Here is a 236,616-nt window from a genome sequence, read left to right as displayed (position 1 = left end):
CATTCGCATGCTATTTTAAACTAAACTAATCAGATGGCGCTCTGTGGTGTGGCAGAAAAATGAACAGTGTCCTGAGTCGTGGCTGAGTGCCGCCGACAGCCGCGACTTGCAGCGTCGGTGTGTGTACCCTGATAGAAACCTATGTTTAGATTTCTGAAATGTTTGGCGCTGTGTGGCGGTACACGCCGCGGCGCTTCTGGTGTGCAACCTGCTTTAATCAGGGAGGTGATCAATAACCCGATGGTCACTCTGTCTGAGCGTTCTGTGGAAAGAGGAGAACCTTACAGAAGAACAACCATCTGTGCAGCAATCCACCAATCAGGCCTGTATGGTAGAGTGGCCAGACGGAAGCCACTCCCTGCCTGGAATTTGCCAAAAGGCATCTGAAGGACTCTCGGACCATAAGAAACTAAATTCTCTGGTCTGATGAGATTCAAATTGAGACTCAAAACTCTTTGGAGTGAATGCCAGGCGTTACGTTTGGAGAAAACCAGGCAGCGCTCATCACCAGGCTAATACCATCCCTACAGTGAAGCATAGTGGTGGCAGCATCATGCTGTGGGGATGTTTTTCAGAAGCAGGATCTGGAAGACTAGTCAGGATAAAGGGAAAGATGAATGCAGCAATGTACAGAGACATCCTGAATGAAAACCTGCTTCAGAGTGCTCTTGACCTCAGACTGGGGCGACGGTTCATCTTCCAGCAGGACAATGACCCAAAGCACACTGCCAAAATGTTAAGGAGTGGCTTCACAACAACTTGGTGAATGTCTTTGAGTGGCCCAGCCAGAGCCCAGATCTAAACCCTGTTGAACATCTCTGGAAAGATCTGAAAATGGCTGTACACTGTTGCTTCCCATCCAACCTGATAGAGCTTTAGAGGCACTGCAAAGAGGAATGGCCAAAGATTGTCCCAGAGACAGGTCTGCCAAGCTTGTGGCATCATATTCAAAAAGACTTGAGGCTGTAATTGCTGCCAAAGGTGCATCAACAAGGTATTGAGCAAAAGTTGTGAATACTTATGCACATGTGATTTTTCAGGTTTTTTGTTTTTAATAAATTTTCAACAATTTCAAAAATTTACATTTTCAATTTCTTTTTTCACATTCTCATTATGGGGGTATTTTGAGGAAATAAATGAATTTAATCCCTTTTGGAATAAGGCGGTAACATTAAAAATGTGGAAAAAGTGAAGCGTTATGAATACTTTACGGATGCACTGTAGTTTACACGTTTTTATTTCAGTTTTAATTCTTTTAGTACATTTAAAGTTGATCAAAATTATTGTATGTTAAATGTCATGGAATGTTATATTTGTGCAGCTCAGTACCAAAGTCTGAATTTGGAACTAATCTTACATAATTTAGGGATAGTTCACCCCAAAATGAAAATTCTCTCATCCACTAGTTGTTCCAAACTGTCTGGGTTTCTCTCATGTTAACATCTGTAGCACTTGTTTTTTCTACTGTGGATGTTGATGGCTAATTGTGTACGTCATTCTTCAAAAATATCTTCTTTTGTGTTCAACTGAAAGGTCTGAAACCACTTAAGGATTAATAAATGTAGAGTAAATTTATATTACACAAAAAATAGTCACAAAACTGTTAATTACAATATTGTTTTAGTATTTTTCACTTAATTTTGTTTACGGAATTAAAAATGTGTTATATATTGGCTTGGGTTTTATATACAAAGTGTATATATACTATACAAAAAAAAAAAGGGAACAATTGCAGTTACATTGCGCTTTAGGGTCCATTCACACCGAACGCGCTTTTCCGTTATAAAAACGTGAGCCGCACAGCCCTTTTTTGTTGACAAAAAAAAGAAGCGCAATGCTCTTTTATGTTGCTAGGCATCGACTGAATCAGCTGGATATTGTGTGAGAGTGTTGCTGCCAATATTGGTATATAATTTTGTTATTTAATATTATTGTGATATTCAAGATTTGCGAGTCATACAGTAGCGTACTGTATAACACAAACAGCAACCACAAGTCCATCCCCAAACGTTGGTAAAGTCTAGGTTGAATACGGGACTGGCCGAAAGTGTGATTTGCACATCAATATTGCAGCATTTTTTTGACACTGTATAACAATTATTAATATTTTTACAGTACTGTGACTGTTGGGGTGGGGGTAGGCGTTAATAAAATAAAATTTATTGGGTAATTTAATAGCATAAATAATACTCTGTACAACTACTGTTTTTACATTACTGTGACGGTTGGGTTTAGGGTTGAGGTGGGGGTAGATGTTAATAAAATACAATAAATGGGAAATTTTATAAATAATATAAATCTCGTTAACTTCCGACCGCAACCATATCTGATCTAGCAACAACCTCAAAAGTCTCCATAGATTGGAGAATGAAACACGCGAGTGACGTAATGAGCTTTTTCTGCTCAGAGTTGACTTTTTTTCAACTGCGAATGCACAGCACGCAAAACGCTCGCGGCCGTTAGTAAACCATTTAAAAGATGCACTTCTCAGTGCAAAAAAAATGTGTTCAATGTGATCGGCCCCTATGTGTTCCCTTTATTTATTTTTTGCAGTATATATACACAGTGGTGTGAAAATGTTTTTGCCTCCTTACTGAATTTTGGATTTTTAATTATTTTACAAGTTTGTCGAAGTTTGCATAAACACGTTTTTTTTTTACTTCAAGCTCATTGGATATCATAGAGTAGGCATTTCATTCAGAAAGATTGAGAAAAGGGTTTTGGGAGTGTTATTACAACCTAACAGACTCTTCCTCCTCACCATTTCTTGGCAGTTGGAGGGGCGTGGCTAAGTGTTAGCCACGCCCAATACCTCAGACAGACCAAGGCTGCATCCGAAATCGCATACTTCCATATAGTACGATAAATTCGGTATCCAAGCCGAGTAGTATGTCCGAATTCAAAAATCAGTATGCGAGAAGTACCCGGATGACCTACTACTTTCCGCGAGATTCTGAAGTGCGCATAGCATGCTCCGTGAGAGAATTCACGAATGGGAGTGAAGCGATGCAACTCAAGCGGGTCGGTCACATGATCATGACAAAATGGCGGATATAGTATGTCCGAGTTCCATTCATATGCTCACATACCAAAGAGCATAGAATCACCAAGAGGCGACACTCTAATGCAATTTGTGTAACAGCTACTAGATGGCGCGGCGGCCATTTTGGAATGAAAACTCCAATAGAAAAACAGCATATTATAAGTCTGTAAAACAAACTATTAAATGTGCCGATGATTGTGGTGGTAAGTGTTGTATTGTCGTCTTTCAGGTTGTATTAGCTTTAATGCGATTTTTAAATAAATAATTATAAAACAAAGCAGCTGCTTGCCATCCCAACAGCAATAAGATCCAATGGACAGCCGATCGCTTTCACTCCAAAATGGCGGAATCCGAGGCTGTTGCTGGGCGCTGCTGTTGCAATGGAACGTTCTATTGAGTGTCGCCTCTTGGTCACTCTAAGCTCTTTGTTCATAGTGAATAGAACGTACCTTTTTAACGGTTGTATGTTTAAATTAAAATGCAGTAGTAGGCGGTTTCTAATCTGTAATTAACTGAAAACAAACAGGAAGAGCGTTTTCAGATTTTAATCTTACATTACAAGGGCAAACAAACATTTTTTTTCTTAATGACATGCACAGATTAATCTTTTACCACAAAACTAACAATGTGTGCCAGCAAAATCAATACAACTTGATTTTATGTGTGCTTTAATGTTGCAGATTATCAAACCAATTTAAATATTAGTCAAGCATAACACAAGTAAACACATCATGCAGTTTTGAAATGAAGCTTTTTACTATTAAGGGAACAGACAAAATCAAAACTACATATAGCCCTGTGTGAAAAAAAAGTCTGCGTGTCTGTGACGTCAGCGGCGGGTTGCTGTTCAGTGCTGATTGTAGGACTGCGGCGCGCGCTGGCAGGTTTTGCGTACGCTTGACGTCTCCTCCTCCTCTCTCTCTCTTTCTCTCTCATTTCTCTCCGTACCGTCTCCATCCATCCGTCCATCCCCCATCTCCTCTCCTCAGACCTCGCAGAAAGAAGGAAGCCCTCCTCTGGGATGGATTAGTAAACTCGCGGCTGAGATGGACGCCTGATCTGAGGGATGGAGTCGCTTCACCTGTTTCTCACCATCCTCGCGCTTCGGGCCAGTCTCGCCCCCGCGGCAGACCACAAATTCGGTAAGTGTTTCATAGTGTGTGTGTGTGTGTGTGTGTGTGTGTGTGTGTGCGTGTGTGTGCGCGTGTGTCCGTAAGGAATGGGCGAGATGAAGCGAGCGCCATGTCAATATTGCTCAAATATAATGCTAAAGAGCGCTGACAAAACACAAAAACTCTCCAAACGGCGTCGTTTACTATGATTTATACATTTATGCGAAGGCTGAATGACGCGTGGATGCTTAAATCTTCCTTATTGAGCCAATAAATAGAGCAAAAATGGAGAGAGTAACATTAAAAATACACAAAACGTAATATATAACAGCTTTAGCATCTAAACAAGCGCAATACTCTGCAAAAATTATCATTTTTAGGTTGAGTTACGTTAGGACGGAGCTGTAGGACTGGATCCATACACTGGTATTACATAACTGGGTCTGGAGACGCACGGCCTGTCTTTCGGTTATCTTGATGAATGCATATTATTACTATTTATATTATTGAATGATGTGAATGTGATAATGGTTTGTGTATGTAGTTTGCCAGCACCAGCACAGGAAATGAAGCAGCACAGATTACAGCTTGCCCCTGCTCGCAGCATGAGCCACAATAATAGAGTTTATATGTGGTCTGCGTGTGATTCATAAAGCCAGCCCCTGAAAAAAAGGTCATCCTGTCAGTCATTAGCAACTGTAACCATGGCAACAGGTTGCAGCATGGTAATTTCATATCGACTTGATAGCTCCAGAGCGCATGAATGAAACACAAACACACACCGCCCTCTTTTATATTCATGTTGCGTTGCGTTATAAGCTGGCACAATAGTTTGACATAGGTATGGCCAGGCATAATTTTTATTGTTAATATTATTATTATTATTATTATTTTTTACTATTTTCACACAGAATTTTGTTTAAATGAAATAAAATCGGCATATTTATGTGGAAGGAAAACTTAAATAAAGCAAAGATACAGTAGATCTCATATATATATATTACATCTACTAACGGACTTAAAGATATTACTTTACAAAATATATTATACACAAATCATCTGTCTATTTTTGTCCATCCATCCATCTATCCCACAGTTTAGCCATCAGTCCACCCACCCATCCATCCATTCATCCACCCATCCATCTATCTATCCCACAATTCATCTACCCCAAATCTACCCCAGCCATCAGTCCACCCGCCCACCCATCAGTACAGCCATCCATCCATCCATCCATCCATCCTTCCATCCATCTATCTATCTATCCAACAATTTAGCTTTCAGTCCACCCATCCATCCATTAGTCAATACATCCATCCATCCATCTATCCAACAATTTAGCCATCAGTCCATCCATCCATCCATCCATCCATCCATCCATCCAACAGTTTAGCCATCAGTCCACCCGTCCATCCATCCAACAATTTAGCCGTCCATCCCACAATTTAGCCATCAGTCCATCCATTCATCCATCCATCCATACCACCATTTAGCCATCAGTCCATCCATCCATTATCCATCCATCCAATTTGCTTGTTTATTCCAGATATTTTCATTGCATATTAATTTCATCTTCAGCATTTTATGTAGCATAAATAATACTTTATATGTATTTCAGTTTTTTAAATTGTGTCTACATTATTTTTCAATTTTAGTTATAGTTGATCTGCTTTTTTCCATCATAAAATACATATATGTTCATTTTTTTACAACTAAGATTTGTTTTATTTACAAAATGATTTATTTGACTATAATAGCCATTATACAAACACTTTGAAGTTACCGTTTATAAACAATTCCCAATAAGAAGCGAAAGATGATGAATAATACACAATTTCTGGAAAATCTATGAATTTTTAAAGGTCTATCCCAGACATTGTAAGTCAGTGAATAATATATATGAAATTTAAGAATTTAACTTTGTTTTTTACATTTTACATTGAAATCAAAATTTGTTTTAAATTTTCCTTTGCATTTTTTCATGTCTTTTGTTTGTTAAGGTTATAAGCTATTTTTCAATGCTTTTTTTATTCCTTTCCTGTCTGTCATCAGCCAATGCAGTCATCAGGCTGTATCTTAGTTGAAATCTTGTGGTGCCTGATGATTACTGTGTCCTAAACAGTGTGACAGCATGCAATTAAAAGAGACGGTTACCTTTTTGTCTGCTCAGTGCTGATTATAGGTCATGGAAATTCAGCTTTTTAATCAGTGAAAGTCAGGGAATTTGACATTTGGCTTAGCGTGGGAACACTGAGTACAGGAAGTTATACACACTCATAAAGAATACAGTTTCAGTGTTAACATATTTTATGGTCATCCATTCATCTTTTACATGAACTCCTAGAAATAGATCATAAAGCTACACTGACGCTATACTAAACTCCGTCATCTGCACTCAGACACAGATATAGCTGGCATCACGGTCCCGCAGGAAGCTCATGGTTTGTGTTGATGTGGATGTCAGTGAGGGCACAGTCTTTCCGCCATCATTCTGATGATCTGTGACCGCAGCTTCACGCCACCCGCCTCCCCCAAAACCACTCACCATAGTAACAGAGAGGCTTTCACAGAAGTATAAAAAGACAAGCATGCCTTATGACGTTATTTATCTGCATCTGTGGATGATGAGTGTTGAGTGGGTGCTGATTTACGAATCATGCTGGACTGAGAGCAGACAAAGTTTTAATGTTATATATTTGTATTTATGGAATGTTAAGCTACATGTTTGTATGGCTAGATTTATTGGCATCAATGATTCCATGAACAACCTTAACTTAGAATATTTTATTTAATTCTACTTTTTTATAGTGAAAATAGGGTCTTTAGATGTTGAAAATGTCCTTTACATTAAGACAAAATGGTTCTTTTAAGAACCAAAAAATGGTTGTTCTATTGCATCACTGCAAAAACAACCTTAAAACGTAATTTTTCAGCAGCGAGCAAGAGGTGGGGCGGTAGCAGTGTTGCCAGATGTACCATAATTATCGTATTTGTACGATAATTTCGACCTCTGTACGATGTACGATCAATAATGAGGAAAAACCCTATAATGTACGATAATTTCATGTCATTCATGTCAAATTTTATGTAATTTAAAAGTAATTTCATTGTAATCTTCAGGCTTCTTTACTTATTGATCTAGCAGCATCTTTTCTGTACTGTCTGTGAGGAGAAGGTGGAGTTAGGCACGTTTTCTATCCCATCTTATGTTATCTCTTCTTAGCCTATCAACGTGGAGAATGGTTCTCTCTCACGAGTTAACGCTCCTGCTGCGCGTGCCCGTGGTTAGGCCAGTAGTTTTCAGTTTGAGGTCGATCTTTTAAGCAATAATGACAAGTGTTGAGGTCGATCTTTTAAGCAATAATGTTAAAACAAGTGCTGTAAAGGAAAGTGAAAAGGACAGGGGAGTTTTCCCTTGATGTTTTTCCACATTCAAATGCGTCATGTGAATTTTTTTTTTTTCAAAGTTAATCTCATCAAAACAAAGCATGCACACCTCAGAGTGTGTTAAAAGTTCGGAAGGGTGCACTGCTTTCAAGCCAACCGGCACTATTTTGCAGTCCAGGCATCCAATTTGTACAGCAAAATAAATCCCTTAACATCTGGCAACATGCAACATTCGATGACAGCAACTCAGAGGAGGAGTTTGAACCTTCCCACTAAGGTATGCCTAGTTTTTTTAACGTATTGTGGTAATTTGCAAGTTGTGTCAAAAAGCTATGTGTCTAGATAATAGCTGTATACTCTCCGTTTGATTCTTGTACGATAATTTTCCTCCAAATACGATAATTTTAAGGTTCTGGTACGATATTTTGACATTTCCAATCTGGCAACACTGGGCAGCAGAGTAAAATGACAGCGGTGAAGTGCGCCAGACAAAACAAAAACTGTGTGCAAATACTGCAAAAAAGAAGTTTACTTCCACTAATAGAACGACGAATATGATGCATATAAACCATCAGCACAGTGAAAAACTACCGTCACAGATGTCTATAGGCAAAAATGGATGATTTGCAGCTCCGCTTGCTCCGACAAGTGCTAGGGAGATCACACAGTGCATCAGTGTTTTCATAACAAAAGTGTGAAGATGTTTTTCAGACTGAAAGAGAAAGTTGTTCTGTTACAGGAGCAGGTATTAGATTATTATTACCCTCTCCTATTTCAAATTAGTTTATGCATATTTTAATAATTTGCTTATTATTTAATATTTAAAACTGTTCAAGATTATCTTTTCATAAGCGTATCACACTGATGCTTATACTAATTAATTATACAAGTAATATTCATGTTCAACTCCTGTCTCTATCCTATGATATACAGTAATTAGTCATTTTATAATCAGTTTTTTATATGCCAGTGGTCAGTCCCCTGGAGAGCTTAATGACCACCTCTGTACACACTGTTCTCTGGTTTAGGAAAGGCTTTCCTCTCCACACCAGCCATCTCAGTCCCCAGTGAAAGTTTTTTTTTTCATCACCAGGGGACCTTGTAAATGTGCGAATACCTCAGCTTATGCCAGGAAACATAGACATGCTGATATTTCTGTTTAAAACTGTAGAATCCCAGCATAGTCACAGTTTTAGTTTAGTTTATATTAATGAGTCTTTTTTGGTTTGTATTATACTTTTTTGTTCTTAAAATAACAATTTATGACAGAAAATATATTATTTAGCAAAAATTTGCAGCATTTTTAAAATAATAAAGGGCTCTTCACCTTAAATTTGTTTCTAATAAATTTGTTTAAAAATCGTGAGGTTAGTATCGTGAATCGTATCGAATCGTGAATCAGGTGAATCGATACATCCCTAATGAAAATTGGTCTTGATAACAAATGTTTTTACTTATTGTGACAAAAAAAAATCTGGGTTAGTATTGATTATTGATTTCTAATTTCTGATTATTTTTTTAAATCATCGCAGTTGTGTTGTTTAAAAGTAAATGTAAGCATCTGAAAACATGGCAGATTTTTTGCTTGTGCTTGTGTTTTAATTGAAGTAAAAAAAAAACATTGTTCATATGTTGTAAAATACCATCAAATCTGAACCTGATTTTAGTAACATTTAGTTTGACATTGTTAATGACAAACAGAAATGTAAAACCTGTCCAAAATGGGATTCATTCACAATTTTACATCAACGAATCTTGATCAATATCTACTTTAGTAGTGCATGTGTGTGTGATATTAATGTTTGTACATATTAAGGCCAAATAGTATATTCATTCATTTTCTTTTTGGCTTAGTCCCTTTATCGCCACAGCGGAATGAACCGCCAACTTATCCAGCTGAGGTTTGAACCAGTGACCTTCTTGCTGTGAGGCGACAGCGCTACCCACTGCACCACTGTGCCACCCCTCAATTAATATATATTAAAACAAATTAATTGAAAGAAAAACTATCCACACACTCTCATTTTTCATTTTGTTACTTGTTGATTATTTGAAGCTGCTAAATTGTAATGAATTAAAGGAGAATTTGCATTTTACAGTGTAATTCTGACAGTCCTACACAGAGATCAGAATAGATGGAGTGCAGAATAAGGCTAAAATAAGACCCGAAGAGGCGATTCACAGCTTGTTTAATCACACTTGAGTAAATGAGTACAGATACTGACACTCAGAGCTATTTTCTGCTGAGACACTCAGTGTGTGGAGGTTTGTGTGAGCACAGTTTACTATGAATGATGGATTTGTGAATGTCAAACACACTGCAGTAAGTACATCCTGACCTCACAGACTTAACAAGCAGCAGCACAATTTTGGGATGTTTTTTTTTTTTTTTTGGTATTTCACTTTATGCAAGTGAAATGAGAACAGGTACACCATCTGTCTCAGCTGGATTGATTAAGAAATGGCCCAGCTGGTTGTGAAAGTGAATATTGAAGCACTGGAGCAGTTTAAAATGCTGTAAAAAGATGTTAGTTATTTGTCTGTTGTGTATTGATGCCATGCTTCAATTAAAGTAAATAAAAAATGACAAAACGTGATGTTCTGTTCAGAGCTGTTCACATCCCTGGACTAATAATTGTGCGGTTACAGTGTTTCCTCTAGGATTTTTTCCAGCTGTGGCGGCAGGTTTTTACACAGTATTACAAGTCGGATCGCATATATGTAACGTTAATACGACAACAATCTCCTTGCTTGCGCGCCGATTTCCTCTGCACGTGCACAAAACCTCTTGCACGCCCTCAAATACGCTGCCCAAGCGCAGATTTTCTTGTGCGCTCTCAAATTTAGTGCGTTTATGTAGTGAGTATGTCTCCAACATTTATTAGATTTGCTAGGAATATTTCTGAATGTCTCCAGTAGACCTACAGAGTGACATTAATGTGTCCTGAAGTAAAGTGAAATGGCAATAAACTCCAGCAAGATAACATTAAAGTCTTTGTATGCAGAATCACAGACCTTTATCTATAAATAAAGTATAATTACGGAAACTGTGTTCATCTTAACTGAAAGTTACGTCCTGTTTGCTGGCCTCATGCATCGCGCACCTGTCAGTAAATCAGTCAGTCTGTCACCTTAAAGTGTTAAACAAATAGCGCACAGCCCTACTACGGGAACAGAAAAGTGCGCTGTTATAATTCACTTACCTTTTAATGTGTTTTGGTGCGATTATAACCTACTATTAAAAACAACAAAAACAATGACTGAATGTTTTAAATTAATAAGAAGCTGTAATGTAGTCGTGGTGGGATGAATCTTGGTGTGGTGCCCCGCCATGGAAGAATGAATGTAGCGGAAACCTTGAGTTATAGTGTATGGCAATATTATCAACGGCAAAATTAATTTAGAACAGGGGTGCCCAAACCTTTTCTTATGAAGGGCCAAAATCTAAACTTGATTGAGGATGGTGGGCCGAAGCTAAATATACCAAACTGTGTTACAGTAAAGTTGCCATGGTAACTTTCTAATTTCATAATATTACAAAATATATAGAAAAAATAATCATATCAATAATTATATATATATATTACATTTGGCAATTCTTACAATAAAACTATAAACGATCTCATTTATAACTCAATTGAGTTCGATGTTTTTTATTTACAAAAACAAAACTTTTTATTTTTTTTACTTAAAAGTGAAATACATGTGTACTAATAGGGTTTTATCAACGAGCCACATACATCAACATAAAATGACCCATTTAATTAAAACATTTAATTTCAGTTTTACTTTTTTTTGTAGCTCAGCAATTAAACAAACAAAATAAGAAATTATCTCTGTTAGAGGGATTTACCCCAACCTTCCCCATCATTTGTCCTTCTCTTCTCTGTTTGGTTGGTGGGCCAAATCAAAGGTTACCGTTGACCAACTTTGGCCCGTGGGCCCTAGTTTGGGCATCTCTGATCTAGAACATTCTGAAAATTTGCACTTTGTAAAATAAAGATGGGTTCCACTTAACTTATTAGTTTGGTAACACTTTATAATAACTACACACTATAAACCAATTATTAAGCATTAGCATATAGTGAATTCATTATCTGTTAAGCATTACCTCTACATTAATAGACGTGAGTAGCAGTTTATAACTACAGCTGCAAATGCTGTATTCTTGACTTATAAGCACATTTATAATGTGCTTAGTAATTGTATTTCATACTTTGTAAATTATTTATTTTCATTGCTAAATAAATTATTTCTTTATTTACAAACCATTTTTTTAAGCATAGTTGGTTGTTTTATAGGATCATTTAGACTGAGTTAGTAAATGATTAATAACCTATTCAAATTAACCTTTAGAATTCTTATTATTTATTCGTATACTAATAGTTAATTTGTATGTTAATAAATGCTTTATTAACTCATCTTCATCTTTTCTGACCTAATCTAAAGTGAAGACTATGCTTTATAAATCTCTTATGAATGACAATTAAAGGCTCAATTAAATTCTAAACAGGAAAAAAGAACACAAATGACTTTATTAATTTTTATTTGTTTGAAGATACACAAATGAAACTGTATTAAATGAAAATAAATCTTTGGAACCTTATCTAAAATACAATTACTGTGCGGTTTAAACATTGCATCTTATTATATTGGTAAATTATTATATAGTTGTTGTTTTATACAATTTTATGTCATATTTTGACACTCACACAATGTTTAAACTTTACAGTAATTAAACTTTTTAGATAAGATTGTAAAGATTATTGTTTATTTGATACTGAGCCATTAATTGTCATTTTTAAGAATTTTTCAAAGCATAAATAGACCTTACTTTAGATTAGGTCACAAAACTGCATAAAGTTCAGTTAATAAAGCATTTATTAACATACATAGCACCCATTACTATATACCTGAATAATAAGACATATAAACGTGGATTTCAATAGTTTGTTAATCATTTACTAACTCATTCTGAATGATCTCAAAAACCACTGACTACTCTTAAATACAAATGGTTTGTAAATAATGTGATTCTTAATTTAGTAATGAAAAATCAACCAGTCACAAATTATGAAAGTACAATTATTAAGCACATAATAAATGTGGTTATAGGTCAAGAATACAGCATTTGTAGCTGCAGTTATAAACTGCTTACTAACGTCTATTAATGTAGAGGTAATGCTTAACAGATAATGAATTCTCTAGATGCTAATGCTTAATAAATGATTCTTAATGTGTAGTTATTATAAAGTGTTACCAGTAGTTTGAATAAACATTAAACACCATTTTTTGAATCTCATGATTATTGACTTTCTTGATTTTGTACAGCGCAGGACGTTTAGGTGAGTTTTGAAGTGCAGTGCCATCTTTGTCTTAGATGTTTCTACTGAAATTGTTAAGACTATGCTAAAGATTTATATGTACTTTTACATTTAATTATCTGTCGGATACATTTATCCAAAGAACCCAATGGTATCTAAGCATTCAAAATATATATTAATAATATGACAACTTCTAACAAAACTAATACATTTTATGCATTTCACATAAAAAAAGAAACTGAAGAGACATTAAAACCAAGTTCAATCATTACAAAAGTAGTGAAAAATAGACCTAAAGATTTATCATCTTTTATTAAGTTGCATGGATTCTCATTGCCTTAGTGTTTTTATATAATTTATCTGCAGAAAAAAAAACTAAAAGTTATGTAAGATATGTCATTTCGTTTTTAATTCCTCATTATTTTTACAGAATCAGAACAATTATTGTCAACGGTTTAATTTAGTTCACAATTCACAGTATCAACAAATCATTAACTAACACCACGAGCTTCATAAACTATACCAATTACTGTTTATTAATATTTACTTAGTAGTTGGATTTAGATTTTGTGTAGGAACCAGAATAAGATCATACTTTATAACTACTAATGAACAGTTAATTTCTTAATAATAGGCAGATAATAAACCAGTAGTTAATAGCATGAATTGTGACCTAAGTGTTACCCAATTATTAAAACTAGAGATGCTCTGATCAGTATTTTTGCAGCCGATACCGAGTATTGATTCGTTGTCATGGTGATTGGCCGATACAGAGTACCAATTCTGATGCTTCAAGCTTTATAATGCATATAGCACTTTTCCCTTTAAGTATACTTAAGTGAAGCTTTCTCCCTTCCTAAGAGAATAAATGAAGGATGTTGCATATAATACCTTAAACACGTCTCTTATAACCATTTAGTGTGGACATGTCATGGACAGCAGCTTTACAGAAAATAATAGATAAAACAGATGAAAAAAATTTTGGTAAGAAAAACAACTAACAAAGCAATTTAGAAACATTACAAATGATGGAAGATTTCAACATGTCTCAATGAAGAAAAAGTTTAGAGCGTCTATTTGATGCATAAGAAGTTAAAATGCACACCTATGAATACACATTTGTTTATTGCGATAAGTATATTACAAAAAGGCATATTATTAAATATTCAAGTTTTTTTTTTCAGCCAGGTTTAAGTGAACTTGCTATAATGTCAAAAACACATACATCATTGAGCCTAATTCACTCTCCATGCGATCTGTTCATAAGATAAGCCAGATCAGAGAGTACCAATTGAGTCATAAAATGTGATTATTGGCCGATACGATCACTGGCTGATCGATCGGAGCATCCCTAATTAAAACATAAGAGCTGCTGTTGGTGTGAACAAACCTTTTCATTGAATTCTCAAAAGTTTCTCTATCTCTCTCTCTATTTCTTTCTTTCAGGTTGCCTGTTTGAGGATGGTCTGTGTCTGAAATATGAAGTCTGTCTAAATGGTGAGTCACACAGACACACACACTTGGGGAACTGCAGTCTGTAAATCTCATGCATCATGCTGTTTGATCAAGCGCTCATATTTGCCATCTGCGTTATGAGTACAATACATTTTAACATTTTGAATGTGTCACAACAAATACTGACTCTATCCCTAACAAACACACATGCACCCACACGCATGCTGTGTTTGATATCATCTTTTGTGTTGCTTAGCAACTGTTCCTCTTCTCCACATAGGTTGAAGATGAATCGTTTTTTTGTTTGTTTTTTGCTGGCACGGTGTGTTCCCACACTCAGCTGCCATCAATGAGAACATAATATGAATGAAGTCATCATTCCCATGTAGGTCAGGTGATATCAGCCAATCAGATTTAATCAATTTTTTTACTCATATCTGGTGTGAGGATGTGTGTGTGTGTGTGTTTTATAATTTCATTCAGCTCAGCTCAGTAACTTTGTGCGAAAGGAACAGCGCTGAATATGTGGCCTAACAGAATATATTCACATTGTTCAATTAAATATGGGTCATAGTCAGATGAGCTGTAAGATGGCCTATTTTGGTGTCCAGATCACAATAAATGTACAAAAGGGATTTTTAAATATAATCCCTTTAAATCAGAGTTTGGAAATGAGCTGTTTCAGATTTCCCCCCACTGTGACATCACAAGTCCTGGCCATGACTGGCATGACTTCTGTATTTAAATTCATGTTTCTAGAATTTTATCCGGCATATTCATAAGGCAGCCCTAAACTGTGATTATAGTGACTATAATCAATCAAAGTGACTCTTTACCGGCCTTCCCAGAAAGACAGTCAGACAGTTGCAGCTCATCCAGAATGCTGCTGGCAGGATTTTGACCAGAACCAGAAAGTCAGAGCACATAACACACTGTCCTCAGGTCTTTGCACTGGCTCCTTACATTCAGAATAGATTTTAATTCAATTCAATTCAATTCACCTTTATTTGTATAGCGCTTATACAATTTTAATGTATTATTACTTGTCTATAAATCACTAAATGGCCTATAGGACCTCAATACATTACAGATATGCTCACAGACTACAAAGCTAACAGATCCCTCAGATCATTAGGATCAAGTAAATTAGAAAAAAAAGGTGAGTCTTAAGCAGTTTCACAAAGCAGTCCAGCGAACTGGCATTCCTGATGGTTGTAGGTAAAGCAGTGCATAATTTAAGCGCGCGGTGGGAGAATGCCCTACCTCCCATAGAGTTGAGTCTGCAATGAGGCTGAAACAGAGTGAGATCCGATACAGAATGTAAACAGCGAGAAGGTGATGATACAGTCATCAAATCACAAATATAACCAGGAGCAAATCCATGTACCACTTTGTATGTTAAAATCAATATGTGACTTGACCGGTAGCCAGTGTAGTTGCTGAAGTACTGTGGTAATGTGATAGTATGACGTTGTGTGTGTCAACACACGTGCAGCTGAGCTTTAAATGTACTGTAGATGTCCTGAGAGAACTAGCTGGAAGACCCCCAAAAAGTGAATTGCAAAAATCCAGGCCAGACGTGATGAAGGCATGAACAAGCCTCTTAGCATCGGCGGTCGAAAAAAAAGGGTCTAATGCATGTAATGTTGTGTATATTGGAAAAAGCTATTTTTGTTAAATGTTTAAAATGGGATTTTAAGCTAAACTGAGCGTCAAAGAGTACGCCAAGACTGCGCACCTGCAGAGAAGGTGATAATTCAATTCAATTCATGTATATTTCTATAGCGCTTTTACAATGTAGATTGTGTTGAAACAGCTTAACACAGAGGGCTCTATTTTAACAATCTAGGCACAAAGTCTGGTGATCTGGTGCAAAAGAATTAAGGGCATGTCTGAATCCACTTTTGCTATTTTAAGGACGGAAAAATATACTCTGCACCGCGGTGCATGGTCTAACGGAGTTGTGCTTATTCTCTTAATGAGTTATGGGTGTGTTTTGAGAATAAACCAATCAGAGTCTCATCTCCCATTTCCTTTAAGAGTCAGTTGTGACACATTTGCTATTTACATGGCGACTTTGTAAGTGGAAAAACTGAACGCTTCACTACCAAGAAAACAGTTAAACAGACCATTTGCAGCCTGAGGATAAAGAATGAGCCTCCTCCAATCTGCCTTTACTTTCACTTTCTATTTCCCTCTTTCATAGATAAGGAAACGGTGTTGTACGCACTCCGCTGAAGACATCCATTAGTCTACATAATTATTTTCATTTGTTAAGAGCAAAGATTTGTTTCAAAACTATTTCTAAATTCAGTTTTAATTTCCAGCAAACGAATAAATGAACAATAATAACGATGTGTGTTCAAAAAACTGAGTTATATCCAAACACAAGTCCTATGCCCCATATGGTCCAAAACCTGACAGGTGGACAAATCTAAGCTTGTTTTTAATAAAACAAATATAAATATGCATATAATAAATAATACTACTAATAACAATAACATTATACAAAAGCAAATTATCATGAATAAACTAAAAACAGCCCCCCGAGATGAAGGCATGGAAGCAGTGTTTTTATATTTATTGTAGAAAGTACAAATTTTTGTAATATTTTAAGCCTTTAATTCTTTTTCATTTGTAAAGATATTTGCGTATTGTACATCCTGCATGTTTTAAGCAATGTGTAAGCAAGGCACACAACAAACGTGCTCTGCGCTGGACTTTAGACCTGCTCTCAGCTGATCTATTGCACATTGCGTCTATTTTAGTTCCTCAAAATAGCAACGCACCAACACTGCACCTTACCACCCCTCTTTTCTAGACCAGAACACACATGAGTCCACAAAGTGGCGTAAATGGATTTGCTATTTAAACAAGTGGTGGAAATTGGCAAGATGAAGGTTGCGTTGGTCTGAAAACAGCACGTCAGGGCAAACACATCTTGCGCCTTATTGCGCCTGGTTTATGATAGCGCCCAAAATTTCTAGTAAATCGAAACTGTGTCAACCCAGTTTTCAGAGTTGAAGTTCAGTTTAGTTTAGTTCAGTGTGATTAAATTTTCACTGCTGAAAGTCCAAACACTGAAAGCCATAATTTGAAAGCCATCGACTGACAGCATAAAATTTCTACACTTAATTACATTAGATAGGGTGTCAATCAGTAGAATCACAGTTTTGGTTTAATTTTGTTGCATCCAGGCTTTAATTTCCACTAAACAGGCATTAAGTGTTGACGTAACAGCAGATAAATTAGGAATGGTGCTAATATAAATCTGTGTCATCAGCAGAGCAGTGATAACATAGACCAAATTATTGTCCAAGAGGCAGCATATAAATACTAAATAAGATAGTGATTATAATGACTATAATGTGACTTTATGAATTCATAAACATTCATTTTAAATCTTTATTCTTTGCTACCATCCTTCAAACCATTTGGTTTACCTGCTTGTCAGAATTTTAGCATTTAATATGTAATACAATTAATATCATGCACAAGAACAGGCCAGGATAAGCATGATATTTTATTTTTATTTTTACAAAAGTATATCTGTTATACTGAAAGACATTATTGCACCCATAACTTATTAAATGTATTAAATATGATATCACTTTTATACATTTCATTGGGACATTAAAATCGGACGTCTCATCTTTGACCCATGCAGGTAAACTCTTTAATGATTGGCTAACATCTGTGCAAGCATATGAGATATTAAACCATGCTTTAATCAAATACAGTCATATTACAGAACACATCACAGATCAGCTTTTTTGTTTCCCTTTTGGATATAAAATATAGATGTGAATGTAATTTACCATGCATACACACAAACAGTGTGACCTTACAATCAGGCAGGTGTCGGGACTCCAGCTGCTCCTGTCTCAGTTCCCCTCAGCTACTCCTTAATAAGCAGAGACTCAAAAAGGATCTAAAAATACACACACACACACACACACAACATGAAGTGTATAGTTCCCTGAAGTGGTTGTTGATTTTCTCTGTAGATGGCATGTTGGGTCGCTGCGAGGCTGCACCTCTAACAAATGTCTACACGTATGACGTCACTCCGGCAACAGTGCAGAGATTGCGAAACCTGCTCCAGAGACTAGCACACAGAGGTGGGTGCATTAGTGCCTCCACAGCAACGGCACACATCATTGTCACCATGGTTATAAAGGCTGCTCTGGGATCAAATCTGAGGCTCTGGGTGTGAGTGTGTGTGACAATTAATGTGTGATGAGTCACTTTCACATATTTCACGGGCCTTGATTCTGTTCCTGCAGGCTTGTCTTGGGAGGATGATGTCACACAGCAGATTTTATCAAATGAGTTCTCCAAACTACGCAGAGTTTCCCTTCCATTACCGGAGCCAAGGTAAACAATATCAAAATAATAATAGTTTGTCAGTTAATTAACATATACAGTTGAAGTCATGAATTATTAGCCCTCCTGTGAATGTTGTTTCTTTTTCAAATATTTCCTGATTGATGTTTAACAGAGCAAGGATTTTTTTTCATAGTATGTCTGATAATATTTTTTCATCTGGAAAAAGTCTTATTTGTTTGATTTCGGCTGGAATAAAAGCAGTTTTTAATAAAAAGATAAATTTTTAAGGTCAATATTATTAGCCCCCTTAGGCAATTTTTTTTCGATTGTCTACAGAACAAACCATCATTATACAATAACCCTAACTTGCCTAATTAACCTAGTTAAGCCTTTAAATTGCAGTTTAAGCTAAATACTAGGACGAAAACGGCAAAAACAATAAATAAATAAATATAAAAATAAATTAATTAATTAATAAATCCACAAATTTCTGCATAAATAAAACAATAAATAAATAAATATGCAAATAAATATATAAATATGCAAATAAATCCATAAACTCCTGCATAAATAAAACAATAAATAAATAAATACGGAAATTAATTAATTAATTAATTAATTAATTATTAGTTAATTAATTAATTAATAACTCCACAAATTCCTGATTAAATAAAACAATAAATAAATAAATATGCTAATAAATAAATAAGTAAATAAATCTATAAACTCCTGCATAAATAAAACAGTAAGTAAATAAATATGCCAATAAATAAATTAATTTCCAAATAAATTCATAAACTCCTGCATAAATAAAACAATAAATAAATAAATAAATATGCAAATAAATAAATAAATTAATTAATTAATCCACGAATTTCTGCATAAATAAAACAATAAATAAATAAATAAATATGCAAATAAAAAAATAAATAAATCCATAAACTCCTGCATAAATAAAACAATAAATCAATAAATATGCAAATAAATAAATAAATATGCAAATAAATCCATAAACTCCTGCATAAATAAAACAATAAATAAATAAATATGCAAATAAATAAATTAATTATTTAATAAATCCACAAATTCCTGCATAAATAAAACAATAAAAAAATAAATATGCAAATAAATAAATAAATCCATAAACTCCTGCATAAATAAAACCAAAAAGAAATAAATACGCTACTAAATAAATTAATTGGTTAATAAATAAACTTATGTAATGTAATATATGTCATTTGCATATATTTGCACATATCAGATTTCTAAATGTCTTTGCTTTTTACAATACGTAATGCCAGAATGCAAAACACACTTACTCATAATGAAGATCACCATTGTGTTGTCAATGCATATATCTTGTTATTCTGACAGGCCGAAGGGTTATGGGATTGCTTTTGGAGACAGACGAATGAAGTCATCATCAGATGCTGATGTTAAAAACACACTGAAATACCTGCAGCACCTGTTACTGTTACCAAAAACAGCACACAAGGTGAGTAAGGTGTGTTTTGGGGTTCACACACACCTTGTTTGTAGTCTGATAACATCTCAATGCTGATCCTGTGCAGGGGGCGGAGCTTCAGTACTATCGCTCTGGAAAGCCACGCCCTGAAAGTGACTCCTCCCCTCCTGAGTTCATTCCAGAAGTGCCGTATCAGTCAAAGGCTTACCCAGACCTCAGCCGATACCAGGGTGATGCCACACAAGCTCCCCTGCAGGAGGGCAAATCTGACCTGCTCAAAGCCGCTCTACAGAAATATCTGTCCAAGAGCAAACAACCTCAGCCTGATGTGGGAGAAACATCCAGAGTGGACCGGATCTTCCTAAAAGACGAACCAGCAAAGCCTTCTGCCGGTGACCCTCTTACTCCTGTTGATGGTATATTCTCTTCATTTATTCATGGCACGTGAAATCTGCAGGACTTTTTTTCATGTGTGCAAAGCAAAAGAAGATCAGAATATCAGAATAGCAAAGCTACTTTACCCATAAGTAGGGCCAGACAGAATCTGTGAACATTTTTTACTATTTTTGTGGAGAATTTGGTAACACTTAGTTTTGATGGTCTATTTGAGTATTAGTAGACTGTCTGCTTAATATCTGTTGATACTGCGGCTAAACAGACATTTAACTGACTATAAGAAACTTTTCAAGTACATGTCTACTTACACTAACCCCAACCATAACCCTAACCCCAACCTAACAGTCTACTTACAATCTAATGAGAATTAGTTGGCATGTAGATGCAGTGTAACTTAAATTCAACAAACGGACCATCAAAATAAAGTGACACCCAGCATTTTGTAATGCAGAATGATTTTGAGAGTATCATAACTAAAAACTTAATATATGAAATAAAAAAGAATCCCTTTGTATCTTTTATTAAACGTTTACAGTGCAAATCCAATTAGATCTCCTTAATTGGTAAACAAAGCAAGCAACTTGTATAATCAATCTACTAAAAGACAGAAAATATTACTTTACACACTGTACAGTAAATAAATCAACTGAACATTTTCATATATTAGCCAAAAATGTTACTGAAATTAATTTAAAAACTGAATAAATATAAATTTACACAAGTGAATAAATAGACTCACTGATAGGCTAACAATCTGTGAATTTCGTTCTGAATTTCTAGAATATCTGAATTTCTTTGTGCGCAGATTCTGTGTGGGCCTACCCATAAGTCATCTCTATATTGGACAAAAAAGAAGCAAAAAGTAGCATAAAGAAGTCAAGACTAGTCCTTTGAAGCTATACAATAGCTGAGAGAGTACCACGTCACACTTTAAAATCTGGCAAGTGGAGGAATAAAATGTAAAATTTCAATTTTAGGGGCGAGGTGGTGGCGCAGTAGGTAGCGTTGTTGCCTTACAGCAAGAAGGTCTCGGGTGGGTCAGTTGGCATTTCTGTGTGGTGTTTTCATGTTCTCCTTGTGTTCGTGTGGGATTCCTCTGGATGCTCCGGTTTCCCCCATAGTCCAAAGAAATGTGGTATAGGTGAATTGGGTAAGCTAAATTTTCTGTAATGTATGTGTGTGAATGAGTGTGTATGGATGTTTTCCGGTAACGGGGTGCAGCTGGAATGGCATCCGCTGTGTAAAAACATGTGCTGGATAAGTTGGCGGTTCATTCCACTGTGGCGACCACAGATTAATAAAAGGACTAAGCTAAAAAAAAAATGAATGAATGAATTAAAATTGTATTAAAATGTTCTATAGTGCTTTTGTCAAAGCAGTTTTATATAGATAAAGAAAAGAGAGTAAATGCTGTAATAATTCAAATTGTGGAACATTCCAGCAGTTCAGGCAGGCAGGAGAGTGGTGTAAAGTAGTGTAGTTCTAGTAAACCGAAACCGCTTCAAATCATTTAAATATAAATGTCACTGTGTAAATATAAAATCTAAAAAAGCTCAAAAAAGTATTTTAAATAAATATTTTATTTAACTACACACAGGTTCAAACCCAATTTTGAATGTGAAAAAACCCTGTTGAAAAATGAAGTGTGATTTCAAACGGTTTTAATTTACACAACGCATGTCTTTATAAGCCACCTCAACATTGGAACCTAGAACATACCCATGTCATTATACAAATGTATAATGTGTCCTCATAAACCACAACAACAAGTACACACAGACACATGGATAGATAGATATAGATAGATAGATAGATAGATAGATAGATAGATAGATAGATAGATAGATAGATAGATAGATAGATAGATAGATAGATAGATAGATAGATAGATAGATAGATAGATAGATAGATAGATAGATAGACAGATAGATAGATAGATAGATAGACAGATAGACAGACAGAGGAGAAATACAATTAAAAACCTTCAATGTAATTATGAAATAAATAAAATGCCAAATTTAAATATAGATTTAATTTAGCTGTACTTTGAATACTTTTAGTATTTAACATTTATTTTATATTCCTATGCAAAACAGGGCTTAGTTGTTATACATTGCAGGGTTTTCCATTTTCCATAACTATTTTTTTATTTATGCTTGCACTTTTTACAAATGTTGATAGCCAGGTTGGGTGACGCGGTGGTGCAGTGGGTAGCACATTTGCCTCACAGCAAGAGGGTCGCTGGTTAGAGCCTCAGCTGGGTCAGTTGGCATTTCTGTGTGGAGTATGCATGTTGTCCATGTGTTCGCGTGGGATGCCCTTGGGTGCTCCGGTTTCCTCCACAAGTCCAAAGACATGCGGTACAGGTGAATTGGGTATGCTAAAATTGACTAGTGTATGTGTGTGAATGAGTGTATGTGTTTCCCAGTGAGGGGTTGCAGCTGGAAGGGCATCCGCTGCATAAAACTTATGCTGGATAAGTTGGCGGTTCATTCCGCTGTGGGGACCCCAGATTAATAAAAGGACTAAGCCGAAAAGAAAATGAATTATAGCCAGGTTAGATTTAAATTAATTGACTCTTATTTTGATACCACATCTGCTGAGTTGAAGTGCTTCTTTTGTCCTCATTTGTAAGTTACTTTGCATAAAAGCGTTACCTAAATGAATAAATGTACTGCAATTTAAATAATCCAGCTTTTGCTTTGTGGAAAAAGAAACTGATATCACTCTTCATTTTTTCACAGAATCTTTTATCTGGAAAGTTCTGCGAAACGTAGGCCGGCACAGTGTGGATGTAAAGAGTTTAAAGTCCGGAGATCTGGATAAGCTTGCTGTCCTCATCGCAGACGCTCTGCAGGTGGTGGATCAACAGGCTGGTCAGACAGAGACGCCCAGAGACCTGGACACACAGCAGGACCCGGAGGACGAGACAGAAGATGTGCAGTATCAAGACCAGCAGCCTGAGAGCTACTCAGAGGAGCAGACCCCTGAAGACAGTGCTCAGAAACAGAAAGATGGGGAGAGTCCATCAGTCACTCAAAGGACTGTTCAAACCATCCCAACTGTGACAGGTAAAGCTGTACAAAGCAGCCATGATGACTCAAACATACAGAACAGAACATTTACAGCAATAATCCTGCTTCTGTTTCAGAGAGACAGACATTAAAGGAGGAGAAGAGAACTATGGACAACAAGGTAATAACAGTGTTGCTTTTATTAAGCTGCAAACACAGAATCATACATCATAATCATTGTATGCCTCTATTAAATGTAGATTTACATACAACAGCAGGAGTATTTATTCAGCTATTTATTTATTCAGCTATAGAATTTGGCTTGAGAATATATATATATATATATATATATATATATATATATATATATATATATATATATATATATATATATATATATATATATATATATATATATAGCCAAATTCTACTATGTTAGCCTCCCATATCAATATAATTTATGCATCTTATACAGTTGAAGTCAGAATTATTAGCCCCCATTTGATTTTTTTTTTCTTTTTTGAATATTTCACAAATAATTTTTAACAGAGCAAAGAAATTTTCACAGTATGTCTGATAATATTTTTTCTTATAAAGAAAGTCTTATTTGTTTTATTTCAGCAAGAACAAAAGCAGTTTAAAATTTTTTAAACGCTATTTTAAGGACACTATTATTAGCCCTTTTAATCAAATTTTTTCTCCATAGTCTACAGAACAAACCATCATTATACAATAACTTGCCTGATTACCCTAACCTGCCTAGTTAACCTAATAAACCTAGTTAAGCCTTTAAATGTCACTTTAAGCTGTATAAAAGTGTCTTGAATAATATCTAGTCAAGTATTATTTACTGTCATATAAATAAATAAATCAGTTATTAGAAATAAGTTAATAAAACTATTATGATTAGAAATGTGTTAAAAAATCTCTCCATTTTCTCATGTATATATATGTATATGTATATGTGTATATATATATATATATATATATATATATATATATATATATATATATATATATATATATATATATATATATATATATATATATATATATATATATATATATATATATATAATATATACACACATATACATATGTGTGTATATATGTGTGCATATGTGTGTATATGTGTGTGTGTATATATGTGTATATATATATATATATATATATATATATATATATATATATATATATATATATATATGTATATATATATATATATATATATATATATATATATATATATATATATATATATATATATATATATATATATGTATATATATATATATATATATATATATATATATATATATATATATATATATATATATATATATATATATATATATATATATATATATATATGTATGTATGTATATGTAATATTTTTTTAAAAGTTTATGTGTGTGTACCTTGTATTACTTATGTGTGGGAACTAAATTTATAAGACTAAAATAACAATACCAGGAAATATTGACAAAAAGGAGACCTTTTTTGCTGTACATGAAGAAAATTTGGATTATGGGGATTTAATTTACAGATCAGCTTCAAAAACTCTTCACAAACTGGATGTTATTTACCATGCAGCAATTAGTTTTGTTACTGGTGTGCCATTTAATCACTGTCAACTGTATTCTTTATTGAATTGGCCTTCTCTACAATCACGTCAACAAATTGATTGGTTTCTGTTCATTTACAAAACTCTTATTTGGAAAACTCCACTATATTTACAGTCTCTTCTTAACATTCAGAAAACAAGTCGAAATCTGCACTCTATAGTTTTGTTAACCTTTGTATAGCCAAAGTTCGCACTTCATTTGGTGGCTATTCTTTTCAGACCTTAAAGCTCAACACTTTTATTCCATTATCAGGCTTTAAAAGTTCAATCCAGTTAATAGTACGAGCTCACTGTGCTTGTTTTTAGTTTTTCCTTGGTTTTATATGTTATTATCTGCATCTGTGAAATTGTTATTGTATTGTGTCCCTGCTGCTTTTTATCTGCTTTTTATGTTGCCTCTTGAGAACTGGTTCTCAATTGACTTACCTGGTTAAATAAAGGTTATTAAATGTCTCATAAATCACACAGATTAAAAAAATAAGTATTTTGAAAGTGTAAAAATGCAGATGGTTTGCAGTGAGGGCTGGTTTAGGGTGGATAGAATATACAGTCTGTACAGTATGAATAAATCATTACGTCTATGGGAAGTCCCAATAAAGTCTGTGTGTGCATGTGTTTGTGCACATGTGTGTAAACTGTGTGATATTTATAGGAACCCTTTTGGGAACATTTTACTCAAAAAGCACCAGATAATAATGGCAAATCCAGATAACTGATAATACATTTGATCTGGTCTGTTAATTTGTGCCAAATCTTTTATTTTATGTTTTTTTTTTTTGCTTACTTTTTACTTATTTATTTTTTATTTATTTTAAAAATCAGAATACTATCAAATAATATCAGCCAGGAATTGTAATATACAACTGTGAGTCATTTAAATCTGTATCATATTATTGTATTGAACATTTTTATCATTATGTTAGATAAACATTTGAAATTTGTCACAAAATTTTTCCTGGGACTTCCTCACACTCACATGTGACCCCCTGAGTTTTTAAAATTATTGATTTTAAAATAAATAAATATAAAACAATTAATATAATAACATACAGTTGAAGTAAGAATTATTCGCCCCCTTGTTTATTTTTTTCCCCCAATTTCTGTTTAATGGAGAGAAGTTTTTTCAACATATTTCTAAACATAATAGTTTTAATAACTCATTTCTATTTACTGATTTGTTTTATCTTCGCCATGATGACAGTAAATAATATTTGACTAGATATTTATCAAGACACTTCTATACAGCTTAAAGTGACATTTAAAGGCTTAACTAGGTTAATTAGGTTAACTAGGCAGGTTAGGATAATTAGGCAAGCTATTGTATAATGATGGTTTGTTCTGTAGACTTTTGAAAACAAAATAAGCTTAAAGGGGCTAATAATTATTACCTAAAAATGTGTTTTAAAAAATTGAAAAAATTGCTTTTATTCTAGCCGAAATTAAACAAATAAGACTTTTTTCAAACAAAAAATATCAGACATACTGTGAAAATTCCTTGCTCTGTTAAACGTCATTTGGGAAATATTTAAAAAAGAAAAAACATTATACACTGTATATTTACATTCCAACAATTCTTTCCCTATTTCAGCAGGACGTGGGCTTTTTAGGGAAGCTGCTGGAGTACCTGGATAAGACATCCGGTTCAGAAGGAGAGCCTGTTGATAAGGGACAAGGAGTGTCTGTGGAGACAGTTCGCAGCCGAACTACACACCGTGAGGTGGGGATGCAGAAGAAGGCCATAGAGAGAGTGGAGGAGGTGGAGGGCTGGGTGCAGGCAGCAGCTATAGCGCCCTCTGCAGAGCTGGAGAAAAACCCTGCACCACACCGCAAGACCATGAAAGTAGACGATCTTCAGCTTGACGTCCAGAGCAACGTCAAAAATGACATCTATGGATACATTATTACTGACACAGAGTGAGATATTTACATCTGATTTCATTTTCATTCTTTCTGAATTTGTCAACAAAGCATTGAATTAGTTTCAGAGTAATACACAGGACCGTAGCCAGGGGGATTTGGGTGGTTCGGAAGACCCACTCTTCACTGACAAAGGTCCAGAATTTATTCCATACATGTGCTCATTTGTCCTATTTTGACTGCTATGCCATCATGGTGAAAATAACCCATTGAAAAAGGCTTTAAGACCAAGCAGAATCCTCTGTTGGCTGTCGCTTCGGTGTGACTTCAGCTGATCAGTTTTGGCCAATGCTAACAAATATTTTTCATGAGGTCCAACATCCAGCTGTGCAAGTTAACATACAATCTGATGTTGGAAAAGTCATCTTTCGCTACTGTATTGTTGATAAAATGTTTTACAAGTAACTTTAATTCTAAATCTTGGACCTTATTTTTGAAACAAATGAGCAATGAAAAGGTGTGAAGTACCTAAAGCGGCCCATATTAAAATTGATTTGAATACTTTTGGCTAAAATAGTCAAAAAGTGAGGTTATGATGACCATGTGACAAGCTAATTCAGAATAGTGCTTGAAATGTCACTAAAATGCAGTATTTAAATTTTATAATTCAATAGAAAATGAGGCGCATAATTGTAAAACGGTCCACTTTTGCGAAAAAAACACCCCTTTGGCCAGGCTGGCTATAGGTCTGATACAAATAAAATGTAATATATAAACATTTATGTTTACACCAAGGCTGCATTTATTTAAAGGGCACACAGTTGACCTCTTTTTTATGATTTAATATTAATATTATGGTTCTTCTGAGTGTGCCAGTTTAGGTTCAGTTTAAAACACAATTCAGATTTTTTTATTATAATGTGTTAAAAAGTGTCATGTTGGGGGCGTGTCCACAGTTCGCTGATTTATGGGTGTGTTGCTTCACATGTAGACTAGTTTCGGCTTCCTGCCAACGTAACAAGGGGGCGGGGCCATGAGCTGACCCGCTCTTCGTTTGCAACAGAGTCTGACAGGCAGACTCAGAGAAGAAGGAGAGAGAGGATCACCATGCAGTCGTACATGTACGACTCTGACACAGACCAAGCAGAGAGTACAAAATCATTTGTGTCTTTGTACAGTTTTACAGCCAACTGTGTGCTAGTTTCAAGTGCCAAGCTTGTACACAGAAACTAATAACCACACACACTGAATTAACTTTGACTGAGGCACCGGATGAGCCGATCGAAGCCACGACACGGCACACCAGACACTCTCTGTGGCGCACCAGAAGCATGAAGTGTCCCGAATCGTCGCGCCACGCATTTTTGAATTATAAACATAGGTTTCTGCAGCGGTCCGCAGCACCCAGCCGTCGACTTGAGTGTACCCTGATAGAAACCTATGTTTATAATTCTAAAACGCATGCTAGTTAAGATCACAGGGAGCTTCTGGGATCGCGAGAAATCCAAACGACTGAAGTATGAGGTAGACTCAATGAGAAGTACACATGTTTGCAAACCTACCTAAAGATACAACCAATAATTCCGATTAGAGCGATAATGTGGAGAATAGTGCTCTTGTGTTGAGCCCAATGAGCCTTGCATCTAAAAACAGAGCTAGGGTGTTCCTTTAGTGATTTTGCTTCGACTCATGCTGAAAATGGCGGACGTGAATCAACAAACTGAGGATATGATGACGCGCCTGTCAATCAATATTGGTGGGCGGGGGGACCGCTCTCCTACTTACAGTTGCGGTCGGTTTGAAAACCGCTCCAATTGGTCCACTGTTTTTTAGGTTGTTAAATTGAAATAAAAGCACTGGGTGTGTTTATATCACCCCAATATGACAGTCTATACACCATACATGCACATATGGCTGTCCAAACAGCTTGAAAAGTTGATTTTTTACCATAGGTGCCCTTTAAATAGTATTACACTAAAAAGGTATTATTTTTAACAAATATTATTACAATTTAAACAGCTAATTTTTAATAGTTTTCTATTTAAAAATATTTTTCAAAAATATTTTCAGCCTCAATGTTTCAGTCTTTACTGTCACATGATCCTTCAAAATTCATTATAATATGCGGGTTTGGCTATTACGAAACAATTATTATCGTTTATTTTGAAAACTGTGGGGATTGGAGCCCTGCATTTGAGGCTGAGCCTATTGGGGCCCAACTTTTTTATGCCACTAGAGCCGGACTTCGGGCCAATTTTCACGTCATAGCTAGCTTGTATATCAGGCTTCGGGCCTGCTTTAGAAAAAACTTAATAATTCCTGAAGTGGTGCTTCCAAAATTTGCGGTCTGGAAGCACCCAGTGATGCCTTGCACACAGAGATTTCCAGCCACACGCAATGGAGAACATAAAGAAATTGCAAATGGCGAACTTAAAACTGTGAAAAACGCTATAGGAACAACAAACTTCTGGGAAACTTATCAGATAGTGACAACTTTAAATGATGAGCCAATTGGTTATGCACAATGCACAACTTGCGATAGACCACACATCGCTTGGATAGATTTAAAAACTAAAACTTACATTTAAAAAAACTAACAAAAACTCCAAACATTTCTGTAAATTATTCTGATTAAAAAAATGAAACAAAAAAATACAAATCTGGTCTATTTGAATGGCTGTAACAGTATAAGCTGTTTGGAGGAAAAAAGACGAGATTCAGGACAAACTCGGGCCAAAAGTTTTGATAAGCTGTTGGACAAGGGTAGGGCTAACGCCTGTGCGTCTCGGGCCAGGGCTGGGCTAGAGCTTAGATTTAAGACCTGTGCAGGGCTCTAGTGGGGATGCTTACTATTTCAGAGAATTTAGTTTCAGCATTCATTAAAAAATATACAAAGAGTACAGCATTTTTAAAAAAAAGTGTAAATCTTTTGTAGTATAAAAAACATTTTCTTTCATTTTTGATCAAACTAATGCATCCTTGCTGAATAAATGTTTTTATTTCTTTAAAAAAAACTTGCCGAATTCAAACATTTGAATTGTAGTGTATTCATTTGATTGATAATTTTATATCATGGCCATTTTAATCTGATTGTATTAAAATAAACTTAATTAAAAACTTTCTTTCTTTGCTTCAGGAATCTTCCTACAGATAAGGGCTTGTATCTTATGGAATTGGTGGCTCGTAAAGCAAAAATTCAGATGACAGACTTCTCAGAGCTCTCGTGAGTCAAGATTGTAGATATTTGTGTAGCTTTCTGTGTGTCTTTTTGTCTTGTTTTAGCCTGTGTATTAATAGTTTCATTAAAAAACTGTTTTATGGGTAACTGCACGTTAATTAAATTTATTTTATATTTTTTGAAAATATATTTAATAAGATTTTCATTCATTCATTTATTTTCCCTTCGGCTTAGTCCTTTATTTATCAGGAGTCGCCACTGCGGAATGAACCACCGTTAATAAAAATTTTAGTTTGTTTATTTTTTGAACACTAAAATGATTAACTTTGCTCTGTTTTTGTGTGTTTTTATAGTGTTGTTAGTCCAGCTGTGACGTTTCAGGTCCGTCCAAACGCTCAGAACGTCAGTACAGCAGATGTGGCAAATGTAGCAGGTTAGTTTAATCTAACAACTTGATGTAAAAGATGAGCTCTTTTCATAAATGTCTCTGTTCAGATTGCTGAGTTCTCAGATCTCCTCTGTTTTTGATTGTTCTCATGCAACAGTCCGTCAGAAGGATGAACTAGAGAAAGAAGCAAAAGTGAAGATTGTGGAGGCTGGAGTCACCGATGTAAGATCTTTCAACTTTTTTGTTTATTGTCTAATTAGTTTATTGTCTTCTCTTAATGACAATATTCATAAACAAAAATGATCATTTATGAATGAAAACTAATGTACCAAATTTGGGGGAGATTTATTAGATTTATTATCACTTGACAAGGAGAACATGTCTAATTTTACTTTTAATGCTAAAAACAATTTAGAAGCTCCTATTTTATTATCTGTGCTTGATTATGGTGATATACATCCATGTGGCATCTTCTCTTCTAACAAGACTTGATTCTGTATATCATGCTTCATTTTATTACAAATACAAAATCCTGTACTCATTATTGCATTTTATATGAGATGGTGGGCTGGACATCACTAGCTGCTATGCAGAAAACAGCACTGGAACATTTTTATCTATAAAGCTATATAAGGTAAACTTCCAGCTTATCTTTGTACTCTTCTTTTTCTTAGCTCTGGGAATTACCAGCTACGCTTTTCTAAATGTTTGCTTATTAATATACCTTGAGTTTGTACAGAGCTGGGAAGAACTGCATGTTCTTATTGTAGCATTTTGGGCATGGAATAATTTGCAAAAAAAAATCCTTAAAACTAAATAAAATTGTGTTAATTTTTTTGTGAATTGGGCATTATAAAGAGAGTGGTATTGGAAGCATGTGATTGTTTTTGTTGAAAGGACTGATGAAATGTTGTTATGAGGTGTTTATGTATTTTAAAAGGGTTTTACTGTATGGCTGTTACCTTGGCTAGGTCTCTTTTGTAAAAGAGATTTTAAATCTCAATGCAACTTCCTGGTTAAATAATGGTAAAATAATAGTGTCTACAATATAAAATGTTTTGAGCTTGTCCATTTTTGATCACCTCCAGTAAAACTTCAGAAGTAACTTCCAGAAGTAACTTAACACAGTCCAGATGCAAATGTGGCCCTGGATCAGAAATATCAGTCTTTTGTTGCACCAGAAATTATTTACTATAGCCAAAAATAGGTTGTATGAGTAAAAATATTAGTATGTATCCAAAAATAAATATTTTACTATTGATTAAAAATCATTACAATATCAAGTAAAGACCATGTTCCATGAAGCTATTATTTTGTACATTTCTAATTGTAAATATATCAAAACAATTTCGAAGTTATGTTAGGTCATTTTTACATTATTTAGATTTTTTTTAATCCCTAAGATTCCAGATTTTCAAAACTAATTATCTCGACCAAATTTTGTCCTATCTCACACTTAGTCATGGAGGAGTGGAGAGCATGAGACTGTGACTGGAGACTGTGACTGGTGACTGTGACTGTTTTTGTGCTTCAGTGTCACAGTCAACAAATATCCATATCAATGCAAGGTGGAAATGGTCATGCAAAATCTTGTCTGTTGGTTCTTCTAGTATTTGTGGGGACTCTCAATGCTTTATATAATAACAGTTAAAACATAAGTGCCCACACAGAAAGAACCTATATAAACATTGATGTTTTAATATAGATTTTGATATAAGTTTTTAATGTATGTGACATATTTAAAATTGTCCGTTTTCCTATTATATGTACATATATGTATACACATGTACATATATGAAAAACGGCCAATTTTACATATAATAACAGCCAATAATGGCCAATTGTACATATAATATTGGAAAACGGACAATTATATTTGTCACATATATTAAAAACCTATCAAAACCTATATTAAAACATAAATGTTTATATAGGTTCTTTCTGTGTGGGCTCTCACTTATTTACCATAGTTAAATTCCATAACATGCCAATTACATGTGATACCAATTTCAAGTGTTTGCACAAACAAGTTTTTTGCATTTTTTTCTCTTTAGTTCTTAGTTGTTGCCTTGATAATAGAAAATATGATCTATGACAGTTGCCAAAGTAAGATATGAGCTATATAGGAGACATATCTTGTATATAGGGCTTAATGTGGATATAAAGAAGCAATACAGGAGACCTATACCGCCTGAATATGCACATATATGCTCCTCAATTTTGCCTATATATGCATATATGCAGCGTATATATTATCATATATGTGCATGTATACTGCATATAGGTTTCATATATGCGCATTTATCCTCTTATAGGTTCCTTCTATGTGGGTGCAGCAGCTTAAGTTCACAATTAAATATGAAGCATCAACTTCTTTGTATTTATCACAGACAGTAAATAAATGTGCTTTGGAATTTCACTCAAATTAATGAAAAGCTTTTCATCTTGTCTTTCTCTGTCTCTCTAGAGGAGTAAACTGAATCAGATCCCCACCAAGTACAGTCGCTCCGAGTCTCTGAAGTTTCTTATTCTGACAGTGATCTCCATTATCTGCATTACTGGAGTGTTGCTGGCGTCCAGTGTGGTTTACTGCCTGCGCCATCGCTCTCATCACAAAATCAAGGAGAAGCTCACTAACCTTGGCTCAGACCCCACGCCTGATGCCACTGCTACCTACCAGGTACCAAAGAGACACTGATAAATGTGGTTGGCCTGAGATATGTCTTATACTGACACATGAAATGTCAATCTATGTCTTTCTCTAGGAACTGTGTAGGCAGAGAATGGCAGTGAAGCCTCCTGTAGAAAAGTCGGATCCCATTCACTCTTCTCGGATAAACAGCGTATCGTCTCAGTTGAGTGATGGACCAATGCCGAGCCCGTCTGCACGCACAAGCACCTCCTCCTGGAGCGAAGAGCCCGCTCACTCCAACATGGACATCTCTACTGGGCACATGATTCTGGTACACACATGAACAAACAGAGGATTGTTATGTTTAACAGTGCAATAAAGATTCATTTAAAGCTGATCCTCTATAAATGCAGAATATGCATGATCCATAGGGCCCCAGAACCACCAGGGGGCACCTTGGTGTTACGTATTACGTGTTGTTGTTATATTGGATGAGATTGGATGAGATATATATATATATTTGCAGAAAAATGCAGAAACAAAAGCATAATCTTCAGCGTATGCGATGCTTAACTAAATTAACTATTCTAAACAATTACAAATGTGGCAACTCCTCCATAAACTTACTAACACAAAAAAACTATTTTGCTCAGAATTACTAGAGTTCTCGTAAAGTAAACACTGTTAGCAATTAGCAAAACACGAGCTAATCTGATAATCCAGTTCTCATAAAGATCATCGACTTCCTGAAAATCGGGTAAATTGAGCTGCACAAACTTATCTAAACAAAAAAGCACTTAAACGAGAATCAAACTAAACAACAAAATAATACAAACACAAATGAATAGGCTGGTCAACACAAGTGAGGAGTTTTGTGTAGAATCATGTGCTCCTCCAGAACAGCGCAAGCGAACACCTTTTAAACGTGGTGGACCAGCTACTGATTGATGCGCCGAGTGACATCATAATGATGATTGACAGCCTTCTTGACCAATGCTCGCACACAGAGGACAGGGCAGAGTACACAACGGGAAACAGAAGAGAAAGCGAAACAGAAAACAAACACAAAATTCAATTCAATTCATCTTTGTTTGTATAGCGCTTTCACAATGTAGATTGTGTCAAAGCAGCTTCACATAGAAGATTATAGTGACTTGAAACAGTGTAGTTCAGTTTTCAAAGTTCAAGTTCAGTTCAGTTTAGATCAGTTCAGTTCAATGTGTTTTAATATTCACTGCTGAGACTCCAAACGCTAAAGAGTAATTCATCGATGCGCAGCTCTACAAGTCCCGAACTATGCAAGCCAGTGGCGACAGCGGCGAGGAAAAAAAACTTCACCTATGGGCACAAAACATACATGGAACGTAACACTTGGTAGCAAAAAAAGCAAGAGAGTTAGTAATTATTATAATGGCTTCTAGTAATTATGAAAGTGCTATGAAATGATTATGAAAACATAATGATAAGAAGACGCTCTTGCCCAAATGACTTCTGTACATCTGATAGCAGCAAGAATGGACAGTTCGGGATTTGAGTGCATGCTTAAACAGACATAAATATACAAAAATACACATAAATATGTGCAAAAAATATCAGTCTTATTTTTAAAAATGATTAATTTAGCCTTAAATGAGCATGAACAGTACAGGAAATTAATCGAATGGTTGTCTTTATATAGATCTGTGCATTCGATCTTAAAGTGACACCTCTGTTATTTAATGTTAATCAAACTACAAATAAAAGACTAACAAGGAAATAAAATATTCCTTCACTGCTTCACTATAGTAACTTTAATGATAGAATGTATAATTTATACAGTGAAGAAATTGTGTAATCATTACTTAATCATTCATTACTTAAACCTATATTTGCTTAGTATTATTAATAGGCTAAATTGTTAAATTAATTTGCGCCTGTTTCTATTTTATTTATTGTTTTCATTTTTTTATTGAATTACTCTTTCACCTCACTGGTGTTTATTGACAGTGAAACTGATCTGAATGTACAGTAATTTGGGGATTGTTTTATTAACACTGACTAGGGCCCCCTCTCAAACGTGTTTGGGGTCCTTAGAAATCTACAGCTCTGGGTGCAGTTATTCAGTGCCAAATGAGCTAATATTTTTACTGAATATTTCTAAAACATTTTTATTAAACTAGCATTTTATCTGTGCATGTTGAATCAGATTTAGCATCAGACATTTTATTTTTGGTGATGCAAGTTTCCGTTCATTATAGACACTTTTGATGATCTTTAACCACAGAGGAATGGTAAAAAACACAGTAAAACATAATGAATGTTTCTCTGTGAACACATGCAGGCATATATGGAAGACCATCTGAAAAACAAGAACCGTTTGGAGTCGGAGTGGGAAGCTCTCTGTGCATACCAGGCTGAACCCAATGCCAGCACCATCGGCCAGAGAGACGGCAACATCAAGAAGAACCGCACAAGTACCGTCATAGCCTGTGAGTCACGCACAAACACATTCACATGTCTTATAACCTTCGGTGTATTTATGAATATCTGAGGTGATACTGACAGCAAAATGTTTGTTTTTGTTTAGATGATCATTGCAGAATAACTCTGAAGGCGGAGAACAATCAAGGGAACTCCGACTACATCAACGCCAGCCCAATTGTGAGCCCAAACGACATACTTAAAGCAGCAAACTATACTAAAGCACAATCCATTTTCTATACCACAAACTGGATCAGTAGGTGTAGGAAACGGCTTCAGGGTGTCTGGACCTGTAGATAATACTTAGCGTAAATTAGTTTGGATAGAAGGCATTGATTAACTGTCTGTGGACCAATTAACACGGACAACTGAAACCTGCTGTATTTCCACCGTGCCCTTGAGGAAGACACTTAAATGCAAGTTACTGAGTGCAGTACTTTGTGGACACAGTTAACGCCATTCGCCATGTAGAAAAGAGGACACGACAACTGCATTTAAGTATGCCAGTTCATCCCCAAAATTAATGTTTCTTTGTTTATGAAACAAGAGGTAAACATAACAACATTCAAGCTTCTAAGATGTTTTATTCTCATTATTTTGTTTAAATCATTAATTTTCCTTAGGCTTAGTCCCTTATTTAGCAGGGGTGGCCAGGAGTTAGCATATGTTTTACGCAGCGGATGCACTTCCAGCCGCAACACAGTGCTGGGAAACAGCCATACACACTTATTCACACACACACTCATACACTACGGCCAACTTAGTTATTCAATTCACTTATAGTGCATGCTTTGGACTGTGGGGGAATCCGGAGCACCTGGACGAAAACCCACGCCAACATGGGAAGAACATGCAAACTCCACACAGAAATGCCAACTGGCCCAGCCAGGACTCGAACCAGCGACCTTTAGCTGTAAGGCAACAGTGCTAACGACTGAGCCGCCTTGTTTAAATCAATGCAGCCAAATTAGGTTATGAGTTTACCTTTCAGTGCTTACTCCTGTTCCAGATATGCACAGTTCATGAGTTATTCACGATTTCTCTCTCTTTTCCATATACAAAGAGCAAGAGATCACAGGGAAAGATCTTTCAAAAACGTATGCTGACTGATTAGTGTTGCTAGATCTTGTTATACAGCATACAAGAACAAATCCATAATCAAATTATCCTATATTTATTGAATTTATTTCTGACTTATTAATTTATTATTTTCATACACTCAATCGCTTAAGCCCAAAGACACTTTGTATATATGTTTTTTATACTTTGCGTCGCTTATAAAAAGTGGACATGGCAACACTGCAAAAGTGTGCTCTGCAAAGTGCTGAAATCGTTAATCACGAACCTACTTCTTTTGCTGCTCTCAATTCTCATACTTGTACTACGCCGTAAAAATATGTACTTTTTTGTGAAGGGAAAAATATATACTTTTGAGTGTGTACCAGGAGAGTATGCAAGCTTTGGGTTATATAACTTCCTCGTTAACAGATCATTATGTTGCTTAGTTACGTCCCCAGTCAATCATCTCGACACATCATCCACATTTCTTTCTTATTTATTTACCTTCCTTATTGGAGAAGCAGCAGCAGGTTATTCTCTCAATTACGAGTCTTTCATGCAAAGAAATCTCCTCAGCTCTTTGGGTAATTGCATTCAGAAGTTATTGTCCAGCCATATCTTGATATAAGTTCACATTGTTGTTGCAGATGAAATATAACACGGAAATGTGATTGAAATATTTTCCAGTTGGCTAGATATTAATTAATAGCCATTAAAACACCTTTACCGAAACTTTACTCTCTACTTGACAGTCGGTCTCGCGAATCCATCATGTTTATAGTTTATTTACACTTTTTACCCAAGTTTGTAGTTCTAATCTAATTCATCATGGGTAATATCAGCGGTTAGAGTATGGACGCTTCTACACTTAAAACTTTGACCGGAAATTGTAAACCATCTGGGAAGTTCTGGGATACTCTTTTCAACATACTATGGTTTGGGACATACTAATTCTATTTTCGAATACTATTTAGGACAGATAGTATGCGAATTGGGATGCAGCATTTGGCTGCTGCTTTTTTACTTTGGTGAATAATAATGGATTTCAAATGTGCTCTTTGCCAGGTTGTCACAATGTCAGTCATCACAATTTTTGGAGTAAGTCATGTACCGTACACACTCAAAACAGTTATTTAGTGGATTCAGCCTTGTATTTAAATGCAGTTGTCACTCTTAAAACAGCGTGATGTGTTTTGTTCATGCTTGAAGTGTAGCCAGTGTCTTTGGGTTTGTAACAATATTCAGTGTATGGAGGTGCCATTACCGTAATTACTGAACTGTGTGTGTACAGAATGGGATTAAGTGCTAAAAGACGAAATGAAGATCAAATTACACTGCAGTGTGTAGACCGCATCTCTCTCTCTCTCTCTCTCTCTCTCTCTCTCTCTCTCTCTCTCTCTCTCTCTCTCTCTCTCTCTCTCTCTCTCTCTCTCTCTCTCTCTCTCTCTCTCTCTCTCTCTCTCTCTCTCTCTCTCTCTCTCTCTCTCTCTGATCCTGAAAACCAGCCTGCAGTATGTACATTTGCAGGAGGTTTTGTAGGTACAGTTGAAGTCAAAATTATTTAACCTCTTGTGAATTTTCTTTACTTTTTCAAATATTTCCCAAATGATGTTTAACAGAGCGAGGATTTTTTTACAGTATTTCTTATAATATTTTTTCTTCTGGAGAAAGTCGTATGAAGAATGAGTTGTTTTATTTAGGCTGGAATAAAAGCAGTTGTTAATTTTTTAAAAAATCATTTTAAGGTCAAAATTATTTGCCCCCTTAATGTTTGTTTTCAATTGTCCACAGAACAAACCATCATCATACAATAACTTGCCTAATTACAATAACCTGTCTAATTAACCTAGTTAAGCTTTTAAATGTCACTTTAAGCTGTATAGAAGTGTCTTGAAAAATATCTAGTAAAATATTATTTACCGTCATCATGGCAAAGATAAAATAAAACAGTTATCTAAAAAAATTTGTTGTTAAACCTATTATGTTTGGAAATGTGTTGAAAAAAATCTTGAAATTGGGGAAAAAGTACACAGGGGGGCTAATAATTCAGGAGGGATAATAATTCTGACTTCAACTATATGTTTGCAACATCTGCTGATTTCCATGAGTGTATTGATTCAATAAAACACAGACAGTGCATGGACATAAACAACTTTATCAGGTGGTGCACTGTTCGATCACTGTTCAATCTTTTCATTTATTCATTTTCATTCATCGTTTCAGTCACATTAATTAAACAGCCTGTCTAAATGTTGGTAATGAAGTTGTTTTCGCTCTTTCAGATGGATCATGACCCTCGTAACCCTGCATATATCGCCACTCAGGGGCCACTGCCATCCTCTGTGGCTGACTTTTGGCAGGTAAATGGTTTGTTTGTAGTCTTAAGCTAGTCGGTGCATGTTGTGTTGTTAATTTTGTTGGTGAGTGTGTTTGTAAACAATCACTAACACAGAGTCTGGGAGTCTGTGTGTGTGTATGTGCGTGTGCTTTCTCACAGATGGTCAGGAAGAGTGAGCATAGTTTATGTCTGTGTGGCGTGTGTGTCCTCTTACAGATGGTCATGCAGTGTGTGTGTAACGATGTGGGTGTCCTCTTGCAGGTGATCATGCAGTGTGTGTAACGCTGTGTGTGTGTCCTCTTGCAGATGGTCTGGGAAAGCGGGTGTGTGGTCATTGTCATGCTGACTCCTCTCACTGAGAACGGTGTGAAGCAGTGTTATCACTACTGGCCTGATGAAGGCTCCAACCTCTACCACATTTATGAGGTACAGTACATGCCAAAATCATTCTGTTTTGAGCTGTTTTGGTAGCAAGAAGCTAATACCTGACATCATAATCAGCTTAATGGAAGAGTCTTCAGCCATATTTGAACACGTGTGCTCACCTCTGCTGACTCTATAACAAGTTTGTCAAACTTATTTTAGCTCAGGGACAACATTGAGTAAAATCTATTCCCAAGTGGGCCGGACTGGTCAAAATTATGGTATATAAAACTTAAAAACAACAACTTCAGGTAGTTTTCTTTGTTTTAATACGATCAACATAAAACATAAAGCTGGAGCCTGAGGACAACACAATCTCACGGCAATTTGTAACTTTTTGATTTAGTGGCTAATTCATATGAATTTGTACGATCTCATTTGTACAATTTAGTATGATTTGCTTATCCACCAATGATGGTTGGGTTTAGGGGTGAGGTTAGGTGCCACGCCTCCTTTTTTATATCGTACCTTTTCGTACAACTGAACTAAACTGACAAAACGTGAAATAGTGACGTTTCCTTGTGAGAACACCTCAGTGTGGTATGGCAGGGCATAGATGTGGTCTCTCTCTCTGAGAAGGCTGTCAAACTGACACTGATTCAGGCTTCTGGATCAGATGAAATTAACAGATCGCAATTGCCATCCAGTGGACACAATTGGAACAGCAGTTTCTTTTACTGAAAAATTGCAGCTCATTTTTATACTTTGCGGAATCATCTCGCGGGCCGGATTAAACCCGTTTGCGGGCCTTATCAAGCCCATGGGCCATTTGTTTGACACCCCTGCTTTGTAACATAAGTGTGCGTTGATAAAGTGCAAAAGTATCCAAACCTTTGAGTTAGTTTTCTATTTAGTGTGGTATATTTATAAACTAATTTTGAGAGGATCATGTGCTTATGATTACTTGCAGTCGGTCCCGCATTATTCAGTTTATGATTCACCAATCAGACAATTCCTAAGTCATTATAAATACCCTAAGTTCCATATAACAGCCATCTTTGTTTTGAAGAATCCCCCCTTCCACCCCTACTCCTCCTCCTTTCCTAGATGGGTGGCACGGTGGCCCAGTGGTTAGCACTGTTGCCTCACAGCAAGAACGTCTCTGGTTCTAGTTCTTACCAAGCCAGCCGACGTTTCTGTGTGGAGTTTACATGTTCTCCCCATGCTCATGTGCGGTTTCCCCCAGGTTCCCTGGTTTCCTCCAGGGAAAAACATGCAACTTAATTTAATTGACTAACACAAATCAGCACCATAGACATGCTCCTAGTAAGTAATCTCTTAAGAGCAATCACTATCTGTTCATTAGCTGCTACAGCTGGGGAGCTCTGGAGATCTACCTGAGCTCAAACTCCCCTCTCGCCTTGCAAATGGGAGGGAGCCCCGGGCTCGAGGATCTTATGAGCTCAGGGCTCTCTCCCGGGACAGCATGCCAAACAAGCTTTATAACAATCATCAGCTAAGTGTGAACTCTTGAAACATAAATGAAGAATATTTGAGGAATTTTAAAAGCTTTTTTGAAAAATATATTTTTAACAATTCATTATACAAAAATAAATACCATGGAATTCAAAGGAAACCAGTTTTAAATAATAACTTTTATAGTAGAAAACTCAAACAGGTTTGAAGCAAATGTACATCGAGTTCTTCCTTAAATAATCTGCTTATGGGGCAAGCAAAATAATTTTGTTTTCGCTTTGAAACAAGATTATTTTGCTTACCCCATTGGTCAGATTATTTAGCATTTTGCATAATTTTGCTTAGTTACAATGAAAGGGTCATACCTTTAAACTGTTATCCTTAACATTTGACAGATAATTAAAAAAAGGGTTTTCAGGTGGCTTCGAAGCCATGTTGTCCGAAAGGTTGTGTCTGGGTCTCTCTAAATGCAAAGTGCTAGAGAGTTCAGAAAGAGAGAATTTAAAAAGTGGTTTTGATGCTTTTTCCATAGACATAGAATATTTTTTTTGTAGCTACCATCATTCCATATTGGACAGCTTTTTTAATTTGATGGCTGAACCCATGAATTGAGTCACACCAACCAAAAATACAAGAATAAGAAGAGTAGAATCTGAAAACTTCGGTCCAACACTCATAAAGTTTTGGGCATGACCAAAATAGATGTCCCAAGGAGCCCTTTGCAGATTCACATTTGTTACAGTTAGAGGAGATGGAGGGGTAGAATTTGTTAAGCTTAACCCAAGAATAATGAAGCCGATGTACTACTTTATGTTGGATTAATTGATGTCTTGAGGTGACAAAAAAAGCCCCATTCACAGACTATCAGTCACTTTGTAACTGCCCTAGCAGACATTGAAAAAGTGTTCCCACTTTTAGGTCACTTATATAAATGATTATAATAGATAAAAGATTATATAAAATATTTTTTGCTACTGAAAATAAAAATTGTGAAGAAAAAAAACATTAAATATAAATGAAATGTTTAATTACGAAGATGAACAAGAAATAAATAGTGTGCTCTGTCATTGCGGCTATTTATCTGCAGAAAACTCTGAGGTGTACAGTATACACTGAAAAAAATGATTGATTGGATTTATGGATTTTTTTAGGTAAGTGGTTTCAAACAATTTATATGGGCTGAATTTAAACAAAGAAATTAAATTGAGTAATGTTCTACTTAATTTGTTTGTTTAAATTCAGCCCATATAAACAGTTTGCAACCACTTACCTTAAAAAAAATCAGTAAATCCAATCAATCCTTTTTTTTCAGAGTAGGTCACAACTCTACAGCTGCTCGTTTTGGCTGTTGCTCTCGAAAGTTGCTCTTCGTTTGCATAAAGTTGGAGAATTCTCAACATTGTCACATCACTGGACACTCTCATCCTGTCGCCAACAGTCACTATTGCTCTTGTAGATGGAGATCAACGAAGATAGAAATAGAATAGTCGCTTGTTGTTTGGTAGCTGCGTGTCGCTGTTAGTATGAATGAGGCATAATTTTGCTTTGGTTTTTTATGTTTTTTATATTTTATGGTGTCAACTGTACTGTGTATGTAGCGCTGTGTGGTCTATTAACACTTTTGTTCTTCATATGTGTGTTTGTGTAGGTTAATCTGGTTTCCGAGCACGTCTGGTGTGAGGACTTCCTGGTTCGGAGCTTTTACCTGAAGAACATGCAGACGAACGAAACCCGTACGGTCACACAGTTCCACTATCACACCTGGCTGAACGACCCAACGCCCGAAACCAGCCAAACCCTGCTGGACTTCCGCAGGTACGTCTTTGAGAGTCTGCACACGTGTTGTCTGTGTGTTTTTAGAATGTGTGTGTGTGTGTGTGTGTCAGCTCCTGAGCGGTTGCCAGTGTCATTTTTGTGGTCGTGCAGCTAGTTCACTGGCTCCAGTTGCATAGTCACAAAAGTGATCATTGACAACTGCGACTCTGCATCCAAGTGCACCCTGGGATACCAGACCCCCCTCCCCCTTCTCACTTTACCTCTCTTTACCCTAAATCTTTATTCAGCCTTTCTGTCTGCTAACCTCTTACTTATGATTTCCTTCCTTTCTTTCCCTCTTACAAACAATTATGTGCGTACCTCTACTCTTTATTACATATTCCGTTTTACTCCTATCAGAATTGATGTTTTGTTGTTTTTTTCTTTTTTTTTTTGCTTAAAATCAAGATCAGGATTTTTTCAGGATTATGTAGATGTAAAATAAAGGTTGATAGAAGTAGGCTATTATTATTATTCTCAAACATTTGATAAAGCAACAATAATAATATTAGGCCCATGTGTAGGTCTACTGTTGGTTAAAATGCTAATTTATTATAGACTTGGAATGGTGGACTTGAACAGACTTTAAATTTGTCCTGGTTGTTAATGCACAGTAAAAGGGATCAAAATACAACTATTAATAATTCTAAAGTTTAATTATTATGTTTGACACATATGCTTGTCATTTGTCATTGACAACATTATTAGACCATTTTATTACACTGGTAAAATGAGACATTTGTCATTATCAGATTTCCTTTTGCATTATATTCAACGATATATAGGCTAAAGTAGCTATACTGACACTGCTACACATTTTTTCTCATGTACAACTCTCTGTGTTCGCTATGAAAGAAAAAAACAAACCAAATGCTTGTCATAATCATAACTTTACAATGGGATACGAACATTTAAATGATGCGCACGGGTTTGGTTTTTACTTTCACTGTCGAGTGCACTCATGTCACGGCTGCCGTCACTTTGAGAATAAAAACATACATGCAAATCATATTTCCAGCACGGCTCCTGAGAAATGATGGCTCTGTGCAACAAAATGAGCATTATTTATAACGTTATTTTTTGTTTTTCACAGCCTATGCAGGTTCTGTTTACTAAAGTAAATGTGTGCGTGTCCTCTCAGTAGTAAACAAACAGTGTGTCAGCTCATGTGTGATTTCGCGGCTGCGAATACGTCATTACATTAAGACAGAAATGACACTTTTTGGTTAATTATACCTTATAAAAACAGTTTGTGACACTTTTTACACCATTTGCAGGTGTTCATGTTGCTGAGCAATGTATACAGTTGAAGTCAGAATTATTCGCCCCTCTGTTTGTTTTTTTCCCCAAATTCTGTTTTACGTAGAGAAGATTTTTTTCAACACATTTCTAAACATAATATTTTTAATAACTCATTTCTAATCACTGATTTATTTTATCTTTGCCATGTATAATTATATTTAGATATTTTTCAAGACACTTCTGTACAGCTTAAAGTAACATTTAAAGGTTTAACTAGGTTAATAAGTTTAACTAGGCAGGTTAGGATAATTAGGCAAGTTATTGTATAACGATAGTTTGTTCTGTAGACTCTGAAAAATATATAGCTTAAATGAGCTAATAATTTTGACCTTAAAATGGATTTTAAAAAATCTGAAGCTGAAATAAAACAAATAAGTTTAACTAAGAATAACTTTCTCCAGAAGAAAAAATATTATCAGATATACTGTAAAAATTTCCATGCTCTGTTAAACATCACTTGGGAAATATTTTAAAAAGACAAAAAAAATTCAAAGGGGGGTAATAATTCTGACTCCAACTGTGTAAAACAATGTTATGACTTGTACGACTCCCTTTATGCTTCTCCTTAACATGAAAATATAATTGGCTGAATGGTAAAGATGTTGGATTAAAATCGTGTGGGGGGTCGAATCGATATCGCAATCTTTTTTTCTATTGATCGTGCAGCCCTAGCATACAACCAGCAGCCGTAAACATGAGTGTAAACCAGTAACATGGCTGAAGTTAATGTGACTGTGTGTGTGTTTGTGTGGGTCAGGGTTTGAAAATATTGTAAATGAAAATCATTTGGGCAAGGTTTAGGGCAGGGATGGGCAAACTCGATCCTGGAGGGCCGGTGTCCCTGCATAGTTTTGCACCAACCCTAATCAAACACACCTGCTTGTAGCTTTCTAGTGATCTTAAAGACACTAATTTGGGTGTTCAGGTGTGTTTGATTAGTGTTGGAGCAAAACTCTGCAGGGACACCGGCCCTCCAGGATCGAGTTTGCCCATGCCTGGTTTAGGGGGTTAGAAAATATTTTTAGTTTAGTATAAACATAATTGGAGATGGTGGAAAGTGCTCAAAATGATGTGTGTTAGTGAAGTTTGTCTGTAATTAGACATCTAGAAATCTATCATTTCTTATTTAATTCTTTCACTTCAAAAAGTATGCATTAAATTAACAGTCAGATTATTAATAGTGTTAATAATTTTTCTGTTTCAAATAAATGCAGCTTTTTTACTCTGTATTCATCCGAGTATTGGAATAATTCTAACATGGTTTCCACAATAATATTAAAAGTACAGTTCATATTAAATTTTAATTTACTCACTATTTACTCTCCCTCAAATGATTTCTAAGCTATTGTGGGTTTCTTGCTGCTGTTGAACACAAAAGAAGTTGTTTTGAAGAAACCTGAAAACCTGTACCCATTGACTTCCATAGAAGGAAAAACAAATAATATGAAAGTCAGTGATTACAGTTTTCCAACAATTTAAAAAATAAATATTTTCTTTTGTGCGAAGCTCTTTAAGGTTTGAAACAAGTAAAGGGTGAGCAAATGAGGCAATTTAAGGTGAACTATCCCTTTAATTAGCACAAAATAATTATAAATATTGTTAATTAGAGGTTCAGAACTCTGTCCTTTTTCTGAGTTTAGCTGCATCTGAAGGCTAATTACAAGTTTCATATGTCTGTCTGTCTGTTTGTCTAAGTTTTTATGATTGTATACATGTCTTCTTTCCAATAGGAAAGTAAACAAATGCTACCGTGGGAGATCCTGTCCTATTATTGTTCACTGCAGGTAAGTAAACACTCTCACACTCAATGAAATATATTTATACTTACCATAAAATTGTAATAATAATAATAATAATAATAATAATAATAATAATAATAATAATAATAATAATAATAATATAGTGCAGCAAATCCCAGTTATTATTGACTAAATTTCAGCAATTGAATTGAAAAATTTTTTTTTTTTACCCTCTTATGTTCTTCCTGTAAAATTTAAACCAGCAGGTCTGAAATCAGGGCAATTCTGAGAAGGAAAAAGTGTTTGCTGTTTTATGTTTAACATGGTGGCTGAAAATAGCAAAAGGACAGATGGTAGTAAGAAAATTAGTTTGGCAGTTTTCCATCATCATGCTGTCATTTTGACATCAGCGGGAAAGCAAAGTCACATAAGGCTAAAGTTGTTGTTGTTACATCGTGACCAGTAATTAGTTACGTTATGTGTCCAGTTACTGTAATTAGATTACTCTTCTGCAGAAAAAGTAAAGTAAGGAATTACTTTTAATTTTTGGTCATTTAATTACTGTTATTTATAATGTACTTGAATACTGTAAATAATTCAACAGTTCTTTATAAATCATTTCAGAGAAACAGAGTAATTGTGTTCAATTGTTAGTTATCAGCTAAAAAACGGTTTCATTTATCAAGATGATTAAACATGCTTAAGAAACAATTAATTGAGTAATATAATAAATGGGATGTTTGAAAGGTTTTGTGTTTTGATACATATATTTTTTATTATTCTTTTAAGTGTTACACTTTTAATAAAGCTAAAAATAATCCTGTTTGGCTCACATTTAAAGAATTTAAAGATTTTTTAAGTAGTGTTAAGTCATCAATTTATTTATTGAGTATTTAAGTTCAGTCATTGAAAACTTAATTAAAATACAGTTTTAATGATGTAATTGGTTAGTTTTTGAATTGAGTTACCCAACACTGATTGTGACTAATGTGAAAAAAGACCATTTGGAATAAAGCAATAGTTGACCCAAAAATGAAACCTATTGACCCTCAGGCCATCCAAGCTGTAGATGACTTAAAACAACAATAAAAACGAACACATCTACACCTTTTCATCTGATGGATGAAAAAATGCTTCAACATGCATGAATTCTCTTGCTTTTTTCCATCAGTGATGGAGCTGGGCGCACTGGAACATACATATTGATCGACATGGTGTTGAATAAAATGGCCAAAGGTAAAGTCAAAGAAAGCAGAGGATCAGTTCAGTAATAATGCAGACTCAATATAAATACTAAGCAGTGCAATTTCTTTTTTTTTTCAGGTGCAAAAGAGATTGATATTGCTGCTACCCTGGAGCACCTGAGAGACCAGAGACCCAACATGGTTCAGACCAAGGTAAGTAGGGCTTTCACATCTGAACTAGTTTACCCTTGGTCAGTCTTAACCTTAAGGTAACAGAATCCTTGATTTATTTTGTTTCATGGTGGTTTGGATGGACTATTGCGAACTGAAAAGCGGGTGGGTTAGGACAATCGCATACTGAAGAGCGGGAGGCACACATTCATTTTTAAGGGCCATTTTTTATTCAAGACAAAAAAAGAACATGTGCTCTGCACAGGTTGAGCCCTACCTGTGCACGTGCCAGGGTATGGTTAAGAATATTGTGACTAAAACCGTCAAACTGATGTCAACAGAATAGGACTGCCTCTCTTTTGATTTGAAGATTACCAAAGCAAACTTTTATTTTATTTAACTTGGACAGATTAAGTGTTCACCTAAAAAAAATAGCGATGGGCACTAGCAAAATAAACCATTGTAAATTTAGTTTTCACACGGATTTAATGTGAATAAATGGTATGTATAAAATATGGTATGTTATTAGTTTGAAAGGTTTTGTGTTTTGATACTTATAGTGTTAAAACTTTCTTAAGTACTACATTTTTAAGTAAAGATAAAATATCCTTTTTGACCTAAATTTAAAAAATGAAATGAGTAAAAAATGTTTTGTTTGTATGAATTTAGATTTCTAGGGATTTTGTGCAGTTTTGAGTCAAGTAATTAAAGGGATATTTCACCCAAAACTGAAAACTCTGTAATCATTTACTCATCGTTCACTTGTCACAAACCCATATGAGTTTCTTTTTTTTCTTCTGTTGAACACAGAAGAAGATATTTTGAAAAATGCTGAAAACCTGTAACCATTGATCTCCATAGTATGTGTTTTCCCTACTATGAAAGACAGTGGTTACAGGCCTCTAACATTTTTTAAAATAACTTATTATATGGGTAGCACAGTGACTGAGTTAGCACTGTCATCTCACAGCAAGAAGGTCACTGGTTTGAGTCCCGGCTAGGCCAGTTGGCATTTCTGTGTGGAGTTTGCATGTTCTTCCTGTGTTGGTGTGGGTTTCCTCCGGGTGCTCCGGTTTCCCCCACAGTCCAAAAACATGCGGCATACTGTAGGTGAATTGAATGAACTAAATTGGGCATAGTGCATGTGTGTGATTGAGTGTTTCCCAGTACTGAGTTGCAGCTGGAAGGGCATCCGCTGTGTAAAACATATGCCGGAATAGTTGGCGGTTCATTCCACTGTGGCGACCTCTGAAATAGAGACTAAGCTGAAGGAAAATGAATGAATGAACTTATATTTTGTTTAACAGAATAAAGAAACTCATAAAAGTGTGAAAGTAATATTGAGTAAATTTTTGGGGGTGAACTATGCCTTTAAATGACCTAAAATAAACAATTTTCAGTTATTTAAATACAATTTTAATGATGTAATAAGTAATTATTTCCTTTTTTTTAAGTAACACTGTCAGTCAGGTATATAATCATCTGTCAAATATACAAACACAAATGTGAAAAGCCCCGTCAGACTCATATCCACTGCAGTATGCTTTAACACTGACCAATGCTGTCTGTGTGTTTCTCAGGATCAGTTTGAGTTTGCGCTGACGACTGTAGCCGAAGAAGTGAACGCTATTCTCAAAGTCCTGCCACAGTGATACTTCCATCCCCGTTTCTCTCTCTCAGCTGTAAATAAACCCTGATCTCCGATCTGAGAAGATATATAGAAACTATTTTGTCTGTAAAACAATTGGACGATACTCATTAGCAATTAGAAACTGTGCAACGTTTTACTTCTGTGTGAATATGGAAGCACATTCGTTTCAATCTCCTCCATCTCATTGTTCTCAAATTCTCTCCTCAATGCTGTTTCTATTTGCACAGAAAACTACCACCAGATTTGTTCTGAATATATACTTGATCAGACCTGAATTAATTGAATTGATCCGTCTGTGATTTGTTATTTAAGATTTAGAGCTGTGTTCTGCTGGTTAAATGTGACAACTACAGTTTATCATTACAGACTCACAGCATAAACATTGTGCAAGCCAAGGAAACATTTATTATTATTAAATATGACTGTACTACAAGATCTTAAGAATTACTACCACTTTCGTTTAGTACTCAAATTTGATCTGTGCACACAAATAGTGTGGATAGCAAGTAGAAATGCATGCAAGACTTCAGCGGTTGTGCTTTATGAACTTACAGCAAACTTGTGCATAGAAAAATGTAAACATAAAGACGTAATTATCTAATTCGGGCATATTACAGACACAGTGTATGATCTCCGTCCTCATATAAAGACTTTTTATTAACATATAGAGAAGATTAATTCAGTACACATCCACAGAAAACCTTATTTTCATAAAAAGCTTATATAAGATTCTACAGTACATATCCTGATGCTCTGTGGATGAACAGTTCAGTTATTAATGCAGATGTTGACGTGGTGTGATTCAAATAACATGAGTCTGCATTTAAATTGGGATGTTAAATGTAAAAGAAACCATGATGGGACGGTTTCTCGCTCTGTTTTGAGTTTGCATACTGTACAATCGTTGTTAAAAACCCAGTGATAAGATTGATATTGTTACTAACGATCTCATCTGTATGAACAAGTTTAGTCTGTGCATATTTAAATTCGGCATTTACAGGCTATCGGTGTGTGTTGCATTTGAGTGACCAAAGCTGTTTTGATCCTGTGCAGCTCCATAATAAAGTTTCATGTGTCTGTGAAGTAAAGCACACAGCCCTGAGTGTCCTGAGTGTGTACATTTGTTCTTAACTGTACCATAACCATACTCTGATAACCATAAACTGATCTTTAGGGCGAGTGTAAGATGTCTTTGGAAACATCAGTTAGAGCAGACGTTATTTCTCATTTTAGCTGATGCTATTTTTATTTTATTTTTACAAGATTAAGAACTTGAGATTACAAATTAACCACAAATACTGCCTTTTACTAGAAACACAAACTGTTTTGTCAGGAATACTGCATGATGATACCATGTATTGAACACATGCATATTTTTCCACAAAGATATGAAGCAGATGATTTCTATGCAAGTCAATTTCTTTCATGTGATAAAAAATTCGTTATTCTTTTCAAAATTGCAAAACATAAAAGCTTAATTTTATTCAAAATGTTATTTTATTACAACAAACTAAATGTAAATAATAAATATAAGAGAAAAGAAATCTATATATAACAAGCAAAAAAAACTTCTGATATACACTCACCGGCTACTTTATTAGGTACACGAGTCCAACTGCTCGTTACCACAAATTTCTAATCTGCCAATCACATCACAGCAACTCAATGTATTTAGGCATATAGACATGGTTAAGGCGATCTGCTGCAGTTCAAACTGGGCATCAGAATGGGGAAGAAAGTTGATTTAAATGACTTTGAACGTGGCATGGTTGTTGGTGCCAGAAGGCCTGGTCTGAGTGTTTGAGAAACTGCTGATCTACTGGGATTTTCACGCACAACCATCTTTAGGGTTTACAGAGAATGGTCCAATAAGAGAAAATATCCAGTGAGCGGCAGTTCTGTGGGCGCAAATGCCTTGTTGATGCCAGAGGTCAGAGGAGAATGGCCAGACTGGTTCCAGCTGACAGAAAGGCAACAGTAACTCACATAACCACTCGTTATAACCGAAGTCAGCAGAAGAGCATCTCTGAATGCACAACACGTCTAACCTTGAGGCGGATGAGCTACAGCAGCAGAAGACCACACCAGGTGTCACTCCTGTCAGTTAAGAACAGGAAACTGAAGCTACAATTCACACAGGCTCACCAAAACTGGACAATAGAAGATGGGAAAAATTTTGCCTGGTCTGATGAGTCTCGATTACTGCTGCAACTTTCGGATGGTAGGGTCAGAATTTGGCATCAACAACATGAAAGCATGGATCCATCCTGCCTTGTATCAACAGTTCAGGCTGGTGGTGCTGGTGTAAAGTGTGGGGGATATTTTCTTGGCACACTTTGGGCCTATTAGTACCTATTGAGCATTGTGTCAACGCCACAGCCTACCTGAGTATTGTTGCTGACTATGTCCATCCCTTTAGACAACAGTGTACTCATCTTCTGATGGCTACTTCCAGCAGGATAACGTGCCATGTCGTGAATCGTCTCAGACTGGTTTCTTTAACATGACAATGAGGTCACTGTACTCAAATGGCCTCCACAGTCACCAGAACTCAATCCAATAGAGCATCTTTGGGATGCGGTGGAACGGGAGATTCGCATCATGGACATGCAGCCGACAAATCTGCATATCAACAACTGCGTGATGCTATCATGTCAATATGGACAAAAATCTCTGAGGAATATTTCCAGTACCTTGTTGAATCTGTGCCACAAAGAATTAAGGCAATTCTGAAGGCAAAAGGGGGTTCAACCTGGTACTAGAACATGTACCTAATAAATTAGTGTATATTATTCTGGTTTTAATATATTTATCAGGTATGGGTTTGAGTAAAATATTTTATTCTGCAAATCAGGTATGATAAAATTGTTCCAAATTATAAATAATAATATAACATATTGCCATTTAAATCATTTTAGAAAAAGATAGTTGGTCAGAATAAACTATTTTTTTAACATTTTTTTATGTTAAAAATCAGGGGTATCAAAATATTTGTTTCTCAAAATATTATTTTTTGACTCTTGAGATCAATAATTGTATTGTGAAGTTTAAAAAAAACACGAGAAAACATGACACCATTTTGTTAAATGAATATTGTGCAAAAACAAAAGTTCTAAATGACTACATACTCATTTTAAATTTAGAAGAAATGTAATGAGTAGTTTGTAGATCAACAAACAAAAATACACGTCTACTGAAATAAACACTACAGGTACTGTCATACTGTCCTTACAAAAAACATAAACATTGGGGACTTTTATTTTGTGAAGTGTGACTTTTGAACAGGAAGTTTCTGTCCAAACACTGTGCTGTCAGTTTGAAGTCTGACCTGTCCTGCTGTTTCTGGGGGATTTCGGCGGTCATTTAAAGCCCGTCCTCCGTCTGTCTGCACCCGGAGTGAAATGTCCGCGGTGATTCCTCGTATTGAGCAGCTGTCGGCGCGAGTGGTCCGGGTTTTGGGATGTAACCCGGGGCCAATGACACTGCAGGGCACCAACACATACCTGGTGGGCACGGGCAGAAGGTAACGTTACAACACTCTCTGACAAGTAGAAACCATTTGCCATGTACACCTTATTTTAATAACAGGTATGTGACTGTTTATTATGTGTGTGTCGAGGTAAAGTTGATGTTATATTCGCACATTTTTGAACAGTGGCAACTGGTGACACGCTCTCTATATTGTTTATCACGTTACTTTGAATATTCTGAATATATAATAATAATAATATAATATTCAGATAATATCTGAAATAGCAAGTAAATATGATTCCATAACATCAGCTCAATTTAATTCCGTATGAACAGTGTTGCACTTTGATAGTGAGTAGCTGCTAATGAGATTTCCCGGTTTAGAATTGGAGAAAGTCCAAATGTGTGAATATAAACCAACCTGTCTGTGTTTGTGTGCGTGCGTGCGTGCGTGTGTGTGTGTGTGTGTCAGACGAGTGTTAATTGACGCAGGTGAGCGCGCGGTACCGGAGTATATCGTCAGTCTGCGCGAGGCTCTGAAACAGCACGATACTTCAATACAACACATTGTAGTCACACACTGGCATCACGACCACACTGGAGGAGTGCAGGACATACTCACACACTTCAACACAGGTGATGTTTGTGTGTGTGCTGGTTTATGAGGACACACATTTGTATAATGACATGGGTATGACCTAGGTATTACAATGTTGAGGTGGTTTACGAGGACATGCTTTTCTTTGTAAACTTACTCTTTTTTTACATTCGCTAATTGCCACAAGTTTCCTGTGAGTGTTGGGTTTAATTGAGGTAAAGTTGGTTTTATATTCCACACATACGTTCATTTTTGAAGAGTGACAGCTTGTGACACGCTCCCTTATTGTTACTTTGAATATTCGGTCTGAAATCACATTTAAGTATAACTTCAAAACAGCATTAGCACTATTTAATAAACTGTGAACAATGTTGTACTTTGATAGTCATTGGCTGCTAATTTGATTTCCCTATTTATTATTTGCAAATAATACTTTTCTGATATTAAATGTGTGAAAATAATACCAACTTTGCCCCAATTTGGGTTTAGGGGTGGGGTAGGGCCAAATAAGGCCATATATAATAGAGATTTTACAGAATAAATATATTATTCGCCCATGGAGAGTCCTCATAAATAGGGCTGGCCGATTAATTCGAAAAGTAATCGAAATCGACATGCACAACCTATAATCGAGATAATTTTTCCAGAACGATTTTTTCAATTTTCAATTTGTTAAAGGCTGATTTCTACTTCTGTGGCCACTTTGCAGCCACATCTGATCTCTGGTCAAGTAGGACGATGATTGAACGCTGCGCCTGAGATGCCTTTAGATGGCATATAAAACTTGTCAGTGAACTATGAGGGCAAAACAATTAAATAAATAAATAAAATAATCGCACATTAATCGTAATCGAGATAAAATGTTCAATTAATCGAGATTTTGAATTTAGGCCAAATCGGCCAGCTGTACTTATAAACCACCAAAATCTGACGATGTCTAATATTGTTGTTTCTGTAATGGTTTTTATTAACGATATTGACATGAGATAAAAAAAGTGTTATTTTAACTGTTGTAATAAAAGGGACTCTACTAGAGCTGCACAATATATCACTTTAGCATCGATATCGCAATGTGTGAATATCTGCAATAGTTGCATCGCATGATCTGCAATGTTGAGCTGGGATTATAATGACCAGGAACCACATTTCAGAACAAGATTTGTGGAGTCATCGCAAATTTGAACCCTAATAGAGAGAAAGATTTTGATTTAGATGTGTTTAAGGAACTGTGACTAAGATATCAAGCGACTATAAATCAAGAAATGTTAGTTTTAAAGTTTAGAGATTTAACAAAGATTAAATTGTATTTAATTATTACAATAAAGACAAAATAATGTTATTTGATTAATATTGAATTGATTTGCTTAGACTCCACAGAAAACCATAAAACACAAAACAATAAAAAAAATACATTTACTTTATTCTATTACATAGGTCTCAATCTCAATTCCTGGAGGGCCGCAGCTCTGCACAGTTTTGCTCCAACCCTATAAAGCACAGCTGATCCAAATAATCAAGGTGTTCAAAAGAGTTATGAACACCTTGATTGGTTGGATCAGCTGTGCTTTATAGGATTGGAGCAAAACTGTGCAGAGCTGCGGCCCTCCAGCAATTGAGTTTGAGATCTATGTTCTACTGTATTCATCTATGCTTGCAAATTGTTTATTATGTTTTATGCAGATGTTTGAAGAGTTATTTAAAGTCATCTTTTGTGAAATTATATTCAGATCGCAATGTATACTGCAGAATACCAAAATATCCCAATGTCCATTTTTATCGTGCAGCCTCTCCTTTTTTTTTGGGCCTCTACATTTTATTGCTTTTTTATACAGAAATGTTTAGAGTGAACAATTAAAAAAAAAAACATTGTCAGGGCATTATAAAGTGCAATAGGTAACACTTTGCAACCAGGTTTTATTAGCAGGGATTTTGAAAAAAAAAAAATGCAGATTAATATGGAATGGGTTTGAGACTGTATGAGCTAAAAGCATATCAAATAATATATATATATATTTTAAATTGCTTATTATTATCAAAATTATTCACTTTTTATTTTAAGGTTACAATGCAAATCTAATTAGAACCACTTGTTTGGTGAAGCTACAGTAGGTCTTATATAATGCATCTAATAAAAGACAAAACATTTTACTTTGCAAATTGTATTGTACAAAAATTTTCTAAATATTGAAATTTCAAATTAATTTATTTAACAGAGACAATGCTCATTAATCAACAGTAAAACTATAAATAAGCCACAGTTAGCCACAATTTTCATCTGTTGCCCCACTGCCAGGCAACCTAAAAATAAAAAAACACATTATAACACATACAATAACAGTAAAGTTACATACAACGAAAGGATAAAACATATAATAAGTATTTCATTAAAAAGTTAGAGAAAAGAATTACAAACTTGATTTGCTTTTAGCCATTTCTTTAACTTGTATTTAAATGTTAAATAATTTGTAACACCCCTTAAATCAAAAGGAAGTGTGTTCCAGAAATGATTGGCTCTGAGAAGACTGATGGTGTGAAAGTTGCACATTTAAACTGCACAGCACAGTCTCCTCTAGTAATAAATCGTGTTGCTCAACCATTATTATTCTTGTGTGTCACAAACTTGCATAATGGAGGTGGAGCCGTTTCATATTATCAAAGCTCAATAAATAGTGTTTCTGTATTATATTACAATTACCTAATAGACTTCTGATCAAATACGTTAAGAGCCTGTTTGTAAAGTGATTCATTTCATTTTAAAACGGTTTTACTGGTGTGTTACCAACTAGTAAGACAATATGTAATGTGAGAAAATCATGGAGTGCATAAAAAGTTTTGCTGCTTCATTAGTCAAGTAAGGTCGTATATGTCTAGAGTTGACCAGATCAAATTGAACAATTATAATGACCTTCTTGGCATGTTTTTGGAATGTCAATTGTGAATCTAAAATTAGACCTAAATATTTAAAATCAGAGACAACGCTGAGCTTTTCTCCTATTGCATATTATGTAATAATATCCCTGAAAAAAATGCAAAAAAACATACAATTACAAACATCTAGTAAATAAAATATAACTTATAATGCATAATTACTATAAGTATCTTATTATGTATAAACTCTTTTCTTTTCATCTCCTGCATGTCTTGTGCAGATGCAGAGCTGAGGGTCAGTAAACTGCCCCGCTGTCCTCCACAGGAAGAGATCATTGGAGACGATAAGAAGAAATATTCATATCTAAATGACGGAGATGTAATACAGACGGAAGGGGCCACGTTACGGTAAACACAGCAAACATCCTATACATAATCGTCCTCTGTTATGTTTACATGTTTGTACAGTATTATTTACACAATGGCGCTGAAAAGTATGATGTGGGGAAGATTTTGTTTATGTTCAGCAATTTTATTTATTTGATCACGAATACAGTAAAAACAGGGTTTGTTTTTATTTTTAAATGTAATTTACTATAGTAGTATGTAATTTACTATAGTAGTAGTCGATCTAAATTCTTGTCAGGCATATTCAGAACAAGATGCATTTGACATTTAGGGACAACAAGATACTAAATAATTGTAATTTTAAATATTTTTATTTAATCACTGTACTTTTAAAAGCTTATGTTTTACCCATTTATCAAAAATAATAAACTGTATGAAATACAACCTGAAATCTTTAACTAAATTTTAAGACATTTTAAGACTAGATTTGATCAAGCGATTTTTACCAGATGTCGCATTGGACATACAAGAAACATTCATGGTTTTTTGCTTAAAGGTGAAGACCCCACTCAGTGCTTGTACTGCACCATTCCTCTTTCAATAAAACACATTCTACTGGACTGTCCTGCTTTTAATCACCGCAGAAGACTATTTTATGAAATGAGCTCTCATTCATTCCTTTTCCTTCAGCTTAGTCTCTATGTCAGGGGTTGCCACAGCAGAATGAACCACCAACTATTCGAGCATATGTTTTATGCAGCGGATGCCCTTCCAGCTTCAACCCAGTACTGGGAAACGGCCATACACTGTCACACACACTCATACACTATGGCCAATTTTAGATTATTTAATTCACCATAGTGCATGTCTTTGGCCTGTGTGGGAAAACCGGAGCACCCGGAGGGGAGAACAATCAAACTCCACACAGAAACGCCAACTGGCCCTTCAGGGACTTGACCCAGCAACCCTTTTGCTGTGAGGCGACATTGCTAAGCAATTTTTATCATGTGTTAATGCTAAAAATCTTATTTAATTTATGTGTTCATTTGCTCGTTGTTTTTAATTGTACATTTATTACTGAAATGTTCTGGCCGGGCGATGCAGTGGCGCAGTAGGTAATGCTGTCGTCTCACAGCAAGAAGGTTGCTGGTTCGAGCCTCGGCTGGGTCAGTTGGCGTTTCTGTGTGGAGTTTGCATGTTTTCCCTGCGTTCGCGTGGGTTTCCTCCAGGTGCTCCGGTTTCCCCCACAGCCAGAAGACATGTGGTAGTGAATGAATGAATGATGTTTTTAATAAAAATCATCATTTTTTATTTACCCATTTATTAACAAAAAAGGTTTTTAAATATTTAAAGGAACATAATATATATAAAAGTTAAAATTTATATGCAATTAAATTTAGTGTAGTATTACATACAATGTAATAAGTAGAGGTCAGAATAAGTATTTTGTTTCATTTGACATTAAATATATCTGTTATGACAATAAAAAACACATGCTATACATATACATATTTAAATGTATATAGATTTTCAATAAACTTTGAAACTTTTCATAAAAGGGATATTTTCCCCAATTTCTGTTTAACAGAAAGGAGATTTTTTTTAAACACATTTCTACGCATTAAAGTTTTAATAACTAATTTCTAATAACAGATTTCTTTCATCTTTGCCACAATGGCAGCACATGATAATTTACTAGAATTTTTTTAAGATACTAGTATTCAGCTTAAAGTGACATTTAAAGGCTTAACTAGGTTAATTAGGCAAGTTAGGGTAATTAGGCATGTCTGTATAATGATGGTTTGTTCTGTAGACTATCAAAAATGTATTGCTTAAGGGGGCTAATAATATTGACCTTAAATGCTTAAAAAAATAAAACGGCTTTAATTCTAGCCTAAATTTTCTAAAATTTATTATAGAAAGTACTGTGAAAAATTCCTTGCTCTGTTAAACAAAATTTGGCAAATATTGATTGAAAAAGAAAAAAAAAGTCGCTGAGTGTTTACATTTATATATTTATTACCTAATCTTTTTTTTTCCAATATTGTGTACATGTAGTGTGCTGTTTACGCCGGGACACACAGATGATCACATGGCATTGCTCCTGGAGGAGGAACAGGCGGTGTTTTCAGGTGACTGCATTCTGGGTGAGGGCACGGCTGTGTTCGAGGACCTCCATGATTATATGAAGTCATTGCAGAAGCTCCTCAGCATAAAGGCAGACCTCATATATCCAGGTATGTTTATCACTTTTTTTCTAGTGTGCTTTGTGCGTCATATTTGTGGTGACACTAAGGCCCAATCCCAATTCTATTCTTCCCCTTGGCCCGTGAAACAGAGTGTGAAGGGGAAGGGCTTTAAATTTACGCCTAATGTGTTTTTTGTGTATATTTGTGTGTGTTGTTTGTGTCAGGTCATGGACCGGTGGTCCACGATGCAGGTTCTAAGATCCATGAGTATATAATCCACCGAAATGCAAGAGAACAGCAGATCCTGAACGTTCTGCTGGAGAACAGCGGCACCGCATTCACCTCCAGTGAACTGGTCAAAGTGGTGTACAAGGTTCAAGTCTTTCAAGCACAGTTATAGCATAATTTAATCACGCTTTTTCTTTAGACTTTATTATTCAATTCCATGTTTGTGACTGTTATACATACCTCTAGAACAGGGGTGTCTAAATTCGGTTCTGGAGAGTTTAGCTCCAGCTCCACTTAAAAACACCTGAACCAGCTAAGCAAGCTCTTTTGATGTGTTTACACAAGACATGAAGCAACAAGGCCGAGTGATTTACACGCAAAGACGCAAATAGACATACTGTGGCCCGATTTGTGCAAATCAGGCAGTGCGAATGACTTGATTCATTGAGCGTTTTTGCACGTTTGACGTTTGAGTTGGAAAATCTGAACTTTATTGGACATTCGCGCCGCGTTAACCAATCAGGAGTTTGCTCTAGTAGGGGCATGATTATGACGTAGTGCCTGAAGTTGGTGTCCCGAGGGGAAATCCTCCTGCCGACACTGGACACCAATCATCAAACTGGGCTCTGCTCAGTCAGAAGCACCGCTGAAAGCTTCCATCACCCAGTTATAGTTTCTGGAGGAGTTTATAAACTCACAGAGCTGGGTGCACCTCTGAAAAGATCTAGTGGACTCAGACACAGCGCCGAACGAATCTACGCTGTTTATCAGCCATCCTAAAGCACATAAAGCACAGCTACTTTCTCAGTAAAATCCATGTTAACCATTTAGCAACAAAACTAGAGTCACCAGACAGACAGAAGAATCCACGTTTACCATGAAGTGAATTTGATGCGCGAATAAAGCAAGTAAACTCAAAATGTTCACACGTCTATTTACGTGTAAATAGCGCGATTTTATTTGCACACGCCACATCTGGGGTGAACACAGCATTATAGTGTGTTCACACCAGACATAGATGAAGCATCAAGCGCAAGTGATTTTCAAGTCAATGCAAAGACGTGAATAGACATCGTGCGGCGCTATTCGCGTGAGTTATGCGATTCGCTGGAATTTTACATACCAAACACACAAATCGCGTGATTCGCTCAGTTGAAGTGAGTTACAATTTAGTTTATTGAGTGAGTGATTCAATATTTGATTCATAAAGAGTCACCTGATTCATTTCTAAGTGATTCAGCTTTATTGAACAAAATATCTGAATTAAAGACACAGTGAATGTCACATTAAGACTTCCTACCACATTTTAGTGTCATTATTCATTTATCCATGGTAAACAATCTACCAGCACAATTTACCAGCACAAAATTCAGCATTCAGCGAAATATATTTTAACAAAAAAACAACAATTAGTGACTTTATAGGAAATTGTAGAACGCACAGCAAGATTAGATCTTCTTATTTTAATCATCTCATTATTTACTCATAGAAAACTCAAAGGTTATTAGAATAAACTTTCAAGGTTATTATCTCTGCTGAATTATCTTCGATTTGTTTTTAACTGTGTTTTTTCATGTTGCTTTCATTCTAGGAGACCCCTGAACACCTGCACAGAGCAGCAGAGTTTAACTTGTTGCACCATTTAAGGAAACTGCTGAAGGATGGAAAAATATGCCTGGGTATGTGTGTCAGTGTGTCTCTATAAGCATCTGTACACAGCGAAGACAGCACAGAAACCACAACTGAAGCTGCATTACATTTTCAAAACTGTGTATTTAGACAAAACCGTTTAATGCGGCATTTCATCTTTACACTGAATTCTGAGAGGACACAGACCCGCTTAAATTGGCTGTGTAAAGATGACTGTATGTGTGTGTGCCCACATGTACAGGTGTTTATTTGTGAAAGCTTTGTGTGCAATGTTACATCAATGCTCTTTTTCACACAGACATTTTAGAGATGTTGTCTTTATTAACATTATTTTTTGTTTTCCTTTAGCTGAAGGCTCAGATGACAAGAAGTGGAAGAGCAATTTGTGATTTGTCTTTGGCTCTGCACACTAATCACAGTGCCACAGTGCCTAATAACGTTTTTACAGTGGACTGAGAGGAATTTATTTGATCAATATTAAACACTTCTGAGGAGACTGGGACTAGATGTCAATATTTCATGTAATGTAAACAAAAATAAAGATTAAATTGTTTTGGTATTTTTCATTCATTCATTTTCTTTTTGATTTAATCCCTTTATTAATCTGGGGTTGACACAGCAGAATGAACCGCCAACTTATCCAGCATGTGTTTTATACAGAGGATGCCATTCCAGCTGCAACCCATCACTGGGAAACACCCATACACTCTCATTCACACACATACACTACGAACAATCTAGCTTACCCCATTCATCTATACCACATGTCTTTGAGCTTGTGGGGGAAACCAGAGCACCCAGAGGAAACCCACGCCAACACGGGGAGAACATGCAAACTCCACACAGAAATACCAACTGACCCAGCTGAGGCTCGAACCAGCAGCTTTTTCCTGTGAGGCGACATCGTGCAGCCTTCAAGGTATTTTTATTCATTACAGTTTTTAGAGACATGCCATTTAAGATTGAGGTAAGTTATCTTTATATTCCCACACTCATTCATTTGTGAACATTGACAACTAGTGACACGGTCCCTATATTGTCCCTTTATCAAAAATTCAGTGTGAAATTGCATGTAAAAGTGACTTCAAAACAACTTTAGCTCTATTTAATTGACCATAAACAATGTTGTACATTGATAGTCGTTGGCTGCTAACATGATTTCACTATTTAGAATTTTCAAAGAATACTTTAATGAAAATATATTATTAAGGAGAATGTGCGAATATTAAACCAACTGTACCCCAATACCAAAAGTGGTATTTGTAATTACTACCTTTCTGTGGAAAGCAAGCACAAATGATTGCCCCATTACAGGTTATTTATAAGCTACCTGACAAAAGTCAGTGATCCCAGTTTCAAGAGCAATAAATAAACTTGACTTCTAGTTGATAATTTGGAAAAGTGGCAGAAGGTAGAATTTTCAGATGAATCATCTGCTGAACTGCATCCCAACATCACTAATACTGCAGAAGACCTACTGGAGCCCTCATGGACCCAAGATTCTGACAGATATCAGTCAAGTTCGGGGAAGGAAAAATCATGGTTTGGGGTTATATACAGTATGGGGGCGTGCAAGAGATCTGCAGAGTGGAAGGCAACATCAACAGCCTGAGGTATCAAGACATTTGTGCTGCCCATTACATTATAAACCACGGGAGAGGGCAAATTCTTCAACAGGATAGCGCTCCTCCTCATACTTCAGCCTCCACATGAGAGTTCCTGAAGCAAAGAAGGTCAAGGTGCTCCAGGAATGGCCAGCCCAGTCACCAGAGATGAACATTATTGTGCATGTGTATTTAGATATATACTGATGCAATATTAAAATGTTTATGCCATCAATGTCTGTCATCAATGATCAAGACATTTCATGAATTAATTTGTCTAATAACATGTAAATAAATGTAATATAAAGGTTAATCATTTATTAACCTAGTAGAATCGTTCATTAGTGTCCATGATTATTATAAACCTGTTCTTCCAATACCAGTTGTTTGCTATAAAATATGTTTTATGTCTAAAGCATTTCATGTATGAGTTCTAAAAATGTGAGCATATAACATTCAAAGTTATTAAAATACATATTATTTTCACTGAAGCCTTGTTTTCTAAAATGTTCTTGTTTTTTGACAGTAGGGGGCATTGTTATAGTCATCAAGAAAGATGTTTTTGACACTTGTTTCAATGTGATTTTGCATTATAAGATGGTGATTTAAATGCATTTTAACTATTTGTTAAGAATACGTTTGGTTTTTGAGCAAAACTGTTTGCAATCGATCGAGTTAAATACATAGTGGGGTCGTGCAGCCCCAGATTGTGAACCGGAAGTAGAGGTTTATTTACTTGCTCCGCTGCGGTACAGACCGAGTGCGCTTGGAGGCGATGCTGCTTACAGCGATACCGTGAATAACGGACAGTCCGTTCTACCCTTTCCGTCCAAGGACAGCGGTATTATTTAGATCACACGGCGAGGATCTGATGCTGTGTCGGTGGCGCACACAGAGGGAGGCGTCGATTACCGTTTAACGGCGCTGATGGAATTAATCGGGTTTGTTATTAATCTGGCACCGATAACGGGACAGAATGCGCGTGTGTAAAGCGGCCGAGCGCTGCGGTATCGGCGCAGAGACCCCGGCGGCAGGTCGACCGTCGATTCGGTGTGTTGTTTTGGTGAATATGTGTCGAATTAAAACGAAAATGGTGCTGTGAACAAACAAAGAGCCTGCTGATATTTAGTCATATCTGTTCATGGGTATCTGATGGGGTGTTGTTGTTTTGATTAAATGCTTGTGTCTCTGTCACGCTTATAAACGGGTCGCGGAGCCGGTGCGGACCCTTATCAGAGGGCGTTAGTGTGTTACAGGCCCGTGTTTTCCTCAGAAGGGAAGCTGACTGTCAGATAAGCTGCGGCTGGTTTATCTTGTAGTCTGTTATGTTGGTGTGCCCGTGCGCGTCTGTGTTTTAGCTCTCGCTGCCCGTCAGGATGGCATCCGGTGCCGGTGTGGACGAGGGGGGAGGGGGACTGGCGCCTGTTAAACCGTTCCCGTATTTGTGTGAAGAATCAACTCAGGGTTTGAAGTCTAAAAGCCTCCCGGTGCTCAGCGAGAGCCAGACTCCAGAGCGAGACGCGGATCAGACTCTGCTGCCTGCCCCGCACAGCTCGGCCCGGTGCGGCTCCCCTGTCAGGACCGAGTGTCGTGAGCCGGAGGGGGTCTTGAGGTTCCGGCTGCCGCGGGTGCCAGTGAGGCGCTATGTGGACAGGATCCTGGCGGACTCGCGCTGCTTCTTATTCTGCATGTGTTACCTCACCTTCATCCAGTCTCTGATGGTGTCCGGGTATCTCAGCAGTGTCATCACCACCATAGGTAAACAAACACACCTGACAACTGTCAGAATTCTCGTCAAGATGTCTGTGTCTGTCATCTTTCTCAGCATCATCTCATAATGCTCTCCTCTCAAAACACTTTAAACGCCTTAATCTGCATGTCGTTTACATTTTATTCTCAGTAACATTTAAGTGCTCAGTAACACTCATGTTGTCTTTTCTCATCCCTCTGTTTTCTCTCTCGTCTCTTTTTCACCTCAATCCAGCCTTTGTTTTATCTCAATCGTCTTTCTGTTTTTTCTCATCACAATTCTCATTGCTTTCCATATATTTGTCTCTCTGTAGACTGCAAAAAATAAGACAAAAATTCATGACAACAAATGTTTTTATGTTACTTTAACTTATTTTCATTAGTTATCATAATTTCATGATTGTCAGGTTTCAGCTATTTTTTAAGTTAGACAAGGTTTTTTTTCCAAATCCTTTTTATTATATTTTAACATGTTCATACACATTTCCATGTGTCTGATATAACATAAACCAACAAGCAAACAAATGAACAAACAAACAAAACAAAAGGCTTCTCAGTATTTTACACCAGAATACAGTATCACCTCTGTAACTAATCTTCTAGTAAAACATTTCCAAATCCACCACATTTTAAAAACAACATAAAAGGTCCCCAAACTATTAACAATTGTATATTTAGTCAGAATTATTAGCCCCCCTTTTAATTTTTTTTTCTTTTTTTAAATATTTCCCAAATGATGTTTAACAAAGCAAAGAACTTTTCACAGTATATCTAATACTTTTTCTTCTGGAGAAAGTTTTGTTTGTTTTATTTCGGCTATAATAAAAGCAGTTTTGAATTTTTTAAAAGCCATTTTAAGGTCAAAATGATTAGCCCGTTAAAGATATAGTTTTATTCAATAATCTACAGAACAAACCATCCTTATACAATAATGATGACTGTTCTACAGCCTACAGCTAATCAATCTTAAATAAAACAAATACATTCATAAAGATGGTATATAAGTATTTAATTTCAATCACCTGGGAAATGGAGGCTCAGCTGGAATCAGCTGAGGTGAAGTGATGGCATCCAGCAAGACCTAGCTGTCACTCAAGTGGCCACGCTTATGGCCACTTAATATAACCTAATGAGTTATAAAAAAATTCAAGGGTATTCAACTTTCTGAAATGTGCTCTGCTTTAGAAACAAGCCGGCCACAAGTCAGAGCTTCAGGATTTTCTCTTCATCAGAGCGTGCTCCGGCACCGCTCATAAGCACAACCAATAGGCTATAGCTGTGATTATTTAGCGTACAGCCAACAGACCAAATTACAGTTATTAATAGTTCTTATAAAATATCCATGTTTAAAATAGTCTACATAATCTACGGCTCAAACAAATCCAAAGATTTTCTTCATGTATGCATAATGATAACTCGGCACCAAACTGAGGCTTTCATTTTATAGCTTATAAAATATGTATATAAATTAATGCAATATCATATGTAAACAACAAAATTGTTGCAGACTATACTTTGCCATTGTCTTTCATCACACATGAACCATGAGTGAGAGAGGAGAGGAAATGAAAGCACACAAGCTCTGAGGTAAAACCAGACACCCAAGACATAATCTTTAAAATGATGACTTTTATTAAAAATGTTGACAGAGGTTTATGATATAAGATTTACAGCGGAGCATTAATTAAATGCATATTTTTCGTGGAGCGATCGATTTGAGGTAGCTTGATATTTTTATTTGACAGAAGAAAAAAACATATGATGTGGAAAAACACAGCCTATGCCAGTTCTTAAAAAGGATTCAATCAGTGGTTTCGTTTTGTAATCTAGATTTGTCATTTAAGTAAAAAATGACTAGGGCAGCTCTATTTATTTTATTGTTTTTGTTTAGTTCATTCTTTTTTTCAATGCTGTTGGAAACACTGCAGGTGCGTGAAGATGCTCTGTTGTTAATATGTCCTCATATTTAAATAAATCAGTATTTTAAATTGCAATATTTAATGTGTCAGACACAAAATATTTAAATAATAATTATTAATTTAATTATTTATTATTATTTATTATTTAATTAATTATTAATTTAATTCAATTAATATTTTTACTTAAATTATAATTTAATATTAATCTGGCCAGATAACGGTTAATATTCGTTTAACGAACGGCAGTTGTCGGTTGGCAAAATTAACCGAAATGAGCATCCCTATGACAAACCAACAACACCAGTCACTCAGTACTAAATTAATAATGTTGAAGAGGTTTAATGGTAATAAGTAGATGAAAAGCTTTTACCATTTCATTGGGAGTGCAGTGGATGCTATTTACATGTTTCTGTCATAGTGCATCGGTGTTGATGCTGACAACCAAATTGCTTGTCGCTGGAAATCATGTGTCAAACATAAAAATCTTCCCCTGATCATCACTGTCTCATCTTAATCTCTTCTCAGTCTCATCACTTTTTTAACTCCAGTATCTAATCTTTCCATATTTCTTGTGTTTTCCAGAGAAGCGCTACAGCCTGCGGAGCTCAGAGTCGGGTCTACTGGTCAGCTGTTTTGACATCGGCAGCCTCCTCGTCGTGGTCTTCATCAGCTATTTCGGTGGGCGGGGTCAGAGGCCTCGCTGGCTGGCTGTAGGGGGTGTGTTCATAGCAGTGGGCGCCGCCCTCTTCTCCCTACCTCACTTCATCTCCCCGCCATATCAGCTGGAGGAGCTCAACAGCACAGTAGGAGGAGAAGGGCTCTGTGCCGGTGCCAGTGCCAACGCCAGCGGGCAGGACAAGCCAACACTGTCCAGATGCCAGCGGGAGCAGGAGGAGAGCGAGCACGCCCTGTATGTGGCGCTGTTCATCTGCGCTCAGATCCTCGTGGGAATGGGATCCACTCCTATTTACACGCTTGGACCAACTTACCTGGACGACAACGTGAAGAAGGAGAACGCTTCCCTGTATCTGGGTGAGTCACACTGGTTTCCACACAATTCATTCATGTTGTCCCAACACAAATTAAGTTAGCTAAACAAATTTAAGTGGATTGAGCATAAAACAATTAAAAAACCCTCAAGAATTGTGTTGTTTCAGCTCATTTTAAATAAGTGCTGTGCTGGACCAGGGTATCCGCGAGGTCCTAAAATGTCTTAAATCTCAAAAACTGAATTTTTAGGCCTTAAAAATTCTTAAATTTACTGAAATATTGTTTTGTAGGTCTTAAAGGTTTTTTAAATCAGGTCTTAATTTTTCTTTTTCTATCTATAGCTACCCAATGTGGCCAACACCCATACAATCACCAACAATTCATCTCAATAAAACTTTTTATTTAAAAATGTATTTTTTAACTGTATTTACCATAATGGTTTAATTATTTTCCTTATTATAATATTTGTTTAAAGGTTCCCCATGTATTTACTGTTGAGGACACTGACCTGGACAGACTGTTGTGCATACATTTAGTTTATTATAATATATATAATATAATTATATATTTTTAAAATATTTGTCTTTTTTTATTATTTTGAAGAAAGTTTGTTGAAAAAAAAGTGCATGTTTACTAGAGCTTGCTTGTTTTGACACAATATTTAAAATATTTTGCTAAGAAATGTCTTAAATATTACATTTTTATCATTAAAATATTATTGTATTATTAAATGTAAATTATTCTTGTAATATTAAATGTATTAAATTATAATTCATTTTTGATAGGACAAATACAAATATTTTTGATCTGGGCCATTCGAAAAACTCATTAGTGTTTAGCCCTGTATGAGTTTAAAATGTTATTCATAGTGGTCTTAAAAACTCTTAAATTTAACCTGCAGAAACCCTGTGGTCTGATGTGGTTGGATTGTCAGATGGAACAGGTGTTATTTGGGTTGATGACTTTCTTTTGAACAGGCCACATATAGACTATACTGATCTCCATAACACTTTTCAGGATTCTACTAGATAGACAACTCATGAATTCAGTCTCCTAATATAAGGAAATGTCTACACTCACTTTTTGATCATGATGAGAACTTAAAGGTCCCGTGAAACTGAAAGAAAGTTTGTTTGTTTTTTTTAGGGGTTTTTCACCTTTAATTTGGATAGGATAGTGGAGGTTACAGAGAGGAAAGTATTAGGAGCAGAGAGAGGGGAAGGGTCGGCAAAGGACCTCTTGCCGGGAATCGAACTCGGGTCACCGCGAGCACTATGGTGCTATATGTCGGCGCACTTAACCACTAGGCTACTGGCGCCGACGAAAGAGTTTTTTAGATGTTAGTTTTGAGGATGTCTATAATATTGTGTGTTACCAAACAGTGACGTAATTCGCATTTAGAAGAAATAAACTAGATATAACCATCTAGAGCTTGCAGTTTGTCACTTCCACCTTAATGGAGCAAGGATTTTTTTTTTGTCACATTATCTCATACTTCAGTTTCTCATCAAATACTCTAGTATCTGACATGCCCCACCTCCTTCAAGATCCTTCTCATTTGCTATGCATTTGATGTACTTATGCTCAACCACTCTCACTGGAAGAGCTGGGGTAGATACAATACCGAAAATTGGCTTTTAAGATGTCTAATCTGTATTTTATTGCATGTACGTACATGTTGTGTTATTTTTATGAATTGAGGACTCGTGAAGAGAGCCTGTCACAATAAAAGTTTATTGTGTGATATATTCACAAAAATTGTTGCGATAAGCAGCAGTATTGTCATTTCTAAATCATTTTAAGCCACTAATTATAGAATGATTATAAAACACCATAATTATGCAAATGGGCATAAACACTTTCAAGAGACTAATGCTTTTCATTCTTAATGTTATTTAGATTCTGTAATTGATGTTAAAAATGATGTAAATGTCCTATTAATTGAATGGCCGATTATTAACTTTGACATCGGTTAGGTAAAATGTAAATGTCCTAAAACGGCTTTAAAGTTATTTGTGAATTTGTAAATATATATTGCAACATCAAAAATTATTCAGGTCTTGTACAAATATTGCACGATAAGTCGCTATATTGATTATTGTGACAAGCCTCAGTGAAGAGCTTAAAAAATGTGTCACGGATTCACAACAGTGGCTATGAATTTCTCCATCACACACACAAATGGAGATTTACTGTAAGGAGATGCCTGTATTGAGCTCTAAAATGCACCATATTGAGTTTTTTATGTGAAAAATCAGGTATGCTTGAGCATTCATTTTTTTAATGGTCACATCATGTGACATCAATCACAGAGTGTTTTTGAAATGGTTTGATGCTTTTATTGTGTGTGTTGAATTCATTATAATCAAACCAAACCTGCAAATTGTAAACAAATCTTTAGTTTAAAGCAACACCAGTGAAACCGAAGTGCAACAGGAAGCTTATCTGACCTGATCTGATGTGAACTGATCCGGATGTTGAGTCAAAGACTTTAAAAGTTTAGCAGTGACTTCTTTATTTTCTAGTTCCAGTGAAAAGTGCTTTTGGAGATTTACATTCTTTGTACCCAAAATGTATAATATGTGGCGGACCCTGTGGCGGATTTAGACATGAACAATATGGAACAATACGGTGACAGGGAGAAATAAAAAAACAAGCCAGAGGAAAGGTTCGAGATGCCATTTACTTTATGCAAGTCTATTGATTCAGAGTGTTAATCCCAGAATAAAGACGTTAGGGGCCATTTACATTTATCGTATTTTTCATGCGCAAGCTTGCTACTCTCTATGTGCATCCGGAACAACGCTGGTGAAATCAAACTGATGCATGCGCGCAGAAAACCATTCCCGCGCGCCTCATGCGCTGCTCTGCTCCTGGTGTGAATCCCGGTTGTATAAATGCAGGCCGATAAAATACACACGTCTATGTGCTGTGAAACCAGAATAACTCATTTCGGCACGCAGCGAGTTTTGCAAGTCGACAAAACTAAGGTTTACATGATGATGATCTTATTTTGAATAAGCATGACTATGAAGCAGAAAGGAGGGATATTGAGTCTGGGAGGTAAGACTTCCTTGGCCATGAGTCGGGTCAAAGACAACAGATAATTCCATCAAACATTGTATTTTTTGTATTCTATAGAATTGTCATTAATATTCATGCAAAAGAGTTCCTAAGGGATCTTTGCATATCACTCTGTGTCTTTCTTTACATTGTTTTCCAGTTACATTTAGGATTGATTTCTGTTATTTATTTATTTAGAATAATAATTGTATATTAATAATAATATCGGGCGGTAGGTTGCAGCTGGAAGGGCATCCATATGGGGTGGTTCGCCCAGGGTGCCATTTAAACTAGAACCGCCACTGTGTGTGGCCAATATTAATCTGAAAACTTCATATTATTTTAATTAGCCATATGGGCATGGCAATAATCTCAACAATCACATATCATTTTCTTTTCGGCTCAGTCCCATTTTTAATTTGTGGTTGCCACAGTGGTATGAACCGCCAACATATCCAGCATATGTTTTACGGATGCCCTTCCAGCTGCAACCCATAACTGGGAAAAATCCATACACTCATTTACACACATACACCACAGACAATGCATGTCTTTGGACTGCGGGGGAAACCGGAGCACCCGAAGGAAATCCACGCCAAGACGGGGAGAACTTGCAAACTCCACACAGAAACGCCAACTGACCCAGTCAAGGCTCGAACCAGTGACCTTCTTGCTGTGAGGCGATCATGCTACCCACTGAGCCACCGTGCAGCCCTGACATTACTCAATAGAACCTTACTTTAAAGTGTGACCAAAGTCTGTAATGGCTTTCCACTGATTGATATATCAAGCAAAGTAGCTTGTTCAGCTTAAGGAAGTTAATGATTGTCTTTTTGTGTGTGTGTTTAGCCATTATGTATGTAATGGGGGCTCTCGGACCTGCCGCTGGGTATCTTCTGGGTGGCATTCTGATCGGATTCTACGTCGATCCCGGTACTGTTGTCAATATTGACCAGGGTGACCCGCGCTTCGTAGGAAACTGGTGAGGAAACTCATTTCTCGTTTGCTCTTTATCAGTACCCTACAGCCATGTTTGAAGATGTTTGTCTTTCTCAGGTGGAGCGGCTTTCTGCTGTGTGCCGTGGCAATGCTGCTGGTCATCTTTCCCATGTTCTCCTTCCCTAAAAAACTGCCGCCGCGCCAAAAGAAAAGTAAGAGAGGTGTAAAGAAGGGTGCAGGCGATGTCTCCAGCGACGATGAGATGATGAAGGAGAAGAGCCAAGCGGTCTCGTCCTCTATGGGTTTCGGCAAAAATATCAAAGGTAAAAACCTTATGTATAAAGCTTTTTAGATGTTAGTATCAGTATTGTTAGTTTTTAAGAGATCTATAAGCTAGCGTGCTCCAAAACAGTGACAAAATTTGGGATTAAGAGATATAAATCTGATATAAACATGTAAAGCTTGTAGTTTGTCCGCCTAAATGGATCAGTGGTTTTATTCACGTCACCTCATACTTCAGTTTCTTATCAAATCTTCTGACCAATCAAATGCTCTCTAGTATCTGCCATGCCCCGCCCCCTTTAAGACGCTTCTCGTTTGCTTTTCAATTGATGTGTTTAAGCTCAACCACTCTCACTGGCAGACAGAGGCGCAACTACTCATTTACTGAGGGGTATGTGGGTTCAAGTTTTGCGCTCACAAAGTAAAAGTATTACACTAAGCATGTTAAGTCACAAAAAATGACATCTCATCCCACCCCAAATTTCTTCTAAATTTCATTTTCCTCACTAAATGATTAAAGCACCTTGACATGCCTTGCTTCTGTACTTTTTGTACATTTGTGAAAACAAAATGATAGATATGAGAGTCCTAAAGAGCAAAAGAATATATAATCACCTCTCATATGCGAGGTGTAAGGTCTGTTTATGCTTGAACAATTGACTGAAACTGCTATTATACCTCTCACAAAGTGAAATAAGAAAAAAGACTGTAAAATGTTTAGTGTAAAAAATAAACCGGGATAACCCACCTGAAATGTTCTATTTTATCAAAATGTTATGGGCAAACTTTTTTTGTAAATAAATTAAAATAGTTTTGAGCAAAAAAGTTACCAAAAGGCCTGATAAATCAATATGATGCATAATAAATGTATTTATAAATGAGCACATTTTTGAATGATACATTCAGATCAAAATAATTCTGAATCTGTCTGTTTTTCTGCAGATTTGCCAAAAGCAGCCGTGCGCATATTGAGCAACGTGACGTTTCTGTTCGTCAGTTTGTCGTATACAGCAGAATGTGCCATCGTCACAGCCTTCATCACTTTCATTCCCAAATTTATTGAATCTCAGTTTGGTGTTCCAGCATCCAGTGCCAGCATTTACACAGGTACAACAGACACACACAGAGTCATAAACGTGCACTGACCCGATCATAATATTCACCTAATTGTGTGTTTGCATGTGCAGGTCTGATCATCGTACCCAGTGCAGGTGTTGGCATATTTTTAGGTGGTTACATTATTAAAAAACTCAAACTGGGCGCAAGAGAAGCTGCGAAGTTGGCCATGATCTGCAGCGGCGTGTCTTTGCTCTGCTTTTCCACTCTTTTTATCGTCGGCTGCGAAAGCATCAACCTCGGTGGAATCAACATCCCTTACACCACTGGGTATTGGAGAAAATATGTTTATGTGTGGACAGTGCTCAGCATAATTGAGTACACCCCATTTTGAAAATTAATATTTGTATGCATTTCTCAGTGAATATAGGCAATGAATTTTGGTGCATTTGAACAAAACAGATTTATTAAACAGATATATTTATTAAAATAATATTTTAGTCAACAAACATATTTAGAAAATGAAGCATAATACAATTAAATTCAAGCAAAATATTGCAAAAATAAATGACAACCTACAAAATTTCAACTAAATTTTTCACATTTTTTTGCTTCTCTTGGTTTTTCCTCTTTAAAATTCGTATTTAATATTTTTCTATAACATATACATTTGGGTGTACTAGTTTTTGGACCCTTATCGTAAGTTATTTTGTTAGATAACTCCAGATTTGGCTTCAGTACTGACTAAACTATTGTATATGCACAAATATAATTTATAGCTTCCTATTAAAAATATGAAGTTAAAAGAGAGATTTGTGAGGGGTGTGCTCATATATGCTGAGCACTGTATGTTATGTGTGTATAATTACATTCCCAAGTAAATTAGTTATTTAATGCGGTTTAATTTACACCAAATTAAATTTAAAAATTGTATGTTGTTAAATCCATGTGTTAATATGGGCTAAATATGGTGTTAATATGGCCTAAATCAGAGATGCCCAAAGTAGGGTCCGTGGCCCAAGTTGGCCCATGATAACCTTTGATTTTGCCCACCGTCCCATCTGAAAAGAGAGGGAGAAGGGATGGGAAGATGGTTTGAGCGAATACCTTTGACAGAGATTGTGATTTCGAATTTAACGTAACCTTTTGTTTGTTTGTTTTATTGCTGAGCAACAAAAACGCCAACTGAAATCAAATGTTTCAATTATTCATTCATTCATTTTCTTTTCGGCTTGGTTCCTTTATTAATCCACAGCAGAATGAACCGCCAATTTATACAGCACATGTTTTACACAGTGGATGCCCTTCCAGCCGCAACCCATCTCTGGGAAACATCCGTACACACTCACTCACACTCATACACTACGGACAATTTAGCTTTCCCAATTCACCTGTACTGCATGTCTTTGGACTGTGGGGGAAACCAGAGCACCCGGAGGAAACCCACGCGACTGCAGGGAGAACATGCAAACTCCACACAGAAACGCCAACTGACCCAGCCGAGGCTTGATCCAGCGACCTTCTTGCTGTGAGGCAACAGCACTACCTACTGCGCCACTGTGTTGCCATGTTTTAATTAAGTATTGTAAATAAATCAGACTTTTAGAATGTAAATACTGTCCCTTGACCATAGAGGACAATGCACGAGACATCAGCGATCAAATCAAAGCAAATGCAGGAGCAGCTCGACTGTATTCAATATTGACCTCCATTGTGTTATAAATGGGATTGTTTTTAAATGGGACTGGTTTTCTACATTTTCTAGTTGTTTTTAAATATTAGCAAATAAATTAGGAAATTACGCATGGCAAATTTAATATAATACGATTTGGTGTATATATGTTGGGCCCACAGCCCGCAATCAAGGTTTGTTTTTGGCACGTTATAAGAAAAACTTTGGGCACCGCTGGTCTTAATGTTTCGCATTAAATACAATTGTTTAGGTTAAACATTTATAATAGTTGTTGCTTATAGAAAATGACATTTATGGTTCATTTTTCTTTATACTTATTTTTTAATTCAGAAATTTTTTATATTTGTCTGTTCCATATCCTGATAAATTGAAAGTATTTGTTATGCCATTATAGTTTCTGTTTGCTTTAAAACTTATTTTTAAAATGTCTTTTTCTGTTTTCTTACCTGTCAAATTGGAAGTTTTTTTATATATTATTTTGTGAGATCAAATAAATGCATTTTTATAAAGCTTGTAAACTTTCATTTTAGGGATGAAAACATTCATAATCTTTGGTGTGTGTATTGCAGGCCCACCCTGACTCTGTCTCACCGGAACCTGACTGGAAGCTGTAATGTGAACTGTGGCTGTAAGATTCATGAATACGCACCCGTCTGCGGCTCTGACGGCATCACGTACTTCAACCCCTGTCTGGCTGGATGCAGCAACATCGCCAACCACACCTCAGGAGTGAGTCCTTTCACATCTGTCAAAAAATTAGAGTATTTGTACAGCACATTTCACACACTTTAAATACAATTGTTTAGGTTCAACATTTATATTCAATATTATTTATAGTGAATCACTAAAACTTCAGTTTGTTTTATACTTGAATTTTTTTTTAATGTATAGTACATTGTGAGTTTTAAATAATTTGTTAAATAAAGAAATAAAATTCTTGTTTCTGTCGGCGCAATAGCCTAGTGGTTAGCGCGTCGACATATGGTGCAGTAGCACGTCAGGGCGTCGCGAGTTCGAATCCCGGCTCAAGGACATTTCCCTACCCTACCCCCCTCTCTCTCTCCAACTTCGCTTCCTGTCCTAAAAAATGCTATCCTATCTAATAAAGGCAAAATGGCCAAAAAATAAATCTTTAAAATTCTTGTTTCTAATGCTTTTAAACTTTGACATTTTAAATTGGGTCTCCCAATAGCTTTTTTTCTTGCTTAAATGATAAAATCTGTAAAACATCTCATCAGAAATGCAATATGGACTTATTTTCTGGACAAAAATATAGTAAAAAATAACAAATCCAAGGTATAATTAAAAAGTCTTAACATTTGATGTTGCCTGTTTACCATTTGATGAGTAAAGTTGTTGTTTTGCTCATGTATGTGTGCATGTTGGGAAGTTACTTGGGAAAAAAAAGTAATTAATTACTAATGAAATAGTTAAAATTATGTTTAGATTACTTTTCTAGTTGCTATGCCTGAAAATTAATTTGAAACTTAAGGAATTTAGTCACTTGACCCAATACTATTTCAAATAAATCTCCACAGATAGACGATAGACATTAAACTTTTTAAATTCTTTTAATTTCCAGAGTCAAAGAGTCAAACAAGTCCTTTTACCTCTATTTAACAAATAACAAGTATAACATTCTTTAGTAAACAAACCAAATTACTCTGCAAAAAAAGAGAAATGTTAAACATTACATTCTTCAAAACATTCATTCGTTCATTTTCTTTTCGGCTCTTTATTATTCTGTGGTCGCCATAGCTGAATGAACCGCCAACTTATCCAGCACATTATCAAAGCATGAAACATTAATCAACTTTATATTTCGTACATCATTTCTAACTCAACTGACTGTTTTGGAAGCATGTGCTGTTGTATTGATAAATGTAGCCACTAAGGCTGCAACTAACGATTATTTTAATAATCGATTAATCTGTCGATTTTTTTTTTTTTTTTTTGATGAATCGGGTACAAAAAAGAAAAGCATTCATTTCCAACCGTTTATTCAAAAAAGAGCTGTTATACTACTACTAATAATAATTATAATAAAATAAAAAACTAAGTGGTTTTGTTCGGTTTTCAATCTAAATACCTAAATATTTTTAAATCAAGGTTCATACTAGACACATGAAATAGCATAAATTATGTCTTGTTTTCTGAATAAAACCACCTAAAAATTAAGTGATTGTTTGCTTAAAACAAGTTAAATTATTTGCGAATTGGGTAAGAAAAATACTCTTAATGAGATATAATCTCAAACAGAAGTTTTACCAGTTCACAAAAGTGTGTAAGTGATCATGATCTATACGTGAGATGGTCGTCGCCATGTTTACTTGCGGCCGTGCGCATGCCTCATTCATAAAAAGTAGAACACGCAGGATTCAGCACGTAAATTCACCAGTTACTCCCCAAATACATGCAAGTAAGTGGCTGGTGAACTTAGAGAAGAGTAAATTCAACTTTATAGTTACTTTAACTATGTGTAATGTGTATCTGATATGAATAAAACACATCAGCAAATGATATTTGAATGGATTGTTAGACTCTTGTGTGTTTTACAAACTCTTCAAAATGTTTTGATTTACTAGTCCTTGTGTGTATTTACATGTCTAAAACATAAATTAAGCATTAGGCGGTTAAAACGCTGCATAATTGTGATAAAATGACACGTCTTACGGGTTAAGTTGGGTTTGTTATAGAAAAAAATAAAATAAAAAAGCACTTTTCTGACGGTCTCTTACTGAGAGCTCTGCGCAAGCTCTCTCTGCCTCAGCGCCAGACACAGCACCAAAGCTCAATATGATTTTTGCAGTTGCCGCTCTAAAAGTAAATGAGCCAACGCTAACTTTTTATGCTTGTCAAGCTGGATAATGAGAAAAACATCAGCACCAGGGACTTTACGTCCTCACTTCAAAACGGAACAAAAGTATGATTCTAAAGATTTACCCAGCTGTTGCTCCCTTCCTTCTCATCCCTGTCTATAAGAGAGAGAGACCGTGTTCACTCTGCGCTCAACTGAAGTGTTTTTTTTTTGTTTTGTTTTTTTAATCAAACGTCTCCGTCTCGCGCGACACAACGAATCGATTACGAAATTCGTTGCCAATACTTTTAGTAATCGATTTTTATCAATTTAAACGATTCGTTGCAGCCCTAGTCCACCTTTAGTTGAAAATTAGAACTATCCAGTAAAACATATATTTGAATAGCAAAAACAATACAATTACTCTGTTTCTCTGAATTGATTTATACAGAACTACAGAATTGATTTACAGTATTAAAGGCAAGTACATTACAAGTAACTGTATTTTACCTAAAAATGAAAGGTAATCTTTTACTTTACTTTTTCAGTGGACAAGTAATGACAGCACAGGAGTGTGTATATACAGTCAAGCCTGATAATATTCACACCCCTGGCAAATTCTGACTTAAAGTTTTGTTGAAATGCAAATGAAAGCTGCGAAATATTTCTTCCACAATGTTCACAAAATTCCACATCATCTTATTATCTTTTGGAGAAGCCGGTGTCATTTCCGGCCAACAAAAAAAACCTGCTGGTTGAATAAAAGTAACTTTAAGTCAGAATTTGCCAGGGGGTTGAATAATTTCTGGCTTGACTCTGTGTATAAAGGGATCCAATTGTTTCCTAAACTGACAGTTTTCATGGTTGCCTTATAATTAAAGTGATATTGCACACAATTATTTCAGCTAAAGATCTATTATTATTATTATTATTATTATTATTTCTTTTACAATGTATTATACAACATTATTGATGTTTTCTCCTGTGTTTTCTCCCTGTCAGATCAGAAACTATTCGGACTGCGCATGCGTTCAGAGTCGTCAGGTGATCACACCGTCAGGAGGAAACCACGAGCTGCAGCTGGTGATCGTCAAGACGTACCTGAACGAGAACGGCTTCGCTCTGGCGGGAAAGTGTGAGCGCACCTGCGGGACCCTCATTACCTTCCTCATCTTTCTCTTTATTGTCACGCTCATCACAGCTTGTGCGCAGCCCTCCGTCATCATCGTTACGCTCAGGTCTGCTCTCTGCGCCTCCTCCTTATTAAATACACATTATTATCATCATTGTGACTTTATTTTCACTCAGCTGTCTCTTTTATTTCCGGCTCAGGTCAGTGGATGAAGAGGACAGGCCATTTGCTTTGGGAATGCAGTTCGTTCTTCTCAGGACTCTTGGTAGGATTGGGTAGATTTTATTTAATTCTTCTTGGTCTGTCCACTAAGGTTGTGCAATATATGAAATATGCAGACTGAGCTTTATGTCAAAGAGATTTTTGTTTGCGCATAACTTTTCCTGAATGCCATTGGCCAGATTTACTAAAAAAAAACTCCCTTTTTATAATGAAACGTCATTTGTTTTTGCAGCTGTACTTAACTCGTATGCATTAGTAGGAGATTCGCTTTCAGAAATTACAGTTATGGGAGGAGAGTGTTTAGATGAATCAGGCAAATTAATGTTTGCTGTAGTCAGTTTACTGGTTCTGGTGCCCCATTACTTCTATTTTTTGATCATGGACAGTGCTTGTTTGCAATGTGATTTTGGTAAAATCTCCTTAGGTAAAATGATTTTTGATGAAAATTAAGTTTATTTCTGTAAATTAATATATAAATTAATAAATTACCTGTAAATGTTTGTTTTGTTTTATTTAGTTATTTTTTTTATTTACTTTTTAGTTTTTTTATATTATTTAACTGTGTTTTTTATTTAAAAAAAAAAAATTATTTCCACGAAGAAAGGTATAAATACAAATGTTTTATTTTTTAGTTTTCTGGTTTTATTTAATTCTTTTGTTTTATTTTGCATTTAATATTTTTATATTAAATCCAAAATAAAAAGAATATCTCAATGGCGAACGTGTCAAATATAATTGCCTCGTCTGTTTCATGAGGTGCACGATGTGGAGCACCTCAGATGTGTGTTTGTTTTTTCTGTAGTTCAATGGTGCATCTAACCTGTCTTTAGTACTGTTCAATTTGAATACATTTATTTTAACACTAATTTTTGTGATTTTGCATTTTCTCTTTATGTGTATGCGTGTTTTTGATATTGTGATATAGGTCTTAAATTTAATACTTAATAGTCTTAAAAAGCTCTTAAAATGTCTTAAATTTGACATTATGATATCTGCAGAAACCTTGAATTAGTTTAGTTTTTTTGTTATTTTTTTTGTTTTTTATTATAATTTTTGTTTTTAATGTATTTTTATTTTATTTGTTTCCGTGAATAAATGTATAATTAATAAAAATAAATGTTTTGTTTTATTTTATTTTTTTATTTGTATTTATTTTTGTTTGTTTTATTTTGTTTTCTTGTTTTATTTAATTCTTTTGTTTTTTGAATTTAATTTTTATTTTATTTTTTGGTTGTGGTATTTTATTTTATTTTTTCTATAAATTAATGTAAATTAATAAATAGCCTGTAAATGTTTTTTTTATTTAAGTTTAGTTTACTCCAGTGGCAAACAGTGACTACTTTAACTGGATAGATAGACAAATAAGAGCATTCAATTACCATTAAGAGTTATGCTTTGGGCTGCCCAGTATTCTTGCACAAATTTACAGAACACTGGCAAATATATTGTTTACTGATCACATTCACATTTCCAAATTTTATTACTTAGTACCTTTATAATGTACCTCAAATGAAAAGGAAATGCATAATAATTTAAGCATTACTTAGTCAGCCTGTGAACTTGCACTCTCAAATGCTTGAATAGGCAGACTGTTTGCAGCTTATATGGACTGATAAATTCCCTCTTCTTTGTCTCTGCAGCCTACATCCCCACTCCTATCTATTTTGGAGCTGTGATTGACACCACCTGTATGCTGTGGCAGCAGGACTGTGGTTTCCATGGGTCCTGCTGGGAGTATGATGTCACTTCCCTCCGCTTCGTCTACTTCGGACTAGCGGCGAGCTTGAAGTTCCTGGGCTTCCTGTTCATCTTCCTCACCTGGTATTCGCTGAAGCGTCGCGAAGAGCAGACGCACACACACACTCACCAGCACACGCTTTCCCCGCTGGACACAGTGAGCCACCTCATCTGCCACGCGGGAGGCCACAAAGGTCACGCTCGCACCCGCTCCTGTCCCGTCTTCCTGCCACGGCCGCTCGAACACTCCCACACTGCCGGGCCCACAGGACACGCTCTGAGCCGTGGCAACAGCTGCCCTGGCAATGGCCTGAAAGCAATAACTCCGCCCATACGCTCTCTGGAGAAAGTGGCCGTGTGATGGTTTGGAGCCACACACACTCTCATACGCTCATACACATGCATGCCAACGTTGTACAATTATGAGGGACGATTATTATGTAAACAGACCACACCGCTTAAAGCCAATGCCGGTGCCTTTTTTTAAAACACACACGATTCAGACACATTATCGCAGGATGTTTGCGAAGCACTGATTAGTAATAAAACTTCTCTCTTTTTTTTTTACACAATACCTCAGCAGGACGAATACCTCTGATTATCCTCACACAAATAAACACACACACACACACACACACTAGAATATATTTACCATAGCCACTACATATAGTTACCTATAGTGTTATTGTTCATATACTTTTCTGCTTCTCCTGTACAGCAGATTCATGTACATTTACCTCATCCATTCAACCATTCAACATGTCAACAGTGAAGGGAAAGAGACTGCAAATGTTACTATGCAAACTCCTCCCACAGCACTGACCCCTTGTGAATTATATTAGCTCCTCCTACACTAAGCCCCTCCCCTAAATTACATTTATTCACCACACCCTGTCTGCAAGCTCCTCCCACAGCACTTACTCCTTCTGAATTACTTTAGCTCCTCCCAAGCTTTAAGCCCTTCCCCTTTATTACATAGAGTGGCCAAAACCATCCTGCAAGCTCCTCCCACAGCACTGATCCCCTCTAAATTATTTTAGCCCCTCCCAAAACTTAAGCACTTTCCCTAAATTACATATACTGGCCACAACCAGTCTGCAGGCTCCTCTCACAGCACTGACTCCTCCTGAACCATATTAGCCCCTCCTACACATCAAGCCCCTCCCCTAAATCACAGAACTTACTTCTTCTGAATTGCTTTAGCCCCTCCCAAACTTTAAGCCCTTGCCCTAAATTACATATACTGGCCACAACCAGTCTGCAAACTCCTCCCACAGCACTGACTTCTTCTGAATTATTTTAGCCCCTTCTACACGTCAAGCCCCTCCCCTAAATCATATTTATTCACCACACCCAGTCTGGAAACAACTCCCACAGCACTGATTCCTTCTGAATTACTTTAGCCCCTCCCAAACTTTAAGCCCTGCCCCTAAATAACATATACTGGCCTGTTGAACTCCTCTTGAACCATATTAGCCCCTCCTACACATCAAGTCCCTACCCTAAATCATATTTATTCACCACACCCAGTCTGCAAACTTCTCCCACACCACTGATTCCTTCTAAATTATATCAGCCCCTTCTACACCTTAAGCCCCTCCCCTAAATTGCATTTATTTACCACACCCAATCTGCAAACTCCTCCCACAGCACTGACTTCTTCTGAATTATATTAGCCCCTCCTATATCTTAAGCCCCTCCCCTTGATCATATTTATTGACCAACCCCAGTATGTGAACTCCTCTTGAATTGCATTAGCCCCTCCCAAAACTTTCAGCCCCTCCTATAAATGACCTATATTTTCCACACCCAGGCTTTAAACTTCATACAAGAGTGACTCCTCCTGAATTGCATAAGCCTCACACACACTTTAAGCTACTCCCCTAAATAATATATTTACATCACCCAGGCTCCACCCCCACAACAATGTCTCCTCCTGAATTGCATTAGCCCCACACACACTTCAAGCCCCTCCCCAAATGACATTTATTGACCAACCCCATTATGTCAACCCCTCGCACAACAGACTCTTACTGAATTCTGTTAGCCCTTCTCAAATGTCAAGCCACTCCTTTACATGACAAATACTGGCCACACCCAGGCTGTAAACTCCTCCCACAGCACTTTCTTTACCTGAATTGCATTAGCCCCTCCCCTAAATGGCATATATTTACCACACCCAGGCTTTAAACTCCTCCCACAACAATGACTCCTGCTGAATTGCATTAGCCACACACACACACACTTAAAGCTATTCGCCTAAATAATATATGCACATCTCCCAAGCTCCACCCACAACGATGGTTCCTCCTGAATTGCATTAGCCCCTCCTAAACTTTAGGCCACTCCCATAAATGACATTGGACACACCCAGACTGTGTACAATTCATCTCAAGCAGTGTGGATTGATTCCTTCCTAACTTTAAACGTCACCATTTAGGCTCCGCCTTGTTTCATTTCTTTTCTCTCGTGTGGTGTGTTAAATGTTTAGACTTCTAGTCTTAAGATGACGGTGTGTTTTTGCGACAGTTGGCTGTTCAGCTTTCTGCGTCTCTTCATAACTTTTGTGGATCATATCAGTATTCAGAAGAGTTTCCTCTGTCGGTGTCGACTGTATTTTGGTGGTCATCTCAATAAATGACACGCACACACACAAAACGTATATAGGAGACACGTCATCTCATGTTCACCCACATCATGTACTCTTGAAAACATCCTCTCACACCCCTGTGGAGGGTGTTGTGTTTGCTCTGAAGTTGAGCCAGTGTTAGTGGTGTTGATGGACACATGAAGACTGCAGGATTTCCACACACCAGTGCTGAACTACTGCTGAGGAAACAGTGTTTCATATTCCTCTCCTCTCTTTTTCCCCCTCCCTATGTTACCGTGCTCTGTTAGCGAACAGAAGGCACGTCAGTATGATTATTTATTTGAAGTTACTTGAAGGTTTAGTCTAATCAGGGCAAACCTGGAGAAATTCTTTATTAACTGTTTTGTTTAACTTGTACAAAGGATTTGTGTCAATAAAATAAAAGGATTTTGATTGTGTACTGTGATTGTGGGTGCTTCCGAATGTTATTTTTGTAGGATTTTGATTGAATACAACTGAAGTGCAGTGATTTTGTGTTCGTTTAGCTGAATAAAAAAATGCTTTACACGATTTCATGCATGTGGCACGGTGGCTCAGTGGTTAGCACTGTCACCTCACAGCAAGACGGTCGCTGGTTCGAGTCTTGGCAGGGCCATTTGGCATTTCTGTTGGCATTTCTCCCCGTGTTGGTGTGGGTTTCTTCCGGGTGCTCCAGTTTCCCCCACAGTCGAAAGATGTGAATTGGATGAACTTAATTGGCCGTAGTGTATGTGTGTGGGGCAGCGCAGTGGGTAGCACTGTCGCCTTACAGCAAGAAGGTCACTGGTTTGAGCCCCGGCTGGGTCAGTTGGTGTTTTTGTGTGGAGATTGCATGTATGTCCCAGTGTTCGCGTGGGTTTCCTCTGGGTGCTCCGTTTTCCCCCACAGTCCAAAAGACATGTGCTATTCACCTTATACTTCACGCACAAGTAGGCGCAGCCGTTTGAATCTTTTTGGCTGAAGACTTCCGGTCTCATTCACTTTCATTCGTTTTTTGATATTAAAAACAGTAACGAGCTGCTTGATGTTGCTTGATGTTGCAAACTATTTTCTTATTATATCATTCTACTTGGTCTGTATAGTCATGCAAACACTTGTTTGTAGAGCAAGTAGTTTGACTGTTTTCTGCTGTTTATTTTTCCTAGTCATTTCTCCAGTAGGCGACTGAATCTGAAGTTCTAAAACAATCGTAAAAACGAGCGCACTTCCGCATTTAAGAATAAGGTCATTAGGTGAATTGAACAAGCTAAATTGTCCATAGTGTATAATGTGTGTAAATGTAAAAGTGTATGGGTGTTTCCCGGTGTTTGGTTGCGGCTGGAAGGGCATCCACTGTGTAAAACATATGCTGGATAAGTTGGCGGTTCATTCCGCTGTGGCAACCCCAGATTAATAAAGGGACTAAGCCGAAAAGAAAATGAATGAATGTATGTGTGGGTGTATGTCAGAGTGTATGGGTATTTCCCAGTGCTGGGTTGCGGCTGGAAGGGCATCTGCTGTGTAAAACATGCTGTAATAGTTGGCGGTTCATTTTACTGTGGACACTCTCACATTCACACTCGTACACTACTGGCAATTTAGTTCATCCAATTCACCTATACCGCATGTCTTTGGACTGTGGAGGAAACCGAAGAACCCGGAGAAAACCCACGCGAGCACGGGGAGAACATGCAAACTCCACACAGAAATGCCAAATGTCCCAGCCCGGGCTCGAACCAGCGACCTTCTTGCTGTGAGGTGACCGTTTAAACCACTGAGCCACCGTACCGCCCCTTTCGCAAAACATTTTGACATTTATTTTATTGTGATTAGAAACATTAAAGGTAAAAGTGAAGGTAAAAATTCTCAGTTTCTATTCAATTCAATTCATGTTTATTTGTATAGCGCTTTTACAATGTAGATTATGTCAAAACAAAGATTTCAGAGTTCCGTTCAGTGTGGTTCACATTTCACTGCTGAAAGTTTCTCGGCATTATTAGGTATGGGTTTGACTTATGTGTGGATATTGGTTTTATTCTATAAATGTGATAATTCTTCCAGTTTTCAAATAAAAACGCTCAAATACACCATTTTGCTCCCAGAAAGTTATAGTTGGTCAAAATAACAAATGTTTTCATGATTGAAAATCAGGATTATTCCTCCAAATATTCATTTTTTTACTTTTCACTCTTCTCAAATTAAAGCATTGATATTGTGTTGTCTAAAGACGAGTATAAACATTACTTAAATCATGCCATGCATTTTATTTATGCCAAAACAAATTACAGTATTACTTTGATTAAAAATATTCTGTAAACTAAAGATGACCTTTCCTCCCAATTTAAAATCAGTTTTGTAATTTAGGCCATTTTTGCATGAGACAGCAAAAAAAGACCTGCTTATATATTAATTAAAGGTATAGTTCAACCAAATAATTAAAATTTACTCACCCTCAAGTGGTTTCTAACCCATAATAAGTGGATTTTTTTCTGTTAAACGCTAAAGAAGGTCTTTTGAAGAAAGCTGAAAACCTGCAACCATTCACATACACAGTAGGAAAACAAATACTATGGAGTCAGTGGTTAGAGGTCTTCAGCTTTCGTCAAAATATCTTCTCCTGTGTTCAAACTCAAACAGGTTTGTGACAAGCGAACAGTGGGTAAATGATGATTAAAATGTTATTTTTTGGGGGGGAACTATCCTAATTTAAACCATGTAATTTCTGGCTCCTCCATCCGGTAGATGTCGCTGTGAGCGCGTCATCGGTCTTTCACGTGTTTTGCTCTTGGTGACACGCGTCCGCTGCGTGTTTCGGCCCTTCCGCGTGCTCTGTCGAGGCGACGCGTGTGCCGCTATCATGGCGCTCTACAACTTTAAAAAGATTATGGTGGTTCCCACCGCAAAGGTAGGAAACTAACGCCGTTATTTCACTATCTTTTGTGAATGTAAATTATATACAAAGTTAACGGAGTTGCCGTTAAACGCAGACACTGACAGCATTGTTTATTCTTCTGTACACACGTGCGCGCCGCGAGCCATTTAACTAGTCATCTGTTGTATTTTATTTACTCCGTTACAGTCAGCAACATTATCATATTGACGACATGTGTGAAACTGGTTTGTGGGGTTAATTTATTTGGAGTGTTAACAAGATGAGAGGTTCAATTAGTCTTAGGTTGAAGTAACTCTGATCTCCTGATTTGTGTTGTCAGATGTTGTACTGCTAAAGTCTTCAGATGCAAATGTGTGCCAAGTTTATTATGATAATGCAGAGCCTGGACATTTCAGAGAATAATTAAGCTTCTGTTTATGGACCATAATCGATGTTATTTAATTTATTGGCTTGAAGCTTAATCACTAGCAGTGTAACCTTTTAAATAATAATCAATAGCATTAATCAAACTATTTCTTTGCTTGTTTTTCTTTATTCAGGACTTCATAGATGTGACTCTATCGAAAACCCAGCGGAAAACCCCCACTGTAATACACAAACATTACCAGATCCACAGAATAAGACATTTCTATATGCGCAAAGTCAAATTCACCCAGCAGAATTACCACGATCGACTTACACAGATCCTCACCGACTTCCCCAAACTAGATGTAAGTGTTGCACACATTTCACAACAACAACACCTGGGACAAAGGTTACACACGCTGGTCCTTTAACTCATTTAATGCATAAAAGACTTCCTATGTGTCTCTCTCAGGACATTCACCCATTCTACGCTGATCTGATGAACGTGCTGTACGATAAAGATCATTATAAACTGGCCCTGGGTCAGATCAACATTGCTAAGAACCTCATTGATAAGTGAGTCTCGTTTATTGTCACGTATATGCATACCTTTAGCAATTTATTTATTGCTCAAACAGAGTCAAGCCTGAAATTATTCATACCACTGGCAAATTCAGACTACCACTTTTTGTTCAAATGTCTTAGAAATATGTTTTTTCCACAATGACGCTTCTTGTGCATCATCTTGATTTCTTTTGTGTGAATCTGGTGTCATTTCTGATAAAAAAATAACTTGTTGGTTGAATAAATTTAACTTTAAAACAGAATTTGCCAGATATATGAATAATTTCGTGCTTGTCTGTATCTGAATTCAATATGATAACTGCTAATTTCAGTGACTATGAATTTCTTGTAATCGAACAAACTGTTTCTGATTTTGTAGTGTTGCTAAAGATTATGTTCGTCTGATGAAGTATGGAGACTCGCTGTACCGCTGTAAACAGCTGAAACGGGCTGCGCTGGGTCGCATGTGCACCATCTTAAAGCGACAGAAACAGAGCCTGGAGTATTTAGAGCAAGGTATGAACAGTTAAATGATCACATGCATTTTCCAGCATATGCATTTTATGCATTTTAAAAAGCGTTTTTCTCCGCAAGCCTGTGTTCTTTTTGGCTTAAAAATGCAGCAAAAAACTGTTATATTGTAAAATTGTGTTATGTTTAGGCCTGTCATGCTGCTTCTATTTTTGTTGTTGTACGATATATTACACCAAAATATATTGCGATGATTTTAAGACCATTTTATGCCACTGATTATATAATGTCAGAATGACAATATAATATCATCACTATACATCTACAGTCTTCCAAACAACACACAATATTTATTCTTAAGATTATTTCATTTAATTAGTCATTTAACAATTTAATAATTGGGCATTTGAATCAATGTGAAAACGCATATCCTAAACAAGCAAATAATTAATAATAAACATGAACATATACTATAGTAATTTATATTAAATACTATAGTGTTTTTTTTTTTACAATGACGCCTCCAAAAGAGATAGAGATGGGAAACTGAAATGGGTAACACTTTATTTTGATGGTCCATTTACGTATTAGTAGACTGTCTGCTTATCTGTTGATAATGCGGCTAAACAGACATTGAACTGACTATAAGAAACTTTGCAAGTACATGTCAACTTGCACTAACCCTCACCTTAACCTAACAGTCTACTTATAATCTAAAGAGAATTAATTGGCATGAAGATGCAGTGTAACTTAAATTCAGCAAACGGACCATCAAAATATGCGATAAGTCGATGAATTGCTTATTGTGACAGGCCTAATTGTGTTTAATGTATTTCTCTCATGGCTACATTTCCAGCATTCATTACTCTGGTCTTCAGTGTCACATGATCCTTTAGAAATCATTTTAATAAGCTAATTTGCTGATTGATAAACTTTTTTATTGTCATTATTAAAATCAGTTGGGTTGCTGAATATTTGTATTTAATTTGAAGCCAAAAATCTTTAAACAGGAACATAAGCATTTATTTATAATCCTTAGTCTTTTTTAGTCTAGACTTTCACATCTGATGCACATTTCCGCATAGTAACTGCATGTATATTTCATCTCAGTTCGTCAGCATCTGTCCCGTTTGCCCACTATTGACCCAAACACCAGAACTCTCCTGCTTTGTGGTTACCCAAACGTCGGCAAGTCCAGCTTTATCAACAAGGTTTGTGTGTGGATGTGTACGGTGGTGAAATGCTAAATGCATTTATTTATTTATTTATATATAAACAATGTTTTATTTGTATACAGGTGACCCGTGCTGATGTTGAGGTCCAGCCGTACGCCTTCACCACCAAATCTTTGTTTGTGGGTCACATGGATTATAAATACTTGCGCTGGCAGGTGAGTGACAGGAAAACACATCTATGTTCACAGAAAACCTATAGCTGTATTGTGTTAATGAACTCACCAATCACTTTATTATTTTCACCTGTTCAGCTTCCTATTAATGCTAATATTTAATCAGCCCATCACATGGTAGCAAATATGTGCAATTTGATGTGGTAAGGATGACCTTCTGAAGTTGAAACTAAGCTTCAGAATGAGGAGGAAAAGGGATTTAAGTGACTTTGAGCATGGCATGGTTGCTGGTGGGCCACATGTTTATCTGAGTGTTTCAGAAACTGCTGATCCACTGACATTTTTACACACAACCATCTCTGGAGTTTGCAGACAATCATTAAAAATGTTGAAATGTTTAGTTGGTGGCAGTTCTGTGAATAAAAAATATTTTGTTTATGTCAGATGAGAAATGGACCATTTTGAGCTGGTAGTAGGGCTGGGCGATATGACAAAATGCTCATATCACAATATAAGTTATTTCAAATCTTGGTAGTGTTATGTTTATCACAATATAGAATCTTTTCTGAATCAGAATCAGAAAGAGCTTTATTGCCAGGTATGTTCACACATACGTGGAATTTGTTTTCGTGACAGTGCAAATTGGTATGTAAAGTGTGTTGTTAAAAGTGTATATGTGTATAAAAGTGTATAGCAACTAGTGATGTTGGTTCCACAATAATTATCATCAAGAAAATAATTATTTCTGTAAATATAATCAATTTATAATTTATATGTATTGTCTTCATGGGAAAAAAACTAATTATTTTTTGTGCATTTTAAAGTATATACTTTAATCTACTCATTCATATTTGATCATTTTTCTCACTTTATTTACCGCTTAAGGACAATGTTGATTAAGAATGAAGAACTCTAAAATAAATATTTGTAAAATATAAAACCCAGCATAAATATTGCTAAATAAAATCCATATTATGCACTCATCAATTCTTTAACAGTATTACCGTAAACAACACATTGCGACAGCACAATATTAATAAAAGCGTAATATGAAACTGTTTTGTCCATTCGATATACAGTATATCGTCATATTGCACAGCCCTAGCTGATAGAAAGGCAAGAGTAGCTCAAATAAACAGTCATCACAACCGTGGTCTGCTGAAGAGCTTTTCTAAACAACCCGACCCCAACAGGTGCTAGCAAGATGTAAATAATAAAGTGACCAGTGAGTGTTTTTCTGCTTTAAAATAAAAAAAAATATATATATATATATATAAATATATAAACTAGTATATGAATTTGTGTTTGTAGGTGGTTGACACCCCTGGTATTCTGGATCATCCTCTTGAGGAAAGAACACCATAGAAATGCAGGCCATCACGGCTCTGGCTCATCTGCGCGCGGCTGTCCTCTACGTCATGGATGTTTCAGAGCAGTGCGGACACACACTCTCACAACAGCTAGAGCTGTTCAACAACATACGGCCACTGTTTGCCAACAAGGTATGCACACATACAGAATAACTGCAGTAAAACAGCAAATAGTTTTGTTTGGTTTTGTTCATTGCTGATGATTTGTTTGTTGCAGCCTCTGATCGTGATGGCCAATAAGTGTGATGTGAGGAAGATCAGTGAACTCTCTGAGGAGAATCAGGTATCTGAGATTATTCACAGTTTCTTGAGGTGAAATATAAAGTTCAAGTAGTTTATTTTTAGATAATATAGCTCTGGCTTTGTGAGACTTTTAAATGGTTTAAATTGATTTCTTTCTTTTGCATGAAACCTTTCATGAAACTTTTTTGACATTGAAGGTCAGAATGGCACTTTGGTGTTTTTTTTTGTTTTGTTTTTCTCTCTTTATTAAATGATTAATGCATACATTCTTACATGTGGTATTTGCTTTATCCTCATAGCAAATATCTGTTTGTTGTTATTTATTCTTTATGAAATATTACTTTTGTGATGAATCGTTACGCTTGTCTCTTTCATGCAATGAAAACCGTATGCTTTAAACTGAACATGTGCGAATGATTTTTGATTATTTGTTTTAATATGTTCAACATTTGTGTTCAAAAGAGGAAAATTGAGTTTTTCAGAAGTTTTATATTTAATTTTTTTGTTGCAAATTTCTCTCTAGCCCTTATAATATAGCTATTTCAGTATCTATCAATATTTTTGTGTTTTTGTTATGTCATTAAAAATATTTAGCCGAGTGTGACTTTACATACATCCACTAAGATGAATGCCAGATTTAATCTCAGACTGTTTACAGCTTGTTGATTAAAATCATGAGTAGCATTTGCTTGACACTAAACTGAACTTGTTGTATATGTAGAAAATCTTTGCCGATCTCACCGCTGAGGGGGTCGACGTGATTGAGACCAGCTCTCTGACAGAAGAGGGAGTGATGGCAGGTGAAGACTGAGGTAAGAACCAACCAATCAGCCAACCAATTCTCTATCTCTCACACACACTCAGTGAAATCAGCCAATCAGATTTTCTCTATTAAGGCTGAATTTCGGCTATAATAAAAGCAGTTTTGAATTTTTTAAAAGCCATTTTAAGGTCAAAATGATTAGCCCGTTAAAGATATAGTTTTATTCAATAATCTACAGAACAAACCATCCTTATACAATAATGATGACTGTTCTACAGCCTACAGCTAATCAATCTTAAATAAAACAAATACATTCATAAAGATGGTATATAAGTATTTAATTTCAATCACCTGGGAAATGGAGGCTCAGCTGGAATCAGCTGAGGTGAAGTGATGGCATCCAGCAAGACCTAGCTGTCACTCAAGTGGCCACGCTTATGGCCACTTAATATAACCTAATGAGTTATAAAAAAATTCAAGGGTATTCAACTTTCTGAAATGTGCTCTGCTTTAGAAACAAGCCGGCCACAAGTCAGAGCTTCAGGATTTTCTCTTCATCAGAGCGTGCTCCGGCACCGCTCATAAGCACAACCAATAGGCTATAGCTGTGATTATTTAGCGTACAGCCAACAGACCAAATTACAGTTATTAATAGTTCTTATAAAATATCCATGTTTAAAATAGTCTACATAATCTACGGCTCAAACAAATCCAAAGATTTTCTTCATGTATGCATAATGATAACTCGGCACCAAACTGAGGCTTTCATTTATAGCTTATAAAATATGTATATAAATTAATGCAATATCATATGTAAACAACAAAATTGTTGCAGACTATACTTTGCCATTGTTTCATCACACATGAACCATGAGTGAGAGAGGAGAGGAAATGAAAGCACACAAGCTCTGAGGTAAAACCAGACACCCAAGACATAATCTTTAAAATGATGACTTTTATTAAAAATGTTGACAGAGGTTTATGATATAAGATTTACAGCGGAGCATTAATTAAATGCATATTTTTCGTGGAGCGATCGATTTGAGGTAGCTTGATATTTTTATTTGACAGAAGAAAACATATGATGTGGAAAAACACAGCCTATGCCAGTTCTTAAAAAGGATTCAATCAGTGGTTTCGTTTTGTAATCTAGATTGTCATTTAAGTAAAAAATGACTAGGGCAGCTCTATTTTTTATTGTTTTTGTTTAGTTCATTCTTTTTTTCAATGCTGTTGGAAACACTGCAGGTGCGTGAAGATGCTCTGTTGTTAATATGTCCTCATATTTAAAAATCAGTATTTTAAATTGCAATATTTAATGTGTCAGACACAAAATATTTAAATAATAATTATTAATTTAATTATTTATTATTATTTATTATTTAATTAATTATTAATTTAATTCAATTAATATTTTTACTTAAATTATAATTTAATATTAATCTGGCCAGATAACGGTTAATATTCGTTTAACGAACGGCAGTTGTCGGTTGGCAAAATTAACCGAAATGAGCATCCCTATGACAAACCAACAACACCAGTCACTCAGTACTAAATTAATAATGTTGAAGAGGTTTAATGGTAATAAGTAGATGAAAAGCTTTTACCATTTCATTGGGAGTGCAGTGGATGCTATTTACATGTTTCTGTCATAGTGCATCGGTGTTGATGCTGACAACCAAATTGCTTGTCGCTGGAAATCATGTGTCAAACATAAAAATCTTCCCTGATCATCACTGTCTCATCTTAATCTCTTCTCAGTCTCATCACTTTTTTAACTCCAGTATCTAATCTTTCCATATTTCTTGTGTTTTCCAGAGAAGCGCTACAGCCTGCGGAGCTCAGAGTCGGGTCTACTGGTCAGCTGTTTTGACATCGGCAGCCTCCTCGTCGTGGTCTTCATCAGCTTTCGGTGGGCGGGGTCAGAGGCCTCGCTGGCTGGCTGTAGGGGGGTGTTCATAGCAGTGGGCGCCGCCCTCTTCTCCCTACCTCACTTCATCTCCCGCCATATCAGCTGGAGGAGCTCAACAGCACAGTAGGAGGAGAAGGGCTCTGTGCCGGTGCCAGTGCCAACGCCAGCGGGCAGGACAAGCCAACACTGTCCAGATGCCAGCGGGAGCAGGAGGAGAGCGAGCACGCCCTGTTGTGGCGCTGTTCATCTGCGCTCAGATCCTCGTGGGAATGGGATCCACTCCTATTTACACGCTTGGACCAACTTACCTGGACGACAACGTGAAGAAGGAGAACGCTTCCCTGTATCTGGGTGAGTCACACTGGTTTCCACACAATTCATCATGTTGTCCCAACACAAATTAAGTTAGCTAAACAAATTTAAGTGGATTGAGCATAAAACAATTAAAAAACCCTCAAGAATTGTGTTGTTTCAGCTCATTTTAAATAAGTGCTGTGCTGGACCAGGTATCCGCGAGGTCCTAAAATGTCTTAAATCTCAAAAACTGAATTTTTAGGCCTTAAAAATTCTTAAATTTACTGAAATATTGTTTTGTAGGTCTTAAAGGTTTTTTAAATCAGGTCTTAATTTTTCTTTTCTATCTATAGCTACCCAATGTGGCCAACACCCATACAATCACCAACAATTCATCTCAAAAAACTTTTTATTTAAAAATGTATTTTTAACTGTATTTACCATAATGGTTTAATTATTTTCCTTATTATAATATTTGTTTAAAGGTTCCCCATGTTTACTGTTGAGGACACTGACCTGGACAGACTGTTGTGCATACATTTAGTTTATTATAATATATTAATATAATTTATATTTTAAAATATTTGTCTTTTTTATTATTTTGAAGAAAGTTTGTTGAAAAAAAAGTGCATGTTTACTAGAGCTTGCTTGTTTTGACACAATATTTAAAATATTTTGCTAAGAAATGTCTTAAATATTACATTTTTATCATTAAAATATTATTGTATTATTAAATGTAAATTATTCTTGTAATATTAAATGTATTAAATTATAATTCATTTTGATAGGACAAATACAAATATTTTTGATCTGGGCCATTCGAAAAACTCATTAGTGTTTAGCCCTGTATGAGTTTAAAATGTTATTCATAGTGGTCTTAAAAACTCTTAAATTTAACCTGCAGAAACCCTGTGGTCTGATGTGGTTGGATTGTCAGATGGAACAGGTGTTATTTGGGTTGATGACTTTCTTTTGAACAGGCCACATATAGACTATACTGATCTCCAAACACTTTTCAGGATTCTACTAGATAGACAACTCATGAATTCAGTCTCCTAAATAAGGAAATGTCTACACTCACTTTTTGATCATGATGAGAACTTAAAGGTCCCGTGAAACTGAAAGAAAGTTTGTTTGTTTTTTTAGGGGTTTTTCACCTTTAATTTGGATAGGATAGTGGAGGTTACAGAGAGGAAAGTATTAGGAGCAGAGAGAGGGGAAGGGTCGGCAAAGGACCTCTTGCCGGGAATCGAACTCGGGTCACCGCGAGCACTATGGTGCTATATGTCGGCGCACTTAACCACTAGGCTACTGGCGCCGACGAAAGAGTTTTTTAGATGTTAGTTTTGAGGATGTCTATAATATTGTGTGTTACCAAACAGTGACGTAATTCGCATTTAGAAGAATAAACTAGATATAACCATCTAGAGCTTGCAGTTTGTCACTTCCACCTTAATGGAGCAAGGATTTTTTTTTTGTCACATTATCTCATACTTCAGTTTCTCATCAAATACTCTAGTATCTGACATGCCCCACCTCCTTCAAGATCCTTCTCATTTGCTATGCATTTGATGTACTTATGCTCAACCACTCTCACTGGAAGAGCTGGGGTAGATACAATACCGAAAATTGGCTTTTAAGATGTCTAATCTGTATTTTATTGCATGTACGTACATGTTGTGTTATTTTTATGAATTGAGGACTCGTGAAGAGAGCCTGTCACAATAAAAGTTTATTGTGTGATATATTCACAAAAATTGTTGCGATAAGCAGCAGTATTGTCATTTCTAAATCATTTTAAGCCACTAATTATAGAATGATTATAAAACACCATAATTATGCAAATGGGCATAAACACTTTCAAGAGACTAATGCTTTTCATTCTTAATGTTATTTAGATTCTGTAATTGATGTTAAAAATGATGTAAATGTCCTATTAATTGAATGGCCGATTATACTTTGACATCGGTTAGGTAAAATGTAAATGTCCTAAAACGGCTTTAAAGTTATTTGTGAATTTGTAAATATATATTGCAACATCAAAAATTATTCAGGTCTTGTACAAATATTGCACGATAAGTCGCTATATTGATTATTGTGACAAGCCTCAGTGAAGAGCTTAAAAAATGTGTCACGGATTCACAACAGTGGCTATGAATTTCTCCATCACACACACAAATGGAGATTTACTGTAAGGAGATGCCTGTATTGAGCTCTAAAATGCACCATATTGAGTTTTTTATGTGAAAAATCAGGTATGCTTGAGCATTCATTTTTTTAATGGTCACATCATGTGACATCAATCACAGAGTGTTTTTGAAATGGTTTGATGTTTTATTGTGTGTGTTGATTCATTATAATCAAACCAAACCTGCAAATTGTAAACAAATCTTTAGTTTAAAGCAACACCAGTGAAACCGAAGTGCAACAGGAAGCTATCGACCTGATCTGATGTGAACTGATCCGGATGTTGAGTCAAAGACTTTAAAAGTTTAGCAGTGACTTCTTTATTTTCTAGTTCCAGTGAAAAGTGCTTTTGGAGATTTACATTCTTTGTACCCAAAATGTATAATATGTGGCGGACCCTGTGGCGGATTTAGACATGAACAATATGGAACAATACGGTGACAGGGAGAAATAAAAAAACAAGCCAGAGGAAAGGTTCGAGATGCCATTTACTTTATGCAAGTCTATTGATTCAGAGTGTTAATCCCAGAATAAAGACGTTAGGGGCCATTTACATTTATCGTATTTTTCATGCGCAAGCTTGCTACTCTCTATGTGCATCCGGAACAACGCTGGTGAAATCAAACTGATGCATGCGCGCAGAAAACCATTCCCGCGCGCTCATGCGCTGCTCTGCTCCTGGTGTGAATCCCGGTTGTATAAATGCAGGCCGATAAAATACACACGTCTATGTGCTGTGAAACCAGAATAACTCATTTCGGCACGCAGCGAGTTTTGCAAGTCGACAAAACTAAGGTTTACATGATGATGATCTTATTTTGAATAAGCATGACTATGAAGCAGAAAGGGGGATATTGAGTCTGGGAGGTAAGACTTCCTTGGCCATGAGTCGGGTCAAAGACAACAGATAATTCCATCAAACATTGTATTTTTTGTATTCTATAGAATTGTCATTAATATTCATGCAAAAGAGTTCCTAAGGGATCTTTGCATATCACTCTGTGTCTTTCTTTACATTGTTTTCCAGTTACATTAGGATTGATTTCTGTTATTTATTTATTTAGAATAATAATTGTATATTAATAATAATATCGGGCGGTAGGTTGCAGCTGGAAGGGCATCCATATGGGGTGGTTCGCCCAGGGTGCCATTTAAACTAGAACCGCCACTGTGTGTGGCCAATATTAATCTGAAAACTTCATATTATTTTAATTAGCCATATGGGCATGGCAATAATCTCAACAATCACATATCATTTTCTTTTCGGCTCAGTCCCATTTTAATTTGTGGTTGCCACAGTGGTATGAACCGCCAACATATCCAGCATATGTTTTACGGATGCCCTTCCAGCTGCAACCCATAACTGGGAAAAATCCATACACTCATTTACACACATACACCACAGACAATGCATGTCTTTGGACTGCGGGGGAAACCGGAGCACCCGAAGGAAATCCACGCCAAGACGGGGAGAACTTGCAAACTCCACACAGAAACGCCAACTGACCCAGTCAAGGCTCGAACCAGTGACCTTCTTGCTGTGAGGCGATCATGCTACCACTGAGCCACCGTGCAGCCCTGACATTACTCAATAGAACCTTACTTTAAAGTGTGACCAAAGTCTGTAATGGCTTTCCACTGATTGATATATCAAGCAAGTAGCTTGTTCAGCTTAAGGAAGTTAATGATTGTCTTTTTGTGTGGTGTTTAGCCATTATGTATGTAATGGGGGCTCTCGGACCTGCCGCTGGGTATCTTCTGGGTGGCATTCTGATCGGATTCTACGTCGATCCCGGTACTGTTGTCAATATTGACCAGGGTGACCCGCGCTTCGTAGGAAAACTGGTGAGGAAACTCATTTCTCGTTTGCTCTTTATCAGTACCCTACAGCCATGTTGAAGATGTTTGTCTTTCTCAGGTGGAGCGGCTTTCTGCTGTGTGCCGTGGCAATGCTGCTGGTCATCTTTCCCATGTTCTCCTTCCCTAAAAAACTGCCGCCGCGCCAAAAGAAAAGTAAGAGAGGTGTAAAGAAGGGTGCAGGCGATGTCTCCAGCGACGATGAGATGATGAAGGAGAAGAGCCAAGCGGTCTCGTCCTCTATGGGTTTCGGCAAAAATATCAAAGGTAAAAACCTATGTATAAAGCTTTTTAGATGTTAGTATCAGTATTGTTAGTTTTAAGAGATCTATAAGCTAGCGTGCTCCAAAACAGTGACAAAATTTGGGATTAGAGATATAAATCTGATATAACATGTAAAGCTTGTAGTTTGTCCGCCTAAATGGATCAGTGGTTTATTCACGTCACCTCATACTTCAGTTTCTTATCAAATTTCTGACCAATCAAATGCTCTCTAGTATCTGCCATGCCCCGCCCCCTTTAAGACGCTTCTCGTTTGCTTCAATTGATGTGTTTAAGCTCAACCACTCTCACTGGCAGACAGAGGCGCAACTACTCATTTACTGAGGGGTATGTGGGTTCAAGTTTGCGCTCACAAAGTAAAAGTATTACACTAAGCATGTTAAGTCACAAAAAATGACATCTCATCCCACCCCAAATTTCTTCTAAATTTCATTTTCCTCACTAAATGATTAAAGCACCTTGACATGCCTTGCTTCTGTACTTTTTGTACATTTGTGAAAACAAAATGATAGATATGAGAGTCCTAAAGAGCAAAAGAATATATAATCACCTCTCATATGCGAGGTGTAAGGTCTGTTTATGCTTGAACAATGACTGAAACTGCTATTATACCTCTCACAAAGTGAAATAAGAAAAAAGACTGTAAAATGTTTAGTGTAAAAAATAAACCGGGATAACCCACCTGAAATGTTCTATTTTATCAAAATGTTATGGGCAAACTTTTTTGTAAATAAATTAAAATAGTTTTGAGCAAAAAAGTTACCAAAAGGCCTGATAAATCAATATGATGCATAATAAATGTATTTATAAATGAGCACATTTTTGAATGATACATTCAGATCAAAATAATTCTGAATCTGTCTGTTTTTCTGCAGATTTGCCAAAAGCAGCCGTGCGCATATTGAGCAACGTGACGTTTCTGTTCGTCAGTTTGTCGTATACAGCAGAATGTGCCATCGTCACAGCCTTCATCACTTTCATTCCCAAATTATTGAATCTCAGTTTGGTGTTCCAGCATCCAGTGCCAGCATTACACAGGTACAACAGACACACACAGAGTCATAACGTGCACTGACCCGATCATAATATTCACCTAATTGTGTGTTTGCATGTGCAGGTCTGATCATCGTACCCAGTGCAGGTGTTGGCATATTTTAGGTGGTTACATTATTAAAAAACTCAAACTGGGCGCAAGAGAAGCTGCGAAGTTGGCCATGATCTGCAGCGGCGTGTCTTTGCTCTGCTTTTCCACTCTTTTTATCGTCGGCTGCGAAAGCATCAACCTCGGTGGAATCAACATCCCTTACACCACTGGGTATTGGAGAAAATATGTTTATGTGTGGACAGTGCTCAGCATAATTGAGTACACCCCATTTTGAAAATTAATATTGTATGCATTTCTCAGTGAATATAGGCAATGAATTTTGGTGCATTTGAACAAAACAGATTTATTAAACAGATATATTTATTAAAATAATATTTTAGTCAACAAACATATTTAGAAAATGAAGCATAATACAATTAAATTCAAGCAAAATATTGCAAAATAAATGACAACCTACAAAATTTCAACTAAATTTTTCAATTTTGTTGCTTCTTTGGATTTTTCCTCCTTTTTAAAATTTGTATTTATTTTTCTATAACATATACATTTTGGTGTACTAGTTTTTGGACCATTATCGTAAGTTATTTTGTTAGATAAGCTCTAGATTTGGCTTCAGTACTGACTAATCTAATGTATATGAACAAATATATTTATAGCTTCCTATTAAAAATATGAAGTTAAAAGAGAGATTTGTGGGGTGTGCTCATATATGCTGAGCACTGTATGTTATGTGTGTATAATACATTCCCAAGTAAATTAGTTATTTAATGCGGTTTAATTTACACCAAATTAAATTTAAAAATTGTATGTTGTTAAATCCATGTGTTAATATGGGCTAAATATGGTGTTAATATGGCCTAAATCAGAGATGCCCAAAGTAGGGTCCGTGGCCCAAGTTGGCCCATGATAACCTTTGATTTTGCCCACCGTCCCATCTGAAAAGAGAGGGAGAAGGGATGGGAAGATGGTTTGAGCGAATACCTTTGACAGAGATTGTGATTTCGAATTTAACGTAACCTTTTGTTGTTTTGTTTTATTGCTGAGCAACAAAAACGCCAACTGAAATCAAATGTTTCAATTATTCATTCATTCATTTTCTTTCGGCTTGGTTCCTTTATTAATCCACAGCAGAATGAACCGCCAATTTATACAGCACATGTTTTACACAGTGGATGCCCTTCCAGCCGCAACCCATCTCTGGGAAACATCCGTACACACTCACTCACACTCATACACTACGGACAATTTAGCTTTCCCAATTCACCTGTACTGCATGTCTTTGGACTGTGGGGAAACCAGAGCACCCGGAGGAAACCCACGCGACTGCAGGGAGAACATGCAAACTCCACACAGAAACGCCAACTGACCCAGCCGAGGCTTGATCCAGCGACCTTCTTGCTGTGAGGCAACAGCACTACCTACTGCGCCACTGTGTTGCCATGTTTTAATTAAGTATTGTAAATAATCAGACTTTTAGAATGTAAATACTGTCCCTTGACCATAGAGGACAATGCACGAGACATCAGCGATCAAATCAAGCAAATGCAGGAGCAGCTCGACTGTATTCAATATTGACCTCCATTGTGTTATAAATGGGATTGTTTTTAAATGGGACTGGTTTTCTACATTTTCTAGTGTTTTTAAATATTAGCAAATAAATTAGGAAATTACGCATGGCAATTTAATATAATACGATTTGGTGTATATATGTTGGGCCCACAGCCCGCAATCAAGGTTTGTTTTTGGCACGTTATAAGAAAACTTGGGCACCGCTGGTCTTAATGTTTCGCATTAAATACAATTGTTTAGGTTAAACATTTATAATAGTTGTTGCTTATAGAAAATGACATTTATGGTTCATTTTTCTTTATACTTATTTTTTAATTCAGAAATTTTTATATTTGTCTGTTCCTATCCTGATAAATTGAAAGTATTTGTTATGCCATTATAGTTTCTGTTGCTTTAAAACTTATTTTAAAATGTCTTTTTCTGTTTTCTTACCTGTCAAATTGGAAGTTTTTTTATATATTATTTTGTGAGATCAAATAAATGCATTTTATAAAGCTTGTAAACTTTCATTTTAGGGATGAAAACATTCATAATCTTTGGTGTGTGTATTGCAGGCCCACCCTGACTCTGTCTCACCGGAACCTGACTGGAAGCTGTAATGTGAACTGTGGCTGTAAGATTCATGAATACGCACCCGTCTGCGGCTCTGACGGCATCACGTACTTCAACCCCTGTCTGGCTGGATGCAGCAACATCGCCAACCACACCTCAGGAGTGAGTCCTTTCACATCTGTCAAAAAATTAGAGTATTTGTACAGCACATTTCACACACTTTAAATACAATTGTTTAGGTTCAACATTTATATTCAATATTATTTATAGTGAATCACTAAAACTTCAGTTTGTTTTATACTTGAATTTTTTTTTAATGTATAGTACATGTGAGTTTTAAATAATTTGTTAAATAAAGAAAAAAATTCTTGTTTCTGTCGGCGCAATAGCCTAGTGGTTAGCGCGTCGACATATGGTGCAGTAGCACGTCAGGGCGTCGCGAGTTCGAATCCCGGCTCAAGGACATTTCCCTACCCTACCCCCCTCTCTCTCTCCAACTTCGCTTCCTGTCCTAAAAAATGCTATCCTATCTAATAAAGGCAAAATGGCCAAAAAATAAATCTTTAAAATTCTTGTTTCTAATGCTTTTAAACTTTGACATTTTAAATTGGGTCTCCCAATAGCTTTTTTTCTTGCTTAAATGATAAAATCTGTAAAACATCTCTCAGAAATGCAATATGGACTTATTTTCTGGACAAAAATATAGTAAAAAATAACAAATCCAAGGTATAATTAAAAAGTCTTAACATTTGATGTGCCTGTTTACCATTTGATGAGTAAAGTTGTTGTTTGCTCATGTATGTGTGCATGTTGGGAAGTTACTTGGGAAAAAAAGTAATTAATTACTAATGAAATAGTTAAAATTATGTTTAGATTACTTTTCTAGTTGCTATGCCTGAAAATTAATTTGAAACTTAAGGAATTTAGTCACTTGACCCAATACTATTTCAAATAAATCTCCACAGATAGACGATAGACATTAAACTTTTTAAATTCTTTTAATTTCCAGAGTCAAAGAGTCAAACAAGTCCTTTACCTCTATTTAACAAATAACAAGTATAACATTCTTTAGTAAACAAACCAAATTACTCTGCAAAAAAAGAGAAATGTTAAAACATTACATTCTTCAAAACATTCATTCGTTCATTTTCTTTTCGGCTCTTTATTATTCTGTGGTCGCCATAGCTGAATGAACCGCCAACTTATCCAGCACATTATCAAAGCATGAAACATTAATCAACTTTATATTTCGTACATCATTTCTAACTCAACTGACTGTTTTGGAAGCATGTTGCTGTTGTATTGATAAATGTAGCCACTAAGGCTGCAACTAACGATTATTTTAATAACGATTAATCTGTCGATTTTTTTTTTTTTTTTTGATGAATCGGGTACAAAAAGAAAAGCATTCATTTCCAACCGTTTATTCAAAAAAGAGCTGTTATACTACTACTAATAATAATTATAATAAATAAAAAACTAAGTGGTTTTGTTCGGTTTTCAATCTAAATACCTAAATATTTTTAAATCAAGGTTCATACTAGACACATGAAATAGCATAAATTATGTCTTGTTTTCTGATAAAACCACCTAAAAATTAAGTGATTGTTTGCTTAAAACAAGTTAAATATTTGCGAATTGGGTAAGAAAAATACTCTTAATGAGATATAATCTCAAACAGAAGTTTTACCAGTTCACAAAAGTGTGTAAGTGATCATGATCTATACGTGAGATGGTCGTCGCCATGTTTACTTGCGGCCGTGCGCATGCCTCATTCATAAAAAGTAGAACACGCAGGATTCAGCACGTAAATTCACCAGTTACTCCCCAAATACATGCAAGTAAGTGGCTGGTGACTTAGAGAAGAGTAAATTCAACTTTATAGTTACTTTAACTATGTGTAATGTGTATCTGATATGAATAAAACACATCAGCAAATGATATTTGAATGGATTGTTAGACTCTTGTGTGTTTTACAACTCTTCAAAATGTTTTGATTTACTAGTCCTTGTGTGTATTACATGTCTAAAACATAAATTAAGCATTAGGCGGTTAAAACGCTGCATAATTGTGATAAAATGACACGTCTTACGGGTTAAGTTGGGTTTGTTATAGAAAAAAATAAAATAAAAAAGCACTTTTCTGACGGTCTCTTACTGAGAGCTCTGCGCAAGCTCTCTCTGCCTCAGCGCCAGACACAGCACCAAAGCTCAATATGATTTTTTGCAGTTGCCGCTCTAAAAGTAAATGAGCCAACGCTAACTTTTATGCTTGTCAAGCTGGATAATGAGAAAAACATCAGCACCAGGGACTTTACGTCCTCACTTCAAAACGGAACAAAAGTATGATTCTAAAGATTTACCCAGCTGTTGCTCCCTTCCTTCTCATCCCTGTCTATAAGAGAGAGAGACCGTGTTCACTCTGCGCTCAACTGAAGTGTTTTTTTTTTGTTTGTTTTTTTAATCAAACGTCTCCGTCTCGCGCGACACAACGAATCGATTACGAAATTCGTTGCCAATACTTTTAGTAATCGATTTTTATCAATTTAAACGATTCGTTGCAGCCCTAGTCCACCTTTAGTTGAAAATTAGAACTATCCAGTAAAACATATATTTGAATAGCAAAAACAATACAATTACTCTGTTTCTCTGAATTGATTTATACAGAACTACAGAATTGATTTACAGTATTAAAGGCAAGTACATTACAAGTAACTGTATTTTACCTAAAAATGAAAGGTAATCTTTTACTTTACTTTTCAGTGGACAAGTAATGACAGCACAGGAGTGTGTATATACAGTCAAGCCTGATAATATTCACACCCCTGGCAAATTCTGACTTAAAGTTTTGTTGAAATGCAAATGAAAGCTGCGAAATATTTCTTCCACAATGTTCACAAAATTCCACATCATCTTATTATCTTTTGGAGAAGCCGGTGTCATTCCGGCCAACAAAAAAAACCTGCTGGTTGAATAAAAGTAACTTTAAGTCAGAATTTGCCAGGGGGTTGAATAATTTCTGGCTTGACTCTGTGTATAAAGGGATCCAATTGTTTCCTAAACTGACAGTTTTCATGGTTGCCTTATAATTAAAGTGATATTGCACACAATTATTTCAGCTAAAGATCTATTATTATTATTATTATTATTATTATTTCTTTTACAATGTATTATACAACATTATTGATGTTTTCTCCTGTGTTTTCCTCCCTGTCAGATCAGAAACTATTCGGACTGCGCATGCGTTCAGAGTCGTCAGGTGATCACACCGTCAGGAGGAAACCACGAGCTGCAGCTGGTGATCGTCAAGACGTACCTGAACGAGAACGGCTTCGCTCTGGCGGGAAAGTGTGAGCGCACCTGCGGGACCCTCATTACCTTCCTCATCTTTCTCTTTATTGTCACGCTCATCACAGCTTGTGCGCAGCCCTCCGTCATCATCGTTACGCTCAGGTCTGCTCTCTGCGCCTCCTCCTTATTAAATACACATTATTATCATCATTGTGACTTTATTTTCACTCAGCTGTCTCTTTTATTTCCGGCTCAGGTCAGTGGATGAAGAGACAGGCCATTTGCTTTGGGAATGCAGTTCGTTCTTCTCAGGACTCTTGGTAGGATTGGGTAGATTTTATTTAATTCTTCTTGGTCTGTCCACTAAGGTTGTGCAATATATGAAATATGCAGACTGAGCTTTATGTCAAAGAGATTTTTGTTTGCGCATAACTTTTCCTGAATGCCATTGGCCAGATTTACTAAAAAAAAACTCCCTTTTTATAATGAAACGTCATTTGTTTTTGCAGCTGTACTTAACTCGTATGCATTAGTAGGAGATTCGCTTTCAGAAATTACAGTTATGGGAGGAGAGTGTTTAGATGAATCAGGCAAATTAATGTTTGCTGTAGTCAGTTTACTGGTTCTGGTGCCCCATTACTTCTATTTTTGATCATGGACAGTGCTTGTTTGCAATGTGATTTGGTAAAATCTCCTTAGGTAAAATGATTTTTGATGAAAATTAAGTTTATTTCTGTAAATTAATATATAAATTAATAAATTACCTGTAAATGTTTGTTTTGTTTTATTTAGTTATTTTTTTTATTTACTTTTAGTTTTTTTATATTATTTAACTGTGTTTTTATTTAAAAAAAAAAATTATTTCCACGAAGAAAGGTATAAATACAAATGTTTTATTTTTTAGTTTTCTGGTTTATTTAATTCTTTGTTTTATTTTGCATTTAATATTTTTATATTAAATCCAAAATAAAAAGAATATCTCAATGGCGAACGTGTCAAATATAATTGCCTCGTCTGTTTCATGAGGTGCGCGATGTGGAGCACCTCAGATGTGTGTTTGTTTTTTCTGTAGTTCAATGGTGCATCTAACCTGTCTTTAGTACTGTTCAATTTGAATACATTTATTTTAACACTAATTTTTGTGATTTTGCATTTTCTCTTTATGTGTATGCGTGTTTTTGATATTGTGATATAGGTCTTAAATTTAATACTTAATAGTCTTAAAAAGCTCTTAAAATGTCTTAAATTTGACATTATGATATCTGCAGAAACCTTGAATTAGTTTAGTTTTTTTGTTATTTTTTTTGTTTTTTATTATAATTTTTTGTTTTTAATGTATTTTTATTTTATTTGTTTCCGTGAATAATGTATAATTAATAAAAATAAATGTTTTGTTTTATTTTATTTTTTTATTTGTATTTATTTTTGTTTGTTTTATTTTGTTTTCTTGTTTTATTTAATTCTTTTGTTTTTTGAATTTAATTTTTATTTTATTTTTTGGTTGTGGTATTTTATTTTATTTTTTCTATAAATTAATGTAAATTAATAAATAGCCTGGTAAATGTTTTTTTTATTTAAGTTTAGTTTACTCCAGTGGCAAACAGTGACTACTTTAACTGGATAGATAGACAAATAAGAGCATTCAATTACCATTAAGAGTTATGCTTTGGGCTGCCCAGTATTCTTGCACAAATTACAGAACACTGGCAAATATATTGTTTACTGATCACATTCACATTTCCAAATTTTTATTACTTAGTACCTTTATAATGTACCTCAAATGAAAAAGGAAATGCATAATAATTTAAGCATTACTTAGTCAGCCTGTGAACTTGCACTCTCAAATGCTTGAATAGGCAGACTGTTTGCAGCTTATATGGACTGATAATTCCCTCTTCTTTGTCTCTGCAGCCTACATCCCCACTCCTATCTATTTGGAGCTGTGATTGACACCACCTGTATGCTGTGGCAGCAGGACTGTGGTTTCCATGGGTCCTGCTGGGAGTATGATGTCACTTCCCTCCGCTTCGTCTACTTCGGACTAGCGGCGAGCTTGAAGTTCCTGGGCTTCCTGTTCATCTTCCTCACCTGGTATTCGCTGAAGCGTCGCGAAGAGCAGACGCACACACACACTCACCAGCACACGCTTTCCCCGCTGGACACAGTGAGCCACCTCATCTGCCACGCGGAGGCCACAAAGGTCACGCTCGCACCCGCTCCTGTCCCGTCTTCCTGCCACGGCCGCTCGAACACTCCCACACTGCGGGCCCACAGGACACGCTCTGAGCCGTGGCAACAGCTGCCCTGGCAATGGCCTGAAAGCAATAACTCCGCCCATACGCTCTCTGGAGAAAGTGGCCGTGTGATGGTTTGGAGCCACACACACTCTCATACGCTCATACACATGCATGCCAACGTTGTACAATTATGAGGGACGATTATTATGTAAACAGACCACACCGCTTAAAGCCAATGCCGGTGCCTTTTTTAAAACACACACGATTCAGACACATTATCGCAGGATGTTTGCGAAGCACTGATTAGTAATAAAACTTCTCTCTTTTTTTTTTACACAATACCTCAGCAGGACGAATACCTCTGATTATCCTCACACAAATAAACACACACACACACACACACACTAGAATATATTTACCATAGCCACTACATATAGTTACCTATAGTGTTATTGTTCATATACTTTTCTGCTTCTCCTGTACAGCAGATTCATGTACATTTACCTCATCCATTCAACCATTCAACATGTCAACAGTGAAGGGAAAGAGACTGCAAATGTTACTATGCAAACTCCTCCCACAGCACTGACCCCTTGTGAATTATATTAGCTCCTCCTACACTAAGCCCCTCCCCTAAATTACATTTATTCACCACACCCTGTCTGCAAGCTCCTCCCACAGCACTTACTCCTTCTGAATTACTTTAGCTCCTCCCAAGCTTTAAGCCCTTCCCCTTTATTACATAGAGTGGCCAAAACCATCCTGCAAGCTCCTCCCACAGCACTGATCCCCTCTAAATTATTTTAGCCCCTCCCAAAACTTAAGCACTTTCCCTAAATTACATATACTGGCCACAACCAGTCTGCAGGCTCCTCTCACAGCACTGACTCCTCCTGAACCATATTAGCCCCTCCTACACATCAAGCCCCTCCCCTAAATCACAGAACTTACTTCTTCTGAATTGCTTTAGCCCCTCCCAAACTTTAAGCCCTTGCCCTAAATTACATATACTGGCCACAACCAGTCTGCAAACTCCTCCCACAGCACTGACTTCTTCTGAATTATTTTAGCCCCTTCTACACGTCAAGCCCCTCCCCTAAATCATATTTATTCACCACACCCAGTCTGGAAACAACTCCCACAGCACTGATTCCTTCTGAATTACTTTAGCCCCTCCCAAACTTTAAGCCCTGCCCCTAAATAACATATACTGGCCTGTTGAACTCCTCTTGAACCATATTAGCCCCTCCTACACATCAAGTCCCTACCCTAAATCATATTTATTCACCACACCCAGTCTGCAAACTTCTCCCACACCACTGATTCCTTCTAAATTATATCAGCCCCTTCTACACCTTAAGCCCCTCCCCTAAATTGCATTTATTTACCACACCCAATCTGCAAACTCCTCCCACAGCACTGACTTCTTCTGAATTATATTAGCCCCTCCTATATCTTAAGCCCCTCCCCTTGATCATATTTATTGACCAACCCCAGTATGTGAACTCCTCTTGAATTGCATTAGCCCCTCCCAAAACTTTCAGCCCCTCCTATAAATGACCTATATTTTCCACACCCAGGCTTTAAACTTCATACAAGAGTGACTCCTCCTGAATTGCATAAGCCTCACACACACTTTAAGCTACTCCCCTAAATAATATATTTACATCACCCAGGCTCCACCCCCACAACAATGTCTCCTCCTGAATTGCATTAGCCCCACACACACTTCAAGCCCCTCCCCAAATGACATTTATTGACCAACCCCATTATGTCAACCCCTCGCACAACAGACTCTTACTGAATTCTGTTAGCCCTTCTCAAATGTCAAGCCACTCCTTTACATGACAAATACTGGCCACACCCAGGCTGTAAACTCCTCCCACAGCACTTTTCTTTACCTGAATTGCATTAGCCCCTCCCCTAAATGGCATATATTTACCACACCCAGGCTTTAAACTCCTCCCACAACAATGACTCCTGCTGAATTGCATTAGCCACACACACACACACTTAAAGCTATTCGCCTAAATAATATATGCACATCTCCCAAGCTCCACCCACAACGATGGTTCCTCCTGAATTGCATTAGCCCCTCCTAAACTTTAGGCCACTCCCATAAATGACATTGGACACACCCAGACTGTGTACAATTCATCTCAAGCAGTGTGGATTGATTCCTTCCTAACTTTAAACGTCACCATTTAGGCTCCGCCTTGTTTCATTTCTTTTCTCTCGTGTGGTGTGTTAAATGTTTAGACTTCTAGTCTTAAGATGACGGTGTGTTTTTGCGACAGTTGGCTGTTCAGCTTTCTGCGTCTCTTCATAACTTTTGTGGATCATATCAGTATTCAGAAGAGTTTCCTCTGTCGGTGTCGACTGTATTTTGGTGGTCATCTCAATAAATGACACGCACACACACAAAACGTATATAGGAGACACGTCATCTCATGTTCACCCACATCATGTACTCTTGAAAACATCCTCTCACACCCCTGTGGAGGGTGTTGTGTTTGCTCTGAAGTTGAGCCAGTGTTAGTGGTGTTGATGGACACATGAAGACTGCAGGATTTCCACACACCAGTGCTGAACTACTGCTGAGGAAACAGTGTTTCATATTCCTCTCCTCTCTTTTTCCCCCTCCCTATGTTACCGTGCTCTGTTAGCGAACAGAAGGCACGTCAGTATGATTATTTATTTGAAGTTACTTGAAGGTTTAGTCTAATCAGGGCAAACCTGGAGAAATTCTTTATTAACTGTTTTGTTTAACTTGTACAAAGGATTTGTGTCAATAAAATAAAAGGATTTTGATTGTGTACTGTGATTGTGGGTGCTTCCGAATGTTATTTTTGTAGGATTTTGATTGAATACAACTGAAGTGCAGTGATTTTGTGTTCGTTTAGCTGAATAAAAAAATGCTTTACACGATTTCATGCATGTGGCACGGTGGCTCAGTGGTTAGCACTGTCACCTCACAGCAAGACGGTCGCTGGTTCGAGTCTTGGCAGGGCCATTTGGCATTTCTGTTGGCATTTCTCCCCGTGTTGGTGTGGGTTTCTTCCGGGTGCTCCAGTTTCCCCCACAGTCGAAAGATGTGAATTGGATGAACTTAATTGGCCGTAGTGTATGTGTGTGGGGCAGCGCAGTGGGTAGCACTGTCGCCTTACAGCAAGAAGGTCACTGGTTTGAGCCCCGGCTGGGTCAGTTGGTGTTTTTGTGTGGAGATTGCATGTATGTCCCAGTGTTCGCGTGGGTTTCCTCTGGGTGCTCCGTTTTCCCCCACAGTCCAAAAGACATGTGCTATTCACCTTATACTTCACGCACAAGTAGGCGCAGCCGTTTGAATCTTTTTGGCTGAAGACTTCCGGTCTCATTCACTTTCATTCGTTTTTTGATATTAAAAACAGTAACGAGCTCGTTATGCTGCTTGATGTTGCAAACTATTTTCTTATTATATCATTCTACTTGGTCTGTATAGTCATGCAAACACTTGTTTGTAGAGCAAGTAGTTTGACTGTTTTCTGCTGTTTATTTTTCCTAGTCATTTCTCCAGTAGGCGACTGAATCTGAAGTTCTAAAACAATCGTAAAAACGAGCGCACTTCCGCATTTAAGAATAAGGTCATTAGGTGAATTGAACAAGCTAAATTGTCCATAGTGTATAATGTGTGTAAATGTAAAAGTGTATGGGTGTTTCCCGGTGTTTGGTTGCGGCTGGAAGGGCATCCACTGTGTAAAACATATGCTGGATAAGTTGGCGGTTCATTCCGCTGTGGCAACCCCAGATTAATAAAGGGACTAAGCCGAAAAGAAAATGAATGAATGTATGTGTGGGTGTATGTCAGAGTGTATGGGTATTTCCCAGTGCTGGGTTGCGGCTGGAAGGGCATCTGCTGTGTAAAACATGCTGTAATAGTTGGCGGTTCATTTTACTGTGGACACTCTCACATTCACACTCGTACACTACTGGCAATTTAGTTCATCCAATTCACCTATACCGCATGTCTTTGGACTGTGGAGGAAACCGAAGAACCCGGAGAAAACCCACGCGAGCACGGGGAGAACATGCAAACTCCACACAGAAATGCCAAATGTCCCAGCCCGGGCTCGAACCAGCGACCTTCTTGCTGTGAGGTGACCGTTTAAACCACTGAGCCACCGTACCGCCCCTTTCGCAAAACATTTTGACATTTATTTTATTGTGATTAGAAACATTAAAGGTAAAAGTGAAGGTAAAAATTCTCAGTTTCTATTCAATTCAATTCATGTTTATTTGTATAGCGCTTTTACAATGTAGATTATGTCAAAACAAAGATTTCAGAGTTCCGTTCAGTGTGGTTCACATTTCACTGCTGAAAGTTTCTCGGCATTATTAGGTATGGGTTTGAGTTATGTGTGGATATTGGTTTTATTCTATAAATGTGATAATTCTTCCAGTTTTCAAATAAAAACGCTCAAATACACCATTTTGCTCCCAGAAAGTTATAGTTGGTCAAAATAACAAATGTTTTCATGATTGAAAATCAGGATTATTCCTCCAAATATTCATTTTTTTACTTTTCACTCTTCTCAAATTAAAGCATTGATATTGTGTTGTCTAAAGACGAGTATAAACATTACTTAAATCATGCCATGCATTTTATTTATGCCAAAACAAATTACAGTATTACTTTGATTAAAAATATTCTGTAAACTAAAGATGACCTTTCCTCCCAATTTAAAATCAGTTTTGTAATTTAGGCCATTTTTGCATGAGACAGCAAAAAAAGACCTGCTTATATATTAATTAAAGGTATAGTTCAACCAAATAATTAAAATTTACTCACCCTCAAGTGGTTCTAACCCATAATAAGTGGATTTTTTTCTGTTAAACGCTAAAGAAGGTCTTTTGAAGAAAGCTGAAAACCTGCAACCATTCACATACACAGTAGGAAAACAAATACTATGGAGTCAGTGGTTAGAGGTCTTCAGCTTTCGTCAAAATATCTTCTCCTGTGTTCAAACTCAAACAGGTTTGTGACAAGCGAACAGTGGGTAAATGATGATTAAAATGTTATTTTTTGGGGGGGAACTATCCTAATTTAAACCATGTAATTTCTGGCTCCTCCATCCGGTAGATGTCGCTGTGAGCGCGTCATCGGTCTTTCACGTGTTTTGCTCTTGGTGACACGCGTCCGCTGCGTGTTTCGGCCCTTCCGCGTGCTCTGTCGAGGCGACGCGTGTGCCGCTATCATGGCGCTCTACAACTTTAAAAAGATTATGGTGGTTCCCACCGCAAAGGTAGGAAACTAACGCCGTTATTTCACTATCTTTTGTGAATGTAAATTATATACAAAGTTAACGGAGTTGCCGTTAAACGCAGACACTGACAGCATTGTTTATTCTTCTGTACACACGTGCGCGCCGCGAGCCATTTAACTAGTCATCTGTTGTATTTTATTTACTCCGTTACAGTCAGCAACATTATCATATTGACGACATGTGTGAAACTGGTTTGTGGGGTTAATTTATTTGGAGTGTTAACAAGATGAGAGGTTCAATTAGTCTTAGGTTGAAGTAACTCTGATCTCCTGATTTGTGTTGTCAGATGTTGTACTGCTAAAGTCTTCAGATGCAAATGTGTGCCAAGTTTATTATGATAATGCAGAGCCTGGACATTTCAGAGAATAATTAAGCTTCTGTTTATGGACCATAATCGATGTTATTTAATTTATTGGCTTGAAGCTTAATCACTAGCAGTGTAACCTTTTAAATAATAATCAATAGCATTAATCAAACTATTTCTTTGCTTGTTTTTCTTTATTCAGGACTTCATAGATGTGACTCTATCGAAAACCCAGCGGAAAACCCCCACTGTAATACACAAACATTACCAGATCCACAGAATAAGACATTTCTATATGCGCAAAGTCAAATTCACCCAGCAGAATTACCACGATCGACTTACACAGATCCTCACCGACTTCCCCAAACTAGATGTAAGTGTTGCACACATTTCACAACAACAACACCTGGGACAAAGGTTACACACGCTGGTCCTTTAACTCATTTAATGCATAAAAGACTTCCTATGTGTCTCTCTCAGGACATTCACCCATTCTACGCTGATCTGATGAACGTGCTGTACGATAAAGATCATTATAAACTGGCCCTGGGTCAGATCAACATTGCTAAGAACCTCATTGATAAGTGAGTCTCGTTTATTGTCACGTATATGCATACCTTTAGCAATTTATTTATTGCTCAAACAGAGTCAAGCCTGAAATTATTCATACCACTGGCAAATTCAGACTACCACTTTTTGTTCAAATGTCTTAGAAATATGTTTTTTTCCACAATGACGCTTCTTGTGCATCATCTTGATTTCTTTTGTGTGAATCTGGTGTCATTTCTGATAAAAAAATAACTTGTTGGTTGAATAAATTTAACTTTAAAACAGAATTTGCCAGATATATGAATAATTTCGTGCTTGTCTGTATCTGAATTCAATATGATAACTGCTAATTTCAGTGACTATGAATTTCTTGTAATCGAACAAACTGTTTCTGATTTTGTAGTGTTGCTAAAGATTATGTTCGTCTGATGAAGTATGGAGACTCGCTGTACCGCTGTAAACAGCTGAAACGGGCTGCGCTGGGTCGCATGTGCACCATCTTAAAGCGACAGAAACAGAGCCTGGAGTATTTAGAGCAAGGTATGAACAGTTAAATGATCACATGCATTTTCCAGCATATGCATTTTATGCATTTAAAAAGCGTTTCTCCGCAAGCCTGTGTTCTTTTTGGCTTAAAAATGCAGCAAAAACTGTTATATTGTAAAATTGTGTTATGTTTAGGCCTGTCATGCTGCTTCTATTTTTGTTGTTGTACGATATATTACACCAAAATATATTGCGATGATTTTAAGACCATTTTATGCCACTGATTATATAATGTCAGAATGACAATATAATATCATCACTATACATCTACAGTCTTCCAAACAACACACAATATTTTATTCTTAAGATTATTTCATTTAATTAGTCATTTTAACAATTTAATAATTGGGCATTTGAATCAATGTGAAAACGCATATCCTAAACAAGCAAATAATTAATAATAAACATGAACATATACTATAGTAATTTATATTAAATACTATAGTGTTTTTTTTTTTACAATGACGCCTCCAAAAGAGATAGAGATGGGAAACTGAAATGGGTAACACTTTATTTTGATGGTCCATTTACGTATTAGTAGACTGTCTGCTTATCTGTTGATAATGCGGCTAAACAGACATTGAACTGACTATAAGAAACTTTGCAAGTACATGTCAACTTGCACTAACCCTCACCTTAACCTAACAGTCTACTTATAATCTAAAGAGAATTAATTGGCATGAAGATGCAGTGTAACTTAAATTCAGCAAACGGACCATCAAAATATGCGATAAGTCGATGAATTGCTTATTGTGACAGGCCTAATTGTGTTTAATGTATTTCTCTCATGGCTACATTTCCAGCATTCATTACTCTGGTCTTCAGTGTCACATGATCCTTTAGAAATCATTTTAATAAGCTAATTTGCTGATTGATAAACTTTTTTATTGTCATTATTAAAATCAGTTGGGTTGCTGAATATTTGTATTTAATTTGAAGCCAAAAATCTTTAAACAGGAACATAAGCATTTATTTATAATCCTTAGTCTTTTTTAGTCTAGACTTTCACATCTGATGCACATTTCCGCATAGTAACTGCATGTATATTTCATCTCAGTTCGTCAGCATCTGTCCCGTTTGCCCACTATTGACCCAAACACCAGAACTCTCCTGCTTTGTGGTTACCCAAACGTCGGCAAGTCCAGCTTTATCAACAAGGTTTGTGTGTGGATGTGTACGGTGGTGAAATGCTAAATGCATTTATTTATTTATTTATATATAAACAATGTTTTATTTGTATACAGGTGACCCGTGCTGATGTTGAGGTCCAGCCGTACGCCTTCACCACCAAATCTTTGTTTGTGGGTCACATGGATTATAAATACTTGCGCTGGCAGGTGAGTGACAGGAAAACACATCTATGTTCACAGAAAACCTATAGCTGTATTGTGTTAATGAACTCACCAATCACTTTATTATTTTCACCTGTTCAGCTTCCTATTAATGCTAATATTTAATCAGCCCATCACATGGTAGCAAATATGTGCAATTTGATGTGGTAAGGATGACCTTCTGAAGTTGAAACTAAGCTTCAGAATGAGGAGGAAAAGGGATTTAAGTGACTTTGAGCATGGCATGGTTGCTGGTGGGCCACATGTTTATCTGAGTGTTTCAGAAACTGCTGATCCACTGACATTTTTACACACAACCATCTCTGGAGTTTGCAGACAATCATTAAAAATGTTGAAATGTTTAGTTGGTGGCAGTTCTGTGAATAAAAAATATTTTTGTTTATGTCAGATGAGAAATGGACCATTTTGAGCTGGTAGTAGGGCTGGGCGATATGACAAAATGCTCATATCACAATATAAGTTATTTCAAATCTTGGTAGTGTTATGTTTATCACAATATAGAATCTTTTCTGAATCAGAATCAGAAAGAGCTTTATTGCCAGGTATGTTCACACATACGTGGAATTTGTTTTCGTGACAGTGCAAATTGGTATGTAAAGTGTGTTGTTAAAAGTGTATATGTGTATAAAAGTGTATAGCAACTAGTGATGTTGGTTCCACAATAATTATCATCAAGAAAATAATTATTTCTGTAAATATAATCAATTTATAATTTATATGTATTGTCTTCATGGGAAAAAAACTAATTATTTTTTGTGCATTTTAAAGTATATACTTTAATCTACTCATTCATATTTGATCATTTTTCTCACTTTATTTACCGCTTAAGGACAAATGTTTGATTAAGAATGAAGAACTCTAAAATAAATATTTGTAAAATATAAAACCCAGCATAAAATATTGCTAAATAAAATCCATATTATGCACTCATCAATTCTTTAACAGTATTACCGTAAACAACACATTGCGACAGCACAATATTAATAAAAGCGTAATATGAAACTGTTTTGTCCATTCGATATACAGTATATCGTCATATTGCACAGCCCTAGCTGATAGAAAGGCAAGAGTAGCTCAAATAAACAGTCATCACAACCGTGGTCTGCTGAAGAGCTTTTCTAAACAACCCGACCCCAACAGGTGCTAGCAAGATGTAAATAATAAAGTGACCAGTGAGTGTTTTTCTGCTTTAAAATAAAAAAATATATATATATATATATATAAATATATAAACTAGTATATGAATTTGTGTTTGTAGGTGGTTGACACCCCTGGTATTCTGGATCATCCTCTTGAGGAAAGGAACACCATAGAAATGCAGGCCATCACGGCTCTGGCTCATCTGCGCGCGGCTGTCCTCTACGTCATGGATGTTTCAGAGCAGTGCGGACACACACTCTCACAACAGCTAGAGCTGTTCAACAACATACGGCCACTGTTTGCCAACAAGGTATGCACACATACAGAATAACTGCAGTAAAACAGCAAATAGTTTTGTTTGGTTTTGTTCATTGCTGATGATTTGTTTGTTGCAGCCTCTGATCGTGATGGCCAATAAGTGTGATGTGAGGAAGATCAGTGAACTCTCTGAGGAGAATCAGGTATCTGAGATTATTCACAGTTTCTTGAGGTGAAATATAAAGTTCAAGTAGTTTATTTTTAGATAATATAGCTCTGGCTTTGTGAGACTTTTAAATGGTTTAAATTGATTTCTTTCTTTTGCATGAAACCTTTCATGAAACTTTTTTGACATTGAAGGTCAGAATGGCACTTTGGTGTTTTTTTTTGTTTTGTTTTTCTCTCTTTATTAAATGATTAATGCATACATTCTTACATGTGGTATTGCTTTATCCTCATAGCAAATATCTGTTTGTTGTTATTTATTCTTTATGAAATATTACTTTTGTGATGAATCGTTACGCTTGTCTCTTTCATGCAATGAAAACCGTATGCTTTAAACTGAACATGTGCGAATGATTTTTGATTATTTGTTTTAATATGTTCAACATTTGTGTTCAAAAGAGGAAAATTGAGTTTTTCAGAAGTTTTATATTTAATTTTTTTGTTGCAAATTTCTCTCTAGCCCTTATAATATAGCTATTTCAGTATCTATCAATATTTTTGTGTTTTTGTTATGTCATTAAAAATATTTAGCCGAGTGTGACTTTACATACATCCACTAAGATGAATGCCAGATTTAATCTCAGACTGTTTACAGCTTGTTGATTAAAATCATGAGTAGCATTTGCTTGACACTAAACTGAACTTGTTGTATATGTAGAAAATCTTTGCCGATCTCACCGCTGAGGGGGTCGACGTGATTGAGACCAGCTCTCTGACAGAAGAGGGAGTGATGCAGGTGAAGACTGAGGTAAGAACCAACCAATCAGCCAACCAATTCTCTATCTCTCACACACACTCAGTGAAATCAGCCAATCAGATTTTCTCTATTAAGGCTGATTTATACTTCTGTGTTGATTGATGGCCGTGGCCCACGGCGCTTGCCTTTCGCGTAGTCGTGTATTAATACTTCTGCGCACTGTTTGCATCTGGAGCTCCTTCACAGGACTCGACACCTGTAAACACTCGCTCCATCAGGCTCGTGGCTATTAGCACCACCCACGCTCATTACTGCTACCAAGTGGACCAATAAACAGAGCTTGCGCTACGCGTCGTTGCGGCATGTAGTTACATTTTGTGAAAGGTGCGCATTAGCGTCGGCGTTAGCCACAGCGAGAGCCATGCGACTACGCAAAGGCTGTGCTGAACCATATGCGAGCGCTTGATGCAGAAGTATAAATCAGCCCTTACTTTATGGTTTCTCTCTCTCTCTCTCTCTCTCTCTCTCTCTCTCTCTCTCTCTCTCTCTCTCTCTCTCTCTCTCTCTCTCTCTCTCTCTCTCTCTCTCTCTCTCTCTCTCTCTCTCTCTCTTTCACTCACTGTAACCTGCCAATCAGCTTGTTTCTCTCACTTATTCTCACTGGAATCAGCCAATCGGCTTCTTTCTCTCACTCATTCTCATTGAATCAACCAATCAGGTTCTCTCACTCTGTTTTTAGACCAGACACTTGGCTGATGTGGATTGGTGATTGAGTTGATTTGTAATTGTTTATTTACAGGCATGCGATCGCCTACTGACTCACCGTGTAGATACAAAAATGAAAAGCAAGAAGGTGCACGATGTGTTGAACAGACTCCACCTGGCGATTCCCACTAAGAGAGATGAGAAGGTATGTGCGCTTAGACCAATGTCTGCTTGGCCAGAAGTCTGCAGATTTTTGACACTTTCTTTAGCCCATCATCAAGTCTATTTATTTATATAAATCTGTGTAAATATTTTGATTTATTCACTTTTTATATTAATTTCATTAACAATACTGAATATGCAAATGTTTGTATGATTTCTGTACAATAAAGTTTGTATATAGTAGTGAAAACACGTTTTGTTTTGATTCAGAAAATCAGATGAGATTGCAGTAATGTATTTATTTTTTTGTAATTTATTGCCTTGCATATTTTTGTTGTTGTGGAATTTGTTTTCCCACGGTATCGAAAATGGTATCGAATATCGATATTTTAAAGTATCATATCAAAGTTGGAAATTCCAGTATCGTGGCAACATTAACATGTATTGTAAAGTATATACTATATGAGAGTCTTTGTTTACCAAACATGCAGTTCTAATTAGATTAGCATAAAAGTTATTATTTGTTTTTTTTCATATGTTAAATGTTTAGTTTCTACACACTCAAATTCATTCCGCCTAAATTCTGCACAGTTAAAGCAATGTGTCTGCAGATTCTAGCCCTGGTCATAAGTTTCTGTATAAATGCTGGTGATGTTGGTTTGTAAAAGATTTTGATTTGGTTTTGTGTAGGCAAGACCTCCATTTATTCCTGAGGGCGCTTTGCTCCGTAAGAAGGCGATGGAAACAGATGCTCCCAAACGCAAACTGGAGAGAGACCTAGAGGTCGAGCTGGGAGACGATTACATACTGGATCTACAGAGTAAGAGAGACACACCCACACATTTGCGCAAATGTTTACGTATTTCAGATGTGTCTAAATGCATTGCCTTGTGTGTTCAGAATACTGGGATTTGATGAATCCAGACGAGAAGCAGGATAAGATTCCTGAGATTTGGGAGGGTCACAATGTTGCTGATTACATTGACCCGGAGATCATGAAGGTATGAGTTAAATGCCAGAACGTCAAGCTTTAATGCATTACATCACATTTCAGCATCATAACTGCTGATATTGAGAGTGACTGTTTGATGACGGTTTCCCTTGCCTCAGTGTTGAACACTTGGTTTAGGGCTGCATAGAATGTACAAATGAAACTGATCTTGCAAAAAAACTTTATGGCTTACTGTATAAAACACATTTTACTGGACTGTCCTGCTTTTAATGACTCCAGAAGACTTTTTTATGAAATGAACTCTCTTTTAGATTTTTTTTTTTAGCAAAGTGACACCAGAAAAGATTTTAGGATTTTTCTCATGTATTAACACTAAATATCTCTTTAATTTATGTATTCATTTGTTTGTTGATTTTTAATTGTATATTATTGAAAGGTTCCTGCTATGAAAACAGCCTTGATTGCTGACATGGCATTAAAAAAAAATACATTACATTATGGCTTACTGTGATTGTCAAATCGCAGTGGCTGGAAATCTAGCATGTGTGTTTAAATGCCAAGATTTACTTGGAAACCAGTGGATCATATTTTTGATTGGAGGCAACTCTTAATAATGAGAGCTTGATTGGTTGGTTAGTTTTTAAAGTTGAAGACGCGTAGATATACATTTTATAGTTGCAATTGATCACAAAATTCCTAATCAAATTCCTACTATTTTAGTGCAATTGGATTATATGCTTTGTAATATATACAAAACATTATACTGTAATCAGTCAGAATCTAAATATGTTATAGTCATATTAAATTGGTCAGAAACGGTGCAAATGTGGTTTGCAAAAATGAAGTAGCAAGTTTGAGTTTATTATACATTTTTCAGCAATAGAAAACCTCCCAGAATGATTTCCTTTAAAGCTATTTTAACTGCTACATTTTACAAATTGTGAAGAAATAAAGTGACGTGCTAAATTAAAGGTGAAATTAAAAAGTTGCAGTTTCTTATGCATGTTTAACTTTTCCAAAAGTGTTCAGCCTAAGAATTTTGCCATTTAAGAAAGTGAAAGTTTTATACATTACATTTGTATATTTTTATTTCTTTAATGCAGATGCATTTCACAACAAAATACATTTTTTACAAGAAAACCCATAAAATTCACCTTCCTATCACTAGTCTCACACAGAATCTGTGCATGCAGAAATATGCAGATTTTTAGCCCATCATTAAGTCTATTCATTTATGTAAACGTGTTTGTAAATGTATGTTTAGTTTTTATATTAATAGTAATATTAACTAATTTTCAATTTATTGTAAAGTAGTATTTTCTGTCTTTTAGTAGAGTTAATGTATAAGAGACTTACTTTGTATAAGAGACTTACTTTGCATCATAAATCTTAAAAAAAATAATAATTTTAAGTTGTTTTATTTCATGTTTTAAGTTTTTAGTTAGTTTTCTCCTAAAATCCAGAGATTTAAAAACATATATATTATTATTAAATTAGTTAAAACTATGCGCACAAATGACCATTAACATCTCCAGATTCTGGCCTGCCTATCACTCGTCTTTTTTCCGGTTTCATCCTTGTTGATTTTGAATGTTGAATTTCTCTGTTTCTCTGTTGTTCAGAGGCTGGAGGATTTGGAGCAGGAGGAGGAGCTGCGTGAGAAGGCTGGAGAGTACGACTCTGAGGAGGAGAGTGAGGATGAAGAGATGCAGGAGATCCGTCATCTGGCCAGTCAGATTCGGGAAAAACGCAAGCTCAAGATAATCGCATCCAAAGAGAAAGACACCAATGGACCAAGACTACCTCGCACCGCCAAGAAGGTCTGTGTTTGTCTATCTATCTTATTTTTGAAGTAGTTACTTGTAGCAATAGTTTCAGAACTCTTGCAACAAAAGAAGACCAAAGCTGCTTTATTTAATACTCATAAAAAATATAAAAATCATAAAAAAATCAGACGATAGCAGTTAAAATAGAAACGATATAAAATATAAAGATTAGGTGGCGAGGAAAAAGATGTCAAGACGAATGTAAACGTAAGATAATTTTTGAAAGTGCTAAAAATGTTTGAATTAGGTGGGTCATTTCAATAGTAAAGGTAAAAATCTGTCTGGATGATATTTTTGGATTTGGTCAATAGTGGTGTGATATGCATTATTAATGTAGTAACTTATTTGAAATAAATAATACTGTAATTTTTATAGTTACATAAGAATAATAAATGTAAAAATATATGAATATTATATTTTGCGTAAGCTTTTCGCTTTGTTAATGTATGATTGAATTAAACTGTTCAGGAAGATGATTGAATTAATGTATGATTGAATTAAACTGTTCAGGAAGAATTTACATTTGAACAACAAAAAAAGCTACTAGTTCAATAAATTGACAAACTGCCTTGTACACAGTTTAATGGCCCATTGCCACTGAGTGGTACGGTAAGGTTCGATACGCTTTTATGGTTGAACCGCTCTGTACCACTTTTTGGGTACCCTTTTCGGGAGGGTACCTAGCACAACAAATAGGTACCAATTGGTGGAGCAAGACGCACGGCTGAACACTACTGGTTTACAGAGATGGGTCACTAGGTCGTAAACAAGCAGCAGAATGAAAACAAAGGAAGCGCCATGTTTTAAATGCACAGCCAAGACATTACACCATAATAATATATACATATAATAATGAGCCATGGTTGACCTGAGCTTAAACAAACCTTGTTGTCATCTTGATGAACAACCAGAAAGCCAAGAAGAGCAGAACTCCCGTGCCCAGTAGTTGTTTACAAGGCCGTCTAAAGTGCTAGCGGTTTCGCTTTCTCGCTTGCTCTCGCAGCGTGTCTGTATTTGAAATAACGAACTTCTTGAGCTGATGATACTAACGTGTGCATGATTATTGAAGAGCTTCTGACATCCGATCCTTTCAGAAATGGACAAACGCGTGAGTAAAGGAGCAAATGATTGTTTCAGCAACCTAAAACATGAACAAACTGCTAAACGATTATCGTCGCCTTTTGGACTATTATGAACTCAGTAGGGGTATCAAAATTAATTGATTTATAGATGCACTGCGATGCAGATGCAAACAATTTGGTATCGGTTCAGTAATGATCATACTTTCCTGTTATTATGTATTAATTTAAGTATTTGGTTGTTAAAATGCATCATAAATGGTTTTGACCCAGAAATGTCATTTTAGCGCTTTGCTGAAGAAATGCTTGTATATTTTAAATCAGACGAGTAATTCTTCCAATTAGTTTGATTATTGTCTTTCCTAAATTTGCTGTTCATTAGAGGTGTGAAGTATTTATACGAACTGCTTTCTCTTGATTTTCAGTCCGTGAGATTGATTACAAATGCGATATCAAATTTATAGTTTACCAAAACAGTTGAGCACATTAAAACAGGAAATTGCTGCCACATGCTGGCACTTTTAGCATCATGTTAATATTGGCCTCAATCAGTCAAGATACCAGCATTAAAAAAATTAATAAATAAAACATGCTCAGAAAAGTATCCTAAAAATAACATTAATGCTACATAAAAATCAGTAATATGGTCACACTACTACTTTGTCAAAATCGCACACCCTATTTGAGCATCCTGTAAGATGATTGATAAGTTTTGTGGTTTGTGTCTGCAGGTGGAGAGAGCGACTCTGGAGAGGGAGATGTCTGATCTGGGTTTGGACATGAACAATAAAGATGATGTAAGAACCAATCTTTTGTCACTGTATAACTGTTGTTAACATGCTTTAAGTTCAGTTTGTGTATCAAGATCACTTTCTGTATGCAATGAACATGTTTTTACTTTGTCCATCCAGAGCCACTATGCTCGAAGGTCTCGCTCTCTGGTCCGAAAGAGGAAGAGGGAAGTTTCCGCTCCGCCAACATCACGCACTCGCAGCCAGAGCGCATCCAGGCCACCCAGAGACCAATCAGGAGTCAGAGACGCCAAGGTAGGGCCTTCATCAGCCAATCAGATTGGCTGCATTCATGTACAGGACACACAAATGAGGCTATGAGAGTTTAGTCAGATAGCAGGTTATTCACCTTTGTGCACTTTGTTTGGGAAACTTCTATTCAGAATACCTGAAACGACTTAATTCAGATTATTAGGTTGCACTTACAAATAATTGACATCTTGGTGAAAAAAAGAGAGAGTTTGTCCTTTATTTTTATTCATCAAATTTTTTTTTAACCTTTTTCGTATCTTAATTTGACTTAAGTATCATTAGAATACTGGTGGGTCACTGTTTGTTTTTTTTTGTTTTTAATCAGATTTTCTTTGTTTTCCCTTTGGTATTGATTAGAGAAAAAGCTTCAAAACTGTGAATCATTTTGCAAAGCAACTGCTTCAATTGTTTCAAATCGTCCAAATCTCCACAGGCTAGTGACCCCTGCTGGTCTAAAGCATGTAAATGCAGCAAATACACAGGCAAACATGGATTCTATTTGGCTTTTGCAAACACAGCAAGTGTAAAATTGAAAATATAACCTATGAAATACACTTCGTTTATCATCTTTTATCATTAAATTTGAAGTGTCTGAATAATTTCCATTCTTTTATACATTTCGAAGGCTTATTTGTATGGAGCCAGATCATTCTCAAAAACAATACATTTACAAAATATAATTCATACAACACAATTCACATTTAACACATCCAATTTATAAGTTCAAAACACGATTCAGAAATACACAAATCCAATTTGTAAACTCAAACAAGATTTAAAAATACACAAATCCAATTTGTAAGTTCAAAACACAAATCATAATACACATAAATCCAATTCAGAAATACACAAATTCAATTCGTAAAATCAAAACATTATTCAGAAATACACATACATAATTTCAAAACACGATTCAGAAATACACAAATCCAATTTGTAAGTTCAAAAAACGATACAAAAGCACACAAATCCAATTCATAAAAAATTTAAAACCCGATTCAAAAATACACAAATCCAATTTGTAAAATCAAAACATGATTCAGAGTACACATAATTCGTAAATTCAAAACAGTAAAAAATACACAAATTCAAGTCGTAAATTCAAAACACGATTCATAATATACATAAATCCAATTCATAAATTCAAAACACGATTAAAAAATACACATCCAATTCGTAAGTTCCAAACACAATTCAAAAGCACACATCCAATTTGTCAATTCAAAACACAATTCATAATAAACATAAATTCAATTCATAAATTATAAACACGATTCAAAAATACACAAATCCAATTCGTAAATTCCAAACATGATTCATAAATACACAATTCGTAAAATCAAAACACGTTTCAGAAATACACAATTCGTAAATTCAAAATACAATTCAAAAATACACATCTAATTCATAAATTCAAAACACGATTCATAATATACATCCAGTTCATAAATTCAAAACACGATTTATAAATAAATCCAATTCGTAAATTCAAAACCCGATTCATAAATACACAATTTGTAAAATCAAAACAATTCAGAAATACACAAATCCAATTCATTTGGCGAAAATATTTATGATTTTTGACACTGATCTGGCTCCATATATTTGTTCCATTGTGAGATCTGTTAAACAGGACAACAAGAGATCATTAACTACAAATTTTCCTTCTCGTTTTTACAAATGTCTCCTTAAAATAAACCTGTAAAACTGAGGTCAGGTTAAAACGATGAGACCAGTTCAGTGATTCGCCAATAGGGGCCATTCAGAATGAACCAGCATGATTCATGTGAATATTGTAGTTACTCAGATCGCCCCCTATTGGTGAACTATTTAATTTTTAAAACAGTAATGACATCATAATTCCCTGTTTACTGAAATTGTGATCTTAACAATTTGATATGCACATTTAAACGACGACAAAAGATTTGTAAATTTAACGCTTCATGGAGAAAAGTAGCGTACAGTGACATTCAACATCTTTAATATAGCTACAGATAATATTTTGGGATATTCATAGTCTGCTGATAGTAAATAATTTTTTTTTAGTTGCATATTAATACTGGGTGAATGAACCGTGAGAATGACACCTCCATTATACCAGTAAAAAAACATAACTTACTCTTATAATTCACAAAAGATCTTTCATATATTCACTGGTCGGTCTTATTTCTCGCAGATGCTGAAGAAGGTGAAGACTATGATGAAGAGCTCACAGAAGGGGATGAACCGAGAGGGCAGGAAGGGTGAATCTGATCGTCACGTGTTCGATGTCAAACCCAAACATCTGCTTGCTGGAAAAAGGAAATCTGGCTCCACCAGCCGCAGATAAATGAAGCCTTATTCAATCTGATGTACTCATATCTGTCCTTCTGCCATGATTAATAAATGTTATATTCTCTACCTTTAATAGTTTTCTCTAATGCTGGTGATCGTTCATCTGTAAACATGAAAGAATGTTAGTTATTGAAACATGTAATGCATCATTCAGTGACTGAAATCATCCAGAGCTGTACAGGATCATGATATTTTCAACTGTTCATTATTTACAGAACAAAAAATCTGAAGTAACTGTTTGCAGTGGGAGTCAAATAAACCACCTCAAGTGTGAAACTTTAGATTCATGTGTGATACTCTTCTGTACTTTATGCTAGTTTTTTAAAGGTGTAGTTTGTGTAAGAATGAAAATTGTCATTTACTCACCCTTGCCTTGTTCCTAACCATTTTTCTCTGTTGAACCCGAGATCTAATAAAGACTGTTAACCGATGACCAATTGACTTCCACAGTAGGAAAAACAAATACTATGGAAGTCGATGGCTACTGGTTTCATTTTTAAAACTGGTTTGGAGCAAGTCAAGGGTGAGTAAATGACACTATTTTCATTTTTATGTGAACTATCCCTTTAATATTTGTCTGGCATGGGAATGCAGATTTTTAAGCATTCAAACATTTCCAAAATCTCACTAGAAGTGCAGAACTACTTCATATAATGGATATAAATAGACTTAAACGTCTTAGTTATTTTGTGATCATGAATTTGACAGCTCGAGAGTTACCAACAACACATTTTCCAGGAGTAAAAATGTTGTTCAATGTAAAATTGACCAGTTCTAGTTGCTTGTAAATAATGTAACCATAGATTAGTTATATACAGGGCCAGACAGAATCTGCGGACATTTTTTGCTATTTCTGTGGAGAATTTCGTAAAAATCTGGATTTATGCGAAATCATTTTAGGAGTATCATGACTGAAAACTTAATATTTGAAATAAAATAATACATTTGTTACATTTATTTAACAATTTTACAATGCAAATTCAATTATATCCATTTATTTGATAAACAAAGTAAGTCTCTCATATAATATATACACAAAGTCAGAAAATATTAAATTTACAAACTGTACTATCAATAAATAATATGAGCATTTTAATAATGCTATTATTATATCACAATGCTATTAGTGAAATTTGAAAACAATAAATATACATTTACACAAGTAAATACATAGACTCAGATGGACTAAAAGATTCCCATGTGGGTCTAGATTCCACGTGGGCCTAAGTTAGTTCTATATTTTTTTAATGTTATTTTGGGGGGTTTGTTTTGAACACCGTCCACATGACTTTTATTTTGACGAAACATCTGAGCGAAGCCCACCGGAAACGACATCAGCCTCCACTAACAACAGTCTCCAAACGTTTACAAGGTTTTGGACCAAAAATCAAAACAACGCAGGTCAGCCTCGTTTTTTTACTTCACAGAAATCATCTGTCACCGTATTTTAAGTGTGAACACTAACGAGCACGCTTGACCGCGGTACCTACAGGCGGCCAAACGCAGAGGACCGTGAAGGATGGCGAATTACCGGGCGTTTCACACCCAACTCGCGACCATCATGGAGACGCTGACTCGCGCTGCCGTGGCGGAAATCTGCGAGCTTGTGGACGACGGATACGCGGTTTTACACATCGAGATCTCGCGCCACCAGAAGGAGAACGAGGAGCTTCGGCGAAAACTGCAGCTCATTGAGTCGATTGTCGCGGCGCGGGGGTACAGCGAGGAAAGCTCGGTAACGCGGGACAGCAGTGCCCGAGAAAAGCTGCTGGACCGGAAAACACCCGGAGGAGGAGAGTCAAGCAGCCGGGCCACAGCACTGGAGGTCAGAAGACCATTTGTTTATATATTGAGTCATTGAAAATAGAGACCACTTGACACTCATATACCAGTCTCTCTTTAGGTTAACTGCTTTAGTTTTTAAAGCTCTGACACATTCCTAAATTTTCATTTAAATATATTCATTTAGATTTAATTAGGACAATAAAACTTGGTTAAAATTGTTGCGTTTCAAAAACTTGGTTATTCCAAACAAACAATGATGTCTTAACTCTACTAAAGTTGAAACATTAGTAACGTTACTGCTGTGTAAAAATTATAGTACTTATGAAACCATCACACATTTTTGTTTGGGTTTTTTTTTTTAATACTAAAGGCTCTAAATGGTGAAAATAGTTTTACTCAAACTACTGATGTTCCTTACAAATAAAAAAAGTTAATTAGAGCTTACAACAAAGAGGACAATATTTTCTTGTTTGTTCATTTTTTTAGGTAACAGCAAATGAAAATATTAGTTTTTTCTGATCATTTACCATTCTCTGAATTTGAAGTAATTAATTAATATTGTTATTAAAATGTCATTTATGTATATATTTGACAGTTTTCTTGTTTCTGATGGGATTGCAGGTGCGCGAGTTTCGTGAGGAAGGAGACTTGATCCAAATGCAAATCAAAGAGGAAGGCTTCGAGCATCCGCCACTGGAAGGTGAGTCACATGGAGTAAAACTATTGTATTGTCCTTTATTAGACATCAGCAAAGCTAAACAAATGCTATAGTTCACACAAGGAACATATCAAATCAATCATACAAAGTATTTCTCTAAAAATGTACATATGTTGGATGGTTAAATATACATGTTTGCATTATAATGTTCTGTTATCTATAATTAGATTTGCATTTGGTGGTTGGTGGCAAAAAAATTGTATGTAATGGTTATTATAAACTGCCCTAAATTAGCATTTTACTTTACATTTTTTTCCAAATGATCCAGTATATTAATGCACCAAAATGTTCTATGAATAATCTTGAACTAATAAATAAATAATTAATAAAACTGTGTTAAGAGCTGTAGCTAATGTAATAGCTGAAGAACCTTTTACCTCAACACTTCTGACACTTAACAGTTTAGATTTTTTATGCCGTCCACTAGGGCTGCACGATTCTGCTAAAAATGTCAACCACGATTTATTTATTTTATTTTATTTTTTGCTTAAAATCAAGATCACGATTCTTACTCATGTTTCTGTAAATGTAAAAAAAAAAAAAAGGTTAATATGATTAGCCTATTGTTAAGTCTCAAACATATGGTAAAACAACACTAATAATATTAGGCCTATGTGAGGGTCTACTGCTGCTTAAAATGCTAAGTTTTGTATAGTCATTATGGTGGACTTGAACAGTCTTTCAATATGTCCTGTTTGTTAATTCACAGTAAAACGATGACATCAGAATACAACTATTCATAATTCTGAAGTTGATTTATTATTAGTATTATGTTTGTTTAAGACATGTGCTTGTCATCTGCCATTACCAACATTATTAGACCATTTGTTTTCACTGGTAAAATTAGAATTTTGTCATTATCAGATTCCTCCTTGCATTATATTCAACATTATATATAGGCTAGGTTTGTTATACTGACACAGTAAACATTTGTTTTCGTCCACAACACGTTGTGTTCGCTATGAAAGAAAAAATATATCAAATGCTTGTCGTAATCATAACTCTAAAATGCGATATGATCATTGATGTGCGCACAGGTTTCACTTTTACTTCCGAGTGCGGCTCATGGCTGCTGTGAGAAAAAACACACACATGCAAATCAAACCTCCCGCACGGCCCTCAAACGATCGCTCTCTGCAGTAACCTGAACGTTATTTACAACTTCATTACCTGTTATCCACAGCCTATGCAGGTTGTGTTCACTGAAATAGGTGTCATTGGGCATGCACGCGTACATTCTCGGTAGGAAACAAACAGCTGGCGGTCAGCTCACGTGTGATTTCGCGACCGTGAATACATCCTTACATGAAGACAGAAATGACATTTTTGGGTGAATTATACCTTATAAATACAGTATATGACACTTTTAATGCCATTTGAAGGCGTCAATGTTCCTGTGAAAACTTGTGCGACCGCCTTTAAGCTTCTCTCCTAACCTTGAAAATATAATGGGCTGAATCGTAGAAAAGCTGAATTAAGATTGTGTGTAGGGTCGAATTGAGATCGTGATCTTTATTCGATTAATCGTGCAGCCCTACTGTCCACTTTATGTATTAAATAAGTGCCAGTGTTGTAGTTCATCCATTATTAAGTCATTTCCAGGTTTGTTCAGTGTCAACGTTTAGTTCATCAATTATGAAACGACTTCAGTTTCAGCAACAAAGCAGCTCTCCAGAGAACAAAAATGTCATTATTCAGCTAATCAGTTTTTCATCTGATGACACAATGTCAAACGATGATGATGAAAATGCAATAATATTTACTAAATATGTCACTCTGGACCACAAAACCGGTCATTTTTATTTTGATTGAGATTTCTACATAATCTGTAAGCTCTGTTATGATAGTACTCTATTAGCTGAGATACAACCTTCTAAAATCTGCGTTCTGAAAGGAAAAAAAAATCTAAATACTGAGAAAATGGACTTTACAGTTGTGATTCTGTATATTTACTGTAGAAAATGTACTTAATATCTTCCCAAAACCTGACCTTTACCTAAAATTCTAATAATTTTTGGCAAAAAAACTAGTGCTGCACAATAAATCACTTCAGCATCGATATCGTAATGTGATCTTTCTCAATAGTCACATCACAGGATATGCGATGTTGAGTCTCAATTATAACTCCTCATTTGCATGGGTTTTTGAGATCTGTACATGTTTGAGGATTTTGAAAGCATTCAGGCCTTAGAAATTGTACCATTTGTAACTAATAACTGTTCATTTTATTGAATTATTAATAAAACAAAGACGGTAATATTTTAAATTTGATTATTTAACTACTGTATACCTGAATTCTGTTAGACTCCTCGGAAAACTGTGTTTATCTATGCTAGACTGTTTATTATATTTTATGCAGATGCACTTCCTTACAGAAACATATTAATTATTTCTCTCCAAGTAAAGATATTATAGTCATCTGATCAAATTGTACTCATATTGCAATATACATCGCCAAAAAAAAAAAAAAAACAACAACAACGAAATATTGAAATGTCAGATTTTTCCAATATCATGCAACCCTAATTTTGACCCATACTATGTATTTTTGGCTAGTGCTAAAAAACACATAAGTGCAACATAAGAGATTTTTGTGGTCCAGGGTCACATAAAGCACAAACTGACCAAACCAAGGGTAGTGACAAGTAAGAATATTACACACTTTAAATGTATGTATTATGTAAATGTATTAAAAGTTAAATGTAATGTATATTTATATCAAAATTAATACTGTAGTCATTTGTTTTTTGGCACTATATAATTAGCTTTTGAATATATATTGAGATGATGAGAAAAAATGTATATCATTAAAGAAAATACAGTACAACAAATAACCCAGGAAGTCTGTGTTAATGGCATTATACAAGTTGCTTTTTAAGTGTTTTAGAAGATATCTATAAGCTAGTGTGCTACAAAACAGTGACAAAATTCACATTTAGAAGATATAAAACTGATATAAACATGTAAAGCTTGTAGTTTGACACTTAAATAGATCAATGTTTGTTTGTTTTTTCACGTCACCTCTTTCTCATCCAATCACCTCACCAAAAGCGATTGTTAAAAAAGAACCAAAAGTTTTTAGTTGAAGACAAATGCATTTACAACCTTAAATGTAGTAGTAAAAATAGAAGAAATGTGTTTTAGTCAAAGAAAAGAATCACTCCAAAGGGAAATTTCTTTGGAATTCTCTAATAGATCAAATTAATTGGAAAAACAGCTTGGTTCTTACCTTACAAATTTTGTGTTCCAACAAAGATAAAGAATTACATTTAAAAGTGTTAAACAGTATATACTCTAGATTCAATCTATAAATACAAACTAGATTGTATTTAAATTTGGTAATTCTAATAGTGTCTTCTGTAACTCCAGTATCGAATCGATTGATCATCTTTGTCAAATGGCCACAGTAAAGTGTTTTGGTCTGATTTATCAGGGGGGGGTTTACATCAAAATGTACGTTTTTTTTTTTTTGTTTTTTTTCTTGTGATATAATTTGTTACTTTTCTCATTACAAATATAACATAGAATTTATAGCCAATTTATTTATTTTATTGGGTAAATATTATATTCACAAATGTAAATTTTCTTCATTATTGCCTAATTTTGCAGAATTTTCTTTGTGACTTAAATTGTTTAATTACTACATTACAAAATGTTTACAGCAAAAATATTGTAAAAACTGTCAAGTTTTATAAGGACTTTTTATTATCTTATTTTAGTATTATTTTATTTATGATTTTCCTTATTTATTACTGTACTTTGTCAGCCATTGTTATGGTTAATATGATTGTATTGTTAACACACACAAAAAAATATCTCACCAGTCAAATGCTTTCTAGTTTTTTCATGCTATCTGACATGCCCCGCTCCTTCAGGACACTTTTCATTTGTTGCACTTGAGCTCAACCACTCACAGGCAGAGCTGTGATAAAAATGAAATGCTATTGGCTGTTTTTTAAAGGGGAGGAGCCACTCTGTGCCACCCTCTCTTCAGTTTCTCAGTTGAGATTTCGTCAAACTGAATAAAAACTTGCACGTTTTAAAGCACTTCACAGGACCTTCTATACACGGCATCAAATTTCAGATGTTGAAAACATGATAACTTTGGAAAATACATTATTTTTTTTAACCAGCAAACCTGAGGTGATCGTGTGTGTGTGTGTTTCTCCACAGATGAGGACGAGGATGAAGACGAAGGTGAAAGCGTCTCCGCAGCGACTCACGACTCTCCTAAGGCGGATGTAGTTGAGTTGTCAGGGACAGGACTCGCACACGCTCTCGCACTCTCCGGACCAAGACACGCACTCTCACACACTCACGTTTGCAGACACTCACTCTGGCGCTGACGAGTCTCAGCACTCCAGCATTGATCTGACTGTTTCTGATAATGCGTCCTTCTCCCTCGCTCAGACTGCTGCATCAGACGCTCGCGCCGCTCACCTCCACCGAGTGTTTCAGGAGGACCTGTGCATGAAGACGGACCTGGATCCGGTTTCTGATTGGGCCACACACTCAGTCCGTAACACTCTGGCACATTTGCAGAACTCTCCACAGGGGGTTGGAGGCTCAGACTCCATTGTGTCCCATAATTCTCCGTTGTTTGCTGCGCAGAGGCTGGTTGCGCTTGGGAACGTCTCTGGGCTGGGGCTCTACGGGCGACTAGGCGCTTTACGCGGATGCGGGACCAGCAAGCGGCATTTCATCTGCTCAATCTGCGGGAAGAGTTTCACCACGTCTCAGAGTTTGGACACACACATGCGCATACACACAGGTGAGCGGCCCTACCGATGCGAGCAGTGCGGGAAACGCTTCACACAGTCCGGACACCTCACGGCGCACCAGACCGTCCACACCGGGGAACGACCGTACGAATGTAGTCGCTGCGGGAAACGCTTCGCCGGGAAACAGTACCTGCGCATTCACACTAAAAAACACCATCCCGACCTGCACGCGCTCGCTCAACTACAGTCTCAAACACAGCAGGACACACTACCCTCAGGGAGTTTGTAGATATTTATAGATTCTAGAAATGTCCTGAGAAGAGTTTCAAATAAAGACCTTCATATTCCAGAGTGTCATTTTGTAGCAGGACTTTTCCCAGGTCTTTATTTTGATAAAATCAAGCAGTGAGATGCAATGAAACACACTGAAGACAGCAAGCGTGCAATAGGAAGATGATGTGAGCACATGAAGACACTGATTGGTTAAACCTGAAATGTGATCCTGGACCACAGAAGCAGACTCGTGTTGCATTTAGGCATGGACCAGTATAAGGGCGTACTCGCACTATGTACAGTTGCCCTGAACCCGTCCAAAGCACGCCTGTCCCCCTCCCGTCTCCCCCGACGGCCCGCACTCACATTACATTTATGCCTGGGCGCGCTTGCGTCATCGATGATGCGCTGTTCAGTAAGCGCTCTCGCTCAGCACAGTGGAGATTTCTTCAGTTATATCCTTTAAGTTGTTTGAAATGCAGTGACACGCAGTCAAATATCTTGCCGAATAGATTAGCCACTTTTGATGCTCATAAAGTCCTCCTGCTGCAGGAATTATGAGGTTTGCTGAAGGTGCAGCTGTCGTGCAGTGAGAAGTTTGAGTCTTTAATAATCTACGACAGTTTCTGTTCATTAAACAGTAAGAATGATAAATAAATCTATATGAAACAGTCCCCTAAAAGTCAATTCTCATCGTCGGCGCGTTTTACACTCACACTACATGCGTACCGCGCCAAAGCCCAAGTGAACCGTGCTCTGGCACACCTCATCCAAATGGGCCAGGGACGGCCAAGTGAACCGTGCATGAGCCCAATTCAGAGCACTCACACTTCTCAAACGAAACGGGCCTGGGCACAGTTCGGATAGCATAGTGTGAGTACGCCCTAAAATTGTGATGGTATCATAACCTTGTATAAAGTATCACGGCTTTATGGTATCACGCTATTGTGATTACTGCTCTAAAATTAGTTTTTTAAAACAACTTTTTTTCCCACACAATATATTTTATTTTAAGAAACTAAACTAAAAATGTTTTGGTGCAGTAAACACGTCAGGCTGAATTATTCAAATAAATCCTCTTCATTGGTTTCAAAAACAAAAAAAGTTTTCTTGACACCTTGACAAAGCCGCTGCACTGTTGTTCAGCTCTAGCGCAGGCCTGGATGTTGGTGCATAAGCGATTAGTTTTTTTCAGATGTTTTCTGAATCATGGGCTGACCAGTAGATTTTGATGTGAAGGATCCTTTTCTGCTGGAGATATTGTTGCCCTTAAGACTAAAGCTGCACCAATAATATCCAGCTGCAGACCCACACACGTTTCAGCACAAATATGGCGATTGAGACGGGCGAATAGGTTTTGTTGCCGATCGGCATTCAATATAATAGACCGTCAGATAAATAATAACTGATAGAAAACTGCTCAGAGTCAATAGCAGATTTGCTGAAACATTGTTAAACGATCTAAACTGGACCGATTTCATTTATATTATGGATTAATTAGAATAAAGTAAATAATAGCAAGTTATTATGTATAAGCTGTAATACATCTTCATATGTAATACAAATCATTATCATTTAAAAAATGTATAACACAGTATTTATATTTAACTCCAGCGATTGAATACTATTTATTTGCTTAAATAATAGTCATAAGTGTTTTAACTAATTATTTTAATATACATAATACGAGTACCAAAGGTGCAGAGATGTTAAAATGAGCATTACGGTAAAATAATGAAACAATGACTGAAATGGGAAACCCTAAACTGTTGAGAAGGGTCTGGCTGCAGACACGATGCAATCTCAAACAGGTGCAATCTCAGCTGGACATGCGCATTTAGTGATGCAATCTCAGCCGGACATGCGCAATCTGTTGAAACTGTTCAGTCACGGATGGTCTCGATCGCCATCTTTGTGAAATGCAGTAGGTGGCGATACTGCTCCTGAGTTAGTCGTTGTTAAACAAGAAAAAAAATAGAGGACTGATCTGTCATTAACCTTATATAGTTCCCCCCTGCCTAGATCATGTCCTGGACTGTGTGTGGGTCTGCGGAGTTGCACTAGTGTATATTTTTGGCATAAGCGAGAATTGTTGCTTTTTCTTTTATACCATTAAAAATGATCCATGAAGGTATTTCGTAAAGTTCCTACTGTAAATGTCAGCTAAATTTGATTTGATTATTAATGTGCATTGCTCAGCAGTTCATTAATACATCTTTAACGAATTTAATCTTCATTTATTGTATTTAGATTTTTCCCTCCTCGGATTCTTGATTTCTAGATATCGTCCTGTCCTCATAAGTCACACATCAACAGAAAGTTATTTACAACATCTCAGTTTCCAAATATTGACACGGGTGTTTTTGTGGTCCAGGATTACAAACGGAGTAGCAGATGAAGGCTACATGAAATGTACAGGCTATGTTGTTTTGAGAGTTTGCTATAATCTAAATTAGATATAGATTATACATATATATTTGCAACTAGTCACAGCAGAAGCACTAACTGGATTTGTCTGTGTTGTATTTAATAGAAATAAACAGTTATTTGAGGAATTTTGTGGCTTAAAGTTGTTGTTTTTTTGAAGCTCTGAGATGTTTGAGGGTGGGTACGGATGATGAAATTCTGTGTTATACGATGGTAGATCTGCTGGTTCCTATCATATTGCAATTATATATTATTTACTAATAAAAGTTAATTCTGTAAATGTTTTATTACAAAATTCTGTTTAATTAAAGGGGCAATACAAAGTAAGCAGGGTCGGGCAAAAATACAGACATTTATTTTAAAATAAAACACCAAATACCTCAATTGTAGGTGTATCAAAATATGGCAGCCAAAACATGTATCAGCATAAAATACAGTATTTTTGTATTTTAAAAATACTTTTACAAGGAAACATGAAGCTTCTTCGCAAACCTTCCATCAAGAGGTCTGTCAGCTTAAAGCCTTCATCATTACACTGACTTAATGAAGTAAACAATGACTGATAGCAACAGCTTTTCTCTGAGCAAGTTTTAGCACATTTTCTGGCACCTTGTTCTCCTGTACTGAGTAGATTTATATACATTTGTTTTATAGATTCAAATTGTGTTTGTTTTTGATTCATCATTATAATGTTTGTACAAATTTCATACAGAAGTTTAATGCAGATAGTGAGTCGGAACATAGTACTGTCTCTGTTGATTATGTTTCCACCCATTGTGTGACCAGTAAAATTGACAACTGTTGCACAATGATTATTTAACCTCTTAACAGTTTTATATTTTAATAGGGAGATATATTACATGCTCATTTTATTTTTAGTCCACAGAATGTTTCATGAATCCAGTTGGGTTTTTTTTGCAATTAAACTCTTTAAAACTTAATGAAAAAAAACTGATTTCTGAAAACAACAGTTTGTCATTTCCATATCATTTCAATGCACAACATCTCAAAATGACTAAAAATGGAGATGAGCAATTCCATGCAAATGTTAACCTTGCCATTAAAAAAAATTACGTTTTCACCAAAATAGCAAAACCGTTTCTGCGTTTTTTGTGTAGGCCACACAAGCCTCTCCTACAGTGCTTTAAAATTCTCAAGAATGTCTCTGTCAGTGTTTAACTATTATCTTTAATTTAAGTCACACGAGTGGCAATTTCACATCTGTCACATCCATAACCAAGCTTTTTCCTCATATATGCAAAAATCTGATCAGTGGTGTAGTCCTAAAAAAAAAAAAAAAAGGTGCGTACTATTACCCACCTAACCCAAATTTAAAAGTGGGCAAAGAAACAGCGAAAGTCAACGCTTCTTTGATTCATTAGCAATAAATATTGATTCAACATAAGTTACCTTTAACTATTGACTTCCACAGAAGGAAAAAACAAATGCTATGGAAGTCACTGGTTACAGGTTTCCAGCTTTAACAATAAAATAAGACAAAGCGGTCTGGAACAAGTAGGGGAGAGCGGGGCACAAAGTAACACTTTTTGGTTTTGGTCAAATAATGAACAAAGTAATAGGGTTAAACAAACCATTTGTTTTTTACCAACAACACACAAGCCTCTCCTACAAATGAGCACTGGAATTATGATCGCCGGACCTGTGGTTTCTGTGCAGTATTGCCAAAATTACCAGGAGTAAAAATGTTACTATTTACCCCACCTGGGGGGCAAGTTGTAACAGACAGAGGGTTAGTTGCAACACATGATTTAAAAGGCAGATTTCACACAATTAATTTAAATCCAGTTTACTTTAAACAGTAGCTATATTTCCTCAGTACTTGTCTCAATTTATTTTGAATTCTACATAGCACAGTATGTTTATTTATCTATTGGATAAACACATTTGGATTTATTTGGATTATTATCCATTAATATACAATGCATTTATTTGCATTATTAGCAATCAAATATATTTTTTTGTCAATTAAAAAATATTTTCTATAAAAAAAAAATATTTAAAAAGTTCTGAATGTTATACTGAATATTAAAAAAAATTATATTGTTAGTTGAGTTGGTGTCCAACAGTGTGTTGCTTAATTGTAATACCCTGTTACAACTAACCCTGCTGTGTCGTGTTTTCCTCAAAACTAGCTGGCAGTCACTGTGTTTTTTTTTTTTACATCTTTCAAAATGTTTCCATCTTTTTAGCCTACAAGACGGAAATCACAACAATATAAGATTTTAGGTTCATACTTTCACAGATTTTTTAAAAATAAAAATATATATTGAGTATTATAAAAAAAACTTTTATGCTGCAAAAATGGTTTCTCCTGTTTTTCTCCTCCAAATTTTGTCGAACTTTTTCAATAATTGGCAGGAAGACGTCTGCCGACACTGTGCTGAAAACCTCTGAAGCATGCCATGATTAACCCTGAGCAAATACCTTAAAACTCTGTGTTACATTTAATCCCGCGTTACTTTGTGCCCCGCGCTCCCCTAAAGGTTGAGTGAATGATGACAATTTTCATGTCTTTGGGTGAACTATCCATTTAAAAAGGAAAAATATTTCAACTAATTTGTTCATTTCAAAGCGAGATGCTAATAGTCTAATCCTGTTTAATGATTTATGCCTAGCTAATAGTGCCCCCAGCACTAAAGCCTGAGATTGGCTTTAAATGGGACTGATGCAATGTTTCATTGTACAGTTCATAAGGTAATTGCTAAACTTTTAGGGGGGGTGAATAGAAATATGGGGGCTAAAGAGATGCCCATGTTGTTTTATAATTGTACCTGAATGTTTCAGCGAGACATCATTTAGTTGACAGTGTTTGAAAAACTCTCATGAAATTGTTTTCACAGCTGCTGTGGTCGTCAGGGGGCGGGGAATGTCGCAATTTAAAAAATGCACCAATTGCAAAAAATGAAGGTGCAACATTTGGCAAACAGTTAAAGTGCACACGAATACACATAAATTATGGAAGTTTAATCAGCAAAACAAGTGAGTATACCGAGGGAATACGCAATTATTGATCCTCAGAAGTCGTAATACCCAAACAGCTCATGGAAAAAAGTAGGCATACAGAGTATAAATGCTTATAGCCCCGACTACACCACTGCTCTTGATGCTGTATAATCTGATTTGGGTGTTATTGGCTGGTCTGTGTATTATTAAATATTTGTTTCATATATTGTCCTCCAGGCAGACATCTTTCCTTTTCATTAACTATACTGCTTAACAGATCATAAAACACGCAACATATACAAATAACTCATAACATAAGCATCTTTTCCTTAACCAGGATGAACAGTACTGATGGCTGTACCCAACACAAACAACAATGATACGGTCAAGCTTCAGCCTATGATGCGGCTTCCGATGTCATAAGCCCGCGCAATCCCTACGCTCAGTTTGCCCGGCGTCCTACAGAAGTCCTACTTTCCCAGACAAACAAATAGGCAAAGTCAATGGGTGTGTGTACGTGTATGCTCTGTGCAACTGGAGGGAAGATGGAAATGTGGAGGAAATGACTGGATACTGCATGCACTCGACATCCACAGCTGACGATGGGAAAAAATAAAGGTAAGTGGTGATGTGTGCATGTATGGGTTGTTTACCAGTACAGCTGTCAGAGAAAGTTGTAATATTAAAAAGTTAATCCAAATGTACTGTGTGGGGCTGCACGATATAGGAAAAACCGAACATTGCAATATTTTATTATTCTTTAATAAATATTCACAAAATTTTCACCAGATGACAAGAACATCTCTATTTAAAAAGAATTAATCATTTTAGACTGAATGGGAGGATTCAGATGTGGAGAAGTGCATCTGCATTAAATATAATAAACTATCTGCAAGCATAGATCAATACAATAAAAAATATAATTGAAATAATGGTTCATCGCTTTCCGAGTCTAAGAGTGTTCAGGTACAGTAATTTAAAATGAAAAATAATTAAATAAAATTCATTAAGTTATAATAATAGAAGCTATAAACAGTACAATTTCTTATGCGTAAATGCTTTTAAAATCATTATAGAGTCACAGGCCTCAAAAACACATGGAAAATTATCATCCAGGCATTGTACATTCTGTAATGTTACTATTGCGAATAATCACATTGCGATATCGATGCTCTAGTACTGTGCATGTCTAAATACCTATTATTCCACCTTTTCTAAAGATTCTTGTTTTGGGTGTTTACAGAAAGGATAACCGTGGTGTAAAAACAAATTCTTTTAAAGATGTTTTCAAACTTAAGCGTGAAAAATGGAAAATAGAATTTTTTTTAATTGCATTTAATCCAAAAACTGCAACAGTATTTTAGCAAACAAGTTAAATCTGACGTACAAAAACCCTCAACTATTATTTAACAAATCTAATAGAAAGGATAAAAACAATATAAATTACTACGATCTAAACTATTTTAATGAAGGCAAATACAAATATGAAAAAGAATGACAACTGAAGTTTATCAATTAGTTTTGATCCACCAAAATAAAAACAGTACAAACACTTCAAAAAACGCAGCGAGCATCAATAAATATGACAAAAACAATAAGGAAATACTAAAGGATCACCTTAAAATGAAAAAAGGAAAAGCTATTAAACTGACTTCCGAATTTATATAAATAACTAGTATTGATTACTTCAAATTAATTGTGTTTCGTTAAAGTCAATGTACTAAAAATGAAAGCTGACAAACAACACTGTATTGAAATATTATTGGTGAAAGAAGAAATCCATCAAGGTAACCCACAACATCAATTGAGGAAAGGCTTGTTTGATTTTTACACATTCAGACTTTCTCCTTAATAATATAATTTCAGAAAAGTATTGTTTGCAAACTCTAAAAAAGGAAATCACATTATCAGCCATCGACTATCAAAGCACATCACTGTTTACATAATTGAATGAATGCACAAATATAAAACCAACTCAATACAACATCACTCATCCTGCACAACAAACCAACACATATGCCCAGCTCTCATAACATCCACCCCAAAATATCAATAGATTATTGAAATATTAATCGAAATGAAAATGACAACATGAATTCTAAAGGTTTTGATAAACTGTGCTCGTATATATCTCAGTAAACACAGACTCTGGATTAATGCAAAATGACCTCTAATGGAGAACCTCTAGAGATTCAATATTACCTCAGAACCAAAAAATCCATGAGGTGACCCCCAACATCACCACAACATTAATTGGGGGAAAGGTTTCTTTAATTTTTGCACATTCAGACCTTCACCTTAATTACATAATTTCATAAAAGTATTGTTTGCAAACTCTAAATAGGGAAATCACATTATCAGCCAATAACTGTCAAAGTACAACATTGTTTACAGTTCATAGTGCTGTGCTGAAGTAACACTTACATGTGATTTCAGACCCAATATTCACCGTAGCAGTAAGTAATAGCAAAGTCCCTTTTATATTCTATTGTCTTCGGCAATCATCATATATAAAAATGTTATGAATGCGTCAATATGAAACCAACTTTACCTCAAAATAACATCACTCGTCCTGCACAACAAACATATCAACCACCAAAAATATCAACACACACCCTGAATCTAGTTTATTAAAAAACGCAGCACATCGTCATGTATAAAAATAAATTTTTAATTCAACATTCACTGTCTGAATGATGATGATTAAAAACGACCAAATGTCTAAACAAACTGAAGTCCCCAACCGCACACAAGGTTTAAGTTTATGTATGTTTCACTACATAATAAGCTTCAGGGCTCAGTATTTCAAAAAATGTAATCTGGATGAACATGCTCCAGAAAATCCAATGTTTTGTTATTCAGGATTAACTGATCTATCTTACTTTATGAGATATTTAAAGGAACATTGGGATGGATCGCTGTGATCCAAATTTCAGGATTTCCAAATCCTGCTCACCAGGGCCTGGTTTTTCAAAAGTGATCCACTACAATTTTGAATAACAGATTGGATCAAATCTTGAAAATGGGGTTTTTTAAAAGAAAAAAAAAAAACGTTTAAATGAATTACATAATCGGATTAGATCACGTAATCCAATCTTGGTTTTGATCCGGATCAAACCTTTAGTTTGGGTTTTTCAGACCTTTTTTGTAGGATTTGGATCACTTTGATACAAAAAAAAATCTGGATTAAATTGATCCCATCAGAAGGGTGGATTCAGCGTGGATTTCATACCCAAAATGTAATAAATTTTTTTAAAATGTATCAAATAACACTATATTTGGATCATGCAGTATCTTACAAGATATCCTATTTATTCATAAGGTTTTAATTGTGTTTGTTCATCCATCAGGCTACAGTGATTAGGTAGGCTTTAATGTATTCAGCCTTTCAGTATAGGCCTACAGCAAAGTAGTTTGGCCTCATAAAATAATCCCCCAAACAGCTGTCAAAATTGACCGAAAACAATAGATTTTATTGTCAGAATTCATATATACATTCATCACAATGGAAAATATTTTTGTTTTTAGAATATTTATTAGTGATGCATGCAATGATTACAGAATAACCAAATAAACGCAAAGAATGGCAATCACTGATTTTTGAAAAGAGAGTGAAAGGGCCGAAGCACAGCTTCATCTGGCAGAGGAACAACTGACTCTGACCAAACTACAGCAAACCAAGGCTAGACTTGAGATCCGCCTCCTAAAGGCTACGCTCAGACAAGCTGGTCTCTCCACATGTGATAAGGAAGTCTGAAATTATTGTGGAGTTTTTGACATTAAGTCTTTTTTTTTTTAATTCAATACATCTGTATTTGAAACTTGTTATAAATACCCTCAATGTACAGTGTTTGTGTTGTAGGTCTCAGACGAGCAGACTGCTGAAAGAGGGTGGGGTTTTCCTGTTTTTAGTTTATTTTTTTAAATTTGTGTGTTTTCATTTCAAATAAAAATAAAGTTATATTGACCCCTCATTGGCTATTCTACTTGTTGCTCTTTACATATCTATAGTTTTACATTGTGATTTCCTATCCTGTTTGAGCACTGGTTGTCCAGATTTAGTGATCCTGAAAAGTTCCTATCCGGATCAGATTGATCCAATCCGATGTTGCTTTGAAAAACTGGCTCAAAAAGCAAACTGGATTACGTGATCACGGATTGCAAAAAAAGATTACTAAATCTGGATCAATTTTATCCGGATTAAACCTTCTGAAAAACCAGGCCCAGTGCCTTAAATGGAACCAACAGTGCAGCCTACTGGCTTAGCAAAGAACAACGGGCAAGCCAAACACCAGTGGCCACAAACTGCCATTGTTTTATTTAATGGTACGAAACAGAGACACAGCAATCAACAACCATTTAATTATATATTTTTTGTTTATTCTAATACAATACTTCTTTGATATTGCTTTGTTTATATTTGATGTTGTTTACCATATCTCAGCGGTGACATGCCTCATATAGGCTTCAAATATAAAGTAATTTATATATCATCAGTAACCATTAAGTTTGTGATTATTCGCTTAAAATATAAAGTGTTTTGATTTTATTTAGTTAAAAAAAAAAAATCACAACTGAATCTACCCTTCTGAAGGGATCAGGATAATCCTTTTTTGACCAAATCACAAAAAGGTTTTGAATAACCAAAGTTTTGAATAACCCAAAGGGCAGGTTTGATCCAAATCAAATCTAAGATTGATTTACCTTAATTCAAAATCTCTCTGTTACTTTTGAAAAACCCATTTCCAATATTTGATCCAATCCGTGATCCAAAATCCCACTGGATTACTTTTAAAATACTGGGCCAGGCTATCAATCCAGACTCCACGGTTACTAACAGCATCTGGAAAAATCCATCAAGGTGTCCAGCAACATCACCACATCAATTGGGAAAGTTTTTTATTTATTTTTATTTTTTTTGCACATATAATTTTGCATATATAATTTCATAAAAGTATTGTTTGCAAACTCTAAATAGGGAAATAACACTATAAGCCATGGACTATCAAAGTACAACATTGTTTACAGTCCATTATATAGTGCTGTGCTGAAGGAACTCTTACATGTGATTTCAGACCCAATATTCAATGTGATGGCAAGCAATAATAACAAAGTCCCTTTCATATTCTATACTATTGTCTTTGGCAATTGTCATATATAAAAACTGAATGAATGCGCCAATATAAAACCAACTTTACCTCAATGCAACATTACTCATCCTGCACAACAAACTAGCACAGGCCTTTCTCTCATATCAACCACTCAAATATATCAACAACATACACCATAAATTTATTTTATTTAAAACGCGGCACATCTTCATATTAAAAAAATAAATAAATGTTTAACTCAACAGTCACTCCACCACCACCGTCTGGATGACGACGATTATAAACAACCAAATGCATCACAAAAACGCTTAAAAACAGTCTAAACAAACTGTAGTGTAATAGTTTTTCATTACGCTAAAGATCAAGGACAGTTCAATTAAAATACGAAGCTTTTGTTTTTACTGGCAAAACTTTTCTCCATTCACACTGGGCTGCAGGTTAGCATCACCACTAAGTTGATCAAACGAACATACCTGCTGTAAGCTGCTTTACAGATGACTTTTAAATTTCTGGTGTGATTTTGGGGATTTAGATGTGTCCAGATTCAGTCCAAAAGGCGATTTTGGAATTAAACGGTGTGAATCCCATCAAGTGTTTGGTGTGTTTGTTTGTTTGTTGTCATTAGCATACACTACAGCAAACTAGCAAACTGAGAAAATGGCTGACGCGAGTGTTTATACTCCCAGAATCCACAGCCTGCCCCTCCCGAGCGCTGATGTCACTACACCCGCCCTCAGCAACCAGAACACACCCTTATTTTAGTTTAACAAATGCATTTACAACCTAAAATGTAGTAATAAAAATATAAGAAATGTGTTTCGGTCAAAGAAAAGAATCACTCCGAGGGGAAATTTCTTTAGAATTCTCTAACAGATCAAATTAATTGGAAAAAGCTTGGCTTTTACCTTGCAAAGTCTGTGTTCCCAACAAAGTTAAAGAATTACATTTAAAAGTGTTACACAATATCTACCCCACAAACTAGATTGTATTTAAATTTGGTAATCCTAATTCAAATTGTGCCTTTTGTAACACAAATATCGAATCGATTGATCATCTTTTTGTTAAATGCCCATGTTAAAGTGTTTTGGTTTAATTTTAAGTTTAACATTAAATTTTTCCATGTGTGATATAATTTGTTACTTTTCTCATGACAAACATAATATAGAATTTATAAGCAGCTTTGCAGAATTTTCTTTGTGACTTAAATTGTTTAATTACTACAACACAAAATGTTTATAGTAAAAAAAAAAGTGTAAAACTGTTAAGTTTTATAAGGACTTTGTAAATATTATTTAATTTGATAATTTTGCCTTCGTGCCTTGTTATTATGTTATTAGTGATTGTTATTATTTTATTAGTAGTATTGTTTGTTTTATTTAAGTTTCCTAATTTCCTTGATGATTATTATTGTACTTGATGTCATCCAATTTTATGGTTATTATTATGATTGTATTGTTAAAATCCAATAAAAAAAAATTATACAAAAATAAAAAACACACTTATGGGGATTAAGTTTCATATTCATAAGTGTAAATTTTCCAACAAAAAAAAAAAAGGTTTTACTTTGTTTCAGAAGGAACAAAAAAATTACTTCTGTACTATTCAAAATAGTACTAATAGAAAGGCCATTAAACTGTCCATTTGACTGTCTATTTGACTGAGCTCTATTTTCATGTTTTTTTTTTTTTTTTTTTAAGGTAAAGGCCCTGTTTAATTTCTATATATAACAATTTTATTTCATTATTTATACTCATATTTTGTTTTTTTGAGTGTGTGTTTGTTTGGTTTCTTTATTTTTATCACCCTGACATCATACGCAGGACTTTTAATTTTGCAGTAACCTGGCTCAAGCGCTTCCGGTGAACTGTATACCATTACAAAATAGGCATGTTTAAGGTATGTTTTCTTTAAAAATAAACAATCTTCACTGCCTGATAGAAATACGATATAAAGTGGGTATCCGATTGTACAGGAAGCACTGCATTAAATTACATTTTCCCGTGCCTTGTCTTTAAAATATGAATATTTATTTTACTCTAGTAATGGAGATTCCTGCTGAGTCGGACAGGCGCGTGCGTGTAAAAAGCTTTTCATCTCATTTTATGCTTGAACAACTAAATGAATGCTGAAATCTATTTAACTGGATGTATTTTAATTACATCACAACATCTATGATGTAAAAGGAACCGTATGAAATTGAAAATAGTCACATTAAGCTTTCACCGGACGTTTATTGTTGGCTGTAAAACACTAGTTGTGCATATAGTCCACTGATGCAATATGATTGTATAAAATGCAGTATACTGTATGTTTAATCCTATTTTGAGGGAATGTAATTTAAGTCAATTCTGGAGTCGATTCCACCGATCGGTCTTTGTCAGGTGACGTCACCCTCGTAAACACCGAATTGCATTATGGGACATAGCTGCCATTTGTGTTGTATCAGAGTTAATGTGAGCTGTTGTATGTTTAGCGTCTTTCACAGAGTAAATACAGTGTTACGTTCTTGTTGTGTTAAGGGCTGTAAGTTAATAGCAAATCACACAATCGAAAAGGTAAACAAATTATCACGACGACAGATATTAAATTTCCCACTCAGAAGAAAGGATATTGGAGATATTGACAGACTGTAGCGGGTGCCCTGGCCTGCTGCGTTGAGGCGTAAAATATATCTTTTGCTGGCATAGCTCCATTTATGCTCTCGACATTTTCACAAAGGTAAGTACGTAAGAATATTTAAGTAACTTTACAATTGTCATTGAGCTTCTAATACGTATTTTAATTCAGTGTAACACTTTAGTATTGTGGGTAGAACTGCATTTAAATCTTAACAAATCAACTTTGTGCATATGGATTTAAGATTGTGAAGTAATTGATTGTTAAAATGTTGTAAAATACTTTTTAAATCTTAGTTACAACTTACATTTGCTGATTTACTCACCCTGTCAAAAAGTACATTTTCGACTTCTTTTCTAAAACAAATAAAGGTTTTTGTTGAAAACATTTCATGAAATATTTAAACCTTCAGACTGTAGCTTTATAAAACTGCAGTTTAAAAAAATAAATATATTGGATGACAAAGGGATGAGTAAATGATCAGTAAATGTTCTTTCTGGGAGATAATGTTTTAAAAGTTCAAAATTTATTTCACGTTTGCTCATTTCCATAAGCATGTAGCATTATAGTACATTTGTTTTTACTTATTCTTGATGGTGAGAGACAAAGATGAGGAGACACACAACACTAAGGAGGTAGCCGAGACAAACTGAGTGTAAATTGTGTATGGACAGATGTGTAGAAATAAACCGCCTGTTGGAGGACAACTGAAAGCTGCTGTGTGAACATGAAGAATACAGGATGTCTGATGGATTTTGTGACTAGAATGATGCTCAAGTACCAAACAGTAAAAAAAACACAAAATCTTAACAAGCACTGACCCATCAACATGATACTCCCTTGTGAAGGTGAAGATGTCACATTGCAGCATAGGATTGTAACTGTCTGTTGTGCTCAACAAACCAATGTCCAACTGTAGTGTAGAAGAGCTGTAGTTGTCAATAAGAGTTAAAAGCCCAGATGTATAAATGCATTATGTGCTTAATTGATGCATTCTTTGCAAATTTCTTCCCATTTTTGAAGCCTTGTTTCTTTCACTGTGTGTATGAGTGTGTTTTGCTGATGTTTCATCCTGTCTTATGTAAACAATATGATGCATTACTCCAGAAATGAATTTTCCCTCAGTGCCTGAATAAAAATATCATTTGTATAATGTAAATAAATGGAGGATGACTTAAAATTTGTTGTTAAATCATTTATTGTTCTTCACAATAACAAAACTGGTACATCAAAACACAAGGTAAGCAGTTATTACTTGAACTAAATAATCCTTTAAAGATCTGAGACGAGTGCTTTTGCTCAAAGTTAAACACTAGATCAATCAGTAGCTTGAACTGAATAGATATTTCACCCACAAATTTAATGTGCCTTGCAATTTATATGCCATCAAGTGGTTCTAAACCTCTATGGGGTTATTTTTTCTCTTAACGCTAATAAAGATATGACGAAGGCTGAAAATCTGTAACCACTGACACCACAGTAGGAAAACCAACAAATACAAATGGAAGTCACAGGTTTTCAGCTTTCATCATAATATCTGTATTTGTGTTCAACATATCTTAATATTTGGGTGTATTCATTTAATGTTTTTTTTTTGTTGTTGTTCTCTGTGCACTCAGTGTATTTGACTACATAAAATCATAATGGTAGTTACATGTTTCGTTCTGTTGCTTTCATTACATTTATTGTTCATATTTGTAAAATACTTTGGATACAAACATCTTTCCAATAGTTTGTAAATGTAAATATTAGATGCAACTAATGAAATAAAACGAAAAACTGCAATAAATAATTAAAAATACTTACTGTGGTTTAATGGTGTTTTAACTAAAACAACGTATATTAAGACATTGATGATATACAGTATGACATGTCAGCAATGGGTAGGCGGCAGAGCGCTCCATTGGTTTGCAATTAGTTTAAACGGATCAATATCCTGAATGCAATACAGTTTATCAAAATGACGATCCCTGGCATCTTTGTTTAGTTTATTGCGGTCCCGTGTACTCTCGATTTTCTTGTACTTCTCCAGCTTGACCTTTTTTTTGGCATGGATGTCTCGCGTTATTATGTGTCTCTCAAGTTGTCTCGGGAAGCGATACCACCAAAATGGCGCAGGTGTGACGTCACACACAACAAACGCACGTGACTGACAAAGACCGATACCAAAATTAGTAGTCGAGAATCGGAGTCGACTCCAACAAACCCGCAACCGAACACCCCTTATCGGAGGCGACTGCAACAAAACAGCAACCAAACATGCCTTATCTCGACTGGCCTGAAAACCACTGTTGCTAACTATTTTCCATAGATATATACATTAGATGTAGCCTACCCTGTTGTTGTCTATTGGAAGGAGGCGGCGGCATCACCCACAGCTCGTTGAGAAGAGTAGGGACGGTACAATATGGACACATGACGGTTTATAAAAATCTCCAGTAACACAAAAAAGTCGCTAGATTTGTCGCTGGTCGTTTTTTTTTAAACTTTGTCGCTAGTGACATCTGAAAAGTCGCTAAATTGGCAACGCTGCTGAAATCGCTGCGCGTAGCGAACTTATTCGGTTGGCCGAAACCAACTCAAACTACGTCACGGGGGTGCGCAGGTAGAACGTATGTTTTATTTATGCGTTGGTTGTCTCTTAAGTACGTACTCTGTTGACTGTTTATTATATTTACTTTAATTGGTTAATTATAAATATTTAGTTTGTATAAAATGGTAATTTGTCTACATTTATGCCGTTACAACAGATTGTCTAAACCTGGGAAAAACGTGTGAAAACGCAATAATTATTTATAAAATGTGTAATACTGGATTGTATCAAAATCTGAATATATATTGAAAAGAACTTGGCCATAATGCTGCAATATTTTGTAGTAATTGGAGAAATTTTAGGAGATTGCAAAATGATTCACATGCTATACCTGGTGGTCAAAACCGTGTAAATGCAACACAAATTTAGGAAAAATATATTTATTACCATTTTCAAACCTCCTGTGAACTTTAAATTCAAAAGTTTAACATATAAATGCACTTATAGCTTAACATAATGGGCTATGTGCACACAGACTTTTAATTTTCAGCCACTTTTAATTTTCCATTATAAAATTGTCATGTTAAGATCGGATTTCTTTAGAAAGATCAGCGATCTTCACTGCCTGTTAGATATACGATATGAAGTTGGTCTCAGATCGGACAAGAAGCACTGCATTAAATTCCATTTCCCCACGCCATGTCTTTGAAATAGTTTATTTTACCCCAGTATTTTCAATGGAATCTCTGCGCTAGTCAATGCTACTGACGGCGCTAGTGGTTACAACGGCCTTTCATCTCGTTTTACACTTGAACAACTAAATGATTGTGTCTATTTAACTGAATGTATTGTATTTACATTACAACATCGATGCTGTAAAAACAACCTTAATTGAAAATCCTCACTTTAAGCTTTCACCGGAAAGTTTATCATTGGCTATAAAACACTTAACTGTGCATCGAGCCTATTAAATACTAAGCGTCTCCATGACATTTGCAAGAAAAAAGATATGTAAACATCAAACTGCAAACTATCTTTACTACAAGTGTATTTGGAAAAGCCTCAAGAATATGCAAATACAAATGGGACATTCTACCAGAAACTTACATTATCTGTCCATGAAATAAAAACAAATACGGTGAGTAAAAAGTACTTCATCCCAAAAATATCTAAAATGGACTGATGGTTGATTTCTGTGAGCTGTTCTGTAAAGGAGTGTGTCATTCATTTGCTTCTCAGATTTTTGCTCTTTATTAAAAACACTTTACAAATGTACAAACCCTGTCATTGTTTTTGTCCTCAGCCCAATTGAACCTACAGCTTTAATAGTTTTCTTATGCTAAAAACTGTTATTTAGAAAACAAAATCTTCATAAATGGCAAGTTTAAGTTGTTATCATTCACATCAATTAATTAAAAACATGAAATTATGAATAAATTCTACAAATAAATATTACAAATATATAATAAAAATAAATTTACAATTGTCCTCATGTTTCTGTCAGTTCTGTCACATTTGTTTTACATTTAACATAAAATGCGTGCAAAAAACCTTTAAGGCTACGACTTGGAAGTGACATAATTTGATGGAGAAGCTGACAGTGATCAAGGATGCATAGTACATTGAAATGGAGGATATCTGTGGTTTCTGCAATGTGGATAAAGAGAGCCTTTGCCATTTATTTTTTGAATGCAACATTGTAAACAATTTCTGGAAGGATCTAGACAAATATATTTTTAAAATGACAAAACATAGTTATTATTTTACATTAAAATATATTAATTTTTATTATAAAAACAAATTCAACAAAAGTCTTGAATATATTGTTAATCTCTTTATTTTACTGGCAAAATTTTACATCCACAAACAGAAATTTGCTAAATCATCTCCCACATTAACAGTTTTTGTATCGAATTTGACTTCTTTATTTCTACTGTCAAATTGTTGAAAAGCAACAATTTTTTTGATTCCCCTGTCAACTCTTAAAATTATTGGTTGTACACTATGCTTTGTGTATTTAATTTATATATATATATATATATATATATATATATATATATATATATATATATATATATATATATATATATATATATATATATATATATATATATATATATATATATATATTACCATTGTTATATTAGCTTTTTCATGTCTCATCTTTTATATTGTGTTGTATGTTTGTTCCTGATGGTTCATGCAATAAAAAAAAAGTGATAAAGGATGCGTTCTATCATTGAATTGTACGGTTTTATGCTTGTTTTAGTATGATTTTTTGAAAATGACAAACTTAAAATTCGGGCTTTGTCACATTTTTTACAAGTGAAAATGTACGTTTCCGGTAGAATGTCCCATATAACTTCATAACATACTTGCCACCGCATTGGTAATTGAGTATGGTGCGATTAATAATCACACATTGAAATAAAGGTAAAAGACTTTCAACAAAGGACATTTAATGTTTTACAAATAATGTAGTGCTTTTATTATTGAGTTAGCTAGAGTCATGTCAGTGAAAATACAAGCAGAATATTTATGTAGATGGTATAGAACTTTATTAGAAAACCAAGTATTTTTATTACTACAGGCACTACATGTTTTTAATTGCACAGTGTCGAATCGTGGACAAGTATATAACCAACCAGTCTTCACAATACTGATAACCATTCAACCAAATAATGGAAAAGATGTGTAAAAGTCTATATTTATTACACCAAGTCACACAATTTTAGTTGTGAATCCTTGTAAAAGCCAAACCCAGGGTAGAGCGGCTGAGTGAACGTGGTGTGGACTCTGTGAATGAGGCTCATTGTGTCAGAGACACTGTAGAAGGACAGAGTTCCTGCACTGTGATCCACATACACTCCTATTCTATACGAGCTGGACACTACTGACAGTTTAGTGGGTTTGCTATTGTGCCAGAATATGCAGCTGAAGTCAGAACATTGCAAACTCCAGGACTGATCATTACAACCGAAAATACACTCATTTCCCAGTCCCTTCCTGCTGATGCTCTGGTATGACACTGATATTTCCACATCACCTCTCCACTCAACCTCCCAGTAACAGCGTCCACACACTCTCTCTCCGCACAACACCTGAGTAAAACTATCAAATCTGTCTGGGTGATGAGGATACTGTTGTGGTTTCTTCATTCTAGTCACCACTCTGTTTCCCTCAGACAGCCTCAGGGATTTATAAGCTGTGTTTGAGTCCAATGTCAAGCGCTGGTAATCTGGAAACAGCAGGTTTTGCAGACAGGTCAATAAATATAAGAAAACTAAATTGTAATATTTTTGTCTAAGCTAGGCAAGTAACACTGCTGAGGTTATGATAAATTAAAAAGTTTGTATTGTGGCACATACATTTATACATGTGACAGAGTTTACGAGTTGTTCTTGATGTTTTTCCCCTTTAAGAGTTTTGAGCTGAAAGTGACGGGGTGGTTTTCCCCTTTAATAGTGGGAGTCGGAGAAAGTAAATAAAGCGTTCTGTTCACAAAGTTTTCATCCCACATTTGATGTCTCTTCTTTTTATTTTCTCCGCTTAATCGGCCACAGTATTTTATTTGTGTGATTTTGTGTGCATTCATGCTCAACAGCAATTACATGCAACTGATGAAAACTGTGTTACACTTACATGGTAGGAACTCGTTCCTGCTCTCATATTCAGGTGTGGGAATCATCCTGATGTGTCGTACTAAAGAAACCACAACTTAAATGTGAAAAAACCTTTCATCCTCCTGTTTTTTTTAAAACTGTGTGTCGTGGTATTACATTACATTCATTATATAGACATTTCTATGAGTATAATTAATGTACTTTACCTGTCCCAGATATTTTTTCTTTCTCTTCTTTAAAATCCTGCTGCAATTTCTCTTTTACCCGAGAGATAAATGTTTTTAAACTATCAAAAGAGAGACGAGAACGGATGCTGGATGAGTCTGCAGATGCAGGAGGAACAGAGAGAGACTGGAAACTCTACACAAACATGAAAGACAAAAGAAGAGGAACATCAGGAAAAACAGATACCTATATTTTATATCTTAACACAATGTGCTGTTTTTCAGAGCTGTGTTACCTGGAGGAAAATGATGTGATGGTCTGTGTGTGAAAGCTGCTCCAGCTCAATGCCTCTCCTCCACAGATCATCAATCTCCTGCTCCAGTCGCTGCAGTCGTCCTTCAGCTCCACTCACTGAAGCCTTTTCCTGATCTCTGATCAGCTGTGTCACCTCAGAGCGGCTTCTCTCAATGGAGCGGATGAGCTCAGTAAAGATCCTCTCAGTGTCCTCCACTGCTGCCTGTGCAGAGCGCTGTTAGGACACACAGAGAGAAGCAGCAGAATCAGTCATTCACTCAGCTCTTACTGCTGCCTCACACAGCCTGTTCCCTACAGGGGCTTCAATGGGACTCAATGTGTTCCAGCACTGGGCTCCTCACTGACTGACTGCAGGACAGTCCTAACTGAGTCTCAAACAGTTCGTCCAGCAGCCAGCAGTTGATCTTCTGCTCAAAACTCACCTTGTGAGACTCTAGAGCCGCTCTCAGCTCCTCACACTCCTTCTGTTTCTCCTCCACTCTCTGCTGAAGTGTCTCTTTAAAATGTTTCTGAAGAACAAAGAAATTACAGTAAAACACAAACAAGAGGGGGAAATGGTTAAATCTTTTCCTTGCTGTATGTCTTTAATGAAATAGGGTTTTTTATTACTAATTTGACATCAAATTCCATTCATATCTCTACAGCAAAGGTGTTAGAAACTGGTATGTGTTAATTCTCTTACAGTAAAAAAACTGTAATGCACTATTGGAAAAGCCTTATCATTAATATGCTATACTTTGCACTTTGTTGTTACATTATACCTGTTTCTCTGCTCTCTCTTCAGCTGGTAATACAGTTTCATGGGTTTTGTGTTTATTCATCAAGCACAGCATGCAAATACAGCGCTGGTCAGTTCTGCAGTACATTTCTAGCAGTCTGTCATGTTGAGGGCAGATCATCTCCTGCAGTCGTCCAGTGGCATCAGTCACTTTGTGTCGCTTTTTAGAGTGAAATTCCTCGTGTTGTTCAAAGTGAGTCTGACAGTAAGATTCCAGACAAACAAGACAGTACTTGACAGCATTATATTTTCTACCAGTACAAACATCACACTCCACATCTACAGCTTGTAGTTTTCTCTTCCTGATATTCTCCACCACTTCAACCAGTATGGTGTTTTTACCTAAAGCAGGTCTTGCGGTGAAGGTCTGTCTGCACTGAGGGCAGCTGTAGACTCCCTTCTGCTCATCCTGATCCCAGTAGCCTGAAATACAGCTCTTACAGTAACTGTGTCCACAGGGAATGGCCACTGGATCCTTCAGAAGATCCAGACAGATTAAACAGTTGAACTGATCCTCCTGAGCCAAAGAAACACTGGATTCTGCCATTTTACTACACAAAGATATGAATTCACCAGCTCAACAACAGCGTGTTCCTTAGAAGTGATGAAACAGAAAGCAAAAAGGGGAAAGCCACCAAGTAAAGCCCCCGCAAACAGAAAAGGAAGATAAGTTTCATTTTCTGAAGGTAGGAGTATCTAACTGACGGAACATGACTGAACATGACTGAACAGGAATGAAGCCTGACTATATATAAAACAGATCACTCATCTCTTTATATTAATATATAAAACATACTTTTATATGAGTTATTTATTCATTCATTCATTTTCATTCGTCTTAGTCTCTATTTCAGAGGTAGCCACAGCGGAATGAACCACCAACTATTAAGGCATATGTTTTTTTTAACGCAGTGGATGGCCTTCCAGCCACAACCCAGTATTGGGAAACACCTACACACTCTTGCATTCACACATACACTATGGCCAATTGTGTTTACCTAATTAATAATATTCAGCGAATGTCTTATGACTGTGTGGGAAACCGGAGCACCTGGAGGAAACCCAGGCGAACATGGGGAGAACATGCAAACTCAACACAGAAATGCCAACTGGCTCAAGCGGGACTCAAACCAGCGACCTTTATGCTGTGAGGCGACAGTGCTAACCACTGAGCTACCATGCAGCCTATAAAGTTATTTATGATATAATTTAACAATAAAAGGATATGGAGCTTGCTGCGATTTCATTTGTGGTCTGCACTATTTGCAGCATGTTTCTGAAATGAATAGGTCAGATAAGGGACATATCCAAAATATGTACTGTTAGCGTGCCTCCAGGAACAGGGTTGGGAAACACTGCTTTATATAACATCCATCTATTTGACTATAATTTTGCTACCCATCCCATTTATTTTCTAACACAATGTCCTTTTAGGTGCTTCATACTCTATTGTTATCAATATTTTTATTCATATATTAGCAGGGAGATGCAGTGATGATTTTAAAGTAACTTTTTAAGGAATTTTTTAAGAGCAATTTTTCAATAATACCAAAGGAAACTAGTTTATTTTTTTAAAAGCTGACTACACATAAAATCCACTTAACAGTGTAGAAATGTTAAATAAGATTAAATGACTCTGGAGGAAAAATAACTCACATACATCTTGAAGTAAAGCCACATATATAATTTCAGGAGTTCACACTTAGATAATGCTTGACTATTTTAGCAGGTTTGGCATGCTGTCCCAGGAGAGAACCCTGAGCTCGGAGATAGATGAGCCCAAGGCTCCCGCCTGGTCAATAAGCATTAGGAGGGATACGAGATCAGGTAGTTCTCGATAACTTCCCAAGAATAGACCTCCAACTGCGGCAGTTTGTACGTCAAAGGTCCTTGTGACAAAATTTTGTTGCATGTTTTTTGACTCCGCACAGAGAGTGTCGACTGGCTCAGCTAGCGTTTGAACCAATGACCCCCCTTTCTGTGGGGCAACAGTGCCACTGAGCCACTGAGAAGGGATGGATGGGGGGTTTCCAAAACGAAGATGAGGAATGAAGTTTAGGCTGGATATTTATATTAAATTTGGAATTATCCGATTGGCTAGTTAGTGATTAGTGATAGGGATCAGCTGTGGTCAATCCTATCACGTGCTCCTCTCGAAATTAGTTTGTGAAACCGCTGCTAGAGTCTGCCGAATTTATGCAAAAAGGAGACATTATGAAAATATTTATATGTATTTATCAAAATTTGTATTCATTTCAGACCTGCAAGTTATCACCATAACACCACAGACACTAATACAGAGTGATACGTGAAATTGTATTTAAAACGTTTATTGCATTTTTTAAAAACAGTTTAATAAAATTGCACATGTTAAATCAAATCTATTTTTCATATCCACTTAATGTGTGTTAATGTTATATTGTTGCAATTACATTACATGAAAACTCTCTAAGCAGATCCAACAGATCACCTTAGCTGCAATTATAATACTAATAAAGTTTAATGAATGATTTATGACCTTTTCTCATCCTGTTTCTCGTCCTCTGACTCAAACACAGGGTATTTGCAGGAATCCTAAAGGTAATTTCAATACCTTTTTTAAGACTTTTTAAAGACCTTTTCAGAATATTTTAAGACCTCATCGCCACTTCAAGTTCTAATCAGTATCAAGCCTTAAATTAATAAACAGTTGTTAATAAACAGTTGTAGTCAATTAAACCAATGGAGCACAACCATGCAACAGAACTCAGATAAGCTCGGAAGAAACAGAGCTTAAAGGAATAAATTACACTGTTGCTTTCAGCGACAGGCTTCAGCCACTGTTTAAACTCATCTTTCTCCTACCAGGAATACGTAAACTTATTTCCCATTTGCCGTCTGTTTCACTCTATGGTTTTGCTACATGAGGAGAGCATCAAATTCACCTTCCTGCAATTGTCACAAGTTACGTGACATCACCCGGATGGAGGAGCTGTGATGGATGTATGGGCAATTTTAAAGAGGAAAACGGAAGGATATGTGGAAAAACTGTATATATATTATAAAAACGAGGATAATTTAGGTGAACTGCACAAAATCTTGACAAACAAAGCATGTCAAGTTTTTAAAGAAATGAACTGGAATTTACCACAGTTTTAATGTTTTGATTCCAAATGATTTTTTAATATGTATTGTATTATGCTTTACCGTGTAAAATTGTAACTGGAAAAAAAAAAAAAAAAATGGAGGAGCTTGGCCGGACGCGCCCCAGCCTGAACCAATCATGTGGATCGAGCACGCTGTTGTTAATATTAGGAGGAAAATAAATATATTTATGCTTTTTTTTAGAGTCAAACATTTTGGACATTTCTTGAACAAAATTTAAGACCTCATAAAAATGTGATTAAGACTTCTTAATGCCTTTTAAGGGCCTTCATTTTTCATATTTGATTTATCAACTTTTAATACTTTTTAAGACCCTGCGGACACCCTGCAAACAGTTGATTTGGGGGGTGGGGGGGTGTTCCCCTTTAAGAGTTCAGTGCAGCCATTCACTGTTATGACTGGCTAACTTTTAAGAGTTCACACTTAGCTGATGATTGATTATAAAGCTTGTTTGGCATGCTGTCCTGGGAGTGAGCCCTAAGCTTATAAGATCCTCGAGCCCGGGGCTCCCTCCCGTTTGCAAGGTGAGAGGGGAGTTTGAGCTCAGGTGGATATCGAGAACTCCCCTGCTGTAGTAGCTAATGAACAGATAGTTAATGCTCTTAAGAGATAGCTAATTACTAGGAGCAGGTCTTTGGTGCCGGTTTGCATTAGTCAATTAACTTAAGTTGCATGTTTTTAGATGGCGGGAGGAAACCGGGGAACCCTGGGGAAACCCACGTGAGCATAGGGAGAACGTGTAAACTCCGCACAGAAACGTCGACTGGCTTGGTAAGAACTAGAACCAGTGACGTTCTTGCTGTGAGGCAACAGTGCTAACCACTGGGCCACCGTGCCATTCCAATTCAAATCTGCTTTCCAGCGATGGCTGGTGAGGAGCCAGAAAAACATGCAAAATCAGTGTTTTCAATAAAATAAAGTTAGTTCTGGTTTGAAGAAATTAAAATACACATACATACTATCAAAACAAAACATTCATGATTTGTAAAATACATGCTGATGTCTATGGGAGATGACAATGATGTGCATTTTACACATAATCTGACGATGTGTTTTATTCACACACTGTTTAGTTACTGTTAGTATATTTTTCGCAACTGCCACTTCCTTTCATATATTTTGTTGAATTTATGTTTGAAGAATTTATATATGAAGTTGATGTGTTGTAAATCAAGCAGCTCTAATCTCTCCTCTGCACTGCAGGATCAGAACCTGACCTGGAATTTGCTGCACTGAACACCTGTGGGCCTGAACTGCTGCAAAAGAAGTGGAGTTGTCTTCTGCTGGAGGCAGTCATATGCAAATGACTGGTGCTAGGTGATGTCACCTTGCCCCTTTGGAATCTAGGAGATGTTTTTGGAGCTTGATTAAAACTGCTTTGTCTATAATGAGGGAACGTCATCAGCTATAAAACTTACAGGAGGTGTTAATGGTACAAAGACAATAAGCTGAGGCCATTTTGATTTCTTGTGTCATCGCCCCTTCAATAGACATCCAAAGTGCTGTCATTTAGGAACAAGACTGCATGGGTTTTTGAGAGACTCCAAAATTTTAAACCATTCAATCAGGCAGCTCTAAAAGAAAAACACTAAATGTGTAAAAAAGTATGTCTGTTATGCTTGATCACACAGTTTTACTCGTGAATCACGGAAAACCGCAAACCCAGGGTAGAGCGGCTGAGTGAATGTGGTGTGGACTCTGTAAATGAGGCTCATTGTGTCAGAGACGCTGTAAAAGGACAGAGTTCCTGCACTGTGATCCACATACACTCCTATTCTAGACGAGCTGGACACTATTGGTAGTTTAAACTCTTGGTTATTGTGCCTGAAAAAACATCGGGAGTCAGAGCAATACACACTCCAGGACTGATCATTACGTCCAAATCTACACTCACTTTTCCGTTCCTTCCTGCTCATGCTCTGGTAGGACACTGATGTTTCGATACAACCTCTCCACTCAACCTCCCAGTAACAGCGTCCACACACTCTCTCTCTGCACATCACCTGACAGGAACCATCAAATCTGTCTGGATGATCAGGATATGGCTGAACACGTTGCAACCTAGTCGCCACTCTGTTCCCCTCAGACAGCCTAAGATATTTATAAGCTGTGTTGGAGTCCAGTGTCAGCTGCTGGTAATCTGGAAACCCAAAAGAAAAAAGACATTAACTTTTTGTCACGTTTTCATCAGTAGAACATAATCAAAGATCACACTTGACGTTCTTTCTAGAGAGTTACTTGGATAGCCTAAATCTTTACTGCATAAAAAAATTACTTATATTTTAGAAACGGGCTGCACGGTGGCGCAGTGGGTAGCACGTTCGCCTCACAGCAAGAAGGTTGCTGGTTCGAGCCTCGGCTGGGTCAATTGGCGTTTCTGTGTGGAGTTTGCATGTTCTCCCCGTGTTTGTGTGGGTTTCCTCCGGGTGCTCTAATTTCCCTCACAAGTCCAAAGACATGCAGTACAGGTGAATTGGGTAGGCTAAATTGTCCGTAGTGTGTGAATGAGTGTGGATGGATGTTTCCCAGTGATGGGTTGCAGCTGGAAGGACATCCGCTGCGTAAAACATATGCTTGATAAGTTGGCGGTTCATTCCGCTGTGGCGACCCCAAATTAATAAAGGGACTAAGCCAAAAAGACTTTGAATGAATGAATGAATATTTTAGAAATTAAAGAGCCCCTATTATGGGTTTTAGAAAATGTGCTTCCGTGCAGTCTGTAACAGCACTAAGTGAATGAAAACATCCAGTGTAGGGTTAAATCTGAAAGTGCACCTTGTTTAAAACTATAAATTCTTTAACAAAATAGTTGACTCAGAGTCTAATGAATGAATCGAGTTGGGTTCGGATCTTTTGCTTGAACACATTGATGTCGATACGGTACATCACCAAATATGTAGTACTGGATCCGGTAAAACGTGAATGAGCCTTTTCCTTCAGACACTAGCGGAGCACATGGGATCATGGGACTGATCATGATACAAACTGGAACCCAGCAACTTAGCTAATTATAGGCCTATTTCAAACCTTCCATTTATATCTAAAATACTAGAAAAAGTTGTTTCTGCTCAATTATGCTCCTTTCTGCAGACCAACAATGTTTTTGAAGTGTTTCAGTCAGGTTTCAGAGCTCATCACAGTACAGAAACTGCATTAGTGAAAATAACCAATGATTTACTCTTAGCTGCTGACCAAGGGTGCATCTCGCTATTAGTTTTACTCGATCTTAGTGCGGCATTTGACACCATTGACCATGGTATCCTTATTAATCGCTTAAAGTCTACAGGTGTCCAGGGACATGCCCTACAATGGTTTAAGTCATACTTATCTGACCGTTACCAGTTTGTGAATATTAATGGACAGCCTTCACAAATCAGCCCAGTAAAATACGGGGTGCCTCAAGGATCAGTTTTAGGCCCTTTGCTGTTTACAATATACATGCTACCCCTGGGAGACATTATTAGAAGACATGGGATCAGCTTTCACTGCTATGCAGATGATACTCAATTATATATTTCAACTAAACCTGACGAGACGTCTAATCTGTCCAAGCTAACTGAGTGTATTAAAGATGTTAAAGACTGGATGACCAACAATTATCTTCTCTTAAACTCAGACAAAACAGAATTATTACTTATTGGGCCTAAATCCTGTACACAGCAGATCTCACAACTCGACCTACAATTAGAGGGATACAAAGTTAGCGTTAGCTCTACTATAAAAGATCTGGGTGTCATATTAGACAGTAATTTAACTTTTAAAAATCATATATCCCATGTCACAAAAACTGCTTTCTTTCATCTGAGAAATATTGCTAAGTTACGAAGTATGCTATCCATCTCAGATGCAGAAAAGCTAGTCCATGCTTTTATGACTTCTAGGCTGGACTACTGTAATGCACTGTTTGCTGGCTGTCCAGCATCCTCTATTAACAAACTTCAATTAGTACAAAATGCAGCTGTCAGAGTTCTTACCAGGTCTAGAAAATTTGATCACATCACCCCAATTTTATCCTCCTTACACTGGCTGCCTGTTAAGTTTCGTATTGAATTTAAAATATTGCTTCTTACATATAAAGCTTTAAATAATCTAGCTCCTGTTTATCTAACCAATCTTCTGTCTCGCTACAATCCAACTCGCTCTTTAAGGTCTCAAAACTCAGGGCTTCTGGTAGTACCTAGAATAGCAAAGTCGAGTAAAGGAGGTCGAGCCTTCTCATTTATAGCTCCTAAACTCTGGAATAGCCTTCCTGATAACGTCCGAGGCTCAGACACACTCTCCCAATTCAAAACTAGATTAAAGACCTATCTGTTCAGTAAAGCATACACTTAGTGCACCACTTAGCGGGCTTCCACACAGATTCTGCATCTTGTTGATATACACTGTAAACATCAGCTACGCTAATTATTTTCTTTATTCTCCATTTCCACCTGGGGATGCTCTTCCCGAGGCCCTCAGACTATGCAGAGTCACTGATTCGATCCAAGACCAACGACGAGATGATCCCAAGGTTTTTTACATCCTGGACCTGGCCGAATCCTGAGCAGCTACTGTGATGGTCATGGAGGAGTGGAGAACATGAGACTGATTCCTGTGACGCTCCAGAGACAGACGAGTCTTCGCTGAGGCCAGCTTCCAGCCTCCGCCACTGAGACTACAGCTCTGCACAAAAGTTTGGCCAGCGGAGAAATTAAAATGGTCGTGCCCAACTGAGCCTGGTTTCTCTCAAGGTTTATTTTCTTCACTTCCGCCTTTAGTGAAGTTTTTTTTCCCTCTCCGCTGTCGCCACTGGCTTGCATGTTTCGGGATCTATAGAGCTGCGCATCGTTGGATTTGCTCTTCAGTATTTGGACTCTCAGTAGTGATTATTAAACCACACTGAACTGAGCTAAACTGAACTGAACTTAAACACTACAAACTGAACTACACTGTTCCTACTTACTGTGACCTTTTATGTGAAGCTGCTTTGACACAATCTACATTGTATAAGCGCTATACAAATAAAGGTGAATTGAATTGAATTGAACAAATATGACGATCACTGACAGATGGAGATTCAGCTGCAGGGAATAAATGGTTAAAGTTTTTTTTCACAACAACACCACAGTATAGCCAACCTAGTGTTGTGTTTGATCCCGTCAATTTTCAGATTTTTGATACAATAACCTACGCTGTAACGTGGGATTCGTTGGTCTTTTGTTATTAAAGGAGGAGCAGCAGAGACTATTATGTATGCGACTTTGTCAGACTTTGACAGGGACTTTTTGTTAGTAACTGTTGCAGTTTAAATGGACCAGTTTCATTTTCCTCAGTAACATAACATGTGAGTGTGATTAAAATTGTTGCCTCGTTTTGTGTAGTTTGCAAAATATGTGTTTAATTGTGTGTTAAAAGTTGTAATCACCCTGCGCTGCTTATAATCACTTATCTATTATAGATCAGTGCTTGTACTGTATCTCTCAGGTTAAATCTTCATGCGGCTATTCACAGATTGTGTCCAAAACTATGTTAAAAATGCGCCACATGCTTCCTGTACCGATTTAAATGCGTTTCTGAACTCACGATCCTCTGCTGTTTGCCCTAGCTATCGCCACCATCAGCTGTTCCTACACGCGCGGCGCAGTCAATTTTCAAAATAGTTCAACTTTTGCCACTGTGTGGATTAATACTAAATGTGTGTCGTTGTTATTACTTGGGGTTGGGGTTAAGAGTAATTTGCTGGTGTTGATCTGCATTGCCTTATTGCATTCCTGCATTAGGCTCTCATATACTCTCTGGCTGCTACTTCATAGTGGTGGGCATTTATCTCCATCTCGCACTGAACGCAGTCGACCAATCACAACAGACTGTGTCATTGGTCCAATTAGTGCAGATTAGCTTCGTGCAAAGGAGGGGTTTGGGAACAAATGAATCGCTGAACGAATCATATGGGATTCGTTGCGATAATTAGGTAAAAATAAATGCTTATTATAAGACAACGAAAGTGTTTTTTGACCCTGCATGCATATCAGCCTGTTGTTGAAGACCTCCAAAACCAAAATATTACCCTTTATAATGCAAACGATGGGCTCTTTAAATTGGCAAAATGTTGGGTAAATCCAATTCTGTTAATTACCTAATTTTAAGCAAGTCTACCACATGAAAATTGTATATTACACATTAACTAAAAAATATTGTATGACCACTTTATATAAAACATTTGTGTTAGCGTTAATAAAGAATTCTGTAAACTGTGACTAGATGAAATTATTATGAATGTAAGTTATCATTACTCCTTATTGTTCACCGAATAAAACAAATGACTGAATAATCTGAACCATCAACATTCATAAACGGACCAGTCCTTTAAATACCTTCTCCCCTATGTCTTCTCTTTATGTCTGTGTGCTTGTTTATTAAAAGAAAAAAGAGACTTACATTGTAGGAACTCATTCCTGCTCTCGTATTCAGCGGTGGGAATCACACTGATGTATCTCGCTTAGAAAACCAACAGACATGTTCAATGTTACATTTTTAAATCTCAGTCATCTGTAAATTTAAGCAGTGTGTTGTGGGATTATATATTTTATATTATATTCAAAATATTAACATTTCTGAGAAAAAATTGATGCTTCAAATCTTTACCTGTGTGAAATATGTTTTCCTTCTCTTCTTTCAAAGCCTGCTGCAGTGTCCCTTTCAGCTGAGAGACCAACATTAGCAAATCATCAAAAGAAAGACAGGAACTGACGCTGGTTGAGTCTGTAGACCCAGGAGGAACAGAGAGAGACTGGAAACTCTACACAGACATGAAAGACAAAACAGGAATATCAGAAAAACAGATATCTATATCTCATATCTTAACACAATGTGCTGTTTGTCAGAGCTGTGCTACCTGGAGGAAATGTATGTGATGGTCTGTGTGTGAAAGCTGCTCCAGCTCAGCGCCACTCCTCCTCAGATTATCAATCTCCTGCTCCTTTTTTTCCAGTTGTCTTTCAGATTCATTCACTGCAGCCTTTTCCTGATCTCTGATCAGCTGTGTCACCTCACAGTGGGTTCTCTCGATGGAGCGGATGAGCTCAGTAAAGATCCTCTCAGTGTCCTCCACTGCTGTCTGTGCAGAGCGCTGTTAGGACACACAGAGAGAAGCAGCAGAATCAGTCATTCACTCAGCTCTTACTGCTGCCTCACACAGCCTGTTCCCCACAGTGGCGTCTGTGGGACTGAATGTGCTTCAGCACTGGGCTCCTCACTGATTGACTGACTGTAGGACAGTCCTAGCCGAGTCTCACATAGCTCCTACAGCAGTTGATCTTCTGCTAAAACTCACCTTGTGAGACTCTACAGCCGCTCTCAGCTCCTCACACTCCTTCTCTTTCTCCTCCACTCTCTGCTGAAGTGTCTCTTTAAAATGTTTCTGTAGAACAAATGAATTACAGTAAACCACAGATGTATATAACACAGAATGATACAAAACTTTATAAACACAATGGTAAAAATACAGATCTGTTGTATCGCTCTTTTATGATAAATAAATGTTATCTATTCATATCTCCATTAAAAAGGTGACTGAAGCTGTTGTGTTCTCATACAGTCAAAAATATTGCAATGGCAGTTTTAAAAAGCTTATCAATAGGAGAGAAACAAGCTTACCTGTTTCTCTGCTCTCTCTTCAGCTGGTAATACAGTTTCATGGGTTTTGTGTTCATTCATCAAACACAAAATGCAAATACAGCGCTGGTCAGTTCTGCAGTACATTTCTAGCAGTCTGTCATGTTGAGGGCAGATCATCTCCTGCAGTCGTCCAGTAGGATCAGTCACTTTGTGACACTTTCTAGAGTGAAATTCCTCATGACTTTCAAAGTGAGTCTGACAGTAAGATTCCAGACACACCAGACAAGATTTAACAGCTTTATTTTTGTCTCCGGTACAAATGTCACACTCCACATCTGCAGATTCAGAGTAGCATTGAGAAGGACGAGCAGCTTCAGCCAGCATGGTGTTTTTCCCTAAAGCAGGTCTTGTAGTGAAAGTCTGTCTGCACTGAGGGCAGCTGTAGACTCCCTTCTGCTCATCCTGATCCCAGTAGCCTGAAATACAGCTCATACAGTAACTGTGTCCACAGGGAATGGCCGCTGGATCCTTCAGTAGATCCAGACAGATTGAACAGTTGAACTGATCCTCCTGAGCCAAAGAAACACTGGATTCTGCCATTTTACTACACAAAGATATGAATTCACCAGCTCAACAACAGCATGTAGGTTAGAAATGATAAAACAGAAAGCAAAAGGGGAAAGTCACCAAGTAAAGCCCGCGCAAACGGAAAAGGTAATGAGTTTCATTTTTGACTGAGCTGAAGGTAGTTCAGAGAATGAGAAAGAACATGACTGAAGCCTGACTAGATATGTAACAGATCACTCATCACTGCATATATAAAACAAACATTCATAATCTTTTATTAGTTAATATAAATATTGGGGTGACACGGTGGCGCAGTGGGTAGCACAATCGCCTCAAAATGTGAGTCTGCGCACTTCAGAGAGGGGGATTTCCAATAAGGGGAAAAACTTTTTTTTGAGAGAGCTGGTTGATGTTGTTCCAGCAAAGTAAAGGAGTACTCATCTGTCTACAATGTGCAAAAGTTCCTTAAAAGATAAATTTGAACTGTTAAATGCTTCTTGGCCATCTTAAGTTTGTTACAATAATATTTGAATATATTATAGGCACCAGAGTGGCTCAGTGGTTAGCACTGTCACCGCACAGTAAGAAGGTCGCTGGTTGGCATTTCTGTGTAGAGTTTGCATGTTCTCCCCGTGTTCCTGTGGGTTTCCTCTAATTGCTCAGGTTTCCCCCAGTCCAAAGACATAGGTGAATTGAATAAACTAAATTGGTTGTAGTGAATGAGTGTGTATGGATGTTTCCCAGCACTGGATTGCAGCTGGAAGGGCATCCACTGTGTAAAACATATGCTGGATAAGATGGCGGTTTATTCTGCTGTGGCAACCCCTGTTTAATAAAGGGTCTAAGCTGAAGGAAAAATGAGTAATTGATAAATATTTTTTACAAACAGTATGATTTAATTATATGTAAATACCTTACAGTAAAACTCTCTGTTTAATGTCCCTTCTGTTTAAATATGTGGTTTACTGTTGTCATCTTTACTGGCAGGTGGAAAAATAAAAGGAACATATTTATAATTTAACAAATTAAGTATGACAAGTTACATGTGTACATTTCAGAGTACATCACGCAGTCTATGTGTATGTATGAGTGAGAGAGTAAGCCTCATACACTACAAGCGACTCGCAGCAGCAAAGCAACAAGCGACCGTTCATTTCAACGGAGAGTCAGTGACTTCTGGCGATCTCCATTTATACGAGTGACAGCGACCGTTGGCGACCAGGTGGGCGTGACGAGCGGCGCAACAAAGTTGAGAATCCTTCAAATTAATGCAAATGAAGAGCGACTTTCTTGAGCGACAGCCAATAAGAGCACCAATATAGCACACGTGATTCTCTCTCAGCTCACTCAGAGGCCGGTTGTATAGTCACTGCTAGTCTGAATGAGAGAGCAGAGACTAACACTAGCTGCACCAACTCACTAATATTCATGACTCTCTAGGGGGGATTTCTGGGGTTATAATTAAGCATATATTACAATTCACCTTTGTTACACACCTGCTATTTAGATATCAGAGAACAACTTAACATATTGAACCAATGTACTCTATGGCACCTTTAAGAATCTTGATACATTCAACATAAAATACACAAACGCACTAACAGATGCACTAAATGCACAGGATAATTTGTTGCTTAGATCATTTATGATCCAAAATTATGACCACAAATTATTTTAATGCTTACTTTCACTATATAAGATGTAATTATATATGTTTTCTGGGTTGTTTTTCTGACAATTTTTTTGTCTCAAAATCTATTCAAGAGTTCACACTTAGCTGATAATCAATAAAGCGTATTTGGCATGCTGTCCCGGGAGAGAGCCCTGAGCTCGTAATATCCTCGAGCCCGGGGCTCCCTCCCGTTAGAAGGGCGAGAGGGGAGTTCGAGCTCAGGTAGGTCTCGAGACTCCCCTGCTTGTCGCCGCGTGAGAAGTGTAAACTAGGGTTGTTTTCGGTGATATTTGGTTTAATCTATTGCTATGGTATATGTTTTTGCACAGTGGGAGGAAACCGGGGGACCCGGGGGAAACCCACGCGAACACGGGGAGAACATGTAAACTCCGCACAGAAACACCACCCAGCCTGATAGGAGGTTGGACCAGCGGTGTTCTTGCTGTGAGGCAACAGTGCTAGCCACTGGGCCACCGTGTCGCCCTATCGGAAAAAAGAGGGAGGAAGTAGGGGTGGAAGGAGGGGGAAGCTTCAAGACGAGGATAACTGGAGTGAAAAACTCTGGTTATTTATAATGCTTCCGTAATCATCTGATGGGTCACATTACGGAGCTAATGAGGAGCCAGCCGTGTTGATCATAAGCACGTGATCCTCTCGAAATTAGTTCATAAATAAACCACACTTATTCTTAGCTGTAATGAGTCGTCGATGTTGTAGTAAACATGCAGATCATTCAGTGTTAGGAAATGAGTGTGCATCAGTGTTATGATGAGAAGTTTACAGTACTGATAAATCCACCACAAAGAATGAATATATACATTGTCATTAAAATTTTATTATGAATGAGCAAATAGTCATACAAAACAAGGCAGATTTATTTTCTTCTTATACACATCATAAGTCTGATATACATGTTTTCTACTCTGTAAAAAAAGTGTATGAACAATTAGTGCTGACAGCACGTTTTTAGTTCATTGTAAGTTATCAAACTAAGTTAATCATGTTCTAACTTAATTTCATACGTTACGTAAGCAGTTTTAAGTTCAAGATTCAGCTTAAAAACTGAAGGCAACCAGGATTTGTTTACAGTGTAACAATCTTTTCTTCAGTCTTGCATCGCTGTATAGACACCTCAGTTTAAACGGCAGTGGAGAATGCAGCAGAAAATCACATTTACTAGTAACAACAATAGCAAAAAGAATCACAGATGATCAATGCAAGGAAGCTTGGAAAAATGCAACATCCCTAAGTGTATGTAACAGAGTAAAAGCAATGCAACTGAAAATTCTACATAGAGCTCACATCTCTCCCTCATGGAGGCACAAGTTTAAAGAGGAGTTGTCACCAATGTGTCTTGAAAATGTAAAACTGAGGAAGGACACCTTGTTCATTGTTTCTGGCTTTGCAGGGAAATTCAAAAGTTCTGGTCCATGATTGAACAAGAAATTAATGGTATTTTATCTATTAATATTGGTTGTGACCCCAAGCATATGCTGCTTGGGATATTCAACAAGATTAATATGGACAAATAAAAAACACTTTGCAAGTTCCTGATATTTTGTGCAAGAAAATGTATTCTCCTGAACTGGATAAAGGACAAAACTCCTACAAAGTCTTTATGGCACAGGGTAATACTTGAATATGTACCACTGGACTACTTAACTTGTGTCTTACATGGCAAAGATGTTTTATTTCATGAGAGGTGGGATCCATTTTTGTTACATATGGGTTTAAACATAACCTCCATAATCATCAAAGGGTTGATTTAACAAGGTCAGATCTTATGAAGGTTTGTGGTGCATGAATATGCTATATCGTAAATTTTATTAATGCCACCCCCCCTTTTTTTTTTCTCTTTTTTTTCAAAGAGCTCCTGTACCCAAAACAGTGCAATATGTGGAAAACAGAGCTGCACATTTCTAGAGAAACTGTGAACAATTCTTACAGGATTCTAAAACAGACAACAACACAGAAAACTAAATAAATTTTTAAAAACAGTTGAGTTTATATAGCTGTTAACTTTAATGTCTTTTAATCATGGTTTGAATGTAAGATTCAGTAACATTCATAAAGATCTTACTTGCTGGAAGATTCAGTATTTTTGAACAAATGCAACCCTGTTTTTTGCCACTTGCTTATTACTGATACAATCTACAAGTTCTATTTTGAACGCTCATTAGGTAACAAATAACGTGAGACGTTGCATTTGGTTTAAACGAAATTGAAATCGGGTTAACGTCAGACCGACGTCAGTGTCCAATGTCAGACAAATGTTACATTTAGGTCACTTTCAACTGCAACCTAAAAACAACCAAATATCAACGTCTAATGATGTTACAGCTTGATGTTGCTGTAACATAGGCTCATTCTGAAAACGTAGCTCTCTATACATTTCTGGAGATTGTGAATTATGTAGCCAGAAGTACGCATGGCTGCATTTAATTTTTTTAAGTAAGTGCTACAGGGCGATATGACGCCGTTCCATTTCACGCTTACTAGCTGGCCGCTTACCTCCATATGGACGGCTTTTCCCGCTGTTTTCAGTTTGTCCAGTTAGCTCACCATGTACGTCGGTGGACTTGAGACGCAGAGAGGAGATGACCACGACGACGATGAAGAACGGTTTCAGAAAGCAGGTAAGACAAAAACAGAAGCCAAAAAATAAAACAGACAAGTAAATAACAGGGTGGGAATGTGGTAAAAATCAGACAAGGGCTTTTCTTTTTATGAATTGCTCTTTAAATTTGTCGGTTTGGTTTAGGGAATTGGGTGGGTCAGTCAATCGGTCAGTCAGACAAACATTCAGTCGACAGAGGCCAGGATTTACGCGAGAACCGCAGGCACAAATGTCACTCACGAGAGAAATTTAGGTTCTTAAAAAAACATACACAGAGGCCTCTCGTGGATTCACGAAAACAAAAACTGCAAAAAAAGTAGCTCCTGGCACGTATTTGGGGGTCTCCAGAAATGTATATAGAAGTACATCATCAGAATGAGCCTGGGTTGCGTTGTTTATATATTACCACTATGACAGCTATTGGATGTTGGCACGATGTTGGATTTTGGTCACTTATCAACGCAACCTAAAAACAACCAAATATCAACGTCAGTTTCATAACTATACATGACGACTGCTCTCTGTAACAGTTCAAATCAGATTTGAGCAAACACTGTGATCATACTTGTCAAATGTTAAATAGACATGCAAACTGCTGTCATTTGAGAGATGGCAGTATTTTAACAATTAATCATGCAGCTCTAATGGAAAAGCACCTTATCTGCAAAGGTCTGTCTGTTATGCTTGATCACACAATTTTACTTCAGAACAACTGTAAACCTCAAACCCAGGGTAGAGCGGCTTAGTGAATGTGGTGTGGACTTTGTGAATGAGGCTCTTTGTGTCAGAGATGCTGTAGAAGGACAGAGTTCCTGCACTGTGATCCACATACACTCCTATTCTAGATGAGCTGGACACTATTGGGAGTTCAGTCCCTTGGTTATTGTGCCTGAATAAACATCTGGTGTCAGAGCAGTACAAACTCCAAGACTGATCATTACATCCAAAAAGACATTCATTTCCCCATCCTTTTCTTTTTATGGTCTTGTATGATACTGATACACACATTCCTCTGCCACTCCACTCAACCTCCCAGTAACAGCGTCTACGGACACTCTCTGTACACAATACCTGACCAAAACGATCAAATCTGTCAGGGTGATTAGGATACCGCAGAGCATATCTCAATCTGGTCGCCACTCTGTTCCCCTCAGACAGCCTCAAGGATTTAAAAGCTGTGTTTGAGTCCAATGTCAGCTGCTTGTAATCTGGAAACCATTAAAACAGCAGATTAACTTGCTTTTCATCATTGTTTTTCATCAGTGAAAATATGTAATGGCTTCAATGTAATATTAAAACAGACACAAAGAAAAGCTTTTTGTCTTTTTAATTTAACATGAATTAATTTACATAACTATAACTGGCATAACTTTATGTCTGATTCTATATTTGCTCATTTTAAGTATGTCTACAACATGCAAAATGTATTTTACACATATTCTGAAAGGATTTCTTTTTTCAGTTTAACTATTTCAGCTAGATTACATTTTTAGCAATGTCAATTATTTCTCATTGTTTACTGAATAAACCAAATGACTGAAATGGATTCATCAATATTGAAGGCATGGTTTTTTTTTCTGCTAAACACAAAAGAAGATATTTTGAATGTTTTTATTGTTACTGTAAAAACTGTAAAAACATCCATTGTAAGAAACAAATACCAATGGTAACAGGTTTACAACATTCTTCAAAATATCTTCTGTGTTTAACAGAAGAAGAAAAACAAAACACCCAAATTGGTTTGTCACGGTTGCAAAACATATCAACACACAGCAGATGGAAACACTAAAGAACCACGTATAAACGAGAAACGAGAAAGGATATTGAGAAGCACCCAGAGACCGGACAAGGATAACTGGGAAACTAAGAACCTTAATACACACTGACAAAATGAGGGGCACCTAAAACTAATAAAAACTGGTGATGTCAGGAAGAGAGAGAAAGGAATTACATGACATAAAGCTGCAGTCACACTAGAGTTTGACCATGTAAAATTCTGTAGTACAGCACTGCGAATAGGGGCGGGATTAAACAAGATGATTAGACATTTTAAAAAGCGAGCGATTGGTCCATGTTTTAAATTTCAGACCAGAGAGGTCATATTTTGATCCTCAATTGGTCTCACGCAATCATGTGATGAAATTTCGCAGGTCAGAGTTCACCAAGGTTGAATTTTCCAATGCAGCGAATTGCGAAACTTGTCACACAAGCTTGCGTTTCCAGTCTGACGCATTTGAGTGTGCATGAATGGAAGTCTATGGGGAGAAAAGTGCAGTGTGACCGCAGCTTAACACTAGAGCACACAAGGAAGTAAACAAAAGCACATTGAACACATGACAGGGGAAGTACAGAGGCTGTTTCTCAATTCCAAGAACACAGTGAACGGAGTCCTTGTGGAGACCGGTCTTGCCAGGTGTCCTCGGAAGAACGAACTCGAAAGACCACAACAACAGAGAACGCCTCCTTTTGAGAAATGAGATGCTGCGTTCTTCCTGGTGGTCACGTGTCCTTCACACGTTTTTAATGGAAAATTATTTCAATTACAGCATTCATACAACGATTTATTGTTTTTCCCCTTTTCAAAATATATACTTTGCATAAAAACATTATAAATATACGTTGCACAATATAAATAAAACAGATTTTAATATGAATTTCAGCAAATAAACACCCGTAATGTGTTTATTCCTTTATTAAGCTGGCCAATGACTAATGTTTACATTCACCGTTTCATTTAGAGAAACTCCTGAGGTAAATAAGTGATATCTCTGAACTTTAATGATAAATCTAAATAAAATGCTGCTCTTTCCACCTCTATCATGAAACCATGATATTTTTATCCAAGGTTATCATACCGTCAGAATCTTATACCGGCCCATGCCAACCCCTGATATACCATAATCCCATTGGAGAGTCCCTCTGAAGCAGGGGTCACCAACCCTGTTTCTGGAGATCTACCTTCCTGCAGAGTTTAGTTGCAACCCTGACCAAATACACCTGCATGTAATTATCAAGTGCTGCTTCGGGTGCTAATTAATTGGTTCAGGGGTGTTTTATCAGGGTTAGAGCTGGTTGGTGACCCCTACTCTGAAGGGATTAGAGCAGGGGTGGGCAAACTCGGTCCTGGAGGGGCGGTGTCCTGCACAGTTTAGCTCTAACTCTAATCAAACACACCTGGTTGTAGACACTGATTAGCATGTTCAGGTGTGTTTGATTAGTGTTGGAGCAAAACTGTGCAGGACACTGGCCCTCCAGGATCGAGTTTGCCCATCCTTGGATTAGAGCACAGACACGAGGCCTTCTGAATTGAGTGCAGTTAGGAATGACAGTTGACAATATGGCGGCCATGATTTTTTTTTATCTCCGAAGTGCCCTTTGGGGGGCAATATAAATACTTTGGAATGCAACAAAAGGGTGCTTCTCATTACTTATTTGTGGTCATCAACCCTGGTTATCTTTCACTGTGAAGAAATTGTCCAACAGTGGGTGGGAAGAAACAGCTCATTTCATTTTCTCTGACCCAAAAATGTACATTTTTAGCAGGGTATAATAAGTGATCTGATGGGTATTTTCTGGAGACATAAAATACTTATTTTACATCTCGTAAAAGGCCAAAATTGGAGCCCTTTAATAAACAGACCTGCCATTTTAATAGGCCTACCTACGTGTTGTTATCTTCTTTTTATGCCTGGGTTATCGTTTATTACAATCCAACAAACAAAATACCTTTAAAAGTACTTACATTGTAGTAACTTATTCCTCCTGTTCTTGACTTTAGGGGTGGGAATCACATTGATGCATTCCACTAAGAAAACCAAAAAACATCTTTAGTGATACATGTTTAGTTTTATACATTTTACACAGTGTATTTCGGGATTACATTGTTTATCATGCTCATAATATTGAAACTTCTGAGACTGAATTAATGCTTCAATACTTTACCTGTTTGAAATAACTTTGCTTTCTCTTCCTTAACAGTCTGCTGGAGTTTCTCTTTCAGCTGAGAGACCAACGTTATCAAATCATCAAAAGAGAGACGAGAACTGATGCTGGATGAGTCTGTAGATCCAGGAGGAACAGAGAGAGACTGGAAACTCTACACAAACATGAAAGACAAAACGAACATCAAAAAATTAGACACTTTATTAAACACAATGTGCTGTTTGTCAGATCTGTGCTACCTGGAGGAAATAGATGTCATTGTTTGTGCATGAAAGCTGCTCCAGCTCAGCGCCTCTCCTCCTCAGATCATCGATCTCCTGCTCCAGTCGCTTCAGTCGTCCTTCAGCTTCACTCACTGAAGCCTTTTCCTGTTCTCTGATCAGCTGTGTCACGTCGGAGCGGGTTCTCTCAATGAACTGGATGAGCTCATTAAACATTGCCTCAGTGTTGTCCACTGCTGCCTGTGCAGAGCGCTGTTAATACACACAGAGAGAAGCAGAATCAGTCATTCACTCCTACTGCTGCTATTCACTCCTACTGCTGCCTCACACAGCCTGTTTCCCACAGTGGCTTCAGTGGGACTGAAAGTGCTCCAGCACTGGGCTCCACACTGACTGACTGCAGGACAGTCCTAACTGACTCTCAAACGGCTCCTCCAGCAGTTGATCTTCAGCTAAAACTCACCTTGTGAGACTTTACAGTCGTTCTCAGCATCTGTTGCCCCACCTGTCTCTCCTCCATTTTTGGCTGAAGTGTCTCTTTAAAATGTTTCTGTACAAAGAAATTACAGTAAACCACAGATGTATATAAAACTAAATGACTCAAAAGCTTTAGAAACACAATGGTAAAAATACAGATCTGTTCCCCACTGTATCAGTCTTGTAAGATGAATGATTTTTAGATACAATTTTCTAAACAAAATTCTTTTTTTTTTTTTTACAACTCTTATCGATTCATATCTCCATTGCGAAGGTGACAGAAGGTGTTCTGGATTAATTCTCATTCAGTCAAAAATATTGCAATGACACTGTTTGAAAAAAAGCAGGTTTTTTTTTTTTACCTGTTTCTCTGCTCTCTCTTCAGCTGGTAATACAGTTTCATGGGTCTTGTGTTCATTCATCAAGCACAGCATGCAAATACAGCACTGGTCAGTTCTGCAGTACATTTCTAGCAGTCTGTCATGTTGAGGGCAGATCATCTCCTGCAGTCGTCCAGTGGCATCAGTCACTTTGTGTTGCTTTCTAGAGTGAAATTCTTCATGACGTTCAAAATGAATCTGACAATAAGATTCCAGACACACTAGACAGGACTTCACAGCTTTATTTTTTCTCCCAGTACAAACGTCACACTCCACCTCTGCAGATTCAGAGTAGCACTGAGCAGGACGAGCAGATTCTAGTTTTCTCTTCCTGATATTCTCCACCACTTCTGCCAGTATGGTGTTTTTCCCTAAAGCAGGTCTTGGAGTGAAGGTCTGTCTGCACTGAGGGCAGCTGTAGACTCCCCTCTGCTCATCCTGATCCCAGCAGCCTGAAATACAGCTCATACAGTAACTGTGTCCACAGGGAATGGCCACTGGATCCTTCAGTAGATCCAGACAAATTAAACAGTTGAACTGATCCTCCTGAGCCAAAGAAACACTGGATTTTGCCATTTTACTGAACAAAAAACGGGTTTCCCAAGATAGAAGTGATATAACATAAAGCAGGAAGAGCAAAGCCACCAAGTAAAGCCCGCGCAAATGAAAAGAAATCAAAGTTTCACTTTCTTTTCAATGAAGTAGGTGTGTCTTAAAGGACTCCTGATCAAGGCCTCTCAGCTCTGCACATTCATATATAAAACATACATTAATATAATAATTATTTGTTAATATTGATCGTCAGGATATTTTATTCATGTTTATATTAATTATTTATTTATTACAAAACTATTTTAAAAAGTTAAATTATGAATAAATACACGTTTGGCCCTATATCAGTTTAACTATCTGCTGCCATCTGTTGGACCATTTTATCTTTGAATATGGTGAACGTGCTTGGTTCGTTATTTGCCCCCCAACATTATGAAGCTGCAGGCCCGGAGACCCAACTGCACGCTCAGACCCGCACGCGATGTTAAGTGACACATGCCACTAATGTCGGTAATCTTGTTATATGTGCCAGTAGGTGTCAGTTTAAGCACGTTATAAGCACACTAATGTTATAAGTTTCTCTTTGCTTTAATATTTAAAAATGATTAGGCAAATGACACCTGCATATAGGTTATGTATTTACAACATGCATTTTATTATAACTTTATAATGCATATTATTTAAAATACCTTAAAATTAAAATAAATTAATTACATAGAGAATTCCATATTGTAGCCAACAAAGGAACCACCACGATGCAATAATATACGGCACAGATCAGCATGTCACAATAAATTTGATATCCACTGACATGTACTGTTAAATGACTAAATATTACGTATAGTAGCAAAAGACCGTAACTACGAATACGTAAAATAAATGCTTTTAAATGAAAACATCATGGGGTAGTCCAGCATATAAACTAACTTGCGACGCAATAAATCATGTTAAAAGTCGCGTAATGATTAAATATGGTTTTGCGCGTATTGATTAGTGTCATTAAGCTTCGCCGGGTGTCGATGTCACTGCAGTGACATGCAGCGCGATACTCTGATGGCCCGTTTCCACTGAGTGGTACGGTACGGTTCGGTTTGGTTTGGTATGCTTTTATGGCCGTTTCCACTGTCAAAAAGCGTACCGAACCGAACCGTACCGTACCACTTTTTCGGCACCCTTTCGAAAGGGTACCAAACACGAGAAAGGGTATCAAAAGGCGGAGCTACACGCGCAGCTGAACGATATTGGTTTACAGAGATACGTCATTCACTTACGCAACAAGCCAGAATGAAAACAAAAAACCCGCCATGTTTGAAAAACACAGCGAGAGATTTTAGCGGAATTATAAATACATATAATAACGAGCCATGGTCGATCTGTGCTCAAACAAACCTTGTCGTCATCTTGATGGACAGCCACAAATCCAAGAAGAAGAGCAGATTTACCCTGTGCCCCGTAGTTTTTTACGAGCTAGTCTGAGGCGCGAGCGGTTTCGCTTTCTTGTTTGCGCTCGCGGCGCGTCTAACATTATATCTGAAATAACAAACTTCTTGAGCTGATGATAATAACCTGCGCTTGATTATTGGCGTGCTTTTAAAACCCGATCCTGTCAGACACTGACAAACGCGAGAGTGAAGCGCGAAGAAACAAAGGAGAAGCCGGAAAAAAGGAGCACATTAAATACGGGCGAAATGTCTACTTTATGTAGTTCTTCTGTAGTTGGTAACATATCGGAGACTGTAAGGGGCTGTATGTGTTTATATATGTTCATTTATTTAGTTATTTAATATAATTACAGACATTACAGTAGGCTGTTTCGCACTGTCTTTGATCTGCAGTTATAATCAACTCATGTTCATTGAAAAGTTAGTAATAAACATTCCTACACAAGTATTTATGTGTATGAAGCATCTGTTTTATGAGAAGTGCTTTTCATATGATATGTAAGTGACCCGTACAGCTTTATTGTAGACATTTCCTCGAGCTAGAATGACGTCGACTGAAACATTCTGTCATACACCACGCCCACCAAAAGGGTACCCTTGTTAGTGGAAACGCAAGCCTGATAAAGGTGACCCGTACCGAACCGAATCGTACCGTACCAGTCAGTGGAAACGAGCCATGAGTGACACAGGTCACTAGGTCACTACACATGATGCCACTATCGAGTGCCAGTGGCATCTGTACGTCAGATGTCGTGTCACTTCATGTTGAAACTGCTACTCGAAAAAATTGCTTTAATAAAATCAATAACCTTACTCATGTGTCCGATGTTGCTTCTTCCTAGAAAGTGCTGGTCTGAGCGTGCGACTGGGTCTCCGTACCCGCCGCTTCCCCCAACCCAACAGCAGGTGGCACTGTCTGAGAAACGATAGGTCTGGATAGGCAGGTCTGAGCATGCAGGTCTGAGCGTGCAGTTGAGTCTCCGGGCCTGCAGCTTCACCTTACTCGTTAAATGAGCAAATGTGCACATGAAAGTAAAAGCAAACGTTAAAATCCATGCTTTTATAAAATATAAAACGTTATAGTCACACGCAAGACTCAACTTGTATATATAGATCAGTAGACATGCTTCTTCATTTGGCGTCTGCAATATGCAATAACATAGGTGCAGTTAACCCAAAAATTTTAATTTCATTTAATTTCATTTGTTGAATACTGCAGAAGATTTGTTTAAAGAAATTTGAAAACCTGTAACCATTGACTTCTATAGTGGAAAAAAAACGAATACTATGGAATTCACAGGTTTCCAGCTTTCTACAAAATATATTCTTTTGAAGGGCTCTATGTGAACTCAAACTGAGCACATGTTGCCTTGAACCCAGCCCAGCTCCCCTCTTCCCCTGATGGGCCGCATTTAGGCCATGTGTTTGAAAGCGCTGTCCAAGGTGGATAAATTTGAAAGCAGTGTGGACTGTGAAAATTGAGGCTTTTGAAAATGATGAGGCATATTAGTTATTTGATCAATTCAGCTAACATGGTGGCCAACATTGTAAAGCAGATGTTTTGAATGCTGTCCATTTTGTTAGCTTTATTAAAGATGAATGTCAGTTTTTACATTCTCCATATTTTCTCTTCAAAAGACACAGAATATTTACTGGAAGCTTTTGTTCAGTAGTGGAAGCAGACTACAGTTGCAACATTGTGCCACAACGTTTCAAAGAGAGTAAATAAACGGCAGCCAGATATGTAAAATCCTCTTACGTCTGTGCACATGCGCAGTACATGAATAAAAGCGTTTCAGTCTTTTTAGTGTGGATGATGGAATCAACTGAAAACAATATTGTGGGCATGGACTGTTTTAAGACCTCAAATTTATCTGGAATGTAGATGTAGACTTACATTACATGGTAACACTTTACAAGGCTGAGCCCAAACACACTTGAGTCATCGATGTGGCTGTTTAGAAGAAAACAGGACTCTACAGTGTCAGTGAGCGCCGTCTTTTAGATGAGATGTTAAACCGAGGTCCTGACTTCCTGTGGTCATTAAAAATCTAATTACACTTCTCAGCCAAATTCCATCCATCCAATGTAAATGTTGCAAATAATACAGTCAAATTAAGATGTGTCCTCACAGTGAAAAACATGGCTTCTGTCATTAATATAATTTGGGGAAGGGTGTGGGTGGGTCAGCTGGTCAGTCAGAGACAGCAAAGGAGAACTGGTGAGAGATGGATCTGTTTTCTTCACTCATTGATATTTCTGTTTATTTGTCTGGCTTCTCATATACAATAAAAACAAGGAATTAAAAAAGGTTTAAAATTTTATTTCAAATGAATTAAGACACTTGAACAGAATAAAAATTGATTATACAAAAATACAGTGGTCATATAGCGCAGTGCTCATTTAGTAAATGCACAGCTAAACAATATGCTAATATGGTATATGCACACTGACTTTTAATTACATGCAGCCAGCCTCAGCGCTTCTGATGAACTGTCTTTCCATTATAAAATTGCCACATTTAAGATCTGATTTCTTTAAAAATCAAGAATCTTCACTGCCTTATAGACATACAGTATGATGTAATGTGGGTCTCAGACTGGACAAAAAGCACTGCAATAAATTCCATTTCCCCCTGCCGTGTCTTTAAAATATGACAGTTTAATTTACCCCAGTATTTTCAATGGAGTTTCTGCGCTCGCCTGCTGATCCTGACGGCCCTAGCGGATACACAGTCTTTCATATCGTTTTACGCTTGAACAACTAAATGAATGCTTAAGTCTATTTAACTGAATGTATTGTAATTACTTTTCAACATGGATGCGGTGGCCTTTAATGTTGAGTTAAGTTAATAAGTTAAGTTATGCCAAGTCGTCACAAATAAAACACTGCATAGGAAACAGCTTTGGAGTGTTAGTTGTAGTGCACTATGCAACAAGCTATTGTAAACAAGCTAACGTTAACTAGATAAGTAATAATCGCTAATTCAGAAGATTAATTTTTGCCGCAACTAACTTATGAATGAGTCTGCATGAACTACGTTAAAGAGAATCACTTTATTTAAAGTGAATAAAATACCCTACTTTCTAGGGTTCAACAAGAATTGAGCCGGAGCCAGTGCTAATTAATAAGAATGATGAAACAATGGTGCTTGAGGCTCACAGTATGGCCATTTCCATGTCCTGAACTCTTATTAATCAGCTATTCCTAGATATATCCAGAATTTCATTACATGGCACCTTTAAAAAATCTATAATAATATGAATAAAATGTAAAATAAAATAAAGCCTAGTTTGAATGAATGATTCAGTGACACATTAATAGAGATCTCACTTGCTGGGACATTCAGTATTTTTGCTTTGCTTTGGGACAACATGAAAGAACCGCGTTGGTTCAACCCTGAACACAGCATTTTTTGACGTTTTGAAATTTTTTTAAGTTCTAGTTTGAATGCTAGGGTAGATATCAATATTTATATTCAAAATGTAAACTATTATCCCAGCAATTCTATGATCATTTTAACATTTGTAAAAGAAAATAAACAATACAGTATAGGACTAATTAAAGACTAAACTAAACAGTTGAAGACTAAAACTAATTTTACATAGCTATGCATGATGATTGCCCTCTCGGAGTCTAAATGTACATTGTGATCATACTTGTCTTTTAGGGACAAGACCACATGGGCTTTTGAGATATTATTAATATTTTGACAATAAATCATGCAGCTCTAGTGGAAAAGCACTGAATTTGCTTGTCTGTTATGCTTAATTACATAATGTTACTTGTCAGTCTCTGTAACTGCCAAACCCAGGGTAGGTGGATCACACAATTTTACACGTGAAAAACTGTAAACCTCAAACCCAGGGTAGAGCGGCTGAGTGAATGTGGTGTGGACTCTGTAAATGAGGCTCATTGTGTCAGAGACACTGTAGAAGGACAGAGTTCCTGCACTGTGGTCTACATACACACCTATTCTAGACAAGCTGGACACTACTCTGAGTTTAGACTCTTCACTATTGTACCTGAATAAACATTTGGTGTCAGAGCAGTACAAACTCCAGGACTGATCATTATATCCAAAACTGCACTCACTTCCCAGTCCTTTCCTGCTGATGGTTTTGTATGACACCGATACACACATTCCGTTTCTGCTCCTCTCAAACTCCCAGTAACAGCATCCAGACACACTATCTTTACACAATACCTGAGCAAAACTATCAAATCTGTCTGGATGATCAAGATAGTGCAGTGGTTTCTTCATCCTAGTCACCATTCTGTTCCCATCAGATAGCCTCAGACATTCATAAGCTGTGTCTGAGTCCAATGTCAAGCGCTGGTAATCTGGAAACCATTAAAACAGCAGATTAACAGCAGATAAAAATGACGTTTTCATCAGTGAAATGTGATGGATATATGCACCGGTCACACTAGAGTTTGTGCATGCGAAATTCTGTAGTACGGCGCTGTGAAAAGGGGCGGGATTAAATGATGATTAGACATTTAAAAATTCCTGTCCAGAGAGGTCATGTTTCGATCTTGGATTGTTCTCACGCAATCATGTGATGCGATTCTGCAGGTCACCAAGCTTGAACTTTTCAACACAGCGAACTGCGAAACTTGTTGCACGAGCTTGTGTCTCCAGTCTGACGCATTGTGTGCGTATGAATGGAAGTCTATGGGGAGAAAAGGGCAGTGTGACTGCAGCTTCAATGTAATAAAAAAATCACACCAGGCATAAAAAGAAAAGCTTTTTTTGTCTTTTTAAATTAATATAACTTAATAGGTGTTACATCATTAGCATATTTCTTTATTATATTTAGATTTGCTTATATTTTAGAACCTTTTTATTGTTAGAAAATTTAATTGTCTGCAAAAATGTTGGTAAAATCAAATTCTCTTATAAATTTTGCTTAATTTTGAGTATGTTTATCACATGCGAAATATATTTTCCCCATTTATTCTGAAAATATATTTTTTTCATTTTAGATAAATTATTAGCTTTAATTAGGAATTCTGCAAACTGTGGCTGGATTATATTATTAGGTGTGTAGTTTGTCATTATTTCTCACTGTGTACTCAATACACCAAATGGCTAAAAATGATTCATCAACATTAAAGGGATATTCATTCATTTTCTTTTCTTTACGGCTTAGTCCCTTTAGCGGATGCCCTTCCAGCTGCAACCCATCACTGGGAAAGATCCATACACACTTATTCACACACATACACTAAGGACAATTTAGCTTACCCAATTCACATATAGCACATGTCTTTGGACTTGTGGGGGAAACCGGAGCACCCGGAGGAAACCCACGCCAACACGGGGAGAACATGCAAACTCCACACAGAAATGTCAACTGACCCAGTCGAGGCTTGAACCAACAACCTTCTTGCTGTGAGGCGTGCTACTCACTGAGCCACCATGAAACCCCATAAAAGAAAAATTTCACCCAAAAATGAAAATTCTGCCATCATTTACATACCTTTAATTGTTCCAAACACGTTTGAGTTTTTTTTTTTTTTTTTTGCATTCTGCTGAACACAATAGAAGAAATTTAAAGATGTTGTAAAGCTGTAACCATTGATCCACATAGAGATAAAACAGTCAAATGTTTTCCAAGAAAGCAAATGAAGGTTAATTTTAAATACCAAATATTTCAAAATATCTCACAAAAATATCCTCATCAAAAAGAGATGAGCAGAAAATTCACCATCCAAGAAATCTAAAAAGGAAAAAATCCTCAACTTAAAGATCTCCACAGGAGGTAACAACAAAAACAAAGCAAAGGCAGATCAAAGGTAATCTGTACAATAGCAAGAACTTGGGGAATGCAAACTTAAGAACAGACTACTCATGTTAAACACCAAGCAAGAAACTAAACCCACAGAGATCTAGTTGGGACAAGAATCCATCACACTAATGGCGTACTAAAGCAGGTTGCACAACAGAAGCGCCGCTCGGCGCATACAATACATACAGCGCCATACATTTCAGAATTCTAAACATAGGTTTCTATCAGGGTACACACACTAGCGCCGCAAGTTGGCGGCGCCCATAACACTATGCTATTCAAATCGTGCCCAGGCGTGTTTTCTGGTTTGTTTGACAATCGTGGTTTAGTTGGCTGGTTGCCCTAGCCCGGTTGGAAAAGGTGTGCCAGAACGCGGCTCGGTTGGGCTTTGGCATGGTACGCTTGAAGTATGAGTGCAAAGCTTGCCTGAGCCCGAAACTGAAGATGCGACGTCACTTTTAAGGGACTGCTTCATATGGATTTATTAATCATTCTTATCGTGCAATGAATGCGAACAGTCATAGTTTATTAAAGATGCAAACTCCTTATTGCAGCTTCAGCAAGCCTCCTAATATGTGCAGCACAAGGACTTTTATGATTATTTATAAGCGTCAAAAGTGGCTGACCGGTTCGGCAAAATATTTGACTGTGTCACTGCATCACAAACGACTAAAACGATACAACTAAAGCAATCGTCACGGCATGGAGTGAGAGCGCTTCTCTTCCTGTAAACTGAACAGTCGCATCATTGATGGCATAAGTGTGCTCAGGTTCAGAAGACAAACGGCAGTATAAGTGCAGGCCATCGGGGGAGAGGAGTGCGGGACAGTCGCGCTTCAGCACGGTTCAAGGAAACTGTACATAGTGTGAGCACGCCCAAAGACAAAAACTCTGACAGGACCCTCACCCAACGTCTCCGGATGGTGGTAGATGGAAACATGAATAGGCAGTGTAATCTGTACTTAGACTTGTCTAGGTCCAAATAGCCTACCAAAAAGTGTTGCCACCCTCTTGAGAGATCCAGAGGGTATTTGTAAGCAAATGGCTAGAGCAGAATTCATAACATTTCCAGTAGCCTAAGAATCCCCTAAATTCTTGAGATGGTGTTCATTATTACCCCAGGAAAGAGTTAAAGAACCAAAGAAACCAGGGTCAGAGGGAGAGGAGAATTTGGTAATTGCAATTGCAACAATATTCTTGCTGAATAAGAATGAATGGTTCCCGGGAGGTCTGGACAGGAACTTTGGAAGTGAAAAAATTAAACAATATTCTGGTTTCTAATTCTGGTACTCCATAACTGAATGGGCTCTGGTGACTGTGGAAGTGTAATCCTCGGTGAAGAGATAGTGGAAACACTTTGGTGGGATAAACTCCTCTCACAAAGCCGATTATCAAATTTAGTGCCCTAGATCTTGGCAGTGTTTTCAAGTTGAAAGCTTGCCTTGAAGAGTCTCTTACAGCCCATTAAGGACTCAGACTGTGAGGGACTCATTGCTCCAGCCACTTCCTATTAAAATTGTGAGAAACTGAATAGCATATTCTGTACTTCAGTCTCCTTGCTTGAGATTCAACCTTTTTGATGCTTTTCGACCACTGAGAGCATAATCAAATACTCACTTAAACTTACATTTAGACATTTACATTTAGTCATTTAGCAGACGCTTTTATCCAAAGCGACTTACAAATGAGGACAAGGAAGCAATTTACACAACTATAAGAGCAGCAGTGAATAAGTGCTATAGACAAGTTTCAGGTGTGTAAAGTCTAAGAAGCAAAGCATTAGTAAAAATTTATTTTTTATTTTATTTATTTCTTTATTTTTTTTTTGAGAGAGAGAGAGAGAGAGAGAGAGAGAGAGAGAGAGAGAGAGAGAGAGAGAGAGAGAGAGAGAGGGCACAGTTAGTGGTATAGCCAGAGAGGCAGTTGCAGATTAGGAAGGAAAGTGGAGACTAAACAGTTGAGTTTTTAGTCGTTTCTTGAAGACAGCAAGTGACTCTGCCGTTCTGATGCAGTTTGGGTGTTCATTCCACCAACTGGGCAGATTAAATGTGAGAGTTCGGGAAAGTGATTTCTTCCCTCTTTGGGATGGAACAACGAGGCGACGTTCATTCACAGAACGCAAGTTTCTGGAGGGCACATATATCTGCAGAAGTGAGAGCAGATATGAAGGAGCCAAGCTAGAGGTCACTTTGTAAGCAAACATCAGAGCTTTGAATTTGATGCGGGCAGCAACTGGCAGCCAGTGCAAACGGGTGAGTAGCGGAGTGACATGTGCTATTTTGGGTTCATCAAAGACCACTCGTGCTGCTGCGTTCTGAAGCAGCTGAAGAGGTTTGATAGAACTAGCTGGTAGCCCGGCTAGCAGAGAGTTGCAATAGTCCAGTTTGGAGAGAACAAGAGCTTGAACAATGAGTTGAGCTGTATGTTCAGATAGGAAGGGTCGGACCTTTCTGATGTTGTAGAGTGCGAATCTGCAAGATCGAGCAGTTCTAGAAATGTGGTCAGAGAAGTTCAGTTGGTCATCAATCGTTACTCCAAGGCTTTTTACCATTTTGGATGCAGTGATGGTTGCTCCATCCATCTGGATTGAAAAGTTATGGTAAAGAGTCGGGTTGGCAGAAACTTCAAGCATTTCCGTTTTCGTGAGGTTAAGCTGGAGATGATGATCTTTCATCCAGTGTGAAATGTCTGACAGGCAGGCTGAAATGCGAGCTGGAACCGAGGGATCATCAGGGTGAAAAGAGGGTGAAACTCCTTTTTAAATGTAGAGTAAATGGGGCAGAATGGACTCTTGGCTCCCAATACAGCCAATGTCCAAGACAAAGCTTTTACAGAAAGAAGGATAATGACGTAGGCTATCTTGGTTATATCAGAGGAAAAGTATGAGAGCTGAAGCTCAAAGGTAGGGGAGCATTACATGAGGAAGCATCAACACGCACTGGGATCACCAGGGTAGCAGTGTGGTTGTAGTAATCAGGGCTCAGCATGAGGGTTTGTTTAAGTACCAGTTACCTCAATGTTTAAACAGAAGTTTCCTTAAACAAACACAAAGCAAACCAAAGGTAGATCAAAAGTAATCTATATAGCAATAGCAGGATCTTAAAGGCTGGGATACACCAAGCTGATGGTCGGCTGTTGGCCATCAATCAGCATCGGTCCTGCTAGCTGGTTTGGTGTGTTCAATATGTCATTTCTAGTCAGTTTTCTTCAGAGTTGGCCCAATTCAGCATGCAAAATTGCCATTGTCCATCAGCTGAAGAGAGTGCTCTGACTGGTTATTCAGCATTGAATAAGAGTGCGAGATCAAAACCTTAAGTGAAACAAATACAGTCATGAAAGGACACAAAGATGCGGGGTGTAAATTCAAATATTTGCAACCAATATGAGTTAATAGATTATCAGACATATTTGCATAAGGGAATCCCTCTGTGATGTGTGACAATTACTGTGATAATAGTAATAAACACTGCTTTGTTTACACTTTGTGTGTGCGCGCGCAAGTCCTGAAATGAGAAAAAAAATTACGTCCTCCCGTGGATGTGAAAAGACACGATGTGTGTTTATGTGCAGCTTTTTGATCCAGACGCCTTCATCCGAAATCGCAATCCTTTTGGAGCAGACGCCGCTGACACGAGCTGACAGCACAGTTGGTTTTCATCTGTGCTAGTTGTCCCGGCCTCATGGATTGTAATTTTGAGAACTGGCTATTCACGTTAAACACCAAATAAGGAACTGAACCCACATAGCTAATTAAATACACAAAGCTAAACTAAGAACCAAAAACACTGTGAACATGTGGTGATAAACATGGTGATATTTAGCGGGCAAGAATTCATGACACTAGGGCAAAAACTCTGACACTATTCCATTAATAAACAGACCTGCCCATTAGGTACCTCATTAAATCTCATTGTGTTCTCTTTATGTCTGGGTGACTGTTTATTAAAATCAAACAAACAAAAAAGAAAACTTACATTGTAGGAACTCATTCCTGCTCTTGTATTCTGGTGTGGAAATCACGTTGATGTATCTTACTAAGGAAACAAACATCTTCAATATAAGTAAACAATAATATTCAACCATTTTTAAACTGTGTTGTGGGATTATATTGTATTTTCAAAATTTAGAAAATTCTGAGAGTAAATTAATGCTTCAATGCTTTACCTTTTCGATGCATGATTTGTTTCGATTTTTTTACAGTCTGCTGCAGTTTCTCTTTCAACTCGGAGACAACTGTTACCAAATCATCAAAACAGGGACCAGAACTGATGCTGGATGAGTCTGTAGATCCAGGAGGAACAGTGAGAGACTGGAAAATCTACAAAGACAAAAAAGACACAACAACAGGAATATCAGGAAATCGGGTACATATATTCTATTAAACACAATGTGCTGTTTGTCAGATCTCTGTTACCTGGAGGAAACGGATATGATTATTTGTGCATGAAAGCTGATCCAGCTCAGTGTTTCCCCTCCTCAGATCATTCATCTCCTGCTCCAGTCGCTCCAGTCGTCCTTCAGCTCCACTTACTAAAATCTTTTCCTGATTTCTGATCAGCTGTGTCACCTCGGACTGGGTTCTCTTATTGGAGTGTATGAGCTCAGTAAAGATTCTCTCAGCGTTGTCCACTGCTGCCCGTGCAGAGCGCTGTTAGGACACACAGAGAGAAGCAGCAGAATCAGTCATTCACTCAGCTCTTACTGCTGCCTCACACAGCCTGTTCCCCACAGGGGCTTCAGTTGGACTTAAAGTGCTCCAGCACTGGGCTCCTCACTACCCACATTTACATGTACACCTTTTTGTCATTTTTATTGAATTCATGCTGAATGAAAGATTTCGTGGTTGTTATATATTGCAATGTGGTGTTTACATGCGCCACTTTCATTTGGAATGCATTCAGTAGCCGGTTCTGTTTCCTGCCTTTCTTTCTGTCAACATGAGTTTACATCTATTATTTTTTATGCTCGCTCTTTTATTGTAAAATGTTGCTCTTAATCAAGCAGCAGCATGAATTTGTGGTCAAACAACTGCTGGAAGGTAATGTAAACTGGAATATAGGGTTCAATAGACGATGCCATCGTCCATCACCAATGGCCGATAGACATCACAATGCTGAGCTGGCATCACGATCCTCCATCCTGCCCCATCGCAGCAGCATCCCGCTTGCAAAACATACACACTTAGGCCCAGTTTACACTAATTCATCTTAGTATTAACATGGCATTTTAGAACAAAAACGGTCCACGTCCACACTGGCGTTTCACCAAGCATTTCTGAAAAGCCCTCCTTCCATACTAAATCGCTAAAAACGCACATCATGTGACCATACACACACGGTTATGGGCTGCAGCATATGTGCGTGTCTGAGCTCAAAACCCCAGAGAGCAGTGCACGTCGGACAGGTTATCAAGGATGTAGCACTGGATCGCGTCTCACTTTAGTTGTTAAAGGTGATATTTAATTCATCTTATCTCTATCTAATGACTCTTCAGTCTTTTGAATCTATCAAGTAACGTGTCACAGCGTCAGTACACTGCTTCAATCTTTCGCTTTCACACTTGAACTTAGTAATTTCAGCATAAACGTCAGATACTGTTGGTTGGCCACCTTTTTTTACCAACCAAGTTTGTTGACGCCATTATAACGACACAGATCACTCTGCCTATTCATGCCAGAGTTCCACGGAAAAAGTGATTGACTGGTGGTAATTGGTGTGTGCCTTATATATTTATTTATGATTTGGTTATGGGTAAAACAAAGTCCATGCGGGTCAGGTAGTTTAAACGGTAGGCAACAAACAATGAATTTGTTATTAATCAATTAATTATTCATAAATAATTAAATCACCGCCGCCTACGATGACGATGACATCGTCCATAGCAATGTTTCACATTAGACATCGTACAATGCCAAATTGGTCGACATCGCACAACCCTACTGGAAAAGACAAGCATGGGGACAGGAGTTTAGTCAATTCAATTAATCCTTATTTCTATATCACTTTTACAATGTAGAGTGTGTCAAAGCAGCTTAACATATAAGTTCTAGTAAATTGAAATTGAAACTGTGTCAGTCCAGTTTTCAGAGTTGAGTTCAGTTTAATTCAGCTCAGTGTGGTTTAATTTTCACTGCTGAAAGTTCACACACTGAAGAGCAAATTCATCGATGCACAGTGAAGGTTAGTGCTTCGACACATGCATTCCTGGTACTCACAGCAACCCCAGTTCGATTACTGATATGAGGTCCTATGTTGATCCTTCATCTGTCTCTGCTCCCCATGCTTTCCTGTCAAAATGCTCTACTGTCCTATCCTATCTATTAAAAGCGAAAACCCTGAAAAAAATTATAAAAAAATAATAATAAAAAAAATTGGGCTGCATGGTGGCACAGTGGGTAGCACGTTCGTCTCACAGCAAGATAGTCACTGGTTTGAGTCTGGGTCAGTTTCTATGTGGAGTTTGCATGGGTTTCCTCTGGGTGCTCCGGTTTTCCCCACAAGTCCAAAGACATGCGGTATAGGTGAATTGGGAAAGCTAAATTGTCCGTAGTGTATGTGTGTGAATGAGAGTGTATGGATGTTTCCCAGTGATGGTTTGCAGCTGGAAGTTTCGCTGCGTAAAACATATGCTAGATAAGTTGGCGGTTCATTCCGCTTTGGCGACCCTGGATTAATAAAGGGACTAAGCCAAAAAGAAAATGAATGAATGAATAAAAAAATTGTGATGTAGAAGTGAAGTGAAGTTTAAATTTTAAACTAATTTCGAGAGGAGCATGTGCTCATGATTGACCCAGCTGGTCCACATTAGCTAATCATGATCCTCCAATCAAAGGATCCCAAGTCACTATATATATCCTCATTTCCTCTCTACAACTATCTTCGTCTGGTAGAAACCCCCCTCCTCCCCTTCTTCCACCTTTATCAAGAATGGGCGGCACGGTGGCCCAGTGACTAGCACGTTTGCCTCACAGCAAGAATACCAATGGCGTTGGGTCTTCACTGGGCCATCTGGTGTTCCTGTGCAGAGTTTGCATGTTCTCCGTGTGGGTTTCCCCCGGGTTCCCTGGTTTCCTCCCACCATCCAAATGTGCTCTATATTATAGATAAAATAAGCCTAAATCTTTTTTCTAATGTCTTACTCTCAGGAAGTTCACCTTGGCCTCAGCAGCGGGGGAGTTTCAGATCTACCATGCGCTCAACGGTGATCAATGTGGATGTGAAAGTGATTTACTACAGTCATACTAAGACTAAAACATGAAAGAATGTCAGCGCCAATAGCCTACTGGTACTGTGTGCCAACATATATAGCACAGAAGGGCTAATGGCGACCCGAGTTTGATTCTGTCCTCAAAGCCTTTTGCCAATCCTTCTGCTCTTAGTGCTTTCCTGTCTGAAATCTCCACTGTCCTATATCATAAAGGTGTAAACTCCTAAAAACAATTCGAAAAAAAAAACCATGAATGAACAATAGGCTTGTTAAAAGAAACAGGCTGAATGTACAGTAGGGGAGAGCGGGGCACAAAGTAACACTTTTTGGTTTTGGTCAAATAATGAACAAAGTAATAGGGTTAGACAAACCATATTCATTACCAATAACACACAAGCCTCTCCTACAAATGAGCACTGGAATTATGATCGCCGGACCTGTGGTTTCTGTGCAGTATTGCCAAAATTACCAGGAGTAAAAATGTTACTATTTACCCCACCTGGGGGGCAAGTTGTAACAGACAGGGTTAGTTGTAACACATGATTTAAAAGGCAGATTTCACACAATTAATTTAAATCCAGTTTACTTTAAACAGTAGCTATATTTCCTCAGTACTTGGCTCATTTCTTTTTTATTCTACATAGCACAGTATGTTTATTTATTTATTTGTTTATTGGATAAACACATTTTGAATCGATTATCCATTTATCCATTATTGCACATTTATTTATTTGCATTATTAGCAATAAAAAAAAATTCTATTAAAAACATTTTTATTTTTAAAGTTCTCAACGTTACTCTGAAAATTAAAACAATTATATCGTTTGTTAGAGTTCAACAGGGTGTGGTTTAATTGTAATACCCTGTTACAACTAACCCCGCTGTGTCGTGTTTTCCTCAAAACTGGCTGCATGGCAGTCAATGTGTTTTTTACATCTTTCAAAATGTTTCCACCTTTTAGCCTACAAGACGGAAATCACAACAATATAAGATTTTAGGTTCATACTTTCACAGATTAAAAAAAAAATACATTAAAAAAAAATATATATATATATCGAGTATTATAAAAAAAAAACCTTTTATGCTGCAAAAATGGTTTCTCCTGTGTTTCTCCTCCAAATTTCGCTGAAATTTTTCAATAATTGGCAGGAAGATGTCTGCCGACACTGTGCTGAAAACCTCGGAAGCAAGCCATGATTAACCCTGAGCAAAGACCTTAAAACTCTGTGTTACATTTAATCCCGTGTTACTTTGTGCCCAGCGCTTCCCTATATTATGTAATCATCTAATCTGTGTTTCAACCATGGAGAGATACTCTTTAGAATAATATTAATAATCAATATTATTCTCAATTTTATAATATTAGTCAATATTATTTTTATATTTAATGTAAATATAAAAATGCTCTAAATATTAATTCCGTATGTAACTCAGTTACTATTTAAGAGAAGTAACTATAATAAATTACTTTTTTAAGTAACATGCCCAACACTGATCCTAACTGAGTCTGAAACAGCTCTCTCAGCAGCCAGCAGTTGATCTTCTGCTAAAACTCACCTTGTGAGTCTCTACAGCCGCTCTCAGCTCCTCACGCTCCTTCTGTCCCTCCTCCATTCTCTGCTGAAGTGTCTCTTTAAAATGTTTCTGAACAAAGAAATTACAGTAAAACAAAGTAATACATAAAAATGAATCACACAAAAGATTTATAAACATAATGATAGATCTCTTCCCCACTGTATCAGTCTTTTGTGATGCAGGTTTTTTAATCTTTTTTTTTACAACTTTCATCTGTTTATACCTCTACTGCAAAGATGACACAGAAGCTGTTGTGTCAGTTCTCATACAGCCAAAAAACTGCATCTTTATCAATAAGAGAGAAATAAGCTAGTACATTGCTGTTACATTATACCTGTTTCTCTGCTCTCTCTTCAGCTGGTAATACAGTTTCATGGGTCTTGTGTTCATTCATCAAGCACAGCATGCAAATACAGCACTGGTCAGTTCTGCAGTACATTTCTAGCAGTCTGTCATGTTGAGGGCAGATCATCTCCTGCAGTCGTCCAGTGGCATCAGTCACTTTGTGTCGCTTTCTAGAGTGAAATTCCTCATGACGATCAAAGTGAAGCTGACAGTAAGATTCCAGACACACCAGACAGGACTTCACAGCTTTATATTTTCTCCCAGTACAAACATCACACTCCACATCTACAGATTCAGAGTAGCACTGAGCAGGACGAGCAGCTTGAAGTTTTCTCTTCCTGAAATTCTCCACCAGTTCAGTCAGCATGAGGTTTTTACCTAAAGCAGGTCTTGGGGTGAAGGTCTGTCTGCACTGAGGGCAGCTGTAGACTCCCTTCTGCTCATCCTGATCCCAGTAGCCTGAAATACAGCTCTTACAGTAACTGTGTCCACAGGGAATGGCCACTGGATCCTTCAGTAGATCCAGACACATTAAACATGTGAACTTATCCTGAGGCAAAGAAACACTGGATTTTTCCATTTTTCTGCACAAACAGACAGAATATCAAGAGATCAAGTGTGTCCTGATGAAAGCAGAAATCAAAGTGCCACCAAGCAAAGCCCGCGCAAACAGAAAAAGTGATGAGTTTCATTTTCACTGAAGGCATGAGCGTCTAACAGACAGAATGAGAGAGAACTTAAGAAATAAATGTTTATTATATGAAAATTAATTAACAATATTAAAATAAGGTCAATATGTAATATAACTATAGTAACTATATGCTGCCATCTGTTGTACCATTTAATAACCCATTCATATCAATATGCAGTTTACTGGTGAAAACCTCTATAAACTAATTGAATAAAGCATGTCTCAGTTCTGTATGTAAGGGGCTTTCCATGATTGAAAGCGAAAGCACGGGAAAGCACTAGAAATCTACAAGCAGGTCATGGATACATGCAGAAAGATGTAAATGGAAATGAAAGGGTTAAGATGTGTGAATCCTACACCTGCCAAAAGGGCCATAGTGCTAGAGGTGAGTCAATAATAACTGTCAAATTCAACACGGGCTCATTGAAATATGTGCCCAGGGTTACATTTGAGAACTGTGACATTTTTTATTAATAAAGCGGAGATCTTAACAGATTCCACAACATGAGAACAGTAAAGTGTCATTAAACTCCTCTTTTAGTACAAGTCTACCTAGGAATTTAAATGAAAATGCAACTTAAATGACCATGGTAAGCTGTGGGGAAAGGGTAGGGGAGTGGGCATGACACAGCAAAGCAGGAGAGAAAGAGAGTCTGCACAGTCTGTCCTCTCCATATGCATCAGACTCTTTATCAACACTCCATGCTTAAAGGTTCAAGAAACCCTCGAGTATTTTTTTTTTTTTAGATTTTAACAGATTTGTGTGTGTTGAGCATCAGTTAAGGCAATGTTAGCACCTGTCAGCTTTAATTGTGGAGAAAACTGGATGATTTTGAGCTTTTGACTACTAATTTCATCTTCCAGGATTAAAATAATTTTTGAAGCGGGATAAAAATCAGTGACGAAGAGCAAATCTGCTAGTGAAGTGATGACGTGTCGGTTTCTCGTTATTATTCATAGCGGAGTTTTCTTATTCTATGAAAAGACCCTACTTATTAATTATTCACGACTGCAGGTGCTTTCTGAAGGCAAGGCAGACCTGCCAAACGGATCCAATGCCTGTGTTGCCATCTTAGCAATTTTGTTTCTAGATTTAGCAACTTTTTATACTACCCTAGCAACTTTTTTTTTTCAAAAAGCACCTAGCAACAAATTTGGCATTTTTTAACATTCACTTGGCTACTTTTAGCAATTAAAAAAAAATGACTCAAAAGAGCAGTGGCTGCAGGCTTCACTCAGTAGAGTAAATTGCTAGCTCAGATTGTTTGTCATAACTGTTCATTTACTGATATTTGTTAACATATATAGGTAATTTAGGTAGCAGTAAATTCCAATAGTGCTATAATTGTTGTCACTTTTACAAATGTGTTAATTTTACAAGTTAAATATAAGTACACAAGCTGTGATTGTTTAAAAGAATGTAACTGTTCATTATCAGTGTTATATTTAAAATAAAAAATTCTTATCAAAGTGTTTGTATTACTTTTACAATTAGTCAACTATATTTTTCATACAAATCTAAATGGACATATTTCAATTAATGCTTTTGCTGAGATGGCCAGTCAATTTGAGAAAACATTAATTATTTTGTATACTACATAAAGATATAGTTTTGAGTTGTGATTACACAATGACATGATCATGCAAAGTAATATGTTAATAGGAACCTATTTATTGTGCATTTTAAGCTTTAAGCCTGCCAGATACTATGTGATGATGTCACATCACTGATATGCAAATTTGTGCGTGACGTCATCTGCCACCATTTCGCTACTTTTCGGGCAGGCTTTAGCTACTTTTCATTGGAAATAGTTGGCAACACTGCTCTATGCTGATGACTGGGTGAGACCGCGTCCACGGAGCATTTTTGTCAAGAGAGCTGTACAAAAACTGGCGAATGGTGGACTTTGTCTTTTATCATTTGCGCCTATATCTGTGCTTCTGTGTTCGCCTATGTTTAAAGTCCTCCAGATCACCGACAGGGCTAATGGTTGAAATAGACAGGGCAAGAGACCTGCTGCACTGAGTCTGCATTCAGATCCGGGAATTGAGGAGGAGAGAAGTCCTCCTCATTTATAGTGTTTATAGACATGATTATCTTTATAATAATATAAGTTGTGGTTATGTGTTTATGAAATTATGAATAACAAATGAAGCAGGGCATTAAATTACAGTTTATTTCTTTGCAATTTAACTTCGTAAACTATGAGATCATCATGGGTAGGAGACACACGGTTTGTGTCTCATTTTGTGAGCCCACTGACAACAGTTGTTCGCTCCCCTCTTTCTCCCCTGCTCTGCTGGCCATGCCCACTCCACCCTTTGCTTGCAGAGCTCCAAACCCATCATGATGCATTTTTAAAAAAAAATTTGAGGTAGACTTGAATCGAAAGAGGGGGGGTTTCATGGCATTTTAAAGGTGCAGGAAATAAGTTTGACACCCAGTGGTTGAACTAGGCATTGCATTCCAGGATCGAAACAAACGTAAGCGCAGGTTGCCAGATTAAGGAGTGAGTCTGACTGTCGAGCATAAAGGCTGATTTAAGTTGTGCTTTAAATAAAAGCAACGGCACCCGACAGAAGGAATATTTTCCACATTAAAAGAAGTTTTTGTTTTAACCAACACCTCGAATTAATATGTTAGAAACAGCTTCTATTTCTTGTAGCTGAACAACAGAAAACTGACAAAGATGACCTCAGTTACACCTCATGTGCTTTATTCAGTGTTAAATGCTAACAATGTGAGCTTGAATGCCATTTCACATGACATTATTGCTATACCACTGAAAGCAGCAGCAGATAGTTCACCTCAGATCATGAAAATAAAATAAACCCTTTAAAATTGAACTTTAGAACTGTGACTTGTAAACCAGCACATATCAGTGATTCAGCATCTACATTTGATAATGTTAAAGAGGTTTAATGTATTAATTAGATTATAAACCTTACTATTTCATGAGTGAGTGCATATTCTGTGCTTCTGAATGGCTGTATTTAAATTTCTGTCGTGTTTCGTCTGGTGGAAACAGCCAAAATGCTTATCACTGCAAATCTTATCACATAGCACGTTGTTAGAACCTTATGTTTACATTCCTAATATTTATATTAATTGCTAATTAATAACCTCATGTGGAAATCAGAATCTGCGTCTCATTTCAGAGACTGCTACTGTCCACTGGAGGTAGCATATCGGTCACAGGCGCATGATTTGAGAGCCTTTCTGAATAAATGAATGAATATAACATGCTGTTTCCTACCCACTGCGCCACCGTGATGCCCTGAGGTTGTTATATAATAAATAATTATATAAATGCATGTTTTTATGTATGAAGAAACCTTTCCTTCTTTCTAAACTGGAAACGTCTATCTTTCTGACACTCCTACTTTCAGTTTAGTGAAAATGAAACCTTCCTTTTCCCGTTTGCGCGGGCTTTACTTGGCAGCTTTGCACTTCATGCTTCCTGTTTTAACTCAGTTGATCTCTTGATTTTGTCTGTTTGTGCAGTAAAATGGCAAAATCCAGTGTTTCTTTGGCTCAGGATCAGTTCAACTGTTCAGTCTGTCTGGATCTACTGAAGGACCCAGTGGCCATTCCCTGTGGACACAGTTACTGTATGAGCTGTATTTCAGGCTGCTGGGATCAGGATGAGCAGAAGGGAGTCTACAGCTGCCCTCAGTGCAGACAGACCTTCACTCCAAGACCTGCTTTAGGGAAAAACACCATGCTGACTGAAGTGGTGGAGAAACTCAAGAAGACAAAACTACAAGCTGCAGATGTGGAGTGTGATATTTGTACTGGGGAAAAATATAAAGCTGTCAAGTCCTGTCTTGTTTGTCTGGAATCTTACTGTCAGCTTCACTTTGATCGTCATGAGGAATTTCACTCTAGAAAGCGACACAAAGTGACTGATGCCACTGGACGACTGCAGGAGATGATCTGCCCTCAACATGACAGACTACTAGAAATGTACTGCCGAACTGACCAGTGCTGTATTTGCATGCTGTGCTTGATGAATGAACACAAGACCCATGAAACTGTATTACCAGCTGAAGAGAGAGCAGAGAAACAGGTAAAAAAAAATAATACATAAGTACTAATGTTTTTCTCTAAATAAGTTTTTTTTTCAAACTGTGCCATTGCAATATTTTACTTTATGAAAGTTTAACAAAACTATTGCAGAGGAGAATGAATAGTTTTTAAAAAGACATTGAAATTAGAATGAAAATCCACTATAATATAACAAAAATGGTTGTGACCAGATCTGTATTTGTACCATTATGTTCATAATGCTTTTTTAATTATTCATTGTTGAACAATACTTAGTAGTCTGGTTTACAGTAATTTTTCTGTTGTATAGAAACATTATAAAGAGACACTTCAGCAGAGAATCCAGGAGAGACAGGTGGAGTGTGAGAAGCTGAGAGCGGCTGTAGAGACTCACAAGGTGAGTTTTGAGCAGATCAACTGCTGGAAGAGTTGTTTGACACTCCGTAAGGGCTGTCCTGTGGTCAGTCAGTCAGTGAGGAGCCCAGTGCTGGAGCACTTTCAGTCCCACTGAAGCCACTGTGTTGAACAGGTTGTGTAAGGCAGTAAGAGCTGAGTAACTGACTGATTCTGCTGCTTCTCTCTCTCTCTGTGTGTCCTAACAGCGCTCTGCACAGGCAGCAGTGGAGGACACTGAGAGGATCTTTACTGAGCTCATCTTCTCCATTGAGAGAAGTTGTTCTGAGGTGACGCAGCTGATCAGAGATCAGGAAAAGGCTTCAGTGAGTGGAGCTGAAGGACGACTGGAGCAACTGGAGCAGGAGATGAATGATCTGAGGAGGAGAGACGCTGAGCTGGAGCATCTGTCATGCACAGACAATCACATCGATTTCCTCCAAGTAACACATTTCCTCCAATAGCACATTGTTTTTAATAATGTATAGGTACCTGATTTTCTAATGTTCCTATTGTTTTGCCTGTGTGTTTGTGTAGAGTTTCCAGTCTCTCTCTGTTCCTCCTGGATCTACAGACTCATCCAGCATCAGTTCTCATTTCTCTTTTGATGATTTGGTAACATCTGTCTCTGAGTTAAATGAGAAACTCCAGCAGGCTTTGAATGTTGAACAAGAAAACATATTTGGGATTGGTAAATTATACTATTGGAACATTAATTTTGTCTCAGAAGTGTCAATATTATAAACTGCTGAAAAGTACAAACAGATGAGAAATGAATTTTTTCTAACATTAAATATGTTAAATATTTCTTTAGTGAGAAACATCAATGTGATTTCCATTTCCGAATACAAGAACAGGAATGAGTTCCTTCAATGTAAGTTATTTTATTTATTGTTTTGTTTTCTATAAACAAGACCACACACAAAAAGAAAAGATGAAGAAGAAGAAGAGATGTGGGGACTTAGGGGGCAGGTTCTTTTAGAAATACTTATTAATCAAATTCTATCTTATGACATTGAAAGGATCAAACTTTTATGTTTCCTTTTTAATATTAAGATATTTTCTTTGAAATCTAAATGTATATTTTTCTGCCAATGTTGCTATTAAACTAAAAATTTAATTGCCTGAACATGGCAAGTGAGAAATGAAAGCACATCAGCAGCTGTGAAGCAGTGAAGCATTAATTAAATCCTATTTTCCTTGGAGCGGAACAAATTATCACCGCACAGTTGGACGAGCACAAACAAAAATATAATTCTAATGATCTTTTTAAAAAGAAATTCGTTTGCTATCTTAATGCTAATGTATTTTTTGTTGGTCAGTTAACTACTAGATAAAAAAAAATAACAAATAACCTTTGAGGTAAAGTGCTTCAAAACAAGTCCTCTATATGCTTCAGCGCCAAAACACGAATTGCCGTGAGATTGTGTAGGTTTGTTAAATATAATAATAATCTAGCCTCAAGAAACTTAAAGGGAAATATTCACAGTTTCAGAGAAGACTATATTAAACAGTTTTCACTGTTAATTACAAATTAATAAATAAAGGTGTGTGTTTGTGTGTTTTAAAGTGTGTATGTACTTGCATGGTGGGAGATGGGTAAAGAAAACTATTGGCTTTAGTTTTGCTGGCGATTATTCCACACACTAAAAATTACCATTCAGATAGCTATTGTTTAAAACAAGGTCAAAATGAGAAAACTCTCTTTAAAACAGCTAAATTTAATTGAGACATTTGCCAAAAGGCCTAAAATTACTGAGACAAATATTGACTCCCCACACGGGGTGAAGACCACAGTCTTAACAGCACCTGAGCCAGGGGAACTCCAGGCCCAGCCCGTGTCTCATTCATCAGACTATTCTGATCCAGCTACACAGCCTCCTTGCATGGAACCGCTATTCAAGGTGTTTTAAACAAATTTAGGAATAAGGGATGATGGGGCAGGGTGGTGCTAGATATGTGCATATCTTTTAATAAAATCCTGAAGGCGTGCCTGAATGAGAGAACTCAGAAACTCATTGTGAGAATGGAGATGTCTGCATATTTGTGCCAGTTTGTCATATAAAATGGCTCAAAACACCTTAATATTTTAGAAAAGGTAGTTAAAGTTTGCATAACCATTGATTGATCATATCCACCCGTGACCAACAGATAAGTAAATATTCAGCCTATTTTTTGATTACCTGACAAGCGCATTAAGGGCAGCACCCACTGAAATAACTGATAAATGATGTGTTCCTATTGGGCAGTGTTACCCACATGACGGAACTCATCGTGAAAAACGAGAAAAAATTAAACATGCTAGACTTTCTGCGATGGTGTCGTGAGGCATCGCAGGCATGGTATCGTTTGTCATGAACTATGCCACATTACACTAGAAGAAACGATTGAATCTTGTGTCACAACGCCCATTTGTCATTTACGACTCACCACGACACCCTACATCAAAGAAACTGTGACAAAATTGTGTGATCTGACCGGGGCTTAAACCTTGCCTGTGAGACCAGGAGGTAATAATTTATTAATATAAACCAGCTGAAGTTAGTAGAAGATAATAGAATTCTCTATTAAACCTAAACCAATATTATCAAAACTGATAAATATTGTCCTGTGTGAATAAATGTTTTTTTTTTTTTTATTAATATTTTTGGGGGGTTTTCACCTTTGTTGTGATAGGACAGTGGAGATTGTGGAAAGTGTGGGGAGCAGAGATAGGGGAAGGGTCGGCAAAGGACCTCGAGCCGGGAATCGAACTCGGGTCGCCGTGAACACCTAGGTGCCATGTGTCGACGCACTAACCACAAGGCTATTGGCGCCAATGTGAATAAATGTTTAAAATATATTAAGCAAATAACAATATTTGGCTGAAAACTCAATTTGAATCTTTAAATACAAAAAAGCTTCAATGTAGAAAAATGGCAAACCAAGTATTACTTTTGAGGTTATGGACAAAAGCAATTACATTTCACTGAAACAAATGAACCTGCTGTTTTAATGGTTTCCAGATTACCAGCGGCTCACTCTGGACTCAAACACAGCTCAAAAATCTCTCAGGATGTCTGATGGGAACAGAGTGGTGACTAAGAAGAAGAAGCCTCTGGTGGTTCCTGATCATCCAGAAAGATATGATCATTTTCCTCAAGTGTTGTGTAGAGAGAGTGTGTGTGGACGCTGTTACTGGGAGGTTGAGTGGAGTGGTCGTATAGAAATATCAGTGTCGTACAAGTGCATGAACTGGAAGGAATGGGGAAGTGAGTGCGAGTTTGGATGTAACGATCAGTCCTGGAGTTTGTTTTGCTCTGGCTTCAGATGCTCATTCTGGCACAATAGCAAACACACTAACCTTCCAGTAGTGTCCAGCTTGTGTAGAATAGGTGTGTATGTGGATCACAGTGCAGGAGCTTTGTCCTTCTACAGGGTCTCTGACACAATGAGCCTCATTCACAGAGTCCACACCACATTCACTCAGCCGCTCTACCCTGGGTTTAGGATTTACCCTGATTCACATGTAAAATTGTGTGATGATCAAGCATAACAAACAGGACGTTTACAAATTTAGAGCTTTTCCATTAGATCTGCATGATTAATTGTTGAAATATTGAAATGTCTCTCAAATACCAATGTAATCTTGAAAAACTGATTCAGATCTGTGTTAAACCTTTGACTAGTATGATCATAATTGACAATTCTATCTGTTTTTGACCCTGAGAGAGCAATCATCATGTATAGTTATGAAACAGCTTCAGTCTTAGTATTTAAAACTACGCTGTATTATTTCTGTAACAGTTTATAAATGATGTCTACCAATCAAAATAGATTAAATCAAGATGTGAAAGAGACTTTAAATGAAGATCTTATCGATTCTGGATGTGGCATTCACTCTGGAAGTGACATTAGATAAATTACTGAACAGTATTGACTATTTTTCCATATGTAGCGTGATGGAGTTCAAATATATGACAAGTTGTCAGGAGCTTATTTTATATATTATTATCTATTGGAAGAGCTTAAAAAAATAGCAATTGGCGGTTCATTCCGCCGTGTTGACCCCTGATGGAGCAGGGACAAAGCAGAAGAAAAGTAAGAAAGATTAAGAGCTTAAAATAGCACTCAATTTTAATTCCGACAGATTTTCTTTTACTCATTTTGTTGCTCATTTTACTATTATATTCATGTGGAAGTTCATGGTTTTGGTATTTGATAGTTTCATGGTTCAAGCTAGACCTGTTTAAAATAAATACGGTGTATGTGTATGCAAATCAAATAAAAGTTCATACAGATATGATGCACTGTGTTAGTTAATGACTCATAATACTGTCTCCTGAAGTTTATGGTTAAGTATTTTCTTGTCTACTTTTTATTAAGCAAGCAAAATCTGAATAAATTGTAATATTGAATCATTTTTAATCATAAAATATATACAGAATCGACATAAAACTATCAGGATAGTGTCCAATCAAAAATTTATTGTAAAAATGTTTAAAATACATTAAGCAAATAACAATATTTGGCTGAAAACTCAATTTAAATCTCTAAATACAAAAAAGCTTCAATGTAGAAAAATGGCGACCCAAGTAGCACTTTTGAGGTTATGAACAAAAGAAAAAAACAAAAACATTTTCTTTGTGTCTAGTGTGATTTCAGAATTTTACTGTACTATAAGGTTTTTGAACCATACTATAGCAAAATGTATACTATATTTAATAGTTTTTATAAATCTTTGTTAATGAATGCCACAGCATACTGTAATAGTATTTACAACATGTCAAAAAAGCAGTAGCAGCAAGATACATAACACTACATCAGACTAAATGTTAAAACAACAAATCAGAAAAAAAAAATTTCAAAGTATTATAACTTATCAATATAATGAGGGATTCGTTTAAGATGAAACTGCTCTATGTCTGCATTTTTTACATTTGAAAGAAAAAAGGTTTTCTTTTTTCTACTTGCAGCATTACATGTAAAAAATGAATGAGCTCATAATAAACAGGTTGAGAATAAATTACACAAATATATATTTTACTTTTGCATGAACCATACCTTTAAGAAATTATCAACGACTTTAAGTTGTTGCATTATCAAAGGGTTAGTTTACCCCCCAAAAATATGTTGTTAACTAACCTCATGACAATTACTCACCGCTCAGTTTCAGGCAATATGACATATTTTAATTATTGGGTGAACTCATTTAACTAATCTTTTTTTAATTAGATTTAAATATTTGGTATTTGTATACAAATCGATTTCTGAAAGTCAAAAAACTTACCTGTATGTACAGAAATAGATGCAGCAAACCTCTGCCTGGGCGGATTTATGTTTATCTGCATTTATACAAAAGGGGAAAAAGAGAAAATATTACTGAATGCAATTACATTTTTGTACATATTATACATTAAAACCTATTGATTAGTACTTAAACAGTGCTTACTAGCTAATCTATATTCCAGGGTTTCTCAACCGTGTGACCTTGTTGTCCACTGTTTTGCAGAATTTAGCTGCAACACACACTACTGTACCTGCAGTTTCTTGACCAGCTGGTTCAGCTGCTGTGCTTAACTGGGCCTAGATGGAGGTCAGTACTGAAAAAAATTGAAAAATATTACCAGAATGTCATGATATGAAACCTAAAATTATATATTTTAAATATGAATTAGGAAAGTGCAATGATATCTAAGAATGCACAGGATGTAAAGTGTAAAAGTCCATCTATTAGCCCAATGGCGAAACTAACAGCATGGTCGAAGGTTAAATGCATGTAAGCCTTTTCTACTGCTTCTGAAAAGAATTTTGTTATTTATTAGAATTTTATTTATATTTGGGGGTTTTTTTTGGCTCAGAACTTAGAGTCTAATTTTAAATGATTCTAAAATTTAGACTGTATTTCTAATTGTAAGAACAGATCACATTCATCATTTATGACTTAATTTAGAGTTGTGATTTATATCTGATTCCTTACTCTTCAGTTATCCGTTCATTAGGCCGCTCAGAGTTTCACGCCCAGTATCTCTGAAGTTAGTCAGAGGGTGCAGGAATAACTAATATTCAAATAGTCTGGTTGCCAACTGCTCACTCATTCTAAAAGAATAGTCAGTTTAGCCAAGCACATGCAACTTGCTAAAATCAGCAGTTAGATGATTGAAGATCTCCATGCTGTCATGCCAAAACGGCTCCATACAGTCAAATGTGCCTTTAAAATCGAAAGTCTAATCATGTCCCATCATAAAGATAGCGCAAGACTCCACTTAATCTACTGGATATTAAAAAATTTCAGGAGAATTCAGAATGAGTCAAAACTTAACATCAGAATCAGCTATTCTTCCCTCAAAACACCAAAAACGTAAGTAAAATTGATTAACCAATGAGATGTAATTAAATTAAATATATGAATTTGATTAACTGAAGCATGTATATATTTATTTCACAAACTACTGAAATTAGCTGACTCCTTATACTCAGTTAACAGAAGAATTAATTGTGTCTTCCTGAGGCTCACATACACCAGTAAACTCAAGCAGCTATGTGATTTGCCAAAATGTTTAGTTTGATTTTTCGATGATCATCTACTCTTCCCTGTTGATGACCCCTGACCTGCTTTCTGCTGAATCTGAATATCTGGTTTTGAATTTTAGTATATGGAATTTAATGAAAACTTTAAACTGTATTTTTACAAACCCAATATCTGCAGTCTTTGAATTCATTTGTCTTACATTTCAGATGTTCATTATTATAAGTTATCAAATTCAAATAAAGAAATTCAAATTCAAACAATTTTAACGGCATACAAAAATTCAGATGTATTAAATTACAATTGTCAATAATTCAAATTAACACACTTCAAATTCAGATTGTTTTGGAAAATTATTAGCTCCATAGTTTGATGAGCAAATGTACACATGAAAGTAAAAAACAAACGTTAAAATTCACGTTTTTATAAAATATAAAATGTTAAATTCACACTCAAGATGATCAAGTAAATTAGTCATAAAATTAGTTATGGAATTTTACAGTCGGTAGTTTAAATTATGTAAATCAGTTAACATCTAACATTTTACCTCAAATTCTTTCATTGTTGAAATGTGACACTGTTCTTTATACGATTATGTATATGTATATATATATATCTATATATATAGATATATATATAGATATATATATATAGATATCTATCTATCTATCTATCTATATCTATATCTATATATATATATATATATATATATATATATATATATATATATATATATATATATATATATATATATATATAGACATGCATCTTCATTTGGCCTCTGGGAGATTTTTTTTCATCCCAACATCAAACATATATGCTTGTAAACCATTTGAAGCAATAATTTAGCCATTTAAAGGTACAGTTCACCCACAAATTTCAATTTACTCACCTTCAGATCTTTTTGGGTTCATTTCATCTATTGACTTCTTTAGTAGAAAAAACGAATACTATGGAATTCAATGGTTACAGGATTCCAGCTTTCTACAAAATATCTTCTTTTGAAGGGCTCTATGTGAACTCAAACTGAGCACTGTTGCTTTAAACCCAGCCCAGCTCCCCTCTTCCCATGATGGGCCGAACTTAGGCCATGTTGTTTTTGAAAGCGCTGTCCAAGGTGGAAAATTTGAAAGCAGTGTGGACTGTGAAAATTGAGGCTTTTGAAAATGATGAGGCATATTAGTCATGTGACCAATTTAGCTAACATGGTGGCCAACATTGTAAAGCAGATGTTTTGAATGCTGTCCATTTTGTCAGCTTTATTAAAGATGAATGTCAGTTTTTACATTCTCTATATTTTCTCTTCAAAAGACACAGAATATTTACTGGAAGCTTTTGTTCAGTAGTGGAAGCAGACTACAGTTGCAACATTGTGCCACAACGTTTCAAAGGGAGTAAATAAACGGCAGCCGGATTTGTAAAATCCTCTTACGTCTGTGCACATGCGCAGTACATGAACAAAAGCGTTTCAGTCGTTTTAGTGTGGATGATGGAATTAACTGAAAACAATATTGTGGGCATGGACTGTTTTTAGACCTCAAATATATCTGGAATGTAGATGTAGACTTACATTACATGGTAACACTTTACAAGGCTGAGCCCAAGCACACTTGAATCATCGATGTGGCCGTTTAGGAGAAAACAGGAGTCTACAGTGTCAGTGAGCGCCGTCTTGGAGATGAGATGTTAAACCGAGGTCCTGACTCCCTGTGGTCATTAAAAATCAAATTACACTTCTCAGCCAAATTCCATCCATCCAATGTAAATGTTACAAATAATACAGTCAAATTAAGATGTGTCCTCACAGTAAAAAACACGGCTTCTGTCATTAATATCGTTTAGGGAAGGGTGTGGGTGGGTCAGCTGGTCAGTCAGAGACAGCAAAGGAGAACTGGTGAGAGATGGATCTGTTTTTTCCACTCATTGATATTTCTGTTGATGTCATGCTTCTCATATACAATAAAAACAAGGAATTAAAAAAGGTTTAAAATTTTATTTCAAATTAATTAAGACTCTTGAACAGAATAGAAATTGATTATACAAAAATACAGTGGGGTCAATTCAGTCATATATGGCAGTGCTCATTTAGTAAATGCACAGCTAAACAATATGCTAATAGGGTATATGCACACTGACTTTTAATTTCATGCAGCCAGCCTCAGCGCTTCTGATGAACTGTCTTTCCATTATAAAACTGCCACATTTAAGATCTGATGTAATGTGGGTCTCAGACTGGACAAAAAGCAAGGCAATAAATTCCATTTCCCCCTGCCGTGTCTTTAAAATATGACAGTTTATTTTAGCCCAGTATTTTCAATGGAGTTTCTGCACTCGCCTGCTGATCCTGACGGCCCTAGCGGATACACGGTCTTTCATCTCGTTTTACGCTTGAACAACTAAATGAATGCTTAAGTCTATTTAACTGAATGTATTTTACAGTAATTATATCGATGCTGTGACCTTTAATGTTGAGTTATGCCAAGTTGTCACAAACAAAACAATGCATGGGAAATGGCTTTAGCATGCTAGATGCAGTGCACTATGTAACAAGCTATTGGAAACAAGCTAACGTTAGCTAGATAAGTAAAATTCTAATAGCTAATATAGCATATTCATGGAAAATTACATCAGTAATCAGAATTTTTGCATCAACTAACTGCACTAACAGTGCTAATTAATAAGAATGAGGAAGCAATGGTGTTTGAGGCTCACAGTTTGGCCATTTCCATGTACTGAACTCTTATTAATCAGCTATGCCTAGATATATCCAGATTTTCATTATATGGCACCTTTTAAAATTTATATTAATATGAATAAATTTTATTATTTTTAAGCTTAGTTTGAATGAATGATTCAGTGACACATTCACAGAGATCTCACTTGCTGAGAGATTCAGAGATTTTGGTTTGTTTTGGGACAACATGAAAGAACTGTATTGGTTCAACACATGATTTTTTGAAGTGTCAGTTTTAGTTTGAATGCTATAGGGTAGATATCAATATTTATATTCAAAATGTAAACTATTACCCCAGCATTTCTATGATCATTTTAACATTTGTAAATGAAAATAAACACTACATCATAGGACTAAAGCTAGTTAAAGACTAAACTAAACAGTTGAAGACTATAACAAAAGTGTTAAAAGTGAAAAGTCTAAATGTACATTGTGATCATGCTTGTCTTTTGGGGACAAAACCACATGCATATTTGAGATATTATTCATATTTGAACAATTAATCATGCAGCTCTAGTGGAATTCGCTTGTCTCTTATGCTTGATCACACAATTTTACAACTGAATAATTGCAAACCTCAAACCCAGGGTAGAGCGGCTGAGTGAATGTGGTGTGGACTCTGTGAATGAGGCTCATTGTGTCAGAGACACTGTAGAAGGACAGAGTTCCTGCACTGTGGTCTACATACACTCCTATTCTAGACAAGCTGGACACTACTCTGAGTTTAGACTCTTCACCATTGTGCCTGAATAAACATCTGGTGTCAGAGCAGTACAAACTCCATGACTGATCATTACATCCAAATCTACACTCACTTCCCTGACCCTTTCTGCTGATGCTCTGGTATGACATTGAAATACACATTCCTCTGCCGCTCCTCTCAAACTCCCAATAACAGCGTCCATGCACACTCTCTTTACACAATACCTGAGCAAAACTATCAAATCTGTCAAGACGATCAGGATACTGCTGTGGTTTCTTCATCCTAGTCACCACTCTGTTCCCCTCAGATAGCCTCAGACATTTATAAGCTGTGTCTGAGTCCAGTGTCAACTGCTGGTAATCTGGAAAATTATTAAACAGCAGATGAAATTTAAGTTTTTATCAGTGAAATGTGATAGCTGGAATGTAATCAAAAATCACACCAGGCACAAAGAAAAGCTTTTTTTTGTCATTTTAATTTAACATAACTTAATAAGTGTTACCTGGTTAGCATTTTTATGTATTATATTTAAATTTGCTTATATTTTAGAAACGTTATTGTTATAAACTTTATTGTCTGCAAAAATGTTGGTAAAATCCAATTCTCTTATAAATTTTGCTTAATTTTGAGTATGTTTATCACATGCAAAATATATTTTTCACATTTATTCTGAAATGATCTTTTTTCATTTAGATAAATCATAAATTTTAGCTTTAATTAGGAATTTTGCAAACTGTGGCTATACATTATTAGGAGTGTAATTTCTCATTATTTCTCATTGTTTACTGAATACACAAAATGAGTTAATATAATTAATCATTATTAAAGGGCAATTTCACCCAAAATGAAAATTCTACAATCATTTATTCACATTTAATTTGTCCCAAACAGGTTTGAGTTTTTTTTTTTTGTATTCTGCTAAACACAATAGAAGATAATTTGATGTTGTAAAGCTGTAATCATTGATCCACATAGAGATAAACCAGTAAAATGTTATCAAAGAAAGTGACAGAAGATTTATTAAAATACTAAATCTCTCAAAGTTCAAACAGAAATATCCTCATCAGAAAAAGATGAGCAGAAAATTCACTATCCAAGAATTCCAAAAGAAAGGTTTCAGCAAAAGGCAAAACGTCTCAACTAAAAGTTCTCCACAGGAGGTAACAACAAAAACAAAGCAAAGCAAAGGCATCAAAGGTAATCTGTATGGCAATAGCAAGCACTTGAGGATTGCAAACTTGAGAACAGACTACTTATATTGAACACCAAGTGAGAAATTGAACCCACAGAGATCTAGTTGGGAGAAGAATTCATGACACGAAGTTAAAAACTCTGACTAAACCCTCATCTCCCCTCCTCTTTCTTCCTAGGACAATTAGGTTTTTCTGCATGGTAATTTCTAATCAACTTGTGGTCTAGAATGTCCTTGGAAGAAACCCAACATTGCTCCTCAGGACCATATCCTTCCCAGTCCACCAGATACTGAAGGGACCCGTGAATTCGACGGGAATCCAGTATCTGGCAGACAGTGTAGGCTGGTTGACCTCTGATGATGCGTGGAGGAGGAGGAGGAGGTTTACCTGTTAGAACAAAGAGAGAAGACAAAACAGGCTTGAGTAAAGATACATGAAAGGTAGGGTTAATTCTTAGAGACTTGGTAAATACAATGTTAAGACACAGGACAAATTCTTTGCAATCCTGAAGGGTCCGGGATTCAAGCCGTAAGGGAAGGTTTTTGGTTTATAACCAAACTCTTTGGCTAAGTCACCAATAGTATTTGGATGCAGACTTGAATATGCCAACTCAGACATGCAGTCTCAGCCATGCAATGTCAGACACAACGCACTCAATAGAGCTAGTGACACAACTGTATGGGGTAGGGTTAGGGGCAGGGTTAGGTGTGTGCATAAAAAGCACTGCATGCAGCTTAGCTTGCACCCGGTCTCCCTCCAGACCCTTCTCCAAGTCACAGGTGATCTTCTTTCGCAGTTTACTTGCTGTTGGTACTGTTGTGAAGAATTAAATAGTTTGTGTCTGGACCCCTCCATAAAAGGTGGATACGATGGATCAACTGCCTGGGTGATGGTACACCCACCTTAACCTCTTGCTCAGGAAAAAATGGAGGTGCATAATTAACATTCAAAATGAGAAAGTCCAGTGACTGAGGACTGTAGAATGTTATGAGGATACTCTGCCCAGATGAGGAATGATGACCAAGTGGAAAGGTTATTGGGAGTCATACACCACAGAATGAAATCCTGAAGACAGGCCAGCCGAAGCACCCAACATCTTGCAGAATGTCTTCTGTAACTGTAATGAATCGTGTTGAATCTAAATACATAAGTTAGTTCTGCCAAGGAAAGCTGAGGGAGAAGTACATCTACCAGCCTTAGAGAATGTCTACCACCCCCATAGTTATAGCAAGTTTCCACATGATGGGGGCAACAATGTTAAACCTTGACCAGATGTGTGAGACCAGTTTGAGCTTGGGATGGTGCATCTGGTTTGAGATTCTTAAAACCTCAATACTGGAACCAACTGAAAAAAACATCCACCATCGGGCCAGATGGGTGTTGAGACATTTGGCCGGTTGTATATATTCAAGTTTCTTATGATTTGTTAGATCATACAAGGCATGTTTGGCTCCCTCTAAGGCGTGCCCCATTTTTTTAGTGCAAGCTTCACAACTAGCTGCACCTGATCACTAACATGGTAATTTCTCTCTGTTGAGGTAATGTGAAAAGAAGGCATATGGACAAACTCTACTATTGTCTTTCCTTTAGGAGAGAATAGACTTTACACCAATGTCAGACACACATCCACCTCCACTATGAATGGCCTTAGAATGTGACAAGATCACACTTGGTTTTCAGGGTGAGGAAAAGTAAGGACGGAAGCTGAAGTGATGCTTGAGTTCCATGAATGCAGAATCAGCCACAGGATCTCAGTGAAATCCCACAGTCCTCCTTTTAGTGAAAGCAGATAAAGGGAATTTTGAAATAAAATTTCTGTAGAAACTACTGAATACTAAGGATTGCTGAACAACCTTACATTCTCAGGATCTATCTTGATGTGGCCAGGTAAAATGACGAACCTGAGAAATTAGACTTGTGAAATTCACGCTTTTCTGGCTTAAAATACAGATGGTTTTCCAGTAGACAGGCGAGGCCTCTTCTGACATGCATTAAAGGAAATTTGAGAGGATTAAAATGTCATCCAAATAAACAAATACAAACTGATCATGAGTGCATTTCTCTGAGAATGCTGTTTATTAGTGCCTGAAAAACTGCAGGGGCAATAGTGAGGTCGAATGGTATGACCACATTCTTGTAGTGACCAGTGGGTGTATTGAAAGCTGCATTCCATTCATCCCTTTGCAGTATGCACACAAGATGATAAGGATTTCGAAGACCAAACTTGGTGAAAATGGTGGCTTCTTGAAAAAGTTCAAAAGCAGTGAGCATGAGGGGGTAAGGTGCCACCTGGATTGCAAGCTAGGAGCCAAGGGTGTCCAAGGATAAACGGAAACTTTGGAGATTGAATATGGTATAGACTCAACTTCTCCTGATGGTGGTAGATTGAAACAAGAATAGTCAGAATAGTCAGTGCCTACCATAAAGTGTTGTCACCCTCTGAGAAACTTGAGAGGTCCAGAGGGTATTTGTAGGCAAATGGCAAAAGCAGAAAACATACAATTTCTAGCAGCCTAAGAATCTACTTAGAACTTGAAATGGTGTTGATTAGTAAGAGGGAGAGGAGATTTTGGTAATTGCAATTACAACTTTATTTTTGCTGAACAAGATTGAATTTCAGGAACAAGATGGGCAGGAACTTTGGAAGTGACCTGAGCTTCCACAGTATAAACAATACTTCTCTCCAGCTGCAATCCCATTTCTCTGGGGAGATTCTGGTACTCCCTAACTGAATGGGCTCTGGGGACTGTGGAAGTTTAATCCTAGATGAAAAAATACTGAAAACACTTTGGTTGGATAAACTCCTCTCACAAAGCAGATTGTCCAATTTAGTGCCTTAGATCTAGCTCTCAAGTGAAAAGCTTTTCTTGAAGAGTCTCTGACAGCCCATTAAGGAAGCAGACTGTGAGGGACTCATTGCTCCAGCCACTTCCTGACAAAATTGTGCAAAACTGTATAGCATATTTTGGACTTCATTCTCCTTGTTTGAGGTTCAACCATTTTGATGCTTTTTGACCAATGAGAGGATGATTAAATACCCACTTAAACTTTTCAAATGTAGACTTAATAGGGCAAAACGGACTCTTGGCCCCCAACACAGCCAATGACCAAGAGAAAGCTTTTTCAGAAAGAAGGATAATGACAAAGGCAATTTTGGCTATATCAGAGGAAAAGTATGAGGGCTGAACCTCAAAGATAAAAGAGCATTATGTGAGGAAACGTCAACATGCACTGGGATCACCAGGGTAGCAGTGTGGTGATCAGGGCTAAGCATGCTAATCAGGACTCAGCATGAGGGTTTAATTGAGTACCAGTTTGAGTACCAGTTACCACCTCAATGTTTAAACAGAAAATACCTCATCAAATTGAGATAAGTAGAAAATTCACATTCTCTTATCAGGTTTCTTCAGACCAAGTTGGGCCAATTCAGTATGTAAAATTTCCATTGCCCATAAGCTGAAGAGAGTGGTCTAATTGGTTATTCAGCACTAAATAAGAGTGCGAGATCAAAACCTTAAGTGAAACAATTCAAGTCATGAAGGGACACAAAGATGCAAGGTGTAAATTCACTGCATTTCTCAAATATCTGCGACCGATATGAATTATTAGATTATCAGACATATTTGCATGAGGGAATCCCTCATTGATAATTAACAATCACTGTGATAATAGTAATAAACATTGCTTTGTTTACGCTTTGTGTGTGTACAACTTCTGGTTTTCATCTGTGCTAGTTGATTGGCATGTTCCGGCCTTAAGGATTGTAAACCTGAGAACAGGCTAACACCAAGCGAGGAACTGAACCCATATAGCTAATTAAATACACAAAAATTAAAATAAGAACCAGTTAATCAAATTGAGTTGATTCGTGACCAAAAACACTGTGAACACAGTAGCGATATTTAGTGGGCACGACACTATCCCTTCAATAAACAGACTTGCCGTTTAAGTACCTAATTCTCATTGTCTTCTCTTTGTGTCTGGGTGATTGTTTATTAAAGTCAAACACACAAAAAAACGTACATTGAAGGAACTCATTCCTGCTCTTGTATTCTGGTGTGGAAATCACGTTGATGTATCTTACTAAGGAAACAAATATCTTCAATATAAATAAACAATTATATTCAACCATTTTTAAACTGTGTTGTGGGATTATATTGTATTTTCAAAATTTTGAAAATTCTGAGAGTAAATTAATGCTTCAATGCTTTACCTTTTCGATGCATGTTTTTTTTCGCTTCTTTTACAGTCTGCTGTAGTTTCTCTTTCAACTCGGAGACAACTGTTACCAAATCATCAAAAGAAGGACGAGAACTGATGCTGGATGAGTCTGTAGATCCAGGTGGAACAGTGAGAGACTGGAAACTCTACAGAGACACAAAAGAACAACAGGAATATCAGAAAAACAGATACCTATATCTTATTAAACACAATGTGCTGTTTGTTAGATCTCTGTTACCCGGAGGAAATGGATGTGATTGTCTGTGCATGAAAGCTGATCCAGCTCATTGTTTCTCTTCCTCAGATCATTCATCTCCTGCTCCAGTCGCTCCAGTCGTCCTTCAGCTCCACTCACTGCAGCCTTTTCCTGATCTCTAATCAGCTGTGCCACCTCAGAGTGGGTTCTCTTATTGGAGCGGATGAGCTCAGTAAAGATCCTCTCAGTGTCCTCCACTGCTGCCTGTGCAGAGCGCTGTTAGGACACACAGAGAGAAGCAGCAGAATCAGTCATTCACTCAGCTCTTAACATTACTGCTGCCTCACACAGCCTGTTCCCCACAGTGGCTTCAATGGGACTGAAAAAGTTCCACCACTGGGCTCCGCACTAGCCACATTAACATGTATACGTTTTTGACATTAGGGGCCTGGCAGCAAAGCTGCGAAGGCACATAATGTTTTCATTAGCGTTCCTATTACTATCATTATTATTCCGGCGGATTTAAATAGCAGCCCATATAACCGTATTCGGGAAAGTTGTATAAATTGGCATAATGATAGAGGTGTCAACATGAACCACAGCAAACCTGAAGTCTCTAACCCAAGCTCTCGAGCGCCACCACTTGTCCAAAGTTTCACTTATGTTTAACGTTATACCGAATGGGCTACAATCCAATTTTTTCCCTCTGATTCCTCGGCTCATGCCGATTGAAATGTCATTCCGTTATGAAATATTTTTTGGTATTTTGTATTTTTCACAAAACTTATTTGATCAAACTCTTTATCTGATTTTCATCAAAATCACATAATCTACAGATGATGCTGACTAAAAGTTATGGAATTCAAGTTGATTAGATGAACCGTTTTCATTTAATTTGCGAACAAATCTAACGTACAGTTTACAAAAATGGACTTGAGGTGATATCTCTGTAATGCATTGACGTATTCAACTTGGTGTGTGTTATGACAACTATGGCGTGAGGTTATCTGCAGCGTTTCGGTACACTGCTCTCAAGTGGTCCGGAGATACAAAAATTGCTTTTTTTTGCTTATATCTTCTCAACCCTTTGTCCGAAACTCAGCCATTTTGGGCATGGGCCATTTAGATTTTTGTCAAAAAAAATTCATGTATCATTACAAAGCATGGTATGCAGCGCCACCTTGTGGCCAAAAGTTATAAGCAATTTTTGAAAAATTGTAATAACTTTTGCTAAACATTTCTTATTGGCATGACATGTGTCTTGCTTTGTTCGCTGGATCATGCTGAGACCATTGATACCAAATATGCCAAAATCAACTAAACTTCCTGTCTGCCAGTTTATTTTTTATTGAAAACTTATTTTTTCAAACTCCTCCTAGACCGTTTTTCAGATTTTCACCAAATTTGACTCAGATGTTCTTCAGACCATGCTGGCAAAAGGTTATGGAATTCATCATGTCATGAATTGAATTCGTATCGACAGAGGGCAGGACCATCTAAAGTTCTTACCATAAAGACCATCCAAGGAGCTCCCAAAACGTGAGATGGCCCTCTTTCTTGACAGTTATGAATGGAGTTGCAAAAGACTTTGTGAATGAAATGGGCCAGATTTAATCATGTTAAGATTCCAAATGTAATGTTATTTAATCACGGATTAAATTAAAGCCCATAACAAACATTCCATTCACACAGTTTCTACTAAGTGGTGACATCATTTTTAAAGTTCAGGGTTTGATAATGGCAGTTGATATATAGATATATATCAGTTGAAGTCAGAATTATTAGCCCCCCTTTAATTTATTATTATTATTTTTTTCATTTTTAAATATTTCCCAAATTATGTTTAACAGAGCAAGGACAATTTCACAGTATGTCTGATAATATTTTTTCTTCTGGAGAAAGTCTTATTTGTTTTATTTCGGCTAGAATAAAAGCAGTTATTAACTTTTTAAACAAAATTAAGGACAAAATTATCAGCCCCTTTAAGCGAAATTTTTTTCGATAGTCTACAGAACAAAACATCTTTATACAATAACTTACCCTAATCTGCCTAGTTAACCTAATTAAGCCTTTAAATGTCACTTTAAATTGTATAGAAGTGTCTTGAAAAATATCTAGTCAAATATTATTTACTGTCATTATGGCAAAGATAAAATAAATCAGTTATTAGAAATGAGTTATTAAAACCATTATGTTTAGAAATGTGTTGAAAACTCTCAGTTAAACTGGGGAAAAAAATAACAGAGGGGCTAATGATTCTGACTTCAACTGTATATATACAGTACAGACCATAAGTTTGGACACACCTTCTCATTCAAAGAGTTTTCTTTATTTTCATGACTATTCACACTGAAGGCATCAAACTATGAATTAACACATGCGGAATTATATACATAACAAAAAATGTGTGAAACAACTGAAAATATGTCATATTTTAGGTTCTCCAAAGTAGCCACCTTTTGCTTTGATTACTGCTTTGCACACTCTTGGCATTGTCTTGATGAGCTCACTTTATAATCAATCATCAGCTAAGTGTGAACTCTTGAAATACTGCATATGTTTATTGTGATAAAAATTAAACTCAACTTACTCCTTGGGTCATGCAGAGAACATTGATACCAAATATGCCATTCCTGTCCTCCATATTGATTTTGTCTAAAAAATTCTTTAGCAAACTCTGCCAAGACCGTTGGCTGAAATATCACCAAATTTGACTCGGATCATTGTCAGACGATGATTACCAAGTGTTGCTAAATTCGTGTCAACAGGCAAAATGGTTTTTGTTCGTTTTTTTACAGCACCAACTAATGTGCTGATATAACGCAAAATGGCATATTGGGGGTAGGGGTTGTATTTGGCGCGGGCCCTTGATAATGTCTCTGGGGCCCCTCTAAATGTATGGGCCCTTAGAATCTTCCTAAAAAGGAAGGCAAAAGTTCTGACCAATAATAAATCATTTATTAATTGTTTTCATGATTTTCTGATATTTTTAGAGAAACATCCTTCAAATGAATTCAAAATCTCAGTGTTTCACTTGGTCTGATGCTGCTTACTAACCTTGTTGCTTTAGGCCTCTGGACTGCTTTGCTCATTCGTACTCAGCATTGCTTGGCCCCTTAATGGCTGCTTGCAGCTATATTTTTGATTGAATTCATTCTGAATAAAAGATTTGGTGGTCGTCATCTATTCTATTGTGGTGTTTACTTGCGCCACTTTCATTTTGAATGCATTCACTAGCCGGTCTTGTTTTCTGCCTTTCTTTCTGTCAACATGAATTAACATCCATTATTTCTTATGCATGCTGTTTTATCTGCTTGTTAAGTCGTGACGTATGAAATACTGTTTTCAGGTCCAAGCCGCTACTCATTTGAATTGAGAAAATGTTCATTTATGGCCACTTTTTAGTCATATCACACTTTAAAGTGATTTTTTTTTTATAAAATCATAGTGTACACAACAGTGTCTGGACTTGCTGCATTACAAACACCAAAATTTTACTAATTTAAAAGAAATGTAAAACTTTCTGTCCATCGGATATTAGGCATGGATATATATATTGCGATCATCGCTTTGTAAATGTTTATTATTACCCTTTGATGAGTCTCCCCATTCAGTTTGATAGAGTGCTTGGACCTGGAAGCCGCTTCGCGTGACGTCAGACTTAACAAACGGTTTAGGGGCCTTCAGCACACTGACAGAGAACAGTCTGATTTTCAACTACAATAAATTTGGACTCTTTAACTCAAACTCTGTATCACCACCACTTGACCAAAGTTTCACTTATATTTACCTTTATAAGTCTTGAACCCAATGGGCTACAATCAAAATGATTTTTTCCTCTGATTCCTCCGATTCAAACGCACCCTGTGATGTCATTTTCCGTCATAAATTTTTTTCGATATTTTGAATTTTTTGTAAAACCTATTTGAACAAACTCGTCCTAGGCTGTTGGCCGATTTTCACCAAAAATGAATCACATGATCTACAGACCATGTTAACTAAAAGTTTTGGAATTCAAGTTGATTAGACAAACCGGTTTTGATTAACTTGCGAACAAATTTAACATAGAGCTTGCAAAAATTTACTTCAGGTGTTATCTTTGTAACGCATTGACGTATTCACACCAAACTTTGTGTGTGTTATCACAACCATGGTCTGAAGTTTCCGCAGACTGTGCCCTAGTGTCAAGAGATACAAAAAATTAGACGCCCTAAATTTGTTAAAAAAGTTTCGTCACAGCGCCACCTTTTGGTCAAACGTTATAACAATATTTCTAAAAATGCTTATAACGTTTGACTAATTTTGCCTATTGTTATGAAACTCGTATTAACGCACTTCTTGGGTTGTCCTGAGAATATTGATACTAATTGTGCTTTAATTAACTGAACTTCCTGTCCACCATGTAGCATCAAGTCAAAAAACTACTTTTTTTAACTCCTTATCATCGTTTGGCTGATTTGCACCAAATTTGACTCAGAGCATCTTCATATCATGCTGACAAAAAGTTATGGAATTTGTGTCAATAGGTGTAACGTTTTTGTTTACAACGCCAACAAATGTAATAGCATGATACCAAACTACATCTGAGGCTGTACTGTATCTCTGCGATAGTTAAAGATAAAGTGATTGTCGCCTCACACTGACCACACCATGAAAATTTGGTGACAGTGCCACCTATGGGTCAAGAGTCATAAGCAAGTCATTAGCTATTAGCAATAAAGCTTACAAATTTGGTAATAACTTTTGACTGTATATGCTTATATTGATGAAATTGGTCTCAAATTATTCCTTGAGTCATGTCGACAACACAGAAATCAATTATGCCATAATCATCCAAACTTCCTGTCCGTCATTTTGATTTTGGTCAAACCATTCTTTATTTAATTCCTCCAAGACCGTTGGTTCAATCTTCACCTAATTTGACTTGGATCATCTTCGTACCATGTAGACCAAAGGTTATGAAATTCATGTTGATAGACAAAATTGTTGTTATTTAGCATATGCACAAACTTGATGTTGTGCTGCCAGAATACAATACAGGCTGAATCACTGCAATGGTTTGAAGTATTGAAACCAAACACAATGTGTGTGATCTAGACCTAACATTGACCAAACTACCACAGTTTGAGCCACCTTCAAGATAAAATTGATAAACAAATAAATTCTATCAATAGAAATAATTCAAAATTTATCAAATGACTTTTGAATAGTTTTGTCTTTTGTCATGTGACTGGTCTTGCAGATTCCTTGTATCATACAGAGAACATTGATATAATTTATTCCCTAACTGACACGACATCCTGTCCACCATGTTGAATTAGTTTAAAAATCTGTTGTTTATAGATCGTTAGCTCAATTTGCACCAAATTTGGCTCAGGCCATGCTGCCAAAAACTTATAGAATTTGCCCGTTGCTCTGTAGCTTTTTGCTGTGCTTGTTTAAGATGTGGCTGCTGGGCTGCTTGGCCCCGATAACTGCTGCTTGCACCTATATTTGTAAAATGTTGTTCTTATTAAGCAACAGCATGAATTTGTAGGCAAACAACTACTGGAAGGTAATGTAAACTGAAAAGACAGGCAAGGGGATATGAGTTTAGTGCTGAATGGGCATGTCAGTACCTCTGGCTACCGCTCAGCAAAACATCATGATATACAGGTGCTGGACATATAATTAGAATATCTTTAAAAAGTTTATTTATTTCACTAATTCTGCATGGGCTAGATCGCTCGTGACTGTGAAAACTGTAGTAAATTGCTTTCACATACACAGTGATTACTGTCACTCTCACTAATGCACACTAGTAAGATCCCGCCTTCATTTACGGCTTGCTTATATAGAAATCTGATTGATGCTTTGTCAATATATATGCAAGTCATAACTGACTTGTTTTGCTATTACTAATTATTTCTGCATGTCAGAACAATACTAAACTAGTTTTAGTTGCTTTAATAGACTAGCTCTGTATACCCCTTTAAAAGCATTACCTGTGTTTTAGCATCAAAACCTTTAGCAGTGAACATTAGCTGTGTTGAAAGAAACAGGCTAAATGTACAGTATATTATGTAATCATCTAATATGTGTTTTAACTATGGAAAGATGTCAATATTTATTTTATGTTTTATTTCATGTTAATTATGTTAATATTTATTTTTATTTCATGTACATAAACATAAAAATATTACTCTTAACTACAATTACATTACTAAATCTAACAATCTACTTTAAGTAACATGTCCAACACTGGTAGCCAGCAGCCAGCAGTTAATCTTCTGCGTACGACTCACCTTGTGAGACTTTACAGCCTCTCTCAGCTTCACACGCTCCTCCTGTCTCTCCTCCATTCTCTGCTGAAGTGTCTCTTTAAAATGTTTCTGCAGAACAAAGAAATTACAGTAAAACAAAGTAAACCATAAAAATTAATTACACAAAAGCCTTATAGGCGTCACAGTGGCGCAGTGGGTAGCACAATCGCCTCACAGAAAGAAGCTCGCTGGTTCGAGTCTCAGCTGGGTCAGTTGGCATTTCTATGTGGAGTTTGCATGTTCTCTCTGTGTTGGCGTGGGTTTTCTCAGGGTGCTCCGATTCTATAGGCTATGTGCTATAGGTGAATTAGATAGGCTAAAATTGTCTGTGGTGTATGTGTGTGAATGGGAGAGTAAGGATGTTTCCCAGTAATGGGTTCCAGCTGGAAGGGCATCCGCTGCGTAAAACATATGCTGGATAAGATGGCGGTTCATTCCGCTTTGGCGAACCCACATTAATATAGGGACTAAGCCGAAAAAAAAATGAATGAATGAATGAATGAATGAACAAAACTTTACAAATATAATGATAAAAAAATACAGACTTGTTCCCCACTGTATCAGTCTTTTGTGATGCAGGTTTGTTTTAATTAGATTTTAAAAATCGAATTTTTTTTACAACTTTCATCTGTTCATATATCTACTGCAAAGGTGACAGAGAAGCTGTTGTGTCAATTCTCATACAGTCAAAAAGCGTTTATCATTAAAAGAGAAATAAGCTACATTGCTGTTACATTATACCTGTTTCTCTGCTCTCTCTTCAGCTGGCAATGCAGTTTCATGGGTCTTGTGTTCATTCATCAAGCACAGCATGCAAATAAAGCGCTGGTCAGTTCTGCAGTACATTTCTAATAGTTTCTCATGTTGAGGGCAGATCATCTCCTGCAGTCGTCCAGTGGCATCAGTCACTTTGTGTTGCTTTTTAGAGTGAAATTCCTCATGACGATCAAAGTGAGTCTGACAGTAAGATTCCAGACACACCAGACAGGACTTGACAGCTTTATATTTTCTCCCAGTACAAACATCACACTCCACATCTACAGATTCAGAGTTACACTGAGCAGGACGAGCAGATTCTAGTTTTTTCTTCCTGATATTCTCCACCACTTCAGCCAGTATGAAGTTTTTCCCTAAAACCGGTCTTGGAATGAAGGTCTGTCTGCACTGAGGGCAGCTGTAGACTCTCTTCTGCTCATCCTGATCCCAGCAGCCTGAAATACAGCTCATACAGTAACTGTGTCCACAGGGAATGGCCACTGGATCCTTCATTAGATCCAGACAGATTAAACAGTTGAACTGATCCTCCTGAGCCAAAGAAACACTGGATTCTGCCATTTTACTGCACAAACAGACAGAATATGAAGAGATCAAAAACAGTGTGTTCTGTTGAAAGCAGAAAGCAAGAAGTGCAAAGTCCCCAAGTAAAGCCCGCGCAAACGGAAAAAGTTTCGAGTTTCATTATTACTAAACTGTAGGGGTGTCTAACGGACAGAGAATGAGAGAGAACCTGAGAAATAATAATTTATTATATGACAATTATTTAACAATAAAAAAGAACATCAATATCTAATATAACTATAGCAATTATATGCTGCCATACGTTTTTCCTTTTAATATCCCATCCATACAAGTCTACTGGTGTATGATACCATGTTGTGTGACAGCATATAAAAACAGAAATACAGCTTTACTGACTGGCAATATATTTGCTTTGTTTTAAGTGTTGGTGTCTGTTTTTCCGCAGTATATGAATTGGGGGGGGGGGTCAACTGACTAACTGACTAGCTTCCACATAGAAATAAAAGTTCATTTCTAATTTGTTTCTGTTCTTGATATGTTATATCACATTGGTGATATGTTATGTCATCAATAGCTTGGTGGTTAGAGCATCAACATATTGCACTATGGTAATCACGGCATCCTGAGTTCAATTCCTGCCTTGAGCTCATTTTTTCTCATTATAATATTAACATACGTCTATAGTAAAACTATTTGCAGGCATTTATTGTTATGTTGGGAAACCTCTGTCTTTTTCCCTCTCATCCTGAATATGAGGTGCAGCGCTGTTGATCACGGTGCAATTTTAGAAAGTTAGAACAAGAACAATTGATTTGAGATTATAAATATGCTTCTGGTTTTCTGTCATTTTTAGAAATGTTACTTGTACAACATTTGTACTACATGTTGCTACACATCACAATTTCACATCTCCATAATATATCCCAGCAATATGAAAGCAAATGGTGGGCACAAAGTTGGAGTGAGTGTTGTTTTTTATGTATTTTTTTTATATTTAATTGTAATCAATATCCAGTTAAACAAGTTGTAATCAACATGTAATCAAACCTCTAAAAACTAATTGAACAAAGCATGTCTCAGTTGGACATGTAAGGGGCTTTCCATGATTGAAAGCGAAAGCAAGGGAAAGTACTAGAAATCTACAAGCATGGATTCATGCAGAAGAGATGTAAATGGAAATTAAATGGTTAAGATGTGTGAACACCTACACCTGCCAGAAGGGCCATACTAAGCAATAGAAAAGTGCTAGAGGTGGGTCAATGACAACTGTCAAAACCAATACAGGCTCATAAATATTTGCCCAGGGCTACATATTTGAGAACCGCGAAATATGTGCCCTGGGCTACGTATGGCTGCATTTTGTATACAAAACAAATGCTATGGGGTGGTATGACAGCACAGACAACTTCTGTTCCTTTTTGCATTATACCTCTGACCACTCACCTCCATATGCACTTACATGAAGAGGCAACATTATAAAATTGTAAAAAAAAAAAGAAGAAGGCAATATCCATTAAGACAATAAGGATGAGGTAAAAAAAATAATAAAAGATAATGCACAAACATATCAAGACAGAGATGATTTGGTTTTTAAATCTTTAAATTAAATCAATTAAACTTACTTTGATACCTGGATCTGTCGGTCATGACCATGGCTGAGAAGATCTTCAAATATTTCACAACATGAGAACATTAAAGGGTCATTAAACCCCCGTCTTTCAGTGAAGTCTAGCTCAGAATTTAAAAAAATTAAAGCAACTTATATGGCTGTGGTCAGCTGTGAGCAAGAGGTAGGGGAGTGGCCATGACAGAGCAAAGCAGGAGAGAAAGAGCATCAGCACACACTGTCCTTTCTGTATTCACCACACTCTTTATCAACACTCCATGCTTATGGAAACCCCCACCCCAACCTAATAAAAAACACCTAATTAGCATTTTCTGAATACTGCCACTCTCTATTGCCTTGAAGTGCTTCTTTTAAATTCATTTGTAAGCTTTGATTTGATTTAATTTGTTTGGCTATCATACAACCTGGGTGGGATTTTAAATGGTACAACAGATGTCAGCTTATACTTATATTATTTAGATTTTTTTTATTGTTAAATAAATATGTTATATAATTTATATAATATAATAATTATAACAATGTATGTTTTTATGTATGAAGAAACTCATTCTTCTTTCTTAAACCCATTTAAGCCCACTGGCAACAATAGTAGCCAAAGTTTATAGTTGCCATTTTCCTTCAGTAATTTAGAAAGTAATTTTCTACACATTATTAATGTTTAATTTCTCCATGACAAGCCAGCAAACAACCAAAATTAAGATTTCAAAAGATAAAAAAGGAATTAATTTCCTTCCTGTCACTCGAGGCTTTCAAATTCCTACCCCTAATTCCAGGATGCAAAATGAAGGCAAAACCTCCCAAATAAAGGCAATTTTCATGTTGCAAGAAATAGTTTTTTGCTCAAAAAATATATATCAACATAATCATGAAGGTCTCTAGATTCATCCAAAAAATATATATATTTTAAGAGATCTATAGTTTTTGTATACTTTGTCAAAAGTCCATGCGGCAACAATAGTTGCCAGTGGGCCTTGTTAGTATATAAATCATGGGCAATTAGGGAACGGTGTGTTAATAAGTTAATAAAATATATAACATATTAATATTATACAATATTATTTCAAGAGTTCCCACTTAGATATGCTTGGCGTATAAAGCAGGTTTGGCATGCTGTCCCGGGAGAGAACCCTGAGCTCGGAGATATTTGAGCCCAGGGCTCCCGCCCGGTCGATAAGTATATCAGGAGATCCGAGATCAGGTAGGTCTCGAGAGCTCCCCCTTTAGAAAAGGGAGGAAAAGGAAGAGATGGGGTGGAAGGGGGGATTCTTCCAAACGAAGATAGAACAGTAGGGAGAAAATGATCCATTTATGGTAAACTAGGATCACTCTGATTGGATTATTACTGATTACAGATGAGTGGCCAGACATGCTCAATCATATCACATGCTCCTCTCGAAATTAGTTTATGAAACTTCACATAATCCTTTAACTGATATCTTTACTTTAAAGTAGGCTTTAATACACAATTTGACACATAGCAAAATCCTCAGAGTACAATTAACTTATCTTACTAGTTAACTTCTCTCACTCCCACAACGAGAGGTAAAATAACACTGGAGCGTAGTTAAAGTACTGATTGAACATTAATAGTGAACTCTTGAAAGCAGAATCGTTAAAGAAAAACACAAAAGTAAAACTCTGGCTCTGCTGTTCACACAAACATAGGTATTTTCAAAATCACAGCTTTTCTCAGTTTGGCTGTTTATCCACATAAAAATGCAGTTTTCAAGATGAAACTGCTCTATGTCTGCATTTTTTTTACATTTGAAACAAAAAAGTTGCTGTTTTCTCTTTTTCTACTTGCAACATTACATGTAAAAAATGGATGAGCTAATGATAAACAGGTTGAGAGTAAATCACACAAATATATATTTTACTTTTGCATGAACCATCCCTTTAAGAAATTAGCAAGGACTTTATTAAATGATTAGTTTGCCCTCAAAAAATATGTTATTAATCACTCAGCATCATGACAATTACTCACCTCACAGTTTCAGGTGAGTAATTAATGACAATTTTAATTATTGGGTGAACTAATTAAACTAATCTAATTTAATTAGACTTAAACACATGTTATTTTTATACAATTATATTTCTGAAAGTCAAAAAACTTACTTGTATGTAGAGAAATAGATGCAGCAAGCTTCTGCCTGGGTGGATTTATGTTTATCTCCGACTAAACAAGATGGGAAAAAGAGAAAATATTACAGAAAGTAATTGATTTTTTACATATTATGCATTAAAACCTATTTATACGTACTTAAACAGTGCTTAGCAAATCTATATTGCAGAGTTTCTCAGCAGTGTGACCTTGACGTCCACTGTTTTGCAGAATTTAGCTGCAACACACAGTACTGTACTTGCAGATTCTGTAATCTTGGAGATCTTGATCAGCTGCTGTACTTAACTGGGGCTGGATGGAGGTCAGTACTAAAAAAAAAAGAAAACGTTACCAAAATGTTTATGATATTAACCTAAAATTATATATCTTTTTAAAAATTATTAGGAATGTGCAAGGATATCTGAGAATGCACAGGATGAAAAGAGTAATGTGTTTAGAAAACCCACTGAAAAATATGAGCTTAACATTTATTTTCATAGTTACAATTAGCAAGGCATAATTATCCCATTGCTTGTTTATAATTGTATATCAAATATGCAATTTGTAGAGTACAAATCAGTATGTCTATAGAGAGTCCTCATATTTGAGTTTGTGTGTAGCTATACATACTGTAAAAGCACGAGTCTTCTCTTTCAGCTATTGCAAAAGCCTTCCCCTACAAAAAGATGTTATAACGTTAATGAAACGAAAAGTTGATTAAATGTCAGAGCAGTTTACTGATCATAGGTAACGTTAAGATTCAAATGTTGATGAATGTAGTTTAGATAACGTTATTAGGCTATATTTAACGTGAGATTGCTATTTAAAAAAAGTATAACGGATCCATATGCTTACTTTGGCGGTAAGAGTTCCTCAATAGTATAAAACTAACACCAACATGGATCAAAATTATTCAAGTTAATGGATTTATGGAGTTTCACAATATATATATTTAACATTATATTGCATTAGATAACAAACTCCGGTGTGGCAAGTCGACCGTTATAACGTTAATCGTTATGCTTTCAAAAGAAAATGCCGGATAATAAGATTAATGATCTCAGTAACCTAATGATTTACTTTTAAGTAACGAATCCACAAAAATTTTGACAAAATCCCTCAAAATTACGGAAAATATAGAAAAATTGATAAACTTACTTGTTTAGCAGCTGGTTGATGAAGCGAGAGGCGGAGTGAGAGAAATGAGTGACGTCACGTGCAGAGATCCATACAGTCCACGACACATATGGGTAATTGATTAAATATAGCTTTCTCGTTAATCTTTTCAATTAAATTATTCATTAAAAACTTACTTTCTAATGATCCGAGGTCCATAAACAAAAAATAACAATAAAAAACATAGCTAAAGATTAAAATAGACATTGAAAAAAAAACTACAGGGAACGTTCTCTTTTGGTTATTTTTATTTTTTATGTGAATTATTTGTTTGCCTTTCCAGTACAGTGTAATATACATTGTTCTCAGTTGTCAAAAATGCCATGTCTGGGATGCTGATAATAATCCTTAAATAGAAGATCACTACTTGTGGAGTAAATCTGAACTTTTTTTTTTTAGTCTTGTCAAGTGTTGACTTAATAGGCTGAACTAATTAAATTGTGTATTGTCTGCAACAAAAACAACAAAAATGCTTCACAAATTTTTCTAAATTAATTTTAAAAGAAATTAAATATAATATTTCCAATAAATACAAACCATCTTAATAGCTGAAAGTGTGTAAGCTAAACTGGGAGAAGGGAGAAAAAAAATCTGATCAGCTGAGCAGACAAGGGCACTTATTCACATGGAGTCCATTTAGAAAGAGCAAAAGACACATAAGTCTATCTGACTCTCTTTATCAAGTAACTCCCTCAGAGCCCACACCTCTATAGGGCTTTTCACAGTGCGCTTATTGTTAAGGTTATCATCATTCTATGCTTTTATCTCTTGACTAAAACATGGTTCGCACCTGTAATTTGAAAGTGGTGTTTACATCACATTTTACCCATGAAACCCTGCTCCAGAGCAGTGTTAGCACCAAATTTGCAGAGTTAACCCCGTACTCCGATGCTAAGTTTGGTCAATGTGAAATGAAGTGGTGTTTGTTTGTTACTCCTGCATGCTTCGCCAAATCAGAAACAGCAAGGCTCATGTCACGCCAATAAATGTGCATCATGTAAACAGCAGTCAGTCAGAGAAGAAATATTAAAAGATGAAAAGTGTGTAAACTGGAGAGATCAGGAGATGGTAAGATGACAAACTTTGCTCCTTGTCCAAAAGTACATCTCGTTGTACGTTTTCGAGCATCTCATGAGTAGGCCCACACAAAATCTGCGCGCACATTTTTAGCCCATCATTAATTCTGTTTATTTACTTGTGTAAATGTGTGTAAATCTATATTTATTCAGTTTTTCATTAATTACAGTAATATTATTGACTAATATAAAAATGTTCTTCTGATTTATGTACAATGCAGTTTGTACAGTAATATTTTCTGTCTTTTAGTAGAGATATTATATGGGAGATTTGCTTTGTTTACCAAATAAAGTGGATCTAATTGGATTTGCATTTTAAACATTAAATAAAAGTTAAAAAGATATTATTTTTTATTTCACATATTAAGGTTTTAGTTATGATACTCCCAAAATAATTCTGCAGAAATCCACAGATTTTTACCAAAATTCTCCGCAGAAATAGCAAAAAACGTCTGCAGATTCTGTCTGGCCCTACTCATGAGGCTTAAAACAGTTAAAGACCTATGCTGGAACATTTTTCATAACTGACAAGATGCAGAAATCAACCACAGTGATGCTGCAAATATGCGAGTAAGAACATAAGACTGTGGTTTAGGAACTGACAGTGTGAAACGCATGTTAAAGGTCTTGTGGAATTAAAATAAAGTGTTTAGATGTTAGTATCAGCATGTCAATTTTAAGGATATCTATTAGCTAGTGTGCTCCAAAGAAGAGACAAATTTGCATTTAGAGGATATAAACATCCCAAGCTTGCATTCTGTCACTTAACTAAATAGATCAACAATTTTGACATCATACTTCAGTTTCTCATCAAATCTTCTCACCAAATCAAATGCTCTCTAGTATCTGACCCACCCCCTTCGAGATGCTTTTCATTAATCTCAGCCTCTCTCATAGGACGAGCTGTGATAAAAAAATAAATAAAGGAAACACTATTGGCTGTTTTTGGGCTGGAGCTACTACATGCCCCACCCTGTCTTCGTGTATCAGTTGAGATTACATCAAAAATCAAATAAATAAGGCACATTTCAAAGCACTTCACATGACTTTTAATCAATACCCATGATTGTTTGTTAACCCCAGGCATAGAATGAGCAGTGTGAGACTACAGATAACACAGGATTCAGTTTATCCAGAATTTAGGATGTTTAACCATGCATGGTTAAATATTTCAAGTGTGAAAAGCTCTCATGTTGCACACCTCTTTTCAAGAGTCCTTTAAAACTCTGTACACAGGTGAATGTAGTCAGAACAACATATAATGGCAACATTCAACAACATTTTGCCTCTAATTTGAGAGAATTATGACAGGTCAAAATGATAATCATTATCCCTGGCTAGTCATTTTAATTGTCTAACAGGTGGAATCCTCTGTAAAGAAGGGGAAATAGTATCTTCCATAGGATGTCCACAATCATTCACAGGATCCTTTATCAACCACAATGACTACTGTTGCACTGATGTTACCAAAGAACCATGTGGATGAAGTGCTCCATTGGCCACTATGGAGCGAGGTTGTCCCTGTGTATAGCGTTGTTTCTCAGATCGCCCCACAGATGTTGGTTGAATGGTTGTTTCATACACCAATTGCTGTAACCCTGGCCGATCAGACTCATTGCTTCCCTCCAATTTCTCTGAAATGGATTGAGAAACACATGGTTTTAAAGATTTATAATTTATTAACAACTTTATTGGCTCTTTCCAGGGTGCAAATTTCAGGAGCATTTAATATTAATAATTAAAATAATAGGTAGTATAAATATACATTTGACCACCCCTATAACAATTCATACCATTGTGAATGCATGATCTTGAAATTAGATGTAATAGATGCACAAATCTACGGTTAGGAGGTAGGGCTTAAATTCACTGTTCACTCACAGCAAATCCATTCATCCCCCAACATTAAGTAAAGCACCAGGCCAGCAGTAATTTAAATTATAAATAATAAATACAAAATAGTAGTAGTAAATAGTAGTTAAAAAGGGGATAAATTGTCACACTGGTGCACCTGTGACCAAGACAGCGGTCTTTGTGATGAGTCAAGAGCCATGTTATTCAGGGTAATGTTATCATTACCCACCAAGAAGGACTAACCACATCCAACAAGAGTAACTGTGTACGCAAGAGAAAGCTGTCTGAAATGGTTGCCTGGTGCTTTCTTGTTTACCTCAAAACTGTTCAACTAGAGCTCCACAACCTTCGGTTTCAATGGTGCCAGCAGCAAAAATCTTGGGACAATGTGAAACATGTATTGTTTACCGTCACTATTTTTCACACATCTGGGAGAGTTACGGTGTGGAGAAGCCCCCAAAAAGCATAGCACACAGACTGTTGCATGCCCAGTGTGAAGCATGGAGGCGGATCAGTGATAGTTTGGACTGCAATATCATTACATTCTCTATGCCCAACACTTGTGTTTGACTGCCAAGAACACCCGATTCTTTGGGACCATGTACACCCAATGGTTCAAACATTATATCCTGAAGGTAGTGCAGCAACACCATTCACAGAGTGATTTGATGAACATGAAAGTGAAGTTGAACATCTCCCATGGCCTGCACAGTCACCAGATCTGAATATTATTGAGCCACTTTGGGGTGTTTTGGAGGAATGTTTTTCCACCAGCATCACATAGTGACCTGGTCACTATTCTGCAAGAAGAATGGCTGAAAATCCCTATGACCACTGAGCAGGACTTGTATCTGTCATCGCAAGATGAAGTGATGCTGTACTGGCCAAAAAAGAGGCCCTACACCATACTAATAAAAAACTGTGGTCTAAAATAAGGTGTTTCAGTTTCATTGTCCAACCCCTGTATATCTCATTCATCCACAGCAAGGAAAGCTTGAATTTCAAGCTTGAGTAATATTGTAGAATCATCTGTGTCGTTCTCAATTCATAGAGTAGCAAACAGGCATAACACCAAAAAAATGCAATGTCCCGAGGCATTGATCCAGCATGTCATGATCCCTAGACAGCAACATTATACAATATTATGTTAATAATACTGACACTTCTAAGACTAAATTAATACTTCAATACTTTACCTATCCCAGATATGTTTTCTGGTCCTTCTTTAAAAGCCTGCTGCAGTTTCTCTTTCACCTGAGAGACCATCATTCTAAAATCACCAAAAGAGGGAAGAGAACTGATGCTGGATGAGTCTGTAGATCCTGGAGAAACAGCGAGAGACTGGAAACTCTACACAGACACAAAAAACACAACAACAGGAATATCAGAAAAACAGACACCTATATATTATTAAACACAAAGTGCTGTTTGTCAGATCTGTATTACTTGGAGGAAATAGATGTGATGGTCTGTGCCTGAAAGCTGCTGCAGCTCAGTGTTTCTCCTCTTCAGATCATCGATCTCCTGCTCCAGTCCCTTCAGTCGTCCTTCAGCTTCACTCACTGCAGCCTTTTCCTGATCTCTGATCAGCTGTGTCACCTCAGAGCGGCTTCTCTCAATGAAATGGATGAACTCATTAAACATCCTCTCAGTGTCCTCCACTGCTGCCTGTGCAGAGCGCTGTTAGGACACACAGAGAGAAGCAGAATCAGTCATTCACTCAGCTCTTAATGTTGCCTCATAGCCTGTTCTCTACAGGGGCTTCAGTGGGACTCAAAGTGCTCCAGCACTGGGCTCCTCATTGACTGACTGCAGGACAGTCCTAACTGAGTCTCAAACAGCTCTTCCAGCAGCCAGCAGTTGATCTTCTGCTCAAAACTCACCTTGTGAGACTCTAAAGCCGCTCTCAGCTCCTCACGCTCCTTCTGGCTCTCCTGGATTCTCTGTTGGAGTTTGCTCTGGCTCTCTGTCAAGTGTTTCTGCAGAACAGAGAATTTCTAATAAACCACAGTAATATAAAAACTGAATGACACAATTATAATTTCAAGATCCAATTCCTTTCTTAAAATGTTTTATACGTTCATATCTCCAATGCAGAGGTGACAAAGAAGCTGTTATTTGTTCATTTTCATACAGTAAAAATGCAATGTGCCGTAAAAAAAAAAACGTTTATTAAATTAGAAATATGTTAGTACCTTGCTGTTTTTTTACCTGTTTCTCTGCTCTCTCTTCAGCTGGTAATACAGTTTCATGGGTTTTGTGTTTATTCATTAAGCACAGCATGCAAATACAGCACTGGTCAGTTCGGCAGTACATTTCTAGCAGTCTGTCATGTTGAGGGCAGATCATCTCCTGCAGTCGTCCAGTGGCATCAGTCACTTTGTGTCGCTTTCCAGGGTGAATTTCCTCATGTTGTTCAAAGTGAAGCTGACAATAAGATTCCAGACACACTAGACAGGACTTCACAGCTTTATATTTTCTCCCAGTACAAACATCACACTCCACATCTACAGATTCAGAGTTAAACTGAGCAGGACGAGCAGTTTGTAGTTTGCTCTTCCTGATATTTTCCAGCACTTCAGCCATTATAGTGTTTTTACCTAAAGCAGGTCTTGCGGTGAAGGTCTGTCTGCACTGAGGGCAGCTGTAGACTCCCTTCTGATTATCCTGATCCCAGTAGCCTGAAATACAGCTCATACAGTAACTGTGTCCACAGGGAATGGCCACTGGATCCTTCAGTAGATCCTAACAGATTGAACATCTGAATTGATCCTGAGCCAAATAAACACTGGATTTTGCCATTCTACCGCTCGAACAAAAGCTCGACAACCTGTTCAAAAGCCAGAAAAAGTAAAACAGAAAGCAGGCAAAACAAAACCACCACGTAAAGCCCGCGCAAATGGAACAGGAAGAAGATGAGTTTCACTTTTAATGAACAGAAAGAAAATAAGAGGCAAACAAGGAGCACTCGATCTGCCAATCTATATTTGTTTTAAAACAGTGTATCCCGGTTAATTTTGTCCGACTTGCCACCTACGTCACCGTCACATAAAGCATCACCATACGTTCACACCGAAAGCGGCGAGAGCGTCAAAGTAGCCGGAAGTCATTCATTTTCTATGAGAGGCGGCGGCGATAAAAGGCGGAGAGCAGCGCCGCGCATTTTCGCCTGTGTGGGCGTCGAGGAGAGTTGAAATCAAGTCAACTTTATGGTAATGAGCTAAGTGGAGGAACTATGACGTCACTTTGTAGGCGAATCGGCTGCTAGCATAAAACTGGTTCCCTCGATAAAATTCCCTCGATTTTCCTATAGGCTTTTCGAAGATTGCAAATAATAAGCTCTGTGTTCAAACACAGTTCATTGCACTTACACGTTTTGTCCAGCCGGATAATCCTCACATGAAAATTTTGGATCTTAAATGCAAACGCAAGAATTGAAAAGCTAACATTAGGCTACAAACGGCCTACACTGCCCTCGGGGCGCTCGTCTGTGACGTCAGCATCACCCTGCTACAGACAACTTTTCTCTTATTTTTAGAAATATGGTCCATGACAAAGAGTTAATCTCTCTGTTTATTATATTATAATGCACGCTATATATTATAAACAAATAAATACGTAAATACACATGGACCTACGTGCCTTTTGGACGTGCGTTTTTACGTGGGAAATACATGTTTTGATTTGTTGTAAAAGTTTTAAAACTATGTATAAATGTGCCTACATAATATTATCATAAAACATATTTAAATAAGCGTATCGCTCGCGTGCACACAGCCTGCTTACCTTAACAAACGACAGAAATGAGGCGTGAAGTTAAATGTGTTCAGATGAAGAAAAAAAAAACGAAAAATCACTTGATCACGTTAAAATTACAGGTAATATTTATATATTTTTACACATTTATTCAAACGTTTGCATTACTGTGAGCAGGAAAGAGACATGCTGCACTGGTAAGCGATATCTTTATAATATCGTTTAATTAAAATAAATGATAAACAAATTAATCTGTCTTGACTGCCTTTACAAGTGAAGGCAATATCTACACTATGAAATCCCAATTAGAAAAACACTACAAACTATAAAATAAAATATTTAAAAAAAAATTATAATCTGGATCTTTTGTGAAATTTCTATTAAAAGCGTAGCTCATTTATTTTGGAAATGTCCTTTTCAATCTTTTTGGATCGATGTGAATGCTTTCATTATTCAAAATCATTTCTCTCATTATACTTTAATTACAGGCTACCTAAATGTCCTTATTAATTCCCTTTGTTGAAAATGAACTCGTTTTTAGAGACTTTATTTTTTTTTGTACTGTAACTCTTTTGTTGTTATTAGAATAAACAAATAATTGCTCACAGCATGTGATTGGTCATCATGACTGCAGTAAACTGTGAGCCTTGAAATGTCCGACCTGACAGCTCCTGAGCTCATAAATGCATTAAAATTGGTAAAGGAAGAAGAATGTGTTGCGTTTTTTACATGGTTTTGACCGCGATATGTGAATAGCCCATAAAGAGTTAACCTGAGAGATACATTACAAGCGATTACAACTTACAACACACAATACATATACTACAGAAAACAAGGAGGCAACCATTTTCATCACACTTACAGGTTGTGATCTGGAGGAAGAAGAAACTAATCCATATGAATTGTGTACTGAAGTTCCTGTCAAGGTCTGACAAAGTCCTATACATTAATAGTCTCTGGTGCTGATCCTTCCTTTAATAACAAATAGCTGGCAAATCCCACATTGCAGTGTAGGTTATTGTATTAATCATCAGAAAAATGACAGGAACAAACACAGCACAAGGTTGGCTATACTGTAGTGGTGTTGTGAAAATGAACTTCTACTAATCCTTTATAACCCACAGCCGCATCTCTGGCCTTCTCTCAGTAATCGTAATCTTCCCCTCCCCCCTCTTTGCTAGTGTCTGAAGGGAAAGGCTTGTTCACGTTTCACCAAATCCAGCACCTTATATTTGCCGATGTCTCGTATTAACGTTGATACGAGCCAGCAAAAGAGAGGCTGGAGCTCAGCTCTGCCCAAGTGGCTCTGCAGTGAGCACCACTTGGCAAAAGATTCAGACACAAGACCATTTATTCAACTCTGAGTCGACTCTTTCTTTTAAGAATCAATAGTTTTGAACATGGTGCACTTTCAGATTTAAACCTCAGCTGAATGTTTTCATTCACTTAGAGCTGTGTTACACACTGCATGGAGGGTATTTTTCAAAAACAAAACATGAAGACCACAGCAATTTTAATAAACTGTTTTAATGAAAGAGCCTAAATGAATATAGAACTACTGGATGGCAAATTTACAGAAAAAAGCACAAAAAACAACAACAACAACAACAACAGATCTCATCAACCTACCGAAAGCAAACAAACAATAGAAATATCCCACAACAAATATCATTAACATTACACTAATATTGGTAAAATATATCTATCAAATGGTACATATATCTACCAGAGAAACTGTGCAATGTGAAACTTGACACTTGCATACACCGATATATCAGTGTTTATATCCAACTATCAACTGTTATCTAAGAACTTCTGTGATAGTTTAATACTTGTAACAGAAATAATTATAGTGTTATTTTTAAAGGACTCGAGCAGTTTTATACTATACATGATGATCGAGTCAAAAGCAGATCTGAATGTACATTGTGATCATAATTGTCAAATGTTTAATAGACATGTAAACTGTTGTAATTCTGGAACAAGTTTGCAATTCTGAAATGTTGCAAGATCTTAACAATTAAAGTTTTTCTTGATTGCTTTGATGCAGCCGTCAGCTGAACCTCCACATTTTTAAAACAGTTAAGACACATGCCCAAGCATTGGCACATTGTGTTTGCAAAAGAGGTAACCTTGCCAAAACTTTTAAAAATGCAACAAAAGCAAACGTTGCCTTCAAAAACAACACAACTTGCAAACAAGTATATGAGCTTTTTCAATCATTAAACAATGGGCAACAAAATATAAAACATAGCACAAATCAGCGCACCATTGCTTGTCATTGTTGCCTATTGCCATTTGTTGTATTTCTATATTGGCCATCTCAAATTTGCCTTTTTGCCAAGAAGTGGGTCCAGAATAAGAAATGCTTTGATGCAATTTTTATTGAATCCATAGATTTAGTTTTTTCAAACTGTGGCTGAAAAATGAAATGCTGTAAATAATACATAAAATACAGTATATTTAAACCAAAATACAGTAAAATATATTGGCATATAAGACAAAGCCACTCTTCACCTCCTCCACACATGCTGGCAAAAAAACAACAATAACTTGTCACCTTTTAATAAGGCCTGCAGACTGAAAAAGAGTGTCAAACAGGTGCTTTGATGATTTCATACTGACTTTGGTAGTTGAATTTGTACACTGTTTGGACAGTCCCAATCTCATATTGGAGTGAAATAAACACAAGTCTCTTTTTAAAAATTCGGAAAAATTTGGATGTTAAAATAGGACCCAAATCAGAGTGATTAAGAGGCCCACTGCAACATGACGTAGGAGTGCAGTTTCCCCGCTCACCGAATTGACTGACAGAAAACAGAAACAGAAACAGACACGCATTTGGGAACGGTGGGCGGGCAGAAGCAGCTCATTTTCATTTAAAGCCACAGGCTACAAAAACAGCTATACTGTAGTCCAGGGATGTCCAAACTTGGTCCTGGAGGGCCGGTGTCCTGCATAGTTTAACTCCAACTTGCCTCAACACACCTTCCTGGAAGTTCAATATACCCAGAAAGAGCTTAATTAGCTGGTTCAGGTGTGTTTAATTGGGGTTGGAACTAAAATATGTAGGACAAGGGCCCTCCAGGTCTGAGTTTGGGCACCCCTTCGGCAGTCAGACACCAAAATGGGCCTATTCTGGAGGCTATAGTAAATAATCTAATGGGTATTTTGAGCTGGAAATTTACAGACACATTCTGGAGACACCAAAGGCTTACATATACTCAAAAAGTACACACAGTTTCATATACAAATAATTAATAAACATTTAAATTGAAACCAAAATGATAAAATTTTCAAGAAAATAAACTAGTCTTGAAAATACTAATGTCTAAATTAATCTATAGGAAGAAGGGAGATTATCCTAGTCAAAAAGAATCTTATTTTTTAATAGTTAGATGGTTTGTATTTGTTTATCGTAGCTAAAACAATGGAGTTTGGACTGCTTGACTGACATCTGTGTTAACAGCATTGCAAAAAGATGGGGAAACTGAGCCAATCCAATGAGAAATAGTGAGAATGTGCCTTCTGCTCTGTTTAGTTTCTTTAACCAGGTCAAAGCATTCAAAAAAACTGTAACCAACCAGCTCTAATGAAAAAGCACGGAATTTGTAAAAGTCTGTCATGCTTGATCACACAATTTTACTTGTGACTCGTTGGAAACGCCAAACCCAGGGTAGAGCGGCTTAGTGAATGTGGTGTGGACTCTGTGAATGAGGCTCATTGTGTCAGAGACTCTGTAGAAGGACAGGGTTCCTGCATTGTGATCCACATACACTCCTATTTTAGATGAGCTGGACACTACTGGCAGTATAGACTCTATATTATTGTACCTAAATAAACATTTAGTGTCAGAGCAGTACAAACTCCAGGACTCATCATTACATCCAAACTTGCACTCACTTCCCTGTCCCTTCCTTCTGATGCTCTTATAAGCCACTGATACATACATTCCTTTGCCACTCCGCTCCACCTCCCAGTAACAGCGTCCACGCACACTCTCTTTACACAGCAGCTGAGCAAAACCATCAAATCTGTCTGGATGATCAGGAGTTTTCTTCATTCTAGTCACCACTCTGTTCCCCTCAGACAGCCTCAGGGATTTATAAGCTGTGTTGGAGTCCAGTGTCAGCTGCTGGTAATCTGGAAACCATTAAAACAGCAGATTAACCACTTTTTTTAATCAGTGAAATGTAATGGCTTCAATGTAATTGAACATCACACTTGACCCAAAGATTTTTTGTTTGTCTTTTAATTGATCATAACATCAAAAATGTTACTTAGTTAGAAAGTCATTTAATTTTTTTTCGTTTTGAAGATTATATTGCATTTTCTGCCAAATATTGTTTATATACACAATTGTGTTGTATGCTTAATTCTGTACATGTTTACACATACAAAGTATATTTCACACATTTATTAAGGATCTTTTTATATCAGTTCTGATATAACAACAGTTTAACATTAATAAAAGATTCTGCACACTATGACTGGGGTGATGCGGTGGCGCAGTAGAAAGTGCTGGTACCTCACAGCAAGAAGGTCCCTGGTTTGAGCCTCGGCTGGGTCAGTTGGCATTTCTGTGTGGAGTTTGCATGTTCACCTCGCATTCGTGTGGGTTTCCTCCGGTTGTTTGACAGCTTTTATAGTTCTGGTTGCTTTTCAACTTGAACATCCTTTAAAGGTTCTATCTGTCTATTTATATTTGTGTATGTAATTACCCAATTAAATTAAAAGGTTTAAAATAAAAACATTTCTTATATATTTTATTTATATAGACTAATAATATATATTATTTTATATAACATTCATATATTTTCATTTCAGCTTGGTCCCTTTATTAATCTGTGTTTGCCAGAGCGGAATGAACCAGCATATGTTTTATGCAGCGGACGCCCTTCCAGCTGCAACCCATCACTGGGAAACATCCATACACTCTCATTCACACACATACACTATGGTGAAATTAGCCTACCCAATTCACCTGTAACGCATGTCTTTGGACTGTGGGGGAAACCGGAGCACCCGGAGGAAACCCATGCGAACGCAGGGAGAACATGCAAACTCCACAAAGAAATGCCAACAGACCCAGCCGAGGCTTGAACCAGCGACCTTCTTGCTGTGAGGCAACAGCACTACCTACTGCGCCACTACATCGCCCATTTTATATAACATATGTTCATAATTGGACAGATTTAATACCTCTATTAATCACATTCTTTCTATATTTCTTCATAAGCTTTGCAATAACCTGATTTGTGATAAATATGTTTGTGAAATTTTTTTGTATGTTTGCGCGAGTGTTACTTGGGTGTTTATACATGCATTGAGTTTAGGCATTGGGGCTATATCCCAGTATAGGTGTGTTTGCATGCAGTGAGTTTGTGTATGTGCGTGTGTTGTTGTGGGTGTATTTGCAAAGATCGAGTTTATATGAATGTGCGAGTGTATATAGGTTTGCATGCTGCGAGTTTTTATGTATGTACGTTTAATAAGGGTGTTTATGCAATGATGGAGTTTATATGTATGTGCGTGTGTATGTGGGTGTATGTATGCGTCAAGTTTATATGTATAGATGCAAGATTTATATATGTTGTTTTGATTATCCAATAGTATAGATGTATATGCGAGTAATTTATAGGTGTATATGCACATGTTTTATGAGTGTGTGATAAGTGAAGTTTGATTATATTTTTCTAATTTTACTAATCTATATATTAATCTATATTTATAATCGTTTTTTACATTTCAGGCAGATTCATAATCTGCCTGAAGTGTACCTAACTCTGTCCATGTCTGTATGCTTGTTTAGAAAAAACAAAAAATAAATAACTTGGAAAAAACTTACACTGTAGAAACTTTTTCCTTCTCTCGTATTCAGGGGTGGAAATCACACTGATGTTTCTCACTACGGAAACCAACAAACATCTTCATGTAAAAATGTAAAAGATTTTATCCACCTGTCATTCTAAACAGTAGCTGTGGAAGTATATTGTTCAAAATATTGACACTTCTGAGGCTAATTTATATCTTCAATACTTTACCTATGCGCAATATGTTTTCTTTCTCTTCCTTCAAAGAGTTCTGCAGCTTTTCTTTCACCCGAGAAACAAACATTTTAAATTTATCAAAAGAGAGACGAGAACTGATGCTGGATGAGTCTGTAGATCCAGGAGGAACAGAGAGAGACTGGAAACTCTACACAAACACAAAAGACACAACAACAGGGATATCAGACAATCACAATTTTAAACATAATGTGCTGTCAGAGCTGTGTTACCTGGAGGAAATGGATGTCATTGTCCGTGTGTGAAAGCTGCTCCAGCTCAGCACTTCTCCTCCTCAGATCGGTTATCGCCTGCTCCAGTTGCTCCAGTCGTCCTTTAGCTCCACTCACTGCAGCCTTTTCCTGATCTCTGATCAGCTGTGTCACCTCAGAGCGGCTTCTCTCAATGGATCGGATGAGCTCAGTAAAGATCCTCTCAGTGTCCTCCACTGCTGTCTGTGCAGAGCGCTGTTAGGACACACGAAGAGAGAAGCAGCAGAATCAGTCATTGACTCAGCTCTTACTGCTGCCTCACACAGAGGTAAATGATTCTTATGTCTTTATGGTCTATATGTTAGGCTAGCATTCTCAGACTGTGAAACATATATCTAAGCGTCTCAAAAGCTTGAAATGACAAAGCTTGGGCTACATCATACATAGAACCAGGAATTTGTTTCACCTTGGGAATTTACTTTTCTACTATTGTGCTGAATGGTTCTTTTTTGCTTAACCATCACAGAAATGGTCGAATCATACTTTATTTGTATAGCACTATAAAACAACATGAATGTTGTCCAATGTGCTTTACACACAGGTCAAATACACAAATGATTGGGGAATTGATTGACAGATGCCATGTTTCTATGATAACATGTATACATATGTGAACAGGTTTTTTGCAAACAAACTGGGATAAAAACATCTGTTCCAACTCTGTGATTTTTAAGTTTAAATCATTTTTAAAACAGAGCATGTTTGTAATAAAGAGAGTAAAATTGCTGTGTAATTCTTAACCACTATAATCACCATGACCGCATGGTGTCAGCAAATGCGCATATATATGTATGTGTGTGTGTGTGTGTACTAAAACGGCATTTGTGTGAGACTCATCATTTCAGTAAGGCTTGAATAAACTCCACCACAAATACATCAAATAAACTTACTAGGTATTTTTGACTAATGAGCTGTATTTCAGCTTCATCTGATTCTGTCTCTATCACTGACTGCTGTTTATCTGACGTAACGCAGGAGAAGCAGACATGTACATAGGAACGGTGGGCAAGTAGAACCAGATCTTTTTCATTTAAAGCCACAGGCTACAAAAAAGCTACACTGCGTCTCAAAAGCTTGAAATGACAAAGCTTGAGCTACATCATACAATGAACAAGGAATTTCATCTTAGGAATTTACTTTTCTACTATCGTGCTGAATGGTTCTCTTTGCTTAACCATCATGGAAATGGTCAAGTCATAC

At 36.7% G+C, this 236,616-nt stretch overlaps 14 protein-coding genes and 1 pseudogene across 15 annotated transcripts in view; 8 read left to right on the top strand and 7 right to left on the bottom strand.

The window, feature by feature from the left end:
- Positions 1–3,912: 3,912 nt before the first annotated feature.
- slco5a1b (solute carrier organic anion transporter family member 5A1b) lies at positions 3,913–49,584 on the top strand. The gene is made up of 23 exons (XM_056479812.1): positions 3,913–4,185; positions 14,313–14,363; positions 18,329–18,442; positions 18,608–18,698; positions 20,025–20,145; positions 20,222–20,531; positions 23,256–23,582; positions 23,663–23,706; positions 26,738–27,063; positions 30,143–30,229; positions 30,538–30,617; positions 30,730–30,794; positions 33,040–33,252; positions 33,338–33,535; positions 35,525–35,672; positions 35,771–35,844; positions 39,006–39,083; positions 39,368–39,487; positions 42,549–42,715; positions 45,748–45,801; positions 46,928–46,992; positions 47,080–47,153; positions 48,692–49,584. The coding sequence occupies exons 1-23, from the start codon at positions 4,110–4,112 to the stop codon at positions 48,761–48,763; spliced, it is 2,955 nt and encodes a 984-aa protein (XP_056335787.1). The 5' UTR covers positions 3,913–4,109; the 3' UTR covers positions 48,764–49,584.
- A 2,466-nt stretch (positions 49,585–52,050) lies between these two features.
- On the top strand, positions 52,051–60,673 carry lactb2 (lactamase, beta 2). The gene is made up of 7 exons (XM_056479799.1): positions 52,051–52,285; positions 52,706–52,869; positions 55,981–56,107; positions 58,106–58,284; positions 58,461–58,609; positions 60,056–60,143; positions 60,463–60,673. The coding sequence occupies exons 1-7, from the start codon at positions 52,164–52,166 to the stop codon at positions 60,501–60,503; spliced, it is 870 nt and encodes a 289-aa protein (XP_056335774.1). The 5' UTR covers positions 52,051–52,163; the 3' UTR covers positions 60,504–60,673.
- A 1,781-nt stretch (positions 60,674–62,454) lies between these two features.
- Positions 62,455–82,340, top strand: slco5a1a (solute carrier organic anion transporter family member 5A1a). Its single transcript, XM_056479787.1, has 10 exons — positions 62,455–63,476; positions 65,969–66,418; positions 70,289–70,421; positions 70,496–70,701; positions 71,603–71,767; positions 71,848–72,046; positions 73,979–74,138; positions 77,209–77,444; positions 77,539–77,603; positions 79,201–82,340. Exons 1-10 carry the CDS (start codon positions 63,095–63,097, stop codon positions 79,656–79,658), a joined length of 2,454 nt encoding a protein of 817 aa, XP_056335762.1. The 5' UTR covers positions 62,455–63,094; the 3' UTR covers positions 79,659–82,340.
- A 2,372-nt stretch (positions 82,341–84,712) lies between these two features.
- Positions 84,713–97,557, top strand: LOC130238369 (GTP-binding protein 4-like; annotated as a pseudogene).
- A 45-nt stretch (positions 97,558–97,602) lies between these two features.
- On the top strand, positions 97,603–104,896 carry LOC130238360 (solute carrier organic anion transporter family member 5A1-like). Its single transcript, XM_056469358.1, has 5 exons — positions 97,603–97,749; positions 99,663–99,822; positions 102,877–103,112; positions 103,207–103,280; positions 104,862–104,896. The coding sequence occupies exons 1-5, from the start codon at positions 97,649–97,651 to the stop codon at positions 104,894–104,896; spliced, it is 606 nt and encodes a 201-aa protein (XP_056325333.1). The 5' UTR covers positions 97,603–97,648.
- Positions 104,897–110,368: 5,472 nt separating this feature from the next.
- Positions 110,369–123,940, top strand: LOC130246675 (GTP-binding protein 4-like). Its single transcript, XM_056479774.1, has 16 exons — positions 110,369–110,466; positions 110,994–111,164; positions 111,272–111,375; positions 111,744–111,880; positions 112,944–113,044; positions 113,131–113,223; positions 114,497–114,688; positions 114,774–114,839; positions 115,520–115,609; positions 116,358–116,468; positions 117,116–117,245; positions 117,326–117,426; positions 119,000–119,197; positions 121,014–121,079; positions 121,194–121,328; positions 123,502–123,940. The coding sequence occupies exons 1-16, from the start codon at positions 110,419–110,421 to the stop codon at positions 123,652–123,654; spliced, it is 1,896 nt and encodes a 631-aa protein (XP_056335749.1). The 5' UTR covers positions 110,369–110,418; the 3' UTR covers positions 123,655–123,940.
- Positions 123,941–124,977: 1,037 nt separating this feature from the next.
- Positions 124,978–133,740, top strand: si:dkey-7l6.3 (zinc finger and SCAN domain-containing protein 12). The gene is given in 5 exon segments (XM_056479763.1): positions 124,978–125,060; positions 125,152–125,484; positions 126,066–126,144; positions 130,336–130,501; positions 130,503–133,740. Coding segments are annotated over 4 exon segments (1,221 nt in total). The 5' UTR covers positions 124,978–125,060; positions 125,152–125,178; the 3' UTR covers positions 131,173–133,740.
- Positions 133,741–149,309: 15,569 nt separating this feature from the next.
- LOC130246647 (tripartite motif-containing protein 16-like) lies at positions 149,310–152,365 on the bottom strand. The gene is made up of 6 exons (XM_056479739.1): positions 151,672–152,365; positions 151,333–151,419; positions 150,891–151,124; positions 150,637–150,790; positions 150,450–150,509; positions 149,310–150,045 (listed from the first exon to the last, which is right to left on the bottom strand). Exons 1-6 carry the CDS (start codon positions 152,233–152,235, stop codon positions 149,519–149,521), a joined length of 1,626 nt encoding a protein of 541 aa, XP_056335714.1. The 5' UTR covers positions 152,236–152,365; the 3' UTR covers positions 149,310–149,518.
- A 4,080-nt stretch (positions 152,366–156,445) lies between these two features.
- LOC130246657 (E3 ubiquitin/ISG15 ligase TRIM25-like) lies at positions 156,446–163,043 on the bottom strand. The gene is made up of 6 exons (XM_056479750.1): positions 162,468–163,043; positions 162,145–162,231; positions 161,707–161,940; positions 161,457–161,610; positions 161,250–161,309; positions 156,446–156,972 (listed from the first exon to the last, which is right to left on the bottom strand). Exons 1-6 carry the CDS (start codon positions 163,026–163,028, stop codon positions 156,446–156,448), a joined length of 1,623 nt encoding a protein of 540 aa, XP_056335725.1. The 5' UTR covers positions 163,029–163,043.
- Positions 163,044–165,482: 2,439 nt separating this feature from the next.
- LOC130246639 (E3 ubiquitin/ISG15 ligase TRIM25-like) lies at positions 165,483–172,964 on the bottom strand. Its single transcript, XM_056479728.1, has 6 exons — positions 172,287–172,964; positions 171,911–171,997; positions 171,466–171,699; positions 171,227–171,380; positions 171,027–171,089; positions 165,483–168,492 (listed from the first exon to the last, which is right to left on the bottom strand). The coding sequence occupies exons 1-6, from the start codon at positions 172,878–172,880 to the stop codon at positions 167,963–167,965; spliced, it is 1,662 nt and encodes a 553-aa protein (XP_056335703.1). The 5' UTR covers positions 172,881–172,964; the 3' UTR covers positions 165,483–167,962.
- A 3,765-nt stretch (positions 172,965–176,729) lies between these two features.
- On the bottom strand, positions 176,730–189,799 carry LOC130246632 (E3 ubiquitin/ISG15 ligase TRIM25). The gene is made up of 6 exons (XM_056479714.1): positions 189,209–189,799; positions 188,857–188,943; positions 184,508–184,741; positions 184,258–184,411; positions 184,068–184,127; positions 176,730–178,642 (listed from the first exon to the last, which is right to left on the bottom strand). Exons 1-6 carry the CDS (start codon positions 189,797–189,799, stop codon positions 178,080–178,082), a joined length of 1,689 nt encoding a protein of 562 aa, XP_056335689.1. The 3' UTR covers positions 176,730–178,079.
- Positions 189,800–193,393: 3,594 nt separating this feature from the next.
- LOC130246613 (tripartite motif-containing protein 16-like) lies at positions 193,394–198,602 on the top strand. The gene is made up of 6 exons (XM_056479662.1): positions 193,394–193,980; positions 194,269–194,355; positions 194,561–194,794; positions 194,889–195,042; positions 195,166–195,225; positions 197,357–198,602. Exons 1-6 carry the CDS (start codon positions 193,420–193,422, stop codon positions 197,884–197,886), a joined length of 1,626 nt encoding a protein of 541 aa, XP_056335637.1. The 5' UTR covers positions 193,394–193,419; the 3' UTR covers positions 197,887–198,602.
- Positions 198,603–204,113: 5,511 nt separating this feature from the next.
- LOC130246616 (tripartite motif-containing protein 16-like protein) lies at positions 204,114–217,558 on the bottom strand. Of its 2 annotated transcripts, none has more exons than XM_056479689.1 (6): positions 216,950–217,558; positions 216,191–216,277; positions 209,949–210,182; positions 209,703–209,856; positions 209,513–209,572; positions 204,114–204,657 (listed from the first exon to the last, which is right to left on the bottom strand). In XM_056479689.1, exons 1-6 carry the CDS (start codon positions 217,541–217,543, stop codon positions 204,128–204,130), a joined length of 1,659 nt encoding a protein of 552 aa, XP_056335664.1. In that variant the 5' UTR covers positions 217,544–217,558; the 3' UTR covers positions 204,114–204,127. The 2 variants fall into 2 exon arrangements, with proteins under 2 accessions (XP_056335664.1, XP_056335653.1); XM_056479678.1 differs by lacking the exon at positions 204,114–204,657 and adding an exon at positions 205,633–205,876.
- Positions 217,559–223,588: 6,030 nt separating this feature from the next.
- On the bottom strand, positions 223,589–228,503 carry LOC130246621 (tripartite motif-containing protein 29). The gene is made up of 5 exons (XM_056479702.1): positions 227,553–228,503; positions 227,225–227,320; positions 226,788–227,021; positions 226,538–226,691; positions 223,589–225,121 (listed from the first exon to the last, which is right to left on the bottom strand). Exons 1-5 carry the CDS (start codon positions 228,036–228,038, stop codon positions 224,934–224,936), a joined length of 1,158 nt encoding a protein of 385 aa, XP_056335677.1. The 5' UTR covers positions 228,039–228,503; the 3' UTR covers positions 223,589–224,933.
- Positions 228,504–230,632: 2,129 nt separating this feature from the next.
- ftr03 (finTRIM family, member 3) overlaps positions 230,633–236,616 on the bottom strand; it is a 7,579-nt gene continuing 1,595 nt past the window's right edge. The window contains exons 3-6 of the mRNA XM_056479650.1: positions 235,378–235,611; positions 235,142–235,295; positions 234,946–235,005; positions 230,633–233,240 (exon numbers count right to left, since the gene is read on the bottom strand). Of these exons, the coding sequence (XP_056335625.1) occupies positions 232,720–233,240; positions 234,946–235,005; positions 235,142–235,295; positions 235,378–235,611 (969 nt within the window). The 3' untranslated portion in view covers positions 230,633–232,719. The remainder of the gene's footprint in view (positions 233,241–234,945; positions 235,006–235,141; positions 235,296–235,377; positions 235,612–236,616) is intronic.

Source organism: Danio aesculapii, chromosome 2, assembly GCF_903798145.1.
Source record: "Danio aesculapii chromosome 2, fDanAes4.1, whole genome shotgun sequence".
NCBI classification, from domain to species: Eukaryota; Metazoa; Chordata; class Actinopteri; order Cypriniformes; family Danionidae; genus Danio; species Danio aesculapii.
This window is presented reverse-complemented; position numbering and strand designations above follow the sequence as displayed.

Coding starts and splice junctions, on each gene's coding strand:
- slco5a1b (XM_056479812.1), top strand. CDS start 4,110: ATGGAGTCGCTTCACCTGTTTCTCACCATCCTCGCGCTTCGGGCCAGT. Junction 23,707..26,737: donor AGAGAACTATGGACAACAAG/GTAATAACAGTG, acceptor TCCCTATTTCAG/CAGGACGTGGGCTTTTTAGG. Junction 35,845..39,005: donor ACATCAACGCCAGCCCAATT/GTGAGCCCAAAC, acceptor TCGCTCTTTCAG/ATGGATCATGACCCTCGTAA.
- lactb2 (XM_056479799.1), top strand. CDS start 52,164: ATGTCCGCGGTGATTCCTCGTATTGAGCAGCTGTCGGCGCGAGTGGTC. Junction 52,870..55,980: donor ACTCACACACTTCAACACAG/GTGATGTTTGTG, acceptor TGTCTTGTGCAG/ATGCAGAGCTGAGGGTCAGT. Junction 58,610..60,055: donor TGGTCAAAGTGGTGTACAAG/GTTCAAGTCTTT, acceptor CTTTCATTCTAG/GAGACCCCTGAACACCTGCA.
- slco5a1a (XM_056479787.1), top strand. CDS start 63,095: ATGGCATCCGGTGCCGGTGTGGACGAGGGGGGAGGGGGACTGGCGCCT. Junction 70,422..70,495: donor CCGCGCTTCGTAGGAAACTG/GTGAGGAAACTC, acceptor TGTCTTTCTCAG/GTGGAGCGGCTTTCTGCTGT. Junction 77,604..79,200: donor CGTTCTTCTCAGGACTCTTG/GTAGGATTGGGT, acceptor TTGTCTCTGCAG/CCTACATCCCCACTCCTATC.
- LOC130238360 (XM_056469358.1), top strand. CDS start 97,649: ATGATCTGCAGCGGCGTGTCTTTGCTCTGCTTTTCCACTCTTTTTATC. Junction 99,823..102,876: donor TCGCCAACCACACCTCAGGA/GTGAGTCCTTTC, acceptor CCTCCCTGTCAG/ATCAGAAACTATTCGGACTG. Junction 103,113..103,206: donor GTCATCATCGTTACGCTCAG/GTCTGCTCTCTG, acceptor TTTCCGGCTCAG/GTCAGTGGATGAAGAGACAG.
- LOC130246675 (XM_056479774.1), top strand. CDS start 110,419: ATGGCGCTCTACAACTTTAAAAAGATTATGGTGGTTCCCACCGCAAAG. Junction 113,045..113,130: donor AGTCCAGCTTTATCAACAAG/GTTTGTGTGTGG, acceptor ATTTGTATACAG/GTGACCCGTGCTGATGTTGA. Junction 117,246..117,325: donor TTACATACTGGATCTACAGA/GTAAGAGAGACA, acceptor TTGTGTGTTCAG/AATACTGGGATTTGATGAAT.
- LOC130246647 (XM_056479739.1), bottom strand. CDS start 152,235: ATGGCAGAATCCAGTGTTTCTTTGGCTCAGGAGGATCAGTTCAACTGT. Junction 151,420..151,671: donor AAGAGAGAGCAGAGAAACAG/GTATAATGTAAC, acceptor TTTGTTCTTCAG/AAACATTTTAAAGAGACACT. Junction 150,791..150,890: donor ATCACATCATTTTCCTCCAG/GTAACACAGCTC, acceptor ATGTTTGTGTAG/AGTTTCCAGTCTCTCTCTGT.
- LOC130246657 (XM_056479750.1), bottom strand. CDS start 163,028: ATGGCAGAATCCAGTGTTTCTTTGGCTCAGGAGGATCAGTTCAACTGT. Junction 162,232..162,467: donor AAGAGAGAGCAGAGAAACAG/GTAAGCTTGTTT, acceptor TTTGTTCTACAG/AAACATTTTAAAGAGACACT. Junction 156,973..161,249: donor CAGGAATGAGTTCCTACAAT/GTAAGTCTCTTT, acceptor TTGGGTTTCCAG/ATTACCAGCAGCTGACACTG.
- LOC130246639 (XM_056479728.1), bottom strand. CDS start 172,880: ATGGCAAAATCCAGTGTTTCTTTGGCTCAGGAGGATCAGTTCAACTGT. Junction 171,998..172,286: donor AAGAGAGAGCAGAGAAACAG/GTAAAAAAAAAA, acceptor TTCTTTGTACAG/AAACATTTTAAAGAGACACT. Junction 171,700..171,910: donor CGACTGTAAAGTCTCACAAG/GTGAGTTTTAGC, acceptor GTGTATTAACAG/CGCTCTGCACAGGCAGCAGT.
- LOC130246632 (XM_056479714.1), bottom strand. CDS start 189,799: ATGGAAAAATCCAGTGTTTCTTTGCCTCAGGATAAGTTCACATGTTTA. Junction 184,742..188,856: donor CGGCTGTAGAGACTCACAAG/GTGAGTTTTAGC, acceptor GTGTCCTAACAG/CGCTCTGCACGGGCAGCAGT. Junction 184,128..184,257: donor ACAAATCATGCATCGAAAAG/GTAAAGCATTGA, acceptor TTGTTTCCTTAG/TAAGATACATCAACGTGATT.
- LOC130246613 (XM_056479662.1), top strand. CDS start 193,420: ATGGCAAAATCCAGTGTTTCTTTGGCTCAGGATCAGTTCAACTGTTCA. Junction 195,043..195,165: donor AGAAAACATATTTGGGATTG/GTAAATTATACT, acceptor ATATTTCTTTAG/TGAGAAACATCAATGTGATT. Junction 195,226..197,356: donor CAGGAATGAGTTCCTTCAAT/GTAAGTTATTTT, acceptor AATGGTTTCCAG/ATTACCAGCGGCTCACTCTG.
- LOC130246616 (XM_056479689.1), bottom strand. CDS start 217,543: ATGGCAGAATCCAGTGTTTCTTTGGCTCAGGAGGATCAGTTCAACTGT. Junction 216,278..216,949: donor AAGAGAGAGCAGAGAAACAG/GTATAATGTAAC, acceptor TTTGTTCTGCAG/AAACATTTTAAAGAGACACT. Junction 210,183..216,190: donor AGGCTGTAAAGTCTCACAAG/GTGAGTCGTACG, acceptor GTGTCCTAACAG/CGCTCTGCACAGGCAGCAGT.
- LOC130246621 (XM_056479702.1), bottom strand. CDS start 228,038: ATGAGCTGTATTTCAGGCTACTGGGATCAGGATAATCAGAAGGGAGTC. Junction 227,022..227,224: donor CGGCTTTAGAGTCTCACAAG/GTGAGTTTTGAG, acceptor GTGTCCTAACAG/CGCTCTGCACAGGCAGCAGT. Junction 225,122..226,537: donor AGAAAACATATCTGGGATAG/GTAAAGTATTGA, acceptor AATCCATTTCAG/AGAAATTGGAGGGAAGCAAT.